Here is a 288,358-nt window from a genome sequence, read left to right on the forward strand (position 1 = left end):
TCTTATTGTATTGTTAACAATACAGTATTTTATTCATGTGAAGAGACTCTTTACCACCACTTCACATTTATGGTCCCCTGATGAGATATTGTAATCACTAGAAATGTGTTCCTTATGTAAGACAATCAGTATACTTCACAAGTGGTTAACGGGATTTTGACCAGCTAATCCATTTATGCATCTCTTAGATTCCTCCTAGATCCTCTTTTTCTTTATGTATACAAAGGGTATGACCAAGTATAGTTCTTTCTATTCTTTGGCCAAATTTCCCATTAACTGGCCAGATTATTTCAAAATAAAATATTAACCTTTTCCCCCTTCAGAATAAAACTCCAATTCGGTACTGTAGCATGAAGTACAAGTGGTAGAGACACGAAACTGGGGGCTTCTGGAAGGATCCCTCTCAGTCAGTGAAAAGTCCTCACCATGACCTGATGTCATATACCCCCAATTCTGTGATGCTCAGGCTGAACTGAGTTTAAACACACAAGAGGGTTAGAACACTGCTTTGAGACCCCAGTCCTTGGGGCTTACTTATTCTGGGTTTGAATTGCTCACTTTCATTGTCTCTCCAAAGACCAAGTCTGTAATGTTCTGATACAAATCCTTACTATAGACATTTCTGAAGTTATTTGATCTTCATAGATAGAACAATGTCTCTTTCTCATAAGACACTTAAAAGGCCCCATTTGGTTAGTTAGGTTTGCTAGCAAAGCAGACTGCCTTCATCAACGTTCTGGTCTTTTTCTGAGTTGCTATACACATTAAAAGTATAAATGGGTAGGATTTTGGTTTTCTTGTTTGTTTCTTCCTCATGTATATGGGAGAAAAATATCTATAGCAGGGTTTTCATTTTATTGTTTGTTTTCTCTCCTCATTAGGGGAGAAAAATATGTATACCACTAGGATCAATATGATCTCTCTATGCCCGAGTCTACAGCCCTTATAGGTCTCAGGGAAAATGGGAGGAGAAAGCAAAGAAAGAAAGTGGCTGCTGAGAAGGGTACATCTCCTAGGAATATGGGAGAACAAAGCATTCTAGGCTAACCGGAAATACTAGTACTTCTAAGGGAGCTGCTGTGGAATGTGGGTGACTTTCAACTATGCAATACATGGGTGTGTGTGTGTGTGTGTGTGTGTGTGTGTGTGTGTGTGTGTGTTGTTAGTTGTTTGGTTTCTCTGTCTGTTGTATAAATATCTAACCAAAGCTAAAGACCCAAGTATTTCACCATAGGAATTTTCAAGTAGCATGTACCAAAATGTCTCTTAAATACTCAATGTGTTCATCATGAGAGATTTCAAGTAGTGGGTATCATAATGTATCTTAAATACTCAATGTGTGTGTAAGCTCCTGTTAGGCATACCCAGGAATGAGCAGAAGAGTTAAGAGGTTAGGACGGGTACTCCCAGAGGGTTCCCTATCTGATACTGGTGGATGTTGAGGTTTAGTGACACCCATTAGGATTTACAAGTTCTTATTTCCTTTACCTATGATTTTTAAGAAAAAAAACAAATGAATATAATTATTTTCTTTTCAGAAACTATTTTAGAAGAAAACCCTCTTAAAAATCTATACAACCTGTATAAAATTTTGTAGTTTAACGGTATTTTGACTTACAGCTCAACAAATGATGTTTAATATAAATGAAACTGTACTTTTAGGAAACTGTTTTTAGATGCTTACTAACACTATACATTACATGCTGGAAAGATCATGTATCTTTTAATGTATCCAATCCATTTGACTATTTTATGAGACATATTTAATTCACCCAGAAGTATAATTTAATATAGATTTTAAGAAGTTAAGAATACACAAGTTTATAAGAGAAGACTGTCAATTTATCATGCCTTTAAACAGATCTGAACTATGTATTTCTGACACAATAAAACAAACTAAGATCATATGCTTTTATTTTAAACCTAAAAAAAAAATCAGTCTTGCTTGCAATCTCATTTGTAAACTAGCATCAAGGACTTTCTAGCTTCAGGGTCCGGAATTAATACTTTAAAGGGACTAGTTAGTAGACTTTCTCCCTACAAGGCAACTAATTATATTTCTCATTCCTAGAGACATTACAGTAGAGAATTCTTAAACCTCACCACCATCTTTCTGTCTGTCTATCTGTCTGTCTGTCTGTCTGTCTGCCTCTTCAGTGATGGGGATCTAACCCAAGACCTTGCATGTTAGGTCAGTTTTCTAACACTGAACTAGATTCCCAGCTTTTGAATCTTTGTTTCATTAACATTACAAAAACATCACTTCCAACAACTATTCTCATATTAACTGGTACTATAAAGTGGTCCAAGATAAATTCAAATGGCTTTTACTCCTAAAATGTGGAGATAAAAATCAACCCACACTCTAAAGATGAATTCCAAACAAGGCTATTCAGAAAAGCAAGCAGTGAGTGCTTTGTTATGCAAAATCTAGAGTTTATTGTCATACTATCAAATAACCATAGTATGACAAGCCTGTCAATAAATACCTCCTTAAAGACGAACACTCCTCCACTGCTGGTGGGATTGCAAGATGGTGCAACCACTTTGGAAATCAGTCTGGCGGTTCTTCAGAAAACTGGGCACGACACTTCCTGAGGACCCTGTTATACCACTCCTGGGCATATATCCAGAGGATTCTTCAGCATGCAATAAGGACACATGTTCCACTATGTTCATAGCAGCCCTATTTGTAGTAGCCAGAAGCTGGAAAGAACCTAGGTGTCCTTCAACGGAGGAATGGATACAAAAAAATGTGGTATATTAACACAGTGGAGTACTATTCAGCCATTAGAAACAATGAATTCATGAAATTCTTAGACAAATGGATGGAGCTGGAGAACATCATACTAAGTGAGGTAACCCAGTCTCAAAAGATCAATCATGGTATGCACTCACTGATAAGTGGATATTAGCCTAGAAACTTTGATTACCCAGGACATAATCCACAAATTAAATGATGTCCAAAAAGAATGGAGGAGTGGCCCCTGGTTCTGGGAAGACTCAGTGCAAGAGTATAGAGGAATTCCAGAACAGGGAAGCGGGAAGGGGTGCATGGAAGAACAGGGGGACGGAAGAGGGCTTATGGGACTTGCGGGGAGTGGGGACCCAGAAAAGGGGAAATCATTTGAAATGTAAATAAAAAATATATCAATAAAAATAAATAAATAAATAAATAAATAAATAAATAAATAAATAAATAAATAAATACCTCCTTTACTCTTGGCACCAAGAGCAGAAACAAACTAAAGGCTGACTACAGCACTTTACAACATCTCCCAAATCATAAGACTGATTGATACAGGTGCAGATCTGAGTCTCAGGAGATCTGATGACATTTTCAGGCTTTTATGACTCAATGCTAAGAGTTGGACCAGGGCCACGTGATTAGAAATAATAACAGAGACAGTTATTATGAAAAGAAAAAAAATTTCAGGTGAGAGTGAAAAATGACCAAGAAAAAAAACTGGCCCATGAGATTCATTACTCTATATGCATAGGTTATTTACATAACACCCAATTGGCTCACATTTGTATATCACCACTTTTGTTGGTTGGTCGGTTTTTGTTGTTTTCAGGCATATTCAATTGTGTTCAGTTCAGGTGGGGAAGGGAATCTGGTCTTCCTCTGCCAACTGGCTTATTCCACGTGCTTAATTTGACACAGCTGTCTCTAGTCCCTTTCTCCTGCCATAACTGTCCCCTGATAGATAGACCTTAAAATCCTTCTGGAGAGGAGAAGTGTGATAGGCATTCCATCTTTAGTAACTATATTGAAGTTGATAAAGATATGGATTTTGCCTAACAGGTACAACAAGACTCTCCTTGCTTTAATGATTAGATAGGACACATCAAAGTTCTTGTATTAGGAATCAGATGTACCTGAAAGGACTTTAGTTTAAAATTGTCACATATCTTAGAGAACGCATATTTTTACAATGATAATGTCAACCAGCAATCCCTGGTCTAAAATGGGAACCCATGGATGTCTTAATATTAAAAAAGAGGGGGAGTAGTTGTTTTTAATTTCAGTGATAAAAATGATCTCATTTTGCTAAGAGCTTATAGGCTCTAATGTATGGGTCCAGAATTATTATTTCTACAGAGAAAAGCTAGAGGAGCCATAGCAAGGAAGTGTTTCAGGATATATATATGTCAATAGCCATCAGCATGTTACTTTGCTTTTTGAAAAGAAGTTTGAGGGCCTCCTCTGGCTCACAGACACAGGTGTTCTCTGGGTCACCAAGTAGAATCCCTTCATTTTGGGCCACTGGTTTTATCCTGAAGATGTGAACTTAGCTGTCTTGCTTCCCAGCAGTTTGGAAGACATGAGGATGCTTAGGGCAACCTTTGAAGACTCAACTCCTCTGCTCTTCTTTTTCTTTTAAGTGGACCCAGAATCAAGAGTCCATTATCTTTGATCTTAGCAATAAATAGGTTTGTTTGAAATTGGTTTAGGTTTATTGTGTAGTGATTAGTCTCAGAGTCTAATACCAGATCAAGTGTGGGGAAGGAAGTTACTTTGTAGTAACTCACAAGAGCCAAAATACATATTAGATTTTGGAGTGTTTCAAATTCTCTTGAAGATGGTGGATGACAACTTTGACCAATTTTCTGAGATTTCTTGTCTAAGCTTTACTGGTGTGCTTTTAATAGTTTAGTCAGTTCTTTTGATTTTCCTCTGCAGAGTCTAAGCAGAGTATAGCCTGGGACTCTAGATATCTACAGAATCACCTCTGATACAACTGATGGTTATATTGTAATAAGGAATACAAATTTGGGCTCATTTCTTTTAGAAAGTCAATGCCATATCAGAAGCCTTCTCTGGCCCATTGAAAAAGATGTCTACAAACATCAGATGTGAAGCCTGCATAATGTGGAATATAGTTGTAAGTTGGGGCTCTCTAAAAGAATAGAACTCATAAAATATGTTTATTTCTTAGAGTGGCTTACAGGCTTAATTCCCTACACTTGATTTGGGATTTCTCTTGAAAGGAGTATTGATATCCTTTCCTGACCCATTCTATCTCACCATGAGCTCAACTTTTCTGGACCAGAGGAAATGAACAGTGACATCAAGCATTCCTATCAGGAAGCCAGATGAGTTTTGTCCCTGAATGGCTAGGAAATAAGCTATCCCAAGTATAACCAGAGTCCTAGGTGAGTCTCTAGCGGCTGTTTACTGACAGGTGATAGGTGTGACCCTTTACCACTTTCCCTATACCTTGCATCACCTAGGGAACTTTGGATCCTTTCTCGCTTCTAGGCAACTCTTCCACCAGTATTTTCCCAACAGGGAGCATCATTCTCAGCACTAACTGTTTTTTCTGACTTGCTTACAGCCTGTCCTAGTAATTGTTCAAGAGTGTCATTCTGGTACAGAACCCATAGAGGATCAGAACCATAGTTACTAGAAAAAAAATCAAGGCCATAGCCCTTCAACAGTTTCATACCCTGCTCTCTATGATGCTGTTCTTGCTGAGATACAAAAACATATATTTTTTCTAAGTAAGTGCTTTTACAAAAGGCCTGGACTATACTATAAATATTATCCATATCTTTTCTCACATAAAATAAACTGTACTTCTGTCTAAAACCAGAACAAGATAGAAGAGACTTGTGTGGATAACTGAAGGGTTGATTTTTAAACCAGGCTATGCACATGGTGTGACTGTTTTCTCAAGGCAGCAATTTGACATAAAATGTGTATGTTATCTAAATGCTTCCTGTAAGCACTATAGAGTGAATGAACTTGTTCAGGCAGGGGGGATTCCATCTCCATGGGATATTGCAGATGCCTCTTTCCCTATCCTGCTTAGTTTAAGCTTATTTTTTCCTTTGTCAGCAAGAACTAAATGGTTTCTTGTGTGTTTTGTTTCTCTGTTTGTTTTCCTCTAGAATATATTTGCAGTGGGCATAATTCTTAGAGAATAGAGCATCACTAATACTCTACAGCATGTCAGTGCATCACTGAGGATCATTGCTGAGTTAATTTATGCAACTGTGCTTCCTCATGCAGGTTGTTGTTCATACTGCTTCAGACAATAACTGTTTTCACAATCATAATTGTATATATACTATGAATCAATATGTATATATTTCCCCTTTTGTCTTGATGATTTTTTTTATCAGATATATTCTTTATTTACATTTCAAATGATATCCCCTTTCCTGGTTCCCCCCTCCCAAAAATCCCATAAGCCTTCTTCCCTCCCCCTGTTCCCCAATCAACCCCCTCCCACTTCCCTGTCCTAGTATTCCCATATACTGCTGCCTTGAGCCTTTCCAGGACAAGGGACCTCTCCTTCCTTCTTCTTGGGCATCATTTGATATGTAAATTGTTTCTTGGTTATTCCAAGCTTCTAGGCTAATATCTGCTTATCAGTGAGTGTATATAATGAGTGTTCTTTTGAGACTGGGTTACCTCACTTAGGATGGTATTTTCCAGTTCCACCCATTTGCCGATGAATTTCATGAATTCATTGTTTTTAATAGCTGATTAGTATTCCATAGTGTAAATAAACCACATTTTCTGTATCCACTCCTCCACTGTGAGACATCTGGGTGCTTTTCAGCTTCTGGCAATTATAAACAGGGTTGCTGTGAACATAGTGGAGCATGTGTCTTTATTACATGCTGGGGAGTCCTCTGGGTCTATGCCCAGGAGTGGTATAGCAGAGTCCTCAAGTAGTGTCATGGCAGGTTTGCTGAGGAACCGCCAGACTGATTTCCAGAGTGGTTGTACCAGCTTGTAATCCCACCGGCAGTAGAGGAGTATTCCTCTTTCTCCATATCCTCACCAGCACCTGCAGTCTCCTGAGTTTTTGATCTTAGTCATTCTGACTGGTGTGAGGTGAAATCTCAGGGTTGTATTGATTTGCATTTCCCTGATGACTAAATATGTTGAACATTTTTTTTTAGGTGCTTCTCAGCCACCTGGTATTCCTCAGTTGAGAATTCTTTGTTTAGCTCTGTATCCCATTTTTTAATAGGGTTATTTGGTTCTCTGGAGTCTACCTTCTTGAGTTCTTTGTATATCTTGGATATTAGCCCTCTGCCAGATGTAGGGTTGGTAAAGATCTTTTCCTAATTTGTTGGTTGCCATTTTGTTCCATTGACAGTATCCTTTGTCTTACAGAAACTTTGAAATTTTATGAGGTCCCTTTTGTCAGTTGGTGTTCTGTTCAGGAAAATTTCCCCTGTGCCCATGTGCTCAAGGATCTTCTCCAGTTTCTTTTCTATTAGTTTCAGTGTGTCTGGTTTTATGTAGAGGTTTTTGATCCACTTTGACTTGAGTTTAGTACAAGGGGATAAGAATGGATCAATTTGTATTCTTCTCTGCATGATAGTCTCCAGTTGAACCAGCACCATTTGTTGAAAAGGCTGTTTTTTCCACTGGATGGTTTTAGTTCCTTTGTCAAAGATCAAGTGACCATATGTGTGTGGGTTAATTTCTGGGTCTTCAATTCTACTCCATTGATCTACCAGCATGTCATTGTACAAATACCATGCAGCTTTTAACACAATTTCTCTGTAGTACTGCTTGAGGTCCGGGACACTGAATCCCCGAGAAGTTCTTTTATTGTTGAGAATAGTTTTTAGCTGTCCTGGGTTTTTTGTAATTCCAGATGAATTTGAGAATTGCTCTTTCTAACTCTATGAAGAATTGATTTTGATGGGGATTGCATTGAATCTGTATTTTGCTTTTGGCAAGATGGCCATTTTTTTACTATATTGATCCTGCTAATCCAGGAGCATGTAAGATTTTTCCATCTTCTGAGGTCTTCTTCCATTTCTTTCTTCAGAGACTTGAAGTTCTTGTCATACAGATATTTTACTTGTTTTGTTAGAGTCACACCAATATACTTTATATTGTTTATGACTGGGTGTTATTTCCCTAATTTCTTTCTCAGTCTGTTTATCCTTTGATAAGGCTACTGATTTGCTTGAGTTAATTTTATATCCATCCACTTTGCTGAAGTTGTTTATTAGGTTTAGGAGTTCTCTGGTAGAGTTTTTTGGGTCGCTTAAGTATACTATCATATCATCTGCAAATAGTGATAATTTGACCTCTTCCTTTCCAATTTGTATTCCTTTGACCTCCTTTTGTTGTCTAATTGTTCTGGCTAGAACTTCAAGTACTATATTGAATGAATATGGAGAGAGAGGGCAGCCTTGTCTGGTCCCTGATTTTAGTGGGATTGCTTCAAGTTTCTCTCCATTTAGTTTGATGTTGGCTACTGGTTTGCTGTATATTGCTTTTACTATGTTTAGGTATTGGCCTTGAATTCCTGCTCTTTCCAAGACTTTTAACATGAAAGGATGCTGAATTTTGTCAAATACTTTTTCAACATCTAATGAAATGACCATGTGGTTTTTTCCTTTGAGTTTGTTTATATAGTGGATTACATTGATGGATTTTGCTATACTGAACCATCCCTGTATCCCTGGGATGAAGCCTATGTGATCATGGTGAATGATCATTTTGACGTGTTCTTGGAATCAGTTGGCAATAATTTTATTGAGTATTTTTGCATCGATTGTTTGGAAGTTGGTCCAAAACTTCTGTTAGTTTCACTGTGTCTCTGATTGGTTTATGTATCCCTGATCTGTCATTTGAGGAGAGTGGGGGGTTGAAGTCACCCACAATTATTGTGTGAGGTGTAATGTGTACTTTAAGCTTTAGTAAAATTTTACGAATGAGGGTGCCCTTGTATTTGGAGCATAGATGTTCAGAATTGAGAGTTCTTCCTGGTAGATTTTTCCTTTGATGAGTGTAAAGTGTCTTTCCATGCCTTTTTTGATGACTTTTGGTTGAAAGTCTATTTTATTGGATAGTAGAATGGCTTCTCCAGCTTGTTTCCTGGAACAATTTTCTTGGAAGACTGTTTTCCAGCCTTTTACTCTGAGGTAGTTGTCTTTGACACTGAAATGAGTTTCCTGTATGCAGCAAAATGTTGGGTACTGTTTACGTTTACGTATCCAGTCTGTTATTCTTTGTATTTTTGTTGGGGGAATTGAGTCCATTGATATTAATAAATATTAAAGAATAGTGATTGTTGCTTTCTGCTATTTTTTGATGTAATTTTCATGTTTTTATGGTTATCTTCTTTTGGGTTTGCTGAAAGAAGATTAATTTCTTGTGTTTTCTAGTGTGTAGATTCCCTCGTTTTGTTGGTGTTTTCCATTCATTATCATTTGAAGGGCTGGATTTGTGGAAAGATACTGTGTAAATTTGTTTTTGTTTCTCTATATGTGGTAATTGAGAGATTTGCTGAATATAGCAGTCTGGGTTGGCATTTGTGTTCCCTTAGGGTCTGTATGACATCTTCCCAAGTTCATCTGGCTTTCATAGTCTCTGGTGAGAAGTCTAGTGTAATTCTGATAGGTCTACATTTATATGTTACTTGACTTTTTCCCTTACTACTTTTAATATTCTCTCTTAGTTTAGTATATTTGGCATTTCTTTTCTGGTCCAATCTATTTGGAGTTCTGTAGGTTTCTTGCATGTTCATGGGCACCTCTTTCCTTAGGTTAGGGAAGTTTTCTTTTATAATTTTGTTGAAGACATTTACTGGCCCTTTAAGTTGGAAATCTTCACTGTCTTCTATACCTATAATCCTTAGGTTTGGTCTTCTTGTTTTGTCCTGGATTTCCTGGATGTTTTGGGTCAGGAGCTTTTTGCATTTTGCATTTTCTTTGATTGTTGTATCAATGCTTTCTATGGTATCTTCTGCATCTGAGATTCTTTCTTCCATCTCTTGTATTCTGTTGTTGATGTTTGGATCCATGACTCCTGACTTCTTTCCTAGTTGTTTCTCTTTGTGCTTTCTTTATTGTTTCCACCTCCATTTTTAGATCCTGGATGGTTTTGTTCAATTTCTTTACCTGTTTTGTTGTGTTTTCCCTTACTTCTTTAAGGGTGTCTCCCTGTTTACTTGTGTTCTCCTGTATTTCTTTAAGGGAGTTATTTATGTCCTTCTTGAAGCCCTCCATCAGCATCATGAGCTATGATTTTAAATCCAAATCTTGCTTTGCTGGTGTGTTGGAGTATCTAGAAGTTGTTGTTGTAGGAGGGTTGATTTCAGATTGTGCCATATTGCCTTGATTTCTGCTAGTAATGTGCCTACGTTTGCCTTTTGCCATCTAGTTATCTCTGGTGTTAGTTGATCCTGCTGTCACTGACTGGTGCTTGTCCCTCCTGTATTCCTGCAAGTCTATCTCAGCACCCCTGGATGACTGGCTTTCCCCTGGCCCAGAGTGCTGTGGGGCTGCCTAGCTCCTGGGTGCAGGTGCCGCCCTGGCAGACTGAGTCCCATGTGATCTTATAATCGGGTGTTCTCTCCTTTCCTGGCTGTAACAGCCTGCTCAGTCGCAGGAGTGATAATGGTGGCCTCACTTCTAACCTCATGACTCCCTGCAGGACACATGTCCCCTGGAAGGTTTGGTGCACAGATGGTTGTGGTGCTGCCCAGCTCCTGGGTGCAGGTGGTGCCCTGGCAGGCTGTGTCCCAAGTAATCTTACACTCTGGTGTTCCCTGCATACCAGGCTGCACCTGTCTGCTCAATCACAGGAGCAAAGATAGTGATAATTTAAAAAAAATCCAGAAATACAAAGTAAAAGATTTAGGAGTATTCTGTTCTTAGAATGTCCAGATTGTAACTGTCCTGGCTCAAAGGAGCCTCATGAACTACTAAGAATAAGATGTCATACTCTGGAATCAGGATCCTGTGTCACACTCAGTCCAGCTAAGATTAGTTACACTGAGGTATTAACTCATCACTTATTATTCACACAGGAACTACTTATTTGCTGTTTCCTTTTTACCACACATAGTCAAGGAATTTACTGAGGCTGCAACTCTAAGCAAATAGGTCTCTGCCTTATTAGGCATTTCATTCAAGTGAGGCAAAGGTGTTAGAACATTTTAGAATAATCCATATAAAACATTTTGTAAGGACTGGAAGTGATAAGGAAAGGAAAGGCAGACCCATTGTCCCTCTGATGCTGCATAAAGCCATAGCCTAGAGTTCACCAAGTCTGTGGTCATCTCAGCAGGGTCATTTTACTTGGTTGCTAGTAAGGTTTTTAAGATTCTATTTGATAAATGATTTTCTTTTTTAAAAGAAAAGTTTTTAGTGAAATTAAAAATCTTGGTTTCTTTTTGAGAGAAAGACAAAAAGAAAGCAAGCAAGAAAGAGAGAAAAAGAAAGAAAGAAAGGAAGGAAGGAAGGAAGGAAGGAAGGAAGGAAGGAAGGAAGGAAGGAAGGAAGGAAGGAAGAAAGAAAAAAGAAAGAAAGAAAGAAAGAAAGAAAGAAAGAAAGAAAGAAAGAAAGAAAGAAAGAAAGAAAGAAAGAAAGAAAGAAAGAAAAAGAAGCCTGGCAGTTGTGGCACATGCCTGTAATCCCAGCACTCTGGGAGGCAGAGGCAGGTGGATTTCTGAGTTCGAGGCCAGCCTGGTCTACAGAGTGAGTTCCAGGACAGCCAGGGCTATACAAAGAAACCCTGTCTCGAAAAAAACCAAATCCAAAAACCAAAAAAAAAAAAAAGAAAGGAAGGAAGGAAGGAAGGAAGGAAGGAAGGAAGAAAGAAAGAAAGAAAGAAAGAAAGAAAGAAAGAAAGAAAGAAAGAAAGAAAGAAAGAAAGAAAGAAAGGAGGGAGGGAGGGAGGGAGGGAGGGAGGGAGGGAGGGAGGGTGGAAGGAAGGAAAGAAGGAAAGGAAGGAAGGAAGGAAGGAAGGAAGGAAGGAAGAAAGAAAGAAAGAAAGAAAGAAAGAAAGAAAGAAAGAAAGAAAGAAAGAAAGAAAGAAAGAAAGAAAGAAAGAAAGAAAGAAAGAAAGAAAAGCTCTCACAACCCTTCTTGACAATGATTGGCAGGAGCTGAGCCAGGAGGACCTGGGGTGAGATTGAAGGCTATTGTACCCCTAGGCTCATGTATTTGAACACCTGGTCTTCAGTCAGCAGTGCTGTTTGGGGAGGCAGTGCAGCCTTGCTGGAGGAGGTACATCACTGAGGGTAGGACTGGAGAGTTCATAGTCTCACTCTACTTCCAGTTCTCTTTCTTCTTTGTGTCTGTGGTTTAAAATGTGATCTTTCAGTTTCCTGCTCTACTTGCTATGCATCACCACCATGATGAACTCTTATTCCTCAGGCACCATAAACCAGAATAAACTCCCTTTCTGTATATCTTGGTCTTGGAATTTTCATTAACAGTAACAGAAAAGTAACTGATGCAGAGGATGTATTAACACTGACCCCACCTCCCTCCCTACTGACCTAGAAAGTAACCTTTGCCTATTTTGACTCGATCTCTACAATAATCCATTTCCTCCATCTGGATGGTGTTCCTTATTATAAGGTCCTCATGGTTTTTGTTTTTTTTTCCTCTCTTTTGGCTTTATCTTTCAATCATGTTTTAGAGACAGATTCTCCTTGAGGGTTACAAGGAGCTGTAAGATATCAAGTTACCACAACCACAAGCTAAGTTTATTGGTGGAAAAAGGAGCCCTATTTCTGTAATAAATGTTGCTTTTACAACCCTTAATGGGGCAGGCAATTTAGTGTGGATTTATAAAATTTTTATTTATTCCTATTCAGCACCATTGCAGATCTAAATATAAACTATGTTCCTGGAGATACAGTTTCATTATGCTCCTATCTCATTAAAATTCCAGCCTATCAATTCCCCAGAATAGGGGAATGCAAGTCAGGAAAATGGGGGGGGGGTGAGCAGGAAAAAGGGGGAAGGAGGATGGGATAGGGGATTTTTGGAGGGGTCACGCTGAAAGGGGATACCATGTAAATAAAGCAAATATCTTTTTTTATTCGATATATTTTTTATTTATATTTCAAATGATTTCTCCTTTTCTGGTTTCCGACTCCCCAAAAGTCCCATAAGCCCTCTTTTCTCCCCCTATTCCCCCATCCACCCCTTCCCACTTCCCTGTTCTGGTATTGCCCTATACTGCTACACTGAGTCTTTCCATAACCAGGGGCCACTCCTCCATTCTTCTTGGACATCATTTGATGTGTGGATTAGGTTTTGAGTATTCCAATTTTCTAGGCTAATATCCACTTATTAATGAGTGCATACCATGATTGATCTTTTGAGAATCACTTAGTATACCTCACTTAGTGTGATGTTCTCCAGCTCCATCCATTGGTCTAAGAATTTCATGAATTCATTGTTTCTAATGGCTGAATAGTACTCCATTGTGTATATATACCACATTTTTTTGTATCCATTCCTCCGTTGAGGGATACCTGGGTTCTTTCTAGCTTCTGGCTATTATAAATAGGGCAGCTATGAACATAGTGGAGCACATATCCTTATTACATGCTGGGGAATCCTCTGGGTATATGCCCAGGAGTGGTATAGCAGGATCCTCCGGAAGTGACATGCACAGCTTTCTGAGAAACTGCCAGACTGATTTCCAGAGTGGTTGTACCAATTTGCAACTCCACCAGCAGTGGAGGAGTGTTCCTCTTTCTCCACATCCTTGCCAACACCTGCTGTCTCCTGAGTTTTTAATCTTAGCCATTCTGACTGGTGTAAGGTGAAATCTCAGGGTTGTTTTGATTTGCATTTCTCTAATGACTAATGATGTTGAACATCTTTTAAGATACTTCTCAACCATCTGAAGTTCTTCCGGTGAAAATTCTTTGTTTAGCTCTGTACCCCATTTTTAATAGGGTTATTTGGTTTTCTGGGGTCTAACTTCTTGAGTTCTTTGTATATATTGGATATTAGCCCTCTGTTGGATGTAGGGTTGATGAAGATCTTTTCCCAATTTGTTGGTTGCTGATTTGTCCTTTCAATGGTGTCCTTTGCCCTACAGAAACTTTATAATTTTATGAGGTCCCATTTGTCAATTCTTGATCTTAGAGCATAAGCTATTGGTGTTCTGTTCAGGAACTTTCCCCCTGTATCGATGTCCTCAAAGCTCTTCCCCAGTTTTTTTTCTATTTGCTTCAGAGTGTCTGGCTTTATGTGGAGGTCCTTGATCCATTTGGAGTTGAGCTTAGTACAAGGAGACAAGGATGGATCAATTCGCATTCTTCTGCATGCTGACCTCCAGTTGAACCAGCACCATTTGTTGAAAAGGCTATCTTTTTTCCATTGGATGTTTTCAGCCCCTTTGTCGAGGATCAAGTGGCCATAGGTGTGTGGTTTCATTTCTGGATCTTCAATCCTATTCCATCGATCCTCCTGCCTGTCACTGTACCAATACCATGCAGTTTTTAACACTATTGCTCTGTAATATTGCTTGAGGTCAGGGATACTGATTCCCCCAGCATTTCTTTTGTTGTTGAGAATAGTTTTAGCTATCTTGAGTTTTTTTGTTATTCCATATGAATTTGAGAATTGCTCTTTCTAACTCTATGAAGAACTGAGTTGGGATTTTGATGGGTATTGCGTTGAATCTGTATATTGTTTTTCGCAAAATGGCCATTTTAACTATATTAATCCTTCCAATCCATGAGCATGGGAGATTTTTCCATTTTCTGAGGTCTTCTTCCATTTCCTACTTTAGAGACTTGAAGTTCTTGTCATACAGATCTTTCACTTGTTTGGTCAGAGTCACACCAAGGTACTTTATATTGTTTGTGGCTATTGTGAAGGGTGTCATTTCCATAATTTCTTTCTCAGCCTGCTTATCCCTTGCGTATAGGAAGGCCACTGATTTGCTTGAGTTGATTTTATAACCTGCCACTTTGCTGCCATCAGCTGTAGGAGTTCTTTGGTGAAGTTTTTTGGGTCAATTAGGTAGACTATCATATCATCTGCAAATAGTGATAGTTTGTCTTCTTCCTTTCCAATTTGTATTCCTTTGACATCCTTATATTGTCTAATTGCCCTAGCTAGTATCGCAAGTACAGTATTGAAAAGATAAGGAGAGAGGGGTCAACCTTGTCTAGTCCCTGATTTTAGTGGGATTGCTTCAAGTTTCTCTCCATTTAGTTTGATACTGGCTACCCGTTTTCTGTATATTGCTTTTACTATGTTTAGGTATGGGCCTTGAATTCCTGTTCATTCCAAGACTTTAAGCATGAAAGGATGCTGAATTTTGTCAAATGCTTTTTCAGCATCCAATGAAATGACCATGTGGTTTTTTTGTTTTGAGTTTGTTTCTGTAGTGGATTGCATTGATGGATTTCCATATATTGAACCATCCCTGCATCCCTGGGATAAAGCCTACTTGATCATGGTGGATGATGCTTTTGATGCGTTCTTGGATTCAGCTGGCAAGAATTTTATTGAGTATTTTTGCATCGATGTTCATACAGGAAATTGGTCTGAAGTTCTCTTTCTTTGTTGGACCTTTGTGTGGTTTAAGCAAATATCTTATAAAAATGAAAAAAAAAAAAGAAGTGACAATGACTTAGTTTAACTACATGACTTAGATATCTGAAAGAGACCCAAAAGTCTGATTGCATGCAGATATTAAAAGTGTTAAGATTTGTTTCTGTGCTTATTCATGTTGCTAGCAAATGTGTATCATTGTAGCTCCAAGACAAATATCATCTGAATGTTTATTGAGACTCATTCCTAACTTGTAGAAGCCATGATATTTAGTGGCTTATGGCAGTGTTTTGCCAATTAAAATCCAGAGTGTAGAAGAGGTCACTGGATCAATGTGGAGCTGTGCTCTATGCTGCATTGCCCATGATTATTCAAGGTCTATGGCTAATTTATGTCCAAGTGACTGATATTCTAATACTGGCAAACCTGTTTCCTTCTGTATCCTTGACTCATTTTTGACATATAATAGAACAGATTCTTGCATTGGAACATGGATATGTTTGGATATCAATATTTACTTGCCCATTTTAACTTCCCAAACCTATAACAACAGTAGAAAATCTAGTTAACAACAATAAAGTTTAGAACAAGGTAGTAAGTATGATAACAGTAAATGCTAACTAACATTTTATAATTTTGAACTTTAATTATCCCAATTGACTGATGACTAAAAATGAAATAGCTATCTAAGTATATTTCATTTACCTACACTTCTTGGGAAGTAGGGCCATCAAAATAAACTATAATTTTATCAAATGAGTAATAATTCAGTTATTAGTAAAGTAGGTTTTAAACTTTAAATGTGGAATATTTATAGTAGTAATCTCTAAAACCACACACAAAGCAAAGATGTTAAAATTGTCTTTTCTTACTTAGAGAAGATTATGAGTTTTGGCTGTGATGTAAGTGGGGTGTTTTGGTTGATTTCTTAGATTTGGAAGAAAAACTGTTATCCTCACTAAAGAAAACCATTTTAGAAATCTGCAGAACCTGGAAATATTTCCACAAAGATTCTTAAATTTTGTGTTATTTTGCTTCCTGTCAGAAGACACAGTTGTATTTCAGTTCAATTTTTAGTTTACTTTTACATCTACATGGCTACTTATGGCATTTTTTTTTTAAAAAATGCTCTTCTACTAGAAATCTCAAAGACAGTCTTGACCACTTAATTTTATTTCATCACAAGACAGGTTTCTGCATCACTAGTTCATATTGCTGTTTTTTAGAAATATCATTATTTTACAATTAAATTATGTGAAGCTACTTTTTTCTTAAGTAAAGTAGAACATGAACCAGAAAAAAATTTCCAGCCTATTCTCTGGTTATTTCATCTTTTCAGGTACAATTTTATCCACAAAATTATTCTTAAGTCTCATTTTCTCGAATGTAATTGACTAAGTGATATTATGATCTTCCAATTACCATTTGCTTCATGTCTAAATGGCCAGAGCCATTACTTGGCCAGTAAGGATGTGATCATAGCAACCACCAACTCACTATCATTTAAGCTAGACTCTGTGCTTCATAGGATACATTCCTTGGAAACTTGGGCTCACATTACAAGTATGCCAGCATCCAGCATTTCACCTTCCTCTCTCACTATGCTTGTAGCAGCCTTATTTATAATAACTAGAAGAATGCAGATGTCCATCAACAGAGTAATGGATACAGAAAATGTGATACATTTTATCCACATCCATTTATGTAATGGAGTACTACTAAGCTATTAAAAATAATGAATTCCTGAAATTCTTAGAAAATGGATGGAACAAGGAAATATCATCCTGAATAAGGTTACCCAATCACAAAAAATATACACATGGTATGTACTCCCAATAAATGGATATTGCCCAGAAGCTCGGAATGCCCAAGATACAATTCACAGACCACATGAAGCTCAAGAAAGAAGACCAAAGTATGAATGCTTTGGTCCTTCTTAGTAAGGGTAACAAAATACTCAAGGCAGCAAATATGGAGACAAAGTGTGGAGCAGACACTGAAGGAAAGGCCATTCAGAGACTGCCCCTCCTGGGGATCCATCCCATATACAGTCACCAAACGCAAACACTATTGTGGATGCCAAAAAGTACATGCCTGACAGGAGCCTGATATAGCTGTTTCCTGAGAGGTTCATATACAGAGGCTAACATGTACAGTGGCGGACACTCATAGACAACCATTAAACTGATCTCAAGTTTCCCAGTAGAGGAGTTAGAGAAATGACTGAAGCAGCTAAAGGGGTTTGCAACCCCATAGGAAGAACAGTACCAACTAACCTGAGCTCCTAAAGTCTAAACTACCAACCAAGGAGTACACATGGAGAGACCCATGGCTCCAGCTGCACATGTAGCAGAGGATGGCCTTGTCTGGCTATCAGTGTAAGAAGAGGCCCTTGTTCCTGTGAAGGCTCAATGCCCCAGTGTAGGGGAATGTGAGGGTGGGGAGGCAGGAGTGGGTAGGTGGGGAGCACACCCTCATAGAAGCAGGAGGAGGGGGGATGGAATAGGGGATTTCTGAGGACGAAATCAGAACGGTGATAACATTTGGAATGTAAATAAATAAAATATCCAATAAAAATATGGCAAAAAAAGATTCATACTGCTAGGGTCTTTAGTCTCTTTAATGAAACAATTTATTCCAGTGTCTATGACAATGCTTAACACCTGGTAGGTATTGAGCAGATATTTGTTTTACAAAGAAATGGAATATTGTATATTTCCTGGTGATGTTTACTGTACCATGTCTAAGATGGGTTTTAATTGCTTTATGAGACTTCTGTGATGACACTAGTTTACTTTATGTTGCTATGGTAAACACCAATACTAAAAACAATTTTGAGGCAGAACAGGTTCACTTCAGTTTATATATCCAGGTAACAGGCAGTCACTATGGGAATTTGATGTACAAACTCAATACAAGAACCCTGGGACTGAAGCAGCCCATGGAGGAATACTGCTTACTGGCTTGCTCTTTAGCTTCTGCTTAGGCAACTTTCTTATACAGCCAAGATTCCCAGACTAGGGATGGTACTGGACCACAGTGTGCTGTGGCTGTGATCAAGGAAATGTCCCACAGAAATGCCAAAGGCTAGACTGATTGAGGCAAGCCCTTAACTGATACTCTGGGTTATGTTAAATTGACAGCTGAAGCTAACTAGGAGAGCAATTTTCTCAGGTTAGAATGAAAATTCCAGAGTGATAGAGTCTATCTGAGAAGCCAAACAATGCATAACCATATTCATTGCAAGAGGATTTAGGGAAGTACTATTTGGAGATTTGGGATTACCATTTTCTTGGTGGATGTGTTTTATTTTAGTCACTGTGCCATAGGACCAAGAGAAACATTTTTAAGTTGTGTTATTATCATCATCATCATCATCATCATCATCATCATTATTTATTCTTCTCACATGTTATGTACCAACTGCAGTTTCCCCTCCCTCCCCTCCCTCCTCTTCCTTCCTTCCCTCCATTCTTTCCCCTATACCTCCCCTCTCCTGCAAATATAACCTTCTTTCCCTCTTCAGAAAAGAGTAGGTTTCTCAGAGTCATCAGCCAAACACAACATAACAAGCTACAATAGGACCAGGGACATACCATCACATCCTATCAAGCCTGGAAAGAGCAAAAGAGTCAGGGATAACCTTCATTCCCACTGTTAGGAGTCCTATGAGAATACAAAGATCTTTTATGCAAGAGACCTAAGCCAGACCCCTACAGGACACCTGATCTCTGTGAGTCTCTATTACTCCTTGTCATGGGGGCTGTGTTTCTGTTATCCTTGATCCCGTTGGCTCCTTTCCCCCTTCATTGTTGTTACATACATATATATGTATATTCCTAAGTACATAAGTATGACTGTCTCAGCCTGTATACTGTTACTTGTATGTATACTTTCAGCACTATCATTTTGATATTGGATAGTCAACAGGCAGGCATTTTTCCTGGGGAAGACTATTTCTCCTGTTCTCAGCATTCTTTAGTTGCCTGTATCACAACCAATCAAAACATAGACCAATCCCAACGTATACATCTATGAAACAGCTCTTGTACTTAAGGTTCATGGCTCATTGCAAAAGAAGACATGGAAAGGTTGTAAAAGCTGGAGGAATAGGGAGTTTTCCTTGAGATTGTCTCTCCTAAGAATGTCAGAAACTACATCAATAAAATATTACCAATATGACTGCCCGGATATGAACTGAAGAAGAACAACAGCAACGGACATCTTAATGTGAACAGGGAAAAGCCCGAGAGTCCTTACCTTAATTCTAATAGTTTAGAATCAAGGAAGGAAGGAAGAAAAGAAGAAAGGAAGAAAGGAAGAAAGAAAGAAAGAAAGAAAGAAAGAAAGAAAGAAAGAAAGAAAGAAAGAAAGAAAGAAAGAAAGAAAGAAAGAAAGAAAGAAAACACTCCTTCAGGCTTCGTGAGTTCTTCATGACTCCCTGTAAACAAAGACAATTTTGTATGAGAATAAAACAACAAAAGTTTAATAGCATGCCCACCATTTACAAATCAAGAGAAGCTTAGAGAAGCAAACAAATCTCTAGGGTAGATATTAGGGATTGGCCTAGCTTGCAGGCTTTAGAAAGATCTTGCATATAGAAAAAAAAAAAACTGGAAAAGAGAAGAGAGCCAAGAATAGTGCCACAAATAGGTAATTGCCTAAGTTTGCTAAGCTAAGCAGGCTTAGTTCACATGATCTCCATTAATTGAGCCCTTAGTAATTTAGCTTACCATCTTAAAAAATGCTCAACTTCATTAGTCATTAGGGAAATGCAAATCAAAACAACCCTGAGATTTCACCTTACACCAGTCAGAATGGCTAAGATTAAAAATTCAGGAGACAGCAGGTGTTGGAGAGGATGTGGAGAAAGAGGAACACTCCTCCACTGCTGGTGGGGTTCCAAATTGGTACAACCACTCTGGAAATCAGTCTGGCGGTTCCTCAGAAAACTGGGCACCTCACTTCCAGAAGATCCTGCTATATCACTCCTGGGCATATACCCAAAGGATTCCCCACCTTGTAATAAGGATACATGCTCTACTATGTTCATAGCAGCCCTATTTATAATTGCCAGATGCTGGAAAGAACCCAGGTATCCCTCAACAGAAGAGTGGATGCAAAAAATGTGGTATATCTACACAATGGAGTACTATTCAGCCATTAGAAACAATGAATTCATGAAATTCTTAGGCAAATGGATGGAGCTAGAAAACATCATACTAAGTGAGGTAACCCAGACTCAAAAGGTGACTCATGGTATGCACTCACTAATAAGTGGATATTAACCTAGAAAACTGGAATACCCCAAACATAATCCATACATCAAATGAGGTACAAGAAGAAAGGAGGAGTGGCCCCTTGTTCTAGAAAGACTCAGTGAAGAAGTATAGGGCAAAACCAGAACGGGGAAGTGGGAAGGGGTGGGTGGGAGGACAGGGGGAGAAAAGGGGGCTTATGGGACTTTCGGGGAGTGGGGGGCTAGAAAAGGGGAAATCATTTGAAATGTAAATAAAAAATATATCGAATAAAAAAAATAATCCACTGGGGGGGAAAAAAGTAATTTAGCTTACATATACAGAGAGGGAAATGTCCTATAAGTGGAGATTTCTCTTATAGGTGTAAATTTATCTCACAATGGGTAATGTTTCAGAGTTTCCCCTGAATCTGCAGCTAAACATTTAAGCTCATTTTCATTTGAACGCCTCACCATAATCACTAAAAGAGGTATATTTCATAGTGATAGTCTAATCTTCTGTTGTCATATCTTTGACTGGTACATCTGGAACCCTATCACAATATCCATAACAGTTATTTACCTGGCAAAATTCAGAATCTAAGAGGCTCAGCTTTCATCATAAGTTATAAAACCAGCACTGATGTGAGGCCATGTCTAGACCCAAAGGAAGTGTTCTTTTCTTTATAGAGGTCTCAGGGAGCCAGCCACAAAAATACGAGGTTAAAGTGAAGACAGAACAAGTAAAGTTCAGTTAATAACCAAGCTTACCCCATTCAGGGTAGAAGAGAGACCAATTGTATTTTATGCTATGTCATTTGAAACTCCCCTCTAAGGAATACATAAAGCTGTGGCCCTGAAAGGGACCTCTGAGAACAAATACCACCAAATGAAAAGGTGCGAATAGAAGAGAGGGAAAGAGACAGGGATAGCAAGTAGCTCTCGTGGCAATCTTGGATCTAACACCTCAGGAACTCTGGGTATTTTTCTATTGTTATGTCAGTGAAGCAAAAACTTCCAGAGGATTTGTGACACCTTTGTGTTTAGCTTAGATCCTACACAGTGTAAGACAAACCTGGATGTTTGTATCACATGGTCCCACATTGCTCCTTTCTGCGTTTAATTTTAGCTCTTAGCCTTTGGCATCAGATAACTGAAAGTGCTTTGCAGAGATGAAGAGAATCTCTGGATATAGTGCAATTTTGCATTCTTAAGTTAGAAACAGCTTTATTTACTGCATTATCTAGCCTTTAAGCCCATGGGGGATGTCTAATGTATGGTAAATGGAAGCCTCTTGGTCCACTTATTTCCCTATGTGCTGATTCCTTCTTAAAGGCATGCAGTGCTGCATGCCCCAAGAATTCTGGTGCTCTAGTACCTTCAATGTGTCCATTTACTCTCTTTAAGGGCTACATTTCCATCAACACAGTTAACCACATCAAGAAAAACTTCTAAGACAATGACAACAGTCCTACAAACATTTGTTACCACAGGGCATAGTGAGGATAATGGGAACAAGGATGCTTTTGAATTAGCACTTTTGGCTTTGGCAAAGAAAAAATGAATTTGCTCAGTCTTTGAGAGTCCCAGGGCAAATGACTTTGGAATTGTCTCCTTCTAGTCCCACTTGAAGATGCATTATATAATATCAAGAAAGGGCAGACCACATTCCTTCTTTGTTGGTACCTTAACTCCTCAATCCCCACCTTGGTCTGATCTCTGTAACTACATATCCATTTTTTTATATTTTTATTTTCTATATTCTTTGTTTACATTCCAAATGATTTCCTCTTTCCCAGATCCCCCCTCCCCATATGTCCCATAAACCTTCTTTTCTCCATCCATTCTCCAATCACCTCCCTCCCTTTTCTCTGTCCTTATATTCCTCTCCAATGCTAGATAAATCCTTTCCAGGATCAGGACCCTCTCCATACTTCTTCATGGGAGTCATTTGTTATGCGATTTGTGCCTTGGGTATCCAGAGCTTCTGGGCTAATTAATATCCACTTATCAGAGATTGCATTCCATGTGTATTCTTTTGTGATTGGGTTACCTCACTTAGGATGATATTTTCCAGATCAAACCATTTGCCTAAAAATTTTGTGAATTCATTGTTTCTAATTGCTGAGTAGTATTCCACTGTGTAAATATACCACATTTTCTGGATCCATTCCTCCTTTGAGGGACATCTGGGTTCTTTCCAGCTTCTGGCTATTATAAATAAGGCTGCTATGAACATAGTGAGGCATGTGTCTTTCTTGCATGCTGGGGAATCCTTTGAGTATATACCCAGGAGAGGTATAGCCGGGTCCTCCGGAAGTGTCATGTCCAGTTTTCTGAGAAACTGTCAGACTGATTTCCAAAGTGGTTGTACCATCTTACACCCCACCAGCAGTCGAGGAGTGTTCCTCTTTCTCCACATCCTCACCAACACTTGCTGTCTCTTGAGTTTTTGACCTTAGCCATTCTGACTGGTGTAAGGTGAAATCTCAGGGTTGTTTTGATTTGCATTTCCCTAATGACTAATGATGGTGAGCACTTCTTAAGGTGCCTCTCGGCCATCCGAATTTCTTCAGGTGAAAATTCTTTGTTTAGATCTGTTCTCCATTTTTTAATAGGGTTATTTGGTTCCCTGGGGTCTAACGTCTTGAGGTCTCTGTATATATTGGATATTAGCCATCTATCAGATGTAGGGTTGGTGAATATCCTTTCCCAATTTGATGGTTGCCTTTTTGTCCTTTTACCTATGTCCTTTGCCTTACAGAAACTTTGTAATTTGATGAGGTCCCATTTGTCAATTCTTGATCATAGAGCATAAGCTATTGGTGTTCTGTTTAGGAACTTTCTCCCTGTGCCCATGTCCTCAAGGGTCTTCCCCAGTTTCTTTTCTATTAGTTTCAGTGTGTCTGGTTTTACATGGAGGTCCCTGATCCACTTGGAGTGAAGGTTAGTACATGGAGGTAAGAATAGATCAATTCGCATTCTTCTGCATGCTGACCTCCAATTGAACCAGCACCATTTGTTGAAAAGGCTATCTTTTTTCCACTGGATGTTTTCAGCTCCTTTGTCGAAGATCAAGTGACCATAGGTGTGTGGATTCATTTCTGGATCTTCAACTCCATTCCACTGGTCCACTTGTCTGTCACTGTGCCAATACCATGCAGTTTTTAACACAATTGCTCTGTAGTATTGCTTGAAGTCAGGGATACTGATTCCCCCAGAATTTCTTTTGTTGTTGAGAATAGTTTTAGCTATCCTGGGTGTTTTGTTATTGCAGATGAATTTGAGAATTGCTTTTTCTAACTCTGTGAAGAACTGAGTTGGGATTTTGATGGGGATTGCGTTGAATCTGTAGATCGCTTTTGGCAATGTGCTGGCTAGTTTTGTGTGTCAACTTGACACAGGCTGGAGTTATCACAGAGAAGGGAGCTTCAGTTGGGGAAGTGCCTCCATGAGATCCAGCTGTGGGGCATTTTCTCAAATAGTGATCAAGTGAGGAGGGCCCCTTGTGGATGGTACCACCTTTGGGCTCGTGCTCTTGGATTCTATAAGAGAGCAGGCTGAGCAAGCCAGGGGAAGCAAGCCAGTAAGAAACATCCCTCCATGGCCTCTGCATCAGCTCCTGCTTCCTGACCTGCTAGAGTTCCAGTTCTGACTTCCTTCTGTGATGAACTGCAATGTGTAAGTGTAAGCTCAATAAACCCTTTCCTCCCCAACTTGCTTCTTGGTCATGATGTTTGTGCAGGAATAGAAACCCTGACTAAGACAAATTGGTATCAGCATAGTGGGGTATTCCTGTGACAACCTGACCATGTTTTGGGGAGGGTTGTGGAAGGACTTTGGAACTTTGAGCTAGAAAAACTGTGCAATGTTCTGAAGGAGCTTGGAAGACAATGTTACAAACAGTGAGGAAGATGGAGGCCTGGCTTGTGAAATTTCAGAGGGAAGATTAAAGACTCTTAAAGTGGCCATGTTTTGCTTGTGAAGATTCTGTGGTTTTGGTTAGCTGGGGCTGAAGAATCATCTGTAAGTCACAAGATACCAGAACCACTAAAGCAAACCTTTGTGTTACTGGGACTATTGATGCTGGTTAGCTGGAGCTAAGAAATTAGCAGCAATTAAGAAGAGACCAGCATCACTGAAATGAAATCTTCTTGGAAGTGTTTTCTGAGAGCACAGAGAGTGTGTTCCAGAGATAGCCACAGTTGTATTTTGTGCTGTGGCTGGACTTGGTACTGTGTAAGAGTCACCCAGATGGTACTGGTTTTGAGGGCATGAAGGGGTCATGAAGAACAGATGAAGCTCTTGGCACAGTGAGAGGCCATGGAAGGCCATTGGTGAAGGTGCAGCCTCAGTTGCAATTGATGGCCCAGGACTTGAATGGGTCATGCATAGGAGCAGAGGCTTGTCACCATGAAGAGAGCCTATGAGAGGCTATTGGTGAAGCCTAATTATAGTAGAAGTCAACAGTGTTTTGGAGATGCCAGTACCATATGATGACCTCCAAGAACAGCAGCAGCAGTGGAGTACAGGCAGCTGGAGCCTAGAAGACAAGCTGTGTGCTACAAAGGGCATGGACTGAAGAAGTGACCCAAGCCCTTGGAGGAGCCCAGAAGATTGTGAGTTGGATCCCAGACATTGAATCATTGGAGTTTGAGTTTTGCTTTTGGTTGTGACTGTGCCCTGATATGTTTCCCTCTTGGAGGAAGAAAGTATTTTAGTGGAGCCCACAGTTAAGAGACTTTGAATTTTTAAAGGACTTTGAATTTTAAAGATATTGGACATTTTTAGGTGATTGATCTTTTAATATGTAAAGACTGTGGGACTTTTAAAGTAATTTAGATCTTGGGAATGAATAAGAAAGTAAGGGTTGAGGCTTAATAGTGATGTGTTTGTATGTCAAGTTGGCAAGGGGTCAAATTTACTGGCTAGTTTTGTGTATCAACTTGACACAGGCTGGAGTTATCACAGAGAAAGGAATTTCAGTTGGGGAAGTGCCTCCATGGGATCCATCTCTGGGGCATTTTCTCAATTAGTGATCAAGGGGGAAGGTCCCCTTGTGGATGTCTGGTATTTTGGGGTTCTATAAGAGAGCAGGCTGAGGAAGCCAGGGGAAGCAAACCAGTAAGAAACATCCCTCCATGGCCTCTGCATCAGCTCCTGCTTCCTGACCTGCTTGAGTTCCAGTCCTGACTTCCTTTTGTGATGAACTGCAACGTGGAAGTGTAAGCTCAGTAAACCCTTTCCTCCCCAACTTGCTTCTTGGTCATGATGTTTGTGCAGGAATAGAAACCCTGACTAAGACAGGCAAGATGGCCATTTTAACTATATTAATCGTGCCAATCCACGAGCATGGCAGATGTTTCCATTTTCTGAGGTCTTCTTCGATTTCCTTCTTCAGAGACCTGAAGTTTTTGTCGTATAGATCTTTCACTTGTTTGGTTAGAGTCACACCAAGATACTTTATATTGTTTGTGGCTATTGTGAAGGGTGTCATTTCTCTAACTTCTTTCTCAGCCTGCATATCCTTTGAGTATAGGAAGGCAACTGATTTGCTTGAGTTGATTTTATAACCAGCCACTTTGCTGAAGTTGTTTATCAGCTGTAGGAGTTCTCTGGTGGAGGTTTTCGGGTCACTTAAGTAGACTATCATGTCATCTGCAAATAGAGATAATTTCACTTCTTCCTTTCCAATTTGTATCCCCTTGACCTCCTTATGTTGTCTAATTGCTCTAGCTAGAACTTCAAGTACTATATTTTAAAGATATGGAGAGAGAGAGGACAGCCTTGTCTAGTCCCTGATTTTAGTGGGATTGCTTCAAGTTTCTCTCCGTTTAGTTTGATGCTGGCTACCAGTTTGCTGCATATTGCTTTTACGATATTTAGCTATGGGCCTTGAATTCCTGTTCTTTCCAAGACTTTTAGCATGAAAGGATGCTGAATTTTGTCAAATGCTTTTTCTGCATCTAATGAGATGATCATGTGGTTTTTTCTTTGAGTTTGTTTATGTAGTGGATAGCATTTATGGATTTCCTTATATTGAACCATCCCTGCATCCCTGGGATGAAGGCTACTTGATCATGTTGGATGATCGTTTTGATGTGTTCTTGGATTCAATTGGCAAGAATTTTATTAAGTATTTTTGCATCAATATTCATAAGGGAAATTGGCCTCAAGTTCGCTTTCTTTGTTGGATCTTTGTGTGGTTTTGGTATCAGCATAATCGTGGCTTCATAGAACGAGTTGGGTAGAGTTCTTTCTGTTTCTATTTTGGGGAATAGTTTGAAGAGTATTGGTGTTAGGTCTTCTATGAAGGTCTGATAGAATTCTGCACTGAAGCCATCTGGTCCCGTACTTTTTTTTGGTCGGGAGACTTTCTATGACCCTTTTTATTTCTTCAGGTGTTATGGGACTGTTTAAAAGATCTATTTGATCCTGATTTACTTTTGGTGTCAGATATCTGTCTAGGAAACTGTCCATTTCCTCCAGATTCTCCAGTTGTGTTGAGTATAGGCTTTTGTAGTAGGATCTAATGATTTTTTGAATTTCCTCAGTTTCTGTTGTTATATCTCCCTTTTCATTTCTAAGTTTGTTAATCTGGATACTGTCTCTGTGCCCTTTGGTTAGTCTGGCTAAGGGTTTATCTATCTTGTTGATTTTCACAAAGAACCAACTCCTGGTTTTGTTGATTCTTTGTATGGTTCTCTTTGTTTCTACTTGATTGATTTTGGCCCTGAGTTTGATGATTTACTGCCTTCTACTCTTCCTGGGTGAAATAGCTTCTTTTTGTTCCAGGGCTTTCCGGTGTGTCATTAAGCTGTTAGTGTTTGCTCTCTCCATTTTCTTTTTGGAGGCACTCAGGGCTATGAGTTTTCCTCTTAGCACTGCTTTCATTGTGTCCCATAGATTTGGGTATGTTGTGTCTTCATTTTCATTGTGTTCTAAAAAGTCTTTAATTTCTTTCTTTATTTCTTCCTTGACCAAGGTATCATTGAGTAGAATGTTGTTCAGTTTCCACGTATATGTGGGTTTTCTGTTGTTTTTGTTGCTATTGAAGAACACTTTTACTCCATAGTGATCTGATATGAGGCATGGGATTAGTTCGATTTTATATTTGTTGAGGTCTGTCTTGTAACCAATTATATGGTCGATTTTGGTGAAGGTACCATGTGGTGTTGAAAAAAAGGTATATTCTTTTGCTTTAGGATAAAATGTTATATATATATATATATATATATATATATATATATATATATATATATATATATATATATATATATATATATATGTTAAATCTAATTGGTCCAAAGCTTCAATTAGTTTCACAATGTCCCTGTTCAGTTTCTGTTTTCCTGATCAGTCCATTGAGGAAAGTGCAGTGTTGAAGTCACCCACAATTATTGTGTTAGGTGCAATGTGTGCTTTGAGTTTTAGTAAAGTTTCTTTTAGGAATGAAGGTGCCCTTGCATTTGGAGCATAGATGTTCAGGATTGAGAGTTCTTCTTGTTGTATTTTTCCTTTGACCAGCAAGAAGTGTCCCTCAGAGTCTCTTTTGATGACTTTGGGTTGAAAATCAATTTTATCTAATATTAGAATGGCTACTCCAGCTTGTTTTCTGAGACCATTTGCTTGTAAAATTGTCTTCCAGCCTTTTACTCTAAGGTAGTGTTTGTCTTTGACACTGAGGTGTGTTTCTTGTATGCAGCAAAATGTAGGGTCCTGTTTACATATCCAGTCAGTTAGTCTATGTCTTTTTGTTGGGGCATTGAGTCCATTGATGTTAAGAGATATTAATGAATAGTGATTATTACTTCCTGTCTTTTTTGATGTTATTTTTTAAATTTAATTGTGTTTAAATTCTTTTGGGTTTGATGAAAGAAGGTTACTATCTTGCTTTTTCCAGGGCGAAGTTTCCCTCCTTGTATTGGTGTTTTCCTCCTATTATCCTTTGTAGGGCTGGGTTTGTGGATAGATATTGGGTAAACTTGGTTTTGTCATGGAATATCTTAGTTTCTCCATCTATGGTGATTTGAGAGTTTTGCTGGGTATAGTAGTTTTGGCTGGCATTTGTGTTCTCTTAGAGTCTGCATGAGATCTGCCCAGGATCTTCTAGCTGTCATAGTCTCAGGTGAGAAGTCTGGTGTGATTCTGATAGGTCTTCCTTTATATGTTACTTGGCCTTTTTCTCTTACTGCCTTTAATATTCTTTCTATGTTTAGTACATTTGGGGTTTTGATTATGATGTGACGGGAAGTATTTCTGTCCTGGTCCAGTCTGTTTGGAGTTCTGTAGGCTTCTTGTATATTCATGGGCATCTCTCTCTTTAGGTTAGCGAAGTTTTCTTCCATAATTTTATTGAAGATATTTGCTGGCCCTTTAAGTTGTAAATCTTCACTCTCACCTATGCCTGTAATCCTTAGGTTTGGTCTTCTAATTGTGTCCTGGATTTCCTGGATGTTTTGGGTTACAAGCTTTTTGCATTTTGCATTTTGCATTTTCTTTAACTGTTGAGTCCATGGTTTCTATGGTATCTTCAGCATCTGAGATTCTTTCTTCTATCTCTTGTATTCTGTTGTTGATATTTGCATCTATGTCCCCTGATTTCTTCCCAAGGTTTTCTATCTCCAAAGTTGTCTCCCTTTGAGTTTTCTTAGTTGTTTCTACTTCTGATTTTAGATTCTGGATAGTTTTGCTTAGCTCCTTCACTTGCTTGTTTGTGTTTTCCTGTAATTCTTGAAATGATTTTTGTGTTTCCTCTTTCATGACCTCGGCCTGTTGACCAAAGTTCTCCTGTGGTTCTTTAAGTGATTTTTGCATTTCCTCCTTATTGGCTTTTGTATTCTCCTGAATTTCTTTCAATGATATTTGTGTTTCCCTTGTAAGGGCTTCTAACTATTGATCCATTTTCTCCTGAATTTCTTTAAGTATGCCCTTCATGTGTTCCTGTACCAGCATCATGACCAGTGATTTTAAATCCAAATCTTGTTTTTCTGGTGTGATGGGGTATCCAGGACATGCTGTTAAAGGAGAATTGGGTTCAGATGTTGCCATATTGCCTTGATTTTTGTTAGCCACGGTCCTGTGTTTGCCTTTTGCCATCTAGTTCTCACTGGTGTTAGTTGGTCTTGTTGTCAATGCTGGACTCACCAGTGCAAGCTGCCTCTTCCCAACTGGCCTCTGGTGCACAGCTGACCTCCTGCACTGCCTGGAGACAGGGTGCTGTGGCCCAGGCTGTTCAGATCCAGAAGCAGACACCTGAAGGCTCCCGCCCAGGGCCTGCTGGACTCACCAGAGTACACTGACTCCTCCCAGCCAGCCTCTGGGTGCCCCTCTGGCCTCTTACAGTTCCTGAAGATGTGGTGTAGCCCAGGCTGTTCTGGATCCCGAAGTGGAGATCTGAAGGCTCCTGCCAGAGGCCTCAGGACTGGAACCTAAGCTCTGTGGGGCCGGACCCACCGGAGCAAGCTGTGTCCTCCCAGTCTGCGTTCAGTTGCACACCAGGCTCTTGCACTTCCTAGAAACCGAGTGCTGTGGCCCAGGTTGTTCAGATCCCAAAGCAGACACCTGAAGGCTCCCGCCCGGGGCCTGCTGGACTCACCAGAGCACACTGACTCCTCCCAGCCGGCCTCCAGGTGCCCCTCTACATATCCATTTTAAGAAAAAGACCAATCTTATTTTATTGAGCTAGCTGATATCTGGAGAAGTCTAGTCATCAACTGATAGTACCAAGGAACTCTGCTTTATGAATAGAGTATATTCAAGTCTGAACCATCTGGTGCTTCTTTGAGCTTAGTGGCTTTTGAACATAGAGGTTTTATCTGCCTCTTTTCTCATTACTCTCTCTATTGTCATTATGTCTCATCAGGCTCAATTACCAAATTCTCAGAGAGACAGTTTATGGGACGCTTCTGTTTGTTCAATTCAAGTGTTCACCATTCTAGTTGAGAACTGAGTCTATGTGTGACTTGCTGGGGGAAAAAGCAAGGCAATGAAACCATGTAGAAATGAGGCATTTTGTGGTCATTTCTGGCATCTCACAAAGTGTTCTCCAGGGAATACTGCAGAGCTTCTGAAACATTTATTCTTGCTGGGAACACCCTCTTTCTCAATCTTCTACTTGCTGGATCTCACTCATGCTTTATGAGTAATTAGTAGGCATCTGAAATATCTCAGGTTAGCAGAAATGGTCAGTGGTGTCAACTTGACAGAATCTAAAATAACCTTTGAGATGGACCCTTATAAGGGATGATCTTGATTAGATTAATAGAGGTAGGGAGACCCACTGTCTAATTAGGGTTTCCATTGCTGTGAACAGACACCATCATCAAGGCAACTCTTATAAAGGAAAACACTTAATTCCATCTGGCTTACAGGTTCAGAGGTTCAGTCTGTTATTATCAAGGCAGGAAGCATGGCAGCATTTAGGCAGACATGGTGCTGGAGGAGCTGAGAGTTCAACATCTTTATCTGACTGCATCCAGGAGAAGACTGACTTCCAGGAAGCTAGGTGGAGGGTCTCAAAGCCCAACCCCACAGTGACACACTTTCTCCAATAAGGCCACACCTATTCCAACAAGGCCACACCTCCTAATAGTGGCACTCCCTGGATTAAACATATTAAACCCACCATACCCAACTACTGTAAGTGTCACTACTTTCTGGTTGCAACCCTACATTGTGTTAAGTCGCGAAAAAGAGCTGAGTTGATGCACATATTCATTGCTTTATGCTTCCTGAGTAAAGATGAAATGTACTTCCTGTTCCTGTTACAACGTCTTCCCTGCCAGCAATGTCTCTGAAACTGTAAGAAAAAATGTCCCCCTTTAAGTTATTTTTACTCTTATTTATTTGCTATTTAATGAACAACTTTTAGTTATATTTTTTTTAGAATTTCATTCATGAATACTCTGATGAAATCTAACATTAACTCCCTCCCTTCTGCACCCATATTTCTTCTTGCAACATATGCCTTATAACTTCATACATTCTTCATTAAAACCACTGAATCTAGTCAGAGTTATTAACATCATGTACACAACATAAGACCATCTACAGGAATGTAACAGCCATTCAAGGTCTTCATCTATAGAAACCTAAATCTTCTTTCCCTAGCAGTCATCAATTTCTAATAGCTCCTCAGCTAGAAATGGGAATTTGTGAGTTCTTCACTATCCATGTCAAAATTTTAGTCAGCTTGATGTCATAAACATCTTATACATGCAGTCACAGTCTCTGTGGGATCATCTGTACAATATCCTTTTCATATTTCATATTTCAACAGAATACACTGTTTTATGAAAGTCTTCTATTGCCTCTTTCTACCCCATCTTCTGTGGTAATTCTCAAGCTTTGGTAGAAGGTGTGATAAATATGTCAATTTACTGTTGATGACTCTGCTATCTCTTATTCTCTGCGCTTTGACAAACTATGTCTGTATTAATTAGCATCTGCTGCAAAAAGGTATTTCTTTGATGACAGTCAAGAACTATCCTCGTCTATGAATATAAAGACATATATTTAGGGTGCAGTTTAATTCTATGTACATGTAGCTGAATAATAGCAGTAAACTCTCCAATAGCATCTTGACCTATTCAACCTTTGACTTTTGGTCAATCTAAGAGTACTGGGCATGAGCTATGTCTAATGGAGTTGGCCTTAAATCTAATCATAAATTGGTTAATTCCAAATATCCATGCCACTTTTGTACCAATAGTATATCCTTTCAAGCTGGCCATTATTTATTATAGCTTTCAGGGTTTACATCTGGGTAAGAATGTGGATTATTTCCTCCTCCAATATCAAGTATAACGCCAATGCACTATGAAAGCTGGCCAGTAGAGATGAAGCTTCTAGGCTAGTACCAGCTTGATTTTTCCATGCTCTTATGATACATGTGTATGGTATTCAGCAATAAAGCATTGCTATAAAGTTTTTGAAGATAAAAATGAACAATACTTATATTGTTTAAGGGTCTATAATACCTAATTAACCAACAACATAAAAAGAGGTCTTAACCTAGGCATCTAGGTGAGATATGCCTCCATATTTGTTAGGTCCAGATAATATCTCTCTAGATTTCCTTAGCAATGAAGGGAGAGTCTGCAACTTCTTTCTTATATCTTTGACTCTAAAGCCAGAACCATGTGGCAGAAGAACCATGTTTTCTGTTTGCTGTGGCTTGAACATAACCCCATTGTTCAATTGCATTTGTATCAGTGTTCTGTTCTAGATGGTTTCCTTCACTGCATAAGCATTTCTTTAATTTTCACAAGTTGGACGCTTAGTGGAATCTTTCATTCCATTTACTATCAGATTTTCTTGAAACTCTTTATCTCTGTGAGCATAGGATTCCGCTGTATTAGATTCCCCAGTGTTCCTTTTCTCCGCCAACTGTACATTTTGTACTTTTCCTTGCTTAGCTTTGCTCCTTTCATTATAGATCTACATAAGAGTGACCACTAATAACCACATGACAGGGTCAATACAAGGCATATCTCTATCAACATCACTAATTCAAAGCTTTTCAATTTAGCCCCAGGAAGATTTTTCAGAACGAGCTAAAAGCAGCCACATTTGCTAAAATATCACAAGACTGGTCTGTGTCTAGGCCACTTACTAGCATTCTTCTCTCCACATTTCAAAGCACCTTCAACACTGTCTTCTATGTCTCCCACCAAAGAGGGCCATTGAGTCCAGCTTAAAAAGGGTAACTGTGTCCCTAATCAGAATTCCCAAAGTCCACATTCTGACCAGGATTGTCAAGCCTATCACAGCAATACCCAGGTACCTGGTACCAACTTATGTCTTAGTGTTGTATTGTTGTGAAGAGGCACGACAACACCAGCAACCACCATAAAAGAAAGCATTTGATTGGGCCAGCTTACAGCTTCAGAAGTTTAATCCATTATCAGCGTGGCAGGAAGCATGGGGACAAACAGGCAGGCATGATGCTGGAGAAGTAGCTAAGAGGTCTACATCCAAATCTACAGGCAGCAGGAAGAGAGCCAATGGGTCTGAATTGAGTTTTTGAAACCTCAAACCATTCCCCAGTGGCATGCTTCCCCCAATATGTCCACACTTTCTTATCCCTTAAATAGTGATATTTCCTGGTGACCAAGCATTTAAATCTGTGAGCATGTGTCAATCTCTTTCAAACCACCACATAAAACATTGTAGTTAAATAGGATATACAGGGATATTTACTTTTTTCTGTATTTTTGAGATTTATTTTATGTTCCATGAGCTTCAGAGTAGAATCCTTTGGTATTTGGGCAGAATATTTCGAAGATATGTTAGGGTCTTTCGTGTATAATATCATTTCATAATGGTGTTTCTCTACTTTTTGTGCAGGTTCATTAGGGGAAAGTGAGGAATGGGGGTATTGAAATCATCAATCTGTTAGTTCTGTTTATTAGTACTCTATGAAATTCAGTATGATTGAAATGGTACATACTTGTTTTACATTGCAATGTCTTTTTAGTTTATGATTAGCTTGATTAGAATAGTGTCCTTTACAGCTTTATATTAATTTTAGAGGTTTTTGTTGTTTTGTTTTTGTTGTTGTTTTGGGTTTTGTTTTTGGTATTAGAATAGTGGCCTCTACTTTCTGCTTGGTCCAACTTGCTTATAATGATGAATTTATTTTAGACAGCAAAAAGGGGTATTTTATTTCTTAATCCATTCATCTAACCTATTATCTTTGGGTTGAGAATCTCTCTTTCTTTCTCTCCCTCTCCTGCTGTTTCTCTCCCTCTCCCTCATCCTCTCTCTCCCATTGTTGTTCTTCTGTTCTTTCCGTTTATAGACTTAATATCCAAATTCCTACATATCTCTTTCATTTTTAAAAAAAGTTATGCCACTCTTTGATATAAGAGATTTCACGTAAGTATCCACTAATTTCATTCTTCTATATATGGGCATTGTTTTTCCCTCATCACTTTTTGAAGATGCTATTTTGTTTCTTCATTATATTACTTGGCATTTTTGTTGAATGTTAGATGGCCACAGTTACACATTCTCATGTTTGGAACTTTGATTATGGTCCACTGATCTACATGTCTGTTTCTGTGCCAGTATCATATTATCATTATTACTTTGTTATACACACCTAGGTCTAGGGTGGTAATCCCTCCAGCATCATCCTTTATTCTCACGAAATTTTTGACCTTCTGGAGGCTTTGTGGTTTCATATAAACTTTAGGTTAGTTTTTTTCCTATTTATGGGACAAATAAACTGGGGATTTTGATTGGGATTACATTGAATTCTTAACTATCTTTTGAAAGAATAGTCATTTCACAATATTAATTCTACTAATCTATGAATGTGGGATGGCTGTTTCTCCATTTCCTAGAGTCTTTTTCAAACTTTTTCTTCAAAGAATTAAAGTTTTATTGTAGAGGTGTTACAGCTTCTTAGTTAGCCTTATTCTTATTTATTTTAGTTTTTTTTAATGAAGATATATACTTGATTTCTGGTAGTGTATAAACAGACATTTGATATTTTTTAAGGTGATTCTGTATCCTGTCACATTGTAGAAAATGCTGATTGTTTCTAGATTTGTTTCTAGAAAATTTAGGAGTCACTTATGTATATTATGTTGTCTGCAAATAGGAAATGTTTCATGTATTCTTTTCCTATTTGTGTCCTTTAAATTTCCTTCTCTTGCCTTATTGCTCCAATGAATGATTTGAACACAGTATTGAAAAGGAATAGGGCTAGTGGACAGCCCTTATTCCTGATTGGAATGGAATTGCTTTAAGTGCTTCTCCATTAGGATAATGTTCTCTGTGGACTTCTGGTGTTTAGCTTTTACTATGTTGATATAGGTTCCTTCTGTTCCTATTCTCTCTAGGACTTTATCCTGAAAGAATAAAGAAATTGTCAAAGAAATCTTCTTCATCTATTTAATGAGTGTGTGATTTTTATCTTTAAGTTGATTTATGTGGTTTACTATACCTCTTCAATAGTGCTTGTTGAACCATCCCAGCATCTCCAGGATGAAGCCAACTTGATCATGGTAGATAATCTTTGTGATATATGTCAAGAGTTGGTTTGTAATTTGGATTTAATAAGAGACATGAGAGTAGATAACATTACCTTATTTTAGAGGGTAGATTTGCCTGATATAGTAATCTTATATAACAATTATTTAGTTTTAAGGCTTAAAATATATTGGTCCACACTTTGCTCTTTTGGGGGGTTACAGATGTTATTCTAGTGCAATTTCCTATTCCTCATTATAGAAATTGACATTTTTATGTGCTTCTAGTTTTGATATTTTGAGTATAATATGCTATGGAGAGGTTTCTCTGGTCATATCTATTTAGGGATATAAATGACTGCTGCATTTGTACTTTCATTTCTTTCCAGATTTGGGAAGTTCAGGGTTACATGTCACATTAGATATATTCTTTGAGCCATTAGCTACATCAGCTCCTTCTTCTAGCCCTAACATTTCTAAATTTGTTCTCTTTGCAATAGCCCAGGATTCATGGATGAATAAATGTGCATGTCATCTTTTTTCTTATTGGTGTTTAAGTGTAGTGTTTTTAAACTTGTCCTCCATCTCTCATTTTCCCTCATGCACTTGGAAAGATCTATTGATGATAATTTCCACTTTACTTTTGTTTGATTTATTGATCCACAGTTAGCTTCAAATTCTATAAACAAGGCAAATTCTTCCTCCTCCTAAGAATCCCAGCTTTCATCATCTGGGAAAATGATTGTTCTAACTGGGTTCTCCCAAGTATACTAAGAGTTCTCAGTTACTAAAAGCTCTCAGTGTTTGCAGAGGATCTGAGTTCAGCTCACAACTATGTATACCTTGAGTTGTAAGGGATCACTATTCTCTTCTGGCCTCAGACATTTGAACACACACACACACACACACACACAATGCTTGCATGCGTATGTGTGTGTAGATACTTTAAAATAAAAATAAAATTTAGATAAACTTTTAAGAAACAACCACATCACAGAGAACTGTATGGAAAAAGGACCTGTCTTATACTATCAAGGCCTTAAGGATATAAATCATTCTGCTCAAAGGCTGCAGCTATGAATGGCAAGTGGACTGCTGAACCTACAGCAAAGAACAGCACCAGAGTCATTAGTTCACTGACGTCAGGCCCAGTGTTAGCTCAGTGTTAGTGTTAGTGTTAGTGTTATTCTCAGTTGAGTTCTATCCCTAGCGAAAACGAATAGGCTGCCTTTCTTCTTACACCTCAGTAGCCCACACTTGAGTGAGCTAGCTGCTGCTTATATTTTTCTTGTCTTTACACACCCCTTGCTCAACTGTGCAAAAATCCTTCCAGGGCTGCCTCTTGCCATAGGGATGTGAAGAATAAATTCAGGCTCCCTGTCCTGTCGTTGTTTTCGGGCCCCCAGTATTGCTCAGCTTCAGAAAATACATTCTCCTTTACAATAGTGTTTGTCCCTTGGCACTCCAAGTAACATGGTGATGAATGACAAAATGAAACTTTGATGACTGTCTCTTCAAAGCTACAATGGCTTTTGAACCTCGTGACATGTGCATGTATGTGTGCATGCATGTGTGTATGTGTTGAGGACAAGGATGCCAGTCCCTTTTCACCATGGCCATCTGGGTTACTTTTTATAGAAAATATTTTCTTTCTCTCTCCTAATAGGGGGCCGTGTGGCTAAAGCTTGGCTTCCTTTCTGTATACCCATCTTTGCATTCTCAAGTGTCCTGTTAAAGCCTTTGTGAGTTCTGAAGGGCTGCATCTTTCTCTCACTTTGGAATAGAACCTTTTTGGTATGTTTTTACTTATTCATATTATTCCATCTCACACAGACATTCTGTACATTAATCTTGTTTGAAGTTTCTGAGCTCTTTGGCAGACAGAAACAAGTTCTGAATTTTTTCAAGTTTTCATTATCTCCCTACATGTATGACTAAAATGGGGCACAGTGTAAATCATGTTCCAGAAGTTTCCTTGAGTAAAATAACACCTGCTTTAGGAATAAAACCATCCTTTTCTCTCTCCATCTTGTATACTTTAAGGATGTTTCTTTCATTATTTCTTTTCTTTTTCTGATTTTTATTTTTTGTAGAGATATTTTTAAAAGAATAGCTTTTACTTGAAATATGCATAGTTCCTTAATGTAATGGGAGGTTGATATTCTCAAAAATAACTTGCATCCTCACTCAGGACCTTCCACATGTCAGCTTTCTTGAGTTCTGTGGATTGTATTCTGGGTGTTCTGTACTTTTTTTTTTTTGTCTAATATCCACTTATTTGGGAGTACATATCATGCATGACCTTTGGGCCTGAGTTACCTCACTTGGGATGGGTTGCATTCTAGAGGAAATGCTTTTATAACAAAACAGAGTTTAAAGGGCTCACTTGTTGCTGGAGGGTGGAATGACTGATTAGAAAGTATATCTACGGATCAGGACCCTCTCCATACTTCTTCATGGGAGTCATTTGTTATGCGATTTGTACCTTTGGTATTCAGAGCTTCTGGGCTAATTAATACCCACTTTTGAGACATTTCATTCCATGTGTATTCTTTTGTGATTGGGTTACCTCACTTAGGATGATATTTTCCAGATCAAACCATTTGCCTAAAAATTTTGTGAATTCATTGTTTTTAATTGCTGAGTAGTATTCCATTGTGTAAATATACCACATTTTCTGGATCCATTCCTCCTTTGAGGGACATCTGGGTTCTTTCCAGCTTCTGGCTATTATAAATAAGGCTGCTATGAACATAATGTCTTTATTGCATGCCGGGGAATCCTTTGGGTATATGCCCAGGAGAGGTATAGCAGGGTCCTCCGGAAGTGTCATGTCCAGTTTTCTTAGGAACTGCCAGACTGGTTTCCAAAGTGGTTGTACTGGAGAGGAATATAAGGACAGAGAAAAAGGAGGGAGGTGATTGGAGAATGGGTGGAGAGAAGAAGGTTTATGGGACATATGGGGAGGGGGGATCTGGGAAAGGGTAAATCATTTGGAATGTAAACAAAGAATATAGAAAATAAAAATATTAAAAAAACTAATAATAAATAAATAAAAACAGACATAAAATCAGCATGAGGCAATATATGTTGAGAACCCTTTATTCGAATTGCTTGTGACCAGATGTGAAACAGTTTTCATAGAGTTTTGGAATTTTTTAATATCCGCTTGCCTGTAATGAGGTATCTTGGGAATAAAACCTAAATCTAAAATCAAAAAAAAAAAGGAATTTTCATTGGGAAACAGTCACTGTTGGAATAATCAGATCATAATCTGTAAGCCACTCTAATAAATCTAATAAATCATAAAAAAAGAAAGTGTATCCACTCTCTTGAAAATAGAAGACACAAAGGGATATCATAGCATATTTTGAGAAGGTGTACATCCTGCCTGAATTGTAAATGAATCAAAACTGCATTTACAGCCCTCCATGATGAACCACCATGTATAACCTCCATGTTATAACACTGTTGAATCACCATATATTGCATTAAATCTTCATTGAATGGTAGAGAAGCCTGGGTGGGTGGCAGAGTGTACTCCTTTAAAACCATATTTAGGCTGCTTTTCTTATTCCAGGCAAATGCCATATTACAATTCAGTATTAACCAGAAAACATCTTATTTCAGCAATGTTTCCACTTAAGCCTTTGTTCTCATCATGTAAACCATTATTACTAGTGTAATTTGACAATTTCAAGAGAAATGGTTATTCTTTAGGAGAATTCTATAAAACAATAGCAGCAAAATTTATGTCTGAACAAAAGAGAAACATTTTACAATCTTTTGAGGGCCTGCTTGAAATTCATATAAAAATGTTACCATCTAGGGATATTGTTTATTTTTCTGTCAATTAAAAAAATGAAGAGGCAGGAAAATCTCACACAGCAGAGAGCAACTTTAAAAACCTTTACAATGAACACACACACACACACACACACACACACATGCACGCACGCACACACGCACACACGCACACACATGCACATCACATGCATATTGAGAAAGACCCTTAGCAGTGCAGAGAAGGGCTTGGAATTGAAATCCATTTTTCCGCAGGAGAGCTGCAGATTTTTGATGATTGTGGTGGCTTGTGATGAGGCTACCTCCCCCAATTTTGGATTGGTCTATGTAAACAAAGCAAGGGGAGCTGGTAACACACAGTTTCAAGTAAACATGCTCAGGAAAGGCCTTAAAAATATTGGACCAGACTTGGGAGGTCAGCCTAAAGAGGGCACTTCTGGCAATAAGAAGAAGCCCATAAGGCCCTTGTATTCAATGAGTAGGGTGAAAAGAACAGAACTTTGCCATTTTAATTATCTGCAGCCCCTTTTCTAATCTCTCTGCCTGTAAGAGACATGACTGACTCCTAGTCTCTCAGAGAAACACACACAAACTTTCTCTTGCCTGAAGAGATTTCTCAGCAGTTAAATTGCTTGCCATCTAAGACAGAGGATCACAGTTTACATCCTCAGAACTGACCTAATAATCCCAACATCTAAGGGCAAAGACGGGCAATCCCTGGAGCAAACTGGCCATATTGGCAAACTCTGAGTTTGATTGAGAGACCCTGATATAAAGTGGATTATTGATACACAAAGATTAATAGCACAAGCATTAGACCTCCACATCTGAACATATACATGTTTACACACACTCATTCATAAATGAACCAACTCACATGCAGACATACATAAACATACATGTGCATACAATACATATACACAAATTTACAAACACATGAAAAGAAGAAAATCATTAGAAAGTAAACAAAAACCACAAAGTCCACAGCTTCGTCATCATTAACATAAAAATAATATCCTACTAGATATTAGACCTTATAAAGGAGCCTTACTCCTGAAAATTGATAAGCAGAGCATTTACACAGGCAGTGCTTTCTGCAATAACACCAGTTCAAAGAAGAATCTATAGGATTCTGGAGGGTCATAAACAAGATGACTTTATGGTCTATATAGAATGAGTTTAATTGTATATACTATGAGGTCATGTGAATGTCATCAGTTCAATAGCATAGCCCAAATGACTAGCCACACATAAGCTGCAGTCTAGCTGGTCTTCTTATTGTGAAATAATACAGAGCTTATTTTTGTAATATATTACTATTTGTTGAGCCGAGTGGTCAAGAGATAGCACAGCTGGAAAGCTAGTAGGAGCTGAACAATCTGCAGTGGTTGGTTACATTTATAATTATACATTGGGCTGTTCATTCAACTCCATATAGTTTTCAATTTCTATGATATTAGTTGATACTACTGATGCACTGAAATGTGTGCAAACTGAAGACTCATATAATTTGAAGAGTAGTCTGGTCCTTATGGTTGGAACACAAAATATCATTTATTCTCACTTAATCATTATGTATAAAACTTTAGACAATGCCTGGAGTCTAAATACCATGAGACAATGCTTTTTATGTGCCTTTTTCTTTTGTGAAAAGTGTTATTGGTCACAGAATATGTAAAGTTGAAATCCCCCAAATGTTCATGTTAACCCAATCTTAGTATTCATCAATGGAGTCAGAGTCACCCTTGCTTGTTTTGAAAGTGAATCCCTGCGCAATTTCTATGTGATGGGGACCTTACCTGTAGTTAATTTTAAACACACAATGCTGTAAACATTAACAACAACAAAGAAACTACAATACTTTCTATAATAACATCAGTTCAAAGAAGAGAGTCCTTTGAAATTGGATGTAATCAGTGGCTAAGGGGTTCAAAATTACTAGAATTACAAAATCCTTAATCCACATTACAGAGGACTGAGAAATACACCAGCGTCGAAATGTTAAAAAAAAGAGGGAGAATGACTATCTTACCGAACAGGAACCATTCAGGAATGACTGAAATATTCAATGAAGATAATCATAATTGACCCTAAAATGAATAGAATTGGAAGAAACTGAACAGATTTTGGAGAACTCAAAAAATAGTGCTTCTTTGGGAACAGGACTTCTATTCACAGACTTCTAGACTCAATTAGATTGAAGGCAGCTGGAGGAGGCAGAGATTCCAGGAGGGCATGAACAGAAATGTGTCTATGTCTTTGTTCTTGTTCCTATGCGAATGCAGAGAAAAGGCCCTTGTCCTGAAAGGGATGGTATATGTCTTGTTTCACACCTCCTGAAGGGCAGCTTCCTCACAGTTTACTTCACTCAGTACATCTTTTGATATCTATCAGCATGTGACAGAGTTACTGTTTTTATTCTTGACCTTGTTCAATGTCTCCTTTCTCCTACAGAATCTGTACCAGAACAGGTTTTTAGGCCTGGCTGCCATGGCGTCTCCATCCAGAAACTCCCACAGCCGACGCCGGTGCAAAGAGCCCCTCCGGTACAGCTATAACCCAGACCAATTCCACAACATAGACATCAGAAATGGTGCCCATGATGGCATCACCATCCCTCGCTCCACCAGTGACACTGACCTGGTCACTTCAGACAGCCGCTCAACACTCATGGTCAGCAGTTCCTACTATTCTATAGGGCACTCCCAGGATTTGGTAATCCACTGGGACATCAAGGAGGAAGTGGATGCAGGAGACTGGATTGGCATGTACCTTATTGGTGAGTACATTACCATCCATGACTCTTCTCAGTAGAGTCACTGATTCATCTAGGCAGTTTGACAGTGTGTTGTGAAAAGGAAGGTCTTACGTGAATGGTTTGTTATTTAAACAAAAATCCTATTGATAATTCACTTTAATTTTTTGAGATAATATTACAATTGCATAATTTCCTTTTCAGTTCTTCCTTCCAACATCTTCCATGTATCTATCCTGTTTTTTGAAATCCCTAGCCTTTTTTCTCTTTGTTAAATGCATACATGTGTATATACATGCATACTTTCTGAATTCAACCTTCTCATTCTGTATAATATTACTTGTATATATGATTTGAGGGCCTATCATTTGGTTTTGAAAAACCAGTTGGAATATTCTTCCCTGGGAGAAGCTAGTTTTCCTGATATCACTCTACAGTGTAATTTAAAAGCACAATCAGCTGAGTTATATTATACTATAGTGTTTCTCAACCTGTGGGTTGCAAGCCCTTTGGGGTTAAATGAACCTTTCATAGGGATCACCTAAGACCATCAAAAAACACAGACATTTATGCTACAATTCATTTTTTTCTTTTCTTTTTTTGTAATTTTCTATATTCTTTGTTTACATTCCAAATGATTTCCCCTTTCCCGGTTCCCCCATCCCCATATGTCCCATAAGCTTTCTTCTCTCCACCCATTCTCCAATCACATCCCTCCTTTTTCTCTGTCCTGGCACTCCCTTATAATGCTGGATTAAGCCTTTCCAGGATCAGGGCCCTCTCCTTACTTCTTCATGGGAGTCGTTTGTTATTCTAATTGTGTCGAGTATTCAGAGCTTCTGGGCTAATTAATATCCACTTATCAGTGATTGCATTCCATGTGTATTGTTTTGTGATTGGGTTACCTCACTTAGGATGATATTTTCCGTTTCCAACCATTTGCCTAAAAATTTCATGAATTCATTGTTTTTAATGAAATGAGTAGTATTTTATTGTGTAAATATACCACATTTTCTGTATCCATTCCTCCATTGAGGGACATCTGGGTTCTTTCCAACATCTGGCTATTATAAATAAGGCTGCTATGAATATAATGGAGCATGTGTCCTTACTGCATGCCAGAAAATCCTCTGGGTATATGCCCAGGAGAGGTATAGCAGAGTCCTCAGGAAGTGTCATGTCCAGTTTTCTGAGGAACCGCCAAACTGATTTCCATAGTAGTTGTACCATCTTGCAATCCCACCAGCAGTGGAGGAGTGTTCCTCTTTCTCCACATCCTCGCCAACACCTGCTGTCTCCTGAGTTTTTAACCTTAGCCATTCTGACTGGTATGAGGTGCCAGGGGAAACCCAGTCATCCAGTGCTGTGGAAATAGCCTTACAGGCTCAAAAGAGGTTGAGGCACCAGCCATTGACAACAAGACCAACTAACACCAGTGAGAACTAGATGGCAAAAGGCAAACATAGGAGCATTACTAACAGAAATCAAGACTACGCTATAATTCATAATAGTAGGAAAATTACTGTTATGAAGCAGCAACAAAATACCTTTATGGTTGTGGATCACCACAACTTGTGGAACTGTATTAAAGAGTAACAGCATTAGGAAGGTTGAGAATTATTCATCTGTACAGTGCTTTCACACATTTCAACTCACAACACCAGATTTAATACTATTCACTCTTACAGAAAATAATGTACCTTATGAGCAATTTATAACCTGGTTTATTTTTTTCTGATGAAATATTTTGTCTGACTAATTAGTCAGAAAACAATAAAGAAAACATTGGATTCTCTTGACATATCTGCATAGTGCAATTATATGTATATGAGTGTGTATGTATGTGTGTGGGTGTGTAGGAGGGTGTGGGTGTGTGGGTGAGGGTATGTGTGGGTGTGTATAATAAAAATAAAGCAATGTACATTTTGATGTTTTTACACAAATAATAGTTACTAGATATATTCAACTTCTGACCAGAAAAAAATTAATAGACATTAAAATTAAGCTTTCAAATAAAATAACACCCACCTAAAATATAGATGGAGAAATGTCAGCAGACTATCAAGCATACATGCTTAGCCCATGGTGTTTGTTGTATATTTGACTATCAACACTACATATCCAGATATTTCATTTTAAAATCCCACTTTTATTTTTTGGCAAGATTTTCACATTTTTTGTTAGATATATTTTTTATTCACATTTCAAATGTTGTCCCCTTTCCTGGTTCCCCCAACCCTGAAAATCCCCTAACCCATCCCCCTCCTCCTGTTCACCAATCAACCCACTCCCACTTTCGTGTCCTGGTATTCCCCTACACTGCTTCATCCAGCCTTCCCAGGACCAAGAACCTCTCCTCCCTTTGATGTCCAACAAGGTCATCCTCTCCTGCCTATTCATCTGGAGCCATGGGCCCCTCCATGTGCACTCTTTGGTTGGGTTTACTCCCTGGGAGTTCTGTAGGTACTGGGTGGTTCGTATTGTTGTTCCTCCTATGGCGCTGCAAACCCCTTCAGGTCCTTGGGTCCTTTCTTTAGCTCCTCCATTGGGGACCCTGTGCTAAGTTCAATGGCTGGCTGAGATTTTTCCCCCTCTGTATTTGTCATGCACTGGCAGAGCCTCCCAGGTGAGAGCTATAGCAGGGTCTGTTCAGCAAGCACTTGTGGAAATCCATAATCATGTCTGGGTTTTGTAATTGTATATGGGAAGAATCCCCAGGTGGGGCAGTCACTGGATGATCTTTCCCTCTGTCTCTGCTCCACATGTTGTCTCTGTATCTCCTGTGGGTATTTTGTTCCCCCTTCTAAGAAGGACCAGAATATCCATACTTTGTTCTTCCTTCTTCTTGAGCTTCATTTTATCTATGAATTATGTTTTGGGTATTCCAAGCTTCTGGGCTAATATCCACTTATCAAAGAGTGTATATCATTTGGTTCTTTTGTGATTGTGTTACCTCACTCAGGATAATATTTTCCAGTTTCACACATTTGCCTGAGAATTTCATGAATTCATTGTTTTTAATAGCTGAGTAGTATTCTATTGTGTAAATTTACCACATTTTCTGCATCCATTCTTTGTTGAGGGACATTGAGTTCTTTCCAGCTTCTGGCTATTATAAATAAGGCTGCTATGAACATAATGGAGCATGTGTCCTTATTACATGCAAAAGAATCCGTTGGGCATATGCCCAGGAGTGGTATGGCAGGGTCCTCCAAAAGTATTATGCTAAATTTTCTGAGGAACTGCCAGACAAATTTCCAGAGTGGTTGTACCAGCCTGCAATCCCACTAGCAGTAGAAGAGTGTTCCTCTTTTTCCACATCCTTGCCAGTACTTGCTTTCTCCTGAGTTTTTGATCTTAGCCATTCTGACTGGTGTGAGGTGAAATCTCAGAATTGTTTTGATTAGCATTTCTCTGATGACTAAAGATGTTGAACATTTCTTTAGGTGCTTCTCGGCCATTCCATATTCCTCAGTACATGTAGAAGAATGCAAATTGATCCATTCTAATCTCCTTGTACAAAGCTCAAGTCCAAGTGGATCAAGGACCTCCACATAAAACCAGACACATTGAAACAAGAAAGTGGGGAAGATCCTCTAGCATATGTGCAAAGGGGAAAATTTCCTGAACAGAACACTAATTGCTTATGTTCTAAGATCAAGAATTGACAAATGGGACCTCATAAAATAACAAATTTTCTGTAAGGCAAAGGACACTGTCAATAGGACCAACAAATTGGGAAAAGATCTTTACCAACCCTACATCTAACAGAGGGCTAATATACAATATATACAATGAACTCAAGAAGATAGACTCCAGAGTGTCAAATAACCCTATTAAAAATGGGGTACAGAGCTAAGCAAAACCCTACATTTGATGTCTTGGCAAAAGACCCCATTTAGGCAGACAGTCTGTAAAGCCAACAGGATTCCAATTAGCTACATTTAAATGCATTCATTACTCCTTTTGGACTAGTCTGAATCTTCAGATTTTTCATAATCCCCCTCATGCCTACCTGTAACTGGGAATGTGATTTATCAATTTTTTATTGTGTGTGCACATACACAAGTGCATAACTTTAAACCAACTCTTTACAGTAGTATCTTCCCTCAGTTTGTGAACATTGATGGCATTTTCTCAAGTAAAGGAAAAAATAGAAGACAAGTGTTTTAGAGAAGATAATGGGTAAGTGAAACTTCCTGAGTATGAACCACAGCAGGGACCAATGAGCTGGTTGGATTTAGTCCAATTGTCACAAGCTAGAGTGACCTGGGAAGAAGGGATCTTAGATGAGGAATTGTGCTCAACAGATTGTCCTGGGTGTGTGCCTGTGGAGTATTTCCTTGATTAATGATTGAGGCCAGAAAACACAATACATTGTGCATGCTGTCATCCCCTGACAGGTGATCCTGGGTGGTATAAAAAAGCAATCTTAGTAAGTCAGGGGATCAAGTCACTGAGCAGCATTCTGCTGTGGTCCGTGTGTCAGTTTCTGCCTCATGCCTCTATAGTTTACGCATATAGACCATACTAGAGTTTGTCAAATGGTGGTACTTGTTACCTTGCAAGTATAGAAGATTATTCACAGATTACATGGGGGTAAAAAAGCATTGAAGGTTCCTAGCAGAGGAACAGGGGAATATAGAGGCAGAGGGATGCACAAAAGGAAGATGGAGGAAGTGGTAAAGAAATCAGGCAGATAGAAACTCACCCACACAGAGAAGTGAAGGGGAGTGTTAGGAAAAGGAAGAGACCATTAGCCATCATCTTGAGTTTCATGAAACTTTGAATGAATAAGATCTGGTCTTATCATGACATTTTTGACTGAGCCAAAAGAACCATAACTCATCATTTCAGAAACTTAATCTGACAGTTTGTTATTGTCATAGCAGTTATACACATATAGCTGTGATATTATGTAATGCTGAATGGAAACACTTTAAATAATATCATATTTCAAATACAGTTTCTCAATCCAAACTTGTCAGTCGTAATAGTTTATAATTTGTATATTCTTCGTAACTTACCTTCTGGATTTGTGTTACCTTGAATAAGCTCAAGTCACAGACTTAGACCTATAAATGTAAGGGTGAATATGGTTATTCATCTGACCTTTCGTTTCCAGATGAGGAGGTGCAGTGTAGCACTCCCACAGACATGAAGCTGCCTCTCAAGGCAGTAGAGTTCATGCTGTTACTTTGAACAGCATCAAGAATGTGCTGTTCTACATCAATAAGGCAGATGTAGAAATGCCCAGGCAGAGACAAATTATGATGCATTTTGTTATTATATGACCTCTAGATTTCTCTAGCCAAATATTATTTTATTCTGCTATAAGAAGATAAAAATATCTGTACAAGAAAGGTGGTGTTGACTCTTCAATGACATTTTTACCAAGTGACACATGCTCCCCTTAACTAGGGCCATGGGATCCTAGCGATGGGCTGAAGCATTATAGCATTTGGTTGCTCTTATTTACAGAATGGCTATCATGAGATAGGTAATAGCAAGAAATTGTTCTTGAAGGGTGATAGTATGGATAAGGATTTTATGGATTCAGTGATAGGTAGAACAGTGTTGAAGGTATAATTACACCTAATAAGTAGTATTACAGAGCTATAGCAATAAAAGTATCATAGTACATGCATAAAAATAGATACATAGGGACCCAGAAATAAAACCATATAGCCAAATGATTTTTACTAAGATGCCAAAAATTGACTGTAGAAAAGACAACTCCTCTAACAAATGGTGCTGAGGCAATTGTATATATCCATATAATATATAATAAAGGATATAATATTAAGTTGAGAGACCAACTAGAGAGTAAAGGAAAATGTTAACTGACTATATACATACATCTATACATGTGTGCATGCATACATGTGATAATATAAAAATAAATAAACAACACCAAAACCAATAAATGAGGAGGAGGAGGAGGAGGAGGAGGAGGAGGAGGAGGAGGAGGAGGAGGAGGAGGAGAAGGAGAAGGAGAAGGAGAAGGAGAAGGAAGGAGAAAAGAAGAAGAAGAAGAAGAAGAAGAAGAAGAAGAAGAAGAAGAAGAAGAAGAAGAAGAAGAAGAAGAAGAAGAAGAAGAAGAAGAAGAAGAAGAAGAAGAAGAAGAAAAGGAAGAAACAAACTGGTTAATGAAAGCAAAGCCCATCTTGCATAATGAAATACGTATTGCCAAGAAACTGGTTCAAAATCACTGGCTATCAGAAAAATACAAATACAAGAGGTATTGAGATTACACCACACCCATTCAGAATGGCAGTCATGAAAAGAATAACAAATTTTGACAAGAATGCAGACTATAGGAAACTATTTATACCATGCTCATCAAATATAAACTACTCTAGACATGTAGAAATCAGTATGGAATTTCCTCACAAACCTAGAGCTTTCATATGACCTATATATATTTTCTTGGAGTACAAGTCAATTATCACAAGATAATGCTTAATAGCCACAGTCTTATTAACAATAGCACAATTGTAGAACCAACCTCAGTGTCTAACAACAGGAGAATGGATTAAGAAAATATGGCACAAGGCTGGAAAGATGACTCATCTGTTAGAGAACTGGGTGCTGTTAAGGATCTGCGTTCAACTGTCAGCACCCACATGGTAATAACCAATAGCACCCAACTGTCTTTAACTCTGGTCCAGGGGATTGGACACTTTCATAGAAAAAAAATATGCAGTCAAAACACCAAGGTACATAACATAAAATACATTTTAAAAGGAAATATGATAGATAGATAGATAGATAGATAGATAGATAGATAGATAGATAGATAGATAGTTTTTTATCTGTAAGAAGAATGAATGCATGTCATTTGTACAAAACTGGATATCATCATAATACACAAATTAAGCCAGTCTCAGACAGAAAAGTGTTGTATGTTTTCTCTCAGTCACGGGTCCTAAACTAATGTGTGTGTGTGTGTGTGTGTGTGTGTGTGTGTGTGTGTGTGTGTGTGTGTGTGTTTATTTGGTTTTTTTGTGTATAAAATAGAAACAAACTGGATAATGAAGAAAATCAATACAAGCAAGGTAGAGAATAGCAAGGTATGGATGTGAGCACAAGTAGATCACTTTATACACCTTATGTGGTCCTGTTTGGTCAAATTTTAAAAATAAAAGGTATAAGGGGACTCAGGATGAAGAAGAGATGATATAAAGTGATATAGAGCCTATGAGAGAGAGACTGGACTCTGGAAGGCAGGCACTTTAAATTAGACATTTTCTTTAAATCTTTTCATTCAAGATGAAGAAGATCAAGTCTAAAATTTTAAGAAGACTTTTATATATTTCATACAATTAAGAACTGTTTTTTAAAAATTACTTTAAGAGCCATTGCAGTAGTTGTCAGTAATTATAAATTTCTGTTCATCAAGATTATTAAGAACTAAGAAAATTCATCTGCCAAGTGTTGGGTGGAAAAAAACTACTCTGTTCTGATGGTGTCTTTGTTTTTTTTTAATTTTTTATTCGATATATTTTTATTTACATTTCAAATGATTTCCCCTTTTCTAGACCCCCATTCCCCGAAAGTCCCATGAGCCCCCTTCCCTCCCACTATTTTCTCACCCAACCCTTCCCACTTCCCTGTTCTGGCTTTGCCCTATACTGCTTCACTGAGTCTTTCCAGAACAAGGAGCCACTCCTCCATTCTTCTTGTACCTCATTTGATGTGTGGATTATGTTTTGGGTATTCCAGTTTTCTAGGTTAATATCCACTTATTAGTGAGTGCATACCATGGTGTCTTTGAATAGTCCCAACTCTCCAAGTGATTCTGAATCTTAGTATTTATATCCTTTGCTCATTTTATTTGCTGCTCCTAAATATGCTGTGGGCTGACATGCTTCTCTGCTTATCCTTTTTCCTTCTGCACTATAGGCGAAGTCTCATCTGAAAATTTTCTGGATTATAAGAACCGTGGAGTCAATGGTTCTCACAGAGGCCAGATTATTTGGAAGATTGATGCCAGCTCTTACTTTGTGGAATGTGAGTATTTTCACTACAGTCCTTATTTCTATGGCCCAGAAGACATACTGGATCAGAATTCAGCTGTATTTTTTTTTAATTCTATTGGAATGATTGCACTTAGCAAGGTGCCTCTGTTAGGAGCCATGTAAAAGCAGAGGCAGGTTTAATGAAAGTCTATGACAGTTGCTAAATAGCCATGCAAATCCACCCATGTCACTTTTTTAATGTCATGAAGGTCTTGGCTCATGTCCACAAGCCTTTAGACTCAGTACAGTTTAATACATGTTCTTTAGACTTTCACACTTTGTCTAAATTAAGTGATGGATTAAACCACATCATCTCACCATGTGTCCTGCCTTTTAGTTTTTCCTTTGTTTTACCCACACTCCTCCAGGCTCACTGTCCATGGTGCTAGTATGTTGGTGGTATTTCACATTCTCTCCCACCCCTGACTTCTGGATCTTGCTACAATTTCAGATTATATACCTTTAATATCAGGTAATTACTTTGACTATTTATCTTCTTACATTTATGGATACAGAGCTTGGAACTGCACCTTACTGATACATTTTTCAAATTTTCTTCGGTCCTTAGAAATAAATACTCTCTAGAGTTCTGACAGGATTATTTTCATAGGTCCCAATATAGACGCAGTTCTTGTACATTTGATATCCTGTACATGGGGTATTGCATTTGGTAATACACACATAAATGTACAGACTATCATTTTAAAAGACATCTTTTGCATGGAAAATGCATCTGCTCCTGAGCTTTTCAGAAGCAAGTTGATCCACCAGGCCATGTGTCCAGAGGACTTACCATTATTTAGGCAGTATCAAAGCACAGGTGAATATCTGATAGTCCTGCTGAGAAGAGGAACTTCCAAATCTTATGCCTAATGACAACTACTTCCTATTCCACCCAAATATAGCATCTAGTGTCTTACCTTGACCTTACTCCATCACCACGTTAAAGGCAAGTAGAACATGGAACTACAGTTTTTCATACTTTCTGTGCCATTTAGAAAGAATTCTTTCATTGATCTAAACAAATATGACAAAAATGGAATAAATTATAATTCTAGAAACTTAGTCGACAGCCACTTTTCTACCCTCCCCAGCAGACCTTAGTCATGCCAATTCATGCTCTCATAAATAGCATCACTTGTCAAAAAGAACATGGTGTTGATTAATGTGTAAAGATAACTCAACAAGTCACACTTAGCAGAAGCCTTCACATTTTTAGTAAGAAAAAAAGAAAGTGTTTGTATTAATAGTAATTGTCCAACATCATCATTCACTTCAAGCCAGCCTGCACTGAGAGTCTGATAGTTTTCCATTTCCTACTGGAGATGTATTCCTTTCTTCCAAATGGTGAATAACTGAGAAATAGACATTTAACGAAACAACTAAATGTCAAAGTATAGTACCAGTTCTTAATGATAGATGCAAAAATACAGCTATTGAACTTATAAAGCATTATTCTTTAAGTTTGCTTAGTGTAATCTTATATGTATAATATATGATATATAGTTATAGTATATAATACATAATATGCAATGTGTAGGATATAATGTAATATGTAATATACAACATATAATTAATATAATATGTAACATATAACATATAAAACATATATCTAATTCTTCCTGTATAAATTCTTTCATAATTTCATGGATTGCATTTTGATTATAATCAACCCTCCCCCCAATAAATATTAAATCTACCACTTATTCCCCACCAACCCAACTTTTTGTCCTCAGGATATGGACATCATACCATTAGACTTTTAGCCAACACTTACTATAATAACTCCTATCCCAGATCCTGAGAGATAGCTTGCTTCCATCCCATAAGTTGAACCTCCATTGTCTGTACTTATCTCAACATGACTGACTTATAAGTGTGCATATGAATGGCCCATTATTCTCTGCACACAGCACTCAATGACTTTTCTAGCTCAAATTATTCCATTGGAAAGTAGAAAAGAACTCATTGGCATGGTGGGGGGGAATTTTCTAAACAGAACTCCAATGATGCACACTCTAAGTTCAAAAATTGATAAATGGGACATCATGAAACTGAAAAGCTTTTGTAAAGCAAAGGATATAGCCAATAAGACAAACTAGCAACCTACAGATTGGGGAAATCTTTACTAACCCCACATCTGATAGAGGGCTTACATACAAAATATCATAAAGAACTCAAGAATCTAACCACCAAAAAATAAAAAATAAAAAAATAAAATAAACCAACCCAATCAAAAATGGGTTATAGAACTAAACCAAGAATTTACAACAGAGGAGTCTCAAATGGTTGAGAAACATCTAAAGAAATGCTCAAAGTCCTTAGTGATAAGATAAATGCAAATCACAGTGACCCTGAGATTCCACTTTACACCAATCAGAATGGCTAAGATCAAAATCTCAGGTGTAAACACATGTTGGCAAGGATGTGGAACAAGAGGGATTACATTGCTTTTGGAATTGCAAACTGGTACAACCTCTCTGGAAGTCAATCTGAAAGTTCCTCAGAAATTTGGAAATAGGTGTATCTAAAGACACCGCAATACCACTCTTGGGAATATACCCAAAATTTGCCCCACCATGACACAGGAACACATGTTCCACTATGTTCATAGCAGTCATGCTTGTGATAGCCAGAAGCTGGAAACAACCCATATGTCCCAAGACAGAATAATGGATACAGAAAATGTGGTTCATTTGCACAATGGAATGCTACTCAGCTATTAGGACCAAGGGCATTCTGAGTTTTGCAGGTAAATAGATGGAAATAGAGAATATCATACTAAGTGAGGTAACTCAGACCCAAAGGTCATGCATAATATATACTCACTAATAAATGGATATTAGCAAAAAAAAAAAAAGAGTACAGAATACCCAAAATACAGTTCACTGAACCCAAAAAGGTCAACATGCTAAGTGCCCAAGTGAGGATGCCTCAGTCCCACTTCGGTGGGAGAAGAAACAAATCATGATGTGGTATTGGGTGGGGGGAAAAGCCCCGAGGGGCCAGCAGAAAGAATAAAAACAGGCAAACTTGGGAGGTAGGAAGTTGGGGCGACCCTTCCAAATACATCAGAGACATGGGAGGTGGGAGACTCTCAGGAATCAAAAGGAGGAGCCTTAGATGAAGTGCCCTATACTGAGGAAAGCTAACTTGTAGAGCCCACCTCCAGCAGAAAGACAGGGCGTCAAGTGAGAGATGGGTTGCCATCCCACAGTCAAAACTCTGACCCATAAGTGTTACTGTCTGAAAGCTGCGGGGGTGGAAATGGAGAGGAACCTGAAGAAAAGAAGGTCCAGCAACAGGCCCCAAGTGGGATCCTGCTTAAGGAGAGGTCCCAAGGCCTGACACTATTACAGAGGCTATGGAGCGCTCACAAAAAGGGACCTATTATGACTGTCCTCCGAAAGATCCAAAAAGCAGCTGAAAAAGTCAGATGCAGATATTTGTGCCCAATCAATGGACAGAAGTTATTGACCACTGTGGTTCAGTTAGGGAAAATCTGGAAGAAGCAGAGAATGAGGGCAACCCTGTAGGAAGACCAGCAGTCTCAATTAACCTGGACCCCCAAGATCTGTCAGATACTGGACCACAACCAGGTAACATACACCAGTTTATATGAGGTACCCAACACATATACAGTCCATGACTGCTGGGTCTGGGTTTGGTCAGAGAAGATGCACCCTCAAAAGACTAGAGGCCCCAAGGAGTTTAGAGGTCTGATTAGGTGGGATGTGGCAACATCCTCGTGGAGATGGTCATGGGGAGGACGTATGGGTTGTGGACCCATCAGAGGGTGGACTGGGAGGGAAATAAAATCTGAAGTTTAAATAAATAAATAAATAAATAAATAAATAAATAAATAAATAAATAAATAAGAAAAGAAAAGAAAACACAAACAAATAAACAAAAACCCTGCATGGTACTGCTACAGAAGCAGATACATTAATCAATGCAATAGAATAGGAGACCCAGAAATAAACCCATATACCTATACAACTTGATTTTTCAACAAAGAAGCCAAAAACATACAAGGAAAAAAGAAAGCATCTTCAACAAGTGGTGCTGGTCTAATTGGGTATCTGCTTATAAAATGATGCAAATTGATCCATATTTATCACCCTGCACAAAACTCAAGTCCAAATGGATCAAAGACCTCAACATAAAACTTGATACACTAAATTTCATAGAAGAAAAAGTGGAAAAGTGTCTTAAACATGTTGGTACAGGAGACAACTTTCTGAACAGAACATCAATGGCTCAGGCTCTAATATCAACAATTGATAAATGAGACTTCGTGAAACTGAAAAGTTTCTATAAGGCAAAAGACAGTGTCAACAAGACAAAATGGCAGCCTACAGATTGGGAAAATATCTTCACTAACCCTTCATATGACAGAGAGCTAATATCTAAAATATATTATCCTAGTTTTCAGATGGCTGCCTTTTGTGTCCTCATGTTAAAAGAGAAAAGCCATGTAGGTTCAGTTTTTGGAGCATGAAGATAAGAGTATTTCATACATTATTGTCTGATAGATAGTGTACCATTTGCAGTTATAGTTCCCTCTCCAAGAAAACAATGTAACACTTCTCTTCTCAAGTGAGTTCTGTGATTTGGTTTAAATGAAACTTTAAGAGATGGAACCCAGAGTTAGACTTTGAGTAATCTACAGTATGGCCTAGAAGGAGATCATGGAACCTCAGTCTTTTCCTTTTCTTCTCTTTTGCGTCTTAGCCATGACATGAGAAGTTTTGGTCTATCACACAATTCTGCCACAATGTCCTGTCTTGTCACAAACCAAAAGCAGCCAATCATGGACTAGAATCTATAAAACTGACGAGTTAAAATAAACTTTTTCTCTTTGTAAATCATCATTAACTTTCATCTTAGGGTTTAGAGCATTGTTCACAGATGAAGCCAATAAATAAATCTCACAAAAGCCCAATTATTGGAGGCTTAGTCTGCATGCGTAAAATATTTGAAAATGGTAGAAACCCTAAGATGAAAGTTAAAATAAGAAAATCTAGCAGTTGCTCAGTTCCACAAGGCAAGCAATGTCCTTATGTAGGTCTCCAGCAGAGGCCCAAATTAAAATTAATCCCAGATGACCTTGAACTCAGATATCGTCCTGTCTTAATCTTATGGAATTCATAGCTGCTATGCTTCAAGATCCCCATGCCAAGATCCATGTCAGAAACTTGTATCACTCAGTCTCCAGATTAGGATCATAGATGAGCCTTCCAACTCTGAATTGTAGTTCATTACAGATGTGGTCAAGTTGACAACCAGGAATAGCCACTAAACTTGCCAACTGCAGCACTGGGTGAACTAACCATGGCACTGAACGGGAGCTTTCCCTGATGTGTGAGTGCAAGAGAGTTAGCAGGATGATAGCTAGCTCAGCTACCACCCAGGCCTAGATCCAGAGCTCAGAGTTGGCTCATCCCAGCATCTACCCATCTATGCTTCTGTGAACTCCTGGAGCAAATGAAAATGTGGGTCCTGTAGATCCAAAGCTACAGGAGCTACCTGACACAGGCAACAAGATATCAAGAGGAGGCCTGGTGAAAACTCAGTATTGATAGCATAGCAGAAGCCAGAGGCCTCAAATGAGACCAAGGACTCATTGCAACCAATATTTGCCAGTAAGGATGTGTAAACAGAAGGGTATACTGTGTGGACACACTGTGACACACTACAACTTCCACAACAAGATTCTTTTTTCTTTTGAGAGAGGAGGTTGCAAGAGTGGAGAAATGAAATGAAGTAATAGGGAGATGAGTGGGGTTCATGATGTGGAATTCACAAAGAATCGATAAATCATTAAATAAAAACATAATCCTATTATTTCACCAAGTAAAGGTGAGAACAGAGACTCAGGAATGTAGAAATGCCTTGATATTGTTGAGAAGAGACTAGTCAAGACCCACACCTTCAACTCAGAATGCTTTTTCCAAAGGACAACAAATTTCAGCAAATTTAAACTTACAAATACGATTTTATTTTAATAAGATATCCATTAGTGAAGCACACTATTTCTTTTAAAAGGAAGTCACTGGCTGCAAAGGCTGATTTTTTCCAGTGTAAGAAATATAAAAGGAGTCACTATTTGGTACACTGTTTGATACACTATTGCTGTATCCTAGATCTGAATCAACTATGACAATTGAAATTAGCTGCCTATGCAGCAAGTCAGATAACCTGAGATCCTCACATGTGCTTTGATTTCTATTCCCAAATTTCTTGGATGTCATAACTAGTGGGTGGGATTTCCTGAGTCTAGAAACATCAGGCCTAAATTTCTTTTCCCCTTGAAGGATTATTTTACAAGAAATCTATTCAGTTTGTTCTAACTTAACAAGAAATGGATAATAAATTTCAGCTGTGTCTAACAGAGTACAAAAGAGATTTGCATGGGGCCAAAGAAGAGGGACCCTGACATGAAAGAGAAAATGAAGATGAACAAGCATTTTCCAGTAGAGTACTATGTCTCTTTAGCTCCTTCCCTCCCCCCCAAAAAAACAGTCCCTGCCCTGCACCTGTCCATATATTCTCTAAGGCACTTACAGGAAGCACATTTACATGATTTGATGAAAACATGGATCTCTATGTTGTGCACCTTGTGGGCAACCATTGTCATAGGGTCCTCTGTGTGTGTGGACCATACGTTGGAATTGAGAACACATCAGCCCTTTGTGCAAATAGTGCCACAGGTGGTGATTATAACAATCTCAAAGGACATTCTGATGTGTATGGCCATCTGGAAGCCTCTGTGGTTATGATCTAACCAGGTAGCAGAAGGCATCACTGCAACTCTCTCATCCTTCTGAAGAGTCATGGATTTATACTCTACCCATGGTCACAATGCAACATTATCAGGTACATTTAAGCATCTGCCTTATTGTTGTTTAGTTTTCCTTATATACAGTTTAAGAGATATTAGTTACTTTTCTTCTTGTTGTGAGAAAACAACTGGCAAAAAGAGTAAGGATATTTCTGGCTGAATATTTAAAGGACTAAAGCCTGTTATGTACAGGAAGGTGTGGCAGAGGATCCACTGGGAGTACTAGTTGGTAGCTGTGGGAGTAAAACTGTAAGGGAGATAGCAGGTCACATTGGGCAGAAAACAGGAAAAAAATAGAATGTATGCTGATGCTCTTGCTTTCAAATTTTCTCCTATATATTCAGTCCAAAACTCCAGCTCTTAGGAAAGTGGTCCCATGTCCACAATTCCCTCCCTACTCCCCACTGCCAGCCATAGCTAAACCTCTCTGGAAATATACTCAAAGACACACTTGGAAATGTCTTCATCCAACTAATAGAGAATGCAAATAAACTACCTCACATCTGTTTTCTAAGTGAAATATTGGTTTACTTTTCTTTTTTTCCTTATCTTTTGCTAGATATTTTCTTTATAGATATTTCTCTTTTTTTACATGATAAAAACAATTTTTATTACGTATGTGCTTTATTTACATTTCAAATGGTATCCCCTTTCCTGGTTACCCCTCTGAAAACCCCCTATCCCATTCCCATTCCCCCATCAACCCCCTCCCCCCCAATAGCCTGACTCATTCTCCTATTCTGGGGAATCAAGCCTTCACAGGACCAATGACCTCTCCTTTCACTGATGTCTGAAATGTCCATCTTCTGTTACATAGGTATCTGAAACCATGGGTGCCTACATGTATACTCTTTGTTTCGTGTTTCAGTCCCTGGGAGCACTGGGGGTACTGGTTGGTACATATTATAGTTCCTCCTGCAGCTCTGCAAAACTTCATATCTTTGGGTCCTTTCTCTAGCTGCTCCATTGCGGTCCCTATGCTCAGTATGTTGGTTGTCTATGAGACATGGGTATTTGGATACACCTTCCTATAAGAACTAAAGTTTCCACACTTTGGTCTTCCTTCTTCTTGGCTTCATGTAGTCTGTGAGTTGTGTCTTGGGTATTCTGAGCTTTTGGGTTAATTTCCACTTATCAGTGAGTGCATACTATGTGTGTTCTTTTGTGATTGTGTTGCCTCACTCAAGATGATATTTCTAGTTCCATCCATTTGCCTAAGAATTTCATGAATTCATTGTTTTTAATAGCTGAGTAGTACTCCATTGTGTAAATGTATCATATTTTCTGTATCCATTCCTCTGTTGAGGGACATCTGGGTTCTTTCCAGCTTCTGGCTATTATAGACAAGGCTACTATGAACAGAGTGGAGCATGTGTCCTTATTACACATTGGAGAATCTTCTGGGTATATGCCCAGGAGTGGTATAGCTGGGTCCTCAGGTAGTGCTATGTCCAGTTTTCTGAGGAACTGCCAAACTGATTTTCAGAGTGGTTTTACCAGCTTGCAAACCCAACAGCAATGGATGAATGTTCCTCTTTCTCCACATCCTCTCCATCATTTGCTTTCCTTTGAGTTTTTTATCGTGGCCATTCTGACTGGTGGTAGGTGGAATTTCAGGGTTGTTTTAATTTGCATTTCCCTGGTGATTAAAGATGTTGAACATTTCTTTAGATGTTTCTCAGCCATCCAGTATTCCTCAGTTGAGAATTCTTTGTTTAGCTCTGTACCCCATTTTTAATAGGGTTATTTGGTTCTCTGGAGTCTAACTTCTTGAGCTATCTGTATATATTGCGTATTAGCCATTTATCAGATGTAGGATTGCTAAAAATTTTTCCCAATCTGCTGGTTGTTGTTTTGTCCTTTAACAGTGCCCTTTGCCTTACAGAAGCTTTGCAATTTTATGAGGTTCCATTTGTCAATTCTTGATCTTAGAGCATAAGCTATTAGTGTTCTGTTCAGGAAATATTCCCCTGTGCCATGTGCTCCAGGTTCTTCCCAAATTTTTCTTCTATTAGATTCAGTGTATCTGGTTTTATGTGGAGGTCCTTGATCCACTTGGACTTGAGCTTTGTACAGGGAGATAAGAATGGATCAATTTGCATTCTTCTACATGTTGACTGCCAGTTGATCCAGCACCATTTGTTGAAAATGCTGTCTTTTTTCCACTGAATGTTTTTAGCTCTTTGTCAAGATCAAGTGACCATAGGTGTAAGGGTTCATTTCTGGGTCTTCAATTCTATTCCATTGATATACCTGTCAGTCACTGTACCAATACCATACAGTTTTTATCACTATTATTTTGTAGTATTGCTTGAGGTCAGGGATGGTGACTCTTCCAGAAGTCCTTTTATTGTTAAGAATAGTTTTCACTGTCCTGTGTTTTTTGTTATTCCAGAGAAATTTGGAATTGCTCTTTCTAACTCTATGAAGAATTGAGTTGGAATTTTGATGGGTATTGCATTGAATCTGTAGATTGCAAATTTTTTGGCCATTTTTACTATATTAGCTCTGCCAAACCATGAGCATGGGAGATCTTTCCATCTTCTGAAATCTTCATCAGTTTCTTTCTTCAGAGCCTTGAAGTTTGTGTCATACAGATCTTTCACTTGCTTGGTTAGAGTCACACCAAGGTATTTTGTGTTATTTGTGGCTATTGTGAAGGGTGTCATTTCCCTTATTTCTTTCTCAACCTCTTTATCCTTTGAGTATTAGGAAGGCTACTAATTTGTTTGACTTAATTTTATATCCAGCCACTTTCCTAAAGTGGCTTATCAGGTTTAAGAGAGTTTTCTGGTGGAATATTTTTGAGGTTACTGAAGTATACTTTCATACCATCTGCAAATAGTGATACTTTGACTTCTTCCTTTCCAATTTGAATTACTTTGACTTCCTCTTGTTGTCTAATCGGTCTGGCTAGGACTTCGAGAACTATATTGAACAAGTAGGGAGAGAGTGGACAGCCTTGTCTAGTCCCTGATTTATGTGAGATTGCTTCAAGTTTCTCTCCATTTGGTTTGATGTTGGCTACTGCTTTGCTATGTGGTTTGCTTTTTCTATGTTTAAGTATGGGCCTTGAATTTCTGATCTTTCCAAAACTTTTATAATGAAGAGGTGCTGTATTTTGTCAAATGCTTTCTTAGCATCTAATGAAATAATCATGTGGTTTTTTCTTTGAGTTTGTTTATATAGTGGATTATATTGATGGTTTTCCATATATTGAACCATCCCGGCATCCCTGGAATGAAGCCTTCTTGATCATGTTCAATGATCATTTTGATGTGTTCTTAGATTTGATTGGCACAAATTTTATTGAGTATTTTCCCATCAATATTCATAAGGAATATTGGTCTAAAGTTTTCTATCTTTGTTGGGTCTTTGTGTAATTTAGTTATCAGAGTAATTGTGGCTTCATAAAACAGATTGGGTAGTGTTCCATCTGTTTCTATTTTGTGGAATAGTTTGAAGAGTATTACTGTTATGTCTTCTTTGAAGGTCTGATAGAACTCTGCATTGAAAACATCTGGTCCTGGGCTTTTTTTTTTTTTTTTTTTTGGTTGGGAGATTATTAATGACTGCTATTTCTTTAGGGGTTATGGGATTGTTTAGATTATTTATCTGATCCTGATTTAAATTTGGTACCTGGTATCTGTCTAGAAAATTGTCCATTTCCTCTAGATTTTCCACTTTCGTTGATTATAGGCTTTTGTAGCAGGATCTGATGATTTTTTGAATCTCCTCAGTATCTGTTGTTATGCCTCCCTTTTCATTTCTGATTTTGCTGATTTGAGTACTGTCTCTGTGCCCTCTGGTTAGTTTGTCAAAGGGTTTATCTTTATTGTTTTTTTTTTTTCCAAAGAAACAGCTCCTGGTTTGGTTGATTTTTTTGTATAGTTCTTTTTGTTTCTACTTGGTTTATTTCAGCCCTGAGTTTGATTATTTCCTGCTGTCTACTCCTCTTTGGTGTATTTGCTTCTTTTTGTTCTAAAGCCTTTGGCTGTGCTGTTAAGCTGTTAGTGTATGCTCTTTCCAGTTTCTTTTTTGGAGGCATTCAGAACTATGAGTTTTCCTCTTAGCACTGCTTTCATTGTGTCCCATAAGTTTGTGTATGTTGTACCTTCATTTTCATTAAATTCTAAAAAGTTTTTAATATCTTTCTTCATTTCTTCCTTGACCAAGTTATCATTGAGTAGAATGCTGTTCAGTTCCCATGTGTATGTGGGTTTTCTATCGTTTTTGTTATTGAAGACCAGCATTAGTCCGTGGTGCTCTGAAAGGGTGCATGGAATTATTTCAGTCTTCTTATATCTGCTGAGGTCTGTTTTGTGACTGAGTATATGGTCATTTTTGGAGCAGATACCATGAGGTACTGAGAAGAAGGTATATTCTTTTGTTTTAGGATAAAATGTTCTATAGTCATCTGTCAGATCCATTTGGTTCATAACTTCTCTTTGTTTCACTGTTTCCCTGTTTAGTTTGTGTTTCCCTGATCTGTCCATTGATGAGAATGGGGTGTTGAAGGCTCCCACTACTATTGTATGGGGGTGCAATGTGTGCTTTGAGCTTTAGTAAAGTTTCTTTTATGAATGTGGATGCCCTTGTGTTTGGGGCATAAATGTTCAGAATTGAGAGTTCATCTTGGTAGATTTTTCCTTTGATATATATGAAGTGTGCTTCCTTATATTTTTTGATAACTTTAGATTGAAACTCCATTTTATTTGATATTAGAATGGCTACACCAGTTTGTTTATTTGGACCGTTTGCTTGGAAATTTGTTTTCCAGACTTTTACTCTTAGGTAGTGTCTGTCTTTGACACTACCTGATGTGTGCTTCCTGTATGCAGCAAAATATTGGGTTGTGCTTATGTATCCAGTCTGTTAGGCTATGTCTTTTTATTGGAGAATTGAATCCATTGATATTAAGACATATTAGAAGTGATTCTTGCTTCCTGTTACTTTTGTTATTAGAGGTGGAATTATGTTTGTGTGTATCTCTTTTTGTTTTGTTAAAAGATTTCTTTTACCCTCCTTTTGTTGTTGTTTTCCATTCATTATCCTTTGGAAGACTGGATTTGTGGAAAGATATTGTGTAAATTTGTTTTTGTCGTGGAATACCTTGGTTTCTCCATCTATGGTAATTGAGAGTTTTGCTGGATATAGCAGTCTAGGTTGGCATTTGTGTTCCCTTAGGGTCTGTACAACATCTGCCCATGATCTTGGCTTTCAGAGTCTCTGGTGAGAGGTCTGATGTAATTCTGATAGGTCTTCCTTTGTATGTTACTTGATCTTTTTCCTTTACTGATTTTAATATTCTTTTAATTATTATGTGATGGGAGGAATTTCTTTTCTGGTCCAAACTATTTGGAGTTCGGTAGGCTTCTTGTATGTTCATGGGCATCTCTTACTTCAGGTTAGGGACGTTTTCTTCTATAATTTTGTGGAAGACATTTACTGGCCCTTTAAGTTGGAAATCTTCACTGTCTTCTATACCTATAATTCTTAGGTTTGGTTTTCTCCTTTTGTCCTGGATGTCCTGGATGTTTTGAATGAGGAGCTTTTTGCATTTTGCATTTTCTTTGATTGTTGTGTCAATGCTTATTATGGTATCTTCTGCATCTGAGATTCTCCCTTCTATCTCTTGTATTCTATTGTTGATGTTTGGATCCGTGACTCCTGACTTCTTTCTTAGGTTTTCTATGTCCAAAGTTGTTTCCCTTTGTGATTTCTTTATTGTTTCTACCTCCATTTTTAGATCCTGGATAGTTTTGTTCAATTCCTTCACCTGTTCTGTTGTGTTTTCCTGTAGTTCTTTAAGGGCTTCTCCCTGTTTACTTGTGTTCTCCTGTATTTCTTTAAGGGAGTTATTTGTGTCCATCTTGAAGCCCTCTATCAGCATCATGAACTGTGATTTTAAATCCAAATCTTGCTTTTCTTGTGTGTTAGGTTATCCAGGACTTGCTGTTGTGGGAGAATTGGGTTCGGATGGTTCCTTGTTGCCTTTATTTCTGTTGGTAACATTCCTATCTTTGCCTTTTGCCATCTGGTTATTTCTGGTGCAAGTTGGTCCTGCTGTCTCTGGTTGGTACTTGCCACTCCTGTGGGCCTGCAAGCCTGTCTCAGCACCCTGGGTGCCTTGCTTTCCCCTGGCACAGAGTGCTGTGGCACTTCCCAGCTCCTGGATGCAGGTGGAGCTCAGACTGACTCTGTTCCAGCTGCACTGTCACTCCTCTGTTCCCTGGCTCCTTGTTGTACCTGCCTGCTAGGTCACTGGAGAGAAGGTGGCAGTGGACTGACCTCTAAAGCAGGGAGTCAACTAACTCCCTGCAGACTGGTACTCCACTAGCAAGATCGGTGCTCCCCTGGCAGAATCAGTGCACAGATGACTGTGGAGCAGCCCATCCCCTGGGTGCAGGCAGAGCCCGTATGGACCCAGCTGTTCTGCCGCTCCTGGTCCCCGCCCCTTGGCTGTACCTGCCCACTCAGTTACCAGAGAGAAGATGGCAGCAGCCTGACCTCCAATGCTGGAAGTCTAATTCTTTTAATAAAATGATTTTTTAAAACCATAAAACTAATAATTTCTTTATTATATTGTTATTTTTTAGATGTTTATTAGTAGCTTTCCTTTACATCCTATACCTAAACTACAATACAAATTTAGGTTAAATAAGAGGAATATCTATTGATAATCAAGCTTCTAAATTATGAAACATATTATTAAAATACATGTTTAAGGGGAGATATAGACTTTGTCATCAATTTTTTTCAAAGACATGATATCATGCTTTGAAAGTTTCCCTGAGTTCTTGGTTCAAATATCCACTAATCTGCCTACAGGATTTAACATAAGCTTGTAAGTAGTTTCCTCAAGGATTTGCTCAAAGGCATTGAAATCATTTTCTTCCTCAAATGAGAAACCACACATTCCTGTTACTATCTTCTATATCACACTGGCATACACAGACAGTGTACCCAGTGTGGAACGGCAATGACTGTGAATAGAAAGCTGTCCAAATCTGCTGCCTTACCCAGAGCTCTCTATGATTGCTAGTGTATCAGAAACCTGGCACTTAGACCTGGCTGTGTAGACCTACTGTAATGCAGTTTCCAAATGCCTTGCATAATATTATGAAACTATGCTATTATATGGTCCACTGAAACCTTGAACATGCAATTAATGGTATTAGATACAAGCAGGCAAAGCATGACTCAGGAAGAAAAAGCTCATGAGCAACTAGAAGTTACTCAGGTCATGAGAAGTCATTTTCCCTCTTTTTTACTGGATGTTTTCTTTATTTACATTTCAAATGCTATCCCCTTTCCCAGTCCCCCCCCCAAAAAAAACGCCAATCCCATCCTCCCTCCCCTTGATTCTATGAAGGTGTTCCTCCAGCCACCCCACTCCGACCTCCCAACCCTCAGCTCCCCTACTCTAAAGCATCTATCAAGCCTTCATAGGACCTCTCCATCTATTGATGCATGACAAGGCAATCCTAAACTACATATACAGCTGGAGCCATGTGTACTCCTTGGTTTATGGCTTAGTTCCTGGGAGGTCTGGGAGGTCTGGTAGGTTGATATTGTTGTTCTTCCTATGAGTTTGTAAACCCCTTCAGCTCCTTCAGGCTTTTTCTAACTCCTCCATTGGGGACCTCATACTTAGTCCAATGGTTGGCTGTGAGAATCAACCTCTGTATTTGCAAGGCTCTGACAGGGTCTCTCAGAAGACAGTTATATTAGGCTCCGTTCAGCAAGCATCTCTTGGCATCCACAATAGTGCTGGGGTTTGATAACTGTATATGGGATGAATTCCCAGGTGGGACAGTCTCTGGATGACCATTCCTTGAGTCTCTGCTCTACATATTATCTCCATATTTACTCTTGTGAGTATTTTGTTTCCTTTCTCAGTAGAACCAAGCACCCTCATTTTGTTCCTCCTTCTTCTTGAGCTTCGTGTAGTTTGTGCATTTTATCTTGTGTATTCAGAGCTACTGGCCTAATATCAATTTATCTGTGAGTGCTTATCATATGTGTTCTTTAGTGATTGTGTTACCTCACTCAGGGTGATATTTTCTAGTTCCATCCATTTGCCTACTAATTTCATGAATTCATTGTTTCTAATAACTGAATATTCCATTGTGTAAATGTACCACATTTTCTGTATCCATTCCTCTGTTGAAGAACATCTGGGTTCTTTCCAGCTTCTGGCTATTATAAATAAGGCTGCTATGAACATAGTGGAGCATGTGTCCTTATTACATGTTGGAGAATCTTCTGGGTATATACCTGGGTCCTCAGGTAGTACAATGTCCAATTTTCTGAGGAACTCCAAAACTGATTTCCCAAGTGGTTGTAACAGCCTGAAATCCCACCAGCAATGGAGGAGTGTTCCTCTTTCTCCATATCCTCACCATCATCTGCTGTCACCTGAGTTTTTGATCTTAGCCATTCTGACTGGTTTGAGGTGGAATCTCAGGGTTGTTTTGATTTGCATTTCTTTGATGAACATCCCTAAGGATGTTGAACATTTCTTTAGGTGCTTTTCAACCATTCTATATTCCTCAGTTGAGAATCCTTTGTTTACCTCTGTACCCCATTTTAATAGGGTTATTTGGCTCTTTGGAGTCTAACTTCTTGAATTCTTTGTATATATTGAATACTAGCCCTCTATCAGATGTAGGATTGGTAAAGAGTTTTTCCCAATCTGTTGGTTGCCATCTTGTCCTATTGACAGTGCCCTTTGCCTTACAGAAGCTTTGCAATTCTATGAGGTCCCATTTATCAATTCTTGATCTTAGAGCATAGGCCATTGGTGTCCTGTTCAGAAAAATTTCCCGTGTGCCCATATGTTCTATGCTTTTCCCCACTTTCTTCTCTATAAGTTTCAGTGAATCTGGTTTTATGTAGAGGTCTTTGATCCACTTGGACTTGAGCTGAGAAGTCTTACCAATGGCAACTTAATGTGATTTTAGAAACTCAAAGAGCTGATTAAAATTTGCCATAAAATGTTTAATCTCACTAGTAATCCAGTAGATGAAATGATAATGTATTTCTATTTTAAGTTTATTTTCAGTAATATCTAGCTAACAGCATTGATTGGGGTTCTATGAGGTGGTGAGAATCTGACATTGTGTGTTTCTTAAAGTATAAAGTGTTATTTGGAAAGTGATGTGGCCACAGAAAAGGAGAATTCTAGAATTGCTCATGTTGTCTAGCCAACAGGAGAATATGGCAATGACCATTCTACACCAAGAAATCCTTCTCTGTCAGTTAGGTTTAAATTTGATTATAACCCAGGAAAACTTCAAAATGGCAGTAGAAAGCAACTTAGATATTATCTGCAAAGAAAGCTGTAAAATGCTTGGCCAGGTAGACATTATGGTCTCACATAAACTTGAAATTCTACTATTAAATATGTAAAACAGAGTGTGTGTTACACTGGTAGCTAGACTTTTTTTTTTTACAGTATACATTTGTACTTGAACAGCTGTTTGCTAAGGTTTTCCCTTTTTAAAAAATAATGCCAATGATAGGAGAATGTTTATAAAACATAAATGCATGCAGGTTTACAAAATGGAGATTCCTAAAAGAAAATTGATATGTTTGTTTTAATTAATTAATTATATTTAATTATGTTTTATCATTCATAATAAATAATATTTATCATATACTTATAAATATGTGTATATAATATTGTTATATGTGAATATAATAGTATATTTTATAAAATTATTTATATGAATAAAATAACTTAAAGACACAACCTGCCAAAATATTTTAACTAAGAATAAAAAGCATTACATTAAACAGTGAGCTGCAAACACAAGTCACCATCATTTAACAAGGGCTTTGAAGAATTTTTGCTACTGCAAAGTAGTCAGAAAGCAAGGGGAGGTCACATGATGATTTCGTCATCATATTACTACCATCACTGACATTTCCTGAACACTTAATTGAAATTTAACTGGTTTTGTTTGCACAGCCAGCATCATATAGATTAATGTTATTGTAAGTTCCATTTACATATGAAGAATCTGGGGTACAAGTTAAGTGACTTGTTCATTGTCTCACAAACTATAAATCAAACACTGCCAGCAGGATTCCCCCAAAACATGTCTTTTTCTGTTTACCGTCTATAGATAATAGACCTATATCTATAATTATACAAAAATGTTATCACTGACAAATATAGGAATTTAAGAATATGCCTTCCTTTCATGTATTTTCCAATGTCTTTTTTAATTATCCTGATATTAATTGCAGTAAAATGTATGGTAGGAAACTACAAAGAAATAAACTACCTAAAATCCTTTTTTTTTTTTTTTACATTTCTTTTTTTATTTTTTTTATTCGATATATTTTTTATTTACATTTCAAATGATTTCCCCTTTCCTGGCTCCCCACTCCCCGAAAATTCCATAAGCCCTCTTCCCTCCTCCTATTCCCCCACCCACCCCTTCCCACTTCCTGTTCTGGTATTGCCCTATACTGCTGAAACTACCTAAAATCTTAGAACTACAGATTTAAAAGTGATAACAGCCAGTGAAGTAGATGGGATGCCAAGTAATGGATTTACTTAACTTGAGTAGAGAAATACTAAAGCCCACACAATTTTTCATAACATAATTTTTGCAAGACAGACTGGTCCAGGGGGGCATGCTGGCTCTTGAGAGGAGTCAGTCTTCAGTTGCTGAAGAGGTCCCCTTAAAGAATGGCTGTTTCATCATAGATTACATTAATGACTCAGCTCTATTTTATTTTTGTTTTTCAGCTGAAACTAAGATCTGCTTCAAATACTACCACGGAGTAAGTGGGGCCCTGCGTGCTACAACCCCTAGTGTCACTGTCAAGAACTCAGCAGCCCCTGTAAGTCTCTGCTCTTCCTCCTGCTCAGACCAAACTCACATAGTTATTTGCTTTCTAGCAACAGTTATTGCTGTTTTTATGTGTGTATGCACACAATGATACACATGCACATATCTACAATAATTTATACCTACACATATATGAGGATACATTGATAGATGAATTAACAGTACACACACATACACACACACACACACACACACACACACACACACACACACTTCTGACTAGTAATAAAGAAAGACACCAAAATCTGTTCTTTTCAGAGTGCAAGCAACTTGAATGTTACAGACAGGCTAAGTGTCTGTATTTCCCTCAGCAAAATGTTTCCATGGGGATATACTTAGTAGCATTGTATGATGCATAAAGAAACATGTCTGTAATAACTGATTTGGGATTTATGTTTTTGAGGTTTTAATTTCTTTTTTAATCTTAAAATTAAACTAATTAGAATATACTGCCTCAGATCCATCTTAGTTATGTAAAATGATAGACGTAGAAAAGATAAAATCTCACTTTCTGTTCTTTGGGTAAATGCAGATTCTATCTCACAAGTGAACCCAAGCAATATACCTCAAGCCAGATTATTACCAAATCACAGATCCAGAATTCAGCTTTGTTTTGCTTATTGTGTATTTAGGTTTTGACATTGTTATTGTTGGTTATACTCTTTTGAGACATGGTCTCAGCATATAGGCCAGGCTGTCCTGGAACCAATTCTTCAAGTTGGATTTACATAGCTCATCCTTGCTATTCCTCCCAAGTACTGAGATCATAGAAGTGTGCCAGTCCAGCTACACAGCCAGGATTTAAATCATACCTTTTGTTCTCTATTATGTGGTTCTATTCACTACTACAAAAGTAGATATCTTTTCTTGAATTTTTCCCTAGTCTTTATCTTTGTATTGTTTCTCATTTTTCTTATTACTTCTTCCAGAGATTCATAAAACTTGTTTTGATTATATTTACCAATTTTTACAACTTTTACCGTGTCCATCCTCCTTTCCTACCCACCCAACTTTATAACTTTACATCTTTTTTATTCTTTTAAGATCATTTATGATTTGTTGGTTTTGTTATTGTTGTTATGTTGGGGAGTGTACTGGCTAGTTTTGTGTGTCAACTTGACATGGGCTGGAGTTATCACAGAGAAAGGAGCTTTAGTTGGGGAAGTGCCTCCATGAGATCCAGATGTGGGGCATTTTCTCAAATAGTGATCAAGTGGGGAGGGCCCCTTCTGGGTGGTATTACCTTTGGGCTGGTGCTCTTGGGTTCTATAAGAGAGCAGGCTGAGCAAGCCAGGGGAAGCAAGCCAGTAAGAAGCATCCCTCCATGGCCTCTGCATCAGCTCCTGCTTCCTGACCTGCTTGAGTTCCAGTCCTGACTTCCTTTAGTGATGAACTGCAATGTGGAAGTGTAAGCTCAATAAATCCTTTCCTCCCCAACTAGCTTCTTGGTCATGGTGTTTGTGCAGGAATAGAAACCCTGACTAAGACAAATTGGTACCAGCGTAGTCAGGTATTACTATGACAACCTGACCATGTTTTGGGAATGACCGTGGAAGGACTTTGGAACTTTGAGCTGGAAAAGCCATTAGAATATTAAGAGCTCAGTGGAAAGCTCTGTAGGAGCTTAGAAGACAATGTTAAGAACAGTGTAAAAGATGGAGGCCTGGCTTGTGAAATTTCAGAGGGAAGATTAAAGACTCTTAAAGTGGCCATGTTTTGATTGTGAAGATTCTGTGGTTTTGGTTAGCTGGGGCTGAAGAATCAGCTGTGAGTAACAAGATACCAGAACCACTAAAGCAAACCATTGTGTTACTGGGACTATTGATGCTGGTTAGCTGGAGCTAAGAAATTAGCGGTGATTAAGAAGAGACCAGCATCACTGAGATGAAATCTTCTTGGGAGTGTTTTCTGAGAGCACAGAGAGTGTGTTCCAGAGATAGCCACAGTTGTATTTTGTGCTGTGGCTGGACTTGGTACTGTGTAAGAGTCACCCAGATGGTACTGGTTTTGAAGGCATGAAGGAGTCATGAAGAGCAGCTGAGGCTCCTTGAGGCACAGTGAGAGGCCATGGAAGGCCATTGGTTAAGGTGCAGCCTCAGTTGCAATTGATGGCCCAGGACTTGAATGGGTCATGCATAGGAGCAGAGGTTTGCCACCCTGATGAGAGCCTGTGAGAGGCTATTGGTAAAGCCAAATTACAGTGGAAGATAGCAGCGTTTTGGAGATGCCAGAACCATGCGATGACCACCAAAAACAGCAGCTGCAGTGGAGTACAGGCAGCTGGAGCCTAGAAGACAAGCTGTGTGCTACAAAGGGCAGAGCTGAAGAAGTGACACAAGCCCTTGGAGGAGCCCAGAAGATCGTGAGTTGGATCCCAGACATTGAACCATTGGAGTTTGAGTTTTGCTTTTGGTTGTGACTGTGCCCTGATATGTTTCCCTCTTGAAGGAAGAAAGTATTTTAGTGGAGCCCACAGTTGAGAGATTTTGAATTTTTAAACGACTTTGAATTTGAAAGATATTGGACATTTTAAAGTGATTGAACTTTTAATATGTAAAGACTGTGGGACTTTTAATGTAATTTAGATCTTGGGATGAATAAGAAAGTAAGAGTTGAGGCTTAATAGTGATGTGTTTGTGTGTCAAGTTGACAAGGGGTTCAATTGTACTGGCTAGTTTTGTGTGTCAATTTGACACAGGCTGGAGTTATCACAGAGAAAGGAGCTTTAGTTGGGGAAGTGCCTCCTTGAGATCCAGATGTGGGGCATTTTCTCAATTAGTGGTCAAGTGGGGATGGCCCCTTCTGGGTGGGACCACCTTTGGGCTGGTGCTCTTGGGTTCTATAAGAGAGCAGGCTGAGCAAGCCAGGGGAAGCAAGTCAGTAAGAAACATCCCTCCACGGCCTCTGCATCAGCTCCTGCTTCCTGACCTGCTTGAGTTCCAGTCCTGACTTCCTTTAGTGATGAACTGCAATGTGGAAGTGTAAGCTCAATAAACCCTTTCCTCCCCAACTTGCTTCTTGGTCATGATGTTTGTGTAGAAATAGAAATCCTGACTAAGACAGGGGGGTTGCTTTCTTTCTTTCTTTCTTTCTTTCTTTCTTTCTTTCTTTCTTTCTTTCTTTCTTTCTTTCTTTCTTTCTTTCTTTCTTTCTTTGTTGAAACAGGGTTCCTCTATATATCCCCAGTTGTCCTTGAAACTGCTACATAGATCACTCACAGAGTAAGTACTGGAATTAAAAGCGTGCACTACTACATCCAGCTTAAGAACAATTTTTGCAGCCTAAATCGTTTTGCACTGTAGAGTGATCCACTTATTAGGGATTACATTCTTAGAGGAAACTGACTCTCCTTCTAGCAGCTGACAAGTGCCAAGGGCTCTGAAGCTTGGGGTGAAATTCATGCCCAGCTCCTCTTGCCATCCCAGGATTTGGTCTCACTTGGGCCTGCATAGGTGCCAAATATTCTATCAGAACCACAGTGAGTTCACATGTGCAGCTGCCCTAATGTGTCCAGAAGACATTGTTCCTTTATAGTCATTTACTGCCTCAGGTTCCTAGTCATTTTGCCCCCTCTTCTGACCCTCACATGGTGGGATGTGAAAATGCTATGATCTCTTATTCTCTGCACCTTAACTAGCAGTGGGTTACTGTGTTAATCATGATCTACTGCAAACACAAGCTTCTCAGATGAATAATGAGTCATGTGTTGACTATGGGTGTAAAAAAAAAGTCAGTTTAACACTATGCACATTTAGGAAAATGATAGTAGTAGAGTTCCCCTAAGGCCTGTGACTCGTCTAGCCATAGGTTCTTAGCCTGATAGTGATGCAAGGTGTGGGCTGAGTCCTCTGCAGTGGGTCTAAATTGCAATCAGAAAGTGGCTGGTTTGTCCCATAATGGCAGTCATGCCACTATTATACAAGTGGGTATGTCTTCCCAGACCAGTCATTATTTTTTTTCAGACCAGTCATTATTATAACTTTCAGGGTGCATAGCTGGGTAAAACTGATGATTAATTTTCTCCCCTAGTAGTTTTCATAGTACCTTACAATACATTGAAAGCTAGCTAGCTGGTAAGGTTGACTTTAAGACCAATAGAAAAAGAAATACCTTGAAAGGATATTCTCCAACCAGTTAAGGCATCTGCAGACTATGTAGTGTGCTACAGGTTTCAGTCTTTGGTGTATCATGGGATTTGGGTTATGCCTCTATTATGCCCCTATCATGGCATCACCCATATCACTGATTCACCAAGTTGGACTTCGGTGGTATCTGTACTTTGATCTGTCATCAATTCTATCTTCTAATGAATACAAAACAGTATGAGAGCCCAGTCCTGAGCTCATGTGATACTGAGAGTAGCTCTGGGCTTTCACCACCACATTAAAACTAAGTATATAGGTCCACTGTAAGTTCTGGAAAAGGATTTTTGTACAAACCATACTTGAAATTAATAGTTTTTAGACTGGCTATGCTATTGTTGACCTTTTTTCTTGATAGAATGCAACAGTTTTCTTTTTTTTTATTCGATATATTTTTTATTTACATTTCAAATGATTTCCCCTTTTCTAGACCCCCACTTCCCGAAAGTCCCATCAGCCCCCTTCCCTCCCCCTGTTTTCCCACCCAACCCTTCCCAGTTCCCTGTTCTGGTTTTGCCCTATACTGCTTCACTGAGTCTTTCCAGAACAAGGGGCCACTCCTCCGTTCTACTTGTACCTCATTTGATGTGTGGATTATGTTTTGGGTATTCCAGTTTTCTAGGCTAATAGCCACTTATTAGTGAGTGCATACCATGATTCATCTTTTGAGTCTGGGTTACCTCACTTAGTATGATGTTCTCCAGCTCCATTCATTTGCCTAAGAATTTCATGAATTCATTGTTTCTAATGGCTGAATAGTACTCCATTGTGTATATATACCACATTTTTTGCATCCACTCTTCTGTTGAGGGATACCTGGGTTCTTTCCAGCTTCTGGCAATTATTAATAGGGCTGCTATGAACATAGTGGAACATGTATCCTTATTACATGCTGGGGAATCTTCTGGGTATATGCCCAGGAGTGGTATAGCAGGATCTTCTGGAAGTGAGGTGCCCAGTTTTTGGAGGAACTGCCAGACTGATTTCCAGAGTGGTTGTACCAATTTTCAACCATAGTTGAAATTAATAGTTTTTAGACTAGCTATGCTATTGTTGACCTTCTTTCTTGATAGAATGCAACAGTTTGCAAGATTATTTCTCTTGTATTTCTCTATTTGATTTCTATCACATAAATGCAGATCAAATTTTTTTTAAAAATTGTTCTTCCTCCTCAATTAACTACAGCTTTAAGATATTATCATTTTTTAAAACTAGTAGTATCTTTGAACATATGGTATTGCATTAAAAATTAAACCTAGCTTTAATTTTGCAACACAAGTCATTTATTGGTAAAAATCCAGTGAACATCTGAATTAATGTAAGCTTTCATCATCTGACCTGGGTACTTAGGTACACTGTTTCAAAGAGAAAATGTAATTAAATTTGCTTGAATGCATCTTAAATTTTATTTTCTCAGTGATTATTGCTGGTACTACATTAAATTTTTTAGGGAAGGTTACATCTATAGACATTATATCATGCCCAAAATACCACTGAATTATTTTTTTTTATTCGATATAATTTATTTACATTTCAAATGATTTCCCCTTTTCTAGTCCCCCCACTCCCCGAAAGTCCCGCAAGCCCCCTTCTCTTCCCCTGTCCTCCCACCCACCCCTTCCCACTTCCCCGTTCTGGTTTTGCTGAATACTGTTTCACTGAGTCTTTCCAGAACCAGGGGCCACTCCTCCTTTCTTCTTGTACCTCATTTGATGTGTGGATTATGTTTTGGGTATTCCAGTTTTCTAGGTTAATATCCACTTATTAGTGAGTGCATACCATGATTCACCTTTTGAGTCTGGGTTACCTCACTTAGTATGATATTCTCTAGCTCCATCCATTTGCCTAAGAATTTCATGAATTCATTGTTTCTAATGGCTGAATAGTACTCCATTGTGTAGATATACCACATTTTTTGCATCCACTCTTCTGTTGAGGGATACCTGGGTTCTTTCCAGCATCTGGCAATTACAAATAGGGCTGCTATGAACATAGTAGAACATGTATCCTTATTACATGGTGGGGAGTCTTCTGGGTATATGCCCAGGAGTGGTATAGCAGGATCTTCTGGAAGTAAGGTGCCCAGTTTTCGGAGGAACCGCCAGACTGATTTCCAGAGTGGTTGTACCAATTTGCAACCCCACCAGCAGTGGAGGAGTGTTCCTCTTTCTCCACACCCTCTCCAACACCTGCTGTCTCCTGAATTTTTAATCTTAGCCATTCTGACTGGTGTAAGATGAAATCTTAGGGTTGTTTTGATTTGCATTTCCCTAATGACTAATGAAGTTGAGCATTTTTTAAGATGCTTCTCCGCCATCCGAAGTTCTTCAGGTGAGAATTCTTTGTTTAACTCTGTACCCCATTTTTTAATAGGGTTGTTTGGTTTTCTGGAGTCTAACTTCTTGAGTTCTTTATATATATTGGATATTAGCCCTCTATCTGATGTAGGATTGGTGAAGATCTTTTCCCAATTTGTTGGTTGCCGATTTGTCCTCTTGATGGTGTCCTTTGCCTTACAGAAACTTTGTAATTTTATGAGGTCCCATTTGTCAATTCTTGCTCTTAGAGCATACGCTATTGGTGTTCTGTTCAGAAACTTTCTCCCTGTACCGATGTCCTCAAGGGTCTTCCCCAGTTTTTTTTCTATTAGCTTCAGAGTGTCTGGCTTTATGTGGAGGTCCTTGATCCATTTGGATTTGAGCTTAGTACAAGGAGACAAGGATGGATCAATTCGCATTCTTCTGCATGCTGACCTCCAGTTGAACCAGCACCATTTGTTGAAAAGGCTATCTTTTTTCCATTGGATGTTTTCAGCCTCTTTGTCGAGGATCAAGTGGCCATAGGTGTGTGGGTTCATTTCTGGATCTTCAATCCTGTTCCATTGATCCTCCTGTCTGTCACTGTACCAATACCATGCAGTTTTTAACACTATTGCTCTGTAGTATTGCTTGAGGTCAGGGATACTGATTCCCCCAGATTTCCTTTTGTTTCTGAGAATAGTTTTAGCTATCCTGGGTTTTTTGTTGTTCCAGATGAATTTGATAATTGCTCTTTCTAGCTCTGTGAAGAATTGAGTTGGGATTTTGATGGGTATTGCATTGAATCTGTATAGTGCTTTAGGCAAAATGGCCATTTTAACTATATTGATTCTGCCGATCCATGAGCATGGGAGGTTTTCCCATTTTTTGAGGTCTTCTTCCATTTCCTTCTTCAGAGTCTTGAAGTTCTTGTCATACAGATCTTTCACATGTTTGGTAAGAGTCACCCCAAGATACTTTATACTGTTTGTGGCTATTGTGAAGGGGGTCATTTCCCTAATTTCTTTCTCAGCCTGCTTATCCTTTGAGTATAGGAAGGCCACTGATTTGCTTGAGTTGACTTTATAACCTGCCACTTTGCTGAAGTTGTTTATCAGCTGTAGGAGCTCTCTAGTGGAGTTCTTTGGGTCACTTAGGTAGACGATCATGTCGTCTGCAAATAATGATAGTTTGACTTCTTCCTTTCCAATTTGTATCCCTTTGACCTCCTTATGTTGTCGAATTGCCCGAGCTAGTACCTCAAGTACAATATTGAAAAGATAAGGAGAAAGGGGGCAGCCTTGTCTGGTCCCTGATTTCAGTGGGATTGCTTCAAGTTTCTCTCCATTTAGTTTGATGCTGGCTACCGGTTTGCTGTATATTGCTTTTACTATGTTTAGGTATGGGCCTTGAATTCCTGTTCTCTCCAAGACTTTAAGCATGAAGGGATGCTGAATTTTGTCAAATGCTTTTTCAGCATCCAATGAAATGACCATGTGGTTTTGTTCTTTGAGTTTGTTTATGTAGTGGATTGTATTGATGGATTTCCGTATATTGAACCAACCCTGCATTCCTGGGATAAAGCCTACTTGATCATGGTGGATGATCGTTTTGATGTGTTCTTGGATTCGGTTGGCAAGAATTTTATTGAGTATTTTTGCATCGATGTTCATAAGGGAAATTGGTCTGAAGTTCTCTTTCTTTGTTGGATCTTTGTGTGGCTTTGGTATCAGCGTAATTGTGGCTTCGTAGAAGGAATTGGGTAGTGTTCCTTCTGTTTCTATTTTGTGGAATAGTTTGAAGAGTATTGGTGTTAACTCTTCTTTGAAGGTCTGGTAGAATTCTGCACTGAAGCCATCTGGTCCTGTGCTTTTTTTGGTTGGAAGACTTTCTATGACTCCTTCTATTTCTTTAGGCATTATGGGACTGTTTAGATGGTCTAGTTGGTCCTGATTTAATTTTGGTATTTGGTATCTGTCAAGGAAATTGTCCATTTCCTCCAGATTCTCCAGTTGTGTTGAGTATAGGCTCTTGTAGTAGGATCTGATGATTTTTTGGATTTCCTCAGTTTCCGTTGTTATATCTCCCTTTTCATTTCTAAGTTTGTTAATTTGGATACTTTCTCTGTGCCCTTTGGTCATTCTGGCTAAGGGTTTATCTATCTTGTTGATTTTCTCAAAGAACCAGCTCCTGGTATTGTTGATTTTTTGTATGGTTCTCTTTGTTTCTACTTGATTGATTTCGGCCCTGAGTTTGATGATTTCCTGCCTTCTACTCCTCCTGGGCGAAATAGCTTCTTTTTGTTCCAGGGCTTTCAGGTGTGTCATTAAGCTGGTAATGTATGCTCTCTCCATTTTCTTTTTGGAGGCACTCAGGGCTATGAGTTTTCCTCTTAGCACTGCTTTCATTGTGTCCCATAGATTTGGGTATGTTGTGTTTTCATTTTCATTGTGTTCTAAAAAGTCTTTAATTTCTTTCTTTATTTCTTCCTTGACCAAGGTATCATTGAGTAGAGTATTGTTCAGTTTCCACGTGTATGTGGGCTTTCTGTTGTTTCTGTTGCTATTGAAGACCACTTTTACTCCATAGTGATCAGATAGGAGGCATGGGATTAGTTCGATCTTCTTATATTTGTTGAGGTCTGTCTTGTGACCAATTATATGGTCGATTTTGGAGAAGGTACCATGAGGTGCTGAGAAAAAGGTATATTCTTTTGTTTTAGGATAGAATGTTCTATATATATCTGTTAAATCTAATTGGTCCAAAGCTTCAATTAGTTTCATTGTGTCCCTGTTTAGTTTCTGTTTTCCTGATCGGTCCATTGAGGAAAGTGCAGTGTTGAAGTCACCCACAATTATTGTGTTAGGTGCAATGTGTGCTTTTAGTTTTAATAAAGTTTCTTTTACAAAAGAGGGTGCCCTTACATTTGGGGCATAGATGTTCAGGATTGTCAGTTCTTCTTTTTGTATTTTTCCTTTGACCAGCAAGAAGTGTCCCTCAGGGTCTCTTTTGATGACTTTGGGTTGAAAGTCAATTTTATCTGATATTAAAATGGCTACTCCAGCTTGTTTCCTGAGACCATTTGCTTGTAAAATTGTCTTCCAGCCTTTTACTCTAAGGTAGTGTTTGTCTTTGACCCTGAGGTGTGTTTCCTGTAAGCAGCAAAATGTAGGGTCCTGTTTACGTATCCATTCAGTTAGTCTGTGTCTTTTTATTGGGGCATTAAGTCCATTGATGTTAAGAGATATTAAGGAATAGTGATTGTTACTTCCTATCATTTTTGACGTTATTTTTTAAATTTGAATGCTTAACTTCTTTTGGGTTTGATGAAAGGTTACTATCTTGCTTTTTCCAGGGTGAAGTTTCCCTCCTTGTATTGGTGTTGTCCTCCTATTATCCTTTTTAGGGCCGGGTTTGTGGATAGATATTGGGTAAACTTGGTTTTGTCATGAAATATCTTAGTTTCTCCATCTATGGTGATTGAGAGTTTTGCTGGATATAGTAGTTTTGGTTGGCATTTGTGTTCTCTTAGAGTCTGCATGAGATCTGCCCAGGACCTTCTAGCCTTCATAGTCTCAGGTGAAAAGTCTGCTGTGATTCTGATAGGTCTTCCTTTATATGTTACTTGGCCTTTTTCTCTTACTGCCTTTAGTATTCTTTCTTTGTTTAGAACATTTGGTGTTTTGATTATTATGTGACGGGAAGTGTTTCTGTTCTGGTCCAGTCTGTTTGGAGTTCTGTAGGCTTCTTGTATATTCATGGGCATCTCTCTCTTTAGGTTAGGGAAGTTTTCTTCCATAATTTTATTGAAGATATTTGCTGGCCCTTTAAGTTGTAAATCTTCACTCTCCTCTATGCCTATAATCCTTAGGTTTGGTCTTCTCATTGTGTCCTGGATTTCCTGGATATTTTGGGTTACAAGCTTTTTGCATTTTGCATTTTCTTTTTTTTTTTTTTTTTTTTTTTTTTTTTTTTTTTTATTATTCGATATAATTTATTTACATTTCAAATGATTTCCCCTTTTCTAGCCCCCCCACTCCCCGAAAGTCCCGCAAGCCCCCTTCTCTTCCCCTGTCCTCCCACCCACCCCTTCCCACTTCCCCGTTCTGGTTTTGCTGAATACTGTTTCACTGAGTCTTTCCAGAACCAGGGGCCACTCCTCCTTTCTTCTTCTACCTCATTTGATGTGTGGATTATGTTTTGGGTATTCCAGTTTTCTAGGTTAATATCCACTTATTAGTGAGTGCATACCATGATTCACCTTTTGAGTCTGGGTTACCTCACTTAGTATGATATTCTCTAGCTCCATCCATTTGCCTAAGAATTTCATGAATTCATTGTTTCTAATGGCTGAATAGTACTCCATTGTGTAGATATACCACATTTTTTGCATCCACTCTTCTGTTGAGGGATACCTGGGTTCTTTCCAGCATCTGGCAATTACAAATAGGGCTGCTATGAACATAGTAGAACATGTATCCTTATTACATGGTGGGGAGTCTTCTGGGTATATGCCCAGGAGTGGTATAGCAGGATCTTCTGGAAGTAAGGTGCCCAGTTTTCGGAGGAACCGCCAGACTGATTTCCAGAGTGGTTGTACCAATTTGCAACCCCACCAGCAGTGGAGGAGTGTTCCTCTTTCTCCACACCCTCTCCAACACCTGCTGTCTCCTGAATTTTTAATCTTAGCCATTCTGACTGGTGTAAGATGAAATCTTAGGGTTGTTTTGATTTGCATTTCCCTAATGACTAATGAAGTTGAGCATTTTTTAAGATGCTTCTCCGCCATCCGAAGTTCTTCAGGTGAGAATTCTTTGTTTAACTCTGTACCCCATTTTTTAATAGGGTTGTTTGGTTTTCTGGAGTCTAGCTTCTTGAGTTCTTTATATATATTGGATATTAGCCCTCTATCTGATGTAGGATTGGTGAAGATCTTTTCCCAATTTGTTGGTTGCCGATTTGTCCTCTTGATGGTGTCCTTTGCCTTACAGAAACTTTGTAATTTTATGAGGTCCCATTTGTCAATTCTTGCTCTTAGAGCATACGCTATTGGTGTTCTGTTCAGAAACTTTCTCCCTGTACCGATGTCCTCAAGGGTCTTCCCCAGTTTTTTTTCTATTAGCTTCAGAGTGTCTGGCTTTATGTGGAGGTCCTTGATCCATTTGGATTTGAGCTTAGTACAAGGAGACAAGGATGGATCAATTCGCATTCTTCTGCATGCTGACCTCCAGTTGAACCAGCACCATTTGTTGAAAAGGCTATCTTTTTTCCATTGGATGTTTTCAGCCTCTTTGTCGAGGATCAAGTGGCCATAGGTGTGTGGGTTCATTTCTGGATCTTCAATCCTGTTCCATTGATCCTCCTGTCTGTCACTGTACCAATACCATGCAGTTTTTAACACTATTGCTCTGTAGTATTGCTTGAGGTCAGGGATACTGATTCCCCCAGATTTCCTTTTGTTTCTGAGAATAGTTTTAGCTATCCTGGGTTTTTTGTTGTTCCAGATGAATTTGATAATTGCTCTTTCTAGCTCTGTGAAGAATTGAGTTGGGATTTTGATGGGTATTGCATTGAATCTGTATAGTGCTTTAGGCAAAATGGCCATTTTAACTATATTGATTCTGCCGATCCATGAGCATGGGAGGTTTTCCCATTTTTTGAGGTCTTCTTCCATTTCCTTCTTCAGAGTCTTGAAGTTCTTGTCATACAGATCTTTCACATGTTTGGTAAGAGTCACCCCAAGATACTTTATACTGTTTGTGGCTATTGTGAAGGGGGTCATTTCCCTAATTTCTTTCTCAGCCTGCTTATCCTTTGAGTATAGGAAGGCCACTGATTTGCTTGAGTTGACTTTATAACCTGCCACTTTGCTGAAGTTGTTTATCAGCTGTAGGAGCTCTCTAGTGGAGTTCTTTGGGTCACTTAGGTAGACGATCATGTCGTCTGCAAATAATGATAGTTTGACTTCTTCCTTTCCAATTTGTATCCCTTTGACCTCCTTATGTTGTCGAATTGCCCGAGCTAGTACCTCAAGTACAATATTGAAAAGATAAGGAGAAAGGGGGCAGCCTTGTCTGGTCCCTGATTTCAGTGGGATTGCTTCAAGTTTCTCTCCATTTAGTTTGATGCTGGCTACCGGTTTGCTGTATATTGCTTTTACTATGTTTAGGTATGGGCCTTGAATTCCTGTTCTCTCCAAGACTTTAAGCATGAAGGGATGCTGAATTTTGTCAAATGCTTTTTCAGCATCCAATGAAATGACCATGTGGTTTTGTTCTTTGAGTTTGTTTATGTAGTGGATTGTATTGATGGATTTCCGTATATTGAACCAACCCTGCATTCCTGGGATAAAGCCTACTTGATCATGGTGGATGATCGTTTTGATGTGTTCTTGGATTCGGTTGGCAAGAATTTTATTGAGTATTTTTGCATCGATGTTCATAAGGGAAATTGGTCTGAAGTTCTCTTTCTTTGTTGGATCTTTGTGTGGCTTTGGTATCAGCGTAATTGTGGCTTCGTAGAAGGAATTGGGTAGTGTTCCTTCTGTTTCTATTTTGTGGAATAGTTTGAAGAGTATTGGTGTTAACTCTTCTTTGAAGGTCTGATAGAATTCTGCACTGAAGCCATCTGGTCCTGTGCTTTTTTTGGTTGGAAGACTTTCTATGACTCCTTCTATTTCTTTAGGCATTATGGGACTGTTTAGATGGTCTAGTTGGTCCTGATTTAATTTTGGTATTTGGTATCTGTCAAGGAAATTGTCCATTTCCTCCAGATTCTCCAGTTGTGTTGAGTATAGGCTCTTGTAGTAGGATCTGATGATTTTTTGGATTTCCTCAGTTTCCGTTGTTATATCTCCCTTTTCATTTCTAAGTTTGTTAATTTGGATACTTTCTCTGTGCCCTTTGGTCATTCTGGCTAAGGGTTTATCTATCTTGTTGATTTTCTCAAAGAACCAGCTCCTGGTATTGTTGATTTTTTGTATGGTTCTCTTTGTTTCTACTTGATTGATTTCGGCCCTGAGTTTGATGATTTCCTGCCTTCTACTCCTCCTGGGCGAAATAGCTTCTTTTTGTTCCAGGGCTTTCAGGTGTGTCATTAAGCTGGTAATGTATGCTCTCTCCATTTTCTTTTTGGAGGCACTCAGGGCTATGAGTTTTCCTCTTAGCACTGCTTTCATTGTGTCCCATAGATTTGGGTATGTTGTGTTTTCATTTTCATTGTGTTCTAAAAAGTCTTTAATTTCTTTCTTTATTTCTTCCTTGACCAAGGTATCATTGAGTAGAGTATTGTTCAGTTTCCACGTGTATGTGGGCTTTCTGTTGTTTCTGTTGCTATTGAAGACCACTTTTACTCCATAGTGATCGGATAGGAGGCATGGGATTAGTTCGATCTTCTTATATTTGTTGAGGTCTGTCTTGTGGCCAATTATATGGTCGATTTTGGAGAAGGTACCATGAGGTGCTGAGAAAAAGGTATATTCTTTTGTTTTAGGATAGAATGTTCTATATATATCTGTTAAATCTAATTGGTCCAAAGCTTCAATTAGTTTCATTGTGTCCCTGTTTAGTTTCTGTTTTCCTGATCGGTCCATTGAGGAAAGTGCAGTGTTGAAGTCACCCACAATTATTGTGTTAGGTGCAATGTGTGCTTTTAGTTTTAATAAAGTTTCTTTTACAAAAGAGGGTGCCCTTACATTTGGGGCATAGATGTTCAGGATTGTCAGTTCTTCTTTTTGTATTTTTCCTTTGACCAGCAAGAAGTGTCCCTCAGGGTCTCTTTTGATGACTTTGGGTTGAAAGTCAATTTTATCTGATATTAAAATGGCTACTCCAGCTTGTTTCCTGAGACCATTTGCTTGTAAAATTGTCTTCCAGCCTTTTACTCTAAGGTAGTGTTTGTCTTTGACCCTGAGGTGTGTTTCCTGTAAGCAGCAAAATGTAGGGTCCTGTTTACGTATCCATTCAGTTAGTCTGTGTCTTTTTATTGGGGCATTAAGTCCATTGATGTTAAGAGATATTAAGGAATAGTGATTGCTACTTCCTATCATTTTTGACGTTATTTTTTAAATTTGAATGCTTAACTTCTTTTGGGTTTGATGAAAGGTTACTATCTTGCTTTTTCCAGGGTGAAGTTTCCCTCCTTGTATTGGTGTTGTCCTCCTATTATCCTTTTTAGGGCCGGGTTTGTGGATAGATATTGGGTAAACTTGGTTTTGTCATGAAATATCTTAGTTTCTCCATCTATGGTGATTGAGAGTTTTGCTGGATATAGTAGTTTTGGTTGGCATTTGTGTTCTCTTAGAGTCTGCATGAGATCTGCCCAGGACCTTCTAGCCTTCATAGTCTCAGGTGAAAAGTCTGCTGTGATTCTGATAGGTCTTCCTTTATATGTTACTTGGCCTTTTTCTCTTACTGCCTTTAGTATTCTTTCTTTGTTTAGAACATTTGGTGTTTTGATTATTATGTGACGGGAAGTATTTCTGTTCTGGTCCAGTCTGTTTGGAGTTCTGTAGGCTTCTTGTATATTCATGGGCATCTCTCTCTTTAGGTTAGGGAAGTTTTCTTCCATAATTTTATTGAAGATATTTGCTGGCCCTTTAAGTTGTAAATCTTCACTCTCCTCTATGCCTATAATCCTTAGGTTTGGTCTTCTCATTGTGTCCTGGATTTCCTGGATATTTTGGGTTACAAGCTTTTTGCATTTTGCATTTTCTTTAACTGTTGAGTCCATGGTTTCTATGGAATCTTCAGCATCTGAGATTCTTTCTTCTATCTCTTGTATTCTGTTGTTGATATTTGTATCTCTGTCCCCTGATTTCTTCCCAAGGCTTTCTATCTCCAAAGTTGTCTCCCTTTGAGTTTTCTTAGTTGTTTCTACTTCTGATTTTAGATCCTGGATGGTTTTGCTTAGCTCCTTCACTTGCATGTTTGTGTTTTCCTGTAATTCTTTAAGAGATTTTTGTGTTTTCTCATTCATGAGCTCAGCCTGTTGACCAAAGTTCTCCTGTATTTCTTTAAGAGATTTTTGTGTTTCGTCTTTCATGACCTCAGCCTGTTGAGCAAAGTTCTCCTGTATTTCTTTAAGTGTTTTTTGCATTTCCTCCTTGTTGGCTTTTGTATTCTCCTGGATTTCTTTCAATGATTTTTGTGTTTCCCTTGCAAGGGCTTCTACCTTTTGATCCATTGTCTCCTGAATTTCTTTACGTATGACCTTCATGTGTTCCTGTACCAGCATCATGACCAGTGATTTTAAATCCAGATCTTGTTTTACTGGTGTGATGGGGTATCCAGGACATGTTGGTAGAGGAGAATTGGGTTCAGATGTTGCCATATTGCCTTGATTTCTGTTAGTGACGTTCCTGCGTTTGCCTTTTGCCATCTAGATCTCACTGGTGTTAGCTTATCTTGTCAGTGCTGGACTCACCAGTGCAAGCTGCCCCTTCCCAGTTGGCCTCTGGTGCACAGCTTACCTCCTGCACTGCTTGTAGACAGTGTGCTGCTGCCCAGGCTGTTCAGATCCCAAAGCAGGCACCCGAAGGCTCCCGCTGGGGCCCGCTGGATTCACTGGAGCACACTGACTTCTCCCAGCTGGCCGCCCGGAAGCCCAGCTAGCCACTTGCAGGACTTGGAGATGTAATGCTGCCGCCCAGACTGATCTGGATCCGGAAGAGGAGAGAGTAGAGCTAAGGCCTTCTGTCTGAGGCCTTGCCCCAGATTGTGTCTGTGGAGCAGATGGAGCCCGTGTGCACTCCCAGGGAGTGCCGACGGTGTATGCTACTGTGACCTCCCCTGAGTTCCGCTCACTCCGCTGGGCAGCCGATCTGCCAACCGGGCTATCGCACACAAGGTTAGCCTGGCCGCCCAGTCCCTGAGTCCAGGCAAAAGCCTGGGAGGCCAAGGTCCGAGCAAAGTTCCCCTAAGGCTTTGACTGTTAATTGGGTTTGCCAGGTGACTAGGATGGCGGGCGTGTGCGCCCGCGCTCCCTGAAAGTGCCGGGAGAGTCTGCTTTGCTAACAATCACCTGGGCGGGTTGACTCACAGATGGCCCACCAAGCCGCCCAGTTCTTGGGGTCAGTCCTGTGCCTTTTGGGGCCTGGACCCCCGCTTTGTTAGCCTTAGGCTATGCCTGTTACAGGTCTGCCCGCCTGAGCTCCCTGTCGTCCTGCAGGCAAAATGGCGGCGGCGCGCTCGCAGGCCTGGGCAAAAAACCTCCTGGTTGGGTTGGCACCCCGATGGCCCCCCGACCCACCCAGGGCCTGGGTGCAGGCCAACGCCCGTCGGGCTCAGACCACCGCGGTGTTGGCCTCGGATTATGTTTGTGTACCTCAGTCTGTCCGATTCCTGGAGTACGGAACCAAGATGGATCCTCCTCTCCTGACTGGTGGGAGGCCGAGTTCTGAAGTGGCCTCCGTGCAGGAAAGGCGCCGCACAACTGCAGCTGCTTGCTGTCCGGCTGGTCAGCGAAGGTCAGTGGTCGTGGGCGCAGGGCCTAACTGGACCCTGTGACGCCTTGGTTCCACTGCTGATGGCCCTTCAGCTGGAGCAGCCACTGCTGCCGCTGCTGCCGCCGCCGCCGCCGCCCCATTTTGCATTTTCTTTAACTGTTGAGTCCATGGTTTCTATGGAATCTTCAGCATCTGAGATTCTTTCTTCTATCTCTTGTATTCTGTTGTTGATATTTGTATCTCTGTCCCCTGATTTCTTCCCAAGGCTTTCTATCTCCAAAGTTGTCTCCCTTTGAGTTTTCTTAGTTGTTTCTACTTCTGATTTTAGATCCTGGATGGTTTTGCTTAGCTCCTTCACTTGCATGTTTGTGTTTTCCTGTAATTCTTTAAGAGATTTTTGTGTTTTCTCTTTCATGAGCTCAGCCTGTTGACCAAAGTTCTCCTGTATTTCTTTAAGAGATTTTTGTGTTTCGTCTTTCATGACCTCAGCCTGTTGAGCAAAGTTCTCCTGTATTTCTTTAAGTGTTTTTTGCATTTCCTCCTTGTTGGCTTTTGTATTCTCCTGGATTTCTTTCAATGATTTTTGTGTTTCCCTTGCAAGGGCTTCTACCTTTTGATCCATTGTCTCCTGAATTTCTTTATGTATGACCTTCATGTGTTCCTGTACCAGCATCATGACCAGTGATTTTAAATCCAAATCTTGTTTTACTGGTGTGATGGGGTATCCAGGACATGTTGGTAGAGGAGAATTGGGTTCAGATGTTGCCATATTGCCTTGATTTCTGTTAGTGACGTTCCTGCGTTTGCCTTTTGCCATCTAGATCTCACTGGTGTTAGTTTATCTTGTCAGTGCTGGACTCACCAGTGCAAGCTGCCCCTTCCCAGTTGGCCTCTGGTGCACAGCTTACCTCCTGCACTGCTTGTAGACAGTGTGCTGCTGCCCAGGCTGTTCAGATCCCAAAGCAGGCACCCGAAGGCTCCCGCTGGGGCCCGCTGGATTCACTGGAGCACACTGACTTCTCCCAGCTGGCCGCCCGGAAGCCCAGCTAGCCACTTGCAGGACTTGGAGATGTAATGCTGCTGCCCAGACTGATCTGGATCCGGAAGCGGAGAGAGTAGAGCTAAGGGCTTCTGCCTGAGGCCTTGCCCCAGATTGTGTCTGTGGAGCAGATGGAGCCCGTGTGCACTCCCAGGGAGTGCCGACGGTGTATGCTACTGTGACCTCCCCTGAGTTCCGCTCACTCCGCTGGGCAGCCGATCTGCCAACCGGGCTATCGCACACAAGGTTAGCCTGGCCGCCCAGTCCCTGAGTCCAGGCAAAAGCCTGGGAGGCCAAGGTCCGAGCAAAGTTCCCCTACGGCTTTGACTGTTAATTGGGTTTGCCAGGTGACTAGGATGGCGGGCGTGTGCGCCCGCGCTCCCTGAAAGCGCCGGGAGAGTCTGCTTTGCTAACAATCACCTGGGCGGGTTGACTCACAGATGGCCCACCAAGCCGCCCAGTTCTTGGGGTCAGTCCTGTGCCTTTTGGGGCCTGGACCCCCGCTTTGTTAGCCTTAGGCTATGCCTGTTACAGGTCTGCCCGCCTGAGCTCTCTGTCGTCCTGCAGGCAAAATGGCGGCGGCGCGCTCGCAGGCCTGGGCAAAAAACCGCCTGGTTGGGTTGGCACCCCGATGGCCCCCCGACCCGCCCAGGGCCTGGGTGCAGGCCAACGCCCGTCGGGCTCAGACCACCGCGGTGTTGGCCTCGGATTATGTTTGTGTACCTCAGTCTGTCCGATTCCTGGAGTACGGAACCAAGATGGATCCTCCTCTCCTGACTGGTGGGAGGCCGAGTTCTGAAGTGGCCTCCGTGCAGGAAAGGCGCCGCACAACTGCAGCTGCTTGCTGTCCGGCTGGTCAGCGAAGGTCAGTGGTCGTGGGCGCAGGGCCTAACTGGTCCCTGTGACGCCTTGGTTCCACTGCTGATGGCCCTTCAGCTGGAGCAGCCACTGCTGCCGCTGCTGCTGCCGCCGCCGCCGCCGCCGCCGCCCGAATTATTTTAAGAACTACAATAATCCTGTAGTTCTTCAGGAGAAAGACAAGGTTTCCAATGTTCCTTTGATGTAACCAACACCTTAATGTTAATAATAATAAATTCTAAATACTTATAGTTCTGGTTTTCATCTCCCTTATCTTTAGCATTAGCAGCTTTTGTAGTTCTTATATAAAATGAGGTTGTAACTTATTCTTGATTTTCTGAGGCTCTCATTTATTTGATGGTCATAAGCATACATAAGAATCTATTATGGTAAGATGTTATAGACACAAATATAAATGTAAATTAAATGTATGGCCTGTAATTGAGAATTCATAGTTACTGTATCATCTAGTATAATTCTATCTGAATACCAAAGGAGCATGAAGCCTCATGTGCTAGTGTGTAAGGAAAGCTGTGACAGTCAAGCTCAGTAACTGTTGGCTTCCAGAGGAGGTGGCATGAGAGTAAAGACTAGCAGTGTGGATGGAACCTCTAGCCTGGAAGGGGAGCAATACAAGGTTGAGCAGATGGACATGGTGGACTGAAACACAGGTTCTGCAGTGACACAAGTATATATGGAAGGGCATCTAAGTTGTGCTAGGCCTGAAGGACACACAGCTGGTTTATCCATATCTCTCACTGCACATTTTTATAATATGTTTGTTATTTTATGGGTAGCACAAATAATAAACTTTTCAAAGAACCAGCTTTTGGTCTTGTTGATTCTTTGTATGGTTCTCTTGGTTTCTACTTGATTGATTTCAGCCCTGAGTTTGATGATTTCCTGTCTTCTCCTCCTCCTGGGTGAATTAGCTTCTTCTTGTTCCAGGGTTTTCAGTTATTCCATTAATCTTCTAGTGTAAGCTCTCTCGAATTTCTTTTTGAAGGCACTCAAAGCTATGAGTTTTCCTCTTAGCACTGCTTTCATTGTGTCCCATAGATTTGTGTATGTTGTGCCTTCATTTTCATTAAATTCTAAGAAATCTTTGATTTCTTTCTTTATTTCTTCCTTGACCAAGGTATCATTGAGTAGAGTATTATTCAGTTTCCATGTGTATGTGGGCTTTCTGTTGTTTTTACTGTTACTAAAGACCATTTTTACTCCATAGTGATCTGATAGGAGGCATGGGATTATTTCAATCTTCTTATATTTGTTGAGGTCTGTCTTGTGACCAACTATATGATCTATTTTGGAGAAGGTACCATGAGGTGCTGAGAAAAAGGTATATTCTTTTGCTTTGGGATAAAAAGTTATATATATATATATATATATATATATATATATATATATATATATATATATATATGTTAACTCCAATTGGTTCAAAGCTTCAATTAGTTTCATTGTCTCCCTCTTTAGTTTCTGTTTTCCTGATCGGTCCATTGGTGAAAATGGAGTGTTGAAGTCACCCACAATTATTGTGTTAGGTGCAATGTGTACTTTGAGCTTTAGTAAAGTTTCTTTTATGAATGAGGGCGCCCTTGTATTTGGGGCATAGATGTTCAGGATTGAGAGTTCTTCTTGTTGGATTTTTCCTTTGACCAGCAAGTAGTGACCTTCCATGTCTCTTTTGATGACATTAGGTTGAAAGTCAATTTTATCTGAAATTAGAATGGCAACTCCTGCTTGTTTCCTGGGACCATTTGCTTGCAGAATTGTCTTCCAGCCTTTTACTCTAAGGTAGTTTTTGTCTTTGACACTGAGGTGTGTTTCCTGTATGCAGCAAAATGTAGGGTCCTGTTTACGTAACCAGTCTGTTAGTCTATGTCTTTTTATTGGGGAATTGAGTCCATTGATGTTAAGAGATATCAATGAGTAGTGGTTATTGCTTGCTAACGTTTTTTATTTTAATTTTATACGTGTGTGGTTATCCTCTTTGGGTTTGATGAAAGAAGCTTAATATCCTGCTCTTGCCAGGGTATAGTTTCCCTCGTTGTACTGGTGCTTTCCCCTTATTAACCTTTGTAGGGCTGGGTTTATAGAAAGATATTGTGTAAATTTGGTTTTGTGGTGAAATATCTTGGTTTCTCCATCTGTAGTAATTGAGAGTTTCGCTGGGTATAGTAGTCTCGGCTGGCATTTGTGTTCTCTTAGAGTCTGCATGAGCTCCGCCCAGGATCTTCTAGCTTTCATGTTCTCTGGTGAGAAATCTGGTGTAATTCTGATAGGTCTTCCTTTATATGTTACTTGCCCTTTTTCTATTACTGCCCTAAGTATTCTTTCTTTGTTTAGTACATTTGGGGTTTTGATTATTATGTGACGGGAGGTATTTCTGTTCTGGTCCAGTCTGTTTGGAGTTCTGTAGGCTTCATGGGCATCTCTCTCTTTAGGTTATGGAAGTTTTCTTCCATAATTTTGTTGAAGATATTTGCTGGCCCTTTAAGTTGTAAATCTTCACTCTCATCAATACCTATGATCCTTAGATTTGGCTTTCCCATTGTGTCCTGGATTTCCTGGATATTTTGGGTTACAAGCTTTTTGCATTTTGCATTTTCTTTAACTGTTGAGTCCATGGTTTCTATGGTATCTTCAGCATCTGAGATTCTTTCTTCTATCTCTTGTATTCTATTGTTGGTAGTTGCATCTATGGTCCCTGATTTCTTCCCAAGGTTTTCTATCTCCAAAGTTGTCTCCCTTTGTGCTTTCTTAGTTGTTTCTACTTCTGTTTTTAGATCCTGGAAATTTTTGCTCAGTTCTGTCATTTGCTTGTTTGTGTTTTCCTCTAATTCTTTAGGCGATTTTTGTGTTTCCTCTTTCATGACTTCTGCCTGTTGATCAAGGTTCTCCTGTATTTCTTTAAGTGATTTTTGCGTTTCCTCCTTATTGGCTTTTGTATTCTCCTGAATTTCTTTCAATGATTTTTGTGTTTCCCTTGTAAGGGCTTCTAACTTTTGATCCATTTTCTCCTGAATTTCTTTAAGTATGTCCTTCATGTGTTCCTGTACCAGCATCATGACCAGTGATTTTAAATCCAAATCTTGTTTTACTGGTGTGATGGGGTATCTAGGACATGTTGGTAGAGGAGAATTGGGTTCAGATGTTGCCATATTGCCTTGATTTCTGTTAGTGACGTTCCTGCGTTTGCCTTTTGCCATCTAGTTCTCACTGGTGTTAGTTTGTCTTGTCAGTGCTGGACTCACCAGTGCAAGCTGCCCCTTCCCAGTTGGCCTCTGGTGCACAGCTTACCTCCTGCACTGCTTGTAGACAGGGTGCTGCTGCCCAGGCTGTTCAGATCCCAAAGCAGGCACCCGAAGGCTCCCACTGGGGCCCGCTGGATTCACTGGAGCACACTGACTTCTCCCAGCTGGCCGCCCGGAAGCCCAGCTAGCCTCTTGCAGGACCCGGAGATGTGGTGCGGCCGCCCAGGCTGATCTGGATCCGGAAGCGGAGAGAGTTGAGCTGAGGGCTTCCACCTGAGGCCTTGCCCCAGATTGTGTCTGTGGACCAGATGGAGCCCGTGTGCACCCCCAGGGAGCGCCGAAGGTGTATGCTGCTGTGACCTCCCCTGTGTTCCGCTCACTCCGCTGGGCAGCCGATCCCCCCAACCGGGCTGGCGCACACAAGGTTAGCCTGGCCGCCCAGGCCCTGAGTCCAGGCAAAAGCCTGGGAGGCCAAGGTCCGAGCAAAGTTCCCCTAGGGCTATGACTGTTAATTGGGTCCGCCAGGTGACCCGGATGGTGGGCGTGCGCGCCCGCGCTCCCTGAAAGCGCTGGGAGAGTCTGCTGTGCTAACAACCTCCTTGGCGGGTTGACTCACGGATGGCCCACCAAGCCGCCCAGTTCTTGGGGTCAGTCCTGTGCCTTTTGGGGCCTAGACCCCCGCTTTGTTAGCCTCAGGCTATGCCTGTTACAGGTCTGTCCACCAGAGCTCTCTGTCGTCCTGCAGGCAAAATGGCGGCACGCGCGCAGGCCTGGGCAAAAAACCTCCTGGCTGGGTTGGCACTCCGATGGCCCCCGACCAGCCCAGGCCTGAGTGCAGGCCAACTCCCGTCGGGCTCAGACCACCGTGGTGTTGGCCTCGGATTATGTTTGTGTACCTCAATCTGTCCGATCCCTGGAGTCCGAAACCAAGATGGATGCACCTCTCCTGACTGGTGGAAGGCCGAGTTCTGAACCTGACTCTTGTATTCTGTTGTTGGTGCTTGAATCCCTCACTCCTGACTTCTTTGCTAGGTTTTCGATGTCCAGAGTTGTTTCCCTTTGTTATTTCTTTATTGTTTCTACCTCTGCTTTTAGATCCTGGATGGTTCTGTTCAATTCCTTCACCTGTTTTATTGTGTTTTCCTTTAGTTCTTTAAGGGCTTCTTCCTGTTTACTTGTGTTCTCCTGTATTTCTTTAAGGGAGTTATTTATGTCCTTCTTGAAGCCCTCCATCAGCATGATAAGCTGTGATTTTAAATCCAAATTTTGCTTTTCTGGTGTGTTGGGGTATCCAGGACTCGCTGTTGTGGGAGAATTGGTTTTCGATGGTGCCATATTGCCTTGACTTCTGTTAATAACATTCCTACATTTGCCTTTTGCCATCTGGTTATCTCTGGTGTTAGTTGGTCCTGATGTCACTGGCTGGTGCTTGTCCTGCCTGTGTACCTGCAAGCCTATCTCAGCACCTCTGGATGACCGGTTTTCCCCTGGCACAGATTGCTGTGGGGCTGCCCAGCTCCTGGGTGCAGGTGGGCCCTGGCAGACCGAGTCCTAAGTGATCTTACATTCAGGTATTCTCTAAGTTCCTGGTTGTAACAGCCTGCTCAGTTGCAGGAGTGAAGGTGTGGCCTCACCTCTAATTGTGGTACTCCCTGCAGAGCAGATATCCCTAGTAGACTAGTTGCACAGAAGGTTGTAGCAACACTGTCCAGCTCCTGGATGCAGGTGGAGCCCTGGCAGACTGAGTACCAAGCCAAGTTACTTGATCTTACTCTCAGGTGATCTCTGCGTACCTGTCTGCACCTGACTGCTCAGTCACAGGAGCAAAGATGGTGGAGAGTGTTTTATATCTTATCTGTCTCCTCGATTGCCCCTCAAGAATGGCATATTTTTATTGTCTATATTAAGTTTGTTTAATAGGGTTTTCTGACCTGCCCATAAACAGAATTCTTCCCCCAAGGAGCAGGATTTCCCACAAGGCACAGAAGGTAAAGGGGAGGGATTTGGTTAGAGAAGAGACACAGTGAGATAGTACAAGGATGTTGGCTAGCTTATTGCAGATTGGTCCTATTAGCATCTCAGTACACCAAGCTATAGTGTAGTGTTTCTTTTGATGTCTATTTTACTTGTCTTTAATTTTTCCTTCTTTTTTTTTTTACAGATTTTTAAAGGTATTGGCTCTGAAGAGACTGTGCAAAGTCAAGGAAGCAGGAGGCTGATCAGCTTCTCTCTCTCAGGTACATTTTGCTTACCTACAAGCCTTATGCAGTGCATTAGAGACTTTCTGTTGATGCTATAAAACACCTTGACAGGTGTCAACTAATGAAGAAAGTGTTTCTTGTGGCTAACAGCTCTAGAAAGCTATGAGTCAATCCTGAGAGAATGTAGGCATGACAGCAAGCAGCGAGCATGGAGAGGGGATAGAGAAGCAGAGAGAACTCACCACCAACCATGAGCAGAAAACAGAGAAGGATTGAAAGCAGTACAAACAGTTTAAATTCTCCAGCTCATCCTATGCAGTGTATTTTCTCCAGCAAGGCTGCAGCTCACTATAACCTCTCCAGACAGCACCGCCAATAAAGAACCAAGTATTCAAATGCCTCAGCCTATGGGGGACATTTCTCATTCAAACCACCATGCACGGTGAACCTGAATGTCAACTTTTACTTGATTCTAACTAACATACCAATCTATTTATGTCTCATTACCTCACCTATGTAATGAAAATAAAAATAAAAATAAAAATAAAAATAAAGAGTACCTGATTGATTGCCTTTCAATAAGTTAAAATAGTGGAAATTCTGTCAGTAATAAAGTAGCAGTGTTTTGACACTGTGTGAAAGGAAGTTTGCCTTAATGGCAGTATTGAGAGTTTACTAAGGGCCAGTAACACAACTAAACATAACTTCCAGTCCACCTACTTAAGCAGATCAGATCAAAGCTGAGCTGGTCAAAACAGTTGTGAATGAGGGGGAATCAGTGGAGTTCAAATAAAGTCCACTTTAATTTAGCCAATTTAAAAATTAATGGTTGAGTGTCATGTAAAGCATTTCTTGGGGAAATGTGAGCAAAGGTCTATTAACTCTGGTTGGGAGATTGTTAGCAGATCAATGTAACCATTCATCTAAATTAGATGAAATAATAATAACTGAATACATTTATTGGAGACACATAAAAGGGCATGAGCAGCTCAGGAGCTGCCTCACTGACACAACTACCTCATTGTGGGTGAGAACTCAGGACAGCAGCTGCATTATTAGAGGCCTCTGCAGGTTGTGCAGGCAGCACAAGTTGGAGAGTGTTCTTCAAGGAGCTCCACTGAGCAGAGCTTCTCTTCTCCAGGCAGCTGTTTCTGCTTCTATGATCTCTGGTGAGGAGCTTGTGGACCAGGTATGTTTCTGCGGTGCAGGACTTGGAGTGTTGTTTATTTCCTAAGTATCTCTTCCTCCTCCCTCAGTGAGAAAATATTACAGCTTGGAGGAAATTGATGAATAACAAAGAGGATGTTACTTTTTTTCATGACTCCATGGTGGTTCTCTAGTTTACTGACAAGGGGAAAACAAAGTAAGGAGTTATAGGAAATCTTGGCATTTCTTTATAGAACTCTTCTGTAAACTGAAAATTATTTTATCATTAGAAGTGTGAAAGGACACTGACCTGCTCTGAGTAAAATAATAAATAAAACCTAGAATTTCACAAAATACATCTTATCTAAGTCACCATCAAAAGAACACCATTGCATAAAACCCAAATACTATTGACTACAAGTAGAAAACTGTGACCTTAGCTAATCAAATTAGTTCTTCATAGCAAGTGTGTCATAGATCAGAGGTCTCATGAGACTTTTGGGGAAATAAATTATCACCTGTTGTGGTTTTATAGGTTGAAGCATATCTAATAAAGCAAACAAATGTTTAATAGTGAATCCCAGATATTATGTATCCCCTTAATGGGATGATAAAAAGAGAGGAAAAGAGAAAATAATTAATAGTTTTTTTAAACCAGGATAAAAACATGCAACCCTTGGGTTTCCATTTTCATGTTCCTATTGAAATGCTTAAGAAGTAACAATGGCTGTACTGATTTTGAAACACAGTAGAAACAAGAAATATCACACAAGAATTTGCCAGAAATCAAAAGTAATTTTCTACGACCAAAGCTCCAGCGGTACCTTGAGGTTCAGGAAGGGTATGGCTGGAGAAAGGACAACAGCTCTTTTCTTGGTCACCTTTTTCTCTCTGCTAATCAGATATGAGCTCTTAGACATACCAGGAAATTTTTTCTGTACCTCAACATGACTCAAAATCAGTTAATAAGGTGTTCTCAGTTAAGTCATCTCCTGGTGTCCATGGTACATAATTTTATTATTCTAAGATGACAATTTCCAGCATTGGAATGGAACTGGGGCTATAAACATGACAACTAAAGAAGGAAGCCTGTAAAAAGTAACAGATAAATATGTGTAATTAGTATATACTCACATTAATTTAATTCACTATCTCTATCTATGATAAAAATAAATATTGTTCCAGGAAGAAGACTCAGTGGGTAACAGTGTCTGATACTAGGCCTACTGAGGTCAAACCCTAGGTTCTACATAACAGAAATAGAGAACTAACTCCTCCAAGTTTTTCTCTGACAAACATACATATACCATCTTGTCACACATGTATACACACACACACACACACACACACACACACACACACACAAAGAAAGAAAGAAAATGTAAGAGAAAGTAAATACCAATAGAAATATCAAAATATGCTCCATGCCTCAGAGATAAAAGGAAAGATCATCTAATCCACAACTAAAGGTAATGGTTAGTTTTTGTCAACTTGATATAAACTAAGTCTCCTTGGAAGAGGGGACCTCATTGAAGAACTGCCTCATAAGACTGACCTATGGCTATGTTGTAAAACGATCTTTTTTATTTGCTAATTGATGTATTGTGAATGATGCCATACCTGGGCAAGTTGGCTTAGGCTAAGAAACCAAGCAGAGCAAGCAATAGTTAACAGGCCAACCAGTAGCTTTCCTCCATGGTCCCGGCCTCTGCTACTACTTGAGTTCCTACCTTGACTTCCTTCATTGATCAACTGTGATCAGGATATGTAAGCCAGGTAAACCTGTTCATCACCACGTTGGTTTTGGTTCATGTTTGGTTTTGGTTCATGTTTGGTTTGGGTTAAAATTGCAGCAGAGAAGCAAGCAATTGTAAACCCCCTCTCTACAACATGGAGTTGTGAAAACTCAAACATCGTAAGTAAGCCTGTTCAATTGCCAAAGTCTCCTCTTCCTAACACCATAGTTTCTTGTAACTCTCATCAGTGATGAGTGCCTAGCTCCACAGAGGGTGTGTTTACTTTTCTTCCATGCATCTCTGCTCTTTCATTTTTTTCTGTCTATTCTTACATAGTAAAAGCCACACTTCTATAAAATGACTGCCCTTGGTTTCTTATGTCTTGAACTTGCAAAATAACTTTCCATCTTTGAACAAACATGTCTCCCATTAGTTTTCTTACATGTCCACCATCATCCTCTCTGCAATTCCCATCCTCTTAATCTGTTTGTGAAGCACTAGAAATCCAGTCCTATAAGGACCAATGATCCTCTCAGGAAAAGTAGTATGTCCACAGTCCATTTGAATTGGCATAATAAGACAAGGATTTCTTTCCCAGACACAACATATACTAGGAAATGTTCCAAAAAGTATTCTGCATATATACCAATCGGTATTTGTTTGTAATGGGAAATAGTCTAAACATTATTTAAAAAAAAGAAAGTTTCACATGTATATTAGTTACTTTTCTGCTTATGTAATAAAATAACATAACCAAAAGCAATTTACAGAAGAGTTATTTTGAGATTATGGTTCTAGACAGATAAGAGTTTACTATGACAGGAAGGAATGGCTGCAAATGGCTGGATCAAAAACTGTACAATTATATCTTCAACTGTACACTTCAAGAAAAGAGTAGACTCCAAGTAGGGTGAATCTACAGAAACTCAAACCTATCCTTAACGACATCTTGCACCTCTCAAAACCTTCCTAAACAGTGTCACCAACAGAGTGTTGAAATATCTGAAACTATATGTGGATATATTTAGGATCACTTGTTCTTGTATAGAACCTGTAGGTACTTGACCTCATTAAAACATACTTAAGTAAAAAATTTATTTTATAGATTTCCAGGCCATGGGATTGAAGAAAGGGATGTTTTTCAACCCAGACCCTTATCTGAAGATCTCCATTCAACCTGGGAAACATAGCATCTTCCCGGCCCTCCCTCATCATGGACAGGAAAGGAGATCCACAATCATAGGCAACACTGTAAACCCCATCTGGCAGTCAGAGGTAAGCGTTAGGGAGTGGGGATTCTGAAAGAAAGATGAAAGGATCAAAAGAAAAGAAATGGTGATAATCCATTCTCTGCTCATCTTGTTGTGGAGTACAGATTCATTCTTGAATTCATGGCCATGAGATTCAGGCCATAGCAGGGAATCATATTCTCTATGGGCTTCAACTTAAGGCTCTGGGATTATTGCCCCAGGTAGTAACAAGTAATGTACTGTCATAGGTACTTTAAATGTAATGGGAGAATGCCTACCCTCCAGTCCAAAGTTCAATCCAAGCATCCAGAAATTTAAATAGAACACAAAAGAAAAGGAAAAAAGAAAAGGAACAAAAATCTTTAATAATTCGTGACTTTGGTTGTGGTCAATGCTCAACAGGGACCAGTCTTGATCTGAGCATCTCAAAATTTCTATGGGGTCTTGTAATCTTACATAAGCTTTCATCTGCAGGTGATTTTTAGGTTCCCGCCAAATGGTACATATTCTGAGCAATTATCAATTAGGACTTTTTCCCAGATAACAAGATCTTCTCATATATTTCAATGTTGTTTAAGATTTCAGCATTATGTAAACAAAACTGCATTATTTTCTTTTGAGGACCAGTCATCTACATCAAAATTGGATGTCAAATACTAGAGAGGGCTGCTTTTATTCTTTAGATTCTTTGTGCATATAAAATATGGCATCATATGTACTGGTTTTCTACAGACAAAAACAGCCATTTTTAGGCGAACTTTGACACACACAGTGGTAATAATGGGACAACTGAATTTCACCAGGAGTGTCCTTGCTTTGTAGCCAAATATCTGACAAGAAACAATTTAAGGGACTGTTTATATTGCCTCACTGAGAACATAGTCTGTCATAGTAGGCAAGGCACAGCAGAGAGAAAGGCCTAAGGGTTTGTGCACAAAGATCAGTACATCTCCAAGGATTAGGAAGCCAAATTCACAAGCTGAAACATGGATAGTTTTGACACTCTAGCTCAGTCCTTATGGCTCTGCCTCTGAGGTCCCATGTAAAGAAGTTTCCACAACTTCCCAAACAAAGCCACTGGCTGAAGATAAATATAAAGTTTTCAAACTCATGAAACTGTGGGGGATGTCAAACTTTAAAACTATAATACATAGAGCTGACCATGTGCCACAGCTCTCTATACCCAAATTCCACCAGGAGAGAGATGGTTTACCAGGAGTGCAGACAAACCTGAGAGCAAAAGAAAGACGAACATTTCTGCTCCAAGGGACATGCCTGGAGCCCTCAGCACAAAGAAACAGAGAAGCAGTGTGGACAGGATCCTCTGGTTTCCATCTGTGCCTGAGCTGTCCCAATGGCACAGCTCTGCATACACACATTCTTCCTAGAGGGGGCTGGTCTCCCAGGAGTGCTGACACACCTGAAAGCAAGGGTGAGACCACCACTTCTGCTCAAATTCCTGACTCAAGATGGACCCACCAAGAGCCATCAGGAAACAGGAGTAAAGGAATACCAGGGACAGGATCCTTCTGATTTCCCTCTGCACCCCAGAATTGACCCTGTGCCACAGATCTCAGACCAAAATTCTACGCGAAGATAGCTAGTCTCTCAGGAGTGCTGACACACAGGCTACAGAAGGGACAAACCACAGTGAGAGACACCACAAATAACCAGATGGAAAGAGGCAAGTGCAAGAACCTAAGCAACAGGAAATAATTAACTCCCCTAAAAAATACAGGAGAATACATATAAGCAGGTAGAAGCCATTAAAGAGGAAATAAAAAAAAATCCCTTAAAAAATTACAAGAAAATACAACCAAACAAGTAAAACAATTTAACAAAACCATTAAGGATCTAAAAATGGAAATAGAAACAATAAAGAAATCACTAAGGAAGACAGACCTGGAGATAGCAAACCTAGGAAAGAGATCAGGAGTCATAGTAGCAAGTATCACCAACAGACTACAAGAGATAGGGGAGATAATCTCAGCTTCAGAAGACACAATAGAAAACTGACACAACAGTAAAAATTGACACAACAGTAAAAAAAAAAAAATGAAAAGTACCCAAACCCCTAACCCAAAAATGTCCAGGAAATCTGGGACAGAATGAGAAGACCAAACCTAAGGATAATAGGTATAGAAGACAATGAAGATTCCCAACCTAAAAAGCCAGTAAATATCTTCAACAAAACCATAGAAAAGAACTTCCCTAACTTAAAGATGGAGATGACCATAAACATAAAAGAAGCCTACAGAACTCCAAATAGATTGGACCAGAAAAGTAATTTCTCCTGTCACATAATAGTCCAATAGACCAAATGCACAAAACAAAGAAAAATACTAAAAGCAGTAAAGGTCAAGTAACATGTAAAGTAGACCTATTAGAATTATGCCAGACTTCTCACCAGAGAATCTAGAAAATGTGAGAGCTAGAAAATCCTGGGCGGATGTCATACAGACCCTAAAAGAACACATATGCCAGTCCAGGCTATTATATCCAGCAAACCTCTCAATTTCCATAGATGGAGAAAACAAGATATTCCATGACAAAAGCAAATTTACACAATATCTTTCCACAAATCCAGCCCTAAAAAGGATAATAGATGGAAAGCACAAGGAGGGAAACTAAACCCTTAAAAAACCAAGAAAGTAATCTTTCAATGAATCCAAATGAAGATAGCCAAACAAACACAATTCCACCTCTAACAACAAAAATGACATGAAGCAACAATCAATATTCCTTAATATCTCTTAACATCAATGGACTCAACTCCCCAATAAAAAGATATAGACTAACAGACCAGATACATAAACTGGACCCAGTACTTTGCTGCATACAGGAAATGAACCTCAGTAACAAAGAGAAAAACTGCCTCAGAGTAAAATGCTGGGAAGAATTTTCCAAGCAAATGGTCCCAAGAAACAAGCTGGAGTAGCCATTCTAATATGGAATAAAACTGACTTTCAACCAAAAGTCATCAAAAAAGATAAGGAAGGGCACTTCATACACCTCAAAGGAAAAATCTACCATGATGAACTTTCAATTCAGATTATCTATGCTCCAAATGCAAGGCCACCAACATTCATAAAAGAAACTTTACTAAAGCTCAAAGCACACATTGCACCTCACACAATAATTATGGGGGACTTCAACACCCCACTCATGTCAATGGAGAGATTATAGAAACACAAAATTAAGAGAAACACAGTGCAACTAACAGAAGTTATGAACCAAATGCATTTAACAGATATCTATAGAACATTTCATCCTAAAACAAAAGAATATGCCTTTTTTTCAGCACCTCATGATACCGTCTCAAAAAATGACCACAGTCACAAAACAGTCCTCAAGAGATACAAAAAGATTGAAATAATCCCATGCATTCTATCAGATTACCACTGACTAAGGATAGTCTTCAAAAACAACAAAAACAACAGAAAGCCCACATACGCATGGAAGCTGAACAAAGCTTTACTCAATGATAACTTGGTCAAAGAAGAAATAAAAATATTAATGACTTTGGAATTTAATGAGCATGCAAGCACAACATACCTAAACTTATGGGACACTATGAAAAGAGTGTTAAGAGGAAAACTTATAGCTCTGAGTGCCTCCATAAAGAAACTGGAGAGAGCATATACTAGCAACTGGAAAACACACATGAAAACTCTAGAACAAAAAGAAGCAAATAGACCCAAGACGAGTAGGCAGCAGTAAATAATCAAACTTAGGGATGAAACCAACCAAGACGAAACAAAAAGAACTATACAAAGAATCAACAAAAACAGGATCTGGTTCTTTGAGAAAATCAGCAAGATAGAAAAACCCTTCACCACACTAACCAGAGGGCAAAAAGACAGTATGCAAATTTTAAAAAGGAGAAAAGAAAAGGGAAACATAATAATGGAACTGAGTAAATTCAAAGAATTGTCAGATCCTACTACAAAAGTCTATACTCAACAAAGCTGGAAAAACTGAATGAAATTGACAATTTTCTAGACAGATACCAGGTAAATCAGAATCAGATAAGTCATCTAAACAGTCCCCTAACCCCTAAAGAAATGGAAGCAGTTATTAAAGTTCTCCAAACCAAAAAAAAAAAAAAAAGCCCATTTAGTGTGGAATTCTATCAGACCTTCAAGGAAGACCTAATAACAATACTCTTCAAACTATTCCACAAAATAGAAACAGAAGGAACACTACCCAATTTGTTCTATGAAGCCACGGTTACACTGATACCTAAACCACACCAAGACCAAAGAAAGAGAACTTCAAACCAATTTCCCTTATGAATATCAATGCAAAAATACACAATAAAATTCTTGTCAACCGAATCCAAGAACACATCAAAATGATCATTCACAATGATCAGGTAGGCTTCATCCCAGGGATGCAGGGATGGTTCAATATATGGAAATCCATCCATGTAATCCACTACACCAAAAATCTCAAAGAAAAAAAAACCCACATAATTATCTCAAAATAAGCTGAGAAAGCATTTGACAAAATTCAACATCATGTTTAAAGTCTTGGAAAGATCAGGAATTCAAGGCCCAAACCTAAATATAGTAAAAGCGATATACAGGAAACCAGTAGCCAACATCAAACTAAATGGAGAAAACATTGAATCAATCCCACTAAAATCAGGGACTAGACAAGGCTGCCCACTCTCTCCCTATCTATTCAATATACTACTTGATGTTCTAGCTGGAGCAATGACACAACAAAAGGAGGTCAAATGGATACAAATTGGAAAGGAAGAAGTGAAACTATCACTATGTGTACATGATATGATAGTATGCTTAAGTAACCCCAAAAATTCCACCAGAGAACTACAACTGATAAACAACTTCAGCACAGTGACTAGATATACAATTAACTCAAATAAATCAGTAACCTTCCTCTACTCAAAAGATAAATGGACTGAGAAAGAAATTAGGGAAATAACACCCTTCACAATACTAACAAATAATATAAAATATCTTTGTGTAACTCTAACCAAGCAAGTGAAAGATTTGTAGGACAAGAACTTCAAACCTCTGAAAAAAGAAATTGAAGAAGACCTCAGAACATGTGAAGATCTACCATGCTCATGGATTGGCCGGATAAATATAGTAAAGATGGCCATCTACAGATGGCCATTACAGAAAGCAATCTACAGATTCAATGCAATCCCCATCAAAATTCCAAATCAATTCTTTATAGAGTTAGAAAGATCAATTCTCAAATTCATTTGGAATAACAAAATTCTCAGGATATCAAAAACTATTCTCAACAATAAAAGAACTTCTGGCAGAATGGCCAGACTTGACCTCAAGCTGTATTACAGAGCAATAGTGGTAAAAACTGCATGGTATTGTTAGAGAGATAGACAGGTAGATAAAAGAATAGAATTGAAGATGCAGAAATGTAACCATATACCTATGCTCACTTGATCTTTGACAAAGAAGCTAAAACTGTATGTGGAAACTGAGAGCATTTTCAACAAATGGTGCTGGTTCATCTTGCAGTAAGCATGTAGAAGACTGCAATGTGATCCATTCTTATCTCCTTGTACAAAGCTCAAGTCCAAGTGGATCAAGGACATAAAACCAGATACACTGAATCTAATAGGAGAGAATGTGAGGAAAGAACCTAGAACACATGGGCACAGGGGAGAATTTCCTGAACAGAACACTAGTGGCTTATGTTCTACAATCAAGAATCAACAAATGGGACCTCATAAAATTGCAAAGCTTCTGTAAGGTAAAGGACACTGTCAATAGAACAAACAGATTGGAAAAGATCTTCACCAATCAATCCTACATCTGATAGAGGGCTAATAACCAACATATACAAAGAACTCAAGAAGTTAGTCTCCAGAGAATCAAATAACCTTATGAAGTTAGTCTCCAGAGAATCAAATAACCCTATTAATAATGGGGTACAGAGGTAAACAAATAATTCTCAACTAGGACATACCGAATGGCTGAGAAGCACCTAAAGAAATGTTAGCCATCAGCGAACTACAAATCAAAACAACCCTGAGATTCCATTTCACACCAGTTAGAATGGCTAAGATCCAAAACTCAGAAGACAGCAGATGCTGGAAAAGATGTGGAGAAAGAGGAACAGTTCTCCTTTGTTGGTGGGATTGCAAGCTGGTAAAACCACTCTGGAAATCAGTATGGTGTTTCCTCAGAAAATTATACATAGCACTACCTGAGGACCCAGCTACACCACTCCTGGACATATATCCAGAAGATGATCCAACATGTAATAAAGACACCTGCTCCACTATGTTCATAGCCAGAATCTGGAAAGAACCCAGATGTCCTTCAATGGAGGAATGGATACAGAAATTGTGATATATATACACAAGGGAGTACTATTCAGCTATTAAAAGCAATGAATTCGTGAAATTCTTAGGCAAATGGATGGAACTAGAAAGTGTCATCCTGAGTGAAGTAACCCAATCACAAAAGAACACCCATGGTATCCACTCACTAATAAGTGGATATTAGCCCAAAAGCTCAAAATAAACAAGTAACAATTCACAGACCACAGGAAGCTCAAGAAGAAGGAGGACTGAAGTGGGGTGCTTTGGTTCCTCTGAGAAAGGGAACAAAATACTCACAGGAGCAATAATGGAGACAAAGTGTGAAGCAGAAACTGAAGGAAAGGCCACCCAGAGACTCCCATACCTGGGGATTCATCCTATAAACAGTCACCAAACCCCAACACTATTATAGACATAAGAAGTGCATACTGAAAAGAGCCTGTTATGGTTGTCTCCAGAGGGGCCTGCCAGAGCCTTAAACATACAGAGGAAGATGCTAGCAGCCAGTCATTGGACTGAGCGTGGGGACCCCCAATGGAGGAGTTGGAGGGTGGTCTGGAGGAGCTGAAGGGGTTTACAGCCCATAGGAAGAACGACGATCTCAGCCACCCAGATGCCCCAGGACTCCCAGGGACTAAACCATCAACCAAGGGCTACACATGGTTCCAGCCAAAAGTGTGGCAGAGGAATGTCTTGTTGAGCATCAGTGGGAGGTGAGGTCCTTGGTCCTGTGAAGGCTCAATAGATGCCCCAACAAGGGGAAGGGAGGGGGAAATGGGTCGGGGAGGGGTATATACTTGGAAGCAAGTGGTGGGAGGATGGTTTGGGAGTTTTGGGGGAAGGGGGAAACTGGGAAAGGTTTTAGCATTTGAAATATAAATGATGAGTATATTCAATTAAAAAAAAACCCTCAAGTGACAGCATTGATGTTGTCAAGGATGTGAAGAAAGAGGAACACACCATTGCTGGTGGGATTGCAAGCTGGTGCAACCACTCTGGAAATCAGTCTGGCGGTTCCTCAAAAATTGGACATAGTACTTCCTGAGGAACCACGTATACTTCTCCTGACATATACCCAGAAGATTCTCCAACATGTAATAATGACACATGCTCTATTACATTCATAGCAGCCTTACTTATAATAGCCAGAAACTGGAAAGAAGCCAGATGTTCGTGAACAGAGGAATACAGTGAATACAATGGATACAGAAAATGTGGTACATTTACATAATGGAGTACTACTCAGCTATTAAAACCAATGACTTCATGAAAGGTTTAGGCAAATGGATGAAACTAGAAAATATCATTCTGAATGAGCTAACTCAGTCGCAAAAGTACATTGTATGTACTTACTGATAAGTGATAAGTCAAAGAAAGTAGAATACCCACAATACAACTCATAGATGACATGAAGCTCCAGAAGAAGAATGACCAAAGTGTGGATGCTTCTGTCCTATTTATAAGAGAGAACAAAATAATGAAGAAGAGGGTAGAAGGGACTTCAGAGGACGAGAAGAGAGAGTGGGAGACAGAGCAGCCGAATCAGGTATGGGAGGAAATGGAAGAGATGAGCAGAGGGTCAGGAAATTGAACAGAGGTGTGTTGAAATGGGATCAATTTTCATTCTCCTCCATGCTGACCTCCAGCTGAACCAGCACCATTTGTTGAAAAGGCTATCTTTTTTCCACTGGATGTTTTCAGCTCCTTTGTTGAAGATCAAGTGACCATAGGTGTGTGGATTCATTTCTGGGTCTTCAATTCTATTCCACTGGTCCATTTGCCTGTCCCTATGCCAATACCATGCAGTTTTTAACACTATTGCTCTGTAGTATTGCTTGAGGTCTAGGATACTAATTCCCCCAGAAGTTCTTTTACTGTGGAGAATATTTTTAGCTATCCTGGGTTTTTTGTTATTCCAGATAAATTTGAGAATTGCTTTTTCTAAATCTATGAAGAACTGAGTTGGAATTTTGATGGGGATTGCATTGAATCTGTATATTGCTTTTGGCAAGATGGCCATTTTAACTATATTAATCCTGTCAATCCACGAGCATGGAAAATTTTTCCATTTTCTGAGGTCTTCTTTAATTTCTTTCTTCAGTGACCTGAAGTTCTTGTTGTATAGAGCTTTCACCTGTTTGGTTAGAGTCACACCAAGATACTCCATATGTTTGTGGCTATTGTGAAGTGTGTCATTTTCCTAACTTCTTTCTCAACCTGCTTATCCTTTGAGTATAGGAAGGCAACTGATTTGCTTGAGTTGATTTAATGGCTAAGGTTAAAAACTCAGGAGACAGCAGGTGTCTGTGATGGATGTGGAGAAAGAGGAACACTCCTTCACTGCTGGTGGGATTGTAAGATGGTACAACCACTATGGAAATCAGTCTGGTGGTTCCTAAGAAAACTGGACGTGACACTTCCGGAGGACCCTGATATACCTCTCCTGGGCATATACCCAGAGGATTCCCCAGCATGCAATAAGGACACATGCTCCACTATGTTCATAGCAGCCTTATTTATAATAGCCAGAAGCTGGAAAGAACCCAGATGTCCCTCAATGGAGGAATGGATACAGAAAATGTGGTATATATACACAATGGAGTACTATTCAGCAATTAAAAACAATGAATTCATGAATTTTTTAGGCAAATGGATGGAACTGGAAAATATCCTAAGTGAGGTAACGCAATCACAAAAGAATACACATGGAATGCAATCATTGATAAGTGGATATTAATTAGCCCTGGAGCTCTGAATACTGAAGATACAATTAGCATATCAAATGACTCCCATGAAGAAGGAAGAAGAGGGCCCTAATCCTGGAAAGGCTTGATCCCGCATTGTAGGGGAGTACCAGGACAGAGAAAAGGGAGGGGGAAAGATAGGAGAATGGATGGAGAGAAGAGGACTTATGGGACATATGGGGAGTGGGGGACTGGGAAAGGGGAAAGCTTTTGGATTGTAAACAAAGAATATAGAAAATATATATATATGAAAATAAAATATATATATATAGAGAGAAATATATATATATATGAAATGGGAGATGGGGAACTGGAGTAGCAACCAGAAAGTTCCAGATGCCAGGAAAGCAAGAGCCTCCCACGGGTGAGGACCCTGTGAGATGTCAACCTCACAGGGATGACATTAGCTGAAATACCCCACAAAGTGAAGGGAGAACCAGTCGAGACCATATCCAGAGGTTAGGCATGTCTCCCCTTTATATGTTACTTGACCACTTTCCCTTATTGCTTTTAATATTCTTTCTTTGTTTTGTGCCTTTTGTGTTTTAACTATTATGTGACGGAAGGAGTTTCTGTTCTGGTACAGTCTATTTAGAGTTCTGTAGGCTCCTTGTATGTTTACGGGCATCTCTTTCTTTAGGTTAAGGAAGTTTTCTTCTATAATTTTGTTGAAAATATTTACTGACTCTTTAAGTTGGGAATCTTTGCTCTCTTCAGTACCTATTATCCTAAGGTTTGGTCTTCTTGTATCCTGAATTTCCTGGATGTTTTGGGACAGGAGCATTTTGCTGTTTGCATTTTCTTTGAGTATTGTGTCAATGTTTTCTATGGTGTCTTCTGAAGCTGAGATTTTTCCCTTCTGCCTCCTGTATTCTGTTGGTGATACTTGCATCTATGACTCCTGACCTCTTTCGTAGGTTTTCTAACTCCAGGGTTGTCTCCCTTTTTGATTTCTTTATTATTTCTAATTCCATTTTTAGATCTTGGATGGTTTTGTTAACTTCCTTTGCCTGTTTGTGTTTTCCTGAAATTCTTTAGGGTTTTTTTGTTTCCTCTTTAAGGGCTTCTACCTGTTTACCTGTGTTCTCCTGTATTTCTCTAAGGGAATTATTTATGTCCTTCTTAAAATTTCTATCATCAGTATGAGAAGTGATGTTAGATCTGAATCTTGCTTTTCCAGTGTGGTGGTATGTCCAGGAGTTGCTATAGTAGAATTGCCTTGATTTCTGTTGCTTATGTTCTTATGCTTGCCTCCCACCATCTGATTATCTCTAGTACCTCCTGCCCTTGCTATACCTGACTGGAACCTGTCCTTTCTGTGATCCTGTGATCCTGTGATTCCAGGATCTTGTGATCCTGAGTTCCTGGGTATGTCAGAACTCCTCTGAGAGTCAAGCTGCCTTTGGGCCCTAAGATCCTGGTGTGACCAAGCTCCTGGGGTCCTGGCATCCTGTGCTCCTGGGCATGTTAGAGTGTCTAGGAGAGTAGCTTCCTCTGAGTCTTATGGGACTGGCTGCAGGGTTAGTGCCCAAGGTAAAGAAGCCCAGACCAGAAGGTTGATTTTACTTTTTTATCCATGGGGTTTAACAAGGGTCACTGTTGTGACTCCAGGAGCTGTCCATTGTAGCCTGGTATAACAGAAGAGAATGTGCAACAGAAGACAATGACCCTCCCTCTCTCAGAATCCACCAATAGCTGAAGTTCAGCAGTAAAGAGCATAGCCTTGCAAGTCCCTCCTACTTCCATGACTGATTGTTGATATAGATAGTCTTGTGTTGGCCTGGTGAAGGTAACCACTATTGTTGTAAGATAATGATTTTCATGGTTATATCAAGTCGAGAGAATAGTATTTTGCAGCCTTTTATCCTGCCTTTCAACTCTTATATACTTCCCACTTCATGTCCTGCAATGTTCCGAGCTTTTGAGTCATGTTTATTTGTTTTTTAATATCTAAGGGAGCATGCAATTGTCATCCCCCATTTTTTAAAAGCATTTCTCACAGCATTACTAAGGCCATGGTACATGGACTGAAACTGTTAAACCCTATGACCTCTCAGTTAGTTAATATAATATGGATTCTCATTGCAGCATTTCAGTTTCGTGTCTCTACCAACTGACGTGCTGGAAATTGAAGTCAAGGACAAGTTTGCCAAGAGTCGTCCCATCATCAAGCGTTTCTTGGGAAAGCTGTCAATGCCTGTTCAGAGGCTGCTGGAGAGACACGCCATAGGGTAAACTGTGACTGGGGTGGCTTTGCTTCCACTTACAGGCTATGCCCAGGAAGGCTTGTAAGCTGCCATTACAAAGTCTGATGGAAAGACAACTAAACTGGTTTCCAGTTTGGGGGCTTTCCCCACCAATATCATTTCATGGGCCATGGTATTCAGTTAAATTCTTCCCCTTCTTACTCTTGTGTAGTTTGTATAATACATATTAAAGAGTATAGAAAAATCATAGGCAATATTAGAAGTAATACACATTTTTCTGTATAAATATAGACTTAAACTTTGCCATTGCTGTAGAAAGTATTTCATTCCTTCACCTGTCTTATATGTAGGATTCAACCACATACTGCACTTCCATACCAAGATGAAATACTGTTTCTTGGAGAACATTTTTCAAAATATGCTATTTACAGAAAATTATAGCTGAAAATTTGAAAGCATGAATTCTCATGGAATGATAGGAAGTGTGTTGGTTGCAGCAGTCAATTGTATATGCTAATGTGCTTTTGTGTTTTAAATATTTTACATTCCTATTCACTCATAGTTTTTATTAAAATGAACTATGATCAGATCATCTCTTTGTATAATGTGTATTTCCTTAGACAGCAATACTTTATTTGAAAATATTAGCATAGGCCTTTGGCTATAAGCATATCACTTATATGATTCATAGAGAGATATAAAAGAATGAAAAATATGAAACAGACTTTTGGGGTATTTTAATTAAGTTCTCTGGGGATTTGTTTAGTAATGGACAACATATGTATGGGTGTGTGCACATAGGAGTCCATTAATTCTCAAACCAAAAGGAAGTTGACACATATAGAGCTACTGCTATATGTTTCCACTCCTATTCATGTTTGTGAAAACTGAACAAATAACACCCTGGCATAAGATGACTAACAACATCATCACTGGCACATAGTAGGAACTTAAAAGGAAATTATGTTCCTTGTGACCTTTGTCTTTTCATTTGGTTTTCATAACATCTCTATAACTTAACCATTATCTCTTCTCCATATAGAAAAGTGAAACCTGTGAGGAATAAGTTAAGGTTAAGTTCATATTTGCCTCCCTCCAAGACCAAGTACAACATGTCCCCAACCAACTGTCCCTGCAACAACTGTCTAGTTAGTTGTTCCCCTACTCTTCATTCCTGTCCTACTTTCACAATGCTAATGCTCTGTCAGGTGAAGGCCAAGGAGACAAAACGTGGGGTTTTATAAGATGTCTGCTACTCCAACAGTACACTCACATCTACTTAACAGATACTCAGTTACTCCCTGCTGTGTTGAACTCTGGCTTATTATAGCCATAGCAAGGACTTGTCCATTTCCCTATGCTAAGTACTTTTTTAGTATTACCCTGAAATTCCTACTCTTCACTGTGATAGAATGTCTACTAGGTAACAAAACAAAAAACAAAACAAAACAAAAAAAACAAAATAACAATCAACAAGAAACAAAGAAAAAACCAAATGAGATAGAAAAAGGTCTCCCCACACCTGAGCAAGGGAGTTTGGTTTTCCTAGTGCTCTTGCGACTTGGAGGAAGGGGCAGTATAGATGAGTAGGAGCAACAATAAGTCTTTGTGGGATTACTTTCCACCATCTCTGATAAGATAGGATACTCACCCTATTGGGTTTGGAAGTTCTCTAACTTCTAATCCTCCACTTCCTCCTGCTGCTTTGCCTCCTCTTTAAAGGCCTATAGCATCCATTTCCTGTAGAGACCACTTCTGTATGCTTCCCAATATGGGGATATGCAATGTAAGTAGGAACAAATTACTGGGCTGTGGCCAGGAAGCAGAAGTAATTTGCCTTAAGCCATGGTATACCTCCAGGGCACACACACACACACACACACACACACACACACACATACACACACACACACACAATTTTCAGTCCTCTCTCCATTTTTCAAACTATAGCACTGTCTTTTAATTGCTGTTGGCCTCTAAATTCAACTATAATCTTCACTTTGGAAGTGTCACTGACTACCTGGATCATTATTTGCTGCGCTTTCCTTATTCTTTTTCTAGTTGTAAGGTGTTAAAGGCAGGCCCTATGAGAACATACAGACTTTACCCTACAGGACGCAAAGGCCTGCACTTTTTACTTGCCAGGGACTCAAAAACTGTTTGCTTACTGAGTGATTGAAAGCAAAAAAGAGAAATCTTAGAAAACAAATGCAAAGCATAGTGAACTTAATTTCCATTTTGCCATGTGATCATCTTTAACTCTCATTACAATTAAGATTTAGATTCAGAAAGTATTTCCTATGATCGTAGTGGACATACTTCAAAATATTGATCAACATCACTGCTTTCTAAATTGACAAAACTTTGTGGTTCACCATATTATATCCCCGTATACTGTTTTAATTAATGAACTCTGATAATAAACATTATGTCATGCTTTAATCAAGAAAAATATTAAATTTATGGCTCACTAGACCATATTATTTGTTTCATAATGTCAGTTTTTTCTAAGAAATCTTTCAATATTCACATCAACTGATTGGTGTTTTCATTTGAATATCCTAAATGAACTAATGGGGTGACTATAGAGTAAATAATCAGCTATGGCCTGTGCCTTTGTTTGTACCTGGATATCCCAAGGAAGTACTTTTCCCTAACTCAGCCAAGCCAAGTCAGTTACTTTGTAAAAGGTAAAAAAAATAAAAATAAAAATAAAACTGTATTGCCAGTTTTATATATATATATATGTATGTATATATATATATATATATATATATATATATATATATATATATATATATAAATTTTAACTCCTGATTAATTTCTTCATTCATAGATTATATTTTCAGGAAGTTAAACGTTACTTTGCATGGGTATGGCACCAGAATCCAGAATAGTCAATACGCATTACAGTATTTGGTGTAACTGGAAGTCAAAGATCAGTGAACACAGAATACAAGCTGTGTTTGCTCTATACTCTATCAGGGGCTTTCCATGGCTCAACACAGGCTCTCCAGTATCTATTATGGCATCTGTTCTTATACATTACATATATTCCTCCAACATCTTCTGGCACGTCAATCGCCAGGGACTATTTGGAAATGAGAGTGTCCACAGGAAGATCAAGCAAAGGCCTTTATAATGTTTGTCCCCTCAATTCCTATACAACATAGATTCTCAAACTTAGTCTGTAAAAGGAGTAATATTTTAGAATTTCTAGGTCACAAGTCTCTGCTTAAACTGTTCAGTTCTTCCACTGTGGCAGAAAATAGCCATAGGCAATGTGTAAGCTAATAAGCATGGCTGTGTTCCAATGAAACAGTGTCGATGGACACTTAAATTTGAATTTCACATAATTTACTTTTTAAAGTGATTTTTCCAGAGTTCATGGCCATGCCAACATGTAAAAAGGGATAACTAATTATGAGGTGTAGTTTTTCTGATCCTTGAGTTAAAATATTTGATAAGAATTTCTTTATTGACCTGTACCTTAAGATGGGACCCCAAAGGGAATTTTACTCCCTGTTATAATGGCTTCTCTGAGATTACCTGTCCCACCAGCTGGTGTAGAAAACACACTGCGTGGTCATTAGCAGGAGAGGTTGTTACAGAATCTGTGATGGTGCTTATTTCCTTCTAGGGATAGGGTGGTCAGCTACACACTTGGCCGCCGGCTTCCAACTGACCATGTGAGTGGGCAGCTGCAGTTCCGATTTGAGATCACATCCTCCATCCACACAGGTACTTTCAGCATGATCTTCATGTCTTCTTCCATGCAGGTGTCGTGGTACAGTTCTTTTCTTTGACACTCCAATAACCATAGTTCTCTCCAAGCATGTCATGGACTGTGTAGTTCTCTGTCATCTCTGTCTGAGTCCCAGAAGTCAGTGATCTATATTAGGATTGCCTCCTTAATTAAAAGATTCCTCTTCACCAGGGTCCAAAGATAAATAGTTACACAGTAGAATATAGGTCAACAATGTGATATAAAACTGTGTCTTATTATTTTATTGCCAGAACCTTTTTGAGATGCTCAAAGGCTGTTTAACCTTCCTATACATGAGCAAATGAATGAATGATAAAATGCATGAATATGAGTCATCTCTTTATATATTACATCATCTTTATATGTTATACATCTCTTTAAATAGTTACAGATTGGCTATGAGCTAAAAATGGCAAATTATTGAAGAACTACAATTAGACAATTACAGGAAAAATAAAGATTATGAACAGAAATTTTCAGAAACATTCTATATTCCATTTTCCATATCAAATCATATTCCTAAACAGTAATGATGAGAAGACACCTCATAATCCTTTTTTATTCTCATGGGGGCACCCATACTAAATGTAACTCATGTTGAGAAATAATAAGTCCTATTGAATCAAGTCTATGAGTTACTGTTACTGAGTTACTGAGAACTCAGAGCCTGAAGTATATCACCACCCAATCACTAAGCTCCAGTATATACTAGATTGTAAGGAAATATTTTCCCTTTCTCCTATCAAATTCATCATCCTTTTGTTACATTCTTAGACTGATTCATCTATGTGTACATAAAGATGGACTATGACTTCACACTTTAGAAAAGAGATAATTATCTTCAAATGGGGAATTGAACTAGTGCATTTAAAGTCCAATACCAATCTGGTGTATTTCCAGCCAAGAAAAGTATAGTTAAACAGTGTTACCTGTTAAATGTTAACAGAGTTAAACATATCTCCTTGAAAGGTAATGTGGCTGGAAACCTTGTTTTCTGACTATTCGATACTGTGGATGATTATCAATATAACCCAATACCTTGTTTCTTTGTTGCAGCTAAATACTCTGGCTTAGCCATTCCACATCTTGCAGGATGCTCCATGAGAAATGTTTTGAGCACGGAAAATTAACTTGCTTATGGGTGTTAAGGAATTATAAATAGTACTGCTGCCCTCATCTCTGAAAGTCACTGTATATAACAAACATTGTTGATCTCTGAGATAGGGTAAAGCTAGGTTTGAGATATTAACTTTTTTTCTTAGCAGTCCCTTAAAAGAGAACTTTAAAATAGTAGCCCTTCTAAAATTTCATAATAATAAATATTAATTATTTATTTAAAATAAATAATAAAGATATTAACATAAATAACACTCATTATATAGAATTTTTCAGAAACGATTGAAAAACACTCATCCACTCATATCCAGTATCCTATATTAGAGATCCTTTACCATGTTTTACATGTGCCTATACAGAACACCAGCTCCCCTTGCCCTTCTGAAAAGGATGACATAGTTTTCTTCTTGTCCACAGATGATGAAGAGATCTCTCTGAGCGCTGAGCCTGAGTCAGCAGAAATGCAGGACAGCATCTTGAATAGTGTAGTGGAAAACGGCAATGGGGAGCCTTCTGGTGAGGCTGCAGGATTCTCCAAGGACTTGAAGCCAGAGTCACCAAGTAAAAGGAATGGAGTCAACAGCTCAGAAAACCAAAACCAGGAGCATGCTGGGCCAATTGAGGAAGCTGCAGGTGCTATGGAGGCCAGAGATGGTAGCAAGTTCTCTGAAGGACTCGAAGAGCCTGGCGAGCTTCAGGACCCAGAGCAACAGGACACGCAGCCCAGTCTGAGTGCAGAAGAAGTGGCAGAGGAACTTCCCCTGGATAAGGATTGGCCACCCTCGCTGTTGCCAGAAGAGAGTCCAGGTCTAATCAACAAGGTAGAAGATGAAACAGTACCAGAAAATGGAGCCAGAGAGGAAGAGATGCAGGAGAAGGGGAAAGAGGAGGAGGAGGAGGAAGAAGAAGAGGTTGTTTCTACCCTGGAACAAGGAGAGCCTGGACTGGAGCTGAGGGTCTCTGTGAGAAAAAAAAGCAGACCATGTTCCCTACCTGTATCTGAGCTTGAGACAGTGATTGCATCTGCCTGTGGAGACGCCGAGACCCCAAGAACCCATTACATCCGCATCCACACCCTGCTGCACAGCATGCCCTCAGCGCAGAGAGGAAGCACCACAGAGGAGGAAGATGGCTTGGAGGAGGAATCCACCCTCAAGGAGTCCTCTGAAAAAGATGGGCTCAGCGAAGTGGACACAATAGCTGCTGACCCACAGTCCATGGAAGATAGCGAGAACGATGGGGCTACTCTATGCATGGCACCCGCTGACTGCTCTCAGGGACATTTCTCCAGTTTATCCAAAGGCATTGGCGCTGGCCAAGATGGCGAAGCTCACCCCAGCACTGGGAGTGAGAGTGACTCCAGCCCCCAGCAGGGAGCAGACCACAGTTGCTGTGATGCCTCTTGCTGCAGCCCCTCGTGCTATAGCACTTCTTGTTACAGCAGCTCCTGTTACAGCAGCTCCTGTTACAGCAGCTCCTGCTACAATGGCAACAATCGGTTTGCCAGCCATACACGCTTCTCCTCTGTGGACAGCGCCAAGATCTCTGAGAGCACAGTCTTTTCTTCACAAGAGGATGAGGAGGAGGAAAACAGTGCATTCGAGTCGGTACCTGACTCGGTGCAAAGCCCTGAACTAGATCCCGAGTCTACAAATGGGGCTGGGCCTTGGCAGGATGAACTGGCTGCCCCTGGTGGGAATGCAGCAAGAACTACTGAAGGTCTGGAGTCCCCCATGGCAGGCCCTAGCAATAGGAAAGAAGGTTAGACTGCAAACTAGAGCAGTGATAATAGAATCACCACAATTATAGGTGGTGGTCTATAAGTCTCCCCTTATGGTTGGTGGAGGTACTAGTCCCAAAACGGGTGCCCTGGACAGTGTATGTAGGCATTCAAGCATTTGTCTAGGTGTGTGAATTTCTGGCACATGTCTCAAATTCACACCAAGAAATATATCCAGTAGGGTGTAAGCAGCTACCTACTTATATGTGTGCTTTTGACTAATGGCCAGAAATAGTTGACATAAGTTAACTTTCAGGTCTTGACAGAAACCCCACAGTTAAACAAGTACTATCAAATAATATAAACATCAAATGATCATGAGCATTAGATAGCAAAAATTTTGCCTTCTAAAAACACATTAAAGATCAGTGATAGATATGAATATTAGTTGAAGAACATGGATTCTCTGTCCCCTGCACACTCTCAGAGTTCTGGGGACCAGTCCTACAGTTTTTCTAGACACACTGGCATTAGTGACCATGGCAAGGCACTCTATAAATGGGTAGACTACATATCTTTTTCTTTTTTTCTACCAGTACAGTTCCTGTTATAATGGTTCTGTTCATTTGGACTATTTTAGCTAATGGAACGGAAAAATAGCATAATCAACCAGAGTCCCTAACAAGCAAGGTTCCACTAACTAAAGACACACAAATCAGAAAAAGCAAAAACAAGAGCTTGTCACATTGCAGAAGAGAACTAAAACGTTCAGTGGTACACTCTTGAGTTCATGTTGGGGAAATTGACATAAAGCCTGAGTAGTTCAGGCTAAGGGTTAGTTCTGCCCACCATCATTGTCCAGGTCGCCCACCTACCCACCCACCATCACCCCCTCATCATCATGCCTGCTGGCTTTCTCTAAAGGATTGTCTGACTAGTTGGGAGAATTATTTGAAATCTCCCAGAAATCTCTATTTCTGACTGGCAACAGACCTCAGCCTTTTCCTTCTCCAAACATGAGATTCCTGGGAAAATTCAAATTTCTTCAGTCCATTGTTTCAATAGTCATATTGAGAGACAAAAGCATCTCTCTGGAATATCTTTATTTCTACCAGTCTAGTTACAATGCATACAATTATGCATATAAATGGATAAATTCTCTTCTCATTTTTCAAATAAGATGCTAATCCAAAGGCAGCCATCTTCAGTTTTAGACTCAATTACTCCTTCCATATAAATCCAAACTGACACCTATTAAACTAGTATTTCCTGTCAACATTCTGTTTCTTTTCCTTCTATGAAACTTTTACTTAAATCTCAGTTTAAAGCACGTATCAAAAAACAAACTTGCAGACAAATGAAAGGAGTAGAGTCATGTGGTCATGAGCTAAGCCCTGGAGGTATATAAGTCGACCATGCCGCTTCCTCACAAAAGACCTTCCTTGTGACCGAAGTGGGTATAATTGTTGCATTGATCTCAAGGAACAAATGGAAGAGTTAAATGAGAATTAACAGGGATGCGCTCTGCCTCTCTCCTAATGAGATGAGCAAGAAAGCTAACTGTTTAAGTTACATGAAAGAAGCCACCCTTTGAATCTTGCCTCACCCTGTTAGCCAAAGAAATTGTCACACAATTAAATTCTAACCACTTTGCTTCAGATAGTAGTATCCTGGTAGTTTATGTTGATACAAATATGGAGGTTTCAATTAGAAGGGAGTAAGAATTGATTTATTCTGGAGCCAAATATGACCTAGGAACCTACAAACACAGATTTAGATTACCTTAAAATCTAGGTTCCAAAGCATTTTCCTGAAGTTTCTTTAGAAACAGAATAAAAATAGTCATAAATAATGATGCTTTAAAAAAAAAATCATTGGTGGACACAGTGAGTAGGCTGCTACAGCCCAGTGGAGAAACCTCAGCTACAGTCCTCAGCTGCCATGTGATGATGCTCTTAGCCCCTTAGTTGGTGAAAAACTAGAGTATTATCAAGTCTATCCTTTCTAAAAGTGTTTTGTTCTTTCATCTGTCTGGACGTTGGGCCAGCTTTGTCTACTAGTGGCAGGATATTAAGTCTGGGGTAAAGTGAGGGTAAGGGATGGTTGTTTAATAGGTGAATAATAAATACCCTTATGTGAATTGTAATTCAGCTTGGAACTTGAAATATCCTGTCCTTCCTGCATCACTGAAATTCTAACCAGTCAATAGTGTTTGCAGTCACAGACTTTACAGGAAGTCTCTTTCATGCTTGTCTTTCCTACAGTTTGGCCATGTTGGCTATAATAAAATAAATTTAAAGACTCTCTTATTTTTAGTTGAGAAATATTATCCCTTCTTGAATATTCTGAACACTTCATTTGATGCAAAGGTGATTATGTGGAGCTGGGCCCTAGTATAGAACAGCATTGCCTTCATGTTTTATCCAGTCAGCTGCCATTGAGTGTCTGTCACATCCTTGAAGTGTCTTGGGGCTCACAAGTAGGTGAGGTGCGCTTCCACCAAGCAACAGTATTGCATTTCTACAATTACAATGGACTTGGAGGAACAATTAACATGTTTGACTGAGTTAAATTACATAAAGTTTAACTATATGAGGTTGGTTTTTTTTTAAGAAACAAACTATAAAGTACAGCAGCTGGTGATGTAATAGCTATGCAATCGTTTCCTTTTTGAGGTTTTTAACCCTAAACAGTTATGAAAATAAATGTGACTGCCAAAGCCACTTACCCACAAAGCCTGTATTTGAAACAGCCACTTGTCAACATTGAGTTCTATGCTTACATGAGGAGTAGCTTCCTTGATTTCTATTGGTGCCTTCAGAAAACCTGAAGCATTTTAGTAACAGTGGGACTGTCCAGGAAAAAAATGTATTTTTAATATTAAGAAGGTCCTTCTGTTCTACGCACATCTTTATTTTTAGTTGTCAGTCATCTCTTGGAATTAAAGTACTAAACTAAGCCCACCTAATATTTTATTTTCTGCTGTGTCTATAGAACGATAGTTGGAAGAAATTGTTTCCAGGCGTGGATGTTCTGGGAAATGTTCACTATTTGAGAGCCTTCAAAGATCTTGACCATTACTTTTTACTTTCTCTCCATTTTGACCCAAAGGTTGATAGAATACATGGCAAGAGTCCTGGAAGAAAAAGAAAATGATGTCTTTTGTCCTCTCATTAGTAGGGTGTGAGCATGGTCTGAGGCAGGAGGAAAGCAGTACAGAGGTAGATGGGGGCTGTGTTCTGAGCCCTTCAGAGTCTCCAGAGATTGAGAGAATTATTTACTGTAGTTTACAAGGTCAATAATTACAAGGTGTACACACCTCAGTAGATTATGTAACAGAAATGCTGTTCCAGAATTTTGTTTACTTGATAATAAGTCTGTTCTAACAGCAGTAGAAGCAATGTACATAATAATGAGTCATGAAATCTATAGATACATTTATTTCTATAATTTATCTTTATCTCTCTGGTTTTCTTTTGTCTATCCTACTTCTCTGTTTCAAACTTTCTTGTATCATTCTTCCTGCCTTTTATCTACAGCCTTTGTCTATTATCCGTTCCTCTTTCCAGAGCACAATTTGGCTTTTCTGACTCCTCCTCCATACAATCTGGACTAACCATGATTTCCCATGACATGTTTGATTCCCCATCTTATTGTCTAATGTCCCTTTATAGGAATTTACATTCTTGGACCACCAGTTCCTTGATCCACCTTGGAAACGCACTATATGAGAGCTTCATTCCCCTCTAATGGTCTTTTGATAGTCTTCTGTTGTTTTAATTATGAAACTCTCATATACCTATGATCAGGTGTATTTTCCGTAATCCAACAAAGCTTTTGTGAGACCTTATATGTACTTCACTCCCTCCAAGCAAGCATGTCTCCTTCCCTGGAATAAAACAAGTCTCATTAAGTTTTTCCCTAGTGTTCCTTCCTGATGTCATCTTCTAACCAAGACAATTCAAGTAGCTAGAGAATCAGACTCTGATCACATGTATTGATTAGTGTATGTGGAATAGATCAAGAGTCAAAACATATTTGGATTTTTCCTTTTCCTTCTCCTTTTACCTCTATTTTCCTCTTTTTCTTCTTTCTTCCCCTCTTTTCTGCTTTTCTTCTTCCTCCTCTTCCTTTTCCTTCTTTTCTTCTGCTTTTCTTCTTCCTCCTCTTCCTTTTCCTTAATAATTTGTGTCATAAATGACATGGTTATAGTAAACTGACACAAAAACTAGATATCCCATTTTATTTGTTGTTTCTTATGGTGATCTTTGTTTTACAGTCATGTTTTTATAACATTGCCATAGCAATGCATATGAATGTCTTGACTATCTTGTTCATAGGTGAATGTCCTATGCTACATAATTCCCAGCCAATAAGCCAACTTCCTTCCTTGAGGCCCGAACATCATCACTACCCAACAATCGATGAGCCTCTTCCACCAAGTAAGCTTTAGTTTTCAAATCTATGGCTTAATACTTTCCATCCAGTCTGAACAGGTCAGTGTGAATTCATATGCAAACATCCAAAATTCTTTCCAAGTTCCATAAATTGGCAGTTTTACTAAATATTAATATATACTTAGTATAAAACTGCTTTTTTTAAACAAGCTGTTTCATTGTATAGTATTGAAGTGATAACCAACTGTTAATATATCTAGGTTTCTGAAGGAGAGGCAAAAAATACATAACATTTCTTTACAAAGCATCACTAGTCTTTGTTTGTGGCCTTTCAGTCCTAAGTTCACTATTTTAAAATTTTCAGTTGGAAATAGAACTCTATTTGTCTCCAGTGTATCCATTATTCACAAGTGTCTCCATAGAATAAAACACTTTAACCCACAGTGTTTTAAGAAATTATGCTTTCCTAACTATAACTTGCATCAAAGAATTAAAAATTCCAAATGCCTCCTATACTTCATTGGTGTTTCCAGGAAAATTATCATTTTTAGGTTAGAATTCAGTATCACTTTACCCTAATAACTCTTCTAAATAATTAACAATTCTTTAGTCATTTGAACTTAGGATATTCATTTAATCTCTAAAGTATTGTTTCATTACTTGTGGGAATAAAATCTTTAATGTCCTCTTCTGCTGAATACTAAGTTTTGACTAAGACAGCCCACATGTGCCATTCAGGCTTAACCTGTATCAATCTATCTAAAATGTTTAGGAGAAGGAAATTAAGTTGAGTGTTGAAAACTCATTTAACACAATGAGTACTTATAAATACTGGAACTCCTCTGCTTGACTTCAAGATTTGTCTACACAAAGATAATCTTTAATTTTGGACAGATTATTATACATGTAAATTCACATTTTTTGCAAGAGTTTGCACTAGGCAGTTATAAATAGAGGCATTATAAATAATTTAATGTAAAAAACTATTTCAAAATAAATACCAAGTAAAAACCACAGTCAACAATGAAAAAAGACTCAAAATAGGTCTTAATTTTCTATCCATATATTAAAGAAAACATTAGAAATTTGCTAATTAATTCTGACAACAGATTTTGTTAAGAGATCTCAAATAGGACACGGTGACTTTAGTGCTGGTAGTCAGTCATCATCAAGTTTTTGCTGTGTATTTTGTAGTTGGTGCTGTTTTAGCAAACCAAAATGAACAATGACTACAACCCTCATGGAACATCTTTATGCTAGTCTGGTAAATGTATAATAAGCAATAAAATGGAAAATAGGATCCTAGTGATATATGCAATGAGAAAACAAAAGGAGATGAAGGAGCCTCTTCATATGTAGTAGACACTGGTTTGCAGAGTTAGAACTAGAATTCTAAGCAAGCTTCCCTAAGAGGACAATAATGAATGAGACAGGGGAGTTACACATACAAATGCTGAGAGAAAGCTTTACAGGCAAAGAGAACAGCTGTAGCAGCTGCCATCCTCTAATGGAGACATGATGGCGAGCTTGAAGAGTAAAACCAGTGCATCTGAGGTAGAGAGAACATGGCTGATAATAATTATGATCAAGAGGGAAACAGTACAAACCAACCACCTGGGGCTCTGTAGACTGTTGCAATTGTCCTCAACCATCCTAAAGCTGTGACCCTTTAAAACAGTGCCTCATAGTGTGGTGACCCTAAATCATAAAATTGTTTTTGTTGCTACTTCCTAATTTATTTTGTTACTGTTAAGAATCATAATGTAAATATTTGGGAGATATAAGTTTGTAGAGACCCACAGGTTGAAAACTGCCAGAGAGCCTTGCCTTTTATTCTGAATGAAGATACACCACAGCATTTTGAACAGGGAAGTGATATTTCTGACATGTGTTTTGAAAGGTTTCCCCTGGTTGTTGTACAGCAAATAAACTGCAGAGGAAAACTAGAAGTCTATGAGATACAGCATAAAGTTATTGCAGTGGCCACAATGAAAACCATTAATGATTTGGATAAGGGTGGCATCAGGGGACTTGTTAAGGAACGCTCATATCTGAACATATATTTTGAAGACAAGTTTGATAACATATTTGATAACATATGGTCATGAGGGGGCAAAATAAGAATTAATAATGACTCAGTTCTAGCCTGGACTGATAGAAAAAACTTTTATAGAGGGAATTTGGGCAGCAATAGCCTGACGCTTAACCTTATCATATTATAGTAGAGATATTATCAGCTAGTAATGGGATGAAGGCAACTAGATAAATGTTTGTAAAGTTCAAAAAGTCTACATATAGGATGTTGCACTGATTAAAATACTTAAATACACAATCTAACCATAAAGACAATACATGTTTCAGTTCTTGTTAAAACATAATTTGCTATTCAATAAATCATTTTATCCTAAACAATTCAATCTGACTTACACACTACTGTAAGCTGCCTGAGGATAGAATAGATACTGTTTTCAGGGGTCTAAGTAAATTCCTAGGTTCACAGTGGTTAATCCTTCTTATAATGCTGACTGAGGCCTAAAGATCCATTCAGATGTTTTTCTTTGTTTATAAGACATGTGGAAATAAATTCTTTACAAAACAACCCAGAAAATATACTCAAATTCAGCTAGTTATTTAATAAATAATTATAAGAATATAAAATTAACACTGTATTTCAGATACGTAATGTATTAATTAAAGAGCTTAGGGTCTGGATGACCCTAAGATGCTTTCCAAGAGTGATTTAGAGATTTGAAACTTGCTAAGAATGTGTTACCAATGTTCCATTCTCCAGTCTCCCCCAACACCTTGGATAATTTGCAAGGCTAATTGAGAAGTCAATGGCTAAATTCTCAATTTCCTATAGAGTCAGGATCTGTGTCCTTAGAACTTGATGTATCTCCTAGTTTATAGAAAGTGTAAGTGGAGTTTTCTCACTTAAATTGAATAACACAGTGTTATTTAAAAGTTAATTCTTACTCTTTGTTGGATTTTTCCTTGCATCTCTCATATACATTAACTTTTAGATTTTCTGGTTTTTGGACTTTCATTGATCATTGACAACTCTCTAGGTTAGACATATGACATTATGTTTTCAAACAGATATGTCATATACATATGAAACCATAAAGATGCCAAATTTATCTTCCATTTAAAACTTGAGAGTCACTATATCATTACCTAACTCATGAGTTTTCTTTTTTTGTCTCTCAAAAAAAAATTATTAGATATATTCTTTATTTACATTTCAAATGTTATCCCCTTTCCTTGTTGCCCCTCCAAAAACTCCCTATCCCATTCCCCTCCCCATGCTCACCAACCACCCGCTCCTGCTTCCCTGTCCTAGCATTCCCCTACACTGGGGCATTGAGCCTTCGCAGGATCAAGGGTCTCTCCTCTCATTGAAGTCCAATAAGGCCATCCTCTGCTACATATACAGCTGGAGCCATGGGTCCCTCTGTATGCACTCTTTGGTTGGAGGTTTAGTCCCTGGGAGCTCTAGGGGTATGGGTTAGTTCATATTGTTGTTTCTCCCATTGAACTACAAACCCCTTCAGCTCCTTGGGTCCTTTCTCTAGCTCCTCCATTGTGGACCCTATGCTCAGTCCATAGGTTGGCTATGAGCACCCACTTCTGTATTTGTCAGGCACTGGGAGAACCTCTCTGTCTTCTCTCACTTAAACCAAATAGTTTTCCTCCTCTTGAAATTGTATTTAGTATATCTTTAGCATTTTCAGCATGATACCATATTGGTATTATCTCTACCACATTTTTATATGTGGACTACAGAGGGTTTGCTCATTTTTGTATATCATTGCTCTTATATACCCAGTTCAGATACATATAAATCACATTTAACTATCAGTTTCAAGGGGGTTTATTCATGGATTTCAACTCACTTCAACTTACATGTATATCCTCTAATTATCTATACCTATGCCTTGAGTCCCTCTACTCTATGTGATGGTTACTTAGCAACAATGTTACATGCATTGTGTTATATATCTATCATATATATATATATATATACATGTGCATATATGTATGTAACAACAGGTAATGATAAAAGAGGTCATAAATTTGAAAAAGACAAAGATGAGGTATATGGGAGAGTTTGGGAGAAGGAAGGGAATGAGGGAAATATGTAATTATAATCTCAAAAATAAAAAAAGATAATTTAAAAGATTTTATCTTTTTAACTTTTAGGCATTTTTAAATATAGTTTTAATTAAAATATAATTTCATCACTAACTTACTTCCTCTCTTCCCTCCAGCTTGTTTGTTGTATTCAGTAATTGTGACTCTACCTTTATCAAATGGATATTTTGAAACTATAGTTATCAATTCTTCCATCCACCCTCTTAAAGGGAAATGCAATTGCTTGAGCCTGCTCAGTTTTGAAAGAAGCTTTTGGGACTGGAGAGATGGTTCAGTGGGTTAAGAGCACTGTCTGCTCTTCCAAAAGACCTAGGTTCAATTCCCTGAACCCACATGGCAGCTCACAACTGTCTGCCACTCCAGTTCCAAGAGATCCGACACCCACACACCAGTGCACATAAAAGAAAATTAAATAAATCATTAGAAAGAGACTTTCCAAAGTTGCAGGTGTGACATTTCAGAACTTAGCTAAACACAAGATCTATTGTGACTGCCCCTAGCCACCTTCTATTTGCCTGAATGAAGAACTGATTCTCAGGCATCACAACAATAATGCTTACTGCATGGTTTACCGAATCTTCTGCACCCATTTCTTGAATAACCAGCAATATTTTTAAGGCAGTAAGCAACTTTCCTTTAGACACTAATAAATTTAAGCATACGTCCCTGTCAAGGAACCACAATTATCATGGCAAAGTAGAGAGTCTGAATATGTTAGATCCTTTCTAGAAAGCTAACTCTCATTCCTATCCAGCAGTCATAGCAAGTGATAGAGGGCAAGGGTGGGAGAGATGAGAGAATCTTCAAAATGAGTCACTATTTCAGAAGACCTGGAAGTAGAATATGTACGCATGGTTAGTAGTCTGTTCTTGACTTTTCTTGTCCTATTATTAAATATTAGACTGGGAAGCTCGAATTGACAGCCATGGGCGGGTCTTTTATGTGGACCACGTAAATCGCACAACCACCTGGCAGAGACCAACAATGGCCCCTACCCCAGAAGGAATGATCAGATCTGGGTCTGTCCACCAAATGGAGCAACTTAACAGAAGGTTGGTAATTGGTTCAGAATGAGATCCTGTAAGCCTGATAAGGATATAAAGACATCCCTCTTCTGATTTCCTGCTCACTAGAAGGAAACTGAACAAAAATAATTAGGTTAAGCAAGCTTTTCCCAGTATTTTGAAGGCTGGGTTTGTAAGTTAGTGACAGAGAGCACATTAAGCTTGAATGACAATTAAAGATAGGGTTCCTCTACCTGTCTTACTGGTACAAACCAGAAATCAGAAATTCTTTAATTTTGGCCCCATCTCTCAAGGCATTACCAAGGATGTGAAGAACCCCATGTAAGCATTTTGGAAGAGTAGTTCATGTCCATCATGAGATGTTTCCAAAAATACAGAACTCAAAATAGTTAACATTATAAGGATAGCTTCCACAAGTTTTAAAGAAAACTTGCCTCATAGCTCATGGTAGACTTGGTCCTTGTCTCAGCTCCATTGTACATCCATCCCCATGGAGCTCACCCTCCTCTCTCAGGCACTGTACTTCCGGACTTTTAGTTTCAAACATAACAAGTACAGGAAGATATCAATAGGAAATTCCTGATGAAATGGAAACGCGATGGCTTTTAAAGACTTTCTGAGTCTGTAACATCTGTGATCTGGGCTTCCTCTGGCCTTCTGAGCACCTCAAAGCTCTCTCATGTGCTATTAGTCCTCTAAAGGGAGAGCACTTTGATTTGACATTATAAGAGGAGAGCTGGAGAGCATGTGGCTCTAAAAAGATTGTTTAGCCATTTGAGCAAATCATGATCTCCAATATATTAGGCAATTGTCTGATAACAATGTCTGCAGTCTTTGGCAATGCTCTGCCCTAATTAAAGTCAGAGATCCAGGCAGCTTCTCACTGGTGGTTGTAGTCTCTTGCCCTGGCTGCATTTCTTGTGTTCCAGTAGGATCACAATGGGCTGTCTTTCACTTTCCCATAACTTCCACATAAGCATGTAATGCTCCTATCACTGAGTGGATTCCACACTTTGTTATAAACAGCCCTCTGAAGAAACGCCCCCATCAACTGATGCTGGCAAACATGTCTTCTGACAAGTTCTCAGAAGTGAATGATGAGTAACAAAATAAACATACAGCCTTTAGACCAGTGGATCTCAAACCTTGATGTAACAAACTGTAGCCGGACAGCTTCTTAGAATCACAGGTTTCAATTTGTTTTAGTTAATGTAATTTAACAGGTTCTCTTTATTTTTCCTAATAAAGGCTTAGAATTTTGCAGTTTTGGAGACTAGAGTGGGAAAACTTTGCTTTGTAAGGTCGGGGGGAAAACTAGGGCCCTGCCTTTTTCAGAGGCCTGGCTGCAGAAGAATGAACCTGAACAGAACTAAGTTCCCTCCCCACCTGATTTTGAGTTAAGACTTGGAGACTTGGCTACTTGTGCTCTTTTCTCCACCTCTACTGAAACATCCCTCCCCATCAGGCTTATGGGATTTCAAAACTTCATTTCCAGATCTAGCCCACATCTCCCCTCCTCTATCTACCACCCTCTAGTTTACAGTCTGCAAGTCTTAAGAAATAGATTTGTCCAGCTACCTAGTCAAACACTGTGGAGATATGTGTCTTATAGTTGTCTTATTAATTGTTCTGGTGGTCTTACTGGAATTGTAGAAACTTCTGATTCCAAGACAATATTTTGCAATTTTTTTCCAAGTGCCTATTTAAAGCATTACCAAATAGAAATTGGTTATGATCTCTTTATTTTCTAATGTACAGGTATCAAAACATCCAAAGAACCATTGCAACAGAGAGGTCTGACGAAGATTCTGGCAATCAAAGCTATGAGCAAATACCAGATGGAGGAGGAGGAGGTGGTGGCAGTGACTCGGAAGCAGAATCTTCCCAATCAAGCTTAGGTATTGGAGCAGGGGACTCAGAGCACTAGAGGTGACATTTAATGTCTGTGACAGAAGTGTGCAAGTTCTTACCCTGCCTCATGAGATAGCCACATCGCCTGTAGATAAGAGAGCAGCAAACTATGGAATAACAAGATGGGGAAGTTAGAAGCCTGAATAAGGAATCGCATTGGGAATCTTCAAAGACATAGATTCCTGTGTAGTTAAGTAATGTTTATCTGTTGGTGTCCTAAGAATTTATCACTTATACATAAAACATGTCAAATGTTCACAATCCATTTCAAGTGAGTCTGGGGCATTTCAGATAAAATTCAATTTAACCAAAGAGGAACCTGGACACAAAGAGGTTTCTGGTGAGATTCTTGTTTACAAAGCCCAAGAACATATTTGACACATACGTGCCAAGCCTTATTTTCCTGAGATTTTAATTCTTTTTTTTATTATTATTCGATATAATTTATTTACATTTCAAATGATTTCCCCTCTTCTAGCCCCCCCACTCCCCGAAAGTCCCACAAGTCCCCTTCTCTTCCCCTGTCCTCCCACCCACCCCTTCCCACTTCCCCGTTCTGGTTTTGCTGAATACTGTTTCACTGAGTCTTTCCAGAACCAGGGGCCACTCCTCCTTTCTTCTTGTACCTCATTTGATGTGTGGATTATGTTTTGGGTATTCCAGTTTTCTAGGTTAATATCCACTTATTAGTGAGTGCATACCATGATTCACCTTTTGAGTCTGGGTTACCTCACTTAGTATGATATTCTCTAGCTCCATCCATTTGCCTAAGAATTTCATGAATTCATTGTTTCTAATGGCTGAATAGTACTCCATTGTGTAGATGTACCACATTTTTTGCATCCACTCTTCTGTTGAGGGATACCTGTGTTCTTTCCAGCATCTGGCAATTACAAATAGGGCTGCTATGAACATAGTAGAACATGTATCCTTATTACATGGTGGGGAGTCTTCTGGGTATATGCCCAGGAGTGGTATAGCAGGATCTTCTGGAAGTAAGGTGCCCAGTTTTCGGAGGAACCGCCAGACTGATTTCCAGAGTGGTTGTACCAATTTGCAACCCCACCAGCAGTGGAGGAGTGTTCCTCTTTCTCCACACTCTCTCCAACACCTGCTGTCTCCTGAATTTTTAATCTTAGCCATTCTGACTGGTGTAAGATGAAATCTCAGGGTTGTTTTGATTTGCATTTCCCTAATGACTAATGAAGTTGAGCATTTTTTAAGATGCTTCTCCGCCATCCGAAGTTCTTCAGGTGAGAATTCTTTGTTTAACTCTGTACCCCATTTTTTAATAGGGTTGTTTGGTTTTCTGGAGTCTAACTTCTTGAGTTCTTTATATATATTGGATATTAGCCCTCTATCTGATGTAGGATTGGTGAAGATCTTTTCCCAATTTGTTGGTTGCCGATTTGTCCTCTTGATGGTGTCCTTTGCCTTACAGAAACTTTGTAATTTTATGAGGTCCCATTTGTCAATTCTTGCTCTTAGAGCATACGCTATTGGTGTTCTGTTCAGAAACTTTCTCCCTGTACCGATGTCCTCAAGGGTCTTCCCCAGTTTTTTTTCTATTAGCTTCAGAGTGTCTGGCTTTATGTGGAGGTCCTTGATCCATTTGGATTTGAGCTTAGTACAAGGAGACAAGGATGGATCAATTCGCATTCTTCTGCATGCTGACCTCCAGTTGAACCAGCACCATTTGTTGAAAAGGCTATCTTTTTTCCATTGGATGTTTTCAGCCTCTTTGTCGAGGATCAAGTGGCCATAGGTGTGTGGGTTCATTTCTGGATCTTCAATCCTGTTCCATTGATCCTCCTGCCTGTCACTGTACCAATACCATGCAGTTTTTAACACTATTGCTCTGTAGTATTGCTTGAGGTCAGGGATACTGATTCCCCCAGATTTCCTTTTGTTGCTGAGAATAGTTTTAGCTATCCTGGGTTTTTTGTTGTTCCAGATGAATTTGATAATTGCTCTTTCTAACTCTGTGAAGAATTGAGTTGGGATTTTGATGGGTATTGCATTGAATCTGTATAGTGCTTTAGGCAAAATGGCCATTTTAACTATATTGATTCTACCGATCCATGAGCATGGGAGGTTTTCCCATTTTTTGAGGTCTTCTTCCATTTCCTTCTTCAGAGTCTTGAAGTTCTTGTCATACAGATCTTTCACATGTTTGGTAAGAGTCACCCCAAGATACTTTATACTGTTTGTGGCTATTGTGAAGGGGGTCATTTCCCTAATTTCTTTCTCAACCTGCTTATCCTTTGAGTATAGGAAGGCCACTGATTTGCTTGAGTTGACTTTATAACCTGCCACTTTGCTGAAGTTGTTTATCAGCTGTAGGAGCTCTCTAGTGGAGTTCTTTGGGTCACTTAGGTAGACGATCATGTCGTCTGCAAATAATGATAGTTTGACTTCTTCCTTTCCAATTTGTATCCCTTTGACCTCCTTATGTTGTCGAATTGCCCGAGCTAGTACCTCAAGTACAATATTGAAAAGATAGGGAGAAAGGGGGCAGCCTTGTCTGGTCCCTGATTTCAGTGGGATTGCTTCAAGTTTCTCTCCATTTAGTTTGATGCTGGCTCCCTGAAAGCGCCGGGAGAGTCTGCTTTGCTAACAATCACCTGGGCGGGTTGACTCACAGATGGCCCACCAAGCCGCCCAGTTCTTGGGGTCAGTCCTGTGCCTTTTGGGGCCTGGACCCCCGCTTTGTTAGCCTTAGGCTATGCCTGTTACACAATGAATTTTATTCATTTAAATTTCCTGACTCTCTTTCTCTCTCTCTCTCTCTCTCTCTCTCTCTCTCTCTCTCTCTCTCTCTCACACACACACACACACACACACACACACACACACCAGAAAGAACTCTTCTTTGCAGTAAATCCCCATCCTATTTTCATATAATCTGTATGTATGTAGTCCACTGAGTTTCCTGTCTAATGGTAGGCGAGAGGATGCTTCCTAGAGTAAGAACAAGTTATCAGTGGATTCATAAGTAAAGAAAATGAAGTGAAACCCCCTTCTCCAGTGGGATCCTGCACCACATATGATGACCTGTGGATGGGCCCAATCTCTAGTAAGTCTGTTGTAGACAAGGACAGCTGCAGTAAATTTAAATATATAATGGCCATGCCATAACTTGAAGACATCTTTCAGTTGGCCATCCCACTACCTACTCACTCCTTTCTTCTTAAATGTACACATATATATTAATCAATAATATAAATTGCGTCCATTCTGCTTTTTCTATCAGATAAACTAACAATCCTGGATGGGTTTTTTGTAAGTAATCTCTTTGTTCAGTCTTCTGAAAGACACATGGTACAGCATTCAAGTTATTAGAAAGTGGCCGAGAAAATGTGAATAGGATTATTTCTGGATTTAGTATAGAATCACATATATTTTACTACATAATAAAAGCCTTGGTTTTAGTAGATAAAACTCACATCTGCATTTACCCTTAAGATCTGAAAATGAACATTGTAAGCTGAATTAAGCTGGCAGGTTGCTTAGGATGTTGCTGGACTCCTAGTCACATTTAGTGACCTGTGTCACCATTAGTCACCTGTGTATTAGCTGTGTGATGATTGCCCTGAGATGGCCTTGGCTTGGAAGCTTTTCCTTCTGACTTTTTCCCTTAGTAGACCTGGAGACAGAGAAGAGACAGAGACACAAGTGCTAGGGACCCTGTCTCAGAATTCACACGCTGCTTCTACCATGTGGTACTACATGAATCAAAGCACAAGTCAAGGTCCAATTCAACCAGAGAGGAGCTTAAAAGTCCCACAACAGAGAAGTGTTTATAGGAGGGCAAAGCTTCTGTAAACTGTCTTAATTACAGGCAACATTTGTAATAAAACAAGAAATAAAAACAAAGGGAAGAGACATGAGAGGGCTTGAAATTACATAGAAACATTATTAAGAAATAATGGTTGCTGATTTTCTTAAACTTTATTTATTTATTTACTTTTTTATTTTTTTTATTTTTTTTACACTCCAGATTTTATTCACCTGCCAGTCCAACCTCCAACTGTTCCACATCCCATACTTCCTCCATGCCCCTTGTCTCCACAAGAATGTTCCAACCCCACCCACTCTCCACCAGACCTCTAAATTCCCTGGGGCCCCCAGTTTCTTGAGGGTTAGGTGCATCTTCTCTGACTGAACACAGACCCAACAGTCCTCTGCTGTATAAGTGTTGGGTGCCTCATATAAGCTGGTGTGTACTGCCTGGTTGGTGATCCAGTGTCTGAGAGATCTCAGGGGTCCAGATTAATTGAAACTGCTGGTCCTCTTACAGGGTCACCCTCCTCTTCACGTTCTTCCAGCTTTTCCCTAATTCAACCACAGGAAGTCAGTAACTTTTGTCCATTGGTTGAGTGGAAATATCTGCATCTGTCTCTTTCAGCTGCTTGTTGGGTCTTTCAGAGGGCAGTCATGACATATTACTTTCTGTGAGCAGCCCATAGCCTCAGTAATAGTGTCAGGCCTTGAGTCCTTTTCTTGAGCTGGATCCCAATTTGAGTCTGTTGCTGGCTCTTTTCCATTTCCATCCCTGCAGGTCTTTCAGAAAGGAACAATTGTGGATCAGTTTTGACTCTAGGATAGCAACCCCATCCCTTACTCTATGCCCTCCTTTTTTGCTGGAGGTAGGCTTTACAAGTTCCCTCTCCCTACTGTAGGACATTTCATCTAGAGTCTCTCACCTCGCAGGTCTCTGGTACATTCTGGAGGGTCCCCCCAACCTCTTACCCCCTGAGGTTGCCTGTTTCCATTCTTTCTGTTGGCCCTCAGGGCTTCAGTCCTTTTCCCCCACCCAATACCACATCATGTTTCCATATCCCCCCACCTATTCCCTTTCTCTCCCAGGTCCTTCCCTCTGTCTCCCCTTGTGATTGCTTTCTTATCTCTCCCAAGTAGCCAAGTGGGACTGAGGAATCCTCCCTTGGGTACTTCATATTATTGACCCTTTTAAGTTCTGTGGACTATATCTTGGGTATTCTGTCCTTTTTTTGGCTAATATCCACTTATTAGTGAGTATATGTCATGCATGTTCTTTTGGGTCTGAGTTACCTCATTTAGGATAACATTTCTAATTCCATTCATTTGCCTGCAAAACTCAGCTGAGTAGTATTTCATAGTGTAATGAACCATATCTATTCTTCTGTCATGCAACATCTGGGTTGCTTCCAGCTTCTGGCTATCTCAAATAAAACCCCTATGAACACAGCGAAACACATGCCCCTGTTTATGGTGGGGCATCTTTTGGGTATATTTCCAAGAGTGATATTTCTGGGTCTTCTGGTAGATCTATTTCCAATTTTCTGAGGAATCCAAATTGATTTCCAGAGTGGCTGTACAAGTTTGCTATCCCACCAACAATGAAGGACTGTTCCTCTTTCTCCACATTCTCCATTGCTGGAGATAACTACAAGCACATAAAGCCACCTACAAAAACACATATAACAGGAACTGACAGTCATCTGTCTTTAATATCTCTCAATATTAATGGGCTCAACTCACCTATAAAAATACATAAACTAAGAGACAGGATACACAAGCAAGATCCAGCATTTTGCTGCATAAAAGAAACACACCTCAATGACAAACACAGACACTATCTCAGAATAAAAGGATGGAAAATGGTCTTCAAAGCAAGAAGAAGATTGAAATAATTCCAAGCATTCTATCAGATCACCATGGCCTAAGGGTGGTCTTCAATACAGCAAACACAACAGAAAGCCCACATAAACATGCAAACTGAACAACTCTCTACTCAATGATAACTTTGTCATAGAAGAAATAAAAAAATTAAAGACTTCCTGTAATTTAATGAAAATGAAGGCACAATGTACCAAAACTTATGGGACACAATGAAAGCAGTGCTAAAAGGAAAATTCATAGCACTAAGTACCTTGGTAAAGAAACTGGAGGTATCGTACACTAGCAACTTAACAGCACACCTGAAAGCTCTAGAACAAAAAGAAGCAAATACACCCAAGAGGAGTAGAAGGCAGGAAATAGTCAAACTCAGGGCCAAAATCAACCAAATAAGAACAAAGAAAACAATACAAAAAACCAACAAAACCAAAAGCTTGTTCTTTAAGAGAATCAACAAGATAGATTAAACCCTTAGCCAAACTAACTAAAGGGCCCAGAGGCAATATCCAAATTAACAAAATCAGAAATGAAAATGGAGATATATAACAATAGAAATGGAGGAAATTCAAAAAATCATCAGATGCTACTACAAAAGCCTATACTCAACAAAACTGGAAAGTCTAGATGAAATGGATGGTTTTCTAGACAGATGCCACACACCAAAGTTAAATCAAGAGCAGGTAAATTATCTAAATAGACTCACATCCCATAAGGAAATAGAAGTCATCAAAAACCTACCAAGCAAAAGAAGCCCAGGACAGATGGTTTTAGTGCAGAATTCTACCAGACATTCAAAGAAGACCTGATACCAATATTTCTCAAATGATTCCATAAAATAGAAACAGAAGGAATACTACCTAATTCTTTCTATGAAGCCGAAAATACTCTGATACCTAAACCACACAAAGACCCAACCATAAAAGAGAACTTCACACCAATCTCACTTATGAATGTTGATGCAAAAACACTCAATAAAATTCTTGCAAACTAAATCCAAGAACACACCAAAGCCATCATTCACCACGATCAAGAATGCTTCATCCCAGCAATGCAGGGTTGGTTCAATATACAAAAATCCATTAATATAATCTACTATAAAAGCAAACTCAAAAAAAATTACATGATCATCTCCTTAGATGCAGCAAAAGCATTTCACAAAATACAGCACCCTTCATCTTAAAAGTATTGGAGAGATCAGGAATTCAAGGCTCATACCTAAGCAAAATAAGACAACAAAAAGAGATCAAGGGGATACAAAGGCAAAGAAGAAGTAGATGATATGATAGTTTACATAAGTGACCTCAAAAATTGTACCAGAGAACTTCTCCAGCTGTTAAACAACTTTAGCAAAGTGGCTAGATATAAAATTAACTCAAATAAATCAGTAGCCTTCCTTTATGCAAATGATAAACATGCTGAGAAAGAAATTAGGGTAACAACTCCATTCACAATAGCCACAAATAATATAAAATATCTTAGGGTAGCTCTAACCAAACAAGTGAAAGATTCTAGACTTTTAAAAACTCAAAATTTGAAATACCAAAAAAGTATCCAAAATATTTAGTATGCCAACATGATGCCCCAAATAGAAAATTCTGAAGTTCATGCATACAAATTATTTAAAATATTTAAATAAAAATTGTAAATCAGGTATGATACTGCATGATTTTATTCCCAATGCTTAGGGAACAAAGACTAGAAGATCATGAGTTTGAACTTAGGTCACACTATATTGTGAAACTGCTTTAAAAAGGAAAACATGTCATCACCTCTAGGCTATAAGATGCAAATGGAAGATACATACGTTTTATTTTATGCTCACAAAATTGAGGGGCAACCTCAAGTGTTGTCACCTTCCACATTGTGTGAGAGAGGATCTTTATTGGGTTGTACCATCGTGTACAACAGGCTAGCTGGACTGAGAGTTTCTGGGGAATTCTCTTGTCTCTGTCTCCCATCTCTCCATAGGAAGCTTGGATTACATGTGCTCTCCTGCATGGACCTTTACAGGTTCTAGCAATTCAGACATATATGGAAAATCTATGTATAGCTATAAAATACCTCATTCTGGATATGCATATGTTTGAGAATTTGGGGGGAAAATCTGAAGCACTTTTGGTATCAAGAATTTTAGGCAAGAAACCCTTGAAATTCTTGACATGGGCACATCACTATGAAAAACCAAGCGTCTGCCGTGTGAGTGGGAGTGTGTGCTCTACTATGGTAAGAGACATGTTCCATGTGGGAGATTTTTCTCACAACATATTCCATTACTTTGCTTCATGTTTCTAGATCTGAGGAGAGAAGGGTCACTTTCTCCTGTCAACTCACAGAAGGTCACCTTGCTGCTGCAGTCTCCAGCGGTCAAGTTCATCACCAATCCTGAGTTCTTCACTGTGTTGCATGCCAATTACGTGAGTGCTCCCAAAACAAAGGCAGGGTGGACTGCCCCCCTGAAAACCCAAGAAGAGCTTTATGTAGTATTTAATAAGATAAATAAGGGGCTACAATTTTACTCAGTGAGCTAGGGGAAAGAAGGAATTCTTTATTATCTTTGAGATTATAATTATATCATTTCCTCATCTCCTTTCTCTCTTTCCTCCAAATTTGCCCTTCCTTTTACTTTTTCAAATGTGTATGACCCATTTTTTCGTGTGTGTGTGTGTGTGTGTGTGTGTGTGTGTGTGTGTGTGTGTGTGTGTGAAAAAAGCAGCTCAGACTATACTTTTTCATTTGAGTCTCCCAATAAAGAAGGAAGGATTAAGGAAGGTGTATTGTTTTCTGTTGTAGAAATTATTTAATCCTGGCTTGGGGTTTCTACCTGACCTTGATCATTCAGTTCCCATATAAAAGACACCTGTAAACCTTTTTGCAATAAATCTTAATCAGCAGAAGAGCTGGGCAGATATATACCCTCTATGCTATTAGAATCTACTTTTCTATCAATAACCCCAAATTATTACTTACTATGTTTCATCTGGGATGCTCTACACTCCCTCCAGGCCATGTTTTTATGGCTCACCTACCCCATGGTGGCTTCTCCTTCCTCCTCAACCTTCTTTTTCTCCTTGTGGTTCTCTTCCAACCCCAAGCCCAGGAATCCTAAGCCTTCCCTATGTCTCTTCTGCCCAGCTATTGACTATCAGCATCTTTATCTGCCAAACAAAAATAGCTTGGAGGCAAGGTCACATAGCATCCCTTGGGTCTACCTGCAGGCTCCAGGTCTGGAAGGCCTACACTTAGCATTACAATACACAGCAAGACAAAACCTCAACAGCCTTCCTAAGTCTTTCTTCAGGATCCTGTTAGTGAAAATTCCTTGGAAATAAATAAATGCTGTTTTTATTGGTCTTAAATTAAAAAAAAAATACAAGAGTATGAAGTGTACAAATACTATCCATTCCTAACCATTTTATGAACTCTTCCTTATTAAAAACATTTTAAATACTTTCTCTTAAATAATAATGAGGTAAGCTTTTGATATAGTTTTAAAAATATATTGATATTATTTGTGATTTGACTTCACATATATGCTTTTTCCCTTGAATTTTCAGAGACATTTTCCAAAAATGTATATTACAGTGTTCATTAATTCTATTTCACAAACTTTTTTGTAATTTGGACCAAAGACTAAAATCACAAAAACAGATTAGGAAGACACCTAAGGGTCAGCAGATATCTGTTTTGTGGAGACTGTCGATCTAATGTGACAGGACAGAGTCCAAATTGAGAGAGAGCAAATTGAGAGATACTGCCTGGGTGACATATATGAGGCAAAGGCTGAATTGAGTCTTGGAAGTTTAAAGAGAATGGGAAGAAGCCCTAGCAAATAGGGGAGTGTATTAGGAAGGATGCAGTAGCCAGGACTACAAAGTGTCTTCACTGTGAATGGCAGACATAGAAGAAATGAGGAAGCGTCAGCAGCCTGTCAAACAGCTGAGGTACTATTCTATTCAGCTGACAACATAAGCCCATGGTGCTCTGGGAGACCAGCTCTGATGACTAGGTAGTCTGATGAAGCATTTCTCTGGCAGAGTCTCAGAGAGTGCTGAGAGTCCAAGACTAAAGGCTAATTCAACCAATCAAGCAAAGAACGATTAAAGTCCCAAGTTCAATGAAGTGCTGAAAGAGTAGGGAGAAATGGCTTAGCCAGAGAGAATGCTGAGAAAACAGTTAATGCTCCTTGGATCTCCTATGGCCAACTGATGAATAATAGGCGAAGAAACACTAGGTGGTTTCTATTTGGGTACCAGCATTAGTGGTGACTGTGAGTCAGGTACAATGATTTGAGGCCAGGACAGAGGCTGTGGCTGGGAAAAAAGGAAATGAGGGTTTAGGCAGAGCAGATCCCCATTGAGGTAGTGGGGAATCATAAAGGATAATAAGTATGCCAGATATTGCACATATACTCTGCTCTATATAATGGGCTTCATGTGGGCCTTGGGAATGTGGGAAACACTAGGCTTCTTTAGCTTCCTACAGTGTTCTTTCATCACAGTACTATCCATATGGACACAAGTGAGTGCTCACCCCGCTCTAACACCAGCTAGATAGCTTCATCAAGCACTTTGGTGCCTATGTAACATAAAATTATAATTTGATTAACTTAGCAAGTCCTAAACCAGCCTTCTTTTCTTCTTACCCCCTCATCCATAGATGTTATTTAAGATTCACTAGAACGATAGGGTTCTGAAGTACAACTTTAACTACAACTACTATAATGGGTTAGATAGATAAAAGAATCTGAAGCATAGCCCCTACAGTCAGAGGAAATGGGAAGGAAATGCAATGTCCAGAGAAATGTAGTGAGGTCTGAAAGAGCCTTAATGTGACTGATACTAAGAAGAAGACCCTGAAGGTCAGGGAGATCTGCCAGGCAAATATGCCTAGAGGGGTTGAGTGGGCATTTCCTTGTTGAGCACTGTTTCTAAAGCCTGCCTTTCTAGCTTACAGAAATCAATACCAGGTTGGACTCATACCATATTAAAGTCCTCAGTGTGTTTGCTGTCTTTTCTAATATCACACCCTCTTTCTTCATTCCCCCCAAACCATCTCAGGGTGCCTACAGGGTTTTTACAAGTAGCACTTGCCTGAAGCATATGATTTTAAAAGTCCGACGAGATGCTCGAAATTTTGAGCGCTACCAGCACAACCGGGACCTGGTGAATTTCATCAACATGTTTGCAGATACTCGGCTGGAACTGCCCCGGGGTTGGGAAATCAAAACTGATCATCAGGGAAAGGTGAGAATAATCAATATGTGGAGCTGTCACCAAACACCAAGGTTCCCCAATGCAGATGATAAGGAAGAAAGTGAGGGGAAGTCTGTGGGGAAGGGAATGTCTCAGAGCTGTATTATTGGCCCTCCACAACAGGTTTCTTACATTCCACAAAGCATAAGCAATGCCTTATGAGATAGTTAGTGTTCTCAGATTCTTCCCTCTAGAAGCCAAATAATGCCACTGCTGTCTGGGAAACAAAATACTGCTTGGTCCAGGACTACCAACCAACTTTACACTTTTAAATTTTCCATTGAGTGATTTTGTTCAATGGCCTATGTCTTAGTTATTTTACTATGACCAAGTTACTGTACTATGACCAACTTCTGAAAAGAAAGTATTTAATTTGAGACTTATGGTTTCACAGAGTTAAAACCTATGATTATCATGGCAGAAAACATAGCAGCAGGCATAGTGCTGGAGCAGTAGCTGAGAGTTCTCATCCTGAGCAAGGATAGTTACTGGTAATGGTACAAGTCTTTTGCAACCTTGAATTCTGCCTGCAATAACATAACTCATTCAAAAAAGGCCACACCTCCTAATACTTGTATATTTGTCACTGTTCTGTTGCTGTGAAGAGACAACACGAAGAAGGCAACTCTTATAAAGGAGAGCATTTAATTGGGAGTTTGCTTAAAGCCTCAGGGACGTAGTCCATGATCATCATGTCATCAGCAGACATGGAGGTAGGCAGGCATGGTGCTGGAGAAGGAGCTGAGAGCTACATCCTAAGCTGTAGGCTGGGGGTGGGGTATAGGGGTGCTGATGTGAACTTTGAAACCTTAAAACCCACCGCCATTGACACATTTTCTCCAACAAGGCCACACCAACTCCAGCTAGGACATACCTCCTATTCCTCCTAGTCCCTCCTGTGGTGGTTTCAATAAGAATGACTTCCCAAGGACTCTTATCTGAATGCTTAAGGAGTGACATTAAGAAGTATGGTCTGACTGGAATAGGTGGAGCCTTGTTGGAACAAGCTGAGCAATAAAAGACACAACATGTATAGTTGGAGGAGAAAGGTGGTGCCAGGAAGTGAAAACAGATTAAAGAAAAGCTTAGAGCCTGACATGATGTTGTCCACCTTTATATCCAGCACTCAGAAAGCAGGGACAGGTAGATGTCTATGTTTGATGCTAACCTGGTCTATAGAGCAAGTTCCAGGCCACCAGACATGGAGATGCACAGTTTGTCCAGCTTTTTATTTGTTTTGTTTTGTTTGCCTCATTTCTGTCCAGTATTTCCTTACTATGTTCCTTTTTTAGAACACTAGAGTATATCCTGTGCCTTAGATGTTAGAAATATATAATCTGTTTTTTATTTTATTTTATAGGAATTATAGTTTAGAGATTACCGTGAGTCTCAGAAGAGACGTTGGGCTCTGGACTTTTAAATAGATTTGAGACTGATAGACTATTTGATTTTTGAAGTTCGACTGAATGCATTTTGTACTGATATGGCTACAAGCCTAGGGGGGGTCAGGGAGTGGAATGTGGTGATTTTAATGAAAGTGGCCCCACAGAATCAGAAGGAGTGGCATCATTTAAAAGAATTAGGACATGTGGCCTTGTTGCAGGGAGCATATCACTGGAGGTGGACTTTGAGGTTTCAGAAGCACAAGCCAGACCAAGTGACTCACTCTTCGTCCCTGATCCCACCGATCCAGATGGAAAGCTCTTAGTTGCTTCTAAAGCACTGCATTTGCCTGTGCTGCCATGCTTCCCTCCATGATGATAATGAACCAAACCTCTGAACATGTAAGCCCTAATTAAATGTTTTCCTTTAAAAGAGTTACTATGGTCTTGGTGTCTTTTCACAGCCATAAGGCATTGACTAAGACACTTCTCAAATAGCACCTTACACATAGGATTCTTATTTCAACCCACCATGTCTTCCAAGCCATTCCATCAACTTAGACAAATTATTCAAAACCATAAGTCTATGATAGTCATTCTCACAATTAGATACTGTGTTATGACCAATCATCCCTTTCCACACATACCCTAAGAGCCCTTATATACCCTACTTCTGAAACAATAAAGTGGAGCTACCGCACTGAAGCAATCTCCAGACATCCTTCTATCATACTCACGACCATCCAAACTCTGCTCACTGCTTCTGCTCCCTCCTCCCTCATGGGCCAGACTCCAATGACTCCCTAAGCAGAAGGGAGACCCACAATCTGTGTGTATATAGGTAAATATTTAGAATTTAGTTAGGGATTATGCTTCTTTAGTAAAGTAGTAGTTGTAGCTTCTCCTCCAAGTTTCATGACTTTACTATTAGTGGGTAGTTGGCTAAGTTTCCAGCTCCATGCAAAATTTCTTTCTTGTTCACTGTTAATATCCAACCAGGGAGCTATCAGTTACCTCCCAGAACACATGCCACTATTATGCAATGACATTTTGGTCTTTCTGATTTATAGACATAACTAGGTAAGAAAGTTGGTTGCTTCTTGCCTTTGGAAGCTTACATGGCATCTTCTGGTACCACAGAAAGCTAGTCCTCAGGGAAGAAGCTTTCAGGTCCGTTCCAATTCAGAGACTTCTAGACCTTGTTTTTGAAGTTGATGTTGAAGTGTCTTCAACAATGTACCTGGCATTGCAAGGATGGGGTGAGAATAACCATGGGTACTAGCAATAACCTGTAATGTTTAGGGAGTCTCTTGGAATACTCTGACCAGTAACACTAAAGGGAACATCTCATGTTTGGTGTTAGGGTCTTCATTAGATGGCTTTTGGTTCTTGGAGGGAGTGTTATCAGCCCAGATGTGAAATTTCTATTTAAACTACATATGTATATTTAAAAATCTACTTATATGTAGGGGAGAGAAAGTATTTTAGACAGTTAATAGTATGACTCCTTATGACCCTTTCAAACATCTTAGCTGTTGTTTTTGCCTCCTCCTTCTTCCTTATTTATCACCTTCCATTTTACTCATAAGAGCCCACATTGTTAAAATTCCATTCATCAGATCAAGTATACACTGCTACACTCTTTTCTATTGCTCCATTACCTGTCCACCCTGTCAGTGACCCTTTTCTTTCTTTACCTTCATTTCTGCAGTTACTTCAGGGTATGCATTCACATCTAAAGATTTGGAGAAAGGGGTCTCCAATGAGACAGAACATGCACTGTTTATCTTTCTGGAACTGTGTTACCTCACTCAACGTGATCTTTTCTAGGGCAATCGATTTTCATTTTTTTGCAGTTGAATAGTATTTCATATATTTACATACCACATTTTCAGTATTTATCCTTCCACTGAAGGACATGTAGATTGTTTCCATTTCCTAGCTATTGTGAATAGAATGATGTCCATTGCTTGCTCAGCAATACACATGGCTGAGAAAGTATCTATGGACTCAAATGTCGTCCTCTGGGTATTAGCCACAGAGTGGTATATCTGGGTCAGGTGGTAATTTATTTTTAGCTTTTTGAGTATTCTTCACACTTTCTTTGTCCCCACAATACCTGCCCCAACTCACCCCAACATTTGTTGGATGTTTTTTTGATTCAGAAAGTCCTTTACTATGTAGGGCTCTGTTTATGCTTTCTTCTTGTAGTTTCATTGTTTCATGTATCACACTGAGATTTGTGATGCATTTGGAGTTATGTTTTATACAACGTGACACCTATGGGTCTAATTTTATTCTTCTCCATGTTGACATGCATCCATTTTTCCAACACTATTGAAGTTTTTTTTTTTCTCCAACATATGTTTTACATAATTGTCAACTATTACATTGCTGCAATTACATGTATTCACGTTTGTGCCTGACATTTTTTTGGTCTAGATGTTTGCTATTGTTTGATACTACATTGTTTTTGTTGCTATAGCTCTGTAATATTTTGATATGAAATTGTGATCCCTCCAGCATTAGCTTGTTTCTTTGGCTTAATTGGGATTGCTTTGGCTATCCTACAGCTGTTGTGATTCCATGTGAATTTTTGGACAGATTGGTTTTTTTTTTTTCTGTTTTGTGAAGAATAAGATGGAGATTTTGATCAGGATTTCATTAAATGGGCAAGAAGCCTTTGGAAAAATGTTCATTTTGCTACATTTATTCTATTAATCACTGAGATGTGCTAGGATACAGAATCAGTTTGCACAGATCAATAGATTTCCCATGGACTAACAACAAACTTATGGAGAAAGAAATCATGGGCATGCCCCCCATTCATGATTGCCTCAAAAAATTCTTAGAATAAACCTAACCAAGGAGGTGAAGGACCTAAACAATGAAAATGTTAAACCTCTGAAGAAAGAGATAGAGAAGATACTAGGATAAACATCTTTAAAAGAAGAAGGCTTATCATCCTGAGAACGCTGGAGGAAAACGTGACCATGATTAAAAAAAAGGAAGAAGCCTTAAACAAAAATACTCAATGAGAGGAAGCACACAGAAATATGCTGAAAATAAACATTTTAAAATTTTCTGGGTGTAAGATACACAGGATAAATCTAAATAGAATTTCATCAAGGAGGAAGAAGGAGCTGTAACACTGACAAGGTGTTATAAACATAAAAAATAGAGATGTTCCTAAAGAAGAAACAAGAATAAAAAGAAAAGAGGAAATAACTGAATATTAAATATTAATATCAATCAAAGAAGTAAATATCAAATATTAAAAATGAAATGCTCTTAATCTAAAATTATGTCTAGCATGATAGTGTATCCCTATGATCTAATTAATTAGATCATTAATTACAGAATGTCTAGTAGTAGATCCTGTCTCATAATAAATTATTCAGGGAAGCAGTCTCATTGAGCATTATTCTTGGTCTCTGGAGGTCAAAACAAATTTAATAAAAATAAATTTTTAAAATAGGCATTATAAAATTATCTATGATATGATGATAAATCTGCACAAGATTTATTAGTTTGGTTTAATGATAATCTTCAATATTTTTCTAACTTTCATCTAAGTAATGAACTCAATTTATAAGAATTTTTACTAAAAATACAACGTGCACAAATCTAGAAAACATTTAATTTATGAACTTCTACGCATGTATTTGAATAATAAAATCTTCTTTTAACATTTTTTATTTAGCTGATACTTATTTGCTTAAATTTTATATAATCATTTCATCAATTTTTATCTACTCATGTTTTGGTCAAATTCAGATTACTATATTTTTACAACACTCTCATCACTTTTTTTGAAGTGGCAAGCACCTTTTTTTTTTTCTTTAAGTCATCTCTTCAATCCAGGTTTATACTTTTTTTCTTTTTTCTTGGATATTTTATTTATTTATATTTCAATGTTATCACCTTCCCAGTTTCCCCTCCAGAACTGCCCTATCCGATCCCACTCCCCCTGCTTCCACCACCCACCCACTCCCGACTCCCTAACCTGGCATTTCCCTATACTGGTGCATAGAGCCTTTACAGGACCAAGGGCCTCTTCTCCCACTGATGCTCAACAAGGCTATCCTCTGCTACATAAGCAGGTGGAGCCATGAGTCCTTCCTTGTGCACTCCTTGGTTGGTGGTTTAGTCCCTGGGAGCTCTGGGGGAAGGAGGGGTTTATTTGATTGATATTATTCTTCCTATGGGGTTGCAAACCCCTTCATCTTCTTCTGTCCTTTCTCTAACTCCTCCATTGGAGGACCCCATGAACAGTTCAATGGTTGGCTGTGAACATCTGCTTCTGTATTTGTCAGGCTTACCTGAGGACCCAGCTATACCACCCCATATAACAAGGACACATGCTCCACTATGTTCATAGCAGCTTTATTGATAATAGCCTGAAGCTGGAAAGAACCCAGATGTTCCTTCAACAGAGGAATGGATACAGAAAGTGTGCTACATTTACATAATGGAGTACTGCTCAGCAATTAAAAACAATAACTTCATGAAATTCTTAGGCAAATGGATAGAACTAGAAAATATCCTGAGTGAGCTAACCCAGTCACAAAAGAACACATATGGTATGGACTCGCTGGTAAGTGGATATTAGCCCGAAAACTCAGAATACCCAAGACACAATTCAGGGACCACATGAAGCTCAAGAAGACGGAAGACCAAAATGGTGATGCTTCTGTCCTTCATAGAAGGGGGAGCAAAATATTCACAGGAAAAAATATGGAGGCAAAGTGTGAAGCAGAGACTGAAGGAAAGGCCACCCATAGACTGCCCCACCTGGGGATCCATCTTATAATCAGACACCAAACCCAGACACTATTGGGGATACCAAGAAGTGCTTGCTGATATATCTGTTTTTCATCACTTTTAAAACCTCACATTACTGATATTCTTGATTGGTCACTTTATAAAGTACTCCAGATATGATAATCCTTAACAAACCATTTGATGAACCTAAATGTGCTTTGTATAGCATCCTATTTGAAACCTATTTTTCATGACTTCTGGAAGCATACCCACGCAAGGCACTTCTACTTAAAGGTTTTTATCCTATAGCTTTAATTAAATTGCAAACTAGTGGCTCTCTGTAATGCCACATTCATGCATTCGTAATGTTAGTTAACCCACACCATGCTCTGTCCATCTTAATCCCCAACACTGTGCCTTCTGAAACCCGTAACCTCTAGTATCCTCTAATTTCTTTCATATCATATATGTCCTACCACTCCCTAATATATATCTTTAACTGTATTTCAGGACTATTGATTTCCATATGGATTTGTCATATGCTCTTAATTTTGCTCAACACTTCTTCCATCTCTTCATTTCCCCATCCCTTATTTCCTCTCTGTTTAAATCATTCTGTGAATATTCACCTTCTCTACTATCATCTGTATTCTGCTCTCCCTCCTCCCTCAATGTATCCACCCCAATGGTTCCTTTCTTGTTTCCTGACATGCACATGTATTCCAAAACGAAAGATTCAAAGCTAGGTTCTACATAGGAGATAATACATGTGGCATTATTATTTCAGAGCACAGCTTACCCTGGTATAATTTTTTCAATTCCAGTTATTAAACTACAAATTTCAGGATTTCAGGTTTTCTTTTTAGCTGAATGTTTTGTTTGGTTGGTCTTATTAATGCTCTAAATGATTTCCAGAGTGGCTACATGGGTTGGCACATGCACAAACAGAGCAAGAATTTGCCTTTTACTGCCTCGAGGTCAGCATTTGTTATCATTTCTATTCCTGATAATAGACTGTGGTGAAATGGAATACTAATCATGTTAATCTTCACGTACCTGCTAGTTGAGGATGCTGAGCACTTTGTAAATGTGTTTACCAGACATTTGTATTTTATCCTTTGAAAACTTTCTGTTCAGCTCTATAGTGATTTTACAATTAAATTAGTTTTTTCTTAATATTTACTTTTTTGATTTCTTCATATATTCCAAAGTCAGACCAGTTTCTCTCCTGTACCATTACTTTTTATTTATCACACACACACACACACACACACACACAGGCAGAGAGAGGGGGGAGGGAGAGAGAGCTTGGTAGGTTCTGCTGATTGTAAACATGTACATTTAGGGATAATTTCTTGGGATTGGATAGCATATCAGTGAACTTATCTCTGGAAAATACTGAGTTTCTCTCTCTCTCTCTGAGTAGACATTAATTTCCCGTATCTCTTCATCTAAAGTCGGGACCCTGTAAGATTACCCCATCCATGCTGGGATGTCAGGTAGTGTTGTGAATGTGAAAGTCTTCTTTAGGCAGCCATATTTTTATATTTCATTGCTGCAGATTTCCTGTAATATAGAGAAAACACTATCTCACAGCAGGCATCATGATCTGGCTCTTACAAGTTTTCTACTTCATCTTCCATGAAGTTTCCTGAACCTTAGGTATAGGGATTGTGCTATAGATGTATCAATTAAGGTTCATATCCCAAGTCATTTCCCTATATCTTAAGAAGCTGTGGGTTTTTCAATTGTCTCCATCTGCTGCAAAAGTTGGTTTTTTGATCAGGGGAGAGGTCTACACATATCTGATATATAAATAAGTACTTAGACCACAAATAGAAAATTAGAAGTTGTATGTTCACCTCTAGCGTCCATGACCTCACCAACTATGGGTAGTTGGATAAGTTTTCAGCACCAGGCATGACTTTTCTCTCCATGAGTGGGCCTGAAGTCCAATTAAATGGCTGATTAAATGGCTGTTGGTAACTCCCAAGATTTAAATGCCTCTACTGCTGTCTTGGGATCATCTTGCTATTCTGGTGGCTCACAGTCTTCCATAACTCCAGTTCTAAGGGATCCAACAGCCTTTTTAACTCTATAGGCACCTGGCACACATGTGGTAAATATATAGATATAGACATAGACATAGACATAAATATAGATATATAGATATAGATAGATATAAATATATATGTGTATACACACACATATATGTATGTATGTATATGTGTATATAGATGAAAAAGTTATACACAAATGAAATAAAAATAGCATAATAAAACAAAATTATTAAAGAATAAGGGGCCATGAATTTAAGAGAGTGAGGAGACATGAGAGGAGATGGAGAGGCAAAGGAAGGGGTGGGAATTATGTAAATACAGTAATTATATATAAAATCTTCAAAAAATAAAATGTTTAAGTGCCTCATTTATTCAATAACAGTGATACATTTAGATGAAAAATGTTTCTCATTGTTTCAAATTCTGTCATACGATTCTTTGAGATTCAGGAACAATAAGCCAGTGTTCCTAAGGATTCTCGGAAATCTCTAAGTTAGACATACTCCTAAAAATCTTTATACTCTGTAAATTATATAATTAAAAGCCATGCTTAATGAATAAAATTATTAATGAACTACACTACATTTGTAGTACTTACAAGAAATGTTCCTTATTCAATGTCTTAAAGTTTTTACTGTAGAGATGTTTTGGTTCTTTTGTTAGGTTTATTCTCAAGTATTTGTATTCATGGAAGTGGATATTATGAATGGGATTGTTTATCTGATTTATTTTTGGTACAATTGTTATTGGTATATAATGGAGCTATTTTTTTGGTGATTGCATTTGTTACCACAATTTTGCTGAATGTGTTTATTAACTGTAAGAACTTTTGGGTGAGTCTTTCACATTCCTAATGTATAGAATCATAACTATTAATAGGAATATTTGACTTATTTTCCTATTTATAACCATTTCATTTCCTTCTTATGCATTTAGTAAAATTTTCAATATACCAAAGTAACAAAATCAAAAATGAAAAGGGAGGCATAACAACAGAATTTGTTACTTTGCTATATTGAAAAGGAGCAGAAAAATCTAGCAACAAAGGGTACTGTATTATTATATACCAGTCAATTTAATAACCTGTTCATTAATTTTTAAGTCATTAAAATAATTTGTAATAGTTAAATTCCAAAGTTTTTCATTATATCTTCTGAAGCTAAAATTATGCATTCAACCAGTTTTTAAAATCTATTTGGAACATTAAACTTGATAGAAGTAGAAAAAATCTCTTATGAAGTCCTCTATGAAAAGAAATTGTGACACGTTCCTGATTAGACAGAAACCGCTCCCTCTCCAAGGGATAATACATAATGTAACAGTGGCTTCATAGAATGAATTGGGTAGTGGTCCTTCTGTTTCTATTTTGTGCAATAGTTTGAAGAGTATTGGTATTGGGTCTTCTTGGAAGGTCTGACAGAATTCTGCACTAAACCCATCTGGTCTTGGGAATTGTTTTGGCTGGGAGATTTTAATGACTGCTTCTATTTCTTTAGGGGTTATGGGACTGTTTAGATGGTTGATTTGATCCTGATTTAACATTGACACCTGGTATCTGTCTAGAAAATTGTTTATTTCATCCAGATTTTACAATCTGGTAGAGTTTTAGACTTTTGTATTAGGATCTGATTATTTATTTTGCATTTCCCCAGTTTCTGTTGTTATGCCTCCCTTTTCATTTTTGATTTTGTTACTTTGGATACTGTCTTTGTGTCCTTGGGTTAGTCTGACTAAGGGTTTATCTATCTTGTTGATTTTCTCAAAGAACCACCTCCTGGTTGTTTTGATTCTTTGTATAGTTCTTTTTTATTTTGGATGGTTGATTTCAGCCCTGAGTTTGATTATTTCCTGCTGTCTACTCCTCTTGACTGTATTTGCTTATTTTGTTCTAGGCTTTTCAGTGTGCTGTTAAGCTACTGGTGTATGCTCTATCCAGTGTCTTTTTAGAGGCATTCAGAGTTGTGAGTTTTCCTCTTAGCACTGCTTTCATTGTGTCCCATCAGTTTGGGTATGTTGTTCTTTCTTAATTTCTACTTTGACCAAGTTATTATTGAGTGGGGCATTGTTCATCTTGCATGTGTATGTGGGGTTTCTGTTGTTTTTGTTGTTATTGAAGACCAGCCATATTTCATGGTGATATGATAAGATGCATGGGATTATTTCAATCTTCTTGTATATGCTGAGGCCTGCTTTGTGACCTATTATATGGCCAATTTTGGAGAAGGTATATTCTTTTGTTTTAGGATGAAATGTTCATTAGATATCTGATAAATCCATTTGGTCCATAACTTCTATTAGTTTCATTGTGTCTCTGTTTAGTTTGTGTTTCTGTGATCTGTTCATTGATGAGCGTGGGGTATTGAAGTCTCCTACTATTATTGTGTGAGGTACAATATGTCTTAGAGCTTTATTAAAGCTTCTTTTATGAACTTGGTACCCTTGCATTTTGGAGCATAGATCTTCAGAATTGAGAGTTCTTCTTGGTAGATGTTTATTTCGATGAGTATGAAGTATTCTTCCTTATCCTTTTTGATAACATTTAGTTCACCAACGTTTATTTTATTCAATATTAGAATGTTTACTCCAGCTTGTTTCATGGGACTATTTGCTTGGAACATTGTTTTCCAGCCCTTTACTCTGAGGCAGTATCTGTCTTTGTCACTAAGGTGAATTTCTAGTGTGCAGCAAAATGCTGCGTCCTTTTTATGTATCTAGTCTGTTAGTCTATGTCATTTTATTGAGGAATTAAGTCCATTGATGTTCAGAGATATTAAGGAATAGTGATTGTTGATTCCTGTTATTTTTGTTGTTATTTTTATGCTTTTGTGGCTATCTTCTTTTGGATGTGTTGAAAGATTACTTTCTTGCTTTTTTCTAGGGAGTGGTTTCAATCTATAATCCTTTGTAAGGCTATATTTGTAGAAAGATATTGGATAAATGTGATTTTTGTAGTGGAATAACTTGGTTTATCCAATGGTAATTGAGAGTTTTGCTGGGTATAGTAGCCTGGGCTGGCATTTGTGTTATCTTAGGGACTGTATGATATCTTCCCAGGATCGTCTAGCTTTCAGAGTCTCTGGTGAGAAGTCTGGTGTAATTCTGATAGGTCTGCCTTTATATGTTACTTGACATTTTTCCCTTAATGCTTCTAATATTCTTTCTTTGTTTTGTGCATTTGGTGTTTCAGTTATTATGTGACAGGAAGAATTTCTTTTCTGGTCCAATCTATTTGGAGTTCTGTAGGCTTCTTGTATGTTTTTGGACATCTTTTTCTTTAGGTTAGGGAAGATTTCTTCTATAATTTTATTGAAGATATTTACTGGCCCTTTAAGTTGGGAAATGTCACTCTTTTCTATACCCATTATCCTTAGGTTTTGTCTTCTCATTGTGTCCTGGATTTACTGTATGTTTGCTTTGTGCATTTTTTCATTTGCTTTGACTGTTATGTCAATGTTTTCTATAGTATCTTCTGCACCTGAGATACTCTCTTCTATCTTCTGTATTCTATTGGTGATGCTTGCATCTATGACTACTGATCTCTTTCCTAGATTTTCTGTCTCCAGGGTTGTTTCCCTTAGTGATTTCTTTATTATGTCTATTTCCATTTTTAAAACCTAGATGTTTGTATTCAATTCTTTCACCTGTTTGGTTATGTTTTCCTGTTATTCAATAAGGCTTTTTTTTTTCCTCATTAAAGGCTTCTAGCTGTTTACCTGTGTTTTCCTGTATTTCTTTAAGGAAGATATTTATGTCCTTCTTAAAGTCCTTTATCATCATCATGGGATGTGACTTTTAATTAGAGTCTTGCTTTTCTGGTGTGTTGCAATAACCAGGGCTTGCTATGGTGGAAGAACTGGGTTCTGATAATGGTTTCTGTGGCTTGTTTCTGCCTTGCCTTTCAACATCTGATTATCTCTGGTATTTGCTGGTCTTCCTGTCTCTGAGTGTGACTTGTTCCTACTGCAAGCCTGTGTGTCAGTACTCCTTGGAGACCAGTTCTTTCTGGGAGGAATTTGGGTATAAAATTTTCTTATAACAAAAGTGTATCATTTTGTGTGTAAAGGAAAATAAAAGGTTAAGGGGAAAACTCAAGTACAATTTTTGTAGTTGTCTCTCTTCACTGTGATATTTGGGGGAACTTGGTTATTGTCTTCATTCAAATACTGTTGAATGCCAATGTGTTTTTCATCTATTAAATAAATGTCGGGCAGGTTTTAAATTATGGAAAATAAGGGCCAAAAATAAGTATGATGACTATGATGGCCAGTGTTAATTGTCATCTTGACAGAATCTAGAAGCATCTAAGAGATGGTCTTTGAACATGCATGCAGGATTTTCTCAATGAGATTAATTGAGGTGGGAAGACACTATATGACACTATTTTCTGGCCAGTATCTTAGACTATATGGATGTAAAAGGGGAACTGACTAGCAGCATACATTCTCTTGCTTTCTGGTTCCTGATTGTGGATGCAGCTGATTCAAGTTCCTGCTGCCTTGACATTTCCATCACAATCAAGGTATCTTCTAACTGTCAGCCAAGACAAACACTCTCTCCCTTAAATTTCTTTTGTTCAAATATTTGATCACAGCCACAAGAAATGAAACTAAGAAACTGAGTTCAATAAGAGTCATAAAGTGTCAGCTCCACCTCTAACTGTGTGTTGTCTTACTATTCATCTGCAGTCATTCTTCGTGGACCACAACAGTCGAGCTACTACTTTCATTGATCCCCGAATCCCTCTTCAGAATGGCCGTCTTCCCAATCATCTGACCCACCGACAGCACCTCCAGAGGCTCCGGAGTTACAGTGCTGGAGAGGTATGTTCTCTCTGCCATTAATCATTCTATCCAAGTCTCTGCTCTTCTCCAGGGCCATGAAATTTTTCTTAATTTCTTAGTTTTCATAACTTAAAGTTGTCTGTCCTGGGAGAGATGAAAGCATACTGATATTTTTTCAGTGGAAGAATAAGTGATTATTGTGGGTGCCCATTTAGCTGCCTTGATATGTCTCAGGCTGTCTACCTTCTGTTCTTTCATTTGTTCAAGCCACCATTACTAAAAATCTACCTGGTTTAAAGGAAATTCAAACCAAATTCTCAAATTCATTTAGAATAACAAAAAAAAAACCCGGATAGTGAAACTATTCTCAACAATAAAAGAACTTCTGGGGGAAATTATCATCCCTGACCTCATGCTCTACTACAAAACAATAGTGATAAAAAAAATAACCATATGGTGTTGATACAGAGACATGCAGGAAGATCAATGAAATAGAACTGAATACCCAGAGATGGACAACACACCTATGGTCACTTGATCTTTAACAAATAGGCTAAAACCATCCAGCAGAAAAAAGGCAATATCTTCAACAAATTGTGCTGGTTCAACTGGTATTCAGCATATAGAAGAATGCACATTGATCCATTCTTATTTCCTGGTACAAAACTCAAGGTCAAGTGGATCAAGGACCTCCACATAAAACCAAATATGCTGAATCTAATAGAAAAGAGAGTGGAGAAGGGCCTAGAACACAGAGGCATAGGAGAAAACTTTCTGAACTAAACACCAATGGCTCATGCTCTAAGACCAACAACTGACAAATAGAACCTCATAAAATTGAAAAGTTTTGTAAAGCAAAGGACACTGTCAATAGAACAAAATGGCAACCCACAGATTAGGAAAAGATCTTTACTAACCCTACATCTGATAGAGGGCTAATAACTCAAATACAAACACACTGGAAAAGCAAGATTTTTATTTAAAATGGCAGCTCATAATGCTGATAGAGGGCATCAAGAAGGACATCAATAACTCCCTTAAAAAAATGAAGGAGAACATAAGTAAGCAGGTAAAAGCCCTTAAAGAACTACATGAAAACCCAGGTGAAGGAAAAACAGGTGAAGGAATTGAACAATGCCATCCAGGACCTAAAAAGGGAGGTAGAAACAATAAAGAAATCACAAAGGGAAACAATTCTGGACATAGAAAACCTAGGAAAGAAGTCAGAAGTCATGGATCCAAGCGTCAACAACAGAATACAAGAGATGGACGACAGAATCTCAGATGCAGAAGATATCATAGAAAGCATTGACACAACAGTCAAAGAAAATGAATGAAAATGCTAAAAGCTCCTAACCCAAAACATCCAGGAATTCTAGGACACAAAGAGAAGATCAAACCTAAGGATTATATGTATAGCCAAGAGCAAATATTCCCAGCTTAAAAGGCCAATAAATATCAACAAAATTATAGGGAGGAACAAAATCTTCCCTAACCTAAAGAAAGAGATGCCCATGAACATACAAGAAGCCTAAGAACTCCAAATAGATTAGACCACAAAAAATTCCTCCCATCACATAATAATCAAAACACCAAATGCACTAAACAAAGAAAGAATATTAAAAACAGTAAAGGAAAAAGGTCAAGTAAAATAAAAAGGCAAACCTATCAGAATTATACCAGACATCTTGCCAGAGACTATGAAAGCCAGAAGATCCTGGCCAGATATCATACAGACACTAAGGGAACAAAAATGCCAACAAGACAAAAACAAATCTAACCAGTATCTTTCCACAAATCCAGCCCTTCAAAGGATTATTGAATGGAAAACACCAACAAAAGAAGGGAAACTACACACTAAAAAGATCAAGAAATTAATCTTCTTTTAACAAACCACAAAGAAGAGAGACACACAAACATAACTCCACCTCTAATAACAAAAATAACAGGAAGCAACAATCACTTATCCTTAATTTCTCTTAATATTAATGGGCTCAATTCTCCAATAAAAAGACATAAACTGCCAGACTAGATACATAACAAGACCCAACATTTTGCTGCATACAGGAAACTTACCTCAGGTACAAACACAGACACTACCTCAGAGTAAAAGGATAAAAAACAATTTTCCATGCAAATAGTCCCAAGAAACAAGCTGCCTGCCTGTCACTGTACCAATACCATGCAGTTTTTAACACTATTGCTCATGGATCGGTATAATCAATATAGTAAAAATGGCCATTTTGCCAAAAGCAATCTACAGATTCAATGCAATACCCACCAAAATCCCAACTCAATTCTTCACAGAGTTAGAAAGAGCAATTATCAAATTCATCTGGAATAACAAAAAACCCAGGATAGCTAAAACTATTCTCAGCAACAAAAGAAAGTCTGGGGGAATCAGTATCCCTGACCTCAAGCAATACTACAGAGCACTAGTGTTAAAAACTGAATCGTATTGGTACAGTGACAGGCAGGAGGATCAATGGAACAGGATTGAAGATCCAGAAATAAACCCACACACCTATGGCCACTTGATCCTCGACAAAGGGGCTGAAAATATCCAATGGAAAAAGGATAGCCTTTTCAACAAATGGTGCTGGTTCAACTGGAGGTCAGCATGCAGAAGAATTCGAATTGATCCATCTTTATCGCCTTGTACTAAGCTCAAATCCAAATAGATCAAGGACCTCCACATAAAGCCAGACACTCTGAAGCTAATAGAAAAGAAACTGGGGAAGACCCTTGAGGACATTGGTACAGGGAGAAAATTTCTGAACAGAACACCAATAGCGTATGCTCTAAGAGCAAGAATTGACAAATGGGACCTCATAAAATTACAAAGTTTCTGTACGGCAAAGGACACCATCAAAAGGACAAATCGGCAACCAACAAATTGGGAAAAGATCTTCACCAATCCTACATCAGATAGAGGGCTAATATCCAATATATATAAAGAACTCAAGAAGTCAGACTCCAGAAAACCGAACAACCCTATTAAAAAATGGGGTACAGAGTTAAACAAAGAATTCTCACCTGAAGAACTTCAGGTGGCAGAGAAGCATCTTACAAAATGCTCAACGTCATTAGTCATTAGGGAAATGCAAATCAAAACAACCCTGAGATTTCACCTTACACCAGTCAGAATGACTAAGATTTAAAATTCAGGAGACAGCAGGTGTTGGAGAGGGTGTGGAGAAAGAGGAACACTCCTCCACTGCTGGTGGGGTTGCAAATTGGTACAACCACTCTGGAAATCAGTCTGGCAGTTCCTCCGAAAACTGGGCACCTCACTTCCAGAAGATCCTGCTATACCACTCCTGGGCATATACCCAGAGGATTCCCCACCATGTAATAAGGATACATGCTCTACTATGTTCATAGCAGCCCTATTTATAATTGCCAGATGCTGGAAAGAACCCAGGTATCCCTCAACAGAAGAGTGGATGCAAAAAATGTGGTATATCTACACAATGGAACACTATTCAGCCATTAGAAACAATGAATTCATGAAATTCTTAGGCAAATGGATGGAGCTAGAAAACATCATACTAAGTGAGGTAACCCAGACTCAAAAGGTGACTCATGGTATGCACTCACTAATAAGTGGATATTAACCTAGAAAACTGGAATACCCCAAACATAATCCATACATCAAATGAGGTACAAGAAGAAAGGAGGAGTGGCCCCTTGTTCTAGAAAGACTCAGTGAAGAAGTATAGGGCAAAACCAGAACGGGGAAGTGGGAAGGGGTGGGTGGGAGGACAGGGGGAGAAAAGGGGGCTTATGGGACTTTCGGGGAGTGGGGGGCTAGAAAAGGGGAAATCATTTGAAATGTAAATAAAAAGTATATCGAATAAAAAAAAGAAAAAAATAAAAAAATAAAAAAATAAAAAAAAAGAATGTACCTTCTTCTCAGGACCTCAGCAGATATAAGAAGATTGAAATAATTCCAAGCACCCTAAATGAGCACCACAGACTAAAGCTTGTCTTCAATAACAACAAAAAGAACAGATGCCCACATACACATGGAAAATGAACAACATTCTATTCAATGATAACTTGGTCAAGAAAGAAGTTAAAGACTTTTTAAAATTTAATGAAAACAAAGGCACAACATATCAAAACTCATGGGAAACAATGAAAGCAGTGCTAAGAAGAAAATTCGCAGCTCTGAGTGCCTCCAAATAGAAACTGGAAAGAGCATGCACTAACAGCTTAACAGCACAGCTGAAGGCTCTAAAACAAAAAGAAGTGAATATGCACAAAAGGAGTAGACAGCAGGACATAATCAGAGTTCTATCAGACCTTCAAAGAAGACATAATACCATTACTCTTCAGACTATTCCACAAAATAGAAATAGGTGGAACACTACCCAATTCATTTTATGAAGCCACAATTACTCTGATTCTTAAATCACACAAAAACCCAACAAAGAAAGAGAACTTTAGACCAATTTCCCTTATGAATATCAATGCAAAAAATAATCAATAAAATCCTTGCCAACTGAATTCAAGAACACATAAAAACAATCACCCACAATGATCAACAAGGCTTCATCCCAGGGATGCAGGGATGGTTCAATATATGGAAATATCCATCAATGTAATGCACTATAGAAACAAACTCAAAGGGAAAAAAAACACATGATCATTTCATTAGATGCTGAGAAAGCATTTGACAAAATCCAACACCCCTTCATGATAAAAGTCTTGGAAAAATCAGAAATTCAAGGTCCATACCTAAACATAGTAAAAGCAATATACAGCAAACCAGTAGCCAGTATCAAACTAAATGGAGAGAAACTTGAAGCAATCCCACTGACATCGGGAATTAGACAAGGTTGTCCGCTCTTTCCCTACCTGTTAAATATAGTACTCAAAGTCCTAACCAGAGCAATTGGTCAACAGAAGGAGGTCAAAGGGATTCAGATCGGAAAGGAAGAAGTCAAAGTATTGCTATTTGCAGATGATTTGATAGTATACTTAAGTGACCCCAAAAATTCCATGAGAGAACTCCTAAACCTGATAAACAACTTCAGCAAAGTGCCTGTATATAAAATTAACTCAAATAAATCAGTAGCCTTCCTATACTCAAAAGGTAAAAAGGTTGAGAAAGAAATTAGGGAAATGACACCCTTCACAATAGCCACAAATAATATAAAATACCTTGGTGTGACTAACCAAGCAAGTGAAAGATCTGTATGACAAGAACTTCAAGTCCCTGAAAAAAGAAATTGAAGATCTCAGAAAATGGAAATATCTCCTATGTTCACGGATTAGCAGGGCTAATATAGTAAAAATGGCCATCTTGCCTAAAGCAATCTACAGATTCAATGTAATCCCCATCAAAATTCTAACTCAACTCTTCATAGAGTTAGAAAGAGCAAATTCCAAATTTATCTGGAATAACCAAAAAACCCAGGACAGTGAAAACTGTTCTCAGCAATAAAAGAACTTCTGGCAGAATCACTATCCCTGACCTCAAGCTATATTGCAGAGCAAAAGTGATGAAAACTGCATAGTATTGGTACAATGACAGGCAGGTAGATCAATGGAATAGAATTGAAGACCCAGAAATGAACACTCACATCTATGGTCACTTGATCTTTGAAAAAGGAGCTAAAACTATCCAGTGTGGAAAAGGCAGCATTTTCAACAAATGGAGCTGGGTCAACTGGCAGTTAGCATATAGAAGGATGAAAATTTATCCATTCTTATCTCCCTGTACAAAGCTCAAGTCCAAGTTGATCAAGGATCTCCACATAAAACCAGATACACTGAATCTAATAGAGGAGAAAGTGGGGGGAAACCTGGAGCACATGGGTACAGGGGAAAATTTCTTGAATAGAACACCAATGCCTTATGCTCTATGATCAAGAATTAACAAATGGGACCTCATAAAATTACAAAGCTTCTATAAGGCAAAGGACAGTATCAGTAGGACAAAACAGCAATCAACAGTTTGAGAAAAGATCTTTACCAATCCTACATTTGCTATAAGGCTAATATACAATATATACAAAGAACTCAAGAAGTTAAACTACAAAGATCCAAATAACCCTATTAAAAATGGGGTACAGAGCTAAACAAAGAATTCTCAACTGAGGAATACTGGATGGCTAAGAAACACCTAAAGAAATGTTCAATATCATTAATCATCAGGGAAATGCAAATCAAAACCACCGGAGATTCCCCCTCACACCAGTCAGAATAGTAAAGATCAAAAACTCAAGAGACAGCAAATGCTGGAGAGAATGTGGGGAAAGAAGAACATTCCTCCATTGCTAGTGGGATTGTAAGCTTATATAACCACTCTGGAAATCAGTTTGGCAGTTCCTCAGAAAATTATACATAGTACTACCTGAGGAACCAGCTATACTACTCCTGGGAATATACCCAGAAGATGCTCCAACATGTAATAAGGGCACATGCTCCACTACATTCATCGCAACCTTATTTATAATAGACAGAAGCTGGAAAGAACCCATATGTCTTTCAATAGAGGAATGGATACAGATATGTGGAACATTTACACAATGGAATACTACTCAGCTATTAAAAACAATGAATTCATGAAATTCTTAGGCAAATGGATGGAGCTAGAAAATATCATCCTGAGTGAGTTAACCCAATCACAAAAGAATACACATGGTATGTACTCACTGATAAGTAAATATTAGCCCCCAAACTCAGAATACCCAAGGTACAACTTCCAGACCACATGAAGCTCAAGATGAAGGAAGACCAAAGTATGGATATTTTGATCCTTACTGAAACATGGATCAAAACATGCATGACTCACAGCCAACCAATAGAATGAGCATAGGGTTCCCAATGGAGCAGCCAGAGAAAGGACCCACAGAGTTGAAGAGATTTGCAGCCCTGCAGAAGGAACAATATGTGCCAACCAGTACCCCCAGAGCTGCAAGGGACTAAACCACCAACCAAAGAGTACACATGAAGGGACCCGTGGCTCCAGCTACATATGTAGCAGAAGATGACCATTTCAGTCATCAATGAGAGGAGAGGCCATTGGTCCTGTGAAGGCTCAATTCCCCATAATGGGAGAATGCAAGTCAGGAAATTGGGAGGGGGTGAGCAGGGGAAGAGGGAATGGGATAGATGGTTTTTGGAGGGGTATTACAAAAAGGGGATACCATTTGAAATGTAAATGAAGTAAATATCTAATAATAATTTTAAAAAGAAATGTAAAAAAAAAAGAAAATATCATCCTGAGTGAGGTAACCCAGACACAAAAGAACATACATGGTGTATATTCACTGATAAGTGGATATTAGCCCAAAAGCTCACAATGCCTACAATACAACCCACAGACCATAGGGAACTCAGAAGGAAGATCAGGGTGTAGATGCTTCAGTCCTTCACTGAGGGGAGAACAGGATGATCTCAGGAAGTGAAGATGGGGGCTCAGAGGGAGAGGAGGGGAGGAAATAAGGGGGCAGCATGTACTGGAGGGAATGGGAGAGAAGTACAAGGGGGTCAGGAATTGAATAAAAATATGTAGCAGTGAGGGATGAGGAACTGAGGGTAGCCACTCAAAGGTCCCAGATGTCAGGGAAGCAAGGGACTCCCAGGACCCAATGGGGTGACTTTAGTAGAAATGCACACAGTGAAGGGGAGACAGAACCCGTAGAGACCACCACCTCCAATAGATAGGCATGGCCTCCAGTTGAGAGATGGGGCCATCCACCCATCTCAAAGTTTTTAACCCAGAAATGTTCAAAGGAAAGACAGAGACAAGAAAAAAATGGAGCAGAGACTGAAGGAAGGGCCATGCAGCGACTGCCCCACTTGGGTAATCATCCTGTCTGCAGACACCAAACCCCAACACTGTTGCCAAGAGGAACCTAGTATGGCTGTTCCTTGAGAGCCAGCAACTAACAAATGCAGATGTGGATGTTTGGAGACAGCCATCAAGACTGAGTTCAGGAACCCTGGTAGGAGAGCCAGCAGAAGGACTGGAGGAGCAGATGGGAATTGTAACCCCATAGTAAAAACAATCTTGACTGGCCTGACCACCCAGTTCTCCCAAGAAGTGTACTTGGAGGGATCCATGGCTCCAGATACATATGTAGCAAAGGATGACCTTGTCATCAATGGGAGGGGAGGCTCTTGGTCCTGTGGAGGTTTGATGCCCCAGCATAAGGGGATGCTGGAGTGGTAGAGCGGGACAGGGTAGGTAGGCAGAGCGCCCTCATAGAGGCAAAGGGGATATGGAAGAGGGCAGATGTGTGATGGGAGGGGGATTGTGGAGGGGTGACCGGGAACAGGGATATCATTTAAAATGTAAACAAATGGAATGATTAATAATAATAGAAAAAGTTTTCTCCATCAGACCCTGGAGAGACTTCAATAACACAACCATGAAATGAAAAGGAAAAAAGAGCCATGCCCTGTGATACTCCATCCCCATGCTATATAGTCTCTTTCCTGGTTTTCTTTTCTTACGTATGATTACTTTCTGCTGAGCAACGGAAGTCTTCTACCTTTCTGAAGAATCATATTCATTACTTTTCTAAATTCATTTGGCTTCTTTAACCTTTCAGTCTGGGTTAATTTTCCCAGTAAGCATGTGAGCTTACTCTCACCATTTTTCTCTGCAGCATACCTACAACACTATGGAGCCAGGAATAGGAGGAATCCCTTTCTATTTAAAAGCCTTATTCATTTGAACATATCTCACCAAGTCACAATACCTTCCTTTAGAATGAGACAAAAGGGGTTTCCTAAAGTCAGGTTCTCAAGTCTACTGAAGCTCAAATTTCAGGTGTATCTATTTCTACAATCTCTGTCTATAACTCACCACTTAATCCACACATAAGTGATCATCAAGAACTCTCTCATTACTATGTATAAAACACACAATAATGTGAACTGGAATAATTCCCTTCAAGGAAAAACCCATATCATTTCAGTTTCAGAAAAGTTTTTACATGTTTATTATTGGTGAAGAAAATATGGAGACTAATACTGGATAAATCTACTCAGCAAACTTCATTCACTGCTGTGAGTTGTGTCCAATTGCTTGAGACTGAGTGTGCTGCAGCAGTTCCAGCTCTGAAGGCTGGTTTCGAACTACATCACCTGAGCAGAGTTAAGTACTAAGTGGAAAGTCCACCAATGTGGCATACAATCTACTTCTTTTCTCTCAAATAAGCTACAGACAATGGGAAGGACCAGAAGGGAAAAATGATGGATTCACAGCCTAACTAGAAGAGAAGCTGAGTATTGTAGTCAGATATTGACTGGCAGCACACATTTGTATACTAGGGATAAAGTTTACGTCACTACAGAGTATGGAAGTATAACTTATTCTATGAGTAGCAGGTCCTTTGTGACTAGAACTTAATCCCTTACTAAGTATCATAACTAGGTTCTTTTCAAAATTGTTAAATATATTAAGGCTTATTTATCATACTTTTCAAGTTTTACAGTAAAGCTGATATATCTGATGATATTCCAAAGTGGAAAATCTATACTGTCTTGGTCTCTCTGTTTGCTTATTTGATTGATTGATTGGTTGGTTGGTTGATTTGCTTTGGTTTTGAGACAGGATCTCTCCTAGGTAACCTGGACTGGTTGAGAACTAGGCTAGCCTTGAACTTCTTTTTTTTTTTCTGCATGTTGCTTTTATTTTTTTTAATTTATTGATATATTTATTTACATTTCAAATGAGTTCCCCTTTTCTGGACCCCCACTCCCCGAAAGTCCCATCAGTCCCCTTCCCTCCCCCTGTTTTCCCACCCAACCCTTCCCACTTCCCTGTTCTGATTTTGTTCTATACTGCTTCACTGAGTCTTTCCAGAACAAGGGGCCACTCCAACTTCTTATCCCCAGCTTCTATTTCCAGACATGTAAGATGTGGTAGCACACAGCTTTAATCCCAGCACTTGGAAGGCAGAGGCAAGTGGATTTCTGAGTTTGAGACCAGCCTGGTCTACCGAGTGAGTTCCACGACAGCCAAGGCTACACAGAGAAACCCTGTCTCAGAAAAAAAAATACAACAGGGTACCATAACACTGGGCTCTAAGGTCTTAAGAGGCAAAATGCATATGGATTCATCATAGAAAATTTACTATAGTGTTTTAGATCTTAGGAGCTTGACTAATTTTCAAAATTGACCTATGCTTCAATTAATCATCATAAATATGGGTGTGCAGCTAAACAAAGATATTTATCACAGGAGATTTTGCCAAATTTCTCCAACACAGACAGTGCATTCTGGTAGCAGGGTTTGAAATAAACACTTTGCAGTCAAATATTAGTTATAATCCTGGTTCTCTCTCCCACAATTGCAAACACTGGATAAATTTATATTTTGAAACTCTAAATTTTATGTGTGTAAATTGAATATAATAATTTTACTTGGTAAAAGATGTGGTAAAAAAGGTACAATGTAGAAAGAAACCAGAGCAGCCATTGGAATAATTAGATGCTAAACCAAAAGGGTTATTTGGTGATGGTCAACACTACCTAAAGAGCACGTGCATCCCACATCACCATTGAAGTTCAATACCAACTGTCTGAAAAGAAAACCATAAATCTATATTTCTACTAATGCTTATATAGAATTTATTTCTCTAATGTTTCTGGTCAGTGCACTGATTAGTATTCATGACATTTGGCCCAATCACTTTTACCAAATGACACATCCAACATTTGCTAGGTTTTTATCGCTTTAAAGGTTTCAACTTTGCTTTCTGCATCTCAGTAATACCAAGATATTTTAACTTTCATGCAGAAAAGAAAATGGTTTTCAAGGAAAAATCTTTAATTGATGGCAGATTTCCAATCCTACACTTTTATTTTAAATTAGGCCTCAGAAGTCTCTAGAAACAGAGGAGCATCTTTGCTGGCCAGACCAGGACACAGTCTAATAGCTGCTATTCGAAGCCAACATCAACATGAGTCCTTGCCACTGGGTATGTATTCTAAGTCATTGAGCCTTAAGCAACCCAATGCTTAAAGCACTACTGTCTTTACTGTAAACCCTTCAACAGTCCTACGTATTCTTTCTCTTCTTTTCTTTTGAGACAGGTTTTCACTGAATACATTTAGCTCTCCTGGCACATTTTATGTAGACTAGGCTATCTGAAAATAAATAAGATTCATCCGACTCCTATATTGGGATTAAGGGTGTGAACCACCATGCCTGGCCTCTCTTCTTTCATGACACATCACAACTTTTCTCTCATCCTCCTCATCTCCATTAGTTCTTTCTTCTAGATCTTCTTTCTCTTTTTTCTATTCTATTCAATAATCAATTAGCCTCAGAGACAAAAAACAGGATTTGAATGAAATAATTTACTCATTTTATTGTTGCTGTATACAAGGTTTTGTATTGTTTGTTCATTTATTTGTTTACTATTGTTATCTACCCTTAATCTATATCTCCATATTTTAATTTTTGTGACATTGGACACACTAAGTTGCTAAGGCTGGAGTTAAGCATTCTCTATAGCCTAGACAGGCACTGAATCATGATCTATCTGCCTTAGATTTCTGAGTATACTTCAGATTATAAACACTTGCCACTACACCCAGCTACATGCATGTAGCAGTTGTTTTTTAATATGGTAATTTTAATTTATGTTTAAGAATTTTTTACCTGTATACAGTGTGTTTTAATCATTATCTATCTACCAGTCTCCCCTCCAACTCATTCTAACCCCTCCTCTACTTTTAACTCATCATGCTCCATTAGTGCTGCCCACATACACATGGGTATAGGGCCATCTATTGATGCATTTGCAATCTACCAAAGGACACACTACAGAAAAAAGTGACTCTCCCTCTGCTATCAACCATCAAGTGCTAATAACTCTTCAGTCAGGGATGGGGCATCAGGTGCCCCTTCACACACATGCTGGGATGTTGACTGGCTTGGTTTTATTCAGTTCTTGTGTAGGTAACTATAGCTGTTGTGTGTTCATAAGTAAAATAGCCCTGTCATATCCAGAAGACATTGTTTTGTCCCAGTTCTCCCCAACCTGACTCTAAGAATCTTTCTGCCCTATTTTCTGTTGTGTATAGTGAGCCTTGAGTGTGCTTCACTGGTCCCATTTAGGGCTGCGTACTCCACAGGCACCTACTTTTTACATTTTGACTAGTTGTCTCTGCAGAACCAGTATCCACTGAACAAAGAAGCTTCTCTGATGAGCAACAAAAGTTGCACTCCTCTGTGGGTATAAATATAAACACAATAAAGGTAGTCTGAAACTTTGCCTATTTATCAGTATAACAATGGCAGGTTCTCCCCCGAAGCCTATGTCCTCCCCAGTCATCGTCCTTAATCAGGTTTAGACTACCAGATTTGGGATCCCTTCTGCAGAGCAAATCCCAAATCAGTTTTTAAAAAAGGGTTGGAGACCCTCTGTCACATTAATGCCATCACTGAACCAAAGGGAATTCTTGATTGGCGGCTGGACCAATGGTTATTCTTCATAGTCTTCCATCTATGCTTCTCTTTCCATGTGTGTAGGAGGAAAGTTTGCACAGTCATTATTCCCAATCTCAACTATTTAATTCCAAAGCACTTGTGTTAAGCAAAATGAGGTGAAAGTCTAAATAATGTGTATTTTTCATCCCTTTGAATGGAAAATCAACATAAAGCCATGGCAGCAAGGGTCCAACACTCAGAAAAGGCTTTCCTTGAACTCAGGAAATTTTTTTTTGTTGTAATAGCTTTGGAAAAGAACCATAAATGCAGATGTCCTCACAGGAGAACTGTGCTGATCTTCATCTTCCTTCTAAACATAGATGGAATAGCCCTATCATGTCATTTACAGATAACTGCTCAGAGCTAATTCACTTTTACCTGTATCTTTTAAAATAATAACGCTATTGTGTCCTGTTTTTATACAGGCTTTCTTAAAAGTACTTCAAATGATTACATTATCGCCTAATATTAAGTGGGCATTTTATGGTTATCTTCTTCAACCACTGTTCTGCATTTTCTTTTCTGTTTCAGCATACAATGACAAGATTGTGGCATTTCTTCGCCAGCCAAACATTTTTGAAATGCTACAAGAACGTCAGCCAAGCTTGGCAAGAAATCATACACTCAGGTAGGGTTCATCTCCCAACTCTAGAGCACTTGTTCCTACCACTTTTTTTTCCAGGTTGTAAAGCAACACTATAGAGAGACTTATGACACCTTTCATCCCTGTATATAAGTTTTAGGTTGATACTAAAAAAGAAGGGTGCAGTGTTCTGAAAAATTTCTCAGAGAAGGTAGTCCTATCAAGTTATGTAATGTTAAAATGATTTCCAGTCACTTGGAGGCAAACAGACAGGGAAAAACATAGGTTTATAAAAATTACTTATGTAAAGCACTACCTAAATTATTTTTAATTTTGAAATATAATTGTTTCATTGCTAAAACAATTAGGTGACAAAACTAAGCAAACACAAAGTATTGTGTGTATGTGTACTTAAATTCTAGGATATGTGAGTCATGTTAAATATGTTTTGCTCCTCTTTCTTTTGTCGTTTTATTTATTTACATTCCAAATATTGTCACCCCCGCCTTCTCAGTCAGCCCTCCAAAAGTTCTTCACCACATTCCCCATCCCCTTTGCCTCTGAGAGGGGGCTCTCCCCCCACCCCAATCACTCTCCTCACATCCCTTTTCCTGGAGCTTCAAGTCTCTACAGAATTAGGCACAAGTTCTCCCACTGAAGCCAGACAAGGCAGTCCTCTGCTACACATGTACCTAGGGTCATGGATCAGCCCATGGATGCGCTTGGTGGTTTAGTCTCTGGGAGCTCCTAGAGTTCCAGATTAGTTAGCACTCTTGGTCTTCCTATGGGGTTGCCATCCCCTTCAGCTCCTTCAGTCCTTCCCCTAACTCTTTCATAGGGTTCCCAACTTCAGTCTAATGGTTGACTATAAGAATCTGCATTTGTCTCGATCACCTGCTGGTAGAGCCTTTTAGAGAAGAGCTATGCTAGGCTCTTGTCTTTTACCATCCTCATAGCCGAAATTATCTTGATTTTCAGAAGTGTCTGCCCTCTGACTGAAGAATATGAGTCTTTACAATGCAATAGGGGCCTTCCATCTTTCATAGATTCCCAAAGATAATATTTTGAGTAATATGACAGTCAGAGATTTTAATATAATTACATCATTTTCCTCTTCCATTTTCCTCTTTTTAATATATCTTTTCTTGCTCTTTTTCAGATTCTTAGCCTTACTTTTCATTATTTTTTATTATATGTATATATATTCACAAATACAACCTGTTCAGTCTGTACAGTGTTACTTGTTCAAGGTTGACAATTTGGCCCTGCATAGCCAACTACTTCTCGTCCCTGGGAAACAGCACTTCTCCTGCTCTAAGTATCCCTTAGTTACCTGTAGGTATTTATCTTAGATTGAGGCACTGATGTCATCTCATGATTCAGCTCATGTTTAGGCAGTCATCTTGGTGAGACTTTATAGGTGTGGCATCTAACAATCCAAGAAGACACAGCAATCTTACAGCAATCTCCTGTTCCTCTGGCTCTTGAAATCTTTCCACCCACTCTTTTGCAATGATCTCTGAGCCTTAGTTACAAGGAGTTGTTATGTTGTAAATGTATCTGTTGGGACTGAGCTCTAAAGGTCTGCATTTTGATTGGCTGTGATTTTCTGTAATAGTTTCAGCCTGTTGTTTTGATTGTATTTATCTGTGGTGTAAAGATAAATTTTTAATGCAGTTAGGGATTAATACTGGTTGGGTAAAGTGGTAGTTTTGGGCTCTCCTCAAGGGATAACACTTGTTTAGTAATGTGGTAGTTTTAGGATCTCCTCAAAAATCTGTGATTTCATAAACCCTGCCTAGTTAGCTAGGTTTCCAGTTACATATGTATATAATAACAATTAGTGACAGAAAAGAGACCATGGATTTGGAAGAAAACATTGAGGGATCTGAAACAAGACAAGGGAAGGGGAAAATTACATAATTATATGATAATCTTAAACATAATAATAACTTTAAAAAATTTTGGATTTTGTACTCTAGAAGCAATTAAGGAATTTTTCTAACAATAATCAACCACAAATGACATTGTGTATGTTCACAGTAACTAAATATGCATTTCAGAAATATTTTCAGTTATATTTTGAAAGAAAAAGCCAACTAGTAAAATTATAATGTTGTCAGCCAAACATTAGACAAAGCTCAAGGAATCCTGTACAAGAAGCAGAGGAAGGATTCTAGGAGCCAGAGGAGTCAATCCTGTGGGTTTCCTTGTAGTATCCTCCACCCCTCTGGCTAATACAATCCTTTTTCTCCTTCTTTGCTCATTCTCACACCAGGAATTGTCCCTTTTAACTTTACTGCTTCCCTCCATTACTAAGGATATGTACTCACATCTGTGTTAGGAACCTCAAATAAGAGGCTGGGGTGAGGTGCAGGGGGAGAGAACACTTAACATCTATCTTTCTGACTCTGCACTACCTCACTCAATATGATCTTTTCTTTTTCCAACTATTTACCTAAATATTTCAAGGTTTTATTTTTCTTTAAAGCTAAATAGTATTCTATAGTATATATATAGTATATATATATATATACTATCACATTCTCACTAGCTATGTGTCAGATGAAGGACACTAGGCTGTTTCTACTTACGAGCTATTGTGAATAAGCAGATATGAACCTGACTGAGTAAGTATCTGAGGTGCAGGATGTCCAGTTAAGGCATGGTATGTCGCTGGGTCATAGGGTGGGTTCATTTTTAGCGTTCTAGGAATTCTACACATGATTTCAAGGGTGACTGGACCAGTTTTCGCTCCATCAACAGTGGATAAAAGTTTCCATTGCCTCATGGCCCCTACAGCATTTGATCTGTGCTATTCTAACTGGGCTAAGGTGAAATTTCAAAGTTGTTTTTGAAGGAACTCTGACCAGCTCAAGAATGGCTGTAGCAGGCCTTGCCCTTCTCCCTAGTTCCTTCTCTTTGCTTTGCTAAAAACTATTACATTTCATTCCTAAAACTAGCTACCAAGGTCTGTTCACTTAGACTGACTGCCAAGGTCCCGCTATCAAAGTATTGAAGTCCAGAAAGCAAAAACCTCTTTGGCTGATCTAATTAACATTCCAAACTAAAATTAAACACCTCTTCCTAACATGGCATTTCCCCCTTTACCTTTACAAATTGTCATTTTATGGGTCACATCTGTTTCCTCTCTTTTCAGAGGCAGTCCTTTGACCTCCAGTACAAATACGCCTTCCCCTTCTCTCTTGTTCCCTCCCCCTTCCCTCTCATCCTCTACCTCCTGTTCTTTTCACTTATTCCCTTCCCTTGGTCCCTCTGTCAAATAAATCTCCTCTTGTTCTGAGAACTTGATCTTGGGGACCCTGGGCCTATAATAATCTCTTACAGTTTTGATTACCAGTTTCTCTTATTTCTAGGATAATATACAATTTTTTAAAAGAATTCCTTATCCATATCTTTTTTTTTTGACAATGTTTGTTCATGTTCCAGGCTCATGTTTTAAATGGGTCATTTTGGTTTTCTTTACTGATTAAGTTCTTTATAGATTCTAATATTGATCCTCTATCAGATACATATTTGTCAAAGATTCTCTCCTATTCTGTGGGCTTCCACTTTACCCCATTGATTGTCCCAGCATGTTTTTCTCTTGTTGAAAAGATCCTAAGTTCAATTATACAGCTGTTGGTTACCACACAGGTATGAGTGATCCATGGCCCTACTGATAACCTTAGGGTTATCATGCCATGAAGGTTGTTGTTGTGGTTCATAGGCATCATAGCTGGGTAGACTGTTAGTCACTTCCCTCCTTTGGAAGCTTGCATGGGGCTTCTGGTTGTTTTCCTTCCTTAGAAACTTTCAGGTCAGATCCATCTCAGGGTCCTCTAGTCCCTGTTTCTTAAGTGCATGGTGTCTTCAGCAATAGGAGTTTACCTTGCAGCTCTTCAGAGGAACCAAGGGCAGTAGCAATAGTCTATAATATTTTGGGAGACTCTTGAAAATCCTGACCAACAACTCAAATGAGGACTTCTATGCCTGGTTTGAGAGGGCGGTGTTAAATGGTCTTTGTCTCTTGGAGGGAGCATTGTCAGTCCAGATGAGTAAATTCTACTTAAACTATATATGCATATTAATTACTTACTTACACATATTATAGGTGTTTTTAGGTAGAGAGTTAAGAAGCTGGGCTTCTGTTACTCTCTGAAAAGGATGTAGACCAGCCTTACCTGTTTTCCAAACCCCAGTTAGAGAAGCCACCGTGAACATCAGGTTTTGCTTATAGCAATTACTGCGGTAGTATTTTATCTCAAATGAGGTTGGATCCCAAGTCATGCTCTTATTCAGCAACATCTTGAATATTTTAAAGAGCTCCCAAAGATTTCCCTTATTGTGAAAAAAATCTTTATTCTACAATAATAATTACAGAAAAAAGGTCTTCAGTTTTAGAGGGAGTGGTGATGCATGGGAGGAGAGATAGTGGTAGAAATGGTATAAGTATAGTACTCATGGCAGCGGCGGCGGCGGCAGCAGTAGCTGGTCCAGCTGAAGGGCCATCAGCGGTGGAACCAAGGCGACACAGGGTCCAGTTAGGCCCTGCGCCCACGACCACTGACCTTCGCTGACCAGCCGGGAGGCAAGCAGCTGCAGTTCTGCGGAGCCTTTCGCTGCATGGAAGCCACTTCAGAACTCGGCTTCCCGCCAGTCAGGAGAGACTCACCTCCATCTTGATTCCGGGCTCCAGAGATCGGACAGACTGAGGTACACAAACATAATCCTAGGCCCAACACCGCAGGGGTCTGAGCCTGACGGGCGTTGGCCTGCACCCAGGCCCTGGGCTGTTCGAGTGGCCATCGGGGCGCCAACCCAGCCAGGAGTTTTTTTTTGCCCTGGCCGGCGCACGCGCCGCCATTTTGCCTACAGGACCCAGAGTGCGCGGGAGGGCAGAGACAGCTAACAAGCGTAGCCTGAGGCTAACAAAACGGGGGTCTAGGCCCCAAAAGGCACAGGACTGACCCCAAGAACTGGGCGGCTTGGTGGGCCATCTGTGTCAACCCGCCCAGGAGGTTATTAGCACAACAGACTCTCCCGGTGCTTTCGGGGAGCACGGACGCGCACGCCCGCCATCCGGGTCACCTGGCGGACCCAATTAACAGTCATAGCCCTAGGGGAACTTTGCTCGGACCTTGGCCTCCCAGGCTTTTGCCTGGACTCAGGGTCTGGGCGACCAGGCTAACCTAGTGTGCGCCTGGCGGTGCACACGGGTTCCATCTGGTCCACAGACACAATCTGGGGCAAGGCCTCAGGCAGAAGCCCTCAGGTCAACTCTCTCCGCTTCAGATCAGCCTGGGCGGCTGCACCACATCTCCAGGTCCCTCAAGAAGCTAGTGGGGGCTTCCGGGCGGCCAGCTGGGAGAAGTCGGTGTGCTCCAATAAATCCTGCGGGCCCCAGCGGGAGCCTTCAGGTGCCTGCTTCGGGATCTGAACAGCCTGGACAGCAGCACCCTGTCTACAGGCAGTGCAGGGTGTAAGCTGTGCACCAGAGGCCAACTGGGAAGGGGCAGCTTGCACTGGTGAGTCCAGCACTGACAAGACCAAGTAACACCAGTAAGAGCTAGATGGCAAAAGGCAAACGCAGGAACGTCACTAACAGAAATCAAGGCAATATGGCAACATCTGAACCCAATTCTCCTCTACCAGCATGTCCTGGATACCCCATCACACCAGTAAAACAAGATTAGGATTTAAAATCACTGGTCATGATGCTGGTACAGGAACACATGAAGGACATATTTAAAGAAATTCAGGAGAAAATGGATCAAAAGTTAGAAGCCCTTGCAAGGGAAACACAACAATCATTGAAAGAAATCCAGGAGAATACAAAAGCCAACAAGGAGGAAATGCAAAAAACACTTAAAGAAATACAGGAGAACTTTGGTCAACAGGCTGAGGTCATGAAAGACGAAACACAAAAATCTCTTAAAGAAATACAGGAGAACTTTGGTCAACAGGCTGAGGTCATGAAAGAAAAAACACAAAAATCTCTTAAAGAATTACAGGAAAGCACAAACAAGCAAGTGAAGGAGCTAAGCAAAACCATCCAGGATCTAAAATCAGAAGTAGAAACAACTAAGAAAACTCAAAAGGAGACAACTTTGGAGATAGAAAGCCTTGGGAAGAAATCAGGGGACAGAGATGCAAATATCAACAACAGAATACAAGAAATAGAAGAATGAATCTCAGATGCTGAAGATTCCATAGAAACCATGGACTCAACAGTTAAAGAAAATGCAAAATGCAAAAAGCTTGTAACCCAAAATATTCAGGAAATCCAGGACACAATGAAAAGACCAAACCTAAGGATTATAGGCATAGATGAGAGTGAAGATTTACCACTTAAAGGGCCAGCAAATATCTTCAATAAAATTATGGAAGAAAACTTCCCTAACCTAAAGAGAGAGATGCCCATGAATATACAAGAAGCCTACAGAACTCCAAACAGACTGGACCAGAACAGAAATACTTCCCGTCACATAATAACCAAAACACCAAATGTTCTAAACAAAGAAAGAATATTAAAGGCAGTAAGAGAAAAAGGCCAAGTAACATATAAAGGAAGACCTATCAGAATCACAGCAGACTTTTCACCTGAGACTATGAAGGCTAGAAGGTCCTGGGCAGATCTCATGCAGACTCTAAGAGAACACAAATGCCAACCAAAACTACTATATCCAGCAAAACTCTCAATCACCATAGATGGAGAAACTAAGATATTTCACGACAAAACCAAGTTTACCCAATATCTATCCACAAACCCAGCCCTACAAAGGATAATAGGAGGACAACACCAATACAAGGAGGGAAACTTCACCCTGAAAAAAGCAAGATAGTAACCTTTCATCAAACCCAAAAGAAGTTAAGCAATCAAATATAAAAAATAACGTCAAAAATGATAGGAAGTAACAATCACTATTCCTTAATATCTCTTAACATCAATGGACTCAATGCCCCAATAAAAAGACACAGACTAACTGACTGGATACACAAACAGGACCCTACATTTTGCTGCTTACAGGAAACACACCTCAGGGTCAAAGACAAACACTACCTTAGAGTAAAAGGCTGGAAGACAATTTTACAAGCAAATGGTCTCAGGAAACAAGCTGGAGTAGCCATTTTAATATCAGATAAAATTGACTTTCAACCCAAAGTCATCAAAAGAGACTCTGAGGGACACTTCTTGCTGGTCAAAGGAAAAATACAACAAGAAGAACTCTCAATCCTGAACATCTATGCTCCAAATGCAAGGGCACCCTCTTTCATAAAAGAAACTTTATTAAAACTCAAAGCACACATTGCACCTAACACAATAATTGTGGGTGACTTCAACACTGCACTTTCCTCAATGGACCGATCAGGAAAACAGAAACTAAACAAGGACACAATGAAACTAATTGAAGCTTTGAACCGATTAGATTTAACTGATATATATAGAACATTCTATCCTAAAACAAAAGAATATACCTTTTTTTCAGCACCTCATGGTACCTTCTCCAAAATCGACCATATAATTGGTCACAAGACAGACCTCACCAAATATAAGAAGATCGAACTAATCCCATGCCTCCTATCTGATCACTATGGAGTAAAAGTGGTCTTCAATAGCAACAGAAACAACAGAAAGCCCACATACACGTGGAAACTGAACAATACTCTACTCAATGATACCTTGGTCAAGGAAGAAATAAAGAAAGAAAATAAAGACTTTTTAGAACACAATGAAAATGAAAACACAACATACCCAAATCTATGGGACACAATGAAAGCAGTGCTAAGAGGAAAACTCATAGCCCTGAGTGCCTCCAAAAAGAAAATGGAGAGAGCATACATTACCAACTTAATGACACACCTGAAAGCCCTGGAACAAAAAGAAGCTATTTCACCCAGGAGGAGTAGAAGGCAGGAAATCATCAAACTCAGGGCCGAAATCAATCAAGTAGAAACAAAGAGAACCATACAAAAAATCAACAAAACCAGGAGCTGGTTCTTTGAGAAAATCAACAAGATAGATAAACCCTTAGCCAGACTGACCAAAGGGCACAGAGAAAGTATCCAAATTAACAAACTTAGAAATGAAAAGGGAGACATAACAACGGAAACTGAGGAAATCCAAAAAATCATCAGATCCTACTACAAGAGCCTGTACTCAACACAACTGGAGAATCTGGAGGAAATGGACAATTTCCTTGACAGATACCAAATACCAAAATTAAATCAGGACCAACTAGACCATCTGAACAGTCCCATAAAGCCTAAAGAAATAGAAGGAGTCATAGAAAGTCTTCCAACCAAAAAAAGCACAGGACCAGATGGTTTCAGTGCAGAATTCTACCAGACCTTCAAAGAAGAGTTAACACCAATACTCTTCAAACTATTCCACAAAATAGAAACAGAAGGAACACTACCCAATTCCTTCTACGAAGCCACAATTACGCTTATACCAAAGCCACACAAAGATCCAACAAAGAAAGAGAACTTCAGACCAATTTCCCTTATGAACATCGATGCAAAAATACTCAATAAAATTCTTGCCAACCGAATCCAAGAACACATCAAAACGATCATCCACCATGATCAAGTAGGCTTTATCCCGGGAATGCAGGGTTGGTTCAATATACGGAAATCCATCAATACAATCCACTACATAAACAAACTCAAAGAACAAAACCACATGGTCATTTCATTGGATGCTGAAAAAGCATTTGACAAAATTCAGCATCCTTTCATGCTTAAAGTCTTGGAGAGAACAGGAATTCAAGGCCCATACCTAAACATAGTAAAAGCAATATACAGCAAACCAGTAGCCAGCATCAAACTAAATGGAGAGAAACTTGAAGCAATCCCACTGAAATCAGGGACCAGACAAGGCTGCCCCCTTTCTCCTTATCTTTTCAATATTGTACTTGAGGTACTAGCTTGGGCAATTCGACAACATAAGGAGGTCAAAGGGATACAAATTGGAAAGGAGGAAGTCAAACTATCATTATTTGCAGACGACATGATAGTCTACCTAAGTGACCCAAAAAACTCCACTAGAGAGCTCCTACAGCTGATAAATAACTTCAGCAAAGTGGCAGGTTATAAAATCAACTCAAGCAAATCAGTGGCCTTCCTATACTCAAAGGATAAGCAGGCTGAGAAAGAAATTAGGGAAATGACCCCCTTCACAATAGCCACAAACAGTATAAAGTATCTTGGGGTGACTCTTACCAAACATGTGAAAGATCTGTATGACAAGAACTTCAAGACTCTGAAGAAGGAAATGGAAGAAGACCTCAAAAAATGGGAAAACCTCCCATGCTCATGGATCGGTAGAATCAATATAGTTAAAATGGCCATTTTGCCTAAAGCACTATACAGATTCAATGCAATACCCATCAAAATCCCAACTCAATTCTTCACAGAGTTAGAAAGAGCAATTATCAAATTCATCTGGAACAACAAAAAACCCAGGATAGCTAAAACTATTCTCAGCAACAAAAGAAAATCTGGGGGAATCAGTATCCCTGACCTCAAGCAATACTACAGAGCAATAGTGTTAAAAACTGCATGGTATTGGTACAGTGACAGGCAGGAGGATCAATGGAACAGGATTGAAGATCCAGAAATGAACCCACACACCTATGGCCACTTGATCCTCGACAAAGAGGCTGAAAACATCCAATGGAAAAGATAGCCTTTTCAACAAATGGTGCTGGTTCAACTGGAGGTCAGCATGCAGAAGAATGCGAATTGATCCATCCTTGTCTCCTTGTACTAAGCTCAAATCCAAATGGATCAAGGACCTCCACATAAAGCCAGACACTCTGAAGCTAATAGAAAAGAAACTGGGGAAGACCCTTGAGGACATCGGTACAGGGAGAAAGTTTCTGAACAGAACACCAATAGCGTATGCTCTAAGAGCAAGAATTGACAAATGGGACCTCATAAGGTTACAGAGCTTCTGTAAGGCAAAGGACACCATCAAGAGGACAGATCGGCAACCAACAAATTGGGAAAAGATCTTCACCAATCCTACATCAGATAGAGGGCTAATATCCAATATATATAAAGAACTCAAGAAGTTAGACTCCAGAAAACCGAACAACCCTATTAAAAAATGGGGTACAGAGTTAAACAAAGAATTCTCACCTGAAGAACTTCGGATGGCGGAGAAGCATCTTAAAAAATGCTCAACTTCATTAGTCATTAGGGAAATGCAAATCAAAACAACCCTAAGATTTCATCTTACACCAGTCAGAATGGCTAAGATTAAAAATTCAGGAGACAGCAGGTGTTGGAGAGGGTGCGGAGAAAGAGGAACACTCCTCCACTGCTGGTGGGGTTGCAAATTGGTACAACCACTCTGGAAAGCAGTCTGGCGGTTCCTCCGAAAACTGGGCACCTCACTTCCAGAAGATCCTGCTATACCACTCCTGGGCATATACCCAGAGGATTCCCCACCATGTAATAAGGATACATGCTCTACTATGTTCATAGCAGCCCTATTTATAATTGCCAGATGCTGGAAAGAACCCAGGTATCCCTCAACAGAAGAGTGGATGCAAAAAATGTGGTATATCTACACAATGGAGTACTATTCAGCCATTAGAAACAATGAATTCATGAAATTCTTAGGCAAATGGATGGAGCTAGAGAACATCATACTAAGTGAGGTAACCCAGACTCAAAAGGTGAATCATGGTATGCACTCACTAATAAGTGGTTATTAACCTAGAAAACTGGAATACCCAAAACATAATCCACACATCAAATGAGATACAAGAAGAAAGCAGGAGTGGTCCCTGGTTCTGGAAAGACTCAGTGAAACAGTATTTGGCAAAACCAGAACGGGGAACTGGGAAGGGGTGGGAGGGAGGACAGAGGAAGAGAAGGGGGCTTACGGGACTTTCGGGGAGTGGGGGGGGGGGCTAGAAAAGGGGAAATCATTTGAAATGTAAATAAATTATATCGAATAAAAAAATAACAATAAAAAAAAGAAAAAAGAAGAAAAAAAAATATAGTACTCATATATGAAATTCTCAAAAAAGAAAGTTATATTGAAAGCTTAATGTTGACTGTTGTGCCGTAAACAGCTAAGAAATAGACTCAGCCTATATGTTCATCAATAGATGAATGGATAAAGGAAAACTGTTACATACATACAACAGAATTATATTTGGCCATAAAGAAATAATGGAAACATGACATTAAAAAAATAGTAGACCTGGAAATTATTTTAAGCAAAAGAAACCAAATTCTTAAGGCAAATATTGAATCTCTTCTTCATATATAGATTCTGAATCTTAAGTTTTAGATACATATGTGGAAAGGGCTCATTTACACACTATCGGGATATAGAATTATGTTGTTATAACATGAAATGGACCTAGATGTCCATTCACCTGTTGATGGACATTTGTTTTACTACCACTTTGGGGGATATTAGGAATTAAGACCTTTTGTAGAATGATGCTGTGTAAGGCTGTCTTCTGAACCATACTGTATACCTTCATAAGATCAGCTGTGTCTACTTGTCAGAGTCCATCACACATTAGACTGTTGACATTTCCAACATGAAGGATACATCCAGCCACTTCTCCCCATCATTTGCAAGCAGTTCTGCCCTGAAGCATGTGGTCTCAGGGTCTCAGGGAGGGCCTTGAACAAACAAGGGGAAGGAGATTTCACTTATTAGTCTGTAGGGAAGACATCACTGATGCTTCCAGTGTAGCTGTTTTGGGGTCTTCCATGGTCTTGCAGGCAAATCCTTATACCCATGATGAATAAGTAAAACCAATAAATGTGATGGTTAACTATGAAAAAAGGCTTAAAGAAAATGCCCATATATTTGGAGTCATTGTCAGAGAAAGAACAATATTGCATCACTGGTGGGGCAAACCAAGTGAAGGCTATATGTGATATCTTCATATTTCCATTTGAAATTATTTTTAATTGTGCCTCACCTGATATAAAAATACAAATTTTAATTAAAATTTAAATATTAAAATAAAACAATCCTTAAATTTTCCCCAAATTTAGCTGCAAAAAGGGAAATTTAACTCATCTAAAGCATGCATGTATAGGGTAATTACTGAGGGTGATGGTGTTGCTATTGTTCGGAAAGCAAATAGAAAAGTCAATTTGAGCAAAATCAATACTCCTTATCTTAGACTTACCTGATATAAATTTCAAGATTATAGTTGGACATCGGAATGGGTAACCTGCAACTAAACTGAGACAGAGATCTATGCTTTGACTAAACCTGGATGTCCTGGTCAATCTAAAGCTCTAAGGCTTCCTCTGCTCCCATGGTGGCATCATATATTTTCTATCAGACAGAAAGATTTCCCTAAAGCCAGCCTTCACTTTGTCCTCTCATGACTTCCAATATACCTTGAGCCAAGAGAGGTCTTTTTACAGTTCCCCCTAGCTTTACTTTGGTCTTCTCTATTTCAATCAGACTCTGACTTTGCTATGCTCAACTTCAGAATCTACGTGAATCTCAGAGGAATCCATACCTTGAAAAGCATCTTAGGAATTCAAAGATGACCTTTGAGTATTATGAAATGCACCAGATACTGGGGGAATGCTGTTAGCTATGGTGTGAGAAAGGATAAAAAATAAAATGATTTATTCATTCCTTAGCTTTTGAGTTGATATGTAATTCTTATTTTCTTTTCACCTTTATTCTAGGGAGAAAATCCATTATATTCGGACAGAGGGCAATCATGGGCTTGAGAAATTGTCCTGTGATGCAGATCTAGTCATTTTGCTGAGGTAAGAGGTTGAACCTGAGACCTTCTTGAAAAGCTACAGTGGAGAGGTTGTAGAAGGAATTAATGCCATCCTGAAACACTTTCCATCTTCTCTAGAAGATCTGTCCTTGATTGGCAGCACTTGCTGTGTATCCTTATTGTTAGATGTACAACTAGAGCATTAGGAGCTGTTATATGTAGATTTATGCTACCACCTTTGTTCCTGAATCTGAGATTGCACTACCAGTCCCCATCTGGCTTCCCTTTTGTTCTACCAGCCTTTAGCTCCAGGAGGTGATGCTACCATCCCCCTCCCAGCTTTCCTTGAATCTGAGGGCACAGACAGACAGTTTGTTCCTTTATAGCTTCCCTTCTTGTCACAATTGCTGGTTGCTGATATCTCCCTCCTGGAAAAGCATACCCTTACCAATTTATTATTTCTGTCCCTCCACCTTCCCTAAACTTAAGTGGCTGGTCCCACCTATCCCTTTTCAAATATCCCTAACCACCCACCTATAGTAGTGGCCACAGGCCACAGCTTCTATCTCCCACCCCAACCAACCCCTGAAACTCACATGGCTGCTGCATTCTTTGTCCTCCAAACCATGGCAGAAAAAACCTTCTCTCCTTCCTTGTGTCTGCCTTTTCCTCCTGGGATGCAGAAGTCCTGCCTATACCTTGCATCCAGCAATTGGCCTCCAGGCTTCCTTTATTGACAAATCAAGAACCAATTGAGGAATAGGACCTTAGGATCAGAACTGCCCCCTTCAAGGGGCTGTGAAGTTCTTAATGGAGACTTTGTTGTTAAGCAATAGAGGGTTAAAGAAGCAGAGAATTTGCAAGTGGAGATTCTAACTGCTCTTTCAAAGTCTGTGTACACTTTCTCACGGAGAGATAAACAACTAACTTTCCTCTTTTTAAACTTTACAGTCTCTTTGAAGAAGAGATCATGTCCTATGTTCCCCTGCAATCTGCCTTCCACCCTGGATATAGCTTCTCTCCCCGCTGTTCACCCTGTTCCTCACCTCAGAACTCCCCAGGTAACTTGGAACTCTGGCCTGGTGTCACCTAAAGTAGTCCTGTGTGTGTTTTTCAAAACTGAAAGAGAATACAAAACAGTTGTATTTGTGTGTGTGTGTGTGTGTGTGTGTGTGTGTGTGTGTCCCCATCCTAATCAAAGTACACTGTAAATCAGGTATTAACAAACTAAACTTCTGCCTGTTTTTCTAGTGTCCCTAAACTACAGTGGAACTTGTTTATGTTTCTAAATGATTGAGAAAGAAAATGAGATATATTCTAATAACTATGCCAAAGTAGCCTAAAGCTCATGGCTATATTGTGATGGCCTCCGAGATACTGAGATTACAGGAGTATGTTATCATGCACAACTGAACAATAAAATGAAACCTCAATATCTCTCAGTAATGATTCTAGAAATCTGCCCATGCTTGGTCATATTTGTATTTTATGTGGGATAATTCATACTTGCAGCAGTAGATATGAGCAATACTAGCAAAACTGTATTGCCTTAAAAGCCTACAATATTTATTCTCTGCTCCCATATAGAGTTGGATCCTCTACTTAACCTGTCATTGCACCCTAATGACTGCTCTATTAGACATTAAAGTATTTCAAATGCATTTATTACAAGCAAACGAAAGTTTGTATTGTAATGATGTGTAGGTCCTTGTTTATTTCAACAAAAATATTTCAATAGTCAAATGTTGACTATCTGAGACTGTGGGTCATACAGTATCTTCAATGTTCTTCAGATTTGTCCAATTTTTTTGGTCTTAAAAATGTCCATTCTAAGAATGTTACTTTATATAAATACATACCACAGAATAATATTTATGGCTATTTCAGAAACTGTTGGAAACTGTGTCCTAATCCTTAACCCATATTCATTGATTTGTTTTAAAATGAAACTCAAGGAAGGCTTTTTAAAATCAAGCACTCTAAGCCAACTCAATCCAATGACATATCAGTATTAATATTTATATGCTGAGGAATGACTGGAAAATACTAAAAAGTGTTTTTCTTCTGTAATAATTCATATCATGCAATAGTCTCCAAGCTGAGCTGAGGTGTTCAGACAGTGTTCATTGGCATCACATGCCATGACAACGTGCACAGTGCAAAGAATATATGTAGTATGTTCACACCAAAGCTGCAATAAGGTTGTATGAAGTACTGGAGAGTTCTCCCAGACTCTGAAGACTCATTTGGTTTTGAATTAATTTTTGGTTACTGTGTGTTCAGCAAAAACAACTTCACAGTAAGTTATACAGTTAATGAAAAGTTGATCTAATATAAACCCCTAAATGCATAAGTTCTAACAAATACGTGTGTTTCTCCTTTCAACATCATTATCAATACAGAAGCATGGAACATTACACATGCTAAGGTCCTCTTGACTCATTCTACATCCAGTCATATCTCAACATCAACTTACAAGAACACTTTTATTTAGTTTGTTTTATCTTAATACTTTTAATTACCCAAGAAATGAGCAAGTCAAGGCAATTCTCATGGAGGTGCCTTGACTAGAAACACATTTGAATAATTAAAGTGGAAAATATACATATTCCAATCAGGATCCACTTTTCTCTTTGCAATTTTACTTCTGTTTAATATAAAAGTTATTGGCATGGTGACAATTAAAGGGATTTCTTAGAGATGGCCACTAAGGCTAGGAACATGCTTCCATGGCTCTGCTGCTATCCTGCACAGTTGTTCTTGAATGAAAAGTCATGACTACTACCATGTGTTTCTCTCTACAGGTTTACAGAGAGCCAGTGCAAGAGCCCCTTCACCATACCGAAGGGATTTTGAAGCTAAGCTCCGCAATTTCTACCGAAAACTGGAAGCCAAAGGATTTGGACAGGGTCCGGGTAAAATTAAGTGAGTACCTAGTACTGTGCCCTATTTTTTAATCTATTCACCTTTTTCACCTTGAACATTGGATCTATTAATATGGTAATGCTACTGCCTTAAAGGGATAAATAGAAAAATCAGAAAATTGGAGGAGAAAAAGAATAATGTGCAAGTAATTGGAAGCAAGAAAACAGGAAAGAGGAGGAAAAAGAGAAAGAACTATAGGCTTAATACAAAGAGGTACACAGCATCAACAACAGACCTTTCCAGAAAAGAGAGATCTTTAACCCAAGCTAACAATCCCGTATTTCCATTCATGTAAGAATAATCAAGGCAATATTTGTGAACTCTTTGCAACTTTGCAATGAAGTCCAAGTAAAAACAGTGTTGCCTTCTCCATGGGTTTATTATTTTAATTGAAAAGCCAAGCTCAAATTTAAAATCCTAACTTAAGATGCCTCCTAACTTAAAATACATGATACCACTTAATAAAACAATAATTTTAAATACAGTTGGGTTTGTCCAATGATAAGCATATGTGTGTTGATTGAGCGCTAGCATTTTGAATGTGTCAAGCCATGTACCAAACTGACAGAACCTCTGTCTTGTCTCTTCTTCTCTAATGAGTGAATTTACAATAATGAGTCCTCATGATTGACATACAGCAGTGCTCACTACCCTGATGTCACTGCTTCCATTCACCTTGACCTTTTATTCGCAGGCTCATCATCCGTCGAGATCACTTGTTGGAGGGGACCTTCAATCAGGTGATGGCATACTCCCGGAAAGAGCTCCAGAGAAACAAGCTCTACATCACCTTTGTTGGAGAGGAGGGGTGAGGCACCAGGAGCTTTGTACAGATCAGTGCGGGGAAATCAAATCCCAGGAATGAGAGGCAATGTCTCTCAGGAAAGGATAGAGTAGCTACAAACTATTGGCCTAAAGTGGCCCTAAGCATAAACTTTTAGTAAACTTTGCTCTCCCCAGGCAATCTCAAGCATTAGGCTTCTTTCTCTTTAAAGAAAAAGAAAAAAGAAAAAATTCTGAATTACTGGAATGTCCCAAAGTCTGAGATCCCAAGACCAAAGTATAATAAAAATTAAAATCCTGAATAATTGAACATTTACTTTATAGGTTGTGTACATTTCTGAGAATGAAAAAACTAAAACTCTTCACTCCAAAATTCATATATCAAGTTATATACCATGGTTTTTATGTGCTTTCTGTGACTTCATTAATTACCTAAGTGTGCAATTCAACTACCTTAAGGGCAACTGAAATTGACTTTTAAGATTTTATGAATACATATATACATACATGCATATATACATACACACACATACACACACACACACACACACACACACACTTTTGTAGATAATTTTTCTTAGTCTCCCACAGCAAAGCCCTGTTTACAATGGGCCAGATGTGTGTTTTATCTTATAGATACTTGATAGTTGAAAGGGAGAGATTTTAAATACAATTTCCATAGGAGTTCATTTGTAGACGTTTGGTTGAAAAGTACCACAAAAGCAATATTGTCATCTATAAATTGATAGTTCTACTTGGAGTTCACTGCAAAGAGGAGAGACTGTTCTCAGACCCACATACCTGAAAGTCCTCACTAGGATCTAGATAAAAAAAAATACTATTATAAAACTGAACTTACTGGACCTGTGCTTCCTTTGCAGCCTGGACTACAGTGGCCCATCTCGAGAGTTCTTCTTCCTGTTGTCTCAGGAGCTCTTCAACCCTTACTATGGACTCTTTGAGTATTCTGCAAATGACACATACACAGTGCAGATCAGCCCCATGTCGGCATTCGTAGAAAACTATCTTGAATGGTAAGGTCTCTAATGTTCACTTTCTCACGTTTAAAATGTGTTGCCTTTATGAGTCAAAAGTCAGCAACATTTCTCTAGGAAAACTGCATTTGGAGCAGTTAGTCAGGAATAGTTAGATCCCAAGAGCCAAGATCCTAAGATAACACCCACAGAAGCAAGAATACTAATCATTACAGAGATTGTAAAACATTACAGAGAACCAAAGACATTGATGCTATAACAACTGTCTATTAATATAAGATAGAATAATTGCCTACTTAAAATACTCTAAGAAGACACAGATCATAAAAATTGATAATTTTACTGAAATCATAAATGTGCCACTGGCTGCATCTCAGTGGTATTCGGGGTTTTAAAATTCTTTTACCTTTGCATCACTAATAAGTGGATATTAACCTAGAAAACTGGAATACCCAAAACATAATCCACACATCAAATGAGGTACAAGAAGAAAGGAAGAGTGGCCCCTTGTTCTGGAAAGACTCAGTGAAGCAGTATTCGGCAAAACCAGAATGGGGAAGTGGGAAGGGGTGGGTGGGAGGACAGGGGGAGAGAAGGGGGCTTATGGGACTTTCGGGGAGTGGGGGGCTAGAAAAGGGGAAATCATTTGAAATGTAAATAAAAAATTATATCGAATAAAAATAATTAAAAAAAATTCTTTTATCTTGAACCAGTACGCCTTTAGCATTGGATTTATATCTTTCAATAAAATAAACTTCCTGAGTCAGATTACCTCTGAGTATCCATCTTATTTGAAAATTCAGTGTTGTTTGTATTGGCTTCTAATAAGAAATTATATTACCTATTATGAATATATATATGAAAATCAGGATCTGTCAGTTCTGTGTGGGTTTGTGGGCTCAATAACTGCTGTTGTTGATGCCTCCAGAAATGTATGTAGAACTTTTAGTCACAAACAAATGCATCATTCTAGACCTAATTTGATTATCTCATTAATCTCAGGAGATCCATTTTGGCTTCTAGAGACAGATAAGAGCACTCCTGTTTGAAGCAGCTCATTTATACTATTATTAAATTAATCTATTGAGAATTCTTAGATGTATTCATTTTTCACCTTGTTGTGACAAAATACCAGGTAAAACAAATTAAGAAATAAATGTGGATTTCCACTCACAACTTGAGGATGCAGTCCATCACTTGGAAAGCATGGTGCAAGAGTATGAAATGCTTGGACACATTGCTCTGCAATCAGGTAGAAGAGAGCTACAAACACTTGCACTCTATTTGCTTCCTCCTCTTTATTTATGTCAGTGCCCTAACCTGTAGAATAATGGCACTCACATTGAGAATGTGTCTTCCCACCTCATTTAAATGTATCTAGGAATATTCTCACAGACAAGCTCAAAAGTCAGTTTTCCAGATGATTCCAAATTCCATCAAGCTTACACTCAAGATTAACTATCAAAAGTCTACTCCTTGTCAACTTAATAAACAAACATAAAGCTTTAAATTTTAATACATTTTATTTACAATTTTTCATAAATACATTTTTGTTTTGTTTGCTTTTTAGTATTTTTCTAGTTTTGTTTGATTGAAAATGGATTTTTTATACAAAGTATTCTGATTAAATTTTTCCATCCACCAAATCCCCCAAGACCTTACTCAATTCTCCTTTGATGCAAATACACACACTTTTCATTTTTGATTAGAAAACAAACATTTAAAGAATAACAGTTACATAAGATAAAACAAGGACATACAAAGTAATGGGAATGGGGCAAAACAAACAGAAGAAAGAGAACCAAAGAAAAATTTTAGAGACACATATAAAAGTAGAGACACACATTCATACACATGGGAATCCCATAAAAACACAAAACTAAAAGCCATAATATATATGCAAAAAACCTGAAAAGTTTAAAAAAAAAAAAAGGAGGAGGAGGAGAAGGATAGAGGAAGGGAGGGAGGGAGAGATGGAGGGAGGAAGGAAAGGAAAGGAAGGAACAGAAAAGAAAACAAAAGAAAAGAAAGGAAAGGAAAGGAAAGGAAAGGAAAGGAAAAGGGAAAGGAAAGGAAAGGGAAAGGAAAGGAAAACAAAACAAAACAAAACAAAACAAAACAAAACAAAAGAATCACAGAATACCCACAATACAATTCACAGACTACATGAAACCTAAGAAGGAAGACTGCACTAAAGTGTGGACACTACAGAAGTGGCACAATCCCACAAAAATCAGGGACTAGACACAGAAGTGGGAAGAAAATTATCTCAGGGGATATATATAGAGGGACTGGGAGAGAGAGGGGAGAGGGAGGGAAAAGGGGTCTGGTAGAGATGTGTGAGGAGATTGGGAAGAAGTACAGGTATATATGTATATAACAACAGAAATTGATTTAAAAAAAAGAGGCGATGGATTTGAAAAAAAGCAAAAAAGTATACATGGGAGAGATAGCAGGGAGGAAAAGGGAAAGGGAAAATGCTGAAATTATAATACCAAAAGAGAGAAATAAGTAGAGGAAGGACACTGATGTGTTTGAATTAATTTTATATCCAGACAATTTGCTGAAGTTGTTTATCAGCTATAGGCATTCTCTGATGAACTTTTTGGGGTCACTTAAGTAAACTATCATATCATCTGCAAATAGTAATATTGTGACTTCTTCCTTTCCAATTTGATTCCCTTTGACCTCTTTTTGTTATCTAATTGCTCTGGCTAGGACTTTGAGTATTGTACTGAATAGATAAAGATAAAGTGGGCAGCTTTGTCTAGTCCCTGATTTTTGTGGGATTGTGTCAAGTTTCTCTCCATTTAGTTTGATGATGGCTACTAGTTTGCTGTATATTGCTTTTACTATGTCTAGGTATGGGCCTTGAATTCCTGATCTTTCCAAGACTTTTACCATGAAGGGGTGTTGAATTTTGTCAAGTGATTTCTCAGCATCTACTGAGATAATCATGTGGGGTTTTTTGTTTGTTTTAGTTTTATATAGTGGGTTACGTTGATGGATTTCCATATATTGAACCATCCCTGTATCCCTGGGGTGAAGCCTACTTGATCATGATGGATGATTGTTTTGATATGTTCTTAGATTTGATTTTCAAGAATTTTATTGAGTATTTTTGCATCAATATTCATAAAGGAAATTGGTCTGAAGTTCTCTTTCTTTGTTCAGTCTTTGTGTGATTTAGGTATAAGTGTAATTGTGGCTTCATATAATGTAATGGGTAGTGTTCCTTCTGTTTCTATTTTGTGGAATACATTGAAGAGTATTGATATTAGGTCTTCTTTGAAGATGTGATAGAATTTAGAATTAAAACAATCTGGTCCTGGGCTTGTTTTGATTGTGAGACTTTTAATGACTGCTGCCATTACTTTAGGAGTTATGAACAGATTAGATGGTTTATCTGGTCCTGATTTAACTTTGGCACCTGGTATCTGTCTAGAAAATTGTCCATTTCATCAAGATTTTCCAGTTTTGTTGAGTATAGGCTTTTGTAGTAGAATCTGCTGATTTTTTTTTATTTCCTCAGTTTCTGTTGTTATGTCTGTCTTTTCATTTCTGATTTTAATAATTTCAATACTGTCTCTGTGCCCTCTGGTTAGTCTTGATAAAGGCTGATCTACATTGTGGATTTTCTCCTGGTTTTGTTGATTCTTTGTATAGTTTCTTTTGTTTCTGTTTGGTTGATTTCAGTCCTGAGTTTGATTATTTCCATTTGGTGTATTTGTTTCTTTTTGTTCTAAGACTTTCAGATATGCTGTTAAGCTGCTAATTTATGCTTTCTCTAGTTTCTTTTTGGTGGAACTCAAAGCTATGAGTTTTCTTAATAGCACTGCTTTCATTTGCCCCATACGTTTTGGTATGATGTGCTTTCATTTTCATTAAATTCTGAAAAGGCTTTAATTTCTTCCCTGACCAAGTTATCATTGAGTAGAGCATTGAGCTTTCATGTGTATGTGGGCTTTCTGTTGTTTTTGTTGTTGCTGAAGACCAACCTAGTCTGTGGTGATCTGATAGGATGCATGGGATTATTTCAACTTTCTTGTATTTGTTGAAGTTTGTTTTGTGTCTTTTTGGAGACAATTATGTGGTCAATTTTGGAGAAGGTACCATGTGGTGCTGAGAAGTGTATTCTTTTGTTTTAGGGTGAAATGTTTTATAGATATCTGTTAAATCCATTTGGTTTATAACTTATGTTAGTTTCTCTGTGCCTCTGTTTAGTTTCTGTTTCCATGATCTGTCTATTGAAGAGAGTGAGGGGTTGAAGTCTCCCACTCTTATTGTGTGAAGTGCAATGTGTGCTTTGAGCTTCAGTAATGTTTCTTTTATGAATGTGGGTACCCTTACAATTGGGGCATAGATATTCAGAAATGAAAGTTCCTCTTGGCGGATTTTTCCTTCGAAGAGTATAAAGTGTTCTTCTTTATCTTTTTTAATAACTTTCAGTTGAAAGTCAATTTTATTCGATACTAGAATGGCTAATCTAGCTTGTTTCTTCAGACCATTTACTTGGAAAATTTTTTCCAGTGTTGTACTCTGAGGTAGTGTCTTTGTCACTGAGGTATGTTTCCTATATGGAGCAAAATTCTGTGTCCTGTTTACATATCTAGTCTGGGAAACAACACCCTTCACAATGTCACAAATAATAAAAAAAAATTCCTTGTGACTGTAACCAAACAAGTGAAAGATCTGTGTGACAAGAACCTCAAGTTTCTGAAGAAAGAAAGAAATTGAAAAAGATCTCAGAAGATGGAAAGAACTCCTATTCTCATGGATTGACAGGATTAATATAGTAAAAATGGCCATTGAGCTGAAAGCAGTCAATGGAATAGAATTGACCAACATACCTATGGTCACTTGATCTTTGTTTGACAAAGGAGCTAAAACCGTCAAATGGAAAATAACATTTTCAACAAATGGTGCTGGTTCAAGTGGCAGTCAGCATGTAGAAGAATGAAAATTGATGCATTCTTATCTCCCTGTATAAAGCTCAAGTGAAAATAGATCAACAATCTCCACATAAAACCAGATACGCAGAAAGTAATAGAAGAGAAAGTGAGGGAGAGCCTCAAACACATGGGCACAGGGGAAATTTTCCTGAACAGAAAACCAGTGGCTTGTGCTCTAAGATCAAGAATTGACAAATGGGTCCTCATAAAATTGCAAAGCTTCTGTAAGGCAAAGGACACTGTCAATAGGACAAAACAGCAACCAACAAATTGGAAAAAGATCTTTACCAGCCCTACATCAGATAGAGGGCTAATATCCAATATATACAAAGAACTCAGAAAGTTACTCCAGAGAACCAAATAACCCTATTTAAAAATGGGGTACATAAGTAAACAAAGAATTTTTAACTGAGGAAATTTGGATGGCAAACAAGCACCTAAAGAAATGTTCAACATCCTCAGTCATCAGGGAAATGCAAACCTAAACAACCCTGATGTTCCACCTCATACCAGTCAGAATGGCTAAGATTAAAAACTCAACTGGCAGCAGAGGCTAGCAAAGATGTGAAAAAAGGAACACTTCTACAATCACTACTAGTACAACCACTCTGGGAATCAGTCTGGCAATTCCTCAGAAAATTGGACCTAAAGACCCAGCTATACCACTCTTGGACATATAACCAAAAGATGCTCCAACATATAACAAAGACACATGCCCCACTATGTTCATAGCAGCCTTATTTATAATAGCCAGATACTGGAAAGAATCCAGATGTCCTCCAACAGAAGAATAGATACAGAAAATGTGGTACATTTACACAATGGAGTGCTACTCAGCTATTAAAAACAATAACTTCATGAAATTCTTAGGCAAATGGATGGAGCTAGAAAGTATCATGTTTGAGGTAATCCAGTCACAAAAGAACACATATCGTATGTACTTACTGATAAGTGGATATTAGCCCAAAAGCTTGGAATACCCAAGATACAATTCACAGACTACATAAAGCTCAAGAAGAAGGAAGATCAAAGCGTGGGTGCTTTGGTCCTTCTTAGAAAGTTGAACTAAATATTCATGGGAGCAAATACAGAGACAAAGTGTGTAGCAGAGACTAAAGGAAAGGCCATCCAGAGACTGTCCCACCTGGGGATGCATCCCATATGCAGCCACCAAATGCACACACTATTTTTGATGCCAGGGAGTGCAGGACAACAGGAGTCTGATATAGCTGTCTCCTGAGAGGCTCTGCCAGAGCCTGACAAATACAGAGACGGATGCTTTCAGTCAACCATTGAACTGAGCATGGGGTACCCAATGGAGGAGTTAGAGAAAAGACTGAAGAAGCTGGAAGAGTTTGCAACTCCGTAGGAAGAACAATTATCAATCAACCAGACCCCCCAGAGCTCCAATAGACTAAACCATCAACCAAGGAGTACACATGGAGGGATCCATCGCTCCAGCCATATATGGTGGCCTTGTCAGGCATCAATGGGAGAAGAGGCCCTTGGTCCTGTGAAGGCTCAATGCTCCAGGGTAGGGTAATATGAGGGTGGGGAGGCTGTAGAGGGCGGTTGGGTGGGGAACACCCTCATAGAAGCTGGGGGAGGGGGAGGGGATAGAGAGTTTCCCGGGGGTGTAAATAAAGAAAATATCCAATAAAAAAGTAAGTTAGAAAATGAAAAGAGAAATAAGTTTAAAAAATAAAAATAGGACTTTAAGTTAGAAGGGAAGGTGGCCTTGGAGGAGAAGGAAGTATGTGGAACCTATACTTAGGACACACTGTATACATTTATGAAATTCTCAGTTTAACAACAACACAAGGATTCCCTCCAGCCACAGCCTTCTTGTGAACTCCCCTCCAGTGCTGACCTATTCCACTAGAAAAGTCACTGTGTTGACCAGAGCCACATCTGGCCTTGAGGCTTCTCTTGTGGTGAGGATCACCAGTATCTTCTCACTAGAGTGAGTAGGTTGCCTTTCAGATGAGGCTTGTCTTCCCCTCTGGAACCAGGCTCAGCTTGGCTTCCTTCTTTCCAGCACATTTTTCAGCTGGCTGTTGTCTCCTTCTGAAGCTCTCTCTCTCTCTCTCTCTCTCTCTCTCTCTCTCTCTCTCTCTCTCTCTCTCTCTCTCTCTCTCTCTCTCTCTCCCTCCCTCCCTCCCTCCCTCCCTCTCTCCCTCCCTCGCTCCCTCCCTCCCTTCCTCCTTCCCTTTCCCTCTCCCTCTCTCCCTCTCCTTTCCTCTCCTTCTCTCTTTCTCTCTCCCTCTCCCTCCCTCTCTTTCTCTCTTTCTCTTTCTCTCTCCCTCTTCCTCCCCTTCCCCTCCCTTCCTCTTCCTCTCCCTCTCCCTCTCCCTCCCTCCCTCTCCCTCTCCCTCTTCCCTTTCCCTCTCCCTCTCCTTCTCTCTCCCTCTCCCTTCCTCTCCTTCTCTCTTTCTCTCTCCCTCTTCCTCCCCTTCCCCTCTCTTCCTCCCTCCCTCCTTCCCTCTCCCTTCCCCTCCCCCTCTCCCTCCCTCCTTCTCCCCTCCCTCCCTTCCTCTCCCTCCCTCCTTCTTCCCTCCCTCCCTCCCTTCCTTCCTCTCCTTCCCCTTCCCCTCTCCCTCTTCCCCTCCCCATGTCCCTCCCGCTCCCCTCTCCCCTCCTCCTCCCCCCCTCTGAAGGTTTTCTTCATTTTCTTTGAGTCCACTTTTTTTCTGATACTTTTCCTTTCCAAGTCACACTGACAATTTCTAGTCCTCCTCTTATCTGGAATTCAGTGAGCAGTCTTCTTCCACTTTGAACAGTGAAGTCCATTTTGGGCTTCTGGTAACCTGAACAAAACAGTTATGCTGGATTTGTTACTTTTATTTTCTAATCCTGTTCTTGCACCTTGGGACAAATGAATTAACACACAACTCATGAGTGTTCTATTCCCTGTGTCCATCCTCAACAAAGGGTAGATAACTACTGGACATCTGGATGAAGTGGGTCTTTGTCTTACACAAAATGCCAGCAGCAAAAGATTGTAATGCCTCTTGCCTTAAAACCTGTCACCATCCTATTTTTAAGACCATAATCTAGATTCTCAAGTCACTGCTTCTAGATGCTTGTGAGCTGCCAGCAGGGTGAGTGTGGCTGCTGCCCTCTTCTGTTTCTCACTCCATGAGTGTTCATCATTGTTTCAGAGGCCACAAGGAAGACTCTTATCATAGCCTGCATATCATTCATAAGAAAACAGGACTAATGGCTGCAGGGTTTATCATCATGGGCTCAACCTTGTTTGTAAAATTAGATATCGACCCTCAACTCAGGACCAGCTTAGGCAGAGGAAGGAAATGGGCATCCATTCACTGCCTGATTCTATTTCTTAATTCTGGAAAGAGAAATAAACATGACCACAGACTATAAACATGGCTGGGAAATACTGGGTAAGCAATGCCAGATTAAATGTCACTTGGAATTTAAAGATTGCTTGTGTGGCCTAGAGGAGGTGTATTGGAACTGGTTGGTTTTTATTTATTTTCTGTTGTAGCTTCTTGTCCTTCATTGACCTTCTCGTATGTTCCATGGCCTTGTTTGCTTTGTCTGATTCCATTCTAGAAAATAAGCCGAAAGAGACGAAAACACCTTTGCCTTATAATATTGTTTCTTTCTGTGAGCTGCTGTCCTAGTTTCATTTCCATTGCTGTGATAAAACATTATGACAAAAACTATGTAGGGGATAAAAGCTTTATTTGGGTTATATTTCTAGGTTACAGCCCATTATTGCAGGAAAATCAAAGTGGCAGTAAGTTAGGCATCTGGTTATGTCACATCCACGGTCAAGAGTTGAGAGAAATGAATTAACTACTTAGTACCCAGGTAGCTTCTTATACTCATGAAGTCCAGAAAATGGTACCATCCGCCATCTAGCTTTATCTTCACATATTTATTAAGGCAAATTAAAGCCAATCCCCCACAGATTTTCCTCCAGATTTTCCATCAGGTTAACCCGATCTAGATAATTTCTCATTAATACTGTCTTCGCAAGTGATTCTATACTGTTCCATTCTGACTATTAACCTAACCATAAGAGTCAGAGTCTCACCAGGTAGCCCATTTTGGCCTTGAACTTATGATTTTCTGCCTCAGTTTCCCCAATGTTTGGATTACAAGCATGTTTAACATCATCAGGTTTACTGCCTGTGGTTTTGAAGTCCTTGCAATGTCAGTGGTTGTAAGTGTGAATGTCGCTTAGGGATGGTTTACTCTGGGACCCTCTGCACCATTACTCTGTTACTGAGAGAAGGCTTCTTCCCACTCCTCATAATGTATATGTCTCTAAGCTATCTTCACATTTTTTTAAGTTTTTATTTTTTCTTTTCTTTTTATTTATTTATTTTTTATTTGATATATTCTTTATTTACATTTCTTTTTTTTTATTTTTTTTATTCGATATAATTTATTTACATTTCAAATGATTTTCCCTTTCCTTGATCCCCTCTCCACAAAAGTCCCATAAGCCCTCTTCCCTCCCCCTGTTGCCAAATCCACCCCTTCCCACTTCCCTGTCCTGATAGTCCCCTACCCTGCTGCACTGACCTTTCCAGGACCAGTGGCCACTCCTCTGTTCTTCTTGGACATCATTTGATATGTGGATTATGTCTTGGGCATTCCAAGTTTCTAGGCTAATATCCACTTATCAGTGAGTGCATACCATGAGTGTTCTTTTGAGACTGGGTTACATCACTTAGAATGATGTTCTCCAGCTCCATCCATTTGTCTAAGAATTTCATGAATTCATTGTTTCTAATGACTGAATAGTACCCCATTGTGTATATATACCACATTTTCTGTATCCATTCCTCCATTGAGGGACATCTGGGTTCTTTCCATCTCTGGCTATTATAAATAGGGTTGCTATGAACATAGTGGAACATGTATCCTTATTACATACTGGGGAATCCTCTGGGTATATGCCCAGGAGTGGTCTTCCGGAAGTATCATTCCTAGATTTCTGAGGAACCACAAGACTGATTTCCAGAGTGTTAGTACTAGACTGCAACCCTACCAGCAGTGGAGGAGTCTTCCTCTTTCTCTACATCCTTGCCAGCACCTGTTTTTTTCCTGAGCTTTTGATCTTAGCCATTTTGATCTAGCCATAAGGTGAAATCTCAAGGTTGTTTTGATTTGATTTCCCTGATGACTAAGGATGTTGATCATTTCTTTAGGTGCTTCTCAGTCATTTGATATTCCTCGGATGAAAATAGTTTGTTTAGCTCTGTACCCCATTTTTAATGGGGTTATTTGGCTCTCTAGATTTTAACTTCTTGAGTTCTTTGTATATCTTGGATATAATCCCTCTGTCAGATGTAGGGTTGGTAAAGATCTTTTCCCAGTTTGTTGGTTGCCGTTTTTGTGCTTTTGACAATGTCCTTTGCCTTACAGTAACTTTGTAATTTTATGAGGTCCCGTCTGTCAATTTTTGATTTTAGAGCATAAGCTATTGGTGTTCTGTTGAGGAACTTTTCCCCTGTGCCCATGTCCTCAAGGGTCTTCCCCAGTTTCTTTTCTATTAGTTTCAGTGTGTCTGGTTTTAGTTGGAGGTTCTTGATCCACTTGGACTTGAGATTAGTACAAGGAGATAACAATGGATCAATTTGTATTCTTTTGCAAGCTGACCTCCAGTTGAACCAGCACCATTTGTTGAAAAGGCTATCTCTTTTTTCCACTGGATGGTTATAGCTCCCTTGTTAAAGATCAAGTGACCATAATTCTGTGGGTTCATTTCCAGGTCTTCAATCCTATTCCATTGATCAACTTGCCTGTCACAATACCAATACCATGCAGTTTTTACACTAATGCTCTGTAGTACTGATTGAGGTCCAGGATACTGATTCCCCCAGAAGTTCTTTTACTGTTGCGGATAGTTTTAGCTATCCTGTGTTTTTTGTTATTCCAGATGAATTTGAGAATTGCTCTTTCTAAGTCTATGAAGAATTGAGTTGGGATTTTGATGGGAATTGAATCTATAGATTTCCTTTGGCAAGATGGCCATTTTTACTATATTAATCCTGCCAATCCAAAAGCATGGAAGATTTTTTTCCATCTTCTGAGGTCTTCTTCCATTTCTTTCTCCAAAGACTTGAAGTTCCTGTCATTCAGATCTTTCACTTGTTTGGTTAGAGTCACACCAAGATACTTTATATTGTTTGTGGCTATTGTGAAGGGTGTCATTTCCATAATTTCTTTGTCAGTCTTTATTTGTTTATCCTTTGAATATAGGAAAGCTACATATTTGCTTGAGTTAATTTTATATCCAGTCACTTTGGTGAAGTTGTTTATCCTCTGTAGGAGTTCTCTGGTGGAGTTTTTTGGGGTCACTCAAGTATACTATCCTATCATCTGCAAATAGTGATAGTTTGACTTCTTCCTTTACTATTTGTATCCCTTTGACCTCCTTTTGTTGTTTAATTGCTCTGACTTCAAGTCCTATATTGAATAAATGTGGAGAGAGAGGACAGCCTTGTCTAGTCCCTGGTTTTTGTGGGATTGCTTCAAGTTTCTCTCCATTTAGTTTGATGTTGACTACTGGTTTGCTGTATATTGTTTTTGTTATGTTTAGATATGGGCCTTGAATTCCTGTTCTTTCCAAAACCTTTAACATGAAAGGATGCTAAATTTTATCAAATGCTTTTTCAGCATCTAATGAAATGACCATGTGGGTTTTTTTTTCTTTGAGTTTGTTTATGTAGTGGATTACATTGATGATTTCTGTATATTGAACCATCCCTGCATCCCTGGGATGAAGCCTATGTGATCATGGTGGATGATCGTTTTGATGTCTTCTTGAATTCAGTTGGCAAGAATTTTATTGAGTATTTTTGTATCAATATTCATTAGAGAAATTGGTCTAAGGTTTTCTTTTTTGTTGGATCTTTGTGCGGTTTTGGCATCAGCAAAATCGTGGCTTCATAGAACGAGTAGGGTAATGTTGCTTCTGTTTCTATTTTGTGGAATAGTTTGAAGAGTATTGACATTAGGTCTCCTTTGAATGTCTGAAAGAATTCTACACTAAAGCCATCTGGTCCTGTGCTTTTTTTTGGTTGGGAGAGTGTCAATGATCACTTCTATTTCCTTAGGGGATATCGGACCATGTAGATGGTCTATCTGATCCAAATTAAATTTTGGTAGTTGGTATCTGTCTAGGAAACTGACCATTTCATCCAGATTTTCCAGTTGTGCTGAATATAGGCTTTTGTAGTAGGATATGATTTTTTTTAATTTCCTCAGTTTCTGTTGTTATTTCACCCTTTTCATTTCTGATTTTGTTAATTTGGATACTGTCTCTGTGCCCTCTGGTTAGTCTGGCTAAAGGTTTATCTCTCTTATTGATTTTCTCAAAGAACCAGCTCCTGCTTTTGTTGATTCTTTGTATAGTTCTTTTGTTTCAACTTGGTTGATTTCAGCCCTGAGTTTGATGATTTCCTGCCTTGTACTCCTCTTAGGTGTATTAGCTTCTTTTTGTTCCAAAGCTTTCAGGTGTGCTATTAAACTGCTAGTGTATGCTCTCTCCAGCTTCTTTTTGTAGGTACTCAGAGCTAAGAGTTTTCCTCTTAGCCAATTATATGGTCGATTTTGGAGAAGGTACCATGAGGTGCTGAGAAAAAGGTATATTCTTTTGTTTTAGGATAGAATGTTCTATATATATCTGTTAAATCTAATTGGTCCAAAGCTTCGATTAGTTTCCTTGTGTCCCTGTTTAGTTTCTGTTTTCCTGATCAGTCCATTGAGGAAAGTGCAGTGTTGAAGTCACCCACAATTATTGTGTTAGGTGCAATGTGTGCTTTGAGTTTTAATAAAGTTTCTTTTATGAAAGAGGGTGCCCTTGCATTTGGAGCATAGATGTTCAGGATTGAGAGTTCTTCTTGTTGTATTTTTCCTTTGACCAGCAAGAAGTGTCCCTCAGAGTCTCTTTTGATGACTTTGGGTTGAAAGTCAATTTTATCTGATATTAAAATGGCTACTCCAGCTTGTTTCCTGAGACCATTTGCTTGTAAAATTGTCTTCCAGCCTTTTACTCTAAGGTAGTGTTTGTCTTTGACCCTGAGGTGTGTTTCCTGTAAGCAGCAAAATGTAGGGTCCTGTTTGTGTATCCAGTCAGTTAGTCTGTGTCTTTTTATTGGGGCATTAAGTCCATTGATGTTAAGAGATATTAAGGAATAGTGATTGTTACTTCCTATCATTTTTGACATTATTTTTTAAATTTGATTGCTTAACTTCTTTTGGGTTTGATGAAAGGTTACTATCTTGCTTTTTTCAGGGTGAAGTTTCCCTCCTTGTATTGGTGTTTTCCTCCTATTATCCTTTGTAGGGCTGGGTTTGTGGATAGATATTGGGTAAACTTGGTTTTGTCATGGAATATCTTAATTTCTCCATCTACGGTGATTGAGAATTTTGCTGGGTATAGTAGTTTTGGCTGGCATTTGTGTTCTCTTAGAGTCTGCATGAGATCTGCCCAGGATCTTCTAGCCTTCATAGTCTCAGGTGAAAAGTCTGCTGTGATTCTGATAGGTCTTCCTTTATATGTTACTTTGCCTTTTTCTCTTACTGCCTTTAATATTCTTTCTTTGTTTAGAACATTTGGTGTTTTTGCTTCCATTGTGTCCCATAAATTTTATGTTGTGCCTTCATTTTTTTAAAAATTCTAAAAAGTCTTTGATTTCTTTCGTTGTTTCTTCCTTGACCAAGGTATCATTGAGTAGAGCACTGTTCAGTTTCCATGTGTATGTGAGCTTTCTGTTGTTTTTATTGCTTTTGAAGACCACCCTTATTCCATAGTGATCTGATAGGAGGCATAGAATTAGTTCGATTGTCTTATATCTGTTGAGGTCTGTTTTGTAACAAATTATATGGTCAATTTTGGAGAAGATACCTTGAGGTGCCGAGAAGAAGGTATATTATTTTGCTTTAGGATGAAATGTTCTATAGAAATCTATTAAATCCATTTGGTCCGAAACTTCTGTTAGTTCCACTGTGACTTTGTTTAGTTTGTGTTTCCCTGATCTGTCCATTGAAGAGAGTGGGGTGTTGAAGTCACCCACAAGTATTGTGTGGGGTGTGATGTGTGCTTTAAACTTTAGTAGGGTTTCCTTTACAAATGCCGGTGCCCTTGTATTTGGGGCATAGATGTTCAAAATTGAGAGTTCTTCCTGGTAGATTTCTCCTTTGATGAGTATAAAGTGTCCTTCTCTGTCTCTTTTGATGACTTTTGGTTGAAAGTCTATTTTATCGGATATTAGAATGGCTTGTTTCCTGGAACCATTTGCTTGGAGAACTGTTTTCCAGCCTTTTACGCTGAGGTAGTGTTTGTCTTTGACACTGAGATGCATTTCCTGTATGCAGCAAAATGTTGGGTCTTGTTTACAAATCCAGTCTGTTAGTCTATGTCTGTTTATTGGAGAATTGAGTCCATTGATGTTAAGAGATATTAAGGAATAGTGATTGTTGCTTTCTGTCATTTTGATGCTATTTTTAATGTTTGGTGGTTATCTTCTTTTGGGTTTGTTGAAAGATTACTATCTTGCTTTTTCTAGGGTGTAGTTGCCCTCCTTATGTTAGCATTTTCCATTTATTATTCTTTGTAGGGCTAGATTTGTGGAAAAATATTGTGAAAATTTGCCTTTATCATGGAATATCTTGGTTTTTCCATCTACAGTGGTTGAGAGTTTTGCTGGTTATAGTAGTCTGGGCTGGTATTTGTGTTCTCTTAGGGTCTATATGAGATCTTCCCAGGATCTTCTTGCTTTCATGGCCTCTGGTGAGAAGTCTGGTTTAATTCTGATAGATCTTCCTTTATATGTTACTTGGCCTGTTTCTCTTACTACTTTTAATATTCTTTCTTTTTTTAGTACATTTGATTGTAACTGCCAGCATTTACATCAAACAGGTTACCTTGAAGAGAAGCTGGGGATGTATGGGAAGGCAGTGAAAAGAAAGCAGGACCAAGACATTTGCTGTTCAAGTTCTCAAGGTTTAATGGAGGACTCCAAATATATAGGCAGGGGAGAGCCCTTCTCTCAAAGGCTGGAAACTTCTCTGGAGAACTGGTTGCTCCTCAGGTGGCTAGTGTTTCTTAGGAAACTACAAGTCCTTGAAGAACAATGGGTTTCACCTTGGCCTGAGCAGTCCACCCTAGGTGGAATGGATTATGGCTAACACAGGAGTTCCCGCTCAAAGGTTGGGAGAGGAACTTCACACTGGTCAATGTCAAGTTCCTGCCAGGTGGCATGGCATCCCAATGAAGCTCTCTACATTTGGTGTTTTGATTATTATGTGATGGGAGGAATTTCTGTTCTGATCCAGTCTGTTTGGAGTTCTGTAGGCTTCTTGTAAGTTCATGGGCATCTCTCTTTAGGTTAGGGAAGTTTTCTTCTATGATTTTGTTGAAGATATTTGCTGGCCCTTTAAGTTGTAAATCTTCTATACCTATAATCATTAGGTTTGGTCTTCTCATTGTGTCCTGGATTTCCTTGATATTTTGGGTTACAAGCTTTTTGCATTTCGCACTTTCTTTGACTGTTGAGTCAATGCTTTCTATAGTAACTTCAGTACTTGAGATTGATTCTTCTATCTCTTATATTCTGTTGGTGATATTTGCATCTGACTCTTGATTTCTTTCCAATGTTTTCTATCTCCAGAGTTGTCTCCCTTTGTCATTTCTTAATTGTTTCTACTTCTATTTTTAGATCCTGGATGGTTTTGTTTAGTTCCTTCACTTGTTTATTTGTGTTTAGATTGGCAGGATTAATATAGTAAAAATGGCCATCTTGCCAAAAGCAATAAACAGATTTCAATGCAATTGCCATCAAAATTCCAACTCAATTCTTCATAGAGTTAGAAAAAGAAATTTGCAAATTCATGTGGAATAACAAAAAAACAAGGATAGGAAAAATCTATTCTCATCAATAAAAGAACTTCTGTCCATCACAATCACCATCTCTGTCCTACAGAGCAATTGTGATTAAAAAAACTTCATGGGATTGGTACACTGAAAGGCAGGTAGATCAATGGAATATTATTGAAGACCCAGAAATGAACTCACCCACCCATGGTCATTAGGTCTTTGACAAAGGAGTTAAATCATCCAGTGGAAAAAACATAGCCCTTTCAACAAATGGTGCTGGTTCAACTGGAGGTCAGCATGCAGAAGAATGTGCATCGATCCAATTACCAATGCCATGAATAAAGCTACATTTAAAATTTTGTATAAATTAAATTATTTAGTAATATAAATTCCTAGTAACTCTTAAACTTCTTTGCTTTATGTATGTTTCAGGTTTAGATTCAGTGGTCGTATCCTGGGCCTAGCTCTGATCCATCAGTACCTCCTGGATGCTTTCTTCACAAGACCCTTCTATAAGGGACTCCTGAAGCTGTAAGTGATTGTAGGATGGTTCCATGTAGCCTATCTGGAAGATGACAGTGCTGCCCTTCGTCATGTCTCTGGCCTTTTTTTCCAATTTTGTTTCAACCATTCCTACTAAGTTTCTATCGTTTCTTGTTCTGAATATATATATACATTTTGGTGCAATAAAAAGGCATTTGTAGGTATAAGAAAGAAATTAACAAGTAATGAATATTAATTCATATATGTAGAAATCATAACATTGTGAACATTGTATTAAGCAGTTGAGTATAATTGGCTTGATTTTTAGGTACCTATGAGTCAATAATCATTTCATATTTATTATTGAAATTTTAATAGTTTCTTTTCAAAAGAAAACTATTCAATAAATTAAAACTATTCAATTACTGTTTGATCAATACATTCAAAAGTATCTAGTAATTGTAAAGCTTATGATGTTTATTGAGAAGCCCCACAATCATGTTTGGAATGGGGTCTGGAAACCATATTTGTTTACTCAGTTTTTCTTGTTGCCTTTAAATTCTCCCAGGCCATGTGATCTGAGTGACCTAGAATACTTGGACGAGGAATTCCACCAGAGTTTACAGTGGATGAAGGACAACAACATCACAGATATTCTCGATCTAACTTTCACTGTTAATGAAGAAGTTTTTGGACAGGTTTGTGTGGTGTGTTCTTGGAAAAGAAATTTTGTTGTTCGCTGTGGTAAATGCATAGGATAAACCTTGACCATCTTAGAAAATTTGAAGTGTACACTTCAGTATTGTTAAATGTATTCACGTCATTTGGCCACCAAATTCTAGAACTTTTCTTCTTTCAAAATTGAAATGCTACCAATTAAACAACACCTCCTCCCAACCCCTAACTCCTGGAAAATGCCATACAATTTCTATTTTTATGATTTTTGACTCTAGATCTTTCAAGTAACTATGTTTCTTTCATCTTTGTGGTGATTATAAACATTGCTAACAAGAGTGGCTGGTTGGTCCCTACTGCTAATTCCTGGATTGCATACGCATTACATGTATCCTATTTCAGGGTATAGGATGTCTGAATCATATGTTAATGGAATTTTATTTTTAAATCAGATAACAAAATTTGCACTGGTCCAAACCAAGGTCCTCTGGAAGAGCAGCCAGTGCTCTTACTGCTGAGCCATCTCTCCAGCCCCAGGACTTTTTCCTTGATAGCCCTGCCAGAGCATCTTCCTTATTTCTGTCACTGTGACATGGTTCTACCCTATGCAGGAATTTTGAAAATCAAATGGAATCATGGACCAGAAAACATTTAAGGTATACCATAAGATACAAAGTATCTCTGTATCTTCAAAACTACATATAGTTCTTTCATTTATCCACTTAGTACTCCAGAATGCATAGATCTTGACACAAAACACAAAAAATTCCCATGTGGATTCTATAAGAATTTATTAGCATACTATTAAATTTGTTGGTCAAACAGGTGTGAAACTCTTCATATTTGTTAATTATATCTAATTTGGTATAAATTTTCTAAGATATATTTTCCAGAGAAAAAGAAATTAAAGAACATATGTAGTGTGTAATATATATATGTATGTATGTAAGTATGCTTAGAAAAACACATGAGATATATTTTTATATTCTCTAGTATACAAAAAGATAGCACACAGACCCTAGCTCCTGGCTGGTGAGTTTGTCTTTTAAAGCATGAGTTCCTTTTTAAGTGGAGACCCCTCTGATTCTCTGCACTCTGCTTCATAGCCACATTAACAGACAGTTTAGAAAAACAAATCTTTCTACCCACATCTACTGTCCTTCTCTTTAGGTATACAATAAGAACTTGCCACATAAGAGCTGCAATTTGTTGCCCTAATTGAGATATAGAGGCATCAATTATCTGACTGTAGTGTTGAGACATTTGGCTCCTTCCACCTTAAGGAACAACCCAGGTTATTTCTTGTTTGTTTCCAATATAACCCTTTAGTTAAAAAATATGTTTCTGTCGGGCGGTGGTGGTGCACGCCTGTAATCCCAGCACTCTGGGAGGCAGAGGCAGGCGGATTTCTGAGTTCGAGGCCAGCCTGGTCTACCGAGTGAGTTCCAGGACAGCCAGGGCTATACAGAGAAACCCTGTCTCCGAAAAAAACAAATCCAAAAAAACCAATATATGTGTGTGTGTGTGTGTGTGTGTGTGTGTGTGTGTGTGTGTGTGTGTTTCTAAGACTAAAGAGGTGGCTCAGAACTTAAGAGCACTCACTGGCTGCTCTTCCAGAGGTCCTGGGTTCAATACCAAGCAACCATGTGGTGGCGGCTCACAACCATCAATAATAAGGTCTAGTGCCCTCTTCTGGTGTCCAGGCATGCATGCAGGCAGAACATTGTGTACATAATTAACCTTTTTTTTAAAAAAAGAAAGAATTTTTTTTCTGTACAAAAATAAATAAATAAATTGTAGCTCTTCTAAGTTGCTTAAGAATTTTCTTTGAACAACAGAAACTTTCTTTAGTAACTTGTAGGAAGGAAAAACTGCCTATTTTGTGCTGGGGCCAACCTAGATAAAAATGTTTCCTGAATGATAAGCATCATGATCCTCCTGTCCATTCGAAAGGTAACAGAAAGAGAGTTGAAGTCTGGAGGTGCCAACACGCAGGTGACTGAGAAGAACAAGAAGGAGTACATTGAGAGGATGGTGAAGTGGCGTGTGGAGCGCGGTGTGGTGCCACAGACGGAGGCACTGGTCAGGGGTTTTTATGAGGTAAGACCTTGAGTGGCCCAGGAAAACAGGCCATAGCCCTGTGCTTTGCAGTGGAGCCTATACCTCTCCTGGAAGCTGGAAGAGGAGCAGGGATTTAATAGTTCAGAGCAGAGAGAAAGAAGTCAGGTTTATAGTCTTGTACCCAGAGGGTGGGAAGCATCTAGCTGGACTGGCTGGACCAGACTTCTTTATGTATGAATACCAGTCCAGCACTAAGTTAAAATATTCTCAAATAAATTGTAATTGACTTGGCCCTGCTGTGCCAGGTGAGGAAGTATCCAGTATTTCTTGTGTAGCTATGTGGATATAACATTTCCTCCAGGCCACTGTAACCAAAAAAACAAACAAACAAACAAAAAAGCCAAGCAGAAACACCGGAGGGAAGTAGCCACTCCCCCTGGGTGTCAGTTTTGTCATAGATCTCTGTCCTGTCATCATGCTGAGCAGTAAATTGAGAAAGCAGGACATCTGCTAGACTTCCCATGCCCCCAAAATGATGCCTTTATACTTCAATTTAGAAATTCGCTTTGGAAGTTTATTTTCTAATTTACTGTCCACCACTAATTTGGTCTAAAACAGGCAGCACCGAAAACATTCAGCTGACCTGGACTGGCACATCTGGCAGAAGATGTAAAGCCATACCACAGAGCTCTAACCAACAGGTCCTTCCCAATCCTTAGAGAGGAGAACAAGGAAATTGGGGGGGAGGGGAGTAAAGGAAGGGGACTGAATGAAACGAATAATAATGTCATGGGAAGGACATGCAATGTAACTTGGGAGCTTAAATGTTACTTCATTTACAATCAAGTCAGAATTGCTTTTGAACTTGCTCTCAGGAAAGATCTGAAGTGGTAAGATGGGACTTTCCTTCTGTTCCCATCCCACTAAGGATTGTGTTCTAAAATTGCTCAAACTACTATTGTGGCTTCTGTAGTTTAAAAGAAAAGCAAATACCAAGTTTCCTCTAAGCATCAGGAATTGATTTATCATAATCTTAGAGGCTGGGCATTCCAAGATCAGGACAGTGGCAGATTCAGTGTCTGATAAGGGCCAACAGCTTCACAGGTATCAGCTTCCTGCCTAAACTCAGTGAGAAATGCAAGGATCATGTGCTTTTCTCAGGGCGCTTAACCCTATGCTTTAGGATCTAATTACCTCTTTTATTTTCTTTTACGTAACATTTTTATTGCTTATTTAGGAATTTCACATCATGAACCCCAATCAAACTCATTTCCCAGTCCTCCCAGGTTCCTCCCCCCCACCTCTACTTGCCTCTTTTTTAATTAATTATTTTATTTATATACTTCCCAAATGTTGCTCCAACTCCCAATGCCCACTCCTGGAGTTCTTCACCACATCCCCCTTCCCTGGAGCATCAAATCTTCATGGCGTCCTCTGAGAAGCTCTGCCAGCAACTGACTGGTACAGATATAGATACTTACAGCTAAATATTGGACTGAAGTCAGGAATCCCTAGAGAAAGGTTAGGCGAAGGATTAAAGGAGCTGAAAGGGGATGGCAACCCCATAGGAAGACCAACAATGTCAACTAACTTGGACCCCTGGGAGCTCCCAGAGACAAAACCATCAATCAAAGAGCATTCATGGGATAGTCCGAGGCCCCAGGCACATATGTAGCAAAAAGAATGCCTTGCTGACTTCAGTGGGAAAGGATGCACCTAATTTCCTCATTTTAAAAATTATTTTGAGATTATAATACAGTTACATATTTAAGGTTCCAGAGCTGGGAATAAAGATTATAACAAGCAAGTAGAATTGAAGATATAAGTATTCAGAACTCTGCTATGATTTTAAATTTTAAAATGACTGCATATTTGAAATAGATTATTTATAAATGATAGTTACTTTCCCAATCTGATAGGCAATAATAATAATCATGAATTTGTGGTGTGTGTGTGTGTGTGTGTGTGTGTGTGTGCTGCAACTGTCATTCAGGTTGTAGACTCAAGACTTGTCTCAGTGTTTGATGCGAGGGAGCTGGAGCTGGTGATCGCCGGAACTGCTGAAATTGACCTGAATGACTGGAGGAATAACACTGAGTACCGGGGAGGTGAGCTAGTAGTGCTTTTGATAATATAGGTCTTAAAGAAAAACTGTTGAAATAAAGTTGGCTTCATGTAAAGTTGGCTATTTTAAAATAAAGAACTTAATAATATTTAGTACATTCAAAATCTTACGTAACAATAGCTTCTACCTGGTTCTAAAATACTTTCACCATCTCAAGAAAGGCTGATAGCCATCAAGCAGTTCTTATCTGCCCCTTGTCTCCATCATGCAGACACCTGGCAACCATAAATCTTTATTCTGCCTCTGTGGAATTTAACAACTCTAGAAATTTCAAATAAATACTGTCATACAAAATACAGTCCTCTTGTCTGCCCTCTTTGACTTAACATATTTTTTGAGGTTCATCCATGCTCTGACATGTTTTAGTATTTCATCCCTTTGTATAGCTAAATAGTAGTACATCACACCATTATCTAGAATTTTTGCTACTGTGATTATAATGCCTGGGATTCTAGGCTCAGTGCTTCTTCAGCAAATGCTACACCACTAAAGAATATCCTGAGCCCAATTTATCACTTTTTAAACCTTCAAAGCTTTATATCAGTCAGGCGGTGGTGGCGCACGCCTGTAATCCCAGCACTCTGGGAGGCAGAGGCAGGCGGACTTCTGAGTTCGAGGCCAGCCTGGTCTACAGAGTGAGTTCCAGGACAGCCAGGGCTACACAGAGAAACCCTGTCTCAAAAAAAACCAAATCCAAAAAAAAAAAAAACAAACAAGCAAACAAACAAAATAAAACAAAGCTTTACTTCAGTACAAAATTGTTTCTTCTCACCTCTCTGCCCCTTGGGCTCTCCTCCCCTCCCCCCTCTCTCCATGTGGTCATGGCCTGCCTCCACTCTACTCTCTCTCTCTCTCTCTCTCTCTCTCTCTCTCTCTCTCTCTCTCTTCTTAACAATAAAAATTGTGATTCTTACCATATGATGACTGTAGGGAATATTTTCCTAGAACATTTGACTTCTTAGTCTAGTCATCCAAACTAGAAACAGAATATGAAGCAATATGTACATTTGAATTTACTTACTTACTTACTTACTTACTTACTTGCTTGCTTGCTTGCTTGCTTGCTTGCTGAGATGGTGTTCCACTTTCTAGCCTTGGATGGCTTAGAACTTACTATGTAGACCAAAGCTGATGTCAGACTCACAAAGATCCACCTACCTTTGCTTTCTAACTTTTGCATGTATTATCACACCTGGCACTGACTAAATTTTCTAAAAGCTATATTAGAAAAAGTACAAACAAAGAATTTTAATTTATGCTTTTTAACTTAATATGTCCAAAATAGCATTTTGACATGGGATTGTTGTTAAGAAATTATTAGTGTAGGACATGTGTACATATGTAGACTTTGAAAGCATCATTTTCATCAGATCAGATCTTTCCCTAAAACATAGTCTTATTACTCACAGAAGACTTTTTCAGTAGTTCAGCCTCAAAAACCCTCCTTTTAGGTAAAATGTTAGAAAGAAATCCCAACCAATATAACAGAAGGGGGAATGGAATGGGATACCAATTCAGCCTCCTTCAGCCAGTCACCTGAAAAGTCCTCTGGAAGTTCTATGCAGATCAGTTAAGAAAACTTCTAGCAAAAGTATTCAACATGAATGCTTCTACTGAACCATTAAGACTTCTAATGTCCCAGCAACTCCCTGGCCCAGACCTCAACAGATACTCAGTTGTTAGCTGACTTCCTGATACCTCATGTTTTCCTTATTCTCATTATTTCCTCTGTTCAGAATGCCCTCTCACTTTGCTCTACTACATAAACGCTTCCCATGCCAAACTCAAACCCTGCTTCCTTCACAGAGCTTTCTCAATTTGTACCCACATGTATCTCCCCGCTCTTTCAATGCCTCTTACCTTTGTGTTGAGTGGCGATCATTTCTCTAAATTTCTTCTCACAAGCCTATCTGCTTCAAAAGAGCCTTAAAGCAGCTCCATGTCCAGTCTTGACTTAGAAAAGAACTGTGTAATAGAATCAGGCTTTTCTCTCTGAGCAGTCATGACTTCTAGAAACCTGTCCCCTTCAGCCAGGTTTGCATATAACTTCTATCTGTTCTTAAGTTCTAGACCCTCCTGTGCTATGTTGTTGCCAAGTGCTAAAACATCAAAACAAAGAAAACATAGATGGTTTGCCTATATTGAGTCTTTTTGTTCCTTACTTAAATTCACATAAAGCTGGGATATGTTAGGTTGCAGCCAATTCTTTAAATGAAAAGCAAACACCTCAGAGAAATCCTCTCAAATACCCAGTTTTGTAAATGAGCTATATTCTAAATCTGCTTGTTTTAAAACCCTACCAAGTTATATAAATTAATTAAGTCTTGCCTATCTAATTGCCACAATTAGCAAAATCAAAAGATCTGAAGTTGCAGTTCAGCTAACATGTCTCTTCCTCCTCTCTCCTGGCCTCCATCTCTTTTTTAAAACCAGGTTATCATGATGGCCACCTTGTGATCCGCTGGTTCTGGGCTGCAGTGGAACGCTTCAATAATGAGCAGAGATTGAGATTACTTCAGTTTGTGACAGGAACATCAAGTGTTCCCTATGAAGGCTTTGCAGCTCTGCGGGGAAGCAATGGACTTCGACGTTTCTGCATAGAGAAGTGGGGAAAAATTACATCTCTTCCCAGGTACAGAGCTCCTGCCAAACTTCATGAACCCTGCAGAGAAAAAGCATTCATTGCTATTTGAATCATGAGTCTTTTAAGATTGAACTTTTGCTTGTCACACAGTGTTCTGTTATTTGTTCTACTAAAGATGTAAGATGACTCTAAGGCTTGGATTGAGACTGTATTTTTAGTGATATTTTAGTTATTGATCATATTTGAGTTGTAATGTCCAATGTGCCAATAATGGAAGACTGTCCAACACATCCAAAACTTAACTTGAATACTCTTTAGGAGGAAAGGTCATTACTGTAAAGGTGCTGGAAATGCAAAGTAACCCCACTAACATAGAGCATACACCTATAGCACACACTTGATATTTCATAGGATAGTTAGATATTTCTGTATACATCATATTTTTTTCCAATGAATTTTAAAATATGTGGAAATGGGATCATGTATATTCATGGGTCTCTTCAGTGATTTCTACATATTACTCTATTTAAAAGCCCATTGTGCTATAAATTCACAAAAAGGCACTTTAAACTTCCTACCCCATGAGTTTCAGTGCCAAGTTTTACATGGTCCTTTTTATTCTGCTCTTGGTAGCATAATTTGATCAATAAAATAGGATCGCTAGAAATACTTATGGACAGGCACTCTAGTAATAAATATTACTTTGACAAACATAAGAAAATATGAATTTTGTGGTATTTAGATGATAATGGCCCTCATAAACATCTGTTTGAATATTTGTTCCCGAGTTAGTGGAACAACAGTTGGAAAGGATTAGGAGATGTGGTCTTGTTGGAAGAAGTATTTGACATACTTCAATGGAGTGGGCTTTGTAGTTTTAAAAACCCACCCCAGGCTCAGCTACACTGTCTCTGCCTGCTGCCTGCAGATCAGGATATAAAGCTCTCAGATACTACTCCAATGCCCTATCTGTCTGCTTCCTACCATGATGATCATGAGCTAACCGTCTAAAATGGAAAGGAAGTCCCCAATTACATGCTTCATTTTATAAAAGTTACTTTGAGCATAGTGTTAATTGTACCAGACACTAATTATCATTTTTTTACATCTTCTACTTAGAAAAGGTATATATTTGGTACAGATCTATCTCAATATGGTCATTACTGTAGTAACATTTTAGATAAATTAAAAGGAAGAGATGCTATGACTGATTAATCCTATTAATTTGGTTCTATGAAGGTATACTATGTCATGATGGGAAGTATAAGGAAAAAATCCAGTTTACCCATGCCTGAGAGGGAGGGATAGTATAGGAGAAGGGACAAAGAATGGAGAGAAGAAAAGAACTAAAATAAATAGAAATAGCCAAGAGTCTGTTTGAGGAAATGTCCCTAATAACCTACCTTCTCTCACTACATTCCACATTGTAAAGCTCTCATTGTTTCCCAATGACATCACTGCAGAACTCAAGTCTTTAACACTTAGGCCTTGGGGAATATGCTATGTACAAACTATAGCAGCACCAAAATACCTTTTCTAAATTCATATAATTAAAAGATTTTGGGCTGGAGAGATGGCTCAGCAGTTAAGAGCACTGGCTGCCGTTTCAGAGGTCCTGAATTCTGTTCCCAGTAACCACATGGTGGCTCATAATCATCTAAAATATGATCTGATGAACTCTTCTGCCATGAACATATACATCCAGATAGAGCATTCATATACATAACATTAATTAATTAGAAAATACTAATGAAGTCTAAATTTCATCTAATTTTCCAGGACTTCTTGTTTTCCTCAGGGCAGTTCATGTACTCTTGGGTGTTACATGATTCTGGTCCTGAGAATATCAGAATCCTAATTTCTGCTCATCCCAGATTGGAAACTGGCAGCAGACCAAACAATAATACCAACAAAGTATAGCTTTGGAGATATTTAGATGCATATGAACAAGAGGTTACTTACAGGAGCAGAAATGACTCCAAAACATGCATCACCTAAAACCTATTCCAGAATGACTCACCAAAGCTGGGAATATGGAGTGCACATTAGGCTATGCAGTTGAGTAGGCTAGAAAGTGTCTGTTCGCTCCACCATCTTGGCTCCCGGACGACAGACAGAGCCAACAGACAGCGCCAGGTACGCAGACAGAGCCCAAGTCTAATATCACTTGAATCTCAGCCTGTCAGGCTTTTGCCTGCACCCAGGGCCTGGGCAGATCTGCGGGCTGTCTGTGTGCCAACCCTGTGGGGGGGACATTTGCACTCTGCCATCTTGGCTCCTGGAAGCCAGACAGGTCTAACAGACAACGCCAGGTATGCAGACATAGCCTAAGTCTAACATCACTTGGGTCTCAGTCTGCCAGACTTTTGCCTACACCCAGGGCCTGGGCAGCTCTGCAGGCTGTCGGTGTCCCAACCCTGTCAGGGGTCATTTGCCCTGCAGAGTGATCAGCACATGGAAAAAGTTCCCGCAGCATCTGCCAGCTTTACTCCTGGAAGGAGCAGACAGACAGCACCAGGTTCACAGAGACAACCTGAGTATAACATTGCTTGGGGCAAGACACACCAGGGTTCCAACGGCACCCAAGAGGAAGACAGCACATCAGCAATCTGTACCAGGGGAAATCCAGTCATCCAGCATGTGGAAATAGCTTTACAGGCTCACAGGAGCTTCAAGCACCAGCCAGTGACAACAAGACCAACTAACACCAGAGATAACCAGATGGCAAAAGGCAAATGTAGGAATGTTACTAACAGAAATCAAGGCAATATGGCAGCATCTGAATTCAATTCTCCAACAACAGCAACTCCTGGATACCCCAACAGACCAGAAAAACAAGATTTGGATTTAAAATCACTGGTCATGATGCTGTTAGAGGAACACAAGAATGACATAAATAAATCTCTTAAAGAAATACAGGAGAAAATGGATCAAAAGGTAGAAACCCTGACAAGGGAAACAAAAAAAAAACCATTTAAAGAAATTCAGGAGAATATGGGTCAAAAGATAGAAGCCAATAAAGGGTAAATGCAAAATTCACTTAAAGAAATACAGGAGAACGTGGGTCAACAGGCAGAAGTCATGAAAGAGGAAACACAAAAATCTCTTAAAGAATTACAGGAAAACACAAACAAACAAGTGAAGGAACTGAGCAAAACCATCCAGGATCTAAAAACAGAAGTAGAAACAACTAAGAAATCACAAAGGGAGACAACTTTGAACATAGAAAACCTTGGGAAGAAGTCAGGGACCATAGATGCAAATATCAACAACAGAATACAAGAGATAGAAGAAAGAATCTCAGATGCCGAAGATACCATAGAAACCATTGACTCAACAGTCAAAGAAAATGCAAAATGCAAAAAGCTTGTAACCCAAAACATTCAGGAAATCTACGTAACAATGAAAAGACCAAACCTAAGGATTATAGGTATAGATGAGAGTGAAGATTTACAAATTAAAGGGCCAGCAAATATCTTCAACAAAATTATGGAAGAAAACTTCCCTAACCTAAAGAGAGAGATGCCCATGAATATACAAGAAGCCCACAGAACTCAAAAAAGACTGGACCAGAACAGAAATACCTCCTGTCACATAATAATCAAAACCCCAAATGTACTAAACAAAGAATATTAAGGCAGTAAGAGAAAAAGGCCAAGGAACATATAAAGGAAGACCTATCAGAATCATACCAGACTTGTCACCAGATACCATGAAAGCTAGAAGATCCTGGGCAGATCTCATACAGATTCTAAGAGAACACAAATGACAGCCAAGACTACTATACCCAGCAAAACTCTCAATCACCATAGATGGAGAAACCAAGATATTCCATGAAAAAACCAAATTTATACAATATCTTTCCAAAAACCCAGCCCTACAAAGGATAATAGGTGGAAAACGCCAATACAAGGAGGGAAACTATATCCTGGAAAAAGCAAGATAGTAACCTTCTTTCATCAAACCCCAAAGAAGATAACCACTCAAATATAAAAATAACATCAAAAATGACAGGTAGTAATAATCACTATTCCTTAATATCTCTTAACATCAATGGACTTAATTCCCCAATAAAAAGACATAGACTAACAGACTGGATATGTAAACAGGACCCTACATTTTGCTGCATACAGGAAACACACCTTGGTGTCAAAGACAAACACTACCTTAGAGTAAAAAGGCTGGAAGACAATTCTACAAGCAAATGGTCCCAGAAAACAAGCCAAAGTAGCCATTCTAATATCAAATTGACTTTCAACCTAAAGTCATCAAAAGAGAGAAGGAAGGACACTTCTTGCTTGTCAAAGGAAAAATCCACCAAGAAGAACTCCCCATTCTGAACATCTATGCTTCAAATGCAAGGGCACCCTCATTCATAAAAGAAACTTTACTAAAGCTCAAAGCACACATTGCGCCTAACACAATAATTGTGGGTGACTTCAACACTCCACTCTCCTCAATGGACTGATCAGGAAAACAGAAACTAAAAAGGGACACAGTGAAACAAATTGAAGCTTTGGACCAATTGGATTTAACAGATATATATATAACATTTTATACTAAAGGAAAAGAATATACCATTTTCTCCGCACCTCATGGTACCTTCTCCAAAATCGACCATATAATTGGATACAAGGCAGACCTCAACAGATATAAGAAGATCAAAATAATCCCATGCCTCCTATCAGTTCACTATGGAGTAAGAGTGGTCTTCAATAGCAACAAAAACAACAGAATGCCCACATACACATGGATGCTGAACAATACTCTACTCAATGACACCTTGGCCAAAGAAGAAATAAAGAAAGAACTCAAAGACTTTTTAGAATTTAATAAAAATGAACGGACAACACACGCAAATGTACAGGGCACAATGAAAGCAGTGCTAACAGGAAAACTCATAGCCCTGAGTGCCTCCAAAAAGAAATTGGAGAGAGCATACACTAGCAGCTTAATGGCACCCCTGAAAGCCCTGGAACAAAAAGAATATAATTCACCCAGGAGGAGTACAAGGCAGGAAATCATCAAACTCACAGCTGAAATCAATCAAGTAGAAACAAAGAGAGCAATACAAAGAATCAACAAAATCAGGAGCTGGTTCTTTGAGAAAATCAACAGATAGAAGTACCTTTGGTTAGCCAGACTAACCCAAGGGCACAGAGACAGTATCCAAATTAACAAAATTACAAATGAAAATGGAAATATAACAACAGAAACTGAGAAAATTCAAAAAAATTATCAGATCCTACTACAAAAGCCTATACTCAACACAACTGGAGAATCTGGAGGAAATGGATAATTTCCTAGGCAGATACCAAATACCAAAATTAAATCAGGATCAAATAGATCATCTAAACAGTCCCATAACCCCTAAAGTAATAGAAGGGGTCATAAAAAGTCTTTCAACCAAAAAGAGCACACAACCAGATGGTTTTAGTGCAGAATTCTATCAGACCTTCAAAGAACGCCTAACACCAATATTCTTCAAACTAGTTCACAAAACTGAGACAAAAGGAACACTACCCAACTCCTTCTATGAAGCCACTATTACGCTGATAACAAAACCACACAAAGATCCAACAAAGAAGAAGAACTTCAGACCAATTTCCCTTATGAACATCGATGCACAAATACTCAATAAAATTCTTGCCAACCGAATCCAAGAACACATAAAAACAATCATCCACCATGATCAAGTAGGCTTTATTCCAGGGATGCAGGGTTGGTTCAATATACGGAAATCCATCAATGCAATCCACTACATAAACAAACTCAAAGAAAAAAAAACACATGGTCATTTCATTGGATGCTGAAAAAGCATTTGACAAAATTCAGCATCCTTTCATGCTAAAAGTATTGGAAAGAACAGGAATTCAAGGCACATACCTAAACATAGTAAAAGCAATATACAGCAAACCAGTAGCCAACATCAAACTAAATGGAGAGAAACTTGAAGCAATCCCACTAAAACCAGGGACTAGACAAGGCTGCCCCCCTCTCTCCATATCATTTCAATATAGTACTTGAGGTACTAGCTAGAGCAATTAGACAACATAAGGAGGTCAAAGGGATACAAATTGGAAAGGAAGAAGTCAAATTATCACTATTTGCAGATGACATGATAGTCTACTTAAGTGACCCGAAAACCTCCACCATAGAACTCCTACAGCTGATAAATAACTTCAGCAAAGTGGCTGGTTATAAAATTAACTCAAGCAAATCAGTAGCCTTCCTATATTCAAAGGATAAGCAGGCTGAGAAAGAAATTAAGGAAATAACACCCTTCACAATAGCCACAAACAATATAAAGTATCTTGGTGTGACTATAACCAAGTGAAAGATCTGTATGACAAGAACTTCAGGTCTCTGAAGAAGGAAATTGAAGAAGACCTCAGAAAATGAAAAAATCTTCCATGCTCATGGATTATCAGGATTAATATATTTAAAATGGCCATCTTGCCCAAAGCAATATACAGATTCAACTCAATCCCCATCAAAATCCCAACTCAGTTCTTCATAGAGTTAGAAAGAGCAATTCTCTAATTCATTTGGAATAACAAAAAAAAAAAAAAAAAAAAAAAAAAAAAACAGGATAGCTAAAACTATTCCAAACAGTAAAAGAACTTCTGGGGGAATCAGCATCCCAGACCTCAAGCAATGCTACAGAACAATAGTGTTAAAAACTGAATGGTATTGGTACAGTGACAGGCAGGTGAATCAATGGAATAGGATTGAAGATCCAGAAATGAACCCACATACCTATGGTCACTTGATCTTCGACAATGGAGCTGAAAACATCCAGTGGAAAAAAAGATAGCCTTTTCAACAAATGGTGCTGGTTCAATTGAAGGTCAGCATGCAGAAGAATTGGAATTGATCCATTCTTATCCCTTTGTACTAATCTCAATTCCAAGTGGATCAAGGACCTCCACATAAAATAGACACACTGAAACTAATTGAAAAGAAACTGGGGAAGACCCTTGAGGACATGGGCACAGGGGGAAAGTTTCTGAACAGAACACCAATAACTTATGCTCTAAGATCAAGAATTGACAAATGGGACCTCATAAAATTACAAAGTTTCTGTAAGGCAAAGGACTCTGTTAAAAGGACAAAACGGCAACTGACAAATTGGGAAAAGATCTTCACCAACCCTACATCTAATAGAGGGCTAATATCCAATATATATATAAAGAACTCAAGAAGTTAGACCCCAGAAAACCAAATAACCCTATTAAAAATGGGGTACAGAGCTAAACAAAGAATTTTCACCTGAGGAACTTCGGATGGCCGAGAAGCACCTTAAGAAATGTTCAACTTCACTAGTCATTAGAGAAATGCAAATCAAAACAACCCTGAGATCTCACCTTACACCAGTCAGAATGGCCAAGATTAAAAACTCAGGAGACAGCAGGTGTTACCGAGGATGTAGGGAAAAAGGAACACTCCTCCACTGCCGGTGGGATTGCAAGTTGGTACAACCACTCTGGAAATCAGGCTGGCAGTTCCTCAGAAAACTGGGCATGACACTTCCGGAGGACCTTGCTATACCACACCTGGGCATATACCCAGAGGATTTCCCTGCATGCAATAAGGACACATATTTCACTATGTTCATAGCAGCTTTATTTATCATAGCCAGAAGCTGGAAAGAGCCCAGATGTCCCTCAGTGGAGGAATGGATGCAGAAAATGTGATATATTTATAAAATGGAATACTGCTCAGCAGCTAAAAACAATGAATTCCTGAAATTCATAGGCAAATGGTGGGAACTGGAAAATATCATCCTTAGTGAGGTAACTCATTCACAAAAGAACACACATGGAGTGCAGTCACTGATAAGTGGATATTAGCCCAGAAGCTCAGAATACCCAAAACACAACCCACATATCAAATCATTCCCAAGAAGGAAGGAGAGGGCCTGGGTCCTGGAAAGGCTTGATGCAGCATTGTAGGGGATTGCCAGGACAGAGGAGTGGGAGGGTGTTGATTGGGGAACTGGTGAAGGAAGAGGACTTATGGGACTTACGGGAAGGGGAGAGCCGGGGACGGGAAAATCATTTGGAATGTAAACAAAGAATATAGAAAAAAAGTGTCTGTTCTAGGTATCTCATTTAGTACGAGCTACTTCTGAGCATGTTGGCTGACTGAGAACACCTCTCGGCAGCCCTTACTGTGTGCCTCAGTCTCAGGGAGTTCCTGAAGCTTCTGAGTTGTATGCTTCCTAAGGTTTAAAGAGTTTTCCTATGGGGATGAATGTATATTCATATATTAGGATTTTAATTTTACTATTTAATTAAAATATTGTTACATCATTTCCCTCCCTCCTTTCCTTTCCCCAAACCCCCATGGCCTTCCCCTCTCCCTCTCAGATTCTCAGACTTTTTTCTTTGTTATTGTTAGAGAGAGAGAGAGAGAGAGAGAGAGAGAGAGAGAGAGAGAGAGAGAGAGAGAGAGAGAGAGAGAAGGAAAAGGGGGGAGGAAGGGGGGAGGGAGAGAGGGAGAGAGGGAGAGAGAGGTCATAGATAGATAGATAGATAGATAGATAGATAGATAGATAGATAGATAGATAGATAGATAGATAGATAGATAACCTCCTGAGCTTACTTGCTTACTTAGTGTTGCTTGTATGTGTATGATTTCAGGGCTGACCACTTGGTATTAGATAATCAATTAAAAGTCTCGTCCCTGGAGAAGGCTAATTGTCCTTCTTTCAACAGTCCTTAGCTGCATATAGTTCTCTAATGCTGGATCCCTGTGAGCTTTTCCCATGCTGTGTTCCTATGTCTATTGACATTGTTCTTGTTCATAATTCAGCTTCCCTCCAAGATAGAATGTTTTGTTTCAGAGAAAATTATTACACAACAATGAGTATTAGTAAATACTACCAATTGTTTAACAACAGTTGAAAGTAGTTCTTAGGCTTTCCTATATAGTTCTAGCTATCAAGACAAAAGGTATTAGCTTCGTGGTTCCTCTGACTGATGAAAGACCCAAAACATAAATTAGCATACATCTATCTTAATGATAGATTTTGATAATGAAGTTATTTGTGAGCATTCTGGTTTTATTTTAGGAAAGTATCATTTGGGTCATCATTCAAAAATAGCCTACCCCTATAAGTCTGTAGTATGAGGAGAAGGTGAGATACAAGACACCTCATCATAAGAACTTATAGGAGGGAAATACAGACCAAAGACAACTAATTATAGCATAAGGGAGAATCAGAAGAATTCAAGGTGCTTAAAGCAATGCAATATGGGAGTGGGAATAAGTCTTAACCCTGATTGAACTACTCAGAGTAAATGCTTCAAAGCAACTTGCATTTGGTGGACATTAAGGGATAGAGCAGAGAGAAATTCTAGGCTGGGTGAGCAGTATGATCCAGTTCTGGACGGAGCAAACACCAGCACATACTCAGAAAGAAGTATTGAGTCAACAGAGGACAAAATGTCCAAAGATGAGATGGTAACTATTGACTAGTTGGGAATGTGAATCACCTCTGAGCATTCAAGTATGTCTCTAGATAAAGTAATTGATGTAGGAAGACCCTCCCTAAATAAATGCAGCACCATTCCAAGGCTTAGTGCCTTGGATTAAATAAAGAGAAGACAGTGAGCTGAATGTGAGTGCTTATCTCTCCTGCTTCTTGATTCTGAATGTCACATGGCTATCCACCTCATATTACTACTATCATGTCTCTCTTACCTGGATAGATCATACCTCCACACTGAGCCAAGATAGACTGCCCCTTCCTCATTCCTTTTGTCAGCTGTTTTGTCACAGCAACAGAAAATAAATTAATATACAGACAGGATGTGAAGAGAAAGATACTTTGGTATCTTTCACCAAGGCATGAGCCTTCTGCAGAGTCTCTGCTTTATCCTTTAGGAAATGTCATTGCTTTTGTTACTAAGGAGACACAGATTAAATGCAGTATACATGTTTTCTCTGAATATATATTAATACTGTTAGCTCTTACTCTGCTATCTAATTATGTCAGCCACACTCCAACAGATTTTCTACTTTCTGCTTTTCTAAACACCAAGAAAAATCATTGTAATCATTGTCCTGCTCAATTCTCTGACTTTTTATTTAAAATATTTTATAGTAAATAAAATACTTCAATTATCTTTTTTAAGTGATCTAGGTCTTCCTGATACTTAAGTAATCACAGAGCTCTGATAATATCTATTTGGTTTCACACTTTTTTCCAAGTCAAGTCCTTCAAGCCTACAATAAGAGACTCTACTGTCTTGTGTAGACACTTGGGTCTTGAAGAGGAAGAAGACAGTTAGGAAAGTGTGGTGTTTCGTGAACACAGGGATAAGGAGGAAGCTGTTGCCAAAAAGAGGATTGGATGCTGGACAGACAAACACCAACACCTTCTTCAGATTCTTTCCCCAGCAGAAAATGCCACATTGCTTCTTCTTTCATTCATCTTTCTTTATCTCCCAAAGAAGCTGCACTATCCTGAATCCTGAATCCACACAGTATTCTGACACTCCAATTTGTCAGATCAAAGGCCTAGGTTATAAACACTTCCCCCAAAGGAATTATAATTCAAACACTAACATCCCAAATAAAATTCTGAGTCTTTAGTTTTATTCTATGGGATGTTGTTGTTGTGTTGTTCTGACTTGTTTTGTTTTGTTTTAGCTTAGTGTCTTTTTCTGTGCTGTTTCATGTATAAACCCAACTTCAACATACCACTCTCCCAACCAGGGAGGAAAAGGCATAAAATGAGCTTCCAGCTATACCAATACACTCTTTTTCCTGCTTTGCCAAAAGACCGGAATCAAGTTTCCATAGAAATAGGACATAGCTAGTCTAGGACAGATACTGGCAAGTATGAGCCACCAGAATGAAACCTATTCTGAGCAAGGCTACATGGATGGCAATGATGTGAAGATTCTCCCAGGCTTGGGGAAGCAGTGTCCCACATGCTCAGGGGTCCTTGGGTGTGGGTGTGGCATATAAGCTTCAGTTGATCTGTGTTCCACTGATATAGAGGAGTTAAATTTGTTTCCACAACACTCCTGGCATGAACAACTAGACATCAAGATTACAGAGTACCACTAGCTCTTCCTAGAACTCATGAGGGAGGTAAAGATGCTTTGGAATGATCCATCAGCATTAATAATGTCTCTGCCTCCTTCATATTATTTAAATTTCAGATTAGGCTAATAGCATAGACTTGACTGTTGGTTCTCTACTCTGCTTGTAGTATAGTGTAGTTTTATTTACAAATAACAATTAACTGTTTGTAGTTCTTCAATTTCCTAAACTTGTTGTGTCTCAACAACCATGGTTTGCCATTTGCAGTCATTTTTTGATTGATCAAAATCATTGTCTGGCTCACATTTGATTCCCTTTTAAGTCATCACTGTAACTGAAAGCAGTCCTTAAAATGCTCTCATCAGTATTTTCTCCCCAACTCAGGGCACATACATGCTTCAACAGATTGGATCTCCCACCATATCCTTCATATTCCATGTTGTACGAAAAACTGTTAACAGCAGTAGAAGAAACCAGCACCTTTGGACTTGAGTGAAGATGTGGAGCCTTGCCTGACATTGCCCTGAACAGTGACATCACCCTTTCTGGGATGACTTACTCCCCCCCTTTGACTTTAGTATTCCATGATTTTTATTTCAAAGCAAATTAGAATTGGCAAAAGCTGTGCATGAAGAATTGCCTTCTTCTAAGATCTAATCTTCAGGCTTATCTCCTCTGTTTCCAATGAACTGCTAGCCTGTATGCAATACTACAAAACAGCTGTCTCAAGGTCTGTGTATACCTCCACATACCTCCATTCCTAACAATGAAATATGAGCGCAAGTTATGCTGCACTTGACGAAATGGTAATAAATGTTTACTTTCATTTCTATCATTTAAAGATAATTTGAACTGTAAGCATTCCATAATTTTATATGCCCATGTCTTCCAAGCAGAACCACCACTTTTCCTAATTTCCAGCAATTATTTCCCGACCTGGGAGCTGACTAATTTTTTCTTCTCTATCTATACATTTCCTATTCATTTCATCCAAATGAACAGCCAAGGCCACACAGAAACTTTTTCTTCATTCAGCTGAAGGTATGATTCATAGGTGGTATCAGTCCCATCAGCCAGAACTAGCCTAGACATATGGTGCAAATATGAAACTTCCAGCAATTAACAACATCAGGAAGAAAAAGGCTATCAGTAAATCCAAGGGTTATATGGACTATGAACTTAACTTGAATTCAGAAAAGTGTGGTGCGGGAGCACCCCTCGTGAACCCTCACCACCCAAGAAGCACAAACTTGTGTACCATGTCCAAGGAGGAAATCCTAATTGCTGTAGATTGAAGGGTGAGACTTTACCTCTAATTTTGTCACATAGAAAGTGATAAGGCAAACAGGAAAAAGGACAGGACATATGACATTTATTCAAATCCATGAATTATGTTTAATCTATTCTCATGTACACATAGTCCAAATAAATCTCATGGCTTTGTTGATAGGCCAGCATTTTGCTTCTTTTTAGCTTTGATATTTTTCTCATTCTTTATTTCTTTGCTTTCCTTTTTTTTAAAATCATGGTGTTCAAATTCTGTCACATCTGATGTTCACAGACACCACAAACTAAGCTGCAGAGCACAATGGTGCTTGTTAAGGATCACGGGCAATATAAACTTCTCCTTCATAGTGATTCTTCAAAGGCATGCTGACTTGTGTCCACAAAAAATCCATTTTTAAGGCATTCAGCAAAATATCTAAGAAAATATGTTTTTAGAAAAACAATCACAGGCTCCACAGACAGCCTGGCATCTTAAGTACATTTGAGATAAATCTAACCATAATGGTCATTTGCTATTTTTGTAACCATGTTATCCATGTTGTCTGAAATACAACATAAATGAAAGTGGTTTTTCTTCACTGGGAAAAAAAGTTAAAGAGACCCAACTATTTAAATACTTATTGTCATAGTCAACATATTAAAATAAAAAGAAAAGTCTGAGAATGTAAAGTTAACTTATGATGAAGCTATGCCTTGTGGGTCAGTATAGCAGTGTGTTTTGTTCCTGCACCTTAAAATATTTTCTTAGTAAAAAATATTCACAATGCCAAAATACTCTGTGATCCTGTGTTTCTTTGTTAAGCAAGAAGTATATATGATACAAACTTAGTTTTCTATTGCTATCAAAAAATAAGTTTTACTAAAAATGGCATGTGCGTTGTATGAAACACAGCTTGAGGGGTGAGTAAAATTTGGCCCATATTTCAGTATCTGAAAAATAATTCCAGTGGAGCTGTTATTTATTAATGAACTTGGAACAAAACCACTGCTAAAATCATTTTTACTATATCTTTAACTCTTAGAATAGCACATTTAGAATTCATCTTACTCATAGATAAAAACTCACAAAAAATTTAAGCATTCACTTTTTTTTCATTTACTTGCCATACATTGAAAAGGAGGATGTTGTTCAAATGTAGGAAGCTGTTCCTGAAGAGCTTTACAATTTGAAAAAATGAGACAATCTATTATTCAGATTAATATATAGTGTACCAACATATATAAGGAAGAAATTATCTTAGAAATGACACATGAATGAGAAGCTCAGATAAATGTGTTTTATAATTAATTTTTAGTTATTCCTCTACCCTAGTGCCAGGTTCTACATAAATCCCAACAGCAATAGTATTTCTAATATACTCTTTTTAATTATTTGAGGATATTGTGATGTATTTCACTCATTTTCACCCAACATTCTTCTCCTAATTCCTTCTACATCCACTCTTCAATATTCAATTCCTTCTCAATGTCATGTCATATTTTTTAATGACCTATAGAGTCCAATTTGTGCTGTCTGTCCATATCTTAAATTAGTGTGAGGCCATCCCTGGAAGATGTAAATGTATCTTGTATGTATATATACATATATATATATATATGTATGTATGTATACATATGCATATATGTATCAAATGTATATATATATATTTGATTCTTATAGCCGGATGTAGTGGTGCACCTGCATGGCATTAAAATGCCTTTAATCCCAGCACTTGGAAGGCAGAGGCAGGCAGAGCTCTGTGTGTTCAAGGCCAGTCTGGTCAACAGAACAAGTTCCAGAACAATCAGAGTTACATAGTAAGACTCTGTTTTGAAAAAGAAAAAAAAGGGAAAAAAAGAGGAAAGAAAGAAAACTGATTCTTAGCAGCCACCAGTTCCCAATAGTTCCTCAGCTAGGGCTGGGGACATATGAACCCCTCTCCATATAGCAATAGTATTCTAGGAAAATTCAAACTGCAGTCTATACTGACACCAAAGTTGCTGAGAAAATGTAAAACTTGCTTTATAGGGCCCAAAACATGACTTCATGGAAGAAGGGAAATCAAAGGGAAGAGGAGCTCAAAAGCTAGTCATAGAAAGATACTTTTTACTTCATAGATGATACTGATTTTAAAATTACGTATAATTCAATATATTGCATATGGACATATAACCATATATGTTTATATGTGTATGTGTATACATTTACACATAAGGAAAACATTGTAGAAATAGTTTTCTATTGATTTCAATGATTGGAGCTAAATCACCTCAAATCATATAATTCTTTGGGTAACACAGATCTTTTGTGACCATATGTGATTTTTTGAACTTTTTTCTCCATGAAGTCAATTATACAGTAATTACTTATAAATCATAACCTCCCTAAAACAAGATTTTTTATATCTAGTTTTATGAGTATAATATCTTTTGGGAGAAGACAAAAAAGATTAAGAAGATTTAAAAATTATGTTACAATTTGAAAAAGACAATAAGGCATTATCATAATTTTATAAATAACATAAATATATTATTCAATAAAATGAAAATGACAATCTTCCCAATAGAAATTGAGTCATCAAGATCAAAAGTACTCTACTGAGTTCTTTGTGACATCCTGTGTATATGAGTTCAAGAACATCCTGGTGGTTTGCTATCATCATTATTATAGCACAAATACTTCAGGAAAGTTAATGAAAATATTCAAATGCTAAATGATATTTTGGCAAGCTTTAATTAGGAAAGATTTAAATGGTTTTCCTATTAATAATGAAGCTATATCATTCAACAGTAAGAAATTTGTATGGCAAGCCAGTGAGCTGAGTTTTTCACAAAAACTTCTAACAGTATGCGGTCTCATCGATAGTTCATCTATCAAGCCACATGTCTGAAATTTGGGTTTAGAAAATTTCTAAGTTGCCACAAATGTTTTCCCAGTCAAGATGAAGCACTTTCAAATGAAAGTAGTTAGAACTTTACATAACAAAATGTGGTGCTTTATTATTATTGTTGTTGTTGTTATGATTATTATTATTATTATTATGTCTAACAGTGTTCATCATTAAAACTGCAATACTGTATCAGAAATGTGCAGGATGACTATTCCAGCCATCACAAGGTCCAAAAGAGAAAGAATTATTTTCCTGTTAATGACATGTAGTCCCTTTGTTCTAGTAGATAAAAGGTGCCTAGAGCTAGTATATAGAGTAAATATTGTTCCATTATTTTATTTCCTGCAGCTTCCATTATATAAGGAAATGTCCATAAGATTTTGTATACAAGTCTTTGTTCTAGTCAATAACAGGAGACGTCATATTACTGGGCTGATTTTTGCTTACATCTACAAAAGAAATGTCATGTGATACTCAGGCCTCGCTTTCTCTTACATCATACATCTTCAAGGAATGTCAATAAACTCATTTTGGTATGGCACTGAGTATGCTCCTTATTGCAAAGAGAAGTCTATGGTAACAGACAAAATTCTAGATCAAGTCTGTGCCCCTGCTGACTGGCGTAAGAAACAAAACAACACAGAAGGATCCCAACTTCCCCAGAAAACAAACCTCAGAAGAAAATTGTTATTGTTACGTTCATCAACACATGAAGAAAGGAGCAGATTTTGAAACCATGTATATTCCTTGTTTGTGCTTCCAATTATATCTCCACACAAACCATATGAGCCTCATTTCCTAAGTGTCCTTTATATAGAACAAGAAGACATTGATTTGTATGAAGTCCTATCCGTTGAGAAGTTCTATGAAAATTTCAGACATGGCCCTTGGAGGATTACCACTGAGTACAAATCACAAATAACCAATATAAAAAGTATGTATTTCTACACCCACACCACTACATCCCAAAAATACACACACACACACACACACACACACAACCCCAACATCTGCAGCAAGTGGGTAAGCTGGCCTACAGGGACAGAGAGCAAGAGACCTGGTTCTGCACCTCAGGAGCTGTAGCACTTGGGAGAGCAGGCCTTGCACCTTGCCTGGGCAGCACAACAGATCTGGCCCTGGTGTTGAGGTGAGAGTAAGACACTCCTAAGAGCATGATCATATGAGAGCTGTCCCTGCTGCTCATCTGTTTTGAAGTGGCATGGGCATGAGAGAGCTACTACCACACACACACATGCACTGCAATGAGGTGAGCTGGTCAGAGGTCAGGAGACCTGGAGATCTGGCCCCACCCCTCGGCAGGTGCAGCACTTAGGAGAATGGGCCCTGGTTGCCTGTGTGTATGAGAGCCAACCCTAGGCAAAGGGCCTAGGGTGGTATGGTCACAGGAGAGCTGGTAGGTTGACAGACTCAGCTTCTACCCAGGCCCAGATCCAGGGCTCTGAGTTGGCCCATCCCAACATCTCCAGGGCTTTAGGTTGGCCCAGCCACAACATCTACACTCTCTATGAACTGCTAGAGGATATGAAGGACCTGGTCCTTCATACATGGACCTCTATGACACAGGGCAAGAACAGGATAACCAAGAGGAGTCCCAGTAAGGATCTAGGAGTGATGGTATAACAGAAGCCAGAACTTGACCACACCAAGGACACATTACAATGGGCACTGCAAATAAAACTGTTTGGGCAAAGGGGTACAGTGTGTGACACACCATGACACATTGCGGCTTCTACAGTGAGATGTTTTGGTTTTGGTTTTTAGTTTTTGTTTTCATTTGGAGTTTTTGTTGTTTTCCTATGAAGGGAGATTGCAAGGGCTGGGGCTAAATATTAAGTGATGGGGAGATGAGTAGGATTGAAGTGGATGGTGTGAAATTCACAAAGAATCAATGAGAGGGTTTTTTAATGCCTTTTTCAGGGAAAAAGGGAAGGAGGAATCTGGGTGGGAAAGAGGACAGAGAGAAGAAGAGGGCAATATGGTCAAATATTTGGGGTTAACAGGACTGAAGCCCTGAGGGGCAGAAAAAAGAATGGAAACAAGCAAACTCGGGAGATAGGAGGTGGGGGAAAACCCTCTAGAATGTATCAGACCTGGGAGGTGAGAGACTCTTAGAACTCAAAGGGAGAGAGAGACCTTAGATGAAATGCCCTACAGTGGGGAGAGGGAACTTGTAGAGCCCACCTCCAGTAAAAAGACAAGGCATCAAGTGGAGGGATGGGGTTGCCATTCCACAGTCAAAAACTCTGACCCAGACTTGTTCCTGTCTAAAAGAACTGCAGGGACAAGAATGGAGAAAAACCTGAGGGACAGGAGGCCCAGTGACAGGCCCAGCTTGGGATCCAGCTCAGGGGGAGGGTCCAAGGTCTGACACTATTATTGATACTATGGTATGTTTACAGAAAGGAACCTAGCATGACTGCTCTCCAAAGGCCCAAGCAGCTGAAAGAGTCAAATGCAGATATTCACACCTAACCAATGGACAGAAGCTGGGGACCTCTGTAGCTGAATTAGGGAAAGGCTGGAAGAAGTTGAGGAGGACCAGTAGTCTCAACTAACCTGGACCCCTGAGATCTCACAGACACTGAACCACCAACCAGGCAGCATACACTTGCTGATATGAGACCCCTAACACATATACAACAAAGGACTACTGGGTCTGGACTCAGTGGGAGAAGATGCACCTAACCCTCAAGAGACTTGAGGCTCCAGGCTCCATGTTGGTAGGGTGAGGGTGGTGGGTGGGGACATCCTCTTGGAGACAGGGAGCAGGAGGTATGGGATGAGGAACAGTCAAAGGGCAGACTGGGACAGGGATAAAGAATGGACTGTAAAACCAAATTAAAGAATTTTAAAAAGAAAATTAAAAAAACCCAAGCAATCTGTAGTTTTCCTGCCCAGCCATGTAGCAGCATAAATATGTCCACTTTCCTGAATTACTCAAAAAGGCATTAACTTCTCCTTTTCTTCTTTCTCTCTTTTTTCTGAACATGCTTTCCTTAACACTTTGGGTTTCTCCAACATTTTAGGCATCCATCTCTCTAATGCCACCCTCCAGACCTTGCAGCTGCCAGTTTACCATGTGTCTGACCTCCACCCGAGTGTAAATGACATAGTTTTTTTCCTTCTTTCACAGAGGTCTGCCTGCTTCTGCCTCCACATCTGAAGTAGAAATTTCTGGTTTCTTTGGAGACTCAGTTGTGTCATGTGATGTTTTTCTGGAAGCTGTCTTAATGACAGAATGTTTTGCTAAAGCAGACACATGAGAGGATGCTTTGCTGAGGCAGACACATGAAAGGCAAGAGAGGACATGTGATGTTTGGAAATGTCTATGTATAACCCAGATAGTGAATGATGCTCTTACATTGGTTCACCTTGCAACAATTCAGTGATCTTTGCTGATCTTCACTTATCATAACTCAAGAAGAGAAACGAACCAAAGAATTTCTTGAGGTATTCTGACTGCTTCTTGCCACTTGCTGATTGACTGGACTGTCACTACTGATTTGTGTGTAATGTTTTGGAATGGGCTCCTCATATCCCAACAAGGAAGATTGGTATAGCCACAAAGTACTACTACTAAACAGGTCCACCACCTCCTTTTCCTGTAAATCTTCTTCCCCTACCTCTGGTCAGTGGGCTAGAAAAGAAATTGAAGCATTTAAGAACCCTTATTAAAGTAGGTTTTGAAAAACCAAAACTAAATACAAAAAAATTGATATGATTTTTAAATATCTGAAAGTAGAAGGGGAATAATTTGGAAAGAAGTGAATTAGCATAAAGGTATAGGGAGTCAAAGAAAAGTCATAGGATGTGCAAATATGATTAATGCATATTTTATAATCATGTAAGAAAACAAAGTATGATTATAATACTCATTAACGAACATAATTAATATATATAATAATAGAAATGGACAACAAAAAATGCATAAAATCATTGCTAACCCAAGGGAGAAATAGTGCTGGGCTGTGGTGGGAAAATGAGTCCAGAGGGTTCAAGGCCTGTCATGTGGTACATGGCAAAGGTTTCCCTTAATTTTGAAGATTGCTACATAGGCTTCTTTTGAATGCCAAAGAGGATGCTGGAGATATTGATCTCTCATGTGCCAAGTTACTAAATTCTAAATTCCCTAAGCTACCTCAGTATTACACATTTGTGCTTATCTCGTTCTCTCCAAATAAAATTCACTCATGCTAGACTTTGTCCAACCTAAACTTTATTGTTCGTCTGAACAAAATGAGGACTTTCTTGTGGCAAGGATACCAAACACATGAATTCTCTTATCTCAGCTCCTAACCAGACCATTCTGGTGAAGAAAAAGGGAAAGATAACTGTCTAGCCTATAGTGAGGGCACAGACGGCACATCAAGTCATCTCGTGCTAGGCCAGCAAATCTCATGTTCTCAGGCTTCTCAGTGGACACTTGTCTTTTCAACAACAGGTTTATGCATCTGCTTTCCATCCCTGTTATTTTTTTCCATGGAGCTTGAACAGAGGGCACCTGCTGAAAGAGAATGTGGAACAACTGAACTGATGGAAACCCTACCATGTGACAATTGCCATCAACTCAACAACTAAGTTTCCGAAAAAAAACTGCCACAAGAAAAAACCCATTGAAGGCTTTTCACAGTTGTATATCTATCCACAATTACAAACCCAACATAGAATTCTCATGTGGGGAAAATACTGCTACTGTTACTGAAATTCAAAATGCACACACTTTTTGTGTGTCAATTCCACTCCTAGAAGTCCACTGGATACATTCTTACAAGAACGCCAAGTGACATGTAGAAAGGCTGTGAATAGCAGTAGTTTGTGACAGTAAAAACTAAACAAGCGGCAGAGAGATCTGGGAAGACATGAGGACTGCCAGCTCGAAGACAGGACTGGCAAGGAGTCTGGACCAACATCGAGCCTATCTCTGTGGTGAAACAGGTAGGCAGGTTTAGACAGGAGTTACCACAAACTTTTCCTAGACCAAGGGGAATATTTACAACAGATATGGCTGTGCCTGTGCCATCAGATAGCCTTGTCAGACTGGGACAGCCTCTATCACTAATATCCCAGGTTTTGGAGCATGAAGTTCAGAGGTTTTAGTTTCTTGGAAGGGTACAACCCGAATTAGGATCCCAGGAGAATCTGTGTGCTATGCAATCAGTGGCTGAGGCCAGACATGAAGAGCAAGGAGGAGATCCTGGATCAGCTGGTGTTGGAGCAGTTCATAATCTGCTCGTCACCAGACCTGCAGGCCTTAGTGAAGGAGAGCAGAGGGAAGAGCTGCAGAGACCTGGAAAAGATGCTGAGAGACAGGAAATGCCGCAGTTGATCGATATCAATCTACTTCCAAGGACAGGCATACCTCCTTCGGAATTCCAGTGTCGGGAAGGCTGAAGCCCCAGAGGATAAATGGGATCATATGGATTTGTCCCAAGAGCACCTATCAAATGAGAGCAAGGGGTCTCTCAACAGAGGCCAGGCCAGTCTGGAGTTGCAGAACCTCTCAGACACTGAAAACCCATCCACTGAGCAGGTGAATGAAGAGGACATTTTGCTGAGAGTAATTCCTGAGAGGAGACAGCAAGTTATTTAAAAAATACTAAACAAGCAAAAGGCTACTCAGTACAAGGGATTCTAGGAAGATGGAAGATAATATGCCTGGATTTTAACACTCAAGGAAATGAGGCTAATGCCAAGACCTAGAAAACACCATCCACATGCCTATTTCATCTTAGACTGCTATACTACACCCACACCGGGGAATGTGCGAGGACATAATTCCCCACAGCCAACCATAAACTAGGGATCCAGGAGGCAGTCATAGTAGATTTACCTGCCTGAAAGAACACACTTTCACTCTGTAGAAAGCCAGTCTGCTCCACCTACTAATACATTCTTCCCAAGGTTGATCTTAAACCACCTCCCTGACCCAAACTGTAAGCTGCTGTCTCAGCCATTGTCACCACATGTGTTTTTGCTATTCCTCGTCCCTCACAATCCTGATACCCTATAAATCACTGGGCTATTGTAGTAGTTTAAATGAGAATGCCCCCCACACACATAGGCTCATATATTTAAATGTTTGCTTCCCAGTTGGTGGAACTGTTTGGGAAAGATTAGAACTTATTGGAGGAGGAGGTATGTCACTGGGAGTAAGTTCTGAGGTTTCAAATGCCCCATACCATTCCTAGTTCTCTCTCTCTCTCTCTCTCTCTCTCTCTCTCTCTCTCTCTGTCTGTGTGTGTGTGTGAGTATGTGTATGTGTGTGTGTGTGTGTGTGTCTATGTATCTGTGTGTCTGTGTGTCCTTCTGTATCTCTCCATCTTCAACTGAGTTTCTCCATGGAGAGGCCTGGGTGATATTCACATAAAAATATCTGCTTGGGAGTTAGTGTGCTCTGGTGAGTGCAGCAGGGCCCTGTGGGAGCATTCAGGTGTCTGCTTCGGGATCTGAACAGCCTGGGCCACAGCACTCCCTGTCTCCAGACAGTGCAGGAGGTCAGCTGTGCACCAGAGGCCACCTAGGAAGAGGCAGCTTGCACTGGTAAGTCCAGCATTGACAAGACCAACTAACACCAGTGAGAACTAGATGGCAAAAGGCAAACGCAGGAACATCACTAACAGAAATCAAGGCAATATGGCAGCATCTGAACCCACTTCTCCTTTAACAGCATGTCCTGGATACCCCAGCACACCAGTAAAACAAGATTTGGATTTAAAATCACTGGTCATGACGCTGGTACAGGAACACATGAAGGACATACTTAAAGAAATTCAGGAGAAAATGGATCAAAAGTTAGAAGCCCTTACATGGGAAACACAAAAATCATTGAAAGAAATTTAGGAGAATACAAAAGCCAATAAGGAAGAAACGCAAAAATCACTTAAAGAAATACAGGAGAACGTTGGTCAACAGGCTGAAGTCATGAAAGAGGAAATACAAAAATCTCTTAAAGAATTACAGGAAAGCACAAACAAGCAAGTGAAGGAGCTAAGCAAAACCATCCAGGATCTAAAATCAGAAGTAGAAACAACTAAGAAAACTCAAAGGGAGACAACTTTGGAGATAGAAAACCTTGGGAAGAAATCAGGGGACATAGATGCAAATACCAACAACAGAATACAAGAGATAGAAGAAAGAATCTCAGATGCTGAAGATACCATAGAAACCATGGACTCAACAGTTAAAGAAAATGCAAAATGCAAAAAGCTTGTAATCCTAAGAATTTCATGAATTCATTGTTTCTAATGGCTGAATAGTACTCCATTGTGTATATATACCACATTTTATGCATCCACTCTTCTGTTGAGGGATACCTGGGTTCTTTCCAGCTTCTGGCAATTATAAATAGGGCTGCTACGAACATAGTGGAACATATATCCTTATTACATGCTGGGAAATCTTTTGGATATATGCCCAGGAGTGATACAGCAGGATCTTCTGGAAGTGAGGTGCCCAGTTTTCTGAGGAACCTCCAGACTGATTTCCAGAGTGGTTGTACCAATTTGCAACCCCACCAGCAGTGGAGGAGTGTTTCTCTTTCTCCACATCCTCACCAACACCTGCTGTCTCCTGAATTTTTAATCTTAGCCATTCTGACTGGTGTAAGGTGAAATCTCAGGGTTGTTTTGATTTGCATTTCCCTAATGACTAATGAAGTTGAGCATGTTTTAAGATGTTTCTCCACCATCCAAAGTTCTTCAGGTGAAAATTCTTTGTTTAACTCTGTACCCCATGAAATTCTTAGGCAAATGGATGGAGCTGGAGAACATCATACTAAGTGAGGTAACCCAGACTCAAAAGATGAATCATGGAATGCACTCACTAATAAGTGGATATTAACCTAGAAAACTGGAATACCCAAAACATAATCCACATATCAAATGAGGTACAAGAAGAACGGAGGAGTGGCCCCTTGTTCTGGAAAGACTCAGTGAAGCAGTATAGGGCAAAACCAGACCGGGGAAGGGGGAAGGGGTAGATGGGAGGACAGGGGGAGAGAAGGGGGCTTATGGGACTTTTGGGGAGTGGGGGGCTAGAAAAGGGGAAACCATTGGAAATGTAAATAAAAAATATATCGAATTAAAAAAAAAAAAAAAAAAAACGCTTGTAACCCAAAATATCCAGGAAATCCAGGACACAATGAGAAGACCAAACCTAAGGATTATAGGCATATATGAGAGTGAAGATTTACAACTTAAAGGGCCAGAAAATATCTTCAATAAAATTAGGGAAGAAAACTTCCCTAACCTAAAGGGAGAGAGATGCCCATGAATATACAAGAAGCCTACAGAACTCCAAACAGACTGGACCAGGACAGAAATACCTCCCATCACATAATAATCAAAACACCAAATGTACTAAACAAAGAAAGAATATTAAAGGCAGTAAGAGGAAAAGGCCAAGTAACATATAAAGGAAGACCTATCAGAATCACAGCAGACTTTTCACCTGAGACTATGAAAGCTAGAAGATCCTGGGCAGATCTCATGCAGACTCTAAGAGAACACAAATGTCAGCCAAAACTACTATACCCAACAAAACTCTCAATCACCATAGATGGAGAAACTAAGATATTCCATGACAAAACCAAGTTTACCCAATATCTATCCACAAACCCAGCCCTACAAAGAATAATAGGAGGAAAACACCAATACAAGGAGGGAAACTTCACCCTGGAAAAAGCAAGATAGTAACCTTCTCTCATCAAACCCAAAAGAAGTTAACCAATCAAATTTAAAAAATAACATCAAAAATGACAGGAAGTAACAATCACTATCCCTTAATATCTCTTAATATCAATGGACTCAATGCCCCAATATAAAGACATAGACTAACCGACTGGATACATTCAGCATCCTTTCATGGTAAAAGTCTTGGAAAGAACAGGAATTCAAGGCCCATATCTAAACATAGTAAACGCAATATACAGCAAACCAGTAGCCAACATCAAGCTAAATGAAGAGAAACTTGAAGCAATCCCACTAAAATCAGGGACTAGACAAGGCTGCCCCCTCTCCATATATTTTCAATATAGTTCTTGAAGTCCCAGCTAGAGCAATTAGACAACATAAGGAAGTCAAAGGGATACAAATTGGAAAGGAAGAAGTCAAACTATCACTATTTGCAGATGATATGATTGTATACTTAAGTGACCCTAAAACTCTACTAGAGAACTCCTACAGCTGATAAACAACTTCAGCAAAGTGGCTGGCTACAAAATCAACGCAAGCAAATCAGTAGCCTTTATATATTCAAAGGATAAGCAGACTGAGAAAGAAATTAGGGAAATGACCCCCTTCACAATAGCTACAAACAGCATAAAGTATCATGGGGTGACTCTAACCAAACAAGTGAAAGAACTATATGACGAGAACTTCAGATCTCTGAAGAAGGAAATCGAGGAAGATCTCAGAAAATGGAAAAAACTTCCATGCTCGTGGATTGGCAAGATTAATATAGTTAAAATGGCCATTTTGCCAAAGGCAATCTACAGATTCAATGCTATTCCCATAAAAATCCCAACCCAGTTCTTCATAGAGCTAGAAAGAGCAATTCTCAAATTCATCTGGATAACAAAAACCCAGGATAGCTAAAACTATTCTCAACAGTAAAAGAACTTTATGGGGATTCAATATCCCAGACTTTAAACTCTACTACAGAGCAATAGTGATAAAAAAAAACTGCATGGTATTGGTACAATATCAGGCAAGCAGATCAATGGAATAGGATTGAAGACCCAGAAATGAACCCACACACCTATGGTCACTTGGTCTTCGACAAAGGGGCTGAAAGCATCCAGTGGAAAAAAAGATAGTCTTTTCAACAAATGGTGCTGTTTCAATTGGAGGTCAGCATGCAGAAGAATGCGCATCGATCCATTCTTATCTCCTTGTACCAAGCTCAACTCCAAATGGATCAAGGACCTCCACATAAAACCTGACACACTGAAACTAATTGAAAAAAAACTGGGGAAGACCCTGGAGGACATGGGCACAGGGGAAAAGTTCCTGAATAGAACACCAATAGCTTATGCTCTAAGATCAAGAATTGACAAATGGGACCTCATAAAACTACAAAGTTTATGTAAGGCAAAGGATACCGTCAAAAGGACAAAACGTCAACCAACAGACTGGGAAAGAATCTTCACCAACCCTAAATCCGACAGAGGGCTAATATCTAATATATACAAAGAACTCAAGAAAGTAGAACCCAGAGATCCAAATAACCCCATTAAAAAGTGGGGTACAGAGCTAAACAAAGAATTTTCAAATGAAGAACTTCGGAGAGCTGAGAAACACCTTAAGAAATGTTCAACATCATTAATCATTAGGGAAATGCAAATCAAAACAACCCTGAGATTTCACCTCACACAAGTCAGAATGGCTAAGGTCAAAAACTCAGGAGACAGCAGATGTGGAGAAAGAGGAACACTCCTCCACTGCTGGTGGGATTGCAAGATGGTGCAACCACTTTGGAAATCAGTCTGGCGGTTCCTCAGAAAACTGGGCATGTCACTTCCTGAGGACCCTGTTATACCACTACTGGGCATATATCCAGAGGATTCTTCAGCATGTAATAAGGACACATGCTCCACTATGTTCATAGCAGCCCTATTTGTAGTAGCCAGAAGCTGGAAAGAACCTAGATGTCCTTCAACGGAGGAATGGATACAAAAAAATGTGGTATATTTACACAATGGAGTACTATTCAGCCATTAGAAACAATGAATTCATGAAATACTTAGACAAATGGATGGGGCTGGAGAACATCATACTAAGTGAGGTAACCCAGTCTCAAAAGATCAATCATGCTATGCACTCACTGATAAGTGGATATTAGCCTAGAAACTTTGAATACCCAGGACATAATCCACAAATTAAATGATGTCCAAAAAGAATGGAGGAGTGGGCCCTGGTTCTGGGAAGACTCAGTGCAAGAGTATAGGGGAATTCCAGAACAGGGAAGTGGGAAGGGGTGGATGAAAGAATAGGGGGATAGAAGAGGGCTTATGGGACTTGTGGGGAGTAAGGACCCAGAATAGGGGAAATCATTTGCAATGTAAATAAAAAATAAAAATAAAATAAAAAAAGAACAGTGCAGTGAAAAAAAATCTTGAGCTTATGATCAAATAGCAAACTGCCATCAACGGAACACTGGCAACTTAACCATAATTCTTAAGTTTCTCTTGCAACATTAGAACATAACCACAACTTTAGAAAGCAAAACCCAATTTTAAACAATCCATTCTCTTTAAAAAATCAATACCAAAAGCATTACTTTCATGATACAAAGTTTGGCTACCAATTCTTATATGACAGTGCAACTTTTAATACCTCATTAAAGAGACATTGTTTTAAATCTCATCCCTTATAAGTCTCAGTTTCTAGGATAAGAATTACATTAAATATTATTCCAATTTAGAAGTATGTTTAGAGGCCTGTTTTGCCTGGGTTGGCTCATGCCAAATGTTGTTTTTTAAAGTGACTCCAACCAGGAGTTACCAGTTTTAAGCTAACTTTCTTTTTTTATTGAATATATTCTTCATTTAGGTTTCAAATGTTACATCCTTTCCCAGTTTCCTCCCCTCCCAGAAAATCCCCTACCCAGCCTCCCATCTTCTACCTCCAAGGAGATGCCCCTCTGCCCAACCTATTCCCACCTACCTGCCCTCAATTTCCCCATGCTGAGGCTTCTATCAAGCCTTCATAGGACCAAGAACCCCTCCTCCCACCAATGCCCGACAAGGCATTCCTCTGCTACAATTGCGGCTGGAACCACGTGTACCCCTTGGTTGATGGCTTAGTCCCTGGGAGCCCTGGGGCATCTGGTGGGCCAACATCTTCCTTCTTCCCATGGGGCTGCAAACCCCTTCAACTCCTCCATTGAGGACCCTGCGTTCAGTCTAATGGTTGGCAGAGCATCTGCCTCTGTATCTGTAAGGCTCTGGTAGGGCCCCTCAGGAGACAGCCATAACAGGTTCCTTTTGGCAAGCACTTCTTGTCATTCATAATAGTATTGGGGTTTGGTGACTGTTTATAGGATGAATCCCCAGGTAGGACAGTCTCAGGGTGGCCTTTCCTTCAGTCTCTGCCCACACTTTTTCTCCATAATTGCTCCTCTGAGTATTTTGTTCCCTTTCTCAGAAGAACTGAAGCATGCACACTTTGGTCTTCCTTCTTCTTGAGCTTCTTGTAATCTGTGTGTTGTATCTTGTTTTTTTTCTGAGCTTTTGAACTAATATCCACTTATCAGTGAGTGAATACCATGTGTGTTCTTTTGTGATTGGGTTACCTCAGTCAGGGTGACTCTTTCTAGTTCCATCCATTTGCCTAAGAATTTCATCAATTTATTGCTTTTAATAGCTAAGTAGTACTCCATTGCATAAATATACCACATTTTCTGTATCCATTCCTCTGTTGAAGGACATCTGGGCTCTTTCCAGCTTCTGACTATTATAAATAAAGCTGCTATGAACATAATGGAGCATGTGTCCTTATTACATGGTGGAGCATCTTCTGGGTTTATGCCCAGGAGTGGTATAGCTGGGTCCTCAGGTAGTACTATATCTAATTTTCTGAGGAATCACCAAACTGATTTCCAGAGTGGTTGTACCAGCTTGCAATCCCACCAGCAATGGAGAAGTATTCCTCTTTCTCCACATCCTCGTCAGCATCTGCTGTCCTGAGTTTTTCATCTTAGCCATTCTGACTGGTGTGAGATGGAATCTCAGGATTGGTTTGATTTGCATTTCCCTGATAACTAAGGATGCTGAGCATTTATTTAGGTTAAGCTAACTTTCTTGTTAGCAATGTTACAATTTTTAATCATACCCAATAATTTATAAGCCAATAATTCTATAGCCAAGACATACAAACATATTTATAATTTTAAGACCAATCAGAAACAAAAATGAAGTGGCTACACAAATCTTATAACTTTAGACCAAACAAAATTTTTACTTTTCCTAGTTATAATTTCAAGAGAAAAGGTACTTTCAACCCAATAATCACAATTGCAGAGATTTTTCTAAGAGAAATGACCATCAGCTTATTTGCCTTAGAACTTGAGAAAACTCTGACCCCTTTAAAAGCAGCCTTTTCTCCAGTTGTGCTTGATTCCTAGCTAAGGGTGCAGGGCAACTTAAATCAGTCTCCACTGTGCAAACTGAGACTGAATCATAAGATGGATAACCAGAAGATTTTAACCATTTTTCCTTTTCAGCATGAAACAGAACAACAGTCATTCAGACAATGAAACAAAGACAGACTCAAATTGACACAAGTGAATAGATTGGTACACCAAAGACTGACAACACATAGAGAGGGAAGAAAACTTGATAGAATATCTCCAGTAGGGTCCAGGGAGGAAGCAGGATATCTCTTGATTTCTTCCTGTCCCTAGGAGAGTTCTGAAACCATTTTCCTTCTCTCTTCTTTCTCTTTCTTTCTCTTTCTCTTTCTCTTTCTCTTTCTCTTTCTCTTTCTCTTTCTCTTTCTCTCTCTCATGTTTCTAAGATCTGTTTTTTGTTGTTTTGGGGTTTTTTGTTTGTTTGTTTTTTGGTTTTTTGAGACAGGGTTTCTCTGTGTGGTCCTGGCTGTCCTGGAACTCACTCTGTAGACCAGGTTGGCCTCGAACTCAGAAATCCGCCTGCCTTTGCCTCCCAAGTGCTGGGATTACAGGCATGCGCCATCACGCCCGGCCTTGTTGTTTTGGTTTTTTGCTCATTTTATTTTATTTTATTTTATTTTATTTTATTTTATTTTATTTTATTTTAAGCCTTACTCCTCTTGCCTGATGCAGTTCTAGACTGTGGACAATTGCATATATATACAATTCGCCATTCCAATGTGTTGTCACCCCGCTAGCTGATATCAGTGTTGGGCCAATACTGACTCAAGCCTAGCCTATCTCCTTTTTGCACCTCTGCAACAACATCCTTCAAAATATGACATTTACAGTGCCAACATTAATGCTGTATGTTGCTTACCATGCTGGATACATAACCTTTTCTGTTTTCTGTGGAGCTCCACCAAAAGACAACATCTCTTAGTTGGTCTCTCTCCATGTCCATTCCCACATTCAGGCACCAACTGTAGCTGTCTAGCTGCTTTGGTCAAACTGGGTACACCTGAAAGGAGAGATGGGGCTGAAAAAGAACAGACGAGTGAGAGATATAATAAGCCAAGACAAAGTTCTTTCTGATCAAGGCTCAATGGTTAATATCTTAGCCTGGAATATATGGGGGAAACCCGTCCTCTGTTCACCAGGATCTTGTCAGCAAAACAAGCTCAGCTGCTCAGTGGGTAGTCAGTTTTTTTTTCATGAAGCTGTGGATTTGGTAGAACAATAGACTTCACCTAGGTTGGAAGACTCCATGCTAGGTGGGTTAGGCATCTGTGGCAAACAAGGTCTGGTTTAGCCCGCTCAAGGCTGGGGAAGGGCACAAGTTTATAAACAGCAAGAAATCATACATTTTAAAAACTAGTAAGCTGGAGAAAGTAGTAATGACCAGCCTCTCTATAAGCATCTATATGCATCTGACTCATCTCATAATCAATGGAGCCTCATCAGGGTAGATCACCACAGCTTGTCTCAGTGAGGACATAGGCGCCAGCTCATAGGGCATAAGTATTTGAGTCAAGACTTCACATAGAAACTTTGTGGCTTCTGTCCTACTTCCCTATCTGTCCCAATGCAAGTGTTGAAGCCTTGTTCCCTCTATAAATGCTAGAAAAACACTCTACCACTGATCTACAACCCTAGTCTGACCATTTTAGAGACAAGGTCTCCACTCAGACTTTCTATGCTCTTGCTTCAGCTTCCTGAGTGCTGGGATTACAAGTGAGTACCACCAAATCCTACTCTTTGTAGATGTAGTGTCTATTAGGAGTTTGTTTCAAGATCTCTAATGAGTTTTGTTTTTCTTAAAGGTGTATTTATGTGTATGAGTGTTTTGCCTGCATGCAAGTAAATATGATACATGTGTGCCTGGTATCCAAGGAGATCAGAAGATGGTATTAGCTTTCATATAATTGGAGAAATGGATGGCTGTGAACCACCTTGTGGGTGCTAGGAACCAAACTTAGGTCCTGAGAACTAAACTAGGTCCTTTTCAAGAGCATCAAGTTCTCTGAACTGGTGAGTCATCTTTCCAGTCCCTCTGTCATTGTTTTTTAAGATTTCTTTTAGCCCTGCAGGAGGAACAATAATATGTACCAACCAGTACCCCCAGAGCTCCAAGGGACTAAACCACCAACCAAAGAGCAGACATGGAGGGAGCCATGACTTCAGCTATATATGTACAGAAGATGACCATTTCAGACATCAATAAGAGGAGAGGCCATTGGTCCTGTGAAGGCTCGATTCCCCAGAATAGGGGAATGCAAGTCAGGAAATTGGGGGGGAGGGAACAGGGAGAGGGGGGATGCAATAGGGAGTTTTCAGAGGTGTAAGGAGGAAAGCAGATAGCATTTGAAATGTAAATAAAGCAAATATCTGATGAAAAAAATTATTTGTGGCTATTGTGAAAGGTATTTTTCCCCTGATTTCTTTCTCAGTTCATCTATCAGTTTTATAAAGAAAGACTACTGATTTGTTGTTGCTAATTTTGTATCTAGCCATTTTTGCTGAAAGTGTTTACTGGATGTAGGAGTTCTCTGGTAGAAACTTTGGGGTCATTTATGAATACTATCATATTATCTACAAATAGCTATACCTTTACTTCTTTCCAAATTGTATCTCTTTTATCTCATTTAGTCATCTTATTGCTCTAGATAAAATTCCAAGTACTGAATAGATATGGAGAGAATGGACATCCTTCTGTTATCCCTGATTTTAATGTAATTGCTTTAAGTTTTTCTACATTTAAATTGACGTTGGCTATTGGCTTGCTTATATGGTGGGTTACATTGATGGATTTTCCTATGTTAAACCATACTTGTATCCCTGGGATCATCATGGTGGAGGATGTTTTGGATGTGTCCATGGATTCAGTTGGCAAGTATTTTATGGAATATTTTTGCGTCAGTGTTCATGAGAGAAATTGGTCTGAAATTCTCTTTATTTTTTGTCTTTGTATGGTTTAGTTATCAGGGTGACTGTGACCTCATAGAATAAGTTTGGCTATGTTCCCTTTGTTTCTATTTTCTGGAATAGATTGAGGAAGATTGGCATTATCTCTTCTTTGACAGTCTAGTAGAATTCTTCACTAAAACCACCTGGCCCTGGCTTTAATGACTGCTTCTATTTCCTTAGGGGTTATAGGTTTATTTAAATTGTTCACCTGATCTTGATTTAACATTAGTAAGCAATAACAAGAAAGTCATCCATTTCATTTAGATTTCCTAATTTTGTGGCATGAAGATTTTTTGAAGTAAAACTTAATGATTCTTTAGATATTCTTGGTGTTTATTGCTATGTTCCCTTTTCATTTCTGATTTTGTTAATTTGAATATTCTCTTTGCCTTTTAGTTAGACTGGGTAAAGGTTTGGCTATCTCATTGATTTTTCTCATCTCAGTGGCCATTGAGTAAAGAGTTGTTCAGCTTCCATGAGTTTGTAGGCTATCTGTTGTTTCTGTTGTTCTTGAAGGCCACCTCTGGTGATCTGATAAACTACAGAATTTTCTTGTATCTATTTTTGTATCTTGTATCAATCTTCTTGTATCTATTTTTTCTGAGACAGGTTTTCTCTGTATAGCACTGACTGTCCTGGAACTCACTGTGTAGGCCAAACTAGCCTCAAATTCAGAAATCTGCCTACCTCTGCCTCCCAAGTGCTGGAATTAAAGGCATGCACCACCAGTGCCTGGCTTAATTTTCTTGTATCTATTAAGACTTGCTTTGTGACTGAGTATATGTTTAATTTTGGAAAGGGTTCCATGAGGTGCCGAGAAGAAGGTATATTATTTTGTGCTTGGGTGAAATGTTCTGTAGGTGTTTGTTAGGTCCATTTGATTTATAACCTCTGTTGATTTCATTATTTCTGTTTAGTTTTTGTCTCCACCTGTTCATTGGTGAGAGTGGGGTATTGAAATCTCCCATTATTAATGTGTGGGGTTCTATGTATGATTTAAACTTTAGCAATGTTTCTTTTACAAATGTGAGTTCCTGTGCAAAGATATCTGAATTGAGGTGTCATCTTGGTGGCATTTATATAGCGTGTAGTTTTATCTATCCTGCATTATGTTCTAGACAGATTGTGCTTTCTGCCACCCACCCAGGAAATTTTTGGATCTAAGAATGAAACACACACACACAAACACACACACACACACACACACACACACACACACACACACAAACACAAACACACAAGCTTAAATGCCTTAGCTATCTCAAAGGCTAAACTTTCCCCTAAATCTTCCCCTGCTACCCCAGGCCCAATTGAGGAAATGGTTAGTGGCCACTTATGCAAAAACTCACATGACTGGTTGGCTTTATTTCCTGCCACTACTGCATCCCCTTCTTCTTGCCCTAGCCCTGGCGATTCTTTCTGTGCCGTTTGCAAAACTCTATATGTCCTGCCTCAAGCCCAGTCATTGGCTGCTGGCATTTTTATTAACAGAGCAAAAACCAATTGGGGAGAAGGACCTTCAGTGTCTGGACTCAAAGAATCACCACCTATCTTCAAAACATATTTTCCCTTAATGAATATGAAGTTTCCTTCCCTGTATCTTTTGATTAATTTTGGTTGAAAGTCTGTTTCATTAGATATTAGAATGGCCAGCTTGCTTCATGTGTCCATGTGCTTGGAAAACTTTTTCCTAGCCCTTTACTCTGAGGTAATATCTATCTTTGTTGCTGAGGTGCTTCTTGTATGCAGCAGAATGATGGATCCTGTTTCTGCATTCATTCTGTTAGCCTTTTTATTGGAGAATTGAGTCCATTGATATTGAGAGAGATATTAAAGACCAATGATTGTTAATTCCTATTATTTTGATGATGGTGGAAGTGGGGTGGGGGGACATGCATGTGTACGCACATGTGTACACACTTCCCTTCTTTTGGTTTTGTTGGTGTGGAATAGTTTCCTGTCTTTTCTTGGAGGTAGCTAACCACCTGGGTTGGAGTTATCCTTCTAGTATCTTCTGTAGGGCTGGGTTTTGGATCGATATTTAAATTTAATTTTGTCATGAAAAAGGATTTTCTTTTCTGGTCCAATAAGTTTGGTGTTCTGTAAGCTTCTTGTATGTTTATACACACCTTTTTCTTTAGGTTGGAGAAATTTTCTTCTGTGATTTTGTTGAAAATGTTTTCTGAGCCTTGGAGCTTAGGATTTTCTTCTTCTATCCCTATTATTCTTAGGTTTGATCTTTTCATAGTGTCCCAGATTTCTTGGATGTTTTGTGTCAGGAACATTTTAGATTTAACATTTTTTTTACCAATGTATTGCTTTATTCAATCATATTTTCTATACCTGAGATTCTTTCTTACATTTCTTATATTCTGTTGGTGATGCTTGTCTGTAGTTCTTGTTCTTTTATGTAGGTTTTCCATGTCTAGGATTCCCTCAGTTTCTGCTATCTTTATTTCTTACATTTCCATTTTCAGGTCTTTAACAGTTTTATTCATTTCTTAACCTGTTTGATTGTATTTTTCTCTATTTTAAGGGATTTATTCATTCTTCTTTAATGGCTTCTATCATCTTTATAAGATTGGATTTAAGGTTATGTTCTTGTGCTTCAGCTGTGTTAGGCTATCTAGGGCTTGCTTCAGTAGGATAACTGAGTCCTGGTGGTGCCATAATGCCCTGACTCTTTTTTATTGTGCTTGTACGCTGGCCTTTTGTCACCTGGTTGTCCCTGGTAGCAGCAGGTCTGCCTGAATGAAGGCAGAGTTCTGGGCTAGAAAAATGGAGTGCAGAGAACAGAATGGCATGCGGGACAGGGCACAGGGCACTGCTGATGAGTGTACCTTAAGGGGACCTAGGAGGCAAGGGCCCTCAGGAGAGTTCCTACCAGGCACTGGCAGGCCTTGTGGAAGGCAGGCAGAGCCATGGGCCAGAAAATGGAGCCCAGGGGATAAGGCACATCTTACTGCTGCTGGGCTTGCCCCAGAGAGACCTGGAAGGTAGAGAATTGATGGGCAGGGGATCTCATCTAGTTGTCCCTGGTGCCAGCAGGTCTCCAGGAATGCAGGCAAACCTGTGGAACAGAAAATGGGACATGCAGGGGCCAGGGAGAAGCTCACAGACGCTGGGATCGCCACATTGGGTGGTGGTAGGGGGGTTGCGCAATGGGCAGGCAGGGGATTGGCAGCAAGCAGTCTTGCCTAGTTGTTTCAGCAGGCCTCCAGGAGTTCAGACAGAGTTGTGAGCTAGAAAATGGGATGCACAGGGGACAAGACATAGCTCACTGCTGCTGAGCTAGTTTTTCTTTATTACCAGGGCCACAGGGAAATGGATCCCATTGAGCTCCTGGTCTACATAATGAGACCCTATCTAAAAAAAAAGCTGAATGTTGTTCACAGGTTGAGCACATGTGCAAAGCCCTGAGTTCAATACCAGAAGAGAAAAAATGAGTCCTAACCTTGTACGTTTCAAATGTGCAGACTTATTTAAGGTAAATTACAATTTAATAAAGAAATATTTTTGGCTGTATAAAAGGGCATGCTTCTCCCATAGCAAGATTTCCCATATGCGAAAACAAAACATTAAGTGACATTAGTAACTTTCATCACAAACAGTTGACTTCATCTCTACCAAACAATTAAAACCAACCATTCACAGCAAAACAACTCCAATGCTGGGAGCTATTTTGCTGCTACTTTGAAGCACAGGAAGAAAAAAAAGAGAGAGAGAGAACAAGTCTGGCTGTCAGGCAGAGTCCAAGCCAGTTGGGGGCTGCTGGCACACTAGAAGGAGGTGCACCTGGGGCTCAAAGCTAGGGCCTGAAGATTCTATTGACCTTGTTGGAAAGAATAGGGTCTTTGGGCCCTGTCACCGCCCCTTTCCGTCGGATGTGGGAGACCTGCACCACATCTGGTACTGAGAGGACACCACTTCTTGATACTCTAGAGAACTGACAGGATCAGGATATTAGAGAACCTACAGGAGCAGGGCATTTGAGAATTGGCAGGAGCAGGGCATTCGACGCTTGCCAAGTCAGCCACAGGGAAGACCCCATCGCCTGATACTTCCTGTAGAATCAGCTGTTTGCAGGGCATTGGACAGACAGAGAATCCCAGGAGTACAGAAACACAGGCTTGCAGGATAGAGAAGATAGTGTCAGCAAACCAGCTAACACCAGAGATAATGAGATGGCCAAAGGCAAACACAAGATCATTACCAACAGAAACCAAGGCAACATGTCACCATCAGAACCCAGCTATCCCACAACAGCAAATCCTGCATACTCCAATACATCAGAAAACCAAGAACCAGATTTAAAATCACATCTCATATCACTGATGGAGGACTTCAAGGAGGACATAAATAACTCCCTTAAAGAAATATAAGAGAACGTGGGTCAACAGGTAGAAGCACAAAAATCCCTTGAAGAAAGACAAGGGAATATGGATCAAAAGGTAGAAGCCCTTAAAGAGGAAACACAAAACTCTCTTAAAGAAATACGGGAGAATATGGGTCAACAGGTTGAAGCCCTTAAAGAGGCAATACAAAAATCCCATAAGGAATTATGGGAGAGCATGGGTCAACATGCAGAAACCCTTAAAGAAGAATCACAAAAATCCCTAAAAGAAACACAGGAGAACATGGATCAACAGGTAGAAGCCCTTAAAGAGGAAACACAAAAATTTCTGAAAGAATTTCAGGAAAAAACAAACAAACAAGTGAAGGAACTGAAAAAAACTATCCAGGATCTAAACCTGGAAACAGAATCAACAAAGAAATCACAAAGTGAGACACCTCTGAAAATAGAAAACCTTGGAAAGAATTCATGAGTCATAGATGAAAGCATCAACAACAGAATACAAGAGACAGAATACAGAATCTCCGATGCTGAAGATTCCATAAAAATCATTGACTCAACAGTCAAAGAAAATGCAAAATGCAAAAAGCTTGTAACCCAAAACATCCAAGAACTCCAGGACACAATGAGAAGACCAAACCTAAAAATTATAGGAATAGAAGAAAGTGAGGATTTACATCTTAAAGGCCCAATAAATATCTTCAACAAAATTATAGAAGAAAACTTCTCTAACCTAAAGAAAGAGATGCCCATGAACATACAGGAAGCCTACAGAACTCCAAACAGATTGGACCAGAGCAGAAATTCCTCCTGTCACATAATAATCAAAACACCAAATGCACGAAACAAAGATAGAATATTAAAAGCAGTGAAAGAAAAAGGTCAAGCAACATATAAAGGCAGACTTATCAGAATCGCACCAGATTTCTCACCAGAGACTATAAAAGCCAGAAGAGCCTGGGCAGTTATAATACAGACCCTAAGAGAACATAAATGTCAGCCCAGACTACTATACCCAGCAAAACTTTCAATTACCATAGATGGTGAAAACAAGACATGCCATGACAAAAGCAAATTTACACAGTATCTTTCAACAAATCCAGCTCTGCAAAAGCTAATGGGTAGAAAAAAAACAACACAAGACAGCGAACCACACTGTAGAAAAATCAGGTAATCTTTCATCAAACCCAATAGAAGATAGCTACACAACCAGAATGTCACATTTAACTAAGAAGATAACAGTAATCAACAATCACTTTTCCTTAATATCTCTTAATATCAATGGTCTCAATTCCACTATAAAAAGACATATACTAACAGACTGGATACATAAACAGGACCCAACGTTTTGCTGCATACAAGAAACCCACCTCAGTGACAAAGACGGACACTAAACTATCATCCACAATGATCAAGCAGGCTTCATCCCAGGGATGCAGGAATGGTTCAATATAAGGAAATCCATCAATGTTATCCACCACATAAACAAACTCAAAGAAAAAACCACATGATCATTTCATTAGATGCTGAAAAAGCATTTGAAAAAAATTCAACATCCTTTCATGGTAAAAGTCTTAGAAAGAACAGGAATTCAAGGCCCATATCTAAACATGGTAAAAGCAATATACAGCAAACCGGTAGCCAACATCAAACTAAATGGATAGAAACTTGAAGCAATCCCACTAAAATCAGGGACTAGATAAGGCTGCCCCCTCTTCTCCATATCTTTTCAATATAGTACTTGAGGTACTAGCTAGAGCAATTAGACAACATAAAGAGGTCAAAGGGATACAAAAAGGAAAGGAAGAAGTCAAACTATCACTATTTGCAGATGATATGATAGTATATTTAAGTGACCCAAAAAACTCTACTAGAGAACTCCTACAGCTGATAAACAACTTCAGCAAAGTGGCTGGTTACAAAATCAACTCAAGCAAATCAGTAGCCTTTATATACTCAAAGGATAAGCAGACTGAGAAAGAAATTAGGGAAATGACACCCTTCACAATAGCCACAAACAGCATAAAGTATCTTGGGGTGACTCTAACCAAACAAGTGAAAGACCTATATGACAAAAATGTCAGATCTCTGAAGAAGGAAATCAAAGATGATCTCGGAAAATGGAAAAAAACCTTCCATGCTTGTGGATTGGCAGAATTAATATAGTTAAAATGGCCATCTTGCCAAAGGCAATCTACAGATTCAATCAAAATCCCAACTCAGTTCTTCATAGAGCTATAAAGAGCAATTCTCAAATTCATCTGGAATAACAAAAAACCCAGGATAGCTAAAACTATTCTCAACAGTAAAAGAACTTCAGGGGGATTCAGTATCCCAGACCTCAAACTTTACTACAGAGCAATAGTGATAAAAACTGCATGGTATTGGTACAATGTCATGGCAAGGGGATCAATGGAATAGGATTGAAGACCCAGAAATGAACCCACACACCTATGGTCACTTGATCGTTGACAAAGGAGCTGAAAGCATCCAGTGGATAAAAGATAGCCTTTTCAACAAAATGTACTGGTTCAATTGGAGGTCAGCATAAAGAAGAATGTGCATCGAACCATTCTTATCTCCTTGTACTAAGCTCAACTCCAAATGGATCAAGGACCTCAACATAAAACCTGACACACTGAAACTAATAGAAAAGAAACTGGGGAAGACCTTTGAGGACATGGGCACAGGGGGAAAGTTCCTGAATAGAACACCAATAGCTTATGCTCTAAGATCAAGAATAGACAAATGGGACCTCATAAAACTACAAAGTTTCTGTAAGGCAAAGGACACTGTCAAAAGGACAAAACGTCAACCAACAGATTGGGAAAGGATCTTCACCAACCCTAAATCTGACAGAGGGCTAATATATAATATATACAAAGAACTCAAGAAGGTAGAACCAAGAAAACCAAATAAACCCATTAAAAAGTGGGGTACAGAGCTAAACAAAGATTTTTCACATGAAGAACTTTGGAGGGCTGAGAAGCACCTTAAGAAATGTTCAACATCATTAATCATTAGGTGATTGCAAATCAAAACAACCCTGAGATTTCACCTCACACCAGTCAGAATGGCTAAGGTCAAAAACTCAGGAGACAGCAGGTGTCGGCGAGGATGTGAAGAGGAACACTCCTCCACTGCTGGTGGGATTGCAAGATGGTGCAACCACTTTGGAAATCAGTCTGGCGGTTCCTCAGAAAACTGGGCAGGACACTTCCTGAGGACCCTGCTATACCACTCCTGGGAATATACCCAGAGGATTCCCCAGCATGCAATCTTCACTATGTTCATAGCAGCCCTATTTGTAGTAGTCAGAAGCTGGAAAGAATCCAGGTGTCCCTCAACGGAGGAATGGATACAAAAAATATGGTATATTTACACAATGGAGTACTATTCAGCCATTAGAAACAATGAATTCATGAAATTCTTAGACAAATGGATGGAGCTGGAGATCATCATACACGTGAGGTAGCCCAGTCTCAAAAGATCAATTATGGTATGCACTCACTGATAAGTGGATATTAGCCTAGAAACTTTGAATACCCAAGAAATAATCCACATATTAAATGATGTCCAAGAAGAATGGAGGAGTGGCCCCTGGTTCTGGAAAGACTCATTACAGCAGTATAGGGGAATACCAGAACAGGGAAGTGGGAAGGAGTAGATGGGGAAACAGGGGGAGGGAAAAGGGCTTATGGGACTTTCATGGAGTGGGGAACCAGAAAAGGGGAAATCATTTGAAATGTAAATAAAGAATATACCGAATTTAAAAAAAAAAAAGAGTCAAAGGATGGAAAACAATTTTCCAAGCAAATGGTCTCAAGAAACAAGCTGGAGTGGCCATTCTTATATTGGATAAAATTGACTTTCAGCCAAAAGTTGTCAAAAAAGATAAGGAGGGACACATCATACTGGTCAAAGGAAAAGTCTACCAAGATGAACTCTCAATTCTGAACATCTATGCTCTGAATGCAAGGGCACCCATATTCATAAAAGAAACTTTATTAAGTTCAAAGCACACATTCACCCCACACAATAATAGTGGGAGACTTCAACACCCCACTGTCAAAAATGGACAAGTCATGGAACCAGAAACTAAACAGAGATACAGTTAAACTAACTGAAGTTATGGACCAACTGAATCTAACAGATATTTATAGAACATTCCACCCTAAAGCAAAAAAATATACCTTCTTCTCAGCACCTCATGGTACCTTCTCCAAAATTGACCATATAATTGGTCACAAAACAGGCCTCAACAGATATAGAAATATTGAAATTATTCCATGTATCTTATCAGATCACCACAGCCTAAGGCCGGTCTTAAGCTCAAACAAAAGCAATGGAAAACACACATACACATGGACTTTGAACAATGCTTTTCTCAATGATAGCTTGGTCAAGAAAGAAATTAAAGACTCTTTAGAATTCAATGAAAATGAAGACACATCATACCAAAATTTATGGGACACAATGAAAGCAGTTCTAAGAGGAAAACTCATAGCTCTGTGTGCCTCCAAAAAGAGAATGGAGAGAGCTTACACTAACAGCTTGACAGTGCATTTGAAGGCTGTAGAACAAAAGGAAGCAAATACCCCCAAGAGGAGTAGACGGCAGGAAATAATCAAACTTAGAGCTGAAATCAACCAAGCAGAAACAAAAAGAGCTATACAAAGAATCAAGAAAACAAGGAGTTCTTTGAAAAAATCAACAAGATAGATAAACTCTTAGCCAGACTAACCAGGGGGCATGGAGACAGTATCCAAATTAATAAAATCAGAAATGAAAAGAGAGACATAACAACAGAAACTGTGGAAATCCAAAAAATCATCAGATCCTACTACAAGAGTTTATACTCAACAAAGTTTGAAAACCTGGATGAAATGGATAACTTTCTAGATACATGACAGGTGCCAATGTTAAAACAGGACCAGATAAACCATCTAAATAGTCCCATAAGTCCTGAGGAAATAGGAGCAGTCATTAATAGTCTCCTTTCAAAAAAAAGCCCAGGACCAGATGGGTTTAGCAGGGAATTCTATCAGATCTTCAAAGAAGAGTTAATACCGATACTCTTCAAACTTTTCCACTAAATAGAAACTCAAGGAACACTACCCAACTCATTCTATGAAGCCACAATCACAGTTATACCTAAACCAAACAACGATCAAACAAGGAAGGAGAACTTCAAACCAATCTCTCTCATGAACATTGATGCAAAAATACTAAACAAAATCCTGGCCAACCGAATCCAAGAATGCATCAGAACTATAATTCACCACGATCAGGTAGGCTTCATCCCAGGGATGCAGGGATGTTTCAATATACGGAAATCTGTCAATGTAATTCACTACATAAACAAACTAAAGGGAAAAAACCACATGGTCATTTCATTAGATGCTGAAAAGGCTTTTGACAAAATTCAGCATCCCTTCATGATAAAAGTCTTGGAGAGATAGGAAATCCAAGGCTCATACCTAAACATAGTGAAAGTAATATACTACAAACTGGTAGCCAACATCAAACTAAATGGACTGCCCCCTCTCTCCTTATCTTTTCAATATTGTACTTGAGGTACTAGCTCAGGCAATTAGACAAAATAAGGATGTCAAAGGGATACAAATTGGAAACATAGAAGTCAAATGTTATGAACAGTTCAATTGCCTATCACTGTTTGTTTTTTAGAACATGCTGGAGCTGAGCATAGTGGCATATACCTCTTATCCCACCACCAGGGACACAAGGTGAAGGCACAAATATTTAAGAGTTGACATACAGTGGGTTACATGAGACCCTGTCTCCAAATAAATAAATAAATAAATAAATAAATAAATAATAAATAGAACAAAAATATGTGACCAAAAAAAGTGAATATTCAGTTGGAGAGCACAGGATACATTTCAAGTCACTGGCTTAAGCAACTAACTAGAAGTAAAGTATCATTCACGAGGACGGAGAATTTAAACCTGAAGCATTCCTACTTTGTTTTGTCTTTAAGAAAGAATCTCAGGTAGCCCAGCCTCAAACTCATGATGTATTCTAAGACAACTTGAATTCCAAATTCTGGTGCCTCTACACCCCAAACACGGAACCTGCTAACCTGTGCCACCACAAGCGGCTTAAGGGCTTCTGCGTACCAGGTAAGCACACCGTCAAGGCAGCCCCAGCCCCAGCCCCAGCCCCAGCCCCAGCCCCAGCCCCATGAAGCATCTTGAGGCGAACAAAGAATACACAGGTGAAGATGCCGCCAGTCAAAAGATAAACAGATTAACAAGAACCCTAAGAAAAAGCAGTATCCTAGAGAATGATCCAAACTAAAGGTTCATCTTATTCAGAGAGAAGACAGACAAGTAAGAACTGTAAAATCACTCACCACATCTAAGAGCTTCAAAGTAGAAGTTACCAAGCGTTAGCAACCAGCAGCCCTCAGAATACGCTGGAGAATGAAAGGGCTGGCAAGACGGTTCAGCATGTAAAGACATCTGTCACCAAACTGACCGGAAGTCTGATCCATGCGGTAGAAAAAATAAAGTCATGTGACTTCTACACATACCATCCTAACATGGGTTCACCGACACATGCACACATAATCCAAATACAATTAAAAATATTCAAGCTTTTCTGAGTAGAGAAAAATAGAAAAAGAAAATAAGTTTGAAGGAGTGGGAAAAGATAGGCAAGCACTTAATGTCACATGGCTGAAATTCAGCTCTTAAATGGAAGCAGGAGGATCCAAAACTGAAGTGTAGTGAAAGTTACATACTGAGTTCAAGGCTCACCCGAGAAATATAAAACCCCTGCGCCCACCCCACCAAAAAAGAATGAGGAAAGGGTAACTGGAAAAGTAATGATGGTGTATCTATTACTACATTGTTTAAATATATATATATATAAAACTTTAAGTTAATGAGGAAAATTTGGTTCCGAGGAAAATCAAGCTCATGTTCCACAGGCATGTTGAAGCTCTGATGACATAAACCAAAGGGTTACTGTAAATTGCAGGGGGTAAAAGGAAAGCTAGCAAGGCTGGCCCAGAAGTAACTGTTCACCTTAGTTAAATGTGTTTCTAAGGGCTGGAGAGATGGCTCAGAGGTTAAGAGCACTGACTGACTTCCAGGAGGTCCTGAGTTAAATTCCCAACAGCCACATGGTGGCTCACAACCATTTATAATGGGATTCGATGCTCTCTTCTGATGTTTCTGAAGACAACTACAGTGTGTTCACCACGTATATCAAATAAATAACTAAATTCTAAAAAAAAAAATCGATTTATAAAAGATGATGTTTCTAATATTTTAAATTCTGTATATTAAGAGACTTTACTTAATATTTATTTTTCATTTTAGAAATATGCAATGAGAAAATAATGAAGATAAATATTCTTTAAAAGATCCAGTGTATTTAACACAGCTAAAAAGTTTTGCCAAACTGTTTCCCAGCTAGCTGCTTGTGGCCACCAGTTTCTTCACCTTCACTTTCCTTGCAGAGTCTTAGAAAACTACCCTTTCAATTTGGGATGTACTTGTGTCTTCTCAAGGTTTCCTTTCTTTAGATGGTTTCAAAAGTTTGAAGTCACATTTGATACTTAAACGATAAAAAATGCTAGTCTACAGAGTGGGTTCGGACTATGCCTGTAATTCCAGCATTCAGGAGCCAAGAGGAACATTATGCATGGCCAGCCAGAGATACATAGCAAAGTCCCTGTCTCCAAGTATTTCAGACCCTAAGCAATATTGTGATATTGTATCCCTTAGTCAGTACTTGTGACTACACAGTTACACGGGATTCTTGAATTAACCATGAAGCCAGATGTGATGGGTCTGACCACACAAGCCTGCAATCCTAGCTCTTCAGTGGAAGGCTGAGGCGAGAAGACAGCTTCTGCACTAGGTATGTGCCAAAGGTCAGCCTGAGCAACTTAGTAAGAAAACTGTCTCAAAATAAAAAGTAAAGCCAGGTGAGTCACACAGGCCTGTAACCTCAGCACTCAGGAGGTCTTGAGGACCAGACTTTAGTCATCCTCAGCAACATAATGGAATTTGAGGCCTACATGGGCTACGAAAGAGACCATCAGTTGAGCAGAGAATGTAGCCAATGGTGAAGTGCTTACCCAGCTTAAGGGAAGGAGAGCCCCACTGGTGTAGCTAGTAACTTCAGGATGCTATCCGCTAAACCTAGTCCTAAAGGGACACTTGGACCCAGCCCACAGATTGACCTGGAGTAGTCATGAACACTGGTGCAACTGAAGGGGAAGACCCACATCATCACCAGGAGGGTACTGGACACCCTGCAAGCTGTAGTCAGTCTGGCATTCCCCATGGCTCTGACCTAAGCGCTCCCCCCACACCATTAGCCCCGACTGCACCCCCACACCATGCACCACTCACCCCACACTCCAGGCCCTTTTTGTCTCTTGGGCCCCTTCCTTCCCAAAGCTATGTTTAAACCCAAGGTTCCTCTGGACTCCCACTAGCTGCACATTCCCTCTAGCCCCGAGTTCCAGACACTTCCAAGATGGGGCCTTGTCCTTCCATTCAGAGACCCCCTTCTCCAAGCAGTTGGTGGCTGATCAGTATTTAGGAGCTGGGGAACTGATGGTTTAGGTCACCAGTTTGTCTTGTTGTCTGGAGCCTATTAGGTAAACCTGGACTTGGGTGTACAAGAAATCCGAGTAGCTGGCCATAAGCTTGTCATCATCTCCTTATGGGTAAGTTGTAGGTGAACTTGAGTTGACACGTCAGTGTCCAAACTGGAGCAGAGTGTGTGCATTCCTCCTAGCCTGTCCAGACCTATTCTCGTGCTTCAACTTTACGGTTTAGATGTGATGAATGGAAGCTGAGAGTATTAGGTACAGGAGTCAGCTGGATGTACCAGAAAGGCTAAATAGGTGCAAGGCCACTGTCCTAATTCTTCAGGAGTATGTCTTCAAAAGCAAGAGCCAGGAACCCAGCTCTGCTCTGTCAGTCACCAGTATTCTGTGAGCTGGGGAAAGGAGTGCTGAAGAAAATGACAAGGGCCATAGAGCACTCAGTTGAGACTTCCCCTTTGGTACATCCTTATTTTCTTACCTGTGTAGGATGAGAAAGGTGAGCCTTCGAGTCTTGAACACTCGTGGGCTGATTGCCACAGCATTGCATTTGTGCCAACCACCCCCTTCCTCTCAAGTGACAGCACATTTTTGATACCTAACCCCCTCACTGGTTGCAGTGATTGATATAGTACGGATTTGTTAGATGGCTTTCAAGACCCTCTACAGCTGCCTCTACCCTCTCTTCTGCCTTCTTCCTCCTTAAATGCCATGATGAACATATTTGGGAGCATGTGGCTTAGGGCCAGGTATAGTGTACACGTCTCAAATGCCGACACTTAGGAGGGAGAGACAATTTGAGTTGAAGGCCAGCTTGGTCTATATAAGGCAGGACTACAGAGATCACAGATGACATTGCTGCAGTATTTTTTTAAAAAGCTAATACACAATACACCGGGTGAATTAGGGGACCTTGGGAATGGGGACAGGCACACTAGCTGGTCTGACAATGATTACTGGATTCCTGTGACATGAACAGAGGTGTTACTTAGAGCAGAGCCAGGAAGGCTCCATTATACTAAGTTACAAGAGACACTGCAATAATTTTACGAAAAATAAACATTTTTAAGAAACTACAAACCTGTCCGGGCAGTGGTGGGTGGCACACGCCTGTAATCCCAGCACTCTGGGAGGCAGAGGCAGGCGGATTTCTGAGTTCGAGGCCAGCTTGATTGGTCTACAGAGTGAGTTCCAGATAGCCAGGGCTATACAGAGAAACCCTGTCTTGAAAAAACCAAATCCAAAAAGAAAAAGAAAAAAAAAAAGAAACTACAAACCTGAAATCCTGGTACTCAGGCAGAACTGAGAATCTGTGAGACTGAATCCAGGTTGGGCAATATAGCAATTTTATTCTCAAAAAGGAAAAACAAGGGGCTGGAGAGATGGCTCAGTGGTTAAGAGCACTGACTGCAGTTCCAGAGGCCCTGAGTTCGATTCCCAGCAACCACATGGTGCCTCATGACTCTGTAGTGAGATCTGACACCCTCTTCTGGTGTATCTGAAGACAGCTACAGTGTACTTACATATAATAAAGTAAATCTTTAAAAAAAAAAAAAAAGGAAAAACAAGGTTTATGTTTATTGAGACATTCTCGATCTGTAGCCCAAGATCTAACTGCCTCTACCTCTTGAGTGCTGGGATTACAGATCTGGGCCATTATAAAATGCAGAGGATAATTTGCAAAAGGCAGTCTTTCCTTCTACTATGCGGTTTCCAGGGATTCATAAACCAGGGCTGGACATCTGTACTTACCTTTGAGCATCTTGCTAGCCCCAAAATATAGTTTTAAAGTTATATGTATTTTTTTCCTTCTTTGGACAACCCCCAAAATTGTAACCAAAAAAAAAAAAAAAAAAGTATTCAGACTCTAGCAAAGTTGTATTCAGAAAGATAATAACAGCCTAAAAACATCACTTTACTTTGTTTTGGATTTAAGGTTTGACTTGATGCAGTACTGGGAACTGAAACCAAGGCACGCTGAGTACATGCTGTACAAATAGCACTGTAAAGGGACTTTTAAAATCGTACACTCCCTTTGGGATACTGACGTGAGCCCTTGTGATAATACAGGCTGCACATACACGTTCTCAGCAGTCATTATATACAAAGTGGACTAAAATTACTTAACTTTCTACAAACAAAATCAAGGATTCACAAACTATGGCATTTTATTTCAGAGGTTTTGCTTACATTTGTACAATATATTACATAATTCATCATGTTTGCAGATCCTAATATATACTTTATACTTTTATTCTATAAGTTTTTTCTTCAACATTTTGCTGTCAACAAATTCTTTACAGTCTGTACAAATTTGAGTAATTTGAAACCATTTTTCAACAAAATTAGTTACTGTAAGCACACATTACAAGACTAAAAATGCTTTCCTCAGAAAGGTTCAATGTAAAGGATTAAGGATTCTGTCTGACACGTCAGCATCTACAACAGAACGCTTCGAGAGTCTCACATGTATTGCCAGAAAACAAATAAAACATGCCAGCCTCATTCAAAGAAAGCACACAGAGTCACAATTAAAACAGTAAAACGGTCTGTACAGTGAGTACTGTGTATTAACAGCGCCAGGTTTTAAATAGCTTCAATGAACACATCCGCAATATACAAATGTATTACAAAGGTGGGGAATTAAATACAAGTGCCAAACAGAGATTGGAATCATACAACATAAAGTCAATACAAGTGAAAACAGCTTGGCTTTCATTTTGCAGTTTATACAAGGCATTTAATTGTATAGGCCTACTACCCAATTAGCTACTTATACTTAAAATAACAACCATCTTTGTGAGGCAGGTCATATAAACAACCTTGAACCATTCTAACAGTTTGTTCCTGAAGTCTTTTTGTTGTAAGCTCATAATAAAATAAGCAATACAAATGAATTATCTGTATTTAAGGGAAAAGAAACATTTACAAGAAAACACAAAAATATAACTGTTATAATTCATTATGAATAAATATACACTTTGAACTGGCTAAGTACAATCTTTATACATTGTTTAAGATTTAATACAGTTTATTAGCCATTTTCTTTTTTCACACAATGTATTATATCAAAATTAAAAAAAAATACTGATTTATAGAAAAATGGCAAAGTACAGTAGTCCCATTTCAATTTGAAGGGGTGTGAAAAGCCACCACAGACCTTTTAGCCTAATTCAAACCTGTAAACATGTTCAGTCATTTTTAAAGAGAATCTTTAATATTTGGTTACCAGGATGATGTCTAATAATATCCTGTTAACTAACTGCAAGTTTTGAATTTGTTACATGTGCTTGACTTATACAATTAAAGTCACCCTAAGGTGACTTGCTTTAAAAAACAATTAGCTTGTACAAATGAAAATAGGTTCATATTTTTAATAAATGAATGGAAAAATATCAAATGTTCCAGCTTTAACAAAATACAAGGGAATACATATACAGTAAGTCATCTCACATGTTCTGGCCCACCTTTTCTCTGCCTACTGTGTCGTCTTTACAGGCAGTGAAAAGCCTCCTCTGCCACAGTGGAAGGCCTTCAAGTTACCAGACACACGCAATTCCCAGACAAGTTGGAAACAATTATTGCTTGAGGAAAAGCAGTTCGTTGTACTTTTTCTTCATAAAAAAAGTGCACTTAAGTGCCAAGTCAGCTTGTCAAGAAATAATTTTTAAATATAAAATAGTGCTTGTCTGATTTTGTGTGTTTGTGTGCCACTGTGCAGTATAAAAAAAGATGTGGCCCTCAACAGCCATTAAGTGCAAAGTGCTCTAGCAAGTCCTGCTGTCACCTGCACTCAACTGACATTCCATTCTGTGACGCACTGGACATTGATGGTTCAGCTAGTGTCAACATAACAGCAGCTGTTATGGAGCTGGACGAGGGGGAGGAGGAGGAGGAAGATGTAGCAGCACCTGAGGAAAAGGAAGAACACATGTGAGGCTACAAAGCAGGCTGCACTGGGAAGAAGCAAAAGCTTGTCTTCAGCCTAAACCTCTCGTCTTCCCACATTCCGCACACAGGAGCCATCCCTGCTCACAGTACCACAGCACCAGTGCAGCTCAAGCAGCACACTGCCGCCGTCAGCACAGCACGGGCGGACAGTGGCCAGCTCAGAGGCAGTGTCCTTATCTGGATCACAAGGCTATTGGTTGTATTCCCAGCCCTGTCAAAAGGAAAAGCAAGGTGGAGAGGGAAGAGGGAGGGGAGGAATGGAATTGTGTATCTACACTGGAGAACACATAAAGAATAGCCTTGTTTCACTAAATACCCACACAGTTTTGAATGAAAATGGGAAAAATGTCTGTCGTTTCAGTTACTTTTCTAATACCACACTTTCCCACTAAACTCTGAGACCTCAGAGATTGCTTGGCAGGTGTAGCCTAACACCCAGACTCTACAATGATTGCATGGTGTTTCTTCTTGTGCACATTGCACTCAGACAATAAATGATTTTGTTTCCAAGTTTAAAAAAAATGGGTGGCTGAGGTGAAAAGCTTACCACCTGTACTACCTCCCTCAGTTTATGACACTGTTGTCCTCAAGGGAATTCTTTCATTATTATCAATACATGAAATGGAATGTTTTAAAAGATTATCTATATATACAAATAAGAAGGAAACAAACATCCAGTGTGACAACTCGATGGATAAAGGTACCTGCTACCAAGCCTGGCCAATCTGAATTTATCTCTGGGACCCACAAGGTGGAAGGAAAGAACTGGCTTCCAAAAGTTGTCCTCTGACCTCTAGATGTACATTGTGGTACACTTGCACATATGTATGCTTGCATGTACATACGTACACACACACACACACACACACACACACACACACACACACACACGTGTACACGCATACAGGCACGCACGCACGCACTGTAAAAGCAAGTTTTTGTTCCATACATGAGTAAGTTGGAGAAGCAAATTTGTTACTTAGAACTCTCCTACTTGCCCAAATGCTCCCTCTGCTGTTCCTAGTTAATCACATTGTTTAAAACTTTAGATGAAAGTACTGCTGCAAGACCTAATCTTTTATAAAGACAATTGCAATGGAACATAACTATACACAGCTCTGAATTTCAGAGCTTCTGTATTACCAGAGCCAAACAGTTTCTATAGAGACCATAATGGTCCTCAAACAGCCACTATCTCTGTAGAGACAACATCTGTAACTCATATTCTAAAAGAATATCATCTCTAGAATCTTAAAGTGGGAATCTATAGGCCTTGATTTAGCAGCCCTTATTAAAACAGAGGTAGGAGCTGGGGAGGTAGCCCAGTCACTGAGATGACTACAGAGACGCAGTTCTGTCTCTAGAAATGATGAATAAAAGCAGGGCCTGGTGGCCAGGCAGGTTAGCCTATGAGCACGGCCCAGGCAAATGCGAGATACTGGCTTAAAAACAAGGTATCTGAGGTTGTCCTGTGGCCTCCACACACATGTAAACACATAAATACAGGAGGAAGGAAAGAGTAAATACACTACAGTGTCATAGAGTGTACATTCTCTTGCTTTTACTTTGGGTTAGACTGTGAGACAGGGTCTCACTATACAATCCTGACTAATCTGGACTTCACTATGCACAGCAATCTGACCTTGAAACTGTGCAAACACTGTCCTGTCCCTGCTTCTCCTGTGGGAGGACTGCAGTATGTGCTGACAACATGATGTAGGATTATATTCCATCAATATCAGCTCTATTACCTTTTCTTTTCAAAGTTAAATAGTATTACACTACACCTATAAATGAGAACTTTTTTAATATTTAAGCTTTTGTTGTTACCAACAATGAGATACTTTGTACATTAGCAATAAAATTTTATTTAAGACAGGGTCTTAAGCAACAGAGGCTGGCCCCAAACCCACCATTTAGCCAAAGATGGCATTTCTCCTGCATTTATTTTACCTTCCAAGTGTTGGAATTACAGGTGTGTGCCACCACACCTAGCTACAAATAAAAAAAAAACTTTAAGCTGGAATATGCAATATATTATTTTCCATCAGCAATGTTGCTAATTCAACATTGATTTGCACCGTGATTGCATACAGCTTCAAGTCACTCTAACTTACTACCTGAACTAATGGAATAGGCTTCACTTACTCCCTGCTTCCATTGCTGCTTCTAGATTCTACTTTGCAGCCTGCATGCCACTTCCCTGTGAAAACATCTCTAACAGCTCTCTGTTTTTCTCAGAACAAACCGGAGCCTATCCTCTATCCTATACAGCCCCACATGTCCTGCAGTCTGCTTACCTGACTCAAATCTCTACTACTTTCACACCACAATGGTTTCCATTCTGGGGTGGAAAGGAACCTCAGAGCAGTGGTTCCTAGTTTGGGGTCATTCTACCACATATTTGACAGTGACTAGAAGCATTAACATGCTGTGCCACTGGCATTTGATGGCAGCTAGAGATGCTGCTACATAGAAGACAGCTATAGGAAAAAATGATCAAGCTCAAAAAGTCAACAGTGTCACATTTAAGCAATCCTGTCTGAGGGACATCTGCAAGGACTTCTGATGTGAACTGAGTCATGCTCCACCCACACTCCATGTTGTAGCCAGAACTGCCAATCATAAATAATTAAAAATCATAACTATATGGCACTAATACAATGCAATGGACATTCCTATTAAAAGAAAACACAGAGATTCTCTACATCCCCCATGGATGTTTACACTGAGCAAAAAGGTCATTGCAACAACAGCCCATGCACAAATAAGAAAACAAACAAGGTTTGAACTTTAAACTTCTAGAAAATAAGTTTCTATTGTTTATCTTCTCTGTCATGGTATTTTGCTATCACAGCCAAGCAAGAGTTTGACATCTCACATTATTTTTTTCATTTAGTTCTCAAAAGAAATGTCCTGGCCATTTGTATTATAAAGTAACCCTAATAGTGGGAGAAAAAAGAGAAAGTTATACTGTTGGAGGAATGCCAACTATTACAACTACAGAAAACCAAATGGAGGTCCCTCAAGAATTATAAGCAAAACTATTGCATTATGCATAAAGCAGGACAGTGTTTACAGTGCCTAGGAAAGTAGAGAGAGGCACAGAAATGATACAGTATCAGGACCTGATGGGAGCAATATCTTTTAGCATGATTACAGTCAACAATACTGTACTACATAATTCAGAATACCTACAAGATGGGACTCTGGATGTTGTTATAACCAAGAGAACATAGACAACTTGAAAATCCTGAAGTAATCACTCCACAAGTATGGATGTACTGAAATACCATACTGTGCCTATCAGATGTGTCAAAGTATTCTTTAAAACAAAGTTATTACAAATACCAGACACAAAGGAAATGCAAAATACAGGATTTGTTGAATGAGCATGCACAAATCACACATTATGCTCAACTTCGTTTCTGACAAACAATCTTGCTATGTAGCCCACGCTAACCTGGCCTCCCACTCTTGCTGTGCCCGCCTTCTTAATACTAAGTCTATAGCCATCTGCCACTCAGTGAAGGCCCTAACTAACACCCCTATTTTCCCATATACCGAGGGTATACTCTTTGTGAGTGGGCACTATGATGTCATAACAGGTGAGGCTGACAGTACAGAATTTGCCTATAGAAACAACAGACATAGTCCTTACTCAAAAACATTGTAATAAACTGACTTATGTTTAAGGAAAAAGTACTTACTTTCTCTCTCTTTCTTCTTTAAACGTTTTCTCCTCCTATCAATGGAAGCTACTTCAGATTTTAATGACAGATAATGCTTCCTGATTTCTTGCAATTTTTCTTGAAGAATTGAGATACGTTCGGCACTTGTCATATTTTCCAGGTCCGCTGTCAATTTAAAAGCTTAATTAATATGTATTTTGGGAATAAAAGTTAATAAAAACGAAAAAAAAGCCAATACAGTTTTAGAGTAAGGTCTAAGATAAACAACAAAAACAATTTTCCAGGTGTACTGGTATACACCTGTTATATCAACTAAACCACACAAAAAAACCCCAAAGTCATCAAAATGTTCCTTTATTCCCTGCCCTTTGACTATAATAACCAGACACAAATGAAATGTACAGCACAGTATTTGTTGAATGAATACGTACAGACCAAAGACCTTATAATCTATGCATTATGCTAAAATTCTTCTTTTGGGCAAATGGGGTCTTGGTATAGAGTCCCAGCTGACCCAGCCCTTCCAATCATGCTGTCTCTGCCTTCTGAATGCTAGGATTATAGCCACTAGCCCCAGCTCTGCTAGATTTTCTAGTCATACACAACACCACCATAGTGTATAATTTAAAAATAGCCAATGAAGCCTGGCTATTCCTGGGGCAGGCCAAGGTGGAACAAACCTTTAATCCCAACACTTGGAGGCAGAGGAAGGAGGATGTCTATGAGTTCCAGGTCAGGCTGGCCTACACAGTTCCACACCAGCCAAGGCTACATATCCAGACTGTGTCTCAAAAACAAAACAAAACAAACAAAAATGAAAACAAACAAACAAAAAAACCAAAAAAAACCCACCCACCAACCCAGTTCTGGTGGCAGGCTTGAGACTCCAGCCCTCAGGCAACTAAGGCAGGATTGCTTTGAGTTTGGAGGCAACCTTATCTATACACTGAGTACATAGCCAGACAGCTTAAATAGCAAGATTTTGCCTCAAAAAGGAAAAGCATATTTACAAATATGATGTAAAGATAACAAAGGGTTAAAATTGTATTTTGGAATGGAAGGGAGACAGGGTCTTATTTTATAATCGAAGTTAGTCTCAAACTCTTAATCCTCCAGTCTCAGATTCCAGAGGTCTGAGAGTTCAGGTGGGTGGCCCCAATGCCTAGTTCCCATACATAGACAAAGTAAGAAAAATATTTATTTTTATTATTTTTAATTATGTATGTATGGACTATGTTCCTGAGTTCAGGTGCCCAAAGAGGACCATGATACCAGAGCCCCTGAATTACAGTTGTTGAGATGCCTGACTTGGGTGCTGGGAATTGAACTGCCCTCCTCTATAAGAATATAATCTTAGGCCAGGTGGTGGTGGTGCCCGCCTTTAATCCCAGCACTTGGGAGACAGAGGCAGGCGCATTTCTGAGTTCAAGGCCAGCCTGGTCTACACAGTGAATTCCAGGAAACCAGGGCTACACAGAGAAACCCTGCCTCAAAAAACAAAAAACAAACAAAAAAACAAAAGACAAACAAAAAAACAAAAAAAGCCTATAATCGTAGCCAGTCACTCCTCCAGCACCCTATACGGCTCCAAGCAGATTCTCAACCTTACATGTACTCATTGCTGGTCAGCGTCTGTCTTAACATTTTGTTTTATCAATTTGTTCATTCTAATCAGGATCCTAGTAAGGTCTATACTATGTCATGTCTCTCAGGCTCAGTGTAGTTTCTTTTTTTCAAGCCCTGGCATCAGGGGTAACTAAGACAAAATTCCTACACCCTAAACTACACATGTCACTTACACATCTGAAAACTCCACTTGTAAACCTTGGGAAGCCGGTTACTGGGCTCCTTGAGATCAGGATCTTTATCCCCATTCTTGCCACATTTTCCTGGAGACTGTATCCTTGCAGGAGACTTGCTATTGTGGGTCTTCATTCCAGTGGGGACTGACTTGATTGCCTGAGTCTTTGTTACACTTTCACCGGCAGAAAGTTCTTCACTGTCACTACTGTTTGCTGAAAGAGAAAGAAACCATCAATAAACAAAAGTTGGTCAGTCTGTCATAAACTTAGGAGGATAACTCTAAATATACCACTTGAATTTTCCACTACAGTAAACAATCTACCTATAAAACCTAGAAAATCAGCGTTGAAGATTTAGCTCAGTTGTGTAATGCTTGTCTAGCAAGCCCAAGTCCCTGAGTTCAGTACCCAGCACTGGAAAAATAAAACCTAGAAAAATCACATGCATATGTAGACATATCTCATCCAAGGGAAACAAATGCCACAGTCTTCCCACCTATATCGCCAATAGGTATGACCTTGTTGCACTGATCTTCCATTCTGCTAGCTTTACTAGAAGCACAGTGAGCCAGTAGCTGAGGCACCCACACACCCATACCACAGATGCTTCAGTCAGTCACGGGCTCTTCCCTAGGGAAAGAGCTTTTTACTGTTGGAATACAGGATTCCTTGTAGGAACTTCTTCATTCTAGTACACAGCAAACTCTACCACACAGAAACATGTACCAATTCCAATGCCACAGTAGTGCGTATCACAATCACTGATAAAAGTAATAAATTCCTTAACCTCCTAACACCAAAGAGCTGATCCTCAAAGTCATCACCATGCTCTTTGTGATCAACATACTCTGAAGTTTATCAAGAATTTCCTAATTAAGCTTCAGTCCTAGAATGGATGAACTTATCCCTGACCACTTATTCCTTGCCTTGTGACAGGAATAGGGTTTGTTTAGCTGCACATGTCCTCTTTCTGGATACAAAGTACCATGATAGATTCTGTTGCAGAGAATACACTAAGAATGGTCAGAGAATGGTCAATGATCTGATTTACCAGGATGGAAACCAGATAATCAAAGTGGGACACTACCATGAACTCCTCTAGACAAACTTACTGACTCTTTGAAGGTGAGCCTTTCTGGAAATGACATTAAGATGGTAACAAAGACAAAAGCATTACAGTATAAGAAAAACATACTTTAACTATTCTATTACTTATACCAAGAAATCTAGGACCAGTTTGGCATACATTGATGAATCATTCTTTAGGAGTGCCCAAGTAGGGGCTTTGAAAATATCAAAAGTGATCAAAACTGTAAAGGTGCACCTCCTCCCCTGAGAATAAACAAGGTCTGCCTCTCCTAAATACACACCTTAATGAATCCTTCCCTAGTTCCCACTGCCGCTCTGAAACCATAGCAACTCCTGACTAAGCCACCCAAGGCTTGGCCCCTTTATGTGCTGTGGCCTGCCTCAGCCTGCCTGACACGGCCTTGCTGAGCACAGCCACCCGGGGCCCCGAAGGATGCCATATTCACCGCCTGGAAGTCATATGGGCTCGGCAGAAGCTCGGGGAGCTGACCGCGGAACCCTGCACTGCACTGCAGTGCAGCCAAGGCCGCTGCTAGCAAAGGTCAGGCAGTGGAGGTGGCAGGAGTCTCGGAAGAGCAGCAGGGGTCAGTGTGGGGCACCTGAAAAAAAATTCTTTACATATTTTCCACTTCTTATTTTGTCTACAAAAATAAATAAACAAACAAACAAATAAATAAATAATCAAACGCATAGCCCTCAGAAGAAGCAAAGCATTATAGTTTCTGCAGGCCAATGAACAGTCCTTGACAGCCTTAGAAAGGTCTTGATTAGTATGGTTGGAGACAGAAGTGTAATTTCACAGACTGGAACTGTGCCTATGACACTATCTTTGCCTGCTGTTCTGAAGAATTATGAAGCAATCCACTTCATTATAACAAAAATACACATTATACATGTAGACACTATGAACATGAAGGTAACTGGGTCATGGTATCTACACGATCACTCATCCCAGCAACCAATACCAATAGTACCAATTTGCTCAATCATAGACTTTACCCATGATCAGAAAACTCCTGTGTAACTTTTGACTGTTTGATGTTTGTGGCAATGTCACACACAGCCCAGGCTGACTCTGAATTGGCTATGTAGCCCAGAATGGTCATGAACTCCTGATTCTTCTGCTTCTACCGCCCAAACATTGGCATTATAGGTGTGCACCAACTGTCCAGCCTGTGTAACTTTTTTAAGGTTATGAGAAAAAAAATTATAGAATTATCCCATAACCAAATAACCTCTGGGGGAGGTCAACTATTATTTTTGGATCTTGAAGCTTCAAAGCAAATTTTATACTTACTGCCTTTTCCCTTCTTTTTGTTGTTCACCACGGTGGCTTTATGGCTTCTCTTCTGCTTTTTTGATGAACTTCCTACTCCCTGAGTATCTTTCACTCTTTTCTGACCTGTACAGGCTGTAATGAGAAACACAAAACAGAATCTCACTTTTATTTTGATAGGGCTAGTGATTGAGCCTGCAGCTTCACAGATGCTTAGCAAATGCTCTACCACTGAGCTACACATCCAGTCCAGCAATACAAAACAGAATCAGACATTTCCTAGTTTACTAAAGTATTTTAGAAAAAAGTATCCTCAAACTATACATTTCTGTGGTTTTTATATAAATTATCACATGAGAAATTTCCCAACTTTTAACTAACTGTCATTCTTTCAGAAAAACAAAGTACATTATGCTTAGAAAAATCATGATTGAAAATGCTGTCAGCATAGTACTTCACTTTACCGGTCTAGCAACTCAAGCATAGGACTGTTCTGAAACTTGTTAAAATCCAATAAAACTAAGTATTAAGATTCTGTTATAAGTTGAAATGTTAACAAAGTAATATAATTTTAAATGATACAATGTGGGGGAAAGTGAGACAGGATGTCATATAGCTTAGACTGGCCTCTAACCTCTGCGTAGCTGGCGACTGCCTTGCACTCCTGATGTTTCCACTTCCCTAGTGCTGCAACTACAGGTCTAAAACATAGTTCTTTGTAATATATTAACTGGATTTATTTTTCACAGAAATTCATAATTGTTTTATGCTAATTTACTTTTAGGGTACTAGCTAACTAACATGCAAAGAACTTACAAACTCAGCAACATGGTCTAAAAAAACATTTTGGTGGAAAATGACCTGCAAAGGGTATTATAAACCAACATCATATCATTCTTTCTTAAACTAGCTCAAGTGTTAATTTTCAATGAGAAATTCCCTAATGTTGTAAATTCATGAATTTATCACTAAACTCTAGCATTTCTATATGCTACTTGTGTTATTTTTAGCCCTTATTATGCTTTTGAATTATACACAATCTCTTTGTATTACCAAAAATAAGCTTTCAAAGAAGAGACTAAAGAGATATATCCACTTGCTTCCAATTTCTAATACCGTAACACATCATATCAATGCTTGGCACCAAAAGCGTTTCTTGCTGCTCCTGTTATCAATGGTGAAATTAATCTACAGTTTACAAAATATGGCTTTCTTGGTTGAAACTTATAATAGGCTGTTCACTGTATGAAATCTGTCATTTTTTACTAAGGAAAAAAAGTTTCAAGTTGTCTATTTTGTAAACTAATGCTTACTAGAAAAGTGAGCCAAAAGTTAGAATAAATATATTTCTGAAATACATCTTAATAATAAAATTAATTAATTAAAATGAGGGCATATGATAGATGTCTAATAGTTTGAGGCATAAATTTTAAAGAATTGAATAGTCCTCTGATTTGATAAAGCAGGTGGCCTCAAGTTCCATACCTTTAAAAGAATATTTATTTTATTTTTAATTACATATGTGGGTATGAGCTTGGATAGGTGCCCATGGAGGCCAGAAGATGGTGAATCCCCTGGAACTGGAATTACAGAATGTTGTGAACCACTTGATGGGGGTGCTAGGAACTGAACTCTGGTCCTCTGCAAAAGCAGTATGTACTCTTAATCACTAAGCCATCACTCCAGTCACAGCACGTGTGTGTGTGTGTGTGTGTGTGTGTGTGTGTGTGTGTGTGTGTGTGTGTGTATGCAAAAAAGGACAACGTTTGTGAGCTGGTTCATTCTTTCAACCAAATGTGTTTTAGGTATCACATCTGAGTCATCAGACTTTGTGACACGTGCCTTTACCAAAGGAACCATCTCTTCAGCCCAAATCCCATAATTTTAATTTAATCAAGATAATATTCAAAGGAGCAGCGCTGACTGAGCCTGAGTAGAGAAGATATCAAACTCTTTCTGGATAACTTTAATTTTTCTTATGTGTTGAGGACAAAGAAGAAGATACAATTTCTCAAGAGCTGGAATTTAAATACAACACCTTTGAAGGCCCAATTTATACTCTTCCTTTGAAGTTGCCTTTTTTTCATGACTATATAATGTAACTCCATGACATAGCATGATACATAGCTATAATCCAATAGCAGATGTACCTGTATACCCCCAACTTCTGCTTTCACTAAAGATTTACTGAGTATCCTTTATTTCTTTCAGAAAGGGTCTCCCTATGCAGCACCCCTGGGCAGGAACTCATTTTGTAGCCAAGACTGGCCTTGAACTCTGGAGCCTCCTCCTTCACCTCCCAAGTGCTGGGATTACAGCATGCATAGTTTACCATATTTCTTTATCGTCAGCTAAGACCCACGCTATTGCACTAAAAATTTGAGTCTCAAATGGATGTGGACATTTCAAAACCAAATGTCAGCTTACAATGCACCAATTTAAAACACCTGATTAAAGTGGTTTATAAGAAAAATGACTGCAGGATACAACTATAACAGCTTTAGAAGACACCAATACTTTCACAAAGTACTAATTTGATTCTCCACTTTGAAAACCTACACAGAGAAATCAAGACTATTACTGTAGAGTATTATTAAAACACATACTGGTTCTTCCATTTTGAAGTTATACATCTAATAAAGCATCAAATTCCTTTACAAATTCACACAAATAAGCCAAGCTTGTAAATCAAGTTTGACTCGGTTCTCTGAGGGAAGCAGTGCTTGGACCGGTGGTTGCTCCTAACCCCTATTTACAATATTTAGTTAAGGGTGCAGGGAGTCTCACAACAAATCAAAATGTATGTGAACGCACATGTCAACGGCAAGAGCAGTGCTACAGAAATACAGTTAAGTGGCTCATGTGATCCAGCCAATCAATATATGGAATGAATTTCATCAGTTTTATGCTCAGGGCCTAGATGCAAGTTGTAACATGTGGTCTAAAATGCACTTCAAAGGTCATAGATGGTTCAAGAAAAAGATATTAAAGGCTTTCAAATCCATCCCATTATCAATATTCTTATTATCTTCCTACCGTCCATTTTAACTGTGCCCATACCAGCACACCGCTCAACCACCTCACATTAAAAGACACGGTGAAACCATCAAAGCAGTGAGGGGGAAATCCTACAAATAGTCCCCATGTTCTTTTCCACCTCACCTTTTTCTGGGTGTTCTGGTTCTGGCTGATTGCTACTGCTGGAGCTCACACTTGCATCGAAGCCTGCTGGTGAGCTATTCCCCTCTGACTGGAGGTCCTGGAGCTCCCCCACAACACTGTCCACCTCAATTGTGCTGTCAGTTTCACTCTTGATGCTTCGAACCTCTTCCTGGTTTGGAGGCAGGGGCACTGACACTGTGACAGAAGCCTGCTGCTGACTAGTTTCTGTTACAGTGACTGAAGAAGGCGACTCTGGTGTGGTAGGTGGGGTATTGAGCACTGAATTACTGCCACTGCTTGGAAATTCCGTTTTTCTGTCACTAACTTCTAGGGGTTTTTCTTCAACTGGCTTACTGTCAACACTGGCAGGTAGTGGCTTCTCTAGCTCCATAATGGGTGAACAACTCTCTTCTTCTGCCACAGTCTGCAGTGGCTCCTCTACTGTCCCCTCATCTGGGGCAGGATGGGGTGGAGAAGCTGCAGCCTCAGTGTCAGAGTCAGAGAAAAGCTCCTTTAGTGTTTTCTTAGGCCACTGTCCCTGAATACTTGACCAGACGTCTTTTCTATCTTTAGCCCTGTTGTTCTGAAGTCTTTCATCAGAGTTATTTAAAAGTTTTATCCTTTTTTCTGCTACTTCTGAAAATCCTGAATAGAAACTAGTTGTCCGCAGAGATTTTCTCTTTTCTTCTAAGCCATTATATTTCTTAGTTGGTGTCATCTTTGCTTTGGACTTTTCTTCGTCATCTTCGTCTGAGGAGCTGTTACTACTGTTTTCTGTGCAGAGTGACTCTTTGCTCTTAGTTCGGTCTTCCTTCTTGCCAGGGGATCCCGTCTGCAAACATTCGTCTGTATTGCAATACCGTCTTTTCCCACGTTTTGTTTGTGGCTTTAAAGCCTTATCTGTTGTGTCTTTTCTAACATCCTTTCTCTTTTTTGTGATTTCATCTTCCTCTTCAAAATCAGTATCTTCTGATACTGCTTCCACATCTTTTCTTAATCTTTCTGGAGATTTTGACACGGTTTTGGCCATTATCAAATCTGTGTGGACTTTGTTTTCCTCTAGCAAAGATGGACTACTCTGTTCCTCTTTTGAAATCAGCTCATTTCTAGTGTGGGTTGAATGTTCCACCTTTGATTCGTCTTTGCCAATGTTATCTATGTCCTGAGCACACCTCTCCTCTTCCTGCTCACTGTCTTCGGCCGAACTTTCAGAAGCTAAAAAATAAGAGGGGTAGGGGGCAACATGCCTAATCAGACTGTTGTTTATGTCTGCCTCAAACAAGCAAATAAAAACAAATTTCCATCCCGGTTGCTAAAATTTAAGTATCCTCCAACCTGAAGCTGAAACAATGACACTATGGCAACTGGGAAGGAACCTCTCAGAGCAGGAGGTTAGCTATCTCATGAGTTACCACCACTGTGATCACCCTCATCACAGAGAGCCACTCAATGCCTCAACTATAAGAAATAAAAATTCTTCCCTTTATGAGTTTGACCCAGCCTGTGGCACTGTTAAACCAGTAGCAAAAAGAATACTAGTTTTTCAAGTGAACAAAACTAATATGGAGAAATTTTCTAAAGAAATTTACCCTTTTCCTATACTTGTCCTTAAAATGCTAGAAAGCACTGTCATTAAATGAGAACATGGAGGGCTGTAGAGAAGGCACAGCAATTAGGAGTGTTTGTTGCTCTTGCAAAGGACCCAGGTTCCAAACATACACATCATAGCTCAACCATCTCTCAACTCCAAGTACAAGGGATCCAACCCATATTTTAACCTGTCCAGGCACAAGGCACATGATGCAAATATTTACATGCATGCAAAACACACATGTACATAAAATAAATAAATCTTTAAAAAATGAGAATTATTTTAATGAGAATAACAAGATAAGGAAATCCTAAGTTTAAAAAAAAATCTAAAACCTACACTAGAATTCACATAAATCGTTCAACCTAGCCATCAGGCCACCTACTCCGCCCAGATAAGCATTCTACAATGCCCTACCTCCCACAAGAAGATTATTATAATGAATCTTTCCACCCATCTACCTACCTACCTACCACCCATCCACCCAACCACTTACCCACTGATTCTCTATTTTTCTCAGGAAGGTCACAGTGTACCAAGTGTAGAGAAAAGAAATTAGTAATGGTATTTGCAAAGGAGGCCACACAATGGGCTATCACTAAACAGACACTAAACTATCATTAAACTAAATACATATTCTTTGAAGGCCTAAAGCCTTATACTTTCTATGTCCTGTTTTGACTGAGCAGATGAAACTTCAGCTCTCCTTTCCATATCTTTTATGTTGCTGCTTCCTAGATCAACTAGCAATACCCAGCAAAAACATCCTGATCAACTTAAGATAAGCGCTGAAGATAAAGTTAAAATGAAGATAGAGTTAAAATGACATTAGCCTACTCCTCCCCCTGCACAGATCTCCCTGGCTATCCCTCTGTCTATGGCAGGTGTTCTATTTATGGTAAGCACCAAGGTTTCCAAGAACTCACTTAGGACCTCAATCATACATTAAGCTTTCCATGAAGCAGGCTCTGAAATCAGAATATGACCTAGAGGGTCTACTCAGACAGGTTTGTCTACGTAGCCCTGGTTAGAAACTCATTATATGGACCAATCTGGCTTTGAACTCTTGAGAAATCTGCCTGCCCTTGCCTCCTGAGTACTGGAATAAAGATGTGCACACTTGGCCCAAACAACATTGAAGACAACCTCTACCTATGCTTTCTCACACATTGAGGCTATATTAAATGTTTAGCATTATTTTTTAAACTAAACAATATCTTTTTTTTTAAAGATTCATTCATTCATTCGTTCGTTCGCTCGCTCGTTCATTTATTTACTATGTATGCAGTATTCTGTCTGCATGTCAGAAGAGGGTACCAAATCTCATTATAGATGGTTATGAGCCACCAAGTAGATGCTGGGAATTGAACCAGTGAGGCATCTCTCCAGTCCCAACACTATCTTCTTTAGGAGTATATCCACAAACAATTAAAACCTACTTTAAAAGTAATGATTCATAGTCAGGTCAGAACTCCTGAGAAGAGGCTCATCTAGTTATTTTAACCACTACCTACTTACAACTCAAGTGTCCAATTCTTATTCTTTAAACTATATATTTTTTTCTATATAGTATTCTACATATTAGATATATTACAGAATTTTAAAGCAAACTTTAGAATATTATATAGCAGCAGGCTTATATAATGAATTCATATACAGTCTTCTGAAATAAGGGCAAAACCTAATTTCTATGATAATTAGATCAAGTTATGAGCAATTTAAAATATTTTAGGGAAAATAATTCATTTAAGTTATTTTGTAGATTAGATTCCTGTTTTAATCCATTTTCCCACCAGGTTTAATAATCTCACTGATTTTAAATTATAATTCATTTATTTGTATTATTCTGTATATATGAATGTTTAGCTTCAATGTATGCCTATACACCAAATGTGTGTTTGGTGCCAAGAGTTCAGAAGAAGGAGTCAGATCCCTTCCAATCTGGATTAAAATGCTTATGACCTACCATGTGGGTGTTGGAAACTGAACTCAGGTCTCTAAGATCAGCAAGTGGTCTTAGCCACAGAAACCCTCTCCAGTCCAGTTCTCTGCCTGTCTTATTAACCAAAACCACAGATCAAAATAAGTAGATGAGTTCTTTACAATGTTCAGAACTACATTATCATTTTAACATATAACAACACAACCAATGCTTTATACCACAACAGAAAGGAAAAGAACTAGAGAAACCCAACACGGTGAGGTGGTAACAAACACAGCAAATTCTGGTAAAACAAAACAAAAAATAAACTGTTGCCACAGAACCACTTTTATAGAAGTTAACTTCAGGATGATTTTTTAGGGGGTGGAAGGAGCAAGAATACATATGGCTCTTTTTTCTTCCCCTGAGACAGACTATTGATATATTTATATATATGCTAGCCTCAACTCTCAATTCTCCTGCCTCAGCTTTCAGAGTATTGGAATTGCAGTCATGTATCATTACACAAAAATTCATTTAAAGAAAGAAATTAAATTAAATTTAAAGATAGAAATTAAAATCAAGTAATTCCATGAAACAATTACACAACAATTATGTTTACCTTGTAGTCCATTAAGAATGGAAGTAATTTCTATAGATTTAATATGAGCTGTATCAGAGTTTTTGGCATCAGCAAGGTCTAGTTTGGAAACCATCTCAGGAGATGGATTTGACTGAAACGGTGATTTTGACAATCGTCGAAGTTTACAGTTCTTAGGAGAGTATTTTTCATCTCTGTCTTTTTCTTTGTCTAGTTTATTCTAGATTAAAAAATAAAGCATTGGATGTTAGCTATAATATTATTATAACATATGAAGTACTATATAATTATGTATTATAATATATAAATATATAATACGTAAAATATAAACATAAACTTATTACTATCATTAATCCTCTTTTAAAGCAACAATGTTATTAAATATTTAACAGAGAAAAAATAGAACATAAAAAAGAAAAGAACTTCAAAATAACCAGATTTGACTCTTTTTTAGATTATTCATGAAAACACTGTGAGAAAAATTGTTTTGTATTTGCAATCTAATAGTAGGTATGAAATCTGACAGGTGATTAAGACCAGCAAATAATTATTGCTAATAACTGTTATAAATTCTTAAAAAATTAAATCATAAATCCAACTTAAGTATTTACAAAAGAAGAAAACTCAATTTCAACAACTTTATATGAAAATGATTATTCTCAGTGCAAAATAACAAGCTGGAATGGCCATATTCTACACCTTGAAATTTAGAGGAAGACTTACACTGACCTGCTATGAAGTGAGCTCAGAGGCAGCCTTCCTACCTCACCCAAAGGCTTATGTTTTCTCAAACTCAATTTACAGGTAAGTCAAGGCTAAGGTATTTCCTAGCAGCGATCTGTTTGTTTGTTTTGCAATTTAGGTTCTTTAAAGTATGACTTAGCAACAATTTCAAGTCCTACTACACAGACAGACCGAAAATATGAGTGATTATTTTCTTCAAAGGACATTGTTACCTAATGTCACATAAGATGTGTGAGGAAAGAACTACTCCCTTACATGCACCAGTTAACATTCAGATAGCAGCTGTCCTTCAAATGGGGTTCTTGGCACTGACATTCCTGAGAACTAGCTAGAAAAACAGCCCCCTAGAATGAAGAATCAAAATGCTGAGGATGGAACCAGGAAGCTGGTTTTCATGTGGTCTCCAAGTGCCTCTGGTACATGCTTCAATAGTGAGTTCCAATGAACTGGCCCATCTTTCAGAAGACCCTAAGAAGGAAGATGAACTACTACAGACTGCAATGGCTGTTACTCCTTTTTTTTTTTTTTTAAAGCACTTTATACCTTGAGCTCAGAAATCTCAATCTACTATGCACATTGAAGGCTGAAACAATTTACTTCAGTACAAGTCAAATAGAGTATTTTAGTGGCAGTCAAACAAATCTCTACAACAGTTCTCACAAGAAAACCTAAAAGGGCAGGAGGTATATGTAATATCAAAAGGTAATATATAAGAAACCTTTGAGAGTCTGCTAATTTCCAATTCACAAGCCTCTTTTCCTATGAGTAAGAATCTTAACATGCTTGAGTTAGTATAAAGAAGTGAACAGAGACATTCAGAAAACATTTCATGTGTATTATTCAAACATTGCTTCTCCTACTCGCCTACTTAGAAATGCTTGCTTTGTATAAAGACTTGGCTTTTTAACATTTTAACAAAAATTCTTCCATTACTAAAAACAATGCTAAATATAGTGTGGTTTACATATTTTCCAATAGGATTAGCAATGAGTATGAAAAGAGTTTAGGGAATCCTGAGGTACTGGATTTCTGTACTAGAAACTTAAAACAGACTCAATAAAATAAAGGCATTCATTATCTAAGAACACAAAGGGGTCCCTAAACAGGACCATAACAGCTCCTCACTGGAATAAGGAGACTGAGTTTCAGAATTATTACTAAGCATGCCAATTACATACAATAAAGACATTTAAAACAATTTTTAAACATTTCAAAATCCTGTTAATGATCTGTTTTTCTATCATGCACAGTGGTACATGAGAGCACAATCTTAAATAAGCTACTGAGTGTGTGGTAAAGAGAGCAATGGAAACATTCTAAGCCAGTATCCAGTCTGTAGAGATGAAGAGACAGACCCTCCTCTGTCTTCAGACATCTCGTCTCAGTCTTAAATCTACTTACATCCCCTACCCAAAATGCTTGATGGCTCCTAGTTGGGAACTACAAAAGACAGGAAAAAATTTAAATAGATAAATGCAATCTGGTTTGTGGCTTTATACAGTGTTGAGACTGAAAGGGCCTTAAAGATCATTTAGCACTTTCCTAAAACCTTTCCACAGGTGACAATAGCAATTAGAGCAAAATGCAATATTTGGTAAAAGTGTTGTTTAAAAGAGACGATAATATCAGAATTAGCACGTGGGAACACATGTAAATTTAATTGCCTTTTGTGGGGGGGTGAAGGGTGGGAAATTTATTTAATTAACAGCTAATGGTATATAGCAAACTCAAGACTTTACCTTTATTTTCTTCCGATGTTTTATCTTTGGTACATTTTTATCAGCAGGTCTTACTATTTTATCTGCTTTAATCCATTCATCATATCTAAAATTAAGAGAAATAAGTGTAAATATGTAAGCTATAAGCCACTGAAGGAACTATACTATATTCAAAAAAACTCAAATATTGAGTTTTAACATTTTACAACTTCAAAGGCTCTTAGAGATCTGATGAGTATGCAGTCAAGACATCAAAGAGTCAAATTGACAGTCCCATGGTCACCATAGGTACTGACTGAACCAAACCCACATAAATCCTCTAGGTTCACTACTGCTCCACTCAAACCAATCATGCACATAAATATTGGAAAATTATAATCTTTTCTACAGATTTGTTGTTATTAAACAATGGGTAGGCATTTCTCCCTCTAGACCTACCAAGAAAGCATGCTATAGTTTAGTAACACTTTGATAGAAAAACTTCCTATTGCTATTTAGAAAATGCAAATAACCCAGGGGGTGGGGTTGGGTGCTCATAAAAAGCTAGAAAAACATTATTCTGCTCCAAGATTTCTGTGTTCTAAAAAACTTCTTTTATATATTTACAAACATTAAAGGGTAAATAGAGTTATGATAACTTCTCAATTCAATGTTCAAAGTCTTCAGAATTTTACAAGGTGCAAAATACTACTGACTAAATTAAGCTAGTTTTCTTTTAAAGTACTTTTTTCCATAAAAAAGAAAATAAGCTAGGAAAAAAAAAGAAACATTAGAGGGGGCTAGAGAGAAAAGTTGTATAGGTTAGGAGCACTGTGTCTTCCAGGGGTCCTGAGTTCAATTCCCAGCAACTACATGGTGGCTAATAAACATCTATTATGAGATCTGTCACTTCCTCTGGCTTGCAGGTACACATGTAGGTAGAATGCTGTATACAGGATAGATAAATCTTAAAAAAAAAAAAAAATTAGAAAGTAAATCAGTCATTCTCTGTTTCTGTTTTAAAGTTATACCCATAAAAAGAACGACTATTTGTTATTGTTTATTTATCTGTCTGCAGTATTGGAGATTAAAAATTATAACCTCGCACATGATAAGTTGTGACTCCAGCCTTTAATAATAACAACAACAAAAAAAAACCTGAAAATAATGTTTAAGATTAAAATGTCTTCATTATTACAAGCATTTATAGTGAAGCAACAATGGTCCAAAATCAATAACTAAATTAACAAGCTGTGGTGAATCAGGCCCTGAGAGGCTAACAGAAGAGTTCCAGGAGCTTCAGGCCAGCCTGGCTACAAACTGTGAGTGCCAGGACAGTCTAGGCTACAAAGAGTGACCCAAATCTCAAAAACAAAACAAAACAAAACAAAACAAAAAAACCACCCCCTGGGGAGGGGGCAAAGAGTTAAATTCTACAGGTCATCATTTGATTAAACATGCTTTCATGTTAATGACAAACAGAAGACCTAGAAGCACATAAAGCAACCCTTAGGCTAGTGTTTCACAGGCCACAGTGAACTGCTGACGCAGCTCCACATAGGATCACAATATGCTTCCTGCTGCCTGAACCTGATGATGGCCATGAAAGAGACAATAAGGACAGGATGCATCCTGGACACATCTCAATGTCTCTACAATGTGGCCCGCTGACTGAACCATTCACAACCCCAGCGGCCTAACATATTAGTAAATTGAAACTAAAGCTGCATGCTATATGTGGGTTTTGAGGCTCAACTATATAATACTTGAGAAAGCTGCGAAGCAAGGATTACTTTTCCTTTGGTACTTAGCCTGATACAGTAGTATACACCTAGCATTACAGTTTATCTTGCCTTTCACAGCAGCATCAAAAAACTGCATTATGCTTTAAAAAGCCACTTAGGGACATAGGATCCCTATTGTAGAGTACTGGCTCCCCAAATCTAACATTTCCTCGAGATATTACAGTTCATAAGAATGAACAGGGTTCTAGGTGGACCTAGAGTTTCAGATACCTGAAAAATCGCTTGAGCCTAGAAAATCAAGGCCAGCCTGAGCAACACAGCAAGAACCTGAAGTCACAAGGGGCCAGAAAGATGGCTCAGCAGGTCAAAATACCTGCCATGCAGACTGACAACCCTGAATCCTACTTCCAGAACCCAGTAAATGTGGAAAGAGAGAAATAACCCCCAAATTTTGTCCTCTAACTTCTACATGCACACTGTGGTATGCATAGGTACACATATCCCACAAACATATGCCACACAATAAATACATTTAAAAGTAGAACCAAACTGTTAACTTTGAGGTCACTCTGGTCTACAAAAGAAGTTCCAGGCCAGCTAGTAAAACCCTCCCTCAAAAACAAACAAACAAAAATACCTGAATGTTGGAGCTGAACATATTAAAGAACACCTATAATCTCCAGCAGGCCAAAACAGGAGATTGGAGAGCCCCAAGCTAATCTGGATACAGAGAGAGACTCTGTCTCAGAAAACACCAATATTAACAAGTAACAATAAAGGGATATACTGCAAACGTGTAATAACAGCCTTATCTTCTTGACTATTATGATTATCCTTGTACAGGGGGCTTCCCCCAAGTAGGAGGGAGCTGGAAGATAGTTCAGCAAATAAGAGGTACATGGACAGAGTACATATACATTGACACACGATGAGAACGAAGAAAAAAATAGGTTAAAAAAAAAAAGACTCACATAGGATACCAGCCATTCACAACAATTAGGAAATGGGAGCAACCGAATTATCCATTAATAGGTGAATGGATGATGAAAAATGTGACATATAAACACATACACAATAAAATTTTATCAAGCTAAAAATAAAAATAAAATCATTACACATGCTGAAAAATGGATAACCAGAAATCATTATGCTAAATGAAACAAGGCAGGCTCTGAAAAAAAACACTTCATGGTTTCTCAAATATGCAGATTCTAGACTTTAAGTTTCAGATAGATATATGTAGAGGTGTTTGAGTATGGATCATGAGATTAGAACAGTGATCATGAACATATATCTTAATGGGGAGCAATGTGACAAAGAGAAGGGAGTGACAGGAGGGGCAGAGGGAGGTCAGGGGGAGAATGGAAGGGGAGTATCAGTAAGAACAAAGCATGGGCGAAAATGTCAGAGTGACTTCAGAGAAGAGAATCACAGTACAGGGCATCAAGGACATGCATTCCAATACGGCTCTCCACTGAGCAGAGAGAGAGCACTAGGACTGCACCAGCAACTCTGAGCAATGACTGTTCATAGGAACCCTGTCAAATTATTGCATTCCTGGTTATCAGTCAGATGCTTCATAAGGAGGCTGAAGAACTATGATAAATATGTCTCCTGCCCCACTGGTTCCACACACAGCTGTCTTGTTGAGGTTCAAGCACAAAGTCTTATGGCTATAAGAAAGCAGAGACTGACTGGATGGCCTAGACCTTTACTAAAAAGTACCAAGGAACAATAAATGGCCTCTTCACTGTAAGAAAAGATTCACTTTGACATAAATGAAGAGGACTATTGCTGTCTTGTGTTTTTCCTATTCAGAAACATATTTTAAATTTTAATATAAATATTAAACAAATTAGGCCTGATTATTTTAATTAAGCAGTATAGTTCAGTGGTTAAGCACTTGGTCAGCATAAGCAAGGCTCTAGAACTGAGCCTTAGTACTGCCAAAAACAGAAGAAAAGAGACTGGTTAGTCTCAGCTTTTAAATTCCATTATTAGTATTATATAAGAATTGTATACATAGAACCTAGGTAAGCATCTGATATAAATCTAACCTACTAGGCAAATACAAATGCCTAATCTGAGAAGACACATACTAAAATTACCTAATATAAAGGACTCAGATGTCCTGTGGCCTATAAGAACAGTCAAGATTTATATAGACAAGTGTATTTATTCAATACATATCAGTGTATTCAGCATGAAGTCACAACACAACTCTTATCTGCAAGGAGCTTATTTACAATTTAACCTAGAAGACAATGCAAAACATTAATGCAAAGTAATGATACAAACCTTTTGAAAGAAGAAGCCATGCCGAATGTGACCTTTTGAACATATTTAAAATACTGACACATAGCAAAAGGAAACCGTTCAGAGACCCCTGACTACTTGCTCTCACCAGAGAAAGCTACAAGTTCTGAAAAGCTTTGTGGCTTTAGTTTGGCTGCTGGCAGATCATTTGGTGATAATAAAGCAGCAGAACGTCAGTCTATAAAATGGTTATGATGCCCACTTCAACAGATCTTCTGAAACCCAGCTTTCAAAAAGCTACTGTATGCACATAGTAATAGATACTCAGCCATACCTTTATTTAAAAATAAAAAAATACACGCAGAAACAGGCATTTAAAAATACTGTCAGAACAACTGGACATGGTGGTACACGCTTTTAATTCCAGCACTTAGGAGGCAAAAATAGACAAGATCTCTGTGAATTTAAGACCAGCCTGAGATACACAGTGAGTTCCAGTCTAGCCAGTCGCACAGAGTAGGACCCTGTCATTAAGCAAAGCAAAGCAAAGCAAACAAAGAAAAAACAAACTTTCAGAGCAAAACCAAGTTGACACGATTCTTTAAAACTATCTGTAATGTGTGAAAGTTATTACAAACAAAACCCCCAAATAATCAGCTATTAAAAGTTAAATATCAAAATTCTAAAATGGTACTCAGTAATTAGTTAAAAATTATTGACAACATATTTTATTTAAAATACTGACACATAGCTAAAGGAAACCATTCAGAGACTGCCGAGTACTTGCTCTCACCAGAGAAAGCTACAAGTTTCTCTTATTTTTAAAACCATAAAATGGCATGAATGCTATTCATCAAAATTAAGAATAGCAGTCTGGAAGTGGTGGCACATGCCTTTAAACCCAGCAGTCAGTAGGCAAAAGCAGGCAAATCTCTGTGCGTTCAAGACCAGCCTGGTCTACAGAGAGTTCCAGAACAGCCCTACAGAAAGAAACCCTGTCTTGAAAAACCAAACCAAACCAAACCAAACCAAACCACACCTCCTCCCCCACCAAAAATGCGAAAGGGGCAGGAGCGGGGAGGGATGGAGGGATGGAGAGAGGAAAGAGAAAAGAAAGAAAGAAAAGATAGAATACAAAGCCAAGCATTGCGGTACACATCTCTAAGACTAGCATTTAAGAGATGAACAGGTCACCCTCACCTCCACAGAAGTTCAAGGCCAGCCTATGCTATAGAAGACCTTATTCTTCACCACCACTATCTCCAAAAAAACATAACAGAAGAACAGAAACACGAATATGACAGCATTCTTGTATTTAAATTTTGTCGTAAGAATTCAACAAAACAGTATAGTCATTCTAAAATAGCATTTCCTAAGGATTCTAATGCCAGTGTCCAACTGTAGGCAGAGGTAACATGTAATGTCGAGGAAACATCCTGGACAAGTATGAACCAAGCTCAAGCCACTGCAAATGGTTAAGGGCTATGGCTCTAATTGTAAAATGTAATAATATAAGTTTTAAAAATATCCCCAAGTTGAGTTTTTCAAATAATTGATTAAGCTTAGGAAACTGTACGTATTTAAACAACAAAAATGTACTCATTAGTTTGTAAATTATAATATGGAACATGTCCAAGTGGATGTTTTTGAAACATCTGCCAACCTATAAAACTACTCAATGATACAGACCCAGGTTTAGTCAACAGTCTGAGCTGAAAATACAAAGAAAGATCAAGGCTCTCCAGTATAACCATAATGGAATTGTTAATCTTTTTCATGAAGTAGATGCTGATTTTCACTTGTAGTCCTGCACTGTGGTTAATTCAAAAGTCAATCTCTTTTAAAACAAGTTTACAAGTTATTTGTTTACAAACAGTATCAAATGAAGTACATTTTATGGGCTTTTAAGTTTTACACTAAAGAACAATGGATGATTTCCCAGAGTATTTGCTTTTTTTATCATTATTACAAAAATCTCAAAGCAGGAACATGATTTTACATGATTTCTTCAGTACACTAGCTCCACTGAATGGAATACACTGAAGTACAACAAGACAAGGGTAGACTAGTCTAAAAAAAAGTACAGGGAAACTAAGCTGAAAAGTAACAGTTTGGTAATTTTAAAAGAACAAAAGAAAAAGAAGAAAGTCCTAAGATATGAGGATTCCCAATGAAACATTAATCCGTCTCTTAGTTGCTAACAGACTAGCTCAGTATTCTGAAGAGAAGTTATATTCCTGAGCCCAGAACACTTCGTTATGAGAGTCATGTTATTATGATTAGTTAGAAAAATAGCAACATAAAGTAATAAACTGCAGTAGTTACCAGAATAAAGCAAAAAATTAAAGAGATAACTTTCAAATACAAATAAGAAATAAAGTACAAGATTATTAAGGGTAGAAAAGAAAAACACAACCAACCAACCAACCAACCAACCAACCAACCAACCAACCAACCAACCAACCAACAACAACAACACCACCACCACAACAACAACAACAACAAAACCAGATGCAGCTGCTGCAGCCAGAATCCAAGCAATGAGTGTAATAGGCGTGACTGGCTGGATATAACGTTACTGGTTAAAGACAGGATGCCAAACCTAGGAGTCCTGAGAAGTACCATTCTAAAAGTATGGGATGTGGGGCTGTCGTAGAGGGTTTACCAATACATGAGAAAACAGGATAGATGCAAACAACACAGTCAAAAAGTTCATGGAGTGATGCACGGAGATGGGGACCAGGCAGGTCAGACAGGACTGTAAGACAGAAGAAGTAAGTGCCAGTCTCAAAGCGGTGGGGATAATCTGAACAGATCAAGAAAAGCAGGCCCACGTCTTTTACAAGACAACATCTAGTCAGGAGTGTGATATTAACTTGTGACTAGCAGTGACAAATACATAGCCTGATTGTAGATGAATACAAGAAATTAGTATAAATTAGTAAAATATTTCTTCTTGTTTCAATTTTCCAATCAGATTAAAAATCAAAGTTACCAGCTGAAAGTGAAGACAAGGAAGGGGTGTGGGGTGGTAATTAGAAACAAGTAAAATAGTCTGCTATGAAAATAAGAGAGTGGACAGAAAAAAAACAGGAATAAGGCTCACTTAAGGTTCATATACTATATATCACAAATCAATGATGCTACAGAGATGGCTCAGTGGTTAAGATTGCACCCTACTACCTCCAGAGTATCCAAGCTCAGTTCCTGACACACATGTTGGGCAGCTCACAGCCCTCTGTAACTCTGAGCTACAGCCCAATCACAGGAATATAATTCTTAAAATTTTACAAAGACATATTTTCGAAAGCACTGTAATTTTATTTTTAATCCATTAATTTTATCTGTATTTATTTTTCTAGATTGCATATTATTTTTGGAAGGATTAAAAATTATTCATACAATGATTTAAACCACTCCAAGCATCCTATGCATGGTGATTCTCTATCAATTAGCAGTAACTTAGGATCACTAACAGTATTACATCATTTGTGGTTTGGGTTCAAGGGCTCCAAATTTACTTGAAGTAAATTTAAATAAAAAATTTTTTATTCTTCCTTGTGGCAAAGAACTCTCTCCACTGATTATATGAATATAATCTTAGTTAAAATGTTTTATACTGTAAACTGGGTTACAAACAATATTTAAATTTATGCATTTCAAAAAGAAGAAAAATACAGAAATAAACAATAAAGCTTTTTAAAACTAAGATATTCTTATTTCTTTAAAGAAAAATTTTTCTTACAGAAAGTCAGATAAAATAGACACATAATAGCTCCATACACAATGTGCTAAAGCATCCTTATCGTGAACCAGTGTGAATGCCAAAAAGCTGTTTTCATGAACCTCTATACGTAAAGTTTCATGTCTAACATTTCCTTAAATGGTAATGTACATTAATAGCGCTGGAGACCCCTAAAGTCACAGAAAATAACTGAAGAGCTGATGGTGATTTGCTGTAGTCCTCTGTATTAGTCGTTTCAGACAAGAAGAGACATCAACAATAACAACAGTTTTTGCTGGTTTATGACTAAGGCACTCTTTGGTAATTACTGCAGAGAACAGTAGGGACATTGTCATGCGCACTAAGAGGAGATTAACTGTTAAATGTGCTGAAGTACAGTCCTGTCCTCTATGCTGCAGAAGTATGCAGATCCACCCCAAAGGTCTTCATTGAGATTGTTAGGTTCTTCTTTGCCAAGTTCTTAGCACAGAACTGCTTGAGGTCAGAACAGAAGGATCGGATTTAATAATATAACATGACTTGCTGGGTCAGGTCTCACTTCCTTTCCTGGGTCATTACAAATCTGAATGCCTCAACTTAAAATGTTCCTTTCTTTCTGTCAATTTCAAAAGTGAAATACTGAATATTCTTTCTACCTTCTGCACCCCAAACATTAACAAAACTGTGTTTTTCTTTCGTCAATCTCTTCTTAAAAATCAGAAAATATGGTTTTACTGCTTTTATAAAAAGTTGCATTTAAAGTGTGAAATAATTTCCTCCATATTTTATTTCCTATGCTTTTGCTTAAGAAGCTAATTAGAAAAGATAATTGAGCCTGAATGTTGTGAAATCTGGACAATGCGTAAATCCTATTCATCAGCCATGAAATTTCAAGCATAATAATAATTTTAAAGAGGAAAAATTGCTTCTGTGTGGAAGTCAGCAAAGTAACTAGGAATGAAGAATGGAAAGGACAGCCGAGAGGCAGCAGGCCTCTCTACCCTCTGGGGTGGTCCTGTCAGCCTTCAGGCTCCATAATGTACACTTAACTGTGCATGCGTCTGAGGAAGAAACAAGACCGCCTTAACATCAGGGAGATGGAAACTACCCAACACTGAATACAATATTCCCACAGAAAAATCTGAGGTTTCTCATATCAGCCAACCTGTCAGTGAGAGAATTTCCATACAATAAAGACAGAAGGGCCAACAGCTCTAAGGACAGACTACATGCAGGGTACCATACACTATCTGGCAAAATCTATGCCTCAGAACAACTACACTTCAAAGCACTGGTAAGAAGACATTCTGAAATCCATACCTTTACCACTTTACTAGAAATTCAGTATCTGAACTCCTTTCTGATTTAAGTTGCCATAGTCTTTCTAGCATTTTAAAAGTCACACATATGCTTTTATATATGAACGTATCAAAGTATACTTTCCTCAAATTAGAAAAGCAATCAGATTAGGTCACAACTGCAGAACTTACTGCTGTTACAACAGAACAAGAGGTATGCTACTAAGAATTCAAGGTATGAGAATTTGAAATGTATTCTTAGAACTTCCCCCAAGCCTTAGGCACTGCGTTTGCTTGGAGGTGACAGCAGGGACTGAACTGAAGCACTCTCAGGACTCAGTGGGTACTTGACCATAAGTCACACCTCTTCTCCAAGAATAAATTTAACTATAAAGCCTGACAACTGTATTTTTCCTAAAAAACACAAGGACTCCCTTGATAAAAAACACCAGTAGAAAAAAACAACTAAGCCTAATTTCTCAAACTCCAACTAGATTTCATACATATAATTTCACAATACACATTCCAAAGCTAATGAAGTTACTGTTGTAAAGGTCTGCTTAAAAACTGACTTCTCAATGCTGGATAAAACTGAAATAGTCTCTTTAGATTAAACTCTCCAAAATTATACAAGATAAAAATCTTAAGTCCCTTTGCACACCATGTCTAGACCTCTGCTTTGTCTTTCACTGCCTGGACTCAGGAGCAGTGAGTAGGCGCACAGGCGCTCTCCCTCTTCACATACCTACTGCTGTTTTGAACTATGGTTTCAAAGACACAAGTAAGGCCCTGCGACTTCTGAAAAGGTAGTAATGTAGCTGCTGACAATAAGATCTTTTAAAAATCAGTGATGCTTCTAAGAAATTCCGACTGTGAAATCCTTGCCTATGGAAGGATGGGGATTTAAGTGGAGAAAGCAGGCAGCCTGGTTATGATGTGATGAAGTCATTCTTGCAAAATCCATTACCTGTGTGAGGTTTTTCTATCATTTCATTCCAGTGTATACTCTATTAAACATGTATTAGACTTAACTGTCTAGACCTACTTTCCATATACTAAAGATGTCTGTGAAGTGCTGAAAACATGAAGTAGGGAGGTAGGGTGCCATTAAGTGAGGTATTTACATGCTAAAAGCTTGATATTTTTAATGTTAATGTGTTCAGTTAGAGTACTAGTAAGTCTGTAATTCTTATGTAAGTTTTTAAATAGAAAAGTATTTTAGAAGTGTTTGTAATAATCACTAGCTGAAACTCAAGTTACCTCACATTCCATCCGCAGTAATGCACCAAGTAAAGGACCTCTCCACCTTCGACATCAGAATCTTTTATACTAGCTTCATACATTTTTTGATTTTTCCCTCGTCCATACCGCACTTGGACTTTCATGCCTGGTGGATAGCACTCAAACTCCTCTTCTTCATTGTTGTCGTCCTCATCTTCATCCTCGTCTTCTTCCTCATCTTCTTCCTCCTCCTCTTCTATTTCTTCATCATCTTCATCTTCTTCTTTAATGGTTTCATCTCTTGAAAGGTTTAAAAAATTGCAGAGTTAATAAAAGTTACTTCATGAGTTTCAGTTCCAAACCACATATACCGATAAAAATTGTGGCTTTGATTGTTCCAGAACAGCAGGTTCCATGTGTATAAAAATGCTCTGAGTTTCAATTTAGTATTTAAAACTAAAACCTGTATGAGAGGACAAGTGTCAGAAAGGTAGTTTTAGAGGAAAAATAAGAAGCAAAAATAAGTCCATTAAAAAAAATCCTGCACTGTAATCCCAGTCCTTGGGAGATGAGGCAGGAGGATCAATGTGAGTTCAGAGGCCAGTCCAGGCTACCTAGAAAGAGCCTGCTCAAACAACAGAGGAAGAGATTAAGATTGATGATTTTCACCAGTCAAAGGAATCTAAGTTGTGTTGAACAGTCCGACAGGAGTCTGGCTGACTGAGCACTCTCTCGTGCTTTATTATGGAGGCGTTTCACAGCTCAGCTTATGCGCGCGCGCGCACACACACACACATACACACACACACACAATTGTTTCATTACCATTTTCTGACTAAAACTTACTCTAAAACAAACATGTCCAACCTATGTATTTTTAAAACAAAATTGTCAGTAATTGATGGCAAGTGTTAGTAATGTTAAGATATGTTCAAAACAGATTCTCAAATGTTGAAGTAAATGAACTATAATTTTAACTTTCACATGGATTTTCTATGATCACATAAATATTACATCTATCTATGCAAATATCACAATTTCTGCTCTTTACCAGACATTTACTCAATTTTCCTGCCATAGATTCTTTCAACATGAAAGCTTCTTAAAAGTAGGAAGATTTAGAGGCCAACTCCAAAATCAGAAAACAAAAACACAAACTATCATTGTAGGAACACTAATCTATTTTCATCATTTCAGTATCACGTAGATTCTAAAAATGGACACATAGTCCCTTTTTCCCTTTTCTTCTCTTTTTTTAACTGCAATTTTGAGATAAGATTCTCATTATGTAAGCAAGCTTGGCCTTCAACTTTGATCCTCCTGCCACAGACTCCAGATTTCATCACCATGCCAGATTTTATGGTCTTCCAAAATTATCCATAAATCTGTACTGAAAAGGTTGGAGAAAACCTCCAGTTCTGAATCTTACCGATCAATAGTTTTATGTAAAATAAATTTCAATATGAAATCAAGCGTTACATTTGGGCAGTTTTTCTGCTTTGCAATGCGAGTCCACTAACAAGTCTCTCACAGAGGATCTATCACTTCACACACATTGGAAATGTGTAATTATAAGAAAACAGATATAGAAAAGCCCCTGCAATACTAAATTTCAGCTTTAAATTCTTTCATAAAAATCTTTTTATTAATAATATGTCTCAGCCAACATTTCTTACTATATAATAAATTATATATGTAATGAGAAAACCTAACAGATAAAATGGAATGAAAAGTGAGTTCACAAATCTATCAACTTTGACTGAGTGGTGGCTCAAGCCTGTAATACCCCAGAGCTCAGGAGGCTAAGCCAGGAGGAGGATCCCTTGATCAAAGGCTAGATATCAGGTTCTGTTCTCAAAAATTCAGAACAAAGAACTAGGAGTGAAGGCAATCTAGGCCTATGAGAATACAGTTTTAGTCTGGAAAGAAGAGCGTGAACAAGACATTGGCATTTCTATCATGAAGTATTTCAATCAGCAAAGATAAGTACAAAATCATGAGAGATGGCTTTATAGCTATTAATAATATTAAACGAATTTATATTCATTTATGCTATTTATATAATACACTGAAACTGCTAGGACAGCACTCTGAAAAAAATATGATTCATTCATATTTTAGGACTGCATTGTGGACATCTGAGAGAAAGGGATGATGGGGAACATGGTACAAAGAAAAGAAAGCACCAAAATAACCAGTGAAAATACCCGACTCATACATCAAAAAATACCCTGAGCCCACTAGGTACATGCCACTATTATTAGACATAAAGACCTCCTATAAATGGCTGTGGAAACAGAACACTGGAAACTGTTAGATAGACCAATCAAAAATTTAAAAATTTACACTTAAAATCAATCTCAGACAGAAAACTTAACAAAATTTTATTAAACTACACATTGAAGTTCAAAGAAGCAAAAAACATAGATACTGGCAATTAGCCAAAGAAAACTATTCTGGTTTTTCAAAGGCACTACCAGCAAATTCAAAAGTCAATGGGCATAGAACACCCAGAAAGGAATTTCCTGAAAGTACCCATTATAAGCAACACACTCATTAAGAACATATATTACATACAAGCACACACATGCATGTTATTTGTTTTTTAAAGATCATTGTGTTAATGTATGTTTTATATGATTACAAGCATAATGAGCCATAGGGTGAATATGTAAGTCAGAGGGCAATTTGGGGGAGTTGGTTTTCTTCTCACTGATTTCTGGGGCTCCACTTCAGGCAGACTTGCAGGGCAGATGCTTTTACCCACTGAGCAAGCCTGACAGTCCTAAAGTTACCTATCTTCTGAAGAACAATTATGTTTGAAAAACAAACTATGTCAAAATACAATTTTCACCCGAATCAACAGAGAAATGCCAGATTTTCCTAGTTTGACATCACTGCTCTACTTACAATATAATAAGAAAAAAAAGCCATAGTGTAACACACACAGTGAAGAGCACGCAGCAAGCAGAGCATCCTACAAGCATTAACCTTTTAAATCTCTTATTACCAGACCATGGAGCTAGACAGACAAAATTCTTGGTGGTGGCCAATCAGGGTGGCCAATTTTTATATACCAAAAACCAAACAAACAAAACAACATAACCAATGCATCATATCTTAATGTGTTTATATTTTTTATGATCGTAAATACTGATTAAACTAAGAAATTAATTAGGGTCTGCCTTTATCTGTAGTTTTGCTTTCTGCAGTTTAATTTACCAATCATCACTATCAGTTAAAAAAATATTGAATAGAAAATTCCAGAAACTAATAACTTATCATTTTTATATGGTACGCTAATATAAGTAGTATGATAATACCTTGCACTGTCCTGATCCAAACTGCCAGAAACTAATCATCTTTGTCTGGTTACAGTTTGTATGCAACCCACCCATTACGCATCTGTCAGTGCAATAGTGCTGGGAAGGAGGCAGCAAGGCTGGAAAGGGTAGATGAACCCTATGTGATACAGCAAGGCATATAAGAGAATACATATCACAGTCATGTTGACACCACACATACAATAAGATCTCCCACTGCTCCAAGATTATGCTGCCTAGTGAGGTCATAGCCACTTTAATAAGCTCATAGCCACTTTAATATGTGTAGGGGCACTTTTTTATGCTACATACAACAATGAAATCACCTAGCAACAGTTTCTCACAATATACCTGTGGTTAAGCAGCATGATTGCACTTTTAATAGTCATTTTTTTCATGTATACTATAATGTAAATATTAAATGTGGGTGCTCACCAAAGGGAAACTGGTTTGTGATATGAATAGTCATGTATTACTTAAATGTTCTTAGAATGTCGTCATTGTATAGTATCAAGTGTACATATATAAACATAGAGGCTGGCTTTCCATGTGCTTAGGCTACATAGTCATCTTCACTTGACAAGGGCTAGCTTTATCATCAATGTGAAGGCCACAACAGCACTCATACATACTTACAGTACATAGAGAACTCATACAACTGAGAAGTTAATTTACTCACTATTTATTATTATAAGGAACAATTTGAACACTTACTACGAACAGAGAAGAAAAAGTTACTAGCAAGTATCTGTGACAGTAGAGAACACTACAGACACTGCAGCACTTATACTTTTAACTGAAAGCTGCATATGAATTTTCTCCTGAGGTGGAAGAGTCTGGTAAGAATACCTCCATGAAGCTAGACAGCACACACTGGTACTATATGCACATCTGAGCCTTGCACTATCCTGCTCCGCCTTGCCAGGAGTGTGACAAACCATACCTTTGTATTTTTTTCTTTTATATTTCACTAAGCTAAACAGATCAACATCCTTCAGGTAAAAATCTCAATCTTTACTTAGTTTCTAAACTGGAATAATCTCTAACACCAGTAAAGTATACTTCAAATATATACATACACACAGTGACTAGAAAAAAATACTCCTTACTATATTTACCTGAGTATATTTATTTTTTCCTTCCATGTTTGTATAATGGAACTAAATTTTTAAAATACTAAAAGGAAAAAACTTTTTTTTAGTATTTTTAAAATACTAAAAGGAAAAAGAGTTACTAGTGCTATTGACGCTTAGTTTTCTAAGTCTCAGATGAAAACCAATGATTCTTTCAAAGCCAAGGACCCACCAATAGACCATTTAAATCAACATTCCCAAGTAGCCAGATCAAGTATGACTCATCAGACACAGCCAAAATGACTCATACACTTTCGGCTTAAGATACACAGACACCCTCAGTCCCCACAGTCAATCTTTAAAACTTGTATTACCAAGTCAGGAGTGGACCATAGAAAGAGTAGTGTTCCCTCAAGAAAATTATTTATAAATTTCCATGATGAGAGCAAGAACAGATCAAAAAATATGATCTTTTTAAGAGTTCACATTAATGGTGTCTCTGAAGGAATCAATTTTTCTTAAACAAATTTCAATGATTCTTCTGTACTCCATAAATCAAATCAATTTAGATTTAAACGTTCGCAAGACCAAATAAGAAGACCGTATCCAACCAAAATGTATCATAACCAAAGCAGATGTCTTACCCAGATCGCGCCTGCTCTTCCTCAGCATCTACCTCTGTGCTGAAGGCCTCCTCCTCGGCCCTAGCTGTGGCACCATCTTTATCTTCCATGGTTTCGTTTTCTTCTAGTTTTGTAATGTTAGCGTCTTTTTCTTCATCAGACTGTGCAGGTATACATTCTAATATGCTTTTTTTACTTCCCTAGAGAAAGATCAGAAGAACTAAACCAACAACAGTAAAAACTTAAACCTAAATCAATGATCCTAGCTGTCAGCATCAGGAGGTGCCAACCAATATGATGCGGCTCTTACTTAGTTAATGCCAGCATAGTCTTGCATTTTAAAGAATATACTACATAAAAATGCTAAAACTGTCTGAGTAATTACTATACCTATTCTACAATAACATTTGAGGGCTGCGGATATAATTCAGTAGAAGAGTTTGGCACTCTGGGTTTAACCCTCATCAAACAAAAAACTAACAAATGCCCTTAACAAAAGATACAATGAAAAATAATAATGTGCAAAAAGCTAACAGGTTAATTTGAGAAACGTTATAAAGGATGTAGAAAATATATCAAGATGACAGATGACAATTAACAGTATGAGGTTACCAGGGAGGGCTTGATATTTTCTTTTCTTTCACTCTCATCCTCAGCAGGTGTCTCCTCTTTTGGTATCATGTTCTTACTGTCTTCCACATTTATTTCTTTGATCGCTGTTTCACTTTCTTCCTTAACTTTTACTTCTTTATTTTCACAATCTTTACATGGCTTGTTAAGAACTTTCTCTGGCAATGCCATCTGAAAGTCAATATTAGCCGACCTGCAGTACTCCTCAAAGCCATATAAGTACCTGGAAACATGCAGACATGATATATTTAGTAAGAAACATTCCAATACATTGCTGAACAGTGTGTGGAGCTGTTTTGGTTGTTTTCCTTTTGTTTCATTTTTGGGGATGGTCTGAAGCTAGAGAAGATGCTGAGGCCTCTTGAGCGTCATACGGACGCATTTCAGTGGCCCATTTACAAAGTTGTTATTTAATATGAAATCATGTCTTAGGTTTTATGATTGTTTTAATACATTCTTATAGTTCTACGTCTTTTATTGAGAAAAAATAAGTAAGCCTAAAATTATTGGCTCTCCTAACTCAGCCTCCCAAATTCTGGGATCACAGACATGGGCTACCATGTCCAGACCCACCCCACCCCACATTTTAAATATTGTATCAAATAAAATCAATCAACTTTTTAAAATCACAGGTAAATGAATGAGGTGGAAACAATCATTCTGAATGAGGTAACCCAGATCTAGAAAGACAAACATCACATTTTCCCTTGTCTGTGGATGTTAATGTTCAATCTTCAGACTATGTCTACTTCATCTGGAATACCTACAAAGGTCTGGGAATCACCAAAAGACCACAATAAGTGACTTTTAAGGGAGGGGATAGAATATACTTATATAAAAAGTTAAAAGGGAATAACAGAACAGGAAGGGTTAAACAGGGGTGAAGGAATGGACGGTGTGTTAGAAAAGGGGATAGGGGGATGGATAAATAACATCAAAGGCCCTTGGAAAACACATTACACAGTAATAGGTCAACAATACTGGTACTAGACACCAGAGAATACAAACAAAAAGTCCAGTGGGGTCTGACTTACTTCCTTTGAAATATAGGTCTAACATTCAATAGCCCGCCCACCCCCTCCCATCCCCAAAAACATTTTAAGCTATTACCACTGCTCTTGGTTACCCTCCAGAACTGGAAAGTAAGATCCTATTACTGAAGACGCCTCATGCTTGAGTCATAGGACTCAAGTATTACAAACTTGCATTATGTCCTCCTTACATGCTGTCTTTTATAGTGCTAGAAGATGCTAAGCAAACTCCTGGAAGAGCAAAGTAGTCCTTCAACACAACCAGCCATTTTAACCCTTCAAGCTACAATAATGGCTGGCCTGGAACACATGCCCTCTAAAGAACCAGTGGCACAAACATTATGAGGGAAATCAACTATTTTCTGTAACTCCTATTCCACAGAATGAAACCCATACCTGGGTATCATTATAAGGCTAAGAACCTGTGTGGTTAGATAGGTCATAAGCCCTAGGGGAGAACCTACTATGTGGCTAAATGGACATAGTATTAAACTAATGATTTACCATTACACTCACAGATCACCTGAGATCACTTGCAGTAGACAATGGTCCACAAATAGCAAGTAGCTAAGGTACAGGGAATAATAAGAGACTGCAGAATGCTCAGTCCTATAGAGAAAAAATAGATGTATGTGTATATGAATATGTAAATGTGTATGGATAGATGTATGTGTATATGAATATATGGCAACTCCCCTCACAAGACTCAGAAACCGCTGTGGAAGAGGGAATGGAAGGAGTGTAACAGCCTAAGATAGTGGATGATTACAAAGAAACTGTCTTCTACACACAGCAGGGGCAGCTACATACAAGAGTAATCCCTGGCAAGTTAGCCACTCTCCAAGTAGAAGAACATACATCTAAAAATATTTAGGCCACACAAATTGGTCTTGAAGAAAAAAAGAAGAAAGAAAGGAGGTAAGGAGGGAGGAAAGGAAAGGAAGAAAGAAAAACAAAGTTGGGTGGGTGGAGAAGGAAAAGTTAGGGAGTGAATAGGTCAAAACACCTAAGAAGCTTACAAAGAACTTTAAAACTAGTATCTGAGTGGGAGTGGAAAGTTACAATCTAAATAAAAGGAACAATAGTAGCTACTAAGTAGAAGTTGCAAAGATCATCAATGGTAAAAATCGACTGTTGAGTATTTTTAATGTGCAAGGTAAAGTTTACTTTAGTAAACTTCATTCAAACAACAGTGCATTCCTAAAGAGAAAATCATAATGACCCCTTTGTAAATAAACTAAGGAAACTAGTCTTAGGATACTCAGATAGGGTCAAAGAACACCCACAACAAATAGGATCTCTTTGGCTTTGGAACATGAGCTTTTTAATTTCTATGCCTTCAAATGATCATGGATGGCATCTAACATTTTCTTTACAGATTCTTAAATATCTAATATCTAGAATTATTTCTATAGACTAAATAGTAAAACTTTCCAGTTTCTTCTAAATTAGCATAAGTTAAATGGTATATTCTGTGTTATTTTCTAGGTAAGATACTGAAGACAATCACATCAAGTACACTGACTTACTTTTTATAAGCACATTTAACATTGTATCCTGCAGCTGAGTTTAAGACAGGGATCCCAAGATCTTGGTAGACTTGCTTCCAAACAGCTCCACTTTCAATCTAATAGACAAAGGGGGGGAAAAACCTTTCAAATTAAAAGTGGGATGGTAGTAACACATTTTAACATACATAACAAATATGATGAGCTACATTTAGTGGGTCTAAATTCAAAAGCATGAGAAATAATGATAAATTTTTATTGTGGCTTACAAATAAAAAGTTTTAGTACTCAAACAAATGTCAGACCACTCTAAATATTTAAATATTGGGCTATTAGACTTTTAAATAAATTCAGTTATGGTAAATATAAAAGTACTTGTTTTTAAATCAACACTTCTAACAACAATGAAAAAAGTATATTTTCCTGTCAAATTCACATGCTAGTAAGTCAAATTACTCCATGAACTTTAAAATAAAG

The 288,358-nt window shown here is 38.9% G+C and overlaps 2 protein-coding genes across 7 annotated transcripts in view; one reads left to right on the plus strand and one right to left on the minus strand.

Moving 5' to 3' along the window:
- Positions 1–41,784: 41,784 nt before the first annotated feature.
- Hecw1 (HECT, C2 and WW domain containing E3 ubiquitin protein ligase 1) lies at positions 41,785–215,223 on the plus strand. Its single transcript, XM_052156837.1, has 27 exons — positions 41,785–42,103; positions 49,985–50,092; positions 67,710–67,804; positions 92,014–92,089; positions 96,041–96,210; positions 107,340–107,482; positions 111,099–111,199; positions 112,758–114,101; positions 118,401–118,502; positions 123,514–123,664; positions 125,396–125,535; positions 133,502–133,623; positions 136,267–136,452; positions 149,353–149,487; positions 160,289–160,394; positions 162,443–162,539; positions 175,185–175,268; positions 176,177–176,286; positions 178,030–178,150; positions 178,845–178,958; positions 179,815–179,967; positions 196,174–196,272; positions 196,793–196,922; positions 198,853–198,999; positions 200,954–201,068; positions 203,519–203,717; positions 215,112–215,223. Exons 1-27 carry the CDS (start codon positions 41,815–41,817, stop codon positions 215,221–215,223), a joined length of 4,749 nt encoding a protein of 1,582 aa, XP_052012797.1. The 5' UTR covers positions 41,785–41,814.
- Positions 215,224–250,073: 34,850 nt separating this feature from the next.
- The window catches only part of Arid4b (AT-rich interaction domain 4B), a 112,882-nt gene continuing 74,597 nt past the window's right edge, over positions 250,074–288,358 (minus strand). For 3 of the 6 annotated variants that reach the window (XM_052157077.1, XM_052157076.1, XM_052157078.1), the window contains exons 14-24: positions 287,903–288,000; positions 285,325–285,565; positions 284,734–284,912; positions 279,733–279,993; positions 269,492–269,576; positions 267,030–267,228; positions 262,896–264,110; positions 259,755–259,868; positions 257,366–257,581; positions 255,585–255,731; positions 250,074–251,834 (exon numbers count right to left, since the gene is read on the minus strand). In XM_052157077.1, coding sequence (XP_052013037.1) covers positions 251,707–251,834; positions 255,585–255,731; positions 257,366–257,581; positions 259,755–259,868; positions 262,896–264,110; positions 267,030–267,228; positions 269,492–269,576; positions 279,733–279,993; positions 284,734–284,912; positions 285,325–285,565; positions 287,903–288,000 — 2,883 coding nt within the window. In that variant the 3' untranslated portion in view covers positions 250,074–251,706. Of the gene's footprint in view, positions 251,835–255,584; positions 255,732–257,365; positions 257,582–258,903; positions 259,057–259,754; positions 259,869–262,895; positions 264,111–267,029; positions 267,229–269,491; positions 269,577–279,732; positions 279,994–284,733; positions 284,913–285,324; positions 285,566–287,902; positions 288,001–288,358 lie in introns of those variants that run through there. The other 3 variants (XM_052157079.1, XM_052157080.1, XR_007973258.1) reach the window with 3 other exon arrangements.

The sequence above is a fragment of the Apodemus sylvaticus genome, chromosome 14 (genome assembly GCF_947179515.1).
Source record: "Apodemus sylvaticus chromosome 14, mApoSyl1.1, whole genome shotgun sequence".
NCBI classification, from domain to species: domain Eukaryota; kingdom Metazoa; phylum Chordata; class Mammalia; order Rodentia; family Muridae; genus Apodemus; species Apodemus sylvaticus.

Bases quoted from the DNA above. Each gene is read 5' to 3' on its own strand.
- Hecw1 (XM_052156837.1), top strand. From the start codon at position 41,815: ATGGCGTCTCCATCCAGAAACTCCCACAGCCGACGCCGGTGCAAAGAG. The intron at 123,665-125,395 runs GTTGGTAATTGG...TCTAATGTACAG, and splicing joins ATGGAGCAACTTAACAGAAG to GTATCAAAACATCCAAAGAA. The intron at 136,453-149,352 runs GTGAGAATAATC...ATTCATCTGCAG, and splicing joins AAACTGATCATCAGGGAAAG to TCATTCTTCGTGGACCACAA.